Source organism: Carcharhinus amblyrhynchos, chromosome 1, assembly GCF_965287045.1.
Source record: "Carcharhinus amblyrhynchos chromosome 1, sCarAmb.v2.hapA, whole genome shotgun sequence".
NCBI classification, from domain to species: domain Eukaryota; kingdom Metazoa; phylum Chordata; class Chondrichthyes; order Carcharhiniformes; family Carcharhinidae; genus Carcharhinus; species Carcharhinus amblyrhynchos.
In genome coordinates this window covers 104532208-104820565 of record NC_137324.1, presented here as the reverse complement: position 1 = coordinate 104820565, position 288358 = coordinate 104532208, and the positions used below count along the sequence as shown (strand labels likewise).

The window sequence follows — 288358 nt, the reverse complement described above, 5'->3', positions numbered from 1 at the left end:
GTCCAGAGGGGAATTTTTTCATGCAGAGGGTGGCGAATGTCTGAAACAAGCTGCCAGAGGTAGTAATAGAGGTGGATACAATTTTGTCTTTTAAAAAGCTTTTAGAGAGTTACATGGGTAAGATAGGTATAGAGGGATATGGGCCAAATGCGGGCAATTGGGACTAGCTTAGGAGTTAAAAGAAAAGGGCGCAAGGGACAAGTTGGGCTGAAGGGCCTATTTCCATGCTGTAAACCTCTATGACTTTATGACTCAGAGGTTATATACTGCTAACTGAGGGACATGTATGCACGAAACTGAAACTATTCATACAAACAGATAAAATATTAAACCTATCACCTGCAATGTATTTGTAGATATCCTATAGTGATTCTGAAATGTAAAATGAAAATGTACTTCCTTCATGTTGCCTTCTTGTACTTCAATAGTCACATATTCTTCTTTGGTCAAGAGAATTAAGGCATTCTGTAGCAGGGTAGGTCTCATATAAAATTATGCAGTAACCACAAATAATCTTTGTAGTTGTTCATCCTTCACATCAGCAGAAATCCTAATTATATTTATCTATATTGTTACTATGCTACTTCTTTTCCCTGGCCTTGAACTATGTCTAACCTATTATTAAATGCAACCCACCGCCCTCTCCAATTGCTTAGTATTCTGCACTCTCTTGTTTCCTTCTCTATGAATGTATGCTTTGTCTGTATAGCGCGCAAGAAACAATACCTTTCACTGTATACTGATACATGTGACAATAATTAATCAAATCAAATAAGTGAAGACCATAGCCTCAGCTGAGTTATCGAGCTTCAGTTGTTGAGCTCCTCCATTTATTGGGACCCAATGGGCCCACTGATGTTCCAACCTCTTCACATTTTGCAGAAGCACTCTCAGGATTGTGGCCGGGGAAGGACAAGGCAGAGGTAGGGACAGAGGTCCTGCCTTGATCTCTCATGTTCGAATAGTGGGGAGGGTGAGAAGCAGGAGAACTCAGGCCATGCGTTCTAGGGTGCACGCGAGCTTGAATGATTCCATTTTTGCCCATTACACTCAAGGTTGATAATTACTTTACTTTGCATCTTGTGCTATTTTCAGTTTTGGTTTTAACTTTAGCGATGGACCAACTCCAAATCAGTTATCGGGACCATTCTGTCGGGTAAGTGAAATGGGTCGAAAATTTCAAATTTGATTATTTCAATTACTGAGTGAATTGATAGTTTGTACATTGGGCTTTAAGTAAAGATCCATCTCAGTTACACACGACAGTGGGCTTTGCCCCCCAGCTAAGGGAAAATGATATAGCTTCTTTCATCCAAAATAATCTGCAACTGGCTGTGCTGTCAACAGTCAGTAAAGCCCCAAGAGCCTGAAAGGATTTCATTTTATATTGGTGGGGATCTTGAAGTTATGAGCTAACCTTAACTGTTAAAGAGGTCACTTTCCTGTGTGGGAACCAATGACTTGTACTCATCAACTGTTGCTCAAGTAGATGGACATTGGATCTAGTTTCTTCAGCCACAGTTGCATATGGCCGTGATCTGCCTGTAAGGCTGGATTCTCCCTACACATTGACAATACACAACATATTACAATGCTGCCTGCAAAAGGCGGAAGTTAGTGCCAGAAGTGCTCAGCTGTTAAACTGAGATCACTTCAGCCCTGTCTGAAGCAATGGCACAAAGCACATTGAGACAATCACTTTTTGTCAGGCTGTCAGATTAGTATACACAGAGTAGAATAGCATAAGCAAAATGGACGCTTCTCAGTTACACCGAGGAATCTTAATTCCCATCTCATCAACCTTCTGTCATTTATTTACAAGCATGATGGACAGGAGCAAAAATAATTTGTATATCAGAAAGGAATTATGAAAAAACAATCTGACAGGTCTTGTTGAATCCTGTCTTAACAAACGGATAAAAATCCATTTCTTGCCTTTTAGTGGTGGTTTAACAATCTCTGCAATTGGGGTGAAAGTCAGATATGTGATTTCTGTGGGAAAAAATAAGCTATGCTTAATAACGCAGGAACATTAGACCAGTTAGACATCAAAACTGGAGAATTATGTGTCAGAAATTAGTTACAGCACTGGAATTCAAGTCAAAAGTATCCTGACTGGTATGAAAACTTCTTGTCCTCAATGATTTGAGTTGTCTAAGATTGTGGCTCGTTAATTGAATAGGACACTTTAATCATCCAACTCAAATATTAGATTTCAGGAGCAGGGAAAAGAAAATGATAGGTTTACCTCTCTGGTGGTTCAATTTCTACTAATCTACTCGTGTCATTCAGTGGTGGCAATAAGGGAGTGGACTGCTGGTTATTTTTGTTCGAAACCCCACGAATAAAATAAGCCAAAAGTGAAGCAAATTCTCTGAGCTTTGAAAAGTAAATCAGCATTCACTTTCCCGTATATGCTCCTGTTCTCCTCCTTTCCTGGAACCAGGTAGATGCGGTTTGTTGCAGCTCCATTTCTTTTCTGAGAAACTGCCTCTGGGTTTTTGGGCCAACAATAAGGGAACAAATTCTGGTTCACCTCCTTACTTATCATTAAAGGTGAATTACTTTTGAAGTAAAATTGTTTTGAGTTTCTTTTTCATTTAGGAACCATTGTGTCTGTGCATTATTACCTTTCTCTGCCATGGTCCAAGTGTAAGGTTGGAAACCAATTTCAGTGTGTGTACAATATAGAGTTAAAAGACTTTTTTTTTAAAGAAAAGCTGTTTCTCCTCATTTTGCTATGGATCTGCCAATTTACTACTTGAACACTTTCCCCTTTTCCTTAATATCCTGCAAAAGCATGCAATAAATTGTACAGTTTCAAAAACCAACTTGCTTCAATAAGCTTTGTGTCGTACTGCCCCTGAATGTTCTCTTCTGCTACAATGACTGAGGCCCTGGATTGAATCTGTTATCTCCTTACCTCACAACTCACTGCCCTTCCTCTTTCTCTTGCACCTTTGAACTCTGAGATTTATTGCATGTTTCAGGAATCAGCTTGTGCAATGTTAAACAGGGGTTTCAAACAATTTGTCACCTCACCTCAATATCCCAAGACCTCAGGCTGGAATTTCATCTTTAGCTAAAAAAAAATGATGGCAGTCAGGCTTTGCCCCTACCTCCAACACCAGAGGTGTTCCAAAGTCAGCTGACATAAATGTTGTTGGGTGCAGGCACCTGACAGGATATCCTGGAGGGCCAGGCAACCTATAGGCTTCAGGTATAGGCAGAACAGCTACTTCCTTATAGCAGGGCTTCTAAAATTGTGGATCTTGACTCCCCTTTCCCCCCTCCTCCCCTCCTTCACCCCCACCATATGGGGTTCATGATTTCCTCTGAGACAGCAATGGCTGCAGCGGGGCTTAGGCAGAATGCTAAACGCCCTGAGTCCCTTTCAAATCCTGACGGGTTTCCGAGTTCCGATCTTCCTGGTCCCTTGCTAGTGGAGTGGCGTGAAACATGCTGCGGGACCACAGAAAGTTCATTTTAAGAGTCATGTCATTAGCTAGTACTCTCTCTCTGGGACTGCTCCCCCTCACCAGACTATTTAGCAGGTTACATTGGCGCCATTTACAGCAGGTCTACTTACGTGAGATCCTGGTGCCTTCACCTCCAAGGGGGATTTCAGAGGTGAGCGCTCAGGCAGCCAGTACTCTTCAGGGTGTCCACTGTTCAGGGGACACCAGAGAATGCAGCAACATTAAAAACAGTATCATATCAGAATGGACATGGAACCAAGCTGAAAACCAAGACTAGGAATTCCATGTTTATACATAGAACCATAGAAATGTTAAATCAGAGAAAGAGAGCAGTCAACCCATCATGTCCATGCAAATATAGAATAGCCACCCATTCTAAACCCACCTTCCAGCATCTAGTCTGTGACTTTGCAAGTTATAGCACTTTGGGTGCAAATCCAGGCTTCTTTTAAATGAATTGGAGGTTTTTTTGCCTCAACCACCAATTTGGACAGTGAATTCCAGATGCCTACCACCCCGAAAAAGTTCTTCCTAATATCCCTTCTAAACCTTCCACGAATCACATTAATTCTGTGGCCCAGTAATTGACCTGTCAACTAAGGGAAACAAGTGCTCCCGATTTATTCTATCTGGGGCCCTCATAATTTTGTACACTTCAATAAGTCACCCTCAGTCTTCTCTGTTCTAAGGCAAACAATCCTTGCCTACCTAATGTTTCCTCATTGCTACAATTTTCCAGCCCTGGCAACATTCTTGTAAACCTCCTCTGCACTCTCTCCAGAGCAATTATGTTCTTCCTATAATGTGGTGGCCACAACTGAACACAAAACTCCAGCTGTGGCCTTACCAGTATTTTACACAGTTTCAGCATCACATCACTTCTTCAGTATTTTATGCCTCATACAATAAAGGAAGGCATTCCATATACATCATTATCTACCTGCCCTTCTGTTTTCAGGGACCTATGGATTTGCACGCCAATGGCTATATGAATGTTCAAAAGTTTTAAAGTTCAAACAACTTTGCCATTGCGTACAATTCTCTCTTTTTCTAACACTTAATAGCAATTATTTAAGAGAAGAATTGTAATCAACATACTATAATGACTTCAATCAGGCCACTGAGGTTGACCTACTGGAATATGAACTCCCTGATTAAGGAGTCAATTGATAGGCTGATCAGGGAGTCTTTTCCTTATATTTAACCAGTAGTGTCAGTTCCTCTGGGACTCCTGAATGTAGACTGCTAACTAATAGCTCTTCACTTACTGCTGTAAAAATTGTAAATAAAGGGATTTTGGCGATTTCTGCCTCTGAAGACTTATTACACATAGATGTTCTTCAATTTTTACTGTCCCACTGTGTTGGCAGCAGATATGATTCCAGTTGTGGGTGTCAGCTTTTTCCTCCAATTGCTCCATTAGATGCAGTTCTCAATGATGAAGAACATCCAGTCCTTCAAAGTAGAAAGAAGCAATCTTGCCAGTCAAAGGGGCAAATATACCATAATTTTCCCAATAATATAGTGAAGCTTGGATCTCTGGTTTCATGGAACTATTCACCAGCATTGATTTACACAGTGGTTTCAGCATGCAGTGATTAAAAATCACATTAAAACAATTGAATTCAAAACTGCACACAACATTTGAAGCACCAATTTTCTTTTAAAGAAAATCAAAATCTTATTGAACATTTCAGTGTATCCATAACAATAATTGATTTTTAATCACAATTCCTACATTACAACAGTGAGTATAATTCAAAACATTTAATTGGCTATAAAATCTTTGCATTTGGTGAGAATGTGACAGGTTCTATGTGAATACAAGTCTTATAGTGTGTATGTAGTTTATATAAGACTCCTGTCAGTCTGCACCATTTCTCAATTCTATAAAAAGGACATTGAAGGATCAAACAGAATACAAAAACTCAAAGCTGGTACCAGAACTGAGATATTGCAGTTATTGAGAAAGAATATAATGAACGATGATGGTTTATTTACAAGCAGATAAGGGGTACTTTCATGATATTCACACTTGCAGCTCTAGGATCTACTCCAGTTTGAAACTCTACACGCTACACCAAGATCCCCACACTTATTCCCCATTGAGTTATCGGATCACATGACCCTGCCACTGTATGCCCTTAAAGACGCCGGCTACTACTTGAGTTTTTAGCATTACATAGGCCTGTGGCTAATTCATACTTGTACAGCATTTTCATGCCATAAATACCTACTTGCATGAAATAGTTTTCAATAAAGCCCTACCTTCAAGGTGAAGGATCAGTGGCACATGAGAATCTCACGGCAACAAATTTACATTCATTTAAGGTGGTGTGTACTAGTTGGCTTTGTGCTACTGTGTCTGAGGTATTCTTCTTGTTGAACTCTGCAGCATACAGCGGATGAGGGGCGTAGAAATCATAGCTTGGGTCCACCAAGGGTGAGTCAGTGCAGAGAGAGATTGTGAAATGGGGTCAGGGTACATGGAGGAAGGGAGAGGGATCCACGAGAGGACAGAGGGTGGGTATTGGGGCACGGAAGGGTGAAGTAGGAAGGTCCTAGGTTTGGCAGCCGGGAGGACAGTCAAGATAAGAAAATAAGGGGCCTAAAGAGTGGTCTCAGTACTGCTCGAATGTGGATCTATCTCAGGGTGTTGGCTAGCAAACTCCTTACAGGGCTTTCAGTTCATCTACAACAATTATCCCCACTGAAATAGCTCTCAGACAATGTGCTTTACAACGAGGAGGGCAAGCTGAGTCTACAACCATGTCTCACAAAGTAGTGAGTACAACACTGGACACTAACATGAACATTCAAAAAAGAGTGAACAAAAACATAACACTGTTTCTTCTGCAATATTTATTTCAGGTACCCCAATAACCATCAATATTTGCCAAGCAAGGCGTGTGCCAGAACCCCAGTCTCAACAAATAACAATGATGTACACTTGAATAAAGTGAACCAATGTAATGGGAACCATTTACAAGTCTAATATAATTTTGAAAAATACCTTTGCCACATTTTTGCTCTTGTCTTCTATTAATGTCTAAATTATGGGCAGGAGTTGGACCCTCAAGCCTGCTTATGCAATTGGGCTGGAAAGTTGTGACTGTGATGCAGGGCACCTCTGTTTGATCGGAAGATTCTTTAATAGACCGACCCCAGATGCAGCTGATGACCAATTTCACCAATGAAAAACTACTCCAACTGCTGAATAGAGTGGGTTTTGCATGCATTTTTGGGGCACTCGGAATGTCATTACAGTCATATGAGAACAAGTTCCAACCACGATGTTGAAATTGTCACACTGTTGACACTATCCCAGCCACTGAAAACAAGCTTCAATAACTTTCAGTCGGATCTTCGTGTTGGAGGCTGGAATTGTGAATCAGGCGTTTCTCAACATCACAATCCAGCATTCTGACCGGCTTTGCTAGCCCGTCTTATTTCCTTGGTGGAGCCAGGCTGAAGTTGGTACCACCATCTCCCACATTAGATCCAAGATGTAAACAGAGGCAGGTAGATGCCAGGGTGACAAATTAAAAGAGCATCCAGCGTTAGTGTTGACATTGGTTCTACTTCTGAAAATCAGTGCAAACCCCCCAAATGCTCACACTCAACAAGTCCAATGTCCTATTGAAAAGTAAGTTTGTGAGATAAGTGGAAATGATATGGAGATTGGGATAGCCACGATGTGGAGATGCCAGCGTTGGACTGGGGTAAACACAGTAAGAAGTCTGACAACACCAGGTTTAAGTCCAACCGATTTATTTGATAGTAAACTCACAAGCTTGTGAGTTTACTATCAAATAAATCGGTTGGACTTGAACCTCGTGTTGTCAGACTTCTTACTGAGATTGGGATAGTCAGAAATCGGGGGAAGCTTGTGAAGGGGAGTGGGGGTTGGGTCAGGGGATGGTCGGATCAGGAGTGGGAGGTCAGGTTGAGGGTGTCATTTGAGTATGGGGGATTTAGTTGGGAGGGCTGTGGTTTGGTTTGGGTCAGGAGGTATTCAGATCACTGCAGGGCCAGGCCTGTTCGGGTGAGGGCAATGAGGCAGATAAGGAATCCCGTACAGGGGGGTAGGGTGCTTGAATAGGAGATCTCCTGGGGGTGGTGGGGAAGTGTATCCCACACAGGATTCAGTCTGGGTGTTTAAAATAGTTACTCTGAAGTTAAAAGTTTAGAAGATTTTTCCTTCTAACTTTTTCAGAGTAGCAATGATGGAAACTTTCAGACCACTCATGGCAATGGGATCTTCCAGTCCTGTCAATGGTGCACACCCACAGTGGGTTTCCCAGTAGCAACAGCATACATTCAACAGGAAACCCCATTGAAAATGACAGGACCAAAAGATCCCACTGCCAGCCAATGGCGGGCCATCTCCACCACCATAAAATACACACCAGTTTGTGTGGGAAGTCCTGCCCTCTGAGCGTAAAACTGGCAAAACCATCTGAGGTTAGTGATTTAAATCACTTTGTCCAATGGTCCCCAGCATCATTGTCCAGGGAAGCTATTCAGGATAATTGCCGGGTTAACCGTTATCTGGGAACATCCAGAAGGGATTCCCCAGTGCATCATTGCTGTACTCCCACATCCATCACTGGCCCTTGTTCTATTACCACAGCCTCATGTAAAGTAGTTTTCCCAGTTTACCTATTCTATACTAATTACCGTCTTGTATACCTTTATAAGATCACCCCTTAGGTGTCTCATCATGAGGCCAAATGGTTTCTCCTCATAACTTTCCTCATAATTGAGATTTCTAAGATCAGGGATCAACTTTTGGATGCTGTGCAAAAAAGAGCTACAATATTCAAATATCATTTTGATATTGAGACTGCAGTTGGACACAGTGTTCAAGATGCCTGGTCAGACATAGGAACATAGAGAATAGGTGCAGGAGTAGGCCATTCAGCCTTTTGAACCTGTACCACCATTCAAAATGATCATGGTTGATCATGCACTTTCAGCGTCCCACTCCTGCTTTCTCTCCATACCCTTTGATCCTTTTAGCCACAAGGGCCACATTCAGCTCCCTCTTGAACATATCTAATGAACTGGCCCCAACATCTTTCAGTGGTAGAGAATTCCAGACATTCACAACTCTGAGTGAAGAAGTTCATCCTCATCTCAGTCCTAAATGGCTTATGACCCTGAGTTTTGCACTTCCCAACATTGAGAACACTCTTCCCACATCTAGCTTGTCCAGTCCCATCAGGATTTAAATGTTTCTATGAAATCCCCTCTCATTCTTCTAAATTCCAGTGAGTATAAGCTAGTCGATCCAGTCTCTCGCTATACGTCAGTCCTGCCGCTCAAGGAATCAGTCTGGTGAACCTTCGCTAGACTCCCTCAATAACAAAAATGGCCTCCCCCAGACTGAGACAAAAACTGCACACAATACTCAAGGTGTGGCCTCACCAAGGCCTTGTACAACTGCAGCGAGACATCCTTACTCCTGTACTCAAATCCTTTTGTCATGAAGGCCAGTATGCCATTAGCTTTCCTCATCGCCTGTTGCAGCTGCATGCCAACCTTCAGTGACTATTCCTCCATGACACCCAGGTCATGTTGCATTTCCTCTTTTCCTAAACTGCCACCACTTTAGGTAATAACCCTCCTTCCTGTTTTTGCCACCAAAGTGGATAACCTCACATTAACATAAGAACATAAGAACATAAGAAATAGGAGCAGAAGTAGGCCATCTGGCCCTTCGAGCCTGCCCCGCCATTCAATAAGATCATGGCTGATCTGTCGTGGCTCAGTTCCACTTTCCCGCCCTCTCCCCATAACCCTTAATCCCTTCTCTTATCAAAAACCCATCAACCCGCTTCTTAAAAATATTTAGCGAGGCAGCCTCCACCACTTCAACGGGCAGAGAATTCCAGAGATTCACCACCCTTTGAGTGAAGAAGTTCCTCCTCAACTCCGTTCTGAACCGCCCCCCCTTTATCTTGAGGCTGTGCCCCCTAGTCCTACTGTCTTTTTTGAGCGGGAAGAGTCTTTCCACCTCTATCCTATCCATCCCATTCATCATCTTATACGTCTCAATGAGATCTCCCCTCATTCTTCTAAACTCTAACGAGTACAAGCCTAGTTTATTCAGCCTCTCCTCATAGCTCAACCCCCTCAACTCCGGTATCAGCCTAGTAAACCTCCTCTGCACTCCCTCCAAGGCCAAAATATCCTTGCGCAGGTGCGGCGCCCAAAACTGCACACAGTACTCCAGCTGCGGCCTCACCAATGCCCTATACAGCTGCAGCAAGACCTCCCTACTTTTATATTCAATCCCCCTCGCTATGAAGGCCAGCATCCCATTCGCCTTCCTGACCACCTGCTGCACCTGCAGGCTGGGTTTTTGCGACTCATGCACAAGGACCCCGAGGTCCCTCTGCACCGTCGCCTGCTGCAGTTTTTCGCCACGTAAGTAATAGTCCTTCCTACCATTCTTCCTACCAAAGTGGACCACCTCACACTTGCCAACATTAAATTCCATTTGCCATTTCCTGGCCCATTCGCCCAGCCTATCTAGATCCTTCTGCAGACTCTCCACACCCTCCGCACAATTTGCCTTTCCCCCAATCTTGGTGTCATCAGCAAATTTCGACACCCTACACTCGGTTCCCTCCTCCAGATCATCTATATAAATGGTAAATAGCTGAGGCCCCAGCACCGACCCCTGGGGCACCCCACTAGTCACCAACCGCCAATCCGAATAGCACCCATTGACCCCCACTCTCTGCCTCCTATTTGACAACCAATCCTCTATCCACGCTAACACCCTACCCCCAACTCCATGTCCTCTGACCTTCTGCAGTAACCTCTTGTGAGGTACCTTATCAAACGCCTTCTGAAAATCCAGAAAGACCACATCCACCGGCTCTCCTCTATCCACCGCCCTAGACACATCCTCATAGAACTCCAGTAAATTTGTCAGACACGACTTCCCTTTAATGAAACCGTGTTGCGTCTGCTCGACATTATATTGCATTTGCCAAGTATTTGCCCCCTCAGCCAGCCTGCCCAAGTCACCCTGCAGTCTCTAAGCATCCTCCTCACAGCACACACTGCCATCCAGTTTAGTGTCATCTACAAATTTGGAAGTATTGCATTAAATTCCTTCATCCAAATCATGAATGCATATTTGAATAGCTGGGGCCCCAGCACTATCCCACTAGTCACTGCCTACCACTCTGAAAAGGACCTGTTTATTCCCACTCTCTGCTTCCTATCTGCCAACCAGTTCTCTATCCACATCAATACATTATCCTCAATGCCATAAGCTTTAACCTTACTCACTAATACCTTGTGTGGGATCTTGTCAAAAGCCTTTTGAAAGTCCAGATACACAACATCCACTAGTTCACCCTACTCTACTGATCACATCCTCAAAAAACTCCAGAAGATTTGTCAAGCACGATTTCCCTTAAGTGAATTCCTGCTGACTTAGACTGACCCTGTCACTGCTTTCCAAATGCTCAGTTATTACATTCCTAATAATTGATTCCAGCATTTTCCCCACCACCACTGTCAGGCTAACAGGCCTATAATTTCCCATTTTCACTCTGTCTTTTTTAAAAAGTGGGGTTACATTAGCTACACACTGGAACTCTTCATGAATCTATAGAATGCTGGAAAATGATCATCAATGCTTCCACTATTTCTAGGGCTATTGCATGGTTTAATTTTACTTTTATTTTTATTTCTTTGGTTATGTCGTCCTACATTCAATTGGTTTTGTTGATTGTTGCTCTGCATTGGTTGGACTCGTTGAGATCGAATCCTCTCAAGACTCTGGTCATTTTCAATTTCACCATTAGCTACTAAAATGCTGTTCAAGGATCATGTGCTGCTGCATATTTTCCTCCTTCTATGCCAGGGCTTCACACTTGTCTATATGTATTTGATTTGACATTTTGTTCAGTGCTGTTTGTGCAATTTCAGAGCTGGCTCCTCGGATTCCATGGCCTGTCCTAATTTAGCATCTGTAAATTTGGCCAATTCACATTTATCTTTCAATTTCATATTAGTTTGATTCAGCATGATAATGGCAATTTGCTGCCTTGAAACATGACACAGTTACTCAAATTGTACCAGCAACATATTTTGCAACAAGTCTCATGAAAAAGAAACTTCACTGCCTTTTTTCATAACGTGAGCTCCCAGCAGTAAATGTAACTATACTACCACTGTACTCTACTCAATGGCTGCTGTATCTACTTTGGTTAATCTAATGAAAGTGAATTGTTATCAATTATAATACTTTCATTGACATTAAAGATTCACAGAATCCCCTACAGTGCAGAAAGAGGCCATTCAGCCATCAAATCTGTTTTTTAAAGTTTAAAGCTAATAAATAGTGTCACAAGTAGGTCTACCTTAACACTGCAATGAAATTACTGTGAAAATGCCCTAGTCGCCACAGTCCGGCACCTGTTCAGATATAGGAAGGGAGAATTTAGCATGGCCAGTGCACCTAACCAGCACATCTTTTGGGAAGACTGCAGCATTGACTAGGATATTGAAAGCCATGCCTGCGCACAAAAACTATTAGGCCATCACCTTAAGGACATGCTCGAGGGATTCTTGCCTTCCCATTATAGACATATCACCCACCCCATTATCAGCCATGATTATCTACCCAGGACCCTTGAGTCTCTAAACTTAAACATTGTCCTGCTTCCACTCCAGCCCACCAGGCCTGGGGGAGCTAACTCCTACTTCCGTCCATCCAACCTTCTCTCCATTCCTCTCTCTCCACCTTGGTCAACTTAAGTTGTCCTTTAGCGCAGACTTTCCTACAGCTCCAAAGCTTGTTGGGTTCCTTGATGTTATGAGACACATGAGCCAGGAACCAAACCTGCTTTCAACTGGAGCACCCAGAGGAAACCCACGCAGACACAGGGCGAATGTGCAAACTCCACACAGATGGTGATCCAAGCCAGAATTGAACCCAGATCCTTGGCGCTGTGAGACAGCAGCATAAACCACTATGCCACCATGCTGCTCCCTCCCTCCTTCCTTTTTTAAAGAATGGGGTTACATTAGCTACCCTCCCAACCACTGGCACTCTTCCAGAGTCTATAGAATGCTGGAAAATGATCACCAATGCATCCACTATTTCTAAGGCCATTGCACGGTTTGATTTTACTTCTACTCCACTTCACCAACTCTCTAACAGAGCATTTTACCCAGGTTCCCCATCCTATCCCCATAACCCTGCATATTTACCTCACTAATCTCCCTAACCCACACATCTTTGGACTGTGGGAGGAAACTGGAACACCTGGAGAAAACCTGCGCAGATACAGGGAGAACATGCAAACTCCACACAGTCACCTGAGGCTGAAATCAAACCCTGATCTCTGGTGCTGTGACCACTTTGCCACCCCAAAAGAAATGGCATTGCATTGGTTGGGAATCAAACCTGGGTCTCCCATGTGGCAGGCAAGAATTTAACTACTGAACCACCAATGCATACAATAAGCTGATCAATAAGATATTTTCATTGAAGTTCTGATTTGGTGAATTTTCTGCTTTATTCCTTTAACTTCTCAGCTGGAAAATGTTTTAATGAAAGCTGAAAAATAGTTCAAATATATAGAAATTTAGCAGCAGAATTAAAAGCAATACAGCTTCTGAAAGGGCATTGTAATAGATTGTATTATACTGAGGGAAAACCTGATTGCTCAGAAATCTTTTTGTTGTTTCCTTCTGGAACAGCTGAAAACCTGTTTAAACTATTGTCTTTAATACCACACAGTTCTAATGTGCTTACTTACAAAATTAAAGTTTACAGGTAAAAATAAAATGTGCAGATGTTACACGTGGTATGTTAACAGTTACAGTTACAACAAAAACAGTATTTTTTTTGTTCATGGCAGTTTAGCCAGTTTCCAATGTGCAAGCAGTCAACAGAAAGCTGAGATTGGGTAAAGCCTTTTTTTTTCCACTTCAGAATTCAGGCATGGAATTTGAGGATTATGTTCCTGGAGATCTTTATTTTTGCTTCAGAAGATCACACATCACCACAAGCTATTTAGCTACTTCTCTGTTGTAAGTAGTGTGTAATCCAATTCCCCCTGTTCTGGAGCATGTGTTACCTGGCAAAAAAAGACAGAGGCTTCAGTGGGGAACTGTTGGCAACACACTGAGGGTTTCCTTAAGGTCAGCACCCACTGTGTCAGCAAAATCCTGACTGCTAATTCAGATGAACTTTTGTTCACCCCCAAAAGTTTTAATTCTGTAGTGTTACATTTTAAATATCAAAGTGTATTTTTCCAAATTGGTTTTTGGACTTAAAGGCACTTTATATTAAATATAAAATGTTGACAAATGTATACACACCAAGTAAAGCATACTGAAAATAAGTCATTTACTTGGAGGGGAAAATGAAATATAATAATACTTCAAGTGTGAGTAACACTGTTGTCCTGGGATTGAGTCCCAAGGATTCAATAAAACCCATGTAGCGAGGGCAGTGTGTTAATCCCTTGGACTAACTGATCAGTTTACTGCATTCTTATGACTAGTCAAACAGACGTACAGTTTATGTAACCCTATTACCTTCAGTCAGCCAACAGAGTCAGCACTCTCCCAAAACCCTTGCAGATCTGCAGCCTGATGACATAGAGCCAAAGTGATACTTAGAGTATAAAGAGTCTTTAGTAATAGCCAGGACTTTACTGAATTATTCACATTGCCTGCAGCAGTCTTTTTTTTTGTAGGGTTATTATGGCTAACATACTTTGCCTTTATAACAAGTGAAAAAATGCCTAATTTGGATATAGATAACAACTAAACAATGCAAAGAAAATTAACTTTAAGAGACTATTTTAAAAGGTAAATACTTTGCAAAATTATAGCATAAAATCATAATATTTCAAATATGCCTTTGAAATGCTGACACTTTTGCCTCTGCTATGAAAATGTAAATTATTTTCCTGCAATAATATTGTTGAAAAGCACCCTGGAATGATCGATAAGATAGGATTCTAGGTACATAGGCTTCAAAAATAATTGTAAATCCATAAGTATTTGTTAAAAACCTCACATTGCACACTTTGTTCAAATGGAATAGGTATTGGTAAGATTAAGGATCAAAAATGGACAGTGTTTTTATGAACTGAATGAGGCTATCAGATTTTCTGTTACCAATTAACAATTTGAAGTATACAATTGTTTAACCTCATATTATTATTAAAACTTTGCAACAGCTCAAACTACATCAGAGGAAACAAGCAAGAAGAAAATAATATCACATATAATGAGAGACCTCACTTCTGTTTAGTCTGTACTCTAACCTTGAGATAAATGTAGCTCTAAACAATACTAAGCTCTTTGATCATGACTACTTCATTTAATGTTTCCCTGGGGAGGTTTCATAATCTCTGGGAACAGTCTGAGGGACTGACCACACCTGTTGTGCTTAGGTTTCACGAATATCCTATTAATACCTTGTTGCTCTTCTGCTGTCGTTACCCTTGGGCAGCAGTACACTTTTCTCAATGACTTGCTTAAAGGGATAGTGTCTCTTTTGTCTGAATTAAGTAAGATGGATTTTAAAATGATCAAAGCAACAGCTTCATAATTTACTATATTACTTACATTGTTAGTTCAAGATGTTTCAGCAAAATTCCTCAGAGGAACCAAAATTCACATATTTTTCAAAACACAACTTTTCCCGCTGGATGTTACGGTATATATGGTACAATATCCAAATTCAATGGATGGAATTTTCCATTGTGGAGACTCAGTCTGTTGATGGACGGGAAAGTCTACATGATTGCCACTGGGTGGCAGGGTGGATGAACATGCACAATCTTCTGATTTTTAATTTGTTAATTATGCATCAGAGGGGAGTTGGGTAAATCTTATAGCAGGAAATCAGCTGCCCCTCCATCACCATATGGGATTAAAGGTCCTGAAGCCATGTTTAAATAGAAACCAGTCAGGCACTCACTCAGTACAGGCCAGGAATTCTGCATTACTCCTGCAGAGTCCTTCCAGCCACAGCTCATACACAAGAAGCTGGCCAAAGTGTGCAACAGCATCCCAGGATATACAAGGGTGTCTCTGGAATCGCCTTTCACTCATCTCTAAGTAAGAGTACATCCTGCGACATGCCCATAGTCAGGCTAATGCTCACTGTTACAGTGTCCATATTCATCAGTATCTTGAACATATGGAGGCCTTTTCGCTGCCTGGTCCCCTGCCAACCGGAAAGTGGCCCTCTATCTCAGTGGTTGGATGCGAGCCATTTTGAAAGCAGGATTACCTGCAGTCTGCATTATCGACGCCTCAGTGGCTCTATGAGTGAATTGAAGTGATACATTTAGTGAGCATGACCATTCATCTGGTAGGACAGAAGTGTGAAGTCTAGAGTTGGCTGTCCTCTATGAATCATCCTGCTGGAGGCATCCAGCTTTGTCCCTCCCTTCACCCTGCCTCTATCTGAAGCCAATGGCAAATGGCACAGAATGAATGGCAGCTCCACATTTTGCTGAGATCTCAATGTTATGAGACCCAGGCACTAGGGACAAACCTGCTCAATGCAAGCTTCACTATTAGAACATAGAACACTACAGCACAAACAGGCCCTTCGGCCCACAAGTTGCGCCGATCGCATCCATACCTACCAAGCCATAGAACTATCTGTAACTCCCAATCCCATTAAATCCCATATACTCATCCAGAAGTCTTTTAAAAGACCCCAGTGAGTTTGCCTGTATCACCACCGATGGAGAGGAGAACACAGCTCAGTATAATTGACATCCAGTTGCCTCATGGTTATTAGGCTATTTCTTTAGTCAACCACTTATGCTAACCTTGAACTCCATCCATCTGAAAAGACGCTTCTTCCACTTTGAGGGACCTTGCTGACTGATTAGCTGCGTGGTCAAGTTCAAATTTTAACAATGGAGTGCTTCATCTTTCAAATTTGCTTCACTGCCTTCTACCCTCCCTGTCACCCATCAGCTTTCCCCCATCACCCTTGACCTACCCAATATCACCATTCCTTTCCCCTTTGTTACCTTTGAACTTCCACTCTATCATGATCCACCTCCACGCCATGTTCTCACAGCGAACGCTCATTACCATGTGCACCCTGACCCTGTGACCTCCTGCTTTCCAAGCCACTGGTCATCTCCTGCTCTGTGATCCACCCAATGAGACCTTCACCTACCAGACTCCTACCTAGGACCTGCCACTCTACCAAATCTTGCTCCCTCCTCTGACTATGACTGTTCCTTGGTTCTCACCCCCAGAATCCCATTGTCATCACCACTGATGTGCCCTCACAGACTCTTACCATTATTTCCACACACACCACCATCCCCCCTGCCCTCCAACTCCACCCTGATGCCCCAACCTACCCCAGCTTTCTCCCACCTGCCGTGTCCAGCCTTGCTAATGGCATTCAAGTGGCATTATGCAAGGTGCCCAAGAAGGAAGAAGCAAAATCTGCTGGCCTTACAGTCAAGGAAGAGATGAACATCACTTTCACATAATGGCAAAACTGAACACTCTTGCTGACTGGGAATTTAATTCCAGCAAGGTGAGGTGCATGCACGAGATGCTAATAAATGCAAATAGGGCTCCTGACATTGTTCCCTGGAAACCTTGACTCACCTTTAACCTGCATTGCAAGTCGGGGAGAACAAAATTCACGTAGTTTATCCCACCACCTGGAAACAGATTTTTTAGCCTCCCACTTAATTTGGTGCTCTGTTCTCCATGATTCCACCCTATAGTATTTGCACAACTCTAGAAAGGTAAAGTCACTATAGTCTCAGATGACCATTGGCACTGCCTGATGGTGATTTAACCTGAGGATAATCACACCAAAAAGTCAAGGTTGAGAAGGCAGGCCTTCATGAATAACTTCAATGTGTATGGGAGTTGAACCCACACTGTTGATATCGCTCTGCATCTCTAACCAGCTGTCCAGCCATCTGAGCTAAACTGACTCTACAGGGACAATGGCCCCAATATTTACAAGAAGGTGAGAAGGCAGTAGGTGGGGCTGGAACAGCTGGGAAACCAGGAGTTGTGAGTCTAACAGCAGGATTTCATTTGTTTTTTTTTCTTCATTCCTGGGGGAAATGCCCAGTGAGAAGGACAAAGCTGGGGACTGGAGAGGATGGGAGTTGGTAAATCGAGATGGTAGCTTAGATAGAGATCACTACGGAGTAGAAGATCATTGACACTGGGGGAAAGAGTTTGTGGGAGTGGGGAAGGAATGTTGGATCACAGGGAAGCCTGGGCATTGTGGAAGGTGGCAGGGTCACTGGATCACAGGGGTGTCTAGTCAATAGAAGGTAGGGAGGCCAATGGTAGGTTACTTTGGAAGGTCTGCGTGAAAGACTTCTGCTTCTCCTGACCTACAGGTAGTGTTGGCAAAGCACTCACTTGCTGATGCCAGCTCTTCTTACTTTCCTTCAGCTGCCGGGTTATCAGACATGGGGATTCTTGGCATAAGCCTGCTACAGTCAGAGACCTGAAGCTCTAATAACATATTTAAATTACTGACCCGCTTCTGAAAAGTATATTATTTGCCTGCATTTCAATCTTTCAGTAGTAACCTTTCCTCTCCTGCGTACCTTTGGGAGGGTTAAAGATCCCTAGGCAATGAAAAATTCAAACATGACTGCAGCAATATCCATAAATCAGTGGGGTAGATTCTCATCTTCAGCATTCCTGATGCAGAACCTTGAGAATTGGGAATTTATGATGTATGCTCATTTCCATCAATTTCCATTAATTTATCCCAATATTTAAAATCACCTGGACTTTTCAGTGCATGCTTGTTCCTTTGCAGCCACTGTTCATGTGTCATTCAGTTTTCAAGACAAAAAGAAAACTCTGAATGTGATAAATGTTCCATCATCCACTAAAATGGGCTAAATTTGAAATTGGTTGATACTCGAGACTGTTAAAACATAGAAAAGTGACAATTATAACACTGAAAATGTAAATACATTGTAAATATTTAAAGCATTGGTATATATTGGCCCTTTCTAAAGAGTTATAGAATCATCGCAGAACAGAAAGCATACAATCAGCCCATCAAGAACTCAGCAGCAAGAGCTAGGACGGTCTGATCTGACTGTGGCCTCAGCTCCACTTTCTTGCCTGCCGCTGCAACCCTTGACTCCCCTGATGAAAAATCTACCTAACTCAGCCTTGAATATACTCAATGGCCCAGCTTCACTGCTATCTGAGGAACAGAGTTCCATAAACTAACAAGCCGCTGAAAGAAAAAAATCTCCTCTTTACAGTCTTAGATGGGAGACTCCCAAATTTTAAACCGTGCCCCCTTGTTCTTGTGGGATGTCAAGTTCATTCAGAATCTTAATGGTTAGCACTGCTGTCTCACAGCACCAGGGACCCGGGTTCGATTACAACCTTAGGTCACTGTGTGGAGATTGCACTTTCTCCCCGTGTCTGCATGGGCTTCCTCCAGGTGCTCCAGTTTTCACCCACACCAAAGATATGCAGGTTAGGTGGATTGGCCATGCTAAGTTGTCCCTTAGTGTCCCAAGATATCTAGGTTAGGTGGATTAGCCATGGTAAATGCAGGACGTTATGGTGATAGGGAGGGTAATGGGTCTGGTAAAATGCTCTTTCGGAGAGTTGGTGTAGACTCGATGGGCCAAATAGTCTTCTTCAGCACTATAGGAATTTTATACATTCCAAAGTTACCTTTTATTCTTCTAAATGCTGATGGATACAGACACAACCTGCTCAACTTTTCCTCATAAATAATCCCTCATCCCAGGAATCAGTTAAGAATACTTCCTCTGAACTGTTTCTGCTGCAATTATATCCTTTTGTAAATAAGGACTGTACAGAGTACTGTAGATGCAGTCTAAGGTCCTGTACACTTTAACTTCCACAGCTGATTCCTCTTGTAATAAACTCCACTATTCAATTTCCCCTCCCAATCACTTGCTGCACCTACATGCCACCATTTTGTGATTCATATACCAGGACATCCAGATTCCTTTGCATCAAAGGAAATTTCAAATAATGTACTTAACATTCCTCTCCAAACTATACACCAATATCACCATTCCTTCACTATCGCTGGGTGGAAATCCCTTCCTAACAGCATCATGGATGTGCTTCAAAAAAGCTCATCACTACCTTCTAAAGATTTTAGGGAAGGACAATAAATTCTGTCCTAGCCAATGACATCCACATCACATAGAAGAATAAAACAAACCGCATTTCTATCTTCCCTGCTAAAGTGAATAAATTCACATTATCCCTTATTATACTCCTTCTGCCAAATTTTTGCCAGTCACTTAACCTAATTAAATCTCTCTCTTTATCCCCTCTTGACAACTTACTTAGCTGCCTTTATCCACATCATTTCTTGGTGCCATCAGCAAATTTAGCATTTTTCTATCTCTACACAACCCAATTCTGTATCTTGATCTTCTGAACTAAAATCATCTTCCAGTACTATATAAATGTCATCCTGAATTAACAGAGCTACTCCCATCTGTCCTAGTTTCCTTTCCTTCTGAAATATCAAAGAGCCTTTACTATTTACTTCCCATCCTTGGTCACATTGTAACCACATCTCCAAAATGGCTGTCAAGTCTTATATATATATTTATTTATTTATTTTTGTGCTATCAATTCATCTACTTTTGTTACAGGTGCTGCATGCATTCAGATACCTAGCTTTTAATTTTGACTTTTTTAACCATTCTTGCAAACTCAAGGCAATGACTTAGTGATATTGTCACTGGACTAGTGGGTTCAAATCCCACTCTAGCAGTTGTTGAAAATTAAATTCAATAAAAATCTGGAATTAAAAGTCTAATGATGATTGCCAATTGTATAAACCCTGTTCTCCCACACCAATCTTTGAGCCACACATCTCTTTAATCTTAATTTGCCAATTCACCTGTAGTTCAGATAGTAGTCCAGAGGTTATTAACTTTGTGGTTCAGCATTTTAATTTACCCCCTAACTGTTCATAATTCCTAAACAGAACCTCTTTCCTAGGCCTATTAATGTTGTTACACACATAGACAACGATAACTTAATCCTCCCCGTCACTCTGCAAGTTTCTCTCCAGCCCGAAAAAGATGTCCTGAATTCTGGCATCAGGCAGGTAACATAGACTTCTGGACTTGTTCTTACCTGCATCTGTCCCCTGCCATTCTGTTTACTTCCTCTACCGGAATGGCTCCCAACACCACAACGCTATAGTCAATTCATTCATCCACCAATTCATTCATGCATACAAGCTGCAAGAACCTCAAACTGTTGAACAATTGCAAAGGCTGAGGTTCATCCACTTCTACCTTCTCAATCCCTATACCCTGTTTCACTCAGTTATTACCATGAATCAAATCAAAAGATCCTAGAAGAAGAGGTGTAACTGCCTTCTGGAGAAAGTGACCAGATGACTTTTCTCTCCCTTATGTATATATCACAGTTTGACCTCCAAGTCATAAACTGAGCCCAAGTTTCTCAAGCCACAGTCACTTACTGCAGATATGGTTTCCATAAGTCAGACTGGCATCCATCAACAACCACATGCTGTAACTGCTGCACAGCACCAGCCCTGCTATTCTTATTGAATTTTAGTGGAGGCATTGGTACAGTGGTATTTACACCGGACTAGTAACCTAGATTTCCAGAGCAAAGATCTGGGGAGCTGGGTTCAAATCCCACCATGGCAAATAATGAAATTTGAATTCAATAAAAATCTAGAATTAAAAATCTAATGACGACCATGGAACATTGTCGCTTGTCATTAAAAACCCATCTGATTCATTAACGTTCTTTAGGAAAGGAAATATGTCATTGTTACCTGGTCTGGCCTACAAGTGATTCCAGACCCCCAGCAATGTGGCTGACCTTTAAATGCTCCCGAAATAGCAAAGCAAACCATTCAGTTTAGGGGAATTAGGGAAGGGCAATAAATGTTGGCCCAGCTAGCAATACCTGCATCCCTCAAACAAATATAAAATTATCCTGCTCTATCCCTATAGTCCTATAAGTTTATTTTGCTCAAGGGTCTATACAATTTTTGGAATACTTCATCATCCCTGCTACCATCATCTTGGTAGGTAAAGAGTTACTACCCATCATGTATAAAGTTCTTGCCCACATCCCCAAAGCACAGAATTTTTTTTTATTCATTCATGGAATGCTGCAGTCCATATGCTGTGGGTTGACCCACAATGCAATTAGGGAGAAAATTCCAGGATTTTGATCCAGTGACTGTGAAGGAATGTCGACATATTTCTAAGCATTTTGATGCACTTTGGTAGATTGAATCACGGCAGGACTTACTCAGTTAGTAGTAGGGCACTGGGGAGAGTTACAGAACAAAGAGAACTAGGGGTACAAGTTCATAGCTCCTTGAAAGTGGAGCCACGGGTGGACAGAGTAGTGAAGAAGGCATTTAGCATGCTTGATTTCATTGATCAGAACACTGAATACAGGAGTTGAGATAAGTTGTTGAAGTTGTACAAGACATTGGTAAAGCCACACTTGGAATACTGTGTACAGTTCTGGTCACCTTGTTACAGAAAGGATATTATTAAACTAGAAAGAGTGCAGAAAAAATTTACTAGGATGTTACCAGGACTTGATTGTTTGTGTTGTAAGGAGAGCCTGGATAGACTGGAACTTTATTCTCTGGAGCGTAGAAGGCTGAGGGGTGATCTGAAAGAGGTCTATATAACAATGAGGGGCATAGATCAGCTAGGTAATCAATATCTTTTCCCAAAGGTAGGGGAGTCTAAAACTAGAGGGCATAGGTTTAAGGTGAGAGGGGAGAGATACAAAAGTGTACAGAGGGGCACTTTTGTCACACAGAGGGTGGTGAGTGTTTGGAACAAGCTCCAGAGGTAGTAATAGAGCTGGGTACAATTTTGTCTTCTAAAAAGCATTTAGACAGTTACATGGGTAAGATGGGTAAAAAAGTAAATAGACTAAATGCGGGCAATTGGGACCAGCTTCGGGGTTTAAAAAAAGGGCAGCATGGACAAGTCAGGCCGAAGGGCCTGTTTCCATGCTGTAAATCTCTATGACTCTAAGTCAGGATGGTGAGTGGCTTGGGAAGGGAAATTGCAGATGATGATGTTCCCTTGCATCTGCTGCCCTTGTCCTTCTAGATGGAAGTTTTTGTGGGTTTGGAAGGTGCTAGCTAAGGATCTTTGCTGAATTGTTGCATTGAATCTTATAAATAGTACACACTGCTGCTACTGAGCATTGGTGGTGGAGGAGGTGGATGTTTGTGGATGTGGTACCAGTCAAGTGGGCTGCTTTGTACTGGATGGTGTCAAGCTTCTTGAGTGTTGTTGGAGCTGCACCCATCCAGGCAAGTGGGGAGTGTTCCATTACACTCCTGACTTGTGCCTTGTTGATGGTGGACAGGCTTTGATGAGTCAGGTGAGTTACTCACCGCAGTATTCCTGGCCTCTGACCTACTCTTGTAGCCAATGTGTTTATGTGGTGAGTCCAGTTGAGCTTCTGGTCAATAGTAATCCTAAGGCTGTTGACAGTAGGGGATTCAGTGATGGTAACACCATTGAATTTTAGTTGTATTGATAGAATAGATGTGGGTTTCTGTGGCCACAAATGATATTCCAGGATGGTATGTTGCCTCCCTATTGCTAGGGTCAAGGATGTCTCAGAGCAGCTGCAGGACATTCTAGAAGGGGAAGGTGAACAGCCATTGGTCATGATACACATCGGTACCAATTGCATTGATTAAAAAAGAGATGCAGTCCTAAAAGTTGAATATAGTATGTAAGTTGAAGAGGAGGACTTCAAAGGTAATGATCTCAGGATTACTACCACTGCCATGGCTGGTCAGAATAGAAATTTCAGGATACATCAGATGAATACATGGCTGAAGAGATGGTGCAAGGGGGGAGGGTTTCAAATTCCTGTGGCATTGGGACTGATTCTGGGGGAGGTGCGACCAGTACAAACTGAAGAGTAACGCCTGAGCATGACTAGGAGTGATATCCTAGGGAGAGTATTTGCTAGTGTGGTTGGACAGGGTTTAAACTGGAATGGCTGGGGGACGGGATCCCATGGGAACCTAAGCAGGGTGAGGAGAGAAAGAGAAACAAGGACAGTTATAAAATAAGAACAATACAGTGCAAAAATGGTAGGCATGGTCATCAAGGGAGAGGCAAATAGCGCCCACAACACAAAGTTAGGATGAGCAGGCTTAAACTTACTAGTTATAATACAATTAACGAGTTTGACGGCTCAGTCAAGAGCCCCCTGCCATGCACCCATCCACTTGCATTGTTGGCCACTTTAAGACTTGAATAGCAGGTTAGGTGTAAAGATTTGCATTCTAATGAGTAATCTGTAAACTGTCTGTGCTGTTATATGCTCTGTCTGAGGCCAGAACTCTCCATTTGCCTGATGAAGGGGCAAACCCCAAAAGCTTGCAAGTTTACTATCAAATAACTCGGTTGGACTTAAACCTGGTGTTGTCAGACTTCTTACTGTGTTTACCCCAGTCCAACGCTAGCATCTCCACATCATGCACCCATCCCCCCAGTGGGAACAGCATTGAGGGGAATTTGGTGTTGCTAACTACGAGTGGGAACATGGGGTTGTGGACCACCAGGGTCCAGGGAAGTACTAACAACTATAGCATCCCTATAGTGCAGAACAAGGCCATTTGGCCCATCAAGTCTGCACCAACTACAATCTCACCCAGGCCCTATCCTGATAACTCCATGCATTTATCCAAGCTGGACTCCCCGACGTTAAGGGAAATTTAGCATAGCTGATTCATCCCTAACCCGCACATTTTGGACTGTGGGAGGAAACTGGAGCGCCCAGAGGGGAAACACAGGGAGAATTTCCAAACTGCATACAGTCCTTTGAGCAGTTTTGGTCCCCTTTTTAAGGAAAGATATACTTTCACTGGAGGCAGTTCAGAGACAGCACACTAGGATGATCCCTGGTATGGAGGATTGTCTTGATGAGGAAAGGTTAAACAAGTTGGGACTCTATTCATTGGCATTTAGATGAATGAAAGATGATCACGTTAAAACCCAGATCTCTAGCACTGTGAGGCAGCAGTGCTCACTACTGTGCCACCGTACTGTCTCACAATTTTTATTGAATTTGAGTTCCACCATCTGCTGTGGCGGGATTCAAACCCTGATACCCAGAATATTAACTGAGTTTCTGGATTAATAGTCTAGCAATAATACCACGTGGCCATCGCCTCTCCTTCAAATCTGGGTTTGATTCATGGCTTGGGTCACTGGCTGTGTGGAGTCTGCATGTTCTCCCTGTGTCTTGTGGGTTTCCCCCCAGGTGTTCCGGATTGCTCTCATACTTTGAAAGACGTGCTGGTTAGGTGCATTGGCAATGCTAAATTCTTCCGAACAGGTGCCAGAGTGTGGCGACTAAGGGATTTTCACAGTAACTTCATTGCAGCATTAATGGAAGCCTACTTGTGACACCAATAAATAAACTTAAACTGACAGTGCAAATCAAAATAAATGGATGTGATTGCATAGCCACTATGGAAACATGATTAAAAGTAGATCGAAACTGGAATGTGATATTTCAGGTACACTTGCCTTTTTGCAAAGATGGGAAGGAAGGAAAAAATGATGGGGTAGCACTGTTAATGAGAGATGAAATGAGGTCAGTTGTGAGAGGCGATCAAGACTCTTGTGATGTAGAATTCATTTAGGTTGAGATAATGAAACAGCAAGGGAAAGAAGACATTGATAGGAATAACATACTGACCCCCAAACAGTAGGCACAAGACAAAGGGTATAAATCAGCAAATAATACAAGCATGCAAAAATAATACAGCAATAATTATGGGTGACTTCATCTTCATGTTGATTGTGTAAATCCAGCTGGAAAGGTAGCTACGGCAATAAATTTATAGAGTGCATTAGTTTCCTAGAGCAATGTCCCATACAGCCACCCAGGCAAGAAGGCTATCTTGGATCTGGTAATGGTTAATGTGGCAAGTTTAATAAGATCCCCTAAGGAAGTAGTGATCATAACATGATAGAATTTAATATTCAGTTTGAGACTGAGAAATTTGGATGGGAAACAACAATGCTTAACTTAAATAAGGGGAATTACAATGAACTGGGGATAGAGTTAGCTAAAGTGAACAGCGCAGATAGATTAACAGGAAAGACAGAATGCAACTAGTAGCGTACGTGTAAGAAGGTAGTTCGTGACTCTCAGCAAAAATATATCCCAATAAGGAGGAAAGATTCTAAGAGAGGGATAATCTAACCATGGCTAAGCAAGAAAGTTAAGGAGAGTATTAAGTAGAAAGAGGCAAAAAGTCAATTATAGCCCTAAAAATTGGAATAAAACTCAGAATCCAGCAAAGAACTAAAAAGATAATAGAGAGAAAATAAACTATGACAGCAAACTAATGGTGAATTTAAAAACAGACAATAGGAGCTTCTTTAAATATATAAAAAGGAAGAGAGAGGTCAAAGTAAATATAGACCTCTTAGAAAATGAATCTGGGGAGATAGTTATAACGAACAAAGAAATGGCAAAGGAATTCAACAAATATTTTGCAAGTGTCTTTAGGTGGAAGATACTTCAAAAAGTCCATTTAAAATGAAGAATGTGGGGGAGGAATTAAGTACCATCACCATCACTAGAGTAGTATTAGGCAAATTAATGGGGCTAAAGGCAGCTAAGTCCCCTGTCACTGATGGCTTGCATCTTAGGATCCTAAAAGAAGTAATGGATGCACAGGTAATTCTTCAAAACTCTTTGGATTCTAGAGAAATACCAGAGGATTGGGAAATTTTCAATGTGACCCCCCCCCCCCCCCCCGCCCCCCCCAACCCCGCCATTCAAAAAGAGAGCGAGGCAAAAAGCAGGTAACTATAAGCCGATTAGCCTAACATCTATTGTTGGAAAAATGTTGGAATCAATTATTGGGGAAGTATTAGCGGCACATAATCTAATCAAGCAGAGTCAGCATGATTTTATAAAAAGAAAATCACGTTTGATAGATTTATTACAGTTTTTTGAGGAAGTTTCAACCAGAGCAGATAGAGTGGAACCAGTAGGTGAGTTATATTTGGATTTCCAGAAGACTTTTGACAAGATACCTCACAAAAGGTTAAGTCATAAGCTAAGAGCCCATGGTTTTGGAGGTAGTATATTGGCATGGATAGAGAATTGGCTAATGGGCAGGAAATAGCATGTGGAAATAAGGGATTCTTTTTCAATTTGATGACTTGCAACCAGTGGGGTTCCACAGGGATTAGTGCTGGGACCGCAGCTGTTTACAATCTATATTAATGGCCTGGAGGAAGGAAGCAAATATACTGTAGCCAAATTTGCAGACAACACAAAAATAGGTAGAAAGGCAAATTGCAAGAGAAATGCAAACAATTTACAGAGAGATATTGAAAGGTTAAATAAGTGGGGAAAAATTGGCAAATGGAGTATAATGTGGGAAAATGTGAAATTGTTCATTTTGAAAGGGAGAACAAAGAACAGTATTGCAGAAAACTGCAACACAAAAGAACTTGGAGGTATTTATGCATGGAACATAGAAAGCTAGCACACAGTGCAACAGGTAATCAGGAAGGTTAATGAAATGTTGACCCTTATTTCAAGAGTGTTGGAGTTTCAGAGTAGGGAACTCTTGCTGCAAATGTACCAGGTACTGATGAGACCACATCTGGAATACTGTGAGCAGTTTGGGTCTCCTTATTTAAGGAAAGATATTATTTCATTGGAGGGAGTTCAGAGACGGTTTACTCGGGCAATCTCGGGTATGGAGGGATTGCCTTATGAGGAAAGGTTAAACAGGTTTGGGACTCTATTCATTGGCATTTAGATGAATGAGAGGTGATCGAGCACATTAAAACATACAGGATTCTTAAGGGGCTTGACAGGATCAATGCTGAGAGGGTGTTTCCTCTCGTGGGAATCTAGAACCAGAGGGCACAGTCTCAGAATAAAGGGGCACCAGTTTAAGACTGAAATGAGGAGGGATTTCTCAGAGGGTTGTCAGTCTTTGGAGCTCCTAGTCACAGAGAGCTGTGGAGGCAGAGTCCTTACATATATTTAAGGCTGAGATAGATTTTTGATCAGCAAGGGAATCAAAGGTTACAGGGAAAGGGCAGAAAGTGGACGTAAGGAAAGTCAGATCAGCCATTATCTTATTGAATGGTAGAGCGGGTTCGATGAGTCTAATGGTCTACTCCTGTTCCTATTTCTTTATGATCCGATGGTTTTATGATTCCTTTGCTCAAAGCCTTAAACCTGTGTCTTCTCCTCCTTGTGCAATAAGTTAATGGGAATGACTTTTATCTCCTTTGCAAAAATCTGTCACAAACTTGTCTACCTCTATCAAGTTTCCCTTCAATCTGCTCTGCTCCAAAGAGAACAACCCCAGTGTTTCCAACTTAATCTTGTAACTAAAATCCCTCATCCCCGGACTCAAAATGGTGAACCTTCTCGACACCTCATCTCTTTCCTGAAGTGCATTGACAAAGAATTGGATTTAATATTCTAACTGTGGTCTAACCAAAGCTTTATATAGCTTCCCTGTTTCTGTACTCAAAGCCTCTGTGTTGAACATAATACATAAGTAACAACAATACAAGAAACAACATTGATTTCATGGTCATATTTGTACATAATTGCATAGTTACCTGATTTAAGATTCTTAACTACAGTCATAGGTAGTTTTGTCAGCTTGATCAATTGGAACATGCCTGTTTCAAAGAGGGATCACACGCATCATGCTGTGTATCTCTTCCCAATTCATCAGACTAGCAATAGTGAAGCACCAAGTATGGACGGCACAACTTATTTGAAGAAGGACACCCAAAAAAATTTAAACACGGTGAAGTTGAACAAGTTAACATTTTAAATCTACAGAGCTACCAGAGGATAATTTTCTGTTACATTTCTGTTACATCTGGTCTCAACAATTAATAGACAGTAATAAAGTATCCAGCAACTTATGAAGTCCTTTGAAAGTGGGTTGCCCAATTTAATAGAATAATTCATCATACCTTTAACCTGACCAAATTTAATGTTGTTTCACTGGCCTGGAATTTGCCCCATAGGGCAGGAAGTCAAAGGTGAACATGCCTTTGCCTGTCTTGAAGACACAACTCAATTTTATGTGGTCCAAGCAAGTAGTTGGTTGAAGTTATGGCTTCTTTCCCTCTAGACAGGAGGTCCCCACCTTGAGGAGTTGCTGGTCACAAAGAAGGGTAGGCAACAGCATTGCCAGGAGCAATTGCCATTGCTGGGACTGCAGCAGCACAAGAGCGGTGATGATGGAGTTTGCCCAGAATGCAGGTGGGGAGGGGGTGGGGGGATGGTTAGGGATGAGTAATGCAGTCAGTCAGTTTTCAGAAAGTGGAGGTAGGTCATTAGGATATATCTTGCCAGTGGGGTTTGGTCTGTAGGCCACAGGGTGCTGGGCTTTAATGGGTAGCCAATCCAGGTGACAATGGGTGCATGTGTTGCTGGTAAAATACCAGTGGCAGCAAGAAGGGGCCCTTAAGTTGTCGGATTGACTAAATCTACTTGTTTGGGAAATGTGGTTTAAGTAAAACAGGACTCAGTTAAGGATATTATGGCCAGTAAGCCTGATATACACAAGATTTGGCTAGAAGGATGAAGGTAGCTAATATATCACAAGCTATCATATGGAGATTCTTCCACCAAGTTAAAGACATACGTAGATCGGTAGAGCTGCTAAAATAAAAAGCTAATTAAGGACAACAGTTACTGAAAAGCATTACCTGGAAACCAGATGCAAGAGCACACAGAACTATGAAGTAGAAAGCAGTTACTACCGAAATCTTTGAACAGTGACAACACCATGACATGGACATGTGTGTCCAAGCTATGAGCAGGATTGTGGAAAACAGATACACTTTGTGGTGAGTTTTGTTGCTGCCAATTAGAATGTCCTGGTATCCATTGGCCACTTAGCAAAGACTTAAGCCTAAATCTAAGCTTAAATCAGTTGCCTAATAACTAGCTGGTGGCTGAGTCTTGGGTAGGAAGTAAGCTGTGCTTATTTGAGGTCAAGGTATCTCAAAGATAATAGGCCTAGTAATGGAATTTATTTAGTTTCAATCTTCCATGTGATGGATTCAGTAATCTGAAACCAAGTCAGGCTGGTCTGACTGCAATATTCAAGGGCACAATTGATGACTGACAGTCAGTTGGCTTGATTAATGAACCAAATTTTTGCTTGTTAAAATCCAATATAGAACCATTGAATCCCTACAATGCAGAAGGAGGCCATTTGGCCCATTGAGTCTGCACCGACAACAGTCCCATCCAGGCCCTGTTCCCGTGACTCCACGCATTTACCCCGCTAATCCCTCTAACCAACGCATCCTGGGACACTAAGGGGCAATTTAGCATGGCCAATCAACCAAATCTTTTTTGGATTGTGGGAGGAAACCCGCGCAGACATGGGGAGAACATGCAAACTCCACACAGACAGTGACCCAAGCTAGGAATTGAACCAAGGTCCCTGGAGCTGTGAGGCAGCAGTGCTAACCACTGCCACCGTGCCACCCATTGAAGAATGAATGGCTGCAACAGCTACAGTGTTGTGCTTCCCTCGCCTGACCTAATATCAAGCTGACACATGCTCACCTTGCTACTAGCCTGGCAGTGGAAGCTGTACTCCAGGAGCAGCCCATATCTCACTGCATATTTGGGTAAAGGACAAACACATCACCTTAATAAACTTGGGGAATTTAAGTACACTTCAGTGCCAATGATTTATTTTTGAAGTGAAGCTATTGCTACTTTGCAGGCAGATGAAGCAGGTAATGCATGCAGAACAAGACTCTACAAAATAGCAATGAAATGAACAGCCAGGGAATCTGTTTTGGGGAGTGTTAGTTCAGGGATGAATGTTGGACATTTTTGCTTTAAAAAAATGCTATGGGATATTTTATATCCATATTAACAGGTGGAAGGGCTCAATTCTTTATTCAACACTCATCGTCAACTCAGCTTAATGTCTCATCAGAAATTCAGTGTCTGTCGTCTCATTATTGCACTGGAGTGTCAGCTTTGCTGATATACTTAAATCATGGGGTAGCGCTGGAAACTAGATTCTTCTGCCTCGGTAGTGAAACTACTACCAGTGAGCCACACTAACGTTTATAAGACCAAGTGGCAGAGGCTAACCAGCTGAATCTGCCGGTCAGACGCCTGCTCTGTTTGGTTGACTGGAGGAGGGAGAGTAATTTTAAAGGTGAACAGTTCAGCTGACCAAAGGAAATCTGGAGGGTATTATAGCCTTCCTTTTATCCTATTCTTACCCAAATTTAAACTTTCAGTGGGGCTCCATTAGACAGTGACTTAACAGGAATACAAACAGAGGCTAATCCTTCCTCCCCCTTGGCTCATGGTCTCAGAGATAAATTGTACTACCCATCACCATCCTGCCAGGATTGTCCTGGAGACTCCAAGAATTAAAGATTCATCTCCAGGAAGAAAAATCATACGGCTATTTAAAATTTATTTTCAATGTACAAGTTTTTGTAATACTTTATGTTGAAAATGGGAAAAAGGCAGTTTAACTGAACTGGTAACAAAAAGTCACATCTTGAAAATCCAAGGAAGACAACCAGTAAGAGTTGTCAAGTCTACCTATTACTGGTCTGTTTGATGTGTGCTCCCGCAAGAATTATTCTGGGCAGCCTCCTGTCTGGTCAGTGGGCTCCAAACTGAATGGGTTCTTTGCACATTGAACCATCAGATGCTAGATAAATGATAAGTAAAAAGATTGGCAGGATATGCAACTTTAGTTCAATTTGCATATCAACTAAAGAAAGGCTCTGGAGCAAATTAGTTGCATCTTAAGCATTAGGTACTGCATTTGAAATATAGATTAGAAATTTCTGGAGGTTATCAATTGGTGTAACTCAATCACCATACAAGTATGATATTTTAATGTGCTTGAATTGTGACTGCAGGCACTTGACAATAAAATATGCACTCACCGACATGAATCTTAATTTGTAATTCCCAAGGCTACTTATTAAATAATTTTAGATTCAAGATTAGAACATCATGTTATTTCTTCTTTGAAACATACAGTGTTTTAATACATTTGCCATTTCGAATACAGACTAAGGAGCCATCTGAATGCAAATCTAGTGCAATGATAGACTGAATTACATTAATGCCTAGAGTGGAGACCACTGTTCAAACAGTTTATTGGTGTTTGGTGTGCTTATCTTCCCGGAAGAAAAGGTGATGACTGAGAGACCTCTAATTCTGTCAGTGCTCAGCTTTATGCAGTGCCATTCCAGACACACCAGAGAAATCTTATGTCACGGCAATGATGCTCCTGGGGTATATTGCATGAGTGACTGAAGTATATACCTCTCAGTTAACACCAGCAGTGCAACTTTAAGTGGATTTGGTTTCTCCATTTATACAATGAGTAGCAGGTCATAGCTACCTGATCCCTTACTTGCCTCCAGTGACAAGTCCGATGCATTGTAAATAACAATGAATTCATCCCAGTGCGAGGATGAGAGAACATATCTAAAAAAGTTTCTGAAAGTGTCAAGGTGATTGAAGCTACATTCCAAGCTCAGAAATATAGTATACTGTGTATAAGAATGCTATACATAGACCAAGTTTATCCTGTAAATCAGTTTACAAGTGACATCTACTGGAGTTGCACCACAACTTCACAAAACACCCTCTCTTAAAATTTAAAAAGGACCTTCGATTTTTTGAATTAATTAATGAAATCTGTCAGAATCATGACTTGTACTGGATGCTTATAGGCAGTGAGCATTTAAGAATCATATCAACAAATGTACAGACCCAGTTCTGGACTTTGAGTTTGTCTAGCATAGCACAAAGTAGGATAAATATGTAAAATATCCACATGATGAATAGGGTTAGTGTAACATTTTCAATGCTGTAGGTGAATTATTTATTCAACTAATTTATTATAAAGTCCAAGAGTAAATATTTTGTAAAGTCTCTCGATAGAAATTGATGTGATGTTTTAATCACTTAATTTTCCCACATGGAATCATTTAAATATTTATGTACAAATTTCTCTACCCCTAGGTTGGCACGAATTGAGGTGATAAATTCAGTATACCTCCCTAACATAAGAGTGTAAGTTGCTGATGCTGAACTCACAAACAGTAAAGTTTGTTATTCATTTTCTGAGTGAATATTTGCCCCATTTCTCATGCAGGGTTTGACAGGATCCTGCTTTCTGCACTATCCTATAATGCTGGTAATGAGTAAAATAGAATAATGTGCCCCACAAATTATAAACCATTGGTTGAAAATGTGGTCAGTGCAGACTTGATGGGCCAAATGGCTTCCTTCTACACTACAGGGATTCTAAATCTCCATAGAATATAGTCAGTTGTAAGGACCTTCCTGGTCCAAATTGATTTTTGACTTAATTTGATTTATTATTGTCACATGTATTAGTATACAGTGAAAAGTATTGTTTCTTGTGCACTATACAGACAAAACATACCATTCATAGAGAAGGAAACGAGAGTGCAAAATCTCATATAACAGTTATATCTAGGGTGTAGAGAAAGATCAACTTAATGCAAGGTATGTCCATTCAAAAGTCTGACAGCAGCAGGAAAGAAACTGTTCTCGAGTCAGTTGGTACGCGACCTCAGACTTTTGTATCTTTTTACCGAAGGAAGAACGTGGAAGAGAGAATGTCCTGGGTGCGTGGGACTCTTAATTATGCTGGCTGCTTTGCTGAGGCAGCGGGAAGTGTAGACAGAGTCAATAGATGGGAGACTGGTTTGTGTGATGGATTGGGCTACACTCATGACCTGAGAAGAAAGCCACCTGAATTTCCTACATTTATCTTTCCTGTTATACCAATTGATTCACCATGTTTATTATACAAAAAAGGATATACATTCTAGAAGTTTCTCATCAATGTAGAAAGAGACCTGGTGACATATTCCATGGTGTAATTTACTAAGTTGTTTGATTCCAACTGCAAAATACCAAGCTACATTCCACTGATTCAGTGATATGATATAGAACCACAGATCAGACAACATAGAACACTACAGCACATACAGGCCCTTCAGCCCACAAGTTGTGCCAATCACATCTATACCTACTAAGCCATAGACCTATCTATAACCCCCAATCCCATTAGATCCCATATACTCATCCAGAAGTCTTTTAAAAGACCCCAGCGAGTTCGCCTCCACCACCACCGACGACAGCCAATTCCATTCACTCACCACCCTCTGAGTGAAAAACTTACCCTTAACATCTCCTCTCTACTTGCTTCCCTGCACCTTAAATCTGTGTCCTCTCATAGCAACCATTTTAGCCCGGGGAAATAGCCTCCAGGAATCCACCCTATCTATTCCTCTCAACATCTTATAAACCTCTATCTGGTTGCCTCTCAACCTTCGTCTCTCCAGGGAGAAGAGTCCCAGCTCCCTCAACCTATCTTCATAAGGCATGCCTCCCAATCCAGGCAACATCCTTGTAAATCTCCTCTGCACCCTTTCAATAGTTTCCACGTCCTTCCTATAGTGAGGCGACCAGAACTGCGCACAGTACTCCAAGTGAGGTCTGACAAGGGTCTTATAAAGTTGCAGCATTACCTCCTGACTCCTAAACTCAATCCCTCAATTAATGAAGGCCAGTACACCATACGCCTTCTTGACCACATCCTCCACCTGCGAGGCCGATTTAAGAGTCCTATGGACCCGGACCCCAAGATCCCTCTGCTCTTCAACACTGCTAAGACTCCTACCCTTGATATTGTACTCCAGCATCCCGTTGGTCCTGCCAAAATGGACCACTACACATTTATCTGCGTTGAAGTCCATCTACCACTTCTCCGCCCAGTCTTGCATCCTATCTATGTCCCGCTGCAACTTCTGACATCCCTCCAGACCATCCACAACACGACCAACCTTCGTATCGTCGGCGAGCTTACTAACCCATCTCTCCGCTTCCTCATCCAGGTCATTTATGAAAATGACAAACAGCAAGGGTCCTAGAACAGATCCCTGGGGCACTCCACTGGTGACCGACCTCCATGCAGAAAAAGACCCATCCACAACCACTCTCTGCCTGCTGCAGGCAAGCCAGTTCTGGATCCACAAGGCCAAAGCCCCCTGAATCCCATGCCCTCTCACCTTCTCAAGAAGTTTTGCATGGGGGACCTTATCAAACGCCTTGCTGAAGTCCATGTAAACCACGTCCACCACTCTTCTTTCGTCAATGTGTTCAGTCACGTTCTCAAAGAACTCAACTAGGCTCGTAAGGCACGATCTGCCCTTGACAAAACCATGTTGACTATTTCTGATCATTCTAAATTTCTCCAAATGCTCATAAATCTTGTCCCTCAGAAGCCTCTCCATCAGCTTACCAACCACTGAGGTCAGACTCACCGGTCAGTAATTTCCCGGGCTATCCCTGTTCCCTTTCTTGAAAATAGGAACCACATCCACAATCCTCCGGAACCTCTCCCGTCTCCATCGACGATGCAAAGATCACCACCAGGGGCTCTGCAATCACTTCCCTCACCTCCCACAGTAACCTGGGGTACATCCCATCTGGTCCCGGCAACTTGTCTATCTTGATAGAGTTTAAAAGTTCTAACACATCCTCTTCCTTAACATCCACATACTCAATCTTTTCAGACTGCCGCAAACCTGTAGTACAACCTCCCAGATCACTTTCCACCATGAATACCGAGGCAAAGTACTCATTAAGCACCATTGCCATTTCTTCCGGTTCCACGCAGACTTTTCCCCCTTCACCTTTTATAGGTCCTATCCCTTCTCTTCTCGTCCTTTTACTTTTCACATATTTGTAGAAGGCCTTGGGATTCTCCTTAATCTTACCTGCCAAGGCCTTCTCATGACCCCTTCTGGCTCTCCTAATTTCCTTTTTAAGCTCCTTTCTACAAGCCTTATACTCCTCTAGATCTTTAACATCTCCTAGCTCTCTGAACCTTTTAAACACCTTTCTTTTCTTCCTGACTAGGTTCACCACAACCTTCGTGCACCATGGTTCCCGTGCCCTACCAAACCTCCTTGTCTCATCGGAACGTTATCGTGCAGAGTTCCAGTCAAACCTTCCTTGAATATCCGCCACCTCCTTTCTGTATTTTTCCCCAAGAACTCCTCCTTCCAGTTTATTCGTCCAATTGTCTGCCCAATGTCTTCATGTTTCCCCTTACTCCAGAAGTCCCAGGTTTGAGTATTGGTCAATGTTGTGTTACTGATCATAACCAGAATTACAATGGATCACTACAACTTGGTTCAGTTTCCATGAAGTAGCAGAAAATCACGCAAGGTTCCCATTCCTGGCCATTATCCAATAACCCTGCTGATAAGCACCTGCATGAGAATTAATTCATTCATCTGTTTTCTAGAATTGGCAAGATGGCATTCACAGCTTCAGAATTCAAAACTCACTATGATGATGGACTTTTGTGGCCCTATCTTATTGTTATTTTCACCAAGGAACAGAGATTTCCATGAACTCAAAGGTTATAGAAAATGAAGGTGGCTTAATAAAATGAGTCTCCAACCCTTATATATTGCCCTGGGATATCGAAGGCTTTCCTGGGTTTTGGGGCATCATGTGTGTGAGGGACAGAGCTAGATTTACACCTATCAGAGATGCAGGACAACAGTCAGCATGCAAATATAAGGACTGGTTCTTATTTTACTGGGATTTTACTCACTGGGCCCAGAAATGGAGTGGCAGTAATATGTTAATCTGTGATCTGGATCCCCGAAGAACTAAAGAGAAAAACTTATAATTTTCTACACACTTCCATTCACTAGGAAGTTTAAATGTAAATTGGGTCTTCTGATTAGTGATTTCCATTAGCCTTCTGAAGGTCCCAATTTCAGAGGACTGATACCAGTCTTCCGTTGGATGAGGCCTGCAACCGCATTCTGTTGCCTGTCCCATCTACCAGCATTAGGCCATGCCAGGACTGAGCTTGTAGACATCCCCAGTCATGTTAACCACAAGAGACTTATGGATAAGAACCGCTTTTCAGCCCATTTTAAATCATCCACCCAGATTAGTCCTACATTCCTCTATTGCCGCATCTTATTAACATGGTTTCAGGTTATCGCTGCCGTCACATGCCCCAGAAGTCCTTCCAGAGTGTTGATCATTCTTATCATGGAGAAACATCCTGATTTTATTCTTAAAGTTACCCTTTAAAAAAAACTGAAAAAGATAGTAGTTATTACTTTATTGATTTGAATCTATGTCCCCTTGTTCTACTCCTTTCCTGCAGCTGGGCAGAAAAATTTAGCCCATCATTTTTTCTTTGAAACATTAAGCACCGAAAGCATCCACGAGGAATTTCTTACCTGACTAAGTGGAATGGATTACTAATGGTGGAGCCCCATCATTGTGAACCCTCATTAGCAAGGAGGGGGGGGGCAAAGGCATTCTTGTAATCCAGAGAAGTTTGAAACTTGTCAAGTCTAAGAAGGAATGTCATTAGAATTCTCTCCTCAGTCATGCCGATGGGATGAAGGGAGAGGGAAACAGCAAGAGAAACCAAAAGCCAGGAAAAGGTTATATTCACGATGGTAAAGAAATATGGCATTTTTAACCCACTGGACTGCTGACATGCAATGATCCGACGTTAACCTCCACAAATCCAACAGTAGCAAAAGCCACAGGTGTGGGTCTTTTGTTCTGCTACCAGAGGCACTAACATTTTGTCAATGCGCTGAGCCACTCCAATGCAAAAGTGGAAATCTGAAGCAAATTAGCATTATGGTGCATTGACAAATCTTTAACTAGCATAAATAAAAGATTATTTAGGATTCTGCGTATATGTCCAGCGACAAACATTGCATCGTGAGCACCTTGTAGCATCAGGACATACCCTGCATGTGCAGAATTTTGGAATAGGCCTTTTAATAGGTTTACATGAAGATTTGAACCAGAAGGTATTTCAATTTGGTATCATTCTTCTCAGACCCACAGTAAAAGAGATAATACTTTTGTCACAGCAGACTGCCATAAGAGGTGTGTAGTATATAACTGATTTTTAAGCTGCTCAGGTATCTACTGTCATTAACATCTCAATAGTTGGAATAAAATCACTTCTTGGCAATGATATCAATTTTTATGAAAGTGAGAAATTTGTTATGCAATTATCTTCAAATATTTCTTCAAATTTCAATTTCAGATCCAATTTTATCATGGATGATAAATAACTCTAATAAGTTGCCAATTGTCATTTCTACCAGTGAAGAATAATCTGGAGAATTGTGTTAATCCATAGTGAAATTGGGATCAGTAATAGAAGACTTCAAGCTTGTCTCATTACCATGATGCATGTAACTCCTTTTGCAATACTGAACTAATGTGACCACATTTGGAAACTCTTCATATGACAGAACTAACACCTGCACATTGGTGGTGAGAGTTAAAAAAAAATAAACTCTGCAAAAAGCCACATTAGTTAACTAAAGTATTTGCACAAGCAAACTGGGGAAAAAAAATCAAGCCTGCGCACCAAATTATTCTGAAGTCTTTCTTTTGGTCCAAGCCAAAATATTAGATACTCATTACATCCCATTGAGTAACATTTGCAAATCTAAGTTGAACCAGGAGAAAAAAAAAATAGATCTGCTGTTAAGGTTTTGATTATTTTCTATCCATCTACATAATGGTTATACCTTGATTATAAAATGAGTCGAAATGATCAGCCTGATTAACAATATCAGTATTAACAAGCTGTGGCCAGTATTGTGGCAATGCAAGCAAACTAACATCAAATGAATGGACTCCTTTCTCACTTAGTTCAGAGCTATTCAGTCACATAGAAACTGATATTCTCAGTACAGAGGCCATTTGGTTATCCTCAATTTAGATCTATTGCAGAGGTTGATCTTACACAATTACACTGTCCGATTTTAAAAAAAAATCCCACTTTCTTGACTCCTTCCCATAAATTTGTACACGTTTCTTCTTGAAGAAATTATCCAATAGCTATAGCTGCTTGATTCTACAAAATCACAGAATTATTACAGTGCGGAAAGAGGCCATTTGGCCCGTTATGCCTGCACTGGCTCTAAAATGAGCATCGTACTTTAGTACCATTCCCCTGCCTATTCCCCATACCCTTGCACATTTCTATTTAAGTACTCAGCAAATGCTTTCTTGAATGCTTGATTGAACCTGCCATCACTACTCTTCCAGGCATGTATTCCAAAACTTGAGTATTCCTGAAAAAAAAAGACAGAATGTTGAAGCTTTTTGTTTTGTACTCATCTGGACAGATGGAAGAATGTCAAATTTAATTAATACTGCATGAGCAAAGCTGGTTGGTACGCCAGCTCCAATTGGTCAAGGCATTGCCATAGCAAATGCACCAGGGAGACACAGTTCATTACGTTTTGCTTTATTCAAAAAAGGTGCATTCTCTGGACATGTGGTAGATCCAATTCAGGTAGGAGCTATAAAATAAATGGCAGAACCAAGGGCATAGAGATCTAGGAGTACAGGTCTACAGATCCTTAAAAGTGGCAACAGAGGTGGAAAGGAAATGAAGAAAGCATACGGCATGCTTGTCTTCTTCTGACAGGGCATCGAGTATAAAAGTTGACAAATTATGTTATAGTTGTATAAAATGTTGGTTAGGCCACATTTGGAATACTGTGTCCAATTCACATCACCACATTACCAGAACGACATGGAGGTTTTGGAGAGAGTACAGAAAACGTTTACCAGGATGTTGTCAGGTATGGAGGATATTAATTATAAGGGGAGATTGAATAAACTGGATTGTTCTCCCTAGAACGATGGAGGCTGAGGAGTGACCTGATAGAAGTTTATAAAATTATGAGAGGTGTAGATAGGGTGAACAGTTGGAAGCTTTTTCCCAGGGCAGAAATGACAATTACAAGGGGCACAAGTTCAAGATAAGGGAAGAAAGGTTCAGTGGAGATATGCGGGTGATTTTGTTTATACAGTGGTGGTAGGGGGCTGGAATGCCCTATCAAGTAAGGTGGATGATGCAAATATGTTAGTGACATTTAAGACTTATCTGGATAGATACATGAACAAATGAGGAATAGAGGGATATCAGCGGTTGGTCTAGATTGGTAAACGTGATCAGCACAGGTGTGGAGGGCCAAAATGGCTGTTCCTGTGCTGTATTGTACTGTTCTTCGGATATTCCTCTTGCCTGCAGAGGACAGGATCCTGCAAGTGAACATGTGTAGGTTCTAGTAGGCATAAGTGAGCTACTTTGAAACACTTGACTGAGTGTCTTGTTCGAGTCTTTACATCACTCTTCGACGTGGTTATCTACCTCTGGCGAAACTACAACGTAGGGCAAGGTATTGCTGACCTAAGCTGATGTGTGGGTTCTAAAGGTCTAATCAGTGGGATATTACACTGATTCTGTGCTCACTTCCTGGCCTCTACTGGAGACCTAACCAGTCAGATGTTCATCTGTTTCAGTGCACCAGTCCATGCTTCCTGAGGAAAGGGTAGGTTGGGGTGGGAGGATTTATAGGACTAACTAAGCCTTTATTAAATTTTAATAAAACAATAAAAATAAACATTTCTAAACATCAATTAAGCCCGTTAACAAAGTAATATGAGTGAGATATTATTTAAGAACACTAACAGGGTAAAATAATTGAAAATTGGTGTCCACTGTAACAGTCCATATATGATTGCCATGAATAGGCATTTATGACGAGCAGTCAATCAAGTCGATGGTTTCAGTTACACGTTTATCAGTCGAATCTCTCACCTGTCACTGAATATTCCTAACAACTCCAATGTTAGTGACAACATGAGTCTTGAGATTTGTTGTGAGTGTAATCTCACGATGTTTAGGAACTTCATCAGGCTATTCTTCTTTTCAAGTGATTTGCCCCTTACGCCCATCACAAATCCAAAATATTGAGGCTCAAGACCTCCTGTCAGTTTCCTTGTTCCTGGTCCCAGGTGATTGTATTTCATGTATTTTCCTTCCCACTTCCACAATTGTCTTCAAAATGGATGGTCACGTCCACCACCACGACATGTTGATCTTTTTCCCGCTTGAAAATGATGTCGGGTTTCCAGAGGGAGCCATCCTTGGCAATAAGTCATGGCTCCATATATGATGTCCAACCACATTTTCCGACATAATTGTGTAGTTGGTCTTAGATTTTGTTATGGTGTTTTATCCACATGTTCTTAATGAATGGGCAGAAGCCAGAAATGTGTCCAGTTGTTCCTGTGATTGCCTCGCATTTTCGGCAGGTTTTTATAGCCAAAGGCCTTCCTCTTGTTAGAGTCACTCTTATGGGGTATAAGTTACACCATAGGAGCAAATTATTTATGAGCCAGTTAGATTTGAACTGAAGTGCTGCTTTGATTCAGTTGTTTGATATTTTATCATTGCTTTAATAATGGTTCCCAGCACCCTGACATTGTAGCAACCGCCACTTATCAAATTCCCATCCACTCCATCCTGCATATTTTGTGGCTTTTTGGAACCTGCTTCTTCCTAGAGTCATAAGACCATAGAGGTTTACAACATGGAAACAGGCCCTTTGGCCCAACTTGTCCATGCCGCCCTTTTTTCTTAAACCCCTAAGCTAATCCCAATTGCCCGCATTTGGCCCATATCCCTTTACATCCATCGTACCCATGTAACCATCTAAATGCTTTTTGAAAGACAAAACTGTATCCACCTCTACTACTACCTCTGGCAGCTTGTTTCAGATATTCACCATCCTCTGTGTGAAAAATTGCCCCTCTGGACACTTCTGTATCTCTCCCCTCTCACCTTAAACTTATGCTCTCTAGTTTTAGATTCCTTACATTTGGGAAAAGATATTGACTACCTAGTTGATCTGTGCCCCTCATTATTTTATAGACCTCTATAAGATTACCTCTCAGCCTCCAAAGCTCCAGAGAAAAAAGTCTCAGTCTATCCAGCCTCTCCTTATAACTCAGCCATCAAGTCCCGGTAGCATCCTATTAAATCTTTTCTGCATTCTTTCTAGTCTAATAATATCTGTTGTATAATAGGGTGACCAGAATTGCACACAGTATTCCAAGTTTGGCCTTACCAATGTCTTGTACAACTTCAACAATAAGTCCCAACTCCTGTGTTCAATGTTCTAACTGATGAAACCAAGCATGCCAAATGCCTTCTTCACCACTCTGTCCACCTGTGACTCCACTTTCAAGGAGCTATGAACATGTACCTCTAGATCTCTTTATTCTGTAAGTCTCCCCAGTGCCCTACCATTAACTGAGTAAGTCCTGTCCTGGTTCAATCTACCAAAATGCATTATCTCGCATTTATCTAAATTAAACTTTATCTGCCATTTGTCAGCCTACTGGCCCAATTGATTAAGATCCCATTGCAGTTGGAGATAACTTTCTTCACTGCCCACTATGCCATCAATCTTGGTGTCATCTGCAAATTTATTAACCATGCCTCCTATATTCTCATCCAAATCATTAAATATAAATGACAGCAAATGACAGTCTCGAAGTTATGGTGCAGCCGCCCTGATCATATCTATTGAATCCATTTCATCATCATTACCTTCATCAGTACCCAGCACAACATCCTCGATCTCTCTTAAGATATTGAGAGCTTGTAACTCCTGGTTGTTATCCCCAGTGTTCTGCTTACAATACTGAAATGAGGCACGAATGATCCGATCCTTGGAAGCAGATAGTAATTCCCATTTTTGAATGATTGCAGATGGTATTTGCACTTCTAATTTGGGAATCCCCAGACCTCCAATCCTGATGCGAGAATAAAGGATGCCATCTGTTATGTTGGGGGGAAGGTGCAGAAATTGTTTCACGGCATTTCAGATGATTTAATCCAACCTGTTGAGTGTGTTTTGTGAAGTTTCAGAAAGGATCAAGTGAAAATACAGTCTTGGGATGACATGAACTGTTAAGATCTCCACACGTTGTCTTGGCCGGAGAGCCACAGCCTGTAAGCAATATCCAGGCTTTCAGTTTTTCTTCCCAAGTACCTTCTTCCATGCCTGCCCATGGATCTATCCAGGGATCCAAGTATTGTCAATCTCACCTGGGGGAATATAACAGAATACCTCCTTCCGAAGTTGCTACTTCTTGCAATGATTATACAGGAAGGCCTTCCATTTACACATTAGATGGAAGCCTTTTGTCTTGTTGATGTTAATAGCCAGACCTGTACGCTCACAGAAGGACTGCAAAAAATTCAGGTTTCGTCCCATCCCAACATGTGAATCAGTCAGGAGAGTGATGTCATTCACAAAGGTCAAAGTTGAGCAGTTGACTCATGCTCCACCCAGGGTCATGGAGACCCCTGAGTTGGCCTCTTCCAGACTGCAAATCAGTGTATCCGATGTTTAAATAGGATTGGTGAGAGTGGCTCTTCTTGCTTCACACCCCTCTCAATCTTTACTGGGGCATTCTTGGACTTATGACCCTCGATTACTGTCGTGTTGCCAGTGTAGAGGTCTTCAATCAGATCCACAAAGGCTTTTGAAAGCCGTACAAGCTGTAACGCTTTCAGTAATAGTTTGTGCCCTAAAGAGTCAAACACGTTCACCAAATTGACAAAGGCAACTGCTAGGTCCTTGTGGTTTTTCTTTGCTTCCTTCCTGATGTTCTGTAGCAAGGCAATATTCTTGTTGCAACTGGGAGTCGCTGCTAAAAACCCTTTTTGGGTTGGTGTCAACTGTTTCACTCAGCCTCTTCACCATGATCTTCATAAAGAGGCGTAGCAGCATGGGACCAATCATGATTGGGCGCCAGTTGTCAATGTTTTTAAGACATTCTTGATCCTCGCATTTGGTAATCAAGACTGTTCAACTCTGTTTCATGGATTTTGGAATCGTCTTAGATTTCAACCAGAGGGTGACAAGGTGGGGTATCCGGTTATCATCTGCCTCGTGTATGTCGTGGACGTCTTTGATCTTTTTACTATCCAGTACAGGTGCACTGGCTTTAGTAACCTCGATTGGCTTCATTAACTCTCCATTATCTGTCTTGCCCTTGTAGATGGCATATTTATTGATGTCTGCCTTGTTGTTTTGATTGGAGTTTTTCTCTCAAAAACGTTCTTCCAGCTCTGTCTTGGATAGCGGGCAAAAAGTTGATGTGAGTGCCCTCATGTTCTGATGAGCAAGTTGACACCTGTTCTTATTATAAAGCAGCTGAGTTGCCCTGAAGAGTTCTTTTCACTTTGCCCATTGTTTCTTCGCTCCAGGGTTGACACTAATCTTGAGTCTTCCCTTGTCCTTCCTATGCATACTTACCTGTGGACTTTGCTTTTCCTACCTGTCCTTCTCACCATTCATCAGAAGGTCAGTGATACTTTCCATTAGCCCTATTCTCAGAGCAAGACTACTGGGATCACTCCTGGCATTCAGGAGCTCCTGTGTAAGCTGGTCATCCACATCCTGATGTTTAGGGAGTGAGGCTGGCTGTCATCTAACAAATCCTGTACACTGGTCCGAGTCCACAATATCTGCCTCTTCCGGCTCTTGGTTGGAATCTGGGGGATCCTCCACATGGTCTGCCAATGTGACAGCTTGTGCCTTCTTACATTTTCCTGCAAGTATTCTGCGTTTATCTGAGATTTGCTTACTATCTTTGGATGTTAAGATTGTTCCAACATCCTTATTGATGTTCCTGGATCCGGCAAACCTCTCTTGCAGCTCTTCAAGTAATGTTTCCTTTTCGTTTGACCATTTGTAGTTTTGCCTTCCATGTTTGGTTTTCACTGGCAGTGTGTTCTTCAGGCATTTGGTATTTCACAGAACCGGATGTCAGTGTCTTTCATGCCGCGAGAGCCCACTCTGCAATGTGAAATTTAATTCACATGCACTGCACTGGTGTTCCCCGACTGTTAAGGACCACCTCTCACCTTTACACTTCGGGTAGTGGCAAGCGATGGAATGGAACTTCCCAGATTTACCGTATCATGAACACGTAGTCCAAATTGTCTTGATCTTGTGCACTGTGTTTAGATGCTTGTTAAATGAGCCGACCGTTGGAAGGCATCGCAGGCCTTGCCGAACAGAGCACCAGTAGGGTAATGGATGATTACTTCCTTTAGCTCTGTTCGGTCTTGAGAAGGTTCAATAATCACTCCTTTGATGAAACATACCATATCTTCAGTAGTGACATCCTCTTCAATTTTGATGATGGTAGCCATAATTCCCATTTGTTTTCAGGGCCTGATATTCTTTATTGTAGAAGGTGTGTGTTGGTATCACTACATCCTCCATGGGATGGGCCATCCAGTCAGGCTCTTCTCCAATAAATCTTCGTCTTCTGCTATTATGGAGGTTGACTCTTGTGATCTGGTGCCTGAGTGCACCTCCCAATAGGTCTGGGTCCCAAGATCGCCTCTTCAGTTTGAGTGAAGGTCAATCTTGCAGCTAGTTCTTTAGAACTAGATCCATTGCAACCTTGAGTTTCGAATTTTTCAGTGAGCGGTTACAGACTCATCTGGAGGGTGTTTTTTTTCCTCCGGCACGCAACCCATCCTGACTTTTCCATTATAGGTGGATTATTCATTATTTCTTTTGAGGGTGATACCATCTCACAGCAGTATCTGATCTCTGCAGATTACCAGCCTTCATGTGTTTTTTCTAAGTCTTTTGGCCCTTGGTAGCAAGCTACTTAGGTTATCAGTAGAGCCAATGGGGAGGCACAACTGTCACTGTGGTCACTAAAAACATGCCAAAACGACCGCAGTGGTAACTACCCAGTGTTGACTCTCCAGTGAGATCCTTCCAAGAGAGTCAGTTACTCCTGCCAAGCCCAACTGATAATCTTGAATTGGTTGTCAGTGTAATTCTTAGCACACTTGGGATTGTTTGACAAGTGCTGCCCAATTGTAAAATCATATTTAACGTTAGAGATTATGTGCTGAGTTTTGTATGCATGAGTCAGTTGAGTATGGTCAGTACTCTGGCTCGTGTAAAGGAATGTACTATTTAATACAATCTACTATTTGATGAACAAAGAACAAAACAGCCCAGGAAACAGGCCCTTCGGCCCAATGATCCCACGCCGCCATTTTAACATTACCAGTCCCCCCTCCACCCATGACCCTTATCTATGTTTATGGCATTCAACACTGAGGGAAATTAATTTAGGGACAATTTATTACCTCCAACCAGCCTAATAGCACATCTTTGGGGTGTGGGAGGAAACCGGAGCACCCGGAGAAAACCCCTGCAAGCACGGGGAGAATGCGCAAACTCCCACAGACACTGGTCCAAATCCATGTGTCTGCACAGCAAACAGTGATAGTCACTGAGCTGTCGTGTTGCCCAGCATCTGGTCCAGTTTAAGCGCACACTAACAACATGGAGCACTAGGCTATTCTCGAACATCCAAGAGCAGCCCTAGTATGACCCATCGTGTGTATGCCCCTCATTGGACAACAAGGCGGACTGACTTAAAACCCGTGAATTGTACCTGGCATTGCATCAGCATAAATCCCATTACCCATAGGGCAGGCAGTATGTCTAGTTTGATGGCAGCATCCCATTAGTGGAAAATACTACTCATGTCACCACTATGGAGTAGCAATGTAAAATGGCCAGCTTCACCCGTTTCTCAGGATTTTGAGATATCTTACCCTTCTAGCATAATTTGAGATAGACTGGGCACATTTGGGACCAGATGTGAGAGTCTTAGACCATTAGTGAGTATGAAGGATGCACAGGGAGCAATAATGTGATTGGTGCAGCTGTTATCCCACAGCATAGCTTGGACACATCATATTTGGTGTATCAAGCTTGGACAGTGAGCAAATGGCTCAGGCCCTATTTATGAGAGGGGTGGGGGTGGGAGTGGGGTGGGGTGAGGGGTGAAAACAATCCTGTAGTACACAGAGCCTTGTAATTCTAATATGTATATTGACCAGGTTGGTTTACGATAGACATCAGTAGAAAACCCATGAGTGGATTTCACAATTAGCACATTGAGACAAAATTGACATGCAAATTGAGGCAAATGGGTATGATTTAGTGGTGATTACTGACATGTGATTGCAGATAAAATAGGTTTGGGAAACAACTGTTCAAGGATACTCAATATTTCAGAAGAATTGCCAGGAAGGAGAAGGAGGTGACGTAGCTTTGTTAGTTAAGTTCAGTGCTATGGTAAGAAAAGATATTGACACTGAAGTTCAAGATATAGGATCAGTCTGGGTAAAAATAAGAAATTGCAAGGGAACAAATCCTTTGTGGGGATAATCTCGAGGTCTCCAAACAGTAATGTAGTTTCATAGTGGGACACAATGTAAACCAAGAAATATGGTCCAGCAATAATCATGGGTGATTTAAACATGCATATTGACAGGAAAAGTCAAATTGGCAAGGATAGCCTTGAGGGACAATTCATTGAATGTATTACAGATTATTAGGACAAATATGTCGGGGAGCCAACTAGGGAACAGGCTATTCTAGACTTTGTATTTTGTAATGAGGTAGAGAAAATAAGTGATCTCATAGTAAAGGATCCTCTAGGGAAGAGTGATTATTGCATGCTAGAATTTCAAATTCAGTTTGAGGGTGAGAAACCAGAGTCCTGCACTAGCTTTCTGGAATTAAGCAAAGAAAATTACATAGGCATGAGGACAGATTTGGCTGTAGTAACTGGGCAGGAGGACTAAAAGGTAGAACAGTTGATGAGCAGTGTCAGATATTTAAGGAGGTATCGAAGTTCTCCCAAATAAAATTTATCCCAGAGAGGAGGAAAGGTGGTAAGAGTGAGGAGAAAGACTTCCGTTGCAAAGCAAAAAAGTTCAGGATACCAAAGATAAAAACTAAGGCATCCATATTGTGAAGGCTACTGGCACACTGAAAGATCGGGAAGCTTTTAAAGGTCAACAAATGGTCACCAAGAAAAGTAATAAAAAGAGCAAAGGGAAATTATGAAAGAAAATTACCGCAAACTATAAAAACAGGCAGAAAAGGCTTCTGTAAGCATACAAAGAGGAAGCGAGTAGCTAAAGTGAATGTTGGCCCAATGGAAGATGAGGCTGGGGAGTTAATAGCGGGGAACACGAAATGGACCGGATTTTACCGTCAAGTTGCGCCCAATTTTGGGCACAAAAACTTGGTAAAGTCGGGTGTGAGGCATGTAGCATAAGCCATGACTGCTTCTGTCACAGTTTCCCTTTTACCAAAAATGGTTGCGATCAGGCCCACACTCTAAACAGGCATGACAGCCATTTAAATGTATTTGCATGTATTTAAATTGACTTAATGGGCTGCACACCCAACTTTACCAGCACTTCCCCCTTTACCACAGCATTGGCCCATCCAGAATTGGTGCAAAACAGACATGCTCTACAAAAGCCCGATTTGGGCACTCCACTTAGTGAGGAGGTAAGTGCCAAGCATCTGATGGCTGTCTGCTTAAGATCGGTGGGGGTGGGGTGGGGGAGTGAGGTGGGTCCAGCGACTCTGTTCGAAATCGGTGGGGGGAGCAGTGGGAGGTGGGTCCGACAGTTCTCTGCTTGAGATTGTGGGAGGGGGGAAAATGCGGTCTGCTGCCACTCTGCCTGAGATCAGTGAGGGGGAAGGGGGGTCTGCTGTCACTCTGCCCAAGATCAGTGAGGGGGATGGGCCCAAGATTGGTCTGGGTGACGGATGGGGTGGGGGAGATAAGGAGGTCACTAATGTTGAGGGTGGGTGATGTCTGTGGGGGCCAGGGCAGGCATTATCCTGACCGGGAGGGATGTGACAGGGGAGCCACATTACATCATATTTCTGCGCATGGGCAGTTGGAAGCTCCGATTGGAGCTGCAGGATTTCGGGTGCGTTAAGCCCCACTCACAGGCTTCTGCAGCGCGATTCAGAGTTGCTGATATTTTTTCAGGCAGAGTGTGTTTGGGGGCGCCTGAGAACGGGTCTAAAAGTCAGATCTGAAACACCCCCAGTTTCACATATGCCCAATGGTAAAATAGGACCCAATAACTCAATATTTTACCTCAAGTTTTCATGGTGGAGGACCTGAGTACCATCCCAATAGTAACAGAAAATGCCGAGATTATTGAAAGGGAGGAATTTAGGACTATCATCATCACAAGGGAAAAAGTACTGAGCAAACTATTGGCATTGAAAGCAAGCAAGTCCCAAGGCCTGATGGTCTACATCCTAGGGCCTTAAAGGAAATGTTATTGGAGATAATGGGCAGAACTTTACTGGCTCACCCCATCCATTGATGGGCAGAGCAGGCTGGTAAAATCACACGAAAGCCAATTTGCTCTTGCAATTTTAGAAGAGCCCAAAAATGGGCAGAGGGTGAATAATTTATTTAAATATAATCTAATGTTAATTTACATGCATTTAGCGAGCCCGGCGCTCGACTGTCTGGGCTCTCTTGCCTGTATGGTCTCACCGGGAGAGATTCTCTCCAGCGAGGAAAACTTTTGTCTCCACATGAATGGGGAACAATTGTGTTGACCTTGCCAATGGAACTGCACTGAGGCCCATGTGGAGGCCGAGGGCAGTGGTGGGGGCTGGGGTGGTGGGGTGTCCCTCAGCACAGCCAGTCTGGCAGTGCTGGGGGGCCCACTGCTGCGGGATTGGATCAGGGGAAGGGGGGGGCCCCTATCAGTTTGGGCAGCAAGGGCTAGATGTTTGTGTGGGGCTTACAATTGGTTACGGGCACCCACAATTGTGGGGTAGGGCTGGGGAGATAGGCCCTTGCTGCTGGAGACAGCCTGAACCAGTTTTCTGAATGTCAGCCCCCTGCTGCTGAAATTGCGCATGTGCAGCATCAGAGATCTGCACATGCACAGTAGCTCCCTTTACAGGCTGGCTGGTGAATTAAGCCAAGCCCACTGCCAGCAGCAGCTAGGAACAGTCTATAATATTTTTATCAATGATTAAGTACTTAAGATTAGGCCTGGAAACTCACCCAGAAAATGGATCAAGGACTCTCCCATTTTCATGCTAGCTAGACGCTTAGAATCATTTTCATAAAATTCTGCCCAGCGAATCCCTTGGTTACAATATTCCCAAATTCCATTTTTGCAGGAATGGTTTCAGTGGATTGGAAAAACACTAAGATAATGTCAAAAAGGAAGGGAAATGAAAAGTGAATTAATTTAACATTTGTCATTGGGAAATTGTTAGAATCCATTATAAAGGAAGTAATAATAGAACATTTAGAAAGTCAAAATGCAATCCATCAGAGTCAACATGGTTTTATGAAGAGTAAATGACGTTTGATTAATTTGCTTGAGTTCTTCAAAGATGTAACAAGCTCAATGGATAATGTTGATTCTGTAGACATAGTTATTAGGACTTCCAAAAGGCATTTGATAAGGTGTCACACAAAATATAAATACATTCGTTCACATGGAATTATGGGTAATTCATTAGCTTAGATAGAGGTTTGGCTAACTAAGAGAAAGCAGAATCAGAATAAATGGCTCTTTTTTGGGTTGGCAAGACATAACTCGCGGGGGGCATGCCACAGGTTCAGTCCTCATGCCCCAACTACTTACAGTCTACATAAATGATTTAGATGCTGGTATAGCAGATACCATAACCAAATTTTCAGATGACACTAAAATAGGTGGATAGTAAGTTGTGAAAATGAAATAAGAAATTTACAAATGGATACAGATGGGTTAAGCAAATGGGGCAAAAATTGGCAAATGGAGTTTAACGTGGATAAGTTTGGCTTATCCACTTTGGCAGAAAAAATACAAAGGCAAATTTTTATCTAAATGGAGAGAAACTTAAAGGTACTTCAGTGCAGAGGGACCTGGGTGTTTTTATGCACGAATTGCAGAAAACTAGTAAGTAGATAAAGCAGGAAATAAAGAAGGCAATTGGAATTTTGGCATTTATTGCTAAAGGAATTGTTGTTCGTCCATCATCATCGATGAGGCCCTTGACACCATTAAGTCATTTTGAGGCTGATTGTGGTGTGTCTGAAGATGGCTGATCAGGCCAATTCAGGCATGGAATGTCCTGGCACATACTGGACAGACTCGTGTAGACACTGTAGTTGTTGCACTGGTGGCTCTGGACTTGCGTAGCTCGCGCTTAAGTTGTGCTTCAGCAATACACCTTGCTTTGTGAGCTTGACAGCCTTTGTGGGTGAGGCAGCGCCAGGTTGGGCTGTTTTGTGCCAGTGTTTCCCAGGTGGTTGTGTCAATGTCAAGTGACTTCAGGGAGGCCTTGAGTGTGTCTTTGAAACATTTCTTCTGCCCTCCACGTGAGCGTCTTCCAACAGAGAGTTCCCCAAAAAGGAGCTGCTTGGGTATGCGCTCGTCTGACATACGGATGACATGCCCTGCCCACCGGGTCTGTGCTCTCATCAGCGGTGACTGATGGTAGACTTGCTCTAGCGAGAACTTAAGTGTCTGTTACTTTGTCTGCCAACGGATGCGTAATATTCTGTGAAGGCAAGTCATGTGGAAATGATTGAGCTGTCTTGCATGCCTTCAATACACGGTCCACGTTTCACAGGCATACAGGAGGGTAGTGAATACCTCGGCGCTGAAGACCTTCGGTTTTGTTGCTGGGCTGATTCCTCAATGTTCCCATACAGTGGAGCGTAGTCTACCGAAAGCAGAATTTGCCTTTACTATTCTGCAGTTAACTCCTGTATCAATAGTCACTGCTTGGGAGATGGTGCTGCCAAGATAAGTGAACTGGTCCACTGCCTGTAGTTTCTGCCCTTTGATTGTGATTATGGGTTCTATGTACGGTGCATGAGGAGCAGGCTGGTGCAAGACTTCGGTCTTTTTAATGTTGATAGTGAGTCCAAAGTTGTCACAAGCCCTGGAAAATTTGTCCATACTGACTTGCATCTCTGGCTCTGAGCCAGCATACAGGGCGCAGTCATCAACAAAGAGGAAGTTTCTCAGAACAGTTTCTTTCACTTTGGTAATAGCTTGAAGTCTCCTCAGGTTGAAGAGCTTCCCATCGACTCTATACTTGAGGCTGATTCCAGCAACACTGTCCTGGAAGGCATCATTCAGCATGGCAGTAAACATCATGCTGAACAGTATGGCTGTGAGCACACAGCCCTGTTTGACACCATTGGTGACTGGGATTGTCTCAGAGGATTCTCCACCATCCAGTACTCTGGCCGTCATGCCATCTTGGAACTGGTGTACCATCTGAATGAATTTGGGAGGGCAGAACTTTGACATGATCCTCCACAGGCCTTGTCGGTTTACAGTGTTGAAGGCTTTTGCGAAGTCAACAAAGGTTGTGCAGAGTTCCGATTCTGCTTCTGACTTCTCTTGAAGTTGGCGCGCCGCAAAAATCATGTCAGTCGTCCCACGACCTTTGCGGAAGCCACACTGTGACTCTGGAAGCAGGCCCAGCTCCAGATGAGTGACCAGACGATTTAGCAGGATTCTTGCGAGGGTTTTTCCTGTGATGGAGAGCAGCGAGATTCCTCAGTTGTTGTCACATACTTGCCAGTTGCCCTTCCTTTTGTAGAGGTGTACGATGGAAGCATCTTTAAGTTCCTGAGGAATAGATTCTTGCTTCCAAAAGGACTGGAACAACTCGGTGAGCTTCCCGATAAGTTCAGGACCAGCAGCTTTATAGATTTCTGTGTGTATGGCATCTGCCCCTGGGGCTTTGCCACTGGACAGCAAGCTGACAGCTTTCGTGACTTTGGCTACTACCGGTCGATCATCCATGGCGCTGTTGATATTAACCTGGGGAATCCTGTTTATTGCCTCATTGTTAATAGATGACGGTCGGTTGAGGAAGGCTTTGAAGCTGTCCTCAACCAACCGTCATCTATTAACGATGAGGCTAAAGGAATAGAATATAAAAGCAATGAAATGTTGCTGCTACTGTACGAAGCATTCATGAGACCGCATTTAGAGTATTGTACAGTTTTGGTCCACTTACTTGAGGGGGGATATAGTTTCATTGGAGGCCTTTCAGAGGAGGTTCGTTAGATTGATTCCAGAGATGAGTGGTTTCTCTCATGAAGCAAGATTGGCAGTTTAGTCTATACTTCCTGGAGTTTAGAAGAATGAATGAGCTAATTGAGGTGTACAAGATGATAAGTGGGATTGGCAAAATAGACATGGAGAGGATGTTTCCTCTTTTAGGACAGGCTAGAACAAAAAGTTTAGGATAAGGTGTTGCAGATTCAAAACAGATGAGAAATTACTTCACTCAAAGGGTCACGAGTCTGTGGAATTCACTACCCCAAAGCATGGTAAATGCTGGAAGTTTGAGTAAATTTAAGAGGGGACAGATTTTTAATTAGAAAAGGGCTTGAAGGGCTATGCTGAATGGTCAGGAAAGTGGAGTTGAGACCGAGATGAGATCAGCCATGATCATATTAGGGTCAATGGGCTGAATTGCCTACTCCTGCTATGAAAAGCAAGCTCATTCAGCTGCTCAGTTTCAAAGCCGAATCTTGCATAGGATGGAGCTCATTAAGGTAATGAAATTCTTACTGCAGTTGCAGATTCAAATATAGTAAACATGTCATCGATGCATTTAAAATATACAAGGGGTAAGAGGTCATTCCATCAAAAACACATTTGTCATGGAAACTAATGAAAATGTTTGAGAGCTAGCCCTTACGTGCCTGGGCAACCCATACATACATGGACGGAGTAAATCAATCATATACACCACAAGGCAGCGCGCTACTCTTACGTAAGTCTAAGAAATATTTTGTAAGTTGTTAATGGCTGTGCAATCATTCTTAGTAACAGCTCCAATAGATACAGATTTTAATCCATCATTAAGATTTAATATAGTTGTGCTCGTTAAGGATGACTATTTTAGGCACTTTATCCAGCTTGGAAATACGTGTACCTAGTTAGGTCTTGAGGCCTTGCAATGCCACCAGACATTTGCACTGCATATGAACATTGGCCAAGTCATTGAATATCTGCAAATGAGCATGTGCTGGATCAGCTAGATGCACTATCGAGGTCTCACTGTTTTCATTGGACTCGGGCTTGTGGCAGGATGGCTGAAAATAGAGCAGCTCAAAATCCGCAAATATCTCTTCCTGTTTGATGTGGGACATTGGAACACCAAAATTGAAGCCACAAGAGGAAAAGTCCCTAACTTTCAGAGAGCACATAAGCAAACTCATTATGATATGGAGGATGATTAATTGTGCTGCCACAACACATCTGTTTAAGTGATTTACAATGTAGACATGTTCCAAGTGGGTACTGTTTATGATGTAGTCATTACTGAGACAATAAAGTGGCACAAACTGATTAAAAATCCTAAAACCAATTTGTCACATTTCATTCTGCATGTTTGCTTGGTTGGTCTCCATTTGGCATCATCATTATGCTTAGAAATTGTCACAACAGGAAATTATAAGCGGAAACTACATATAACTTCATCAATTAACCAAAAATATATCAGACCTTTTAAAGAAGACCTGTTTAAGACAATAATTGCAAGGAAAGGCACTGACCAAAGATGGCAACCATAATCATCTAATGTCTGGTACTGTACATTAACCACCGAAAATGTCCTATATGGATTGCACTGCAGACCTGTCCTGACATATTACAAGAAATTTCACACTTCTGGCAGAGATTTGTGAAAGGAAGACACTAAAGATACAAAGTGCTGGATTTTAATTGACAGTAATTCTGTTATGACAATGGGATCTGGTAACCAGCGAAATATACCCAGCAAATATTCAAAACCCCCTGTAGAGGACAAAAAAACTCATCTCCTGTTGGTTTCTACTCTCTCAAAATGTGTCAAAAGTTTCTGAGATGAAAGATCAAAGTGTGATTACTTGTTCTACAACAATGATTGAAAAACATGGTAATCAAATTCCTTTCTTGGAATATAAAGAAAAGAAGTTTGGCATCTAATTTTGCCAAGTCAGAAATGATCAAAACCATTTGGAAAAACTGCTGAAGTAAACATTAAAAAATCCTTCTCTGAAATTGATATTGCCTCCAGCAAAATGGAGTAACCTGAACTTCAATTCAACTCCAAGATTTTAAAGAAAACCAGCCAACCTCAAACAGATGCAACCTTTAACGATCTATGTCTCATAGACAAGCAAAGGACTTAATCTTTTTGTTTTTATTTGGACTTCAACTTACCTCACTTCTGAGATGTGCGCCTGTGTCAATGCCTCATATTTCTCAGGTTTAGTAACTAATAAACTTGCTCTTTCTCTGACTCAAGGAAACCAGGTTTGATTGACTCCTTATTAAAAAGTAAATACACTTGGATTGGAAAAAAGTATTTACAGGAAAAATAAGTCGAGAAACTGTCGTGTGACCAAGTGAAGGGGCTGAATAAAGGGGGAGACCAGTTCACTCCTCCTTACCCAGTCATAACAAAATAAATACTGGTACAACATTGGGTCTAATACACCCTTAAGAAATGCAATAGATAGTTGAGCTGTTAACATACCTGAGAGTCAAGCTGTACTGATATATTGAATTTGGTCTTGGTTATACCTCTGTCTTGGATATGCAAACAGCCAATTGGTAATGAACTGGGGTACTGTTGAAAGAAAGAGACAAGCTGCCGAACCTTTTTGTCTTACACTTGTCAAGACAAATGCAAAAATACCAATTTTCCCCCTTGCTTCTGTTTAATCAATTTATTTGTTAGTGTAATTCTTCGTACATTTGGGTTCTTCAGCAAGTGCTGCCCATTCACAGAATATAATTTTTTGAATAAACAAAAGTATGTGGGACAATAGCGCTCTGGTGCATTTGCCTTGACAATGACTCAAACATTGAGAGCTGACTTGCCAATCAGCACTCCTTTTATCATGCAGTATAATTTCTTCCTCCCTTTGAAATTGACAATTTTTGCATCTGTCCCAATGAATGTTTCATAGCATGTCTCTTTTTCAGTTATTAAGCACTTTTTTCAATGCTGCTATTAATCAGTCCTTTTTCATAAAAAATAAATGATGCAATATTTAAAAATGTTTATGGGATGTTTGTGTCGCTGGCTAGGCCTGCATGTATTGCCATCCCTAATTGCTCCGGAGAAAGTGACGATGAGCTGACTTCTTGAACCGCTGCCGCCCATGTGGTGTGGGAACACCCACAGTGCTGTTAGGAAGGGGATTCATCAGATGTAAATGAGATCAGTCTGTTCGTGGGAATCAAAAGTCCAAAGCAACGTAAAAGGAAGATCAGGTCAGTAATATCATTCAAGCACTATTTAATGAGAGTAAGCTGAACATCAGATATTAATCATGACCATAAAATCTACAAGTTAAGGTCAAATCTTTTGAAAATAAAAATGACTGTTGGGATACTTCCCAAGCTTTTTCCATCAGGTTTTCATTATATTTGTACTTTTCTTTCTTGTTAAGAGAACAATCAATGTGTTAGAAACTTCACTCACAAATACTCCTGGCTAGATTATATAAGCAGGGTGACTGTGGGGAGACAGTTTAGAAACCAAAATTGCAACTTGTGATCTATAAATTCTAGTTTGGTTGAAAAGGGCAGATTTTCTGTTTGGTCTGTACATTATTAGCATTCATTCAACATGAATTGCTAATCTGCTGATCTTCCAGGTCAATTTTATTTGCACAATGTAGGAGATTCCCAGCTCAAATTTGGCCTGTCAACAAAAGCATGTTGGCGGGGTGGGGTTGTTGCACAGGCCCACAATCGTGTTACTTTCCCATTAAGAAATGATGAATAAATTTAACATATAGGCCCATTTTGAAGCTAAGTCATCATCTTTGGGGGCTAAATGAGGCTGACAATATTTTTTCATATATATATTAAACCCTTGCAAATGATCTGTGGGTAACAAAAACAAAATGGCTGACTAGATCAAAAAGCTAGAATAGAAAGAGTGAAGGTAGAAGGTCAAACCTGTGGTCAGAAGAACATTTTAAGATTGTGTTTACAAGCTCGCAACGGTTGTTAAGGAAGGTGATCGTTTGCTACTCCAGGGCACACCCTTCAAAGAGTTGAAAGGATGCTACTATAATGTAATAATACAAAAATATGCAACAAAAGCAGAAAATGCCAGAAAAATTCAGCAGGTCCGACTGCATCCGTGAAGATAAAGCAAAGCCAATGTTTCAAGTCTTATTATGTGACAATACAGGTTGTGTTATTCAGCTAGAGTATGGAAACTTCATTAAGTTCAAATGTGCTCATCCCATTCCTTTTTGGACTCATCTCCATGTTCAGACCCTTTTTTTCCCAACTGGGTAAGGCAAAGACAGAGTCCTGTGTCCAATTTAGGAACCTTGTGTCAAAAAAGTACTATCAATTCTCAAAGACAATCAGACAAGCTGAGACAGATTCCAAACGTGTTTGAAAACTCCATCTTCTTTTTCTTCTTGGAAACCAGCTAATGTTATGCTGCTGTTTAAAAAAGGTAGCAGACAAAAGGCAGGGAATTATAGGCCGGTTAGTTTAACGTCTGTAGTTGGAAAAATGCTTGAATCCGTCATCAAAGAAGAAATAGCGAGGCACCTGGAAAGGTATGGTTTGATAGAGCAGACGCAGCATGTTTCGTTAAGGGGAAGTCATGTTTGATGAATTTATTGGATTTCTAAGGATGTGACTAGTGTGGTAGACAGAGAGGAACTGGTGGATGTGGTGTTCCTCGATTTTCAAAAGGCGTTTGATAAGGTGCCGCACAAAAGGTTGCTTCAGAAGGTTAGGGGGCATGGAGTTGGGGGTAAGGTGTTAGCATGGATAGAGGATTGGTTGTCTAATAGGAGGCAAAGAGTTGGTATCAATGGATGCTATTCTGATTGGCGGTTGGTGACTAGTGGAGTGCCGCAGGGATCGGTGCTGGGGCCTCAGCTATTTACCATTTATATAGATGATCTGGAGGAGGGGGCTGTGTGTAGGGTAACAAAATTTGCTGATGACACAAAGATGAGTGGAAAAGCAAATTGGGCGGAGGGTGTGGAAAGTCTGCAGAGGGATCTGGATAGGCTGAGTGAGTGGGCGAGGACCTGGCAGATGGAGTACGATGTTAGCAAATGTGAGGTTATCCACTTTGGCAGAAATAATAGTAGGAGGGATTACTATTTAAAGGGCGAAAAGCTGCAGCGTGCTACGGTGCAGAGGGACCTGGGGGTCCTTGTGCATGAGCCGCTAAAACCCAGTCTGCAGGTGCAGCAGGTGATCAAGAAGGCAAATGGAATGCAGGCCTTTATAGCGAGGGGGATAGAATATAAAAGCAGGGAGGTCTTGCTGCAACTGTACAGGGCACTGGTGAGGCCACAGCTGGAGTACTGTGTGCAGTTTTGGTCGCCGCACTTGCGCAAGGATATTTTGGCCTTGGAGGGAGTGCAGAGGAGGTTCACTAGGCTGATACTGGAGATGAGGGGGTTGGACTATGAAGAGAGACTAAATTGACTGGGTCTGTAATCGTTGGAGTTTAGAAGGATGAGGGGGGGATCTTAAAGAGACGTATAAGATAATGATGGGGATGGATAGGGTAGAGGTAGAGAGATTCTTCCAGCTCAGAAAGGATAGCAGGACTAGAGGGCACAGCCTCAAGATAAGGGGGGGTGGGGGGGGGGGGGCAGTTTAGAACGGAGTTGAGGAGGAACTTCTTCGCTCAAAGGGTGTGAATCTCTGGAATTCTCTGCCCGTTGAAGTGGTGGAGGCTACCTTACTAAATATATTTAAGTCACGGGTAGATAGGTTTTTGACAGACAAAGGAATTAAGTGTTACGGGGAGAAAGCGGGAAAGTGGAACTGATCCACTTCAGATCAGCCATGATCTTATTGAATGGCGGGGCAGGCTCAAAGGGCTAGATGGCCTACTCCTGCTCCTATTTCTTATGTTCTTATGTTCTGCAGTAGTCATATTGCTTTACAAAATATCGTCAATGCCCCCTTGAATGAGTACAGAGCCATTCCTCACTGCTATCTGTGGAATCTGTGAACACTTCAAACTTCACTCCCTGCTTTCCTGGTTTAAATGAGTGGCCCCTAGTTCCTTTTGACCACATTACTTGTACATTTTGATGCCCTTAACCATAACTATCCAAAAATACCCATCTAAACATATATCTAAACATCCAGCTTTCCAAACTCTAAACTTAAAGCATGTCTTTCACTGCTGAAAGCACGCAGACCAAGACAGAGGGGCGTGGTGGCACAGGAATTAGCACTGCTGCCTCACAACATCAGGTTCAATTCTGGCCTCAGTTCACTGTCTGTGTGGAGTTTGCACATTCTCCCTATGTGTGTGTGGGTTTCCTCTGGGTGCTCCGATTTCCTCTCACAATCCAAGTTGTGCAGGTTAGGTGGATTAGCCATGCTAAATTGACCCGAATGTCAGGGGATTACCAGGGTAAATACGTGGGGTTATAGGAATAGGGTCTGGGTGGGATTGTGGTCAGTACAGACTCAAAGGGCTGAATGGCCTCCTTCTGTACTGTAGGATTCTATGAATCCAGTGAAATGTTGCAAGTTTGAGGGTGGGAGTTCAAATTCTGCCATAACAAACATTAAAATCAAATTCAATTTATTGAGTAAATGACAGTTCAGCATCAGGAAAATAAATGACAACGAAAGCTTCTGGATTCCTGCAAAAACTAACTGATTTACTAATATTCTTCAAGGAAGGGAACATCCACCCCTATGCTGGCATATGTGGCCTACAGCTAATCCTTGCTCACATTCCTCTTTTTCTACAGTTAAGTGGAATAGGATATCCCCCTCTGGGAAGCACAACAAAATCTTCTGATCAGCTAAGGAGAAACAGGAAAGAAACAAACATAAAATTAAACAAGGAAATAGGTTCAAAATTTGCCATAACAGACTGTCACAAATTTTAATGGAAAGACTCCTAAAACCCTCTTCTGGAACCGGACAGCATGGCAAACCTAGATGCTCATTTTATTTTGTTATTGAAGTCTAAACTAGCAAACAGCTGAAGAACTGCCTTGATACCCAAATTATGTAATTGGGCTTTAAAGTTAACATAATTTATGACCAACTGACAGTCATCTCTGGAATGGACATTTCAGTGTAAAATTCAACTTAAAAACTGGACAATGTGCTGAACGGACTGAAATTTTGTCTTGAATTTCCACCTTGTTTCTTTGATCTCAAAGCTGGAAATTCATGACAATCTTTTCTAAAGCAGCCAGCTTTTCCTAGTATCTCTACCATGTATAAATCTTTCATAATTTACTAACAAGCTGCAGGGATATACGCTTAAAATGTTGCTCCTCAAAAAGAGGAAAGACCTGCAATATTTATGGCTCCTAATTATTATTTCGTAACCTTGATGGAGAATATGCACCAATGGGGTGAATTTGTGCGGGGCCTCTCTTACTCATTACACTGCAACTTTGCTTAAAAAAAATCTTTTCACACAAACCCAGGAATGACAGTATAAACACAGTGTGGGTGGAATCTGATAGTCCAGTGACAGGACTTTCCACTGGCTGGAGAGCCAGTGGCAACCACATTGAGGCCATTCTGGCCTCCTCACCTCAATTATATGTCAATCAGAAAATAATCTAGTTGATGACAAGGTCTTTAGCATCTTTAGGGCTGATATCCAGCTGGCCACAGCCTGTATTGTAGTAGACTCAGGCTGAAGATCATCACTTGAGCTTTGAAAGAAAGGTAGGTGACGCAGGAGGTAATGGTGCAGAGTGGGAGTGCAGGTTAGTTTAAAGGGCTTCACACATGGACAGTCCTTGTCACTGGCTGGTCTCTCCATTGGGGAACCTCTCCATCAGGCCACAAGGTTTAATGCTAGCAGTAGAGGGATGAGATCCCTTACACGGCCACTTGATGGCCTCAAATAAATCCAGGATGGGAAAGGTCAAGGATGGCTTTTCTGCCCAGAAGTTAAGTGATGAAAACGTAAGAAGTAGGAGCAGGAGTTGGCCACCTAGTCCTTCGAGCCTGCCCCACCATTCAATAAGATCATGGCTGATCTGAAGTGCATCAGTTCCACTTTCCCAATTTCTCCCCATAACCCTTAATTCCCTTGTCTATCAGAAACCTATCTACCCGTGACTTAAATATATTCAGCGAGGTAGCCTCTGCCACTTAAATGGGCAGAGAATTCCAGAGACTCACCACCCTTTGAGTGAAGAAGTTCCTCCTCAACTCCCCCCGCCCCCCCAACCTTATTTTGAGGCTGTGCCCTCTAGTTCTGCTATCCTTTCTAAGTGGGAAGAATCTCTCTACCTCTACCCTATCTAGCCCCTTCATTATCTTATATGTCTCTCTAAGATCCCCCCCTCAGCCTTCTAAACTCCAACGAGTGCAGACCCAGTCTATTCAATCTCTCCTCACAGGCTAACCCCCTCATCTCCGGTATTAGCCTAGTGAACCTTCTCTGCACTCCCTCCAAGGCCAATATATCCTTTCGCAAATGCGGCAACCAAAACTGCACAATACTCCAGTTGCGGTCTCACCAGTGCCCTGTACAGTTGCAGCAAGACCTCCTTGCTTTTATGTTCTATCCCCCTCGCTATAAAGGCCAATTATATCGCAGTTACAACATCAGCCCAACAATACTTGGGAGTCAGGAAAGTGCTAGGCCCCCCGAGTCCGCCTTCTGGGAGTATGAAAATTTGCCCCATGACTTTTCTTCTGAAGGATGAAAAACCATCCTTGTTAGAGATGGAAAGGTGGTAGGACTGGAGGGTCTCGATGACATTACTGTTACTAGCGAGGCGGTGCTCGACAGACTGGAGGGGCTGATTGTGGACAAGTCCCCAGGACCAGATGGAATGCATCCGAGGGTTCTGAAAGAAATGGCGGAGGTTATAGTGGATGCCTTGGTGGTTATTTTCCAGACGTCGCTGGATTCCGGGGAAGTGCCGGAAGATTGGAAAGCGGCTAATGTTACGCCGTTGTTTAAGAAGGGTGCCAGGCAAAAGGCGGGGAATTATAAGCCGGTTAGTTTAACGTCTGTTGTAGGTAAAATGTTAGAATCCGTCATCAAGGAGGAAATAGCGAGGCATCTTGAGGGGAATTGCTTGGTAGAGCAGACGCAGCACGGTTTCGTTAAGGGGAAGTCGTGTCTGACGAATTTACTGGAGTTCTATGAGGATATGTCTAGGGCGGTGGATAGAGGAGAGCCGGTGGATGTGGTCTTTCTTGCTTTTCAGAAGGCGTTTGACAAGGTACCTCACAAGAGGTTATTGCAGAAGGTCAGGGGGCATGGAGTTGGGGGTAGGGTGTTAGCGTGGATAGAGGATTGGTTGTCAAATAGGAGGCAGAGAGTGGGGGTCAATGGGTGCTATTCGGATTGGCGGTTGGTGACTAGTGGAGTGCCCCAGGGGTCGGTGCTGGGGCCTCAGCTATTTACCATTTATATAGATGATCTGGAGGAGGGAACTGAGTGTATGGTGTCGAAATTTGCTGATGACACCAAGATTGGAGGAATGGCAAATTGTGCGGAGGTGTGGAGAGTCTGCAGAAAGGATCTAGGTAGGCTGGGCGAATGGGCCAGGAACTGGTAAATGGAATTTAATGTTGGCAAGTGCGAGGTGGTCCACTTTGGTAGGAATAATGGTAGGAAGGATTATTACTTACGTGGAGAAAAACTGCAGCAGGCGACGGTGCAGAGGGACCTCAGGGTCCTTGTGCATGAGTCGCAAAAACCCAGCTTGCAGGTGCAGCAGGTGGTCAGGAAGGCGAATGGGATGCTGGCCTTCATAGCGAGGGGGATTGAATATAAAAGTAGGGAGGTCTTGCTGCAGCTATATAGGGCATTGGTAAGGCCGCAGCTGGAGTACTGTGTGCAGTTTTGGGCGCCGTACTTACGCAAGGATATTTTGGCCTTGGAGGGAGTGCAGAGGAGGTTTACTAGGCTGATGCCGGAGTTGATGGGGTTGAGCTATGAGGAGAGGCTGAATAAACTAGGCTTGTACTCGTTAGAGTTTAGAAGAATGAGGGGAGATCTCATTGAGACGTATAAGATGATGAATGGGATGGATAGGATAGAGGTGGAAAGACTCTTCCCACTCAAAGGACAGTAGGACTACGGGGCACAGCCTCAAGATAAAGGGGGGGGGGCGGTTTAGAACGGAGTTGAGGAAGAACTTCTTCACTCAAAGGGTGGTGAATCTCTGGAATTCTCTGCCCGTTGAAGTGGTGGAGGCTACCTCGCTAAATATTTTTAAGACGCGGGTTGATGGGTTTCTGATAAGAGAGGGGATTAAGGGTTATGGGGAGAGGGCGGGAATGTGGAACTGAGGCACGACAGATTAGCCATGATCTTATTGACTGGCGGGGCAGGCTCGAAGGGCCAGATGGCCTACTCCTGCTCCTATTTCTTATGTTCTTATGTTATAAAAATTCCTCTCCCAAATGAGGCTCAGCAGTAATGTCCACCATGGTCAAACGGCCTTATGAACATTCAGTCAGAGCTTCACAAAAGCAACAAGGTCAAATGACGTGTGATGCAATTCATTCATGAATTTACAAGTATAACTTATCACCACTTAGTCCATAAATTGTCCATACAAACCTGGAGTAAAAAATACTTTTTTGGGGAGAAACATAGAAGTATAATTTTCCTTTATACATTTGTTTACGAAATTGTTAAATTGGCTGGTGTCAAAAACACAAAATTAAAACATGCATTACTTGCGCATGAATATTTAGAAGTACCAATGTGAAAAGTGAAACCGAAATACTTTCAGTTAACATCAGGCTATTTGTCATAATTTGTGTTCATGAATATTCAATGAATCAAACAAGACCAACTTCTGTAAATCTCTGATTGTATTTTCATAAGCAGATATACATTCTAAAAGAGCAGTAAAACATTTGTATTCCCATATATCCACATACAAATGAAACTTGGATAAAATTTACAACACTCACAAACAATTATATCACAGTTACAACATCAGCCCAACAATACTTTAAGCAGCTCATATTCTACTTTATACTGTGCATTAAGCAGAACGATCTGCTTAGAAAGTCTGGAAAAAAACTGCAACATAACTCTAATTACCTTTATGCAATACATGACAAAAAAAATCATTTTAAAATATCAGAAATGCTTTTAAACAATTGAGCCTTCATTCATATTGCAAGTATTGTGCATCTAGTTAACTACCATTGATACATCAATGAGTTATTTACAAGAACTGTGAAGTTTGCAGAGGATTGCAGACAATTTATTTTATAATTTAATTAATGTGCCTTTGTGAGCTGAACTCATCTAGTACCCTGGTTGGGGTGTTAGTGAGGACGATCATATTAAAACTGAACAAGAAATGTGCATTTCTCATTGTTGTATTAAACCATGACATACACAGACACTATTTATAAAACATGGAGTTAATGCTGCAAGACTTTCATCTGTGCATAGTGCTTTGCTGAACTACAACTAGAAATGTGATTGCTTTCACAGAATGCAAAGATGCAAATTCATACAGATTGTGAATGTAAAAAGATTGAAGCAAAGAGTGCTGAAAAAACTCAACACTGTTCCTCTCTGTGCAAATGCTGCCAGAGTTAACAGAATCCACCATGACTTCTCTTCAGATTAAATTCAAATAAGGTCAATATAAACTCAGTTACAGATCAGTTCCATTATCAGTAGAAGGGAGAGTGGGAAATGAAACAAAAAATGTAGACAGTACTGACTTAGGAAACTACAGGCGTCTGCTTTAACATCCATAATAACGTAAAATAGGGGAAATTATTCTAATAGGTTCTATTCTAAGACTTCCCTGGGAAATTCAGAAGGACTCAAAGTCAATCGAGAGCCAGTCTACTGAACATCACAAACCTTTAGCAGACTACTGTAATTCATACAGGAAACTGAAAACATATTTTCTTTGGCCCTGCTGAACTGCTCCATCACACAAAGGCTGAGTGGATAGACTAATGGCTGCGCAAATCCCACTGTCCGCCCCAAGAAAGCAAATAGTCCACCCCAAGGATTCATGGTGGGATCTTTGCCTGGGGTAGGGTGAGTGAAAGTTCTGATCTGCCACATTTATCTTCACAGATGAGATCCCCAGGAATTTCAAGGCCATAGTGTTAAGCTAGGGAAGAAAAGTGTGTTGGGCAGAGACACAATTCTATTCTTGGATCCTGCTGCTAATATATTTTAATGAACATGAATGTCTAAACCAAAGAAAAGATAATATCAATGAGGCTGTAAATGAAGATTCGCAGCAAAATGCAAAAATGAAATATAATATTGACAAATTAAAGTAGTGCACTTTAGGTTAAACAAAGGTGATTTTTAAGTACATCATGTACAAATTTGCATGAGGTTCCTTTCTCAGCTGCTGAAACTTGACAACTTCCATGCATTATAAACTTTTAACATGAAGATGATTCAGAAATGTCCAGGGACCAAAATTTTACTCCGTTTGGTTTCAAATCTAAGCAGGTGATACTGCTTCCTTCAGGAACTGTTATACTTAGACCAAATGTCAGATTTACAGTGAAACTTCAGCATTGCAGTTAGGTAAACGCTGCCATATAAATGCACCCTTAGAAAAAGATCTTGCAATAAAAGTGGTCTTGACTTTCAAAGACTAGACAGCACACAATTTAAAAAATGCTAATATAACACTAAGACACACTGACAGATCAGTTGAGTACAGGTCTTTAGGAATCCTAGGGCTTTGTAATGCATGATCTTAGATCACACTTATAATGTTGTAGTTAATTCTGATCATGCCACAAAATGTGTACATACAAAAGGGACACACGCACAAACACACAGTTGAGGATGTAATGGTCAGCAACATGCCTGATCCCCAAGTCTAAAAAGAAAAAGGCTAGAAAGAAAAACTTAATAAATGAAAAATTCTGGAAAGAAAATGGTTAAGGAGAACCCCACCAAAGTGCCTAAAATATCAAATGGTATAGCTAAAGCACACCCAGAATTTGACAAGAGGCTCTGAGAATATTAAATTCAAATTGCTGAAAGCTAATTTAATCAGATAAAAGTCTTACCGAAAGAATGATTAATGCATGAAATATTCAACCAGGCAAGTAGTAAAGGCAATAATACTCAGGGCATTCAGCAAGCGTTTGGATGATGCAGGAGAGTAAATGCACAAGAGGGCTGCGCTTCAATGAACCAAATTAATTTTAATGGGCTTGACTCTATTTTCGTAAATACTTTTTAGCAGGATTCAGGTCCTCACAGCAATCTTCTGCACAGCCCACATTTCTGGTTAAAAAAAGTTACAATAAAAAGTTACTTGTTTTTCTAGATCTATAAAACGTTACCTTTTGTTATTTTAAGTGAATTTGCAGTTAAAATACATTTCTGTAAATGTTGAATTACATTTAAATGCACTGCTGTATAAATTAGACTTTTGATAGTTATGAGTACATATCCAATGCAGTTACACCATCATTTTAAACAGAATGGTGAATATTCTTTCATAACTCAGTTCTGAAAATCATACTCAAATGTGTGGTCCAACCTCTTGGATCTCTGCAGTCGACAGTGGCTGCCTTGTTTCTCAGCATACGGTAATGCAGTCAATCCGTGAAGTCTTTTACTGTGTTGCCGAGATGGTTGCTGTCAAAACGAAGTTCCTGAGAAAGAATGGGCCTGTGTGAACGAAGCAGGGTTGCCAAATGTACTAATATGGGGATGTGACGGGATCACTGAACTGCACACATTGAACTTCTAGGAGGGTTCACAGTTCTCACCACAGGCTCCTGGCTGTAATTCACAATATCTGCCTTCACTACACGCTGTCACAAAAAAAGTAGAGATGTTATGGATCATTCTGCAAATTCAGCATAAAATACAAGTCAAAATAGATTTATTAGAGAGAGGATAAGTATGCTAATACAAGACCAGTAAAACTTTCAATTACAAATGAAGTAGATAATGTATTATTGTATTGTTGAACCGTGAGGCAATAAAGTAGAATTAACTTAATCCCCCATAAAAATAAGTGTACAAGGTTTAATAAACTGTCGCTTACTATGCACGAGTTAAGTTTCAATACGCAAAGACCTGGAGGGGATCCACTATAATATAACAATCGCATTAGGGTTTTTAATTTCTTTAAAGGCACAATATGAATGCAAGAGTTGCAATACAGAATTGGGATGAATATACATCAAATCTATAGGTAATATTTAAAATAACTGTATAAATGTGCTACATTTTGTCTTTTATTTTACACAACACAGGTAAAAAATTGACCGGTTCAAGTTTTTGCTGCAGTACCTGAATTATTGTATGCCACACACTTTACTCCGGCATTGAGCAGAGCTCTGTGATAGATTCGCATCATGTGGGTAATTTACCAACTCGGCCCTGACAATACGCTGCCAACAAAAAGATGCCAGGACAGTAAAAGAGCGAGGGAGTAGAGAAAAAAAAATGAAAGGAAGAATGAAGATAGAATTGAAATGTTTCACATTTTTAATTGCGCAATGACTAAAGTGAACAAAAAATAAAGCAAAATAAAAATACTACAACACAGATTTCTCAGTTGACTTTATTTTAACACTAGCAGTAACCCATTTATTTCAAATAAATTACCAATGCTAAAACAACGTTGATCAGTAAATTCAGGCAATGAAACAGATGTATAGGCAGGACAAAGGTGAATTGACCCAATGAATACAACTTTCTTTTGTCGAATTAAGATCCAAAAATTAAAAATCAAATAGCTAAGTATCTGTTTAAATATTCAAAAAACATTTGAATACTGTCAGATCTTGATGCAGAGAAATGATTAATAGTGTACATAAAATGGTTTGAACAATCAAGAAGTATGGAGAATAAACAGAATGAATATAATTGTATTCTACTAGACCATGGAAAAACATTTACATCTATGGAGTTATATCTTCTAAAAAGTGACATTGGATTGGGATTCCCCCCATCATCCCACCCTCTTTGGGATTTCACAGAAGTGAAATTGAAGGTAAGCTGAGAAGCCTTGAACAGTTTGCAGCTAAATAATTACTAGTAATTAAGTGGCACATTGAGTACTATTTTAACCCTTGACTCTGGATTTCCCAGCATAGCCTAGGGAGAGGCTGTTGTTGAAAGCATGTCTCTTATGAAGTGCTATCCCTACTCATTGAGTGATAGTAAACTTCTTGGAAAACACTTAATCTATTGTTGAAATGTTAAAAATCTCTGATTCTTTCAACCAGTTTACTTATTCCAATGTTTGACCCCGGTGCCCTTATTTGCAAGATGGACAAAGGACAAACACAAATAAAGGTTCAACAAGTTTATTAACACTATTAACCCTCAAATTACCCACATAAAACAAGAGGATACCCTAAAATCAGATATACTACCCGCAAAGATGGTTTGGTTAAAACTGCAGGCTCAATTCCCTGAGTCCCTCTGGCCTATCGTCACAGTGAGTCTCGATGGCAGCTTCTTCCGTCCTTCCTGCCTTCTCTGCTCAGTCTTCCGAATGGTCAAGGGTTGCCTCCTTCATCAAGTCTTCGCCAGTCTTCCCTGCCGGTGTCTGCAAGTGTGTTCCTTCATTCCCTGCCTGCTTGCCTTTCCAGAAACTTCTCTGGCTTCCAGCCAATGAGGTCCCAGGAGGGGGTTCAAATACCCAGTGGGTTTCTTGATGTCTGCCTGACAGGACACTAGGGTCCACCTCCCTGCTGCTGCTTACATGTAACCTATTATCAGATTAAGCCAACTGCAGGAACTCTTGGTGACAGAAAGTCTGGCCTGACCTGGGCTTCTAACAATAGGCTGGTGCATTTCAATGGGGTGCAATGATCTCCTGCTAAGTATCAGTAGGGTGCAACGACCTTTGATAGGAGGTTGATGAGTCAGGCCCAGACAGGTTTGTGTATTGTACAGCTGGCCTGCCTGAGGTTTGACTGTGTTTGATTTTTAATATGCTCAATTCTTTAAAATTGGATATCCTAAATTATCAGTCATAAAACTAGGCCCTGTTTATGTTACACTATGGAGCACTATACTCGCCTTCAGCTGCACTTTCCTGGTGCAAGCTTTCAACTACAGTTTGGGATCTGCTTATGTAGTTCCACATTGAGTTTCTGAGTGCCAAGATTAGAAGCAATACCACCACCAAAGACACCAACAGGAGCAATACCACTAACAACAGCCTTCTTTGCAGCCACATGCCCCTTCACAGGACAAAGAGATGGACACTGAGATCAAGCCTCAAATATAGGGTCTTCAGACAGACATATCTGAACACCAATGCCTCAGGAAGTTCAAATTCTCATGGTAGGTCACTTCTGACATCTGAAAACTCCTGAAATAAGATTTCCTTCTCAGTGGAGCAAGAGAGCACGCATTGTTAATTGTCAGTAAGGTGTCCATTAGTGGGAGGCTACACTACACCATCTCCTTGCCAAGTCATGTTTTCCCTTCTCACGCACAAACAAAAAATGCTGGGAAATCTCAACAGATCTGACAGCATCTATGGAGAAAGAATAGAGCCAACGTTTCAAGCCTGGATAACCCTTCATCAGAGTTCTTTCTTCTCTTGCAAGGAGAGAATGCAAAGAGATGTGAGCACTTGTAATGACTTCGTGGAAAGGACAGAAGGGGTGAATTTTGCCATTCTGCCCACCATGGGAATCGGAGGGGGTGGACCATGGAAAGGTCTGTTAACCCTCAGGCAGGATTTTCTGGTTTGGGACGAGTGCATCTGGAAAATCCTGCCCAATATTTGGGGAGGGTGCTTAGATGCTAGATGACAATGGGATGAGTGTGAACTTTGGCCCTTCAGGTGGGGATTTGAGGGAAAAAGGTCAGGCTTGGCACCTGGAGTGTTATGCCACTCAGAGGTACTAGATTCTCCATGCCCACAGAATTTTGCTTTTGAAGTAGATATCTTATTTGAAGCTTTAGGATTGTGAGAAGCCACTAGAGGTTGGTACGATCTTGGTCCTGCTCTAGAACAAGCTGGATGAACTCCATTAATGATGCCATGTTCTCAAACTGTTCACACCTCAGAACTAGAACATGATATCAGCCATCCCTCAACACCCAACGACCCACATCTGTGCACCTTGCCACTACTGCTATCTTTGTAGCATTCTTAAAGTACTCCAAAGAGTATTATTGGCAGTGTATAAAACAGGCAATCTGATCCTATTTGTTACCCAGCAGGATAATTAGATTAAATTTATCCCCAGATGAGTGCCCAGGACAGAGAGCAAGAGAATGAGAGTGTGCCCTTTGAGCTGGAATTATTTTCTATTTCTTTCCTAATGCCAACAAATCCTTCTGCCCAGACCATGTTTTGGTTGGAGCGAAAAGAAAGCATCAATTTAGGCAAAAACTTTCCACTGACTGCAGCTCTGAACCAAAGAAATATTTGGACAATACTGCAGTGGGGTGTGGAGTCAAACTTGAACTTTTCAAAAAATAAATTCCAATCAGCACATCAGTAACCTTTGGCTCCGTCAAGAGAGCGAGTCCATGACCAAATCTGAATAATAGTTAAAACACCCACCAAGTAATTGAACTAACCAGACCTTGGATTGAAATTGCAACTCTGAAGCTTTGGTTACACTGGAGGATGGTGGGTGGGCTAGAATCTGTTATTGTTGTGGTGGCAATGCACTTTGAGAATTGTAATAGAATTATACAGAGTCAACACAGATTAATGAAACAAAAAAATCGTTGGACAAATCTGTTTGGGTTTTTTGAGGTTGTCACTGATTGGCTAAATAAGAGGTAACCACAAATGTAGTGCAGAAGTATCTTCAAAAAAGCATTTGATAAGGTGCCACACAAAAAGGATATTACTCAATATTTGGGTTGTAGATTTGGAGGTAATATATCAGCACTGGTTAATGAACAAAACAGAGGGAGTAGGATTAAACAGGCCATTTTCAGTTTGGGAAGGTATAACTAGCAAGACACCACAAGCAGCAGTGCTTGGTCCTCAGCTATTTAAAATCTGTAACAATGGGATTGATGACTGAGTATAATGAATCCAAACTGCAGACAGTAGAAAGTTTGATGGAAAAGTAAGCTGTATTAAGATTGCAAATAGAAGAGACTGGTTAAATGAGTGAGCAAGAATATGGTCAATGGAATATAATCTCAGTGGGAGTGAAGGAGGTGGTGGCATAGTGACAATGTCACTAGAGAGGTAACTCTGAAGTCCAGGATAATATCCTGGGGACATGGGTTTAAGTCCAACTACAGTAGTCGGTGGAATTTAAATTTGATTAATAAATCTGGAACACAAAGCTAATCTTAGTAATGGTGACCACAATAATGATCATTGATTGTTGCTGTCTGCTTCACTAACGTCCTTTACGGAAGGAAATCTACCATCCTTACCTGTTTTGGCCTAATTGTAACTCTTTGACTCTTAACTGCCCCTTCAGGTGGCATAGAAAGCCATTTAGTTCAAGGGCAATTAGGGATGGACAGTAAATGCTGGCCTTATTGTCCCTTTAATTTGAAATACTTCCTTTGACAAAATGGGTGCATCATCCTTCTCACACACCCTGAACAGCCAGGGAGCCTGGAGGTGGGATGCTAATGCCGTGGCTCAGTCCAAGAGCCTCAGCAAGCATTCTTCTTCATCGTTTGGAATGCCAACCTGCAAATGGTCCCACTCTCTGGTGGGGAACAAGTCCAATAAATTCCACCTGCTGAGTATTTCCAGAGTGATTTATTTTTATTTCCGACTTCCAACACCTCATTTTCAGCAACATGGAATTCAGCCCATGAAAGAAAGAAAATCTATACATAATATATTACACATAATGTGTATGTGTATATTATGTATGCTAATGTGAATTTATCAACTCAAAAATGAAAAGATGTAAATAGTTTTTTTTTAATGATGGGAGGGTGAGAAATATTGGTAGAGAGACCTGGGATTCTTTTATATGAATCGCAGGAAGTTAATATGCAGTACAGCAAGCAACTAAGAAAGCAAATGGTGTGTTATACTCCAATCCTTTTGTAATAAATGCTAAGAATGAATAAGTCTCACTACAATAGTACAAGGCCTTGTTGAGGTCATACCTGGAATACACATGTACAGTTTTGATTCACATACCTACAAAAGGATAGATTAGCCTTGGGTAAAATGCAATGAAAGTTCACCAGACCGACTCCTAGGATGCATGAGCGACCTTGAGAACAAAGTAAGTGGACTAGGCCTATAATCCTTACAATTTAGATAGATGAAAAGTGATCTCATTGGAACATATAAAATTCTTAAGTTTGACAGGGAACATGCTCATTGGAGTCTAGAACTGAGTCACAATCTCAGAGTAAGGGATTAGAATGAGAAAAAATTCCTTTACTGAAGGTGTCAAGGATCTCTGGAATTCTCACCCCAGTGATCTGTCAATCAATAGATTCCAGACAGACAATGATAAGATTTTTGGAATGCTAGGAGTTAAGGAATACGAGGATAATGTGGAAAAGTAGAGTTGAGGCAGATCATCCAAGATCTTACTGAATGGTAGTGCAGCCTCAAAAGGTTTACTCCAGTTCTTAATTCTTATGTACTTATGCACGTGGTGCATACTATGAATGACAAAGTGCAAACTCTCCTTCCTATTCCACTCACTATCACTGCCGAGTTGCTCATAGAAGGAGCAAAGAAATTAATAAGAACATAAGAAATAGGAGCAGGAGTAGGCCATCTAGCCCTTCAAGCCTGCCCCACCATTCAATAAGATCATGGCTGATCTGAGGTGGATCAGTTCCACTCTCCCGCTTTCTCCCCATAATCTTTAATTCCCCTGTCTATCAGAAACCTATCTACCCGTGACTTAAATATATTTAGTAAGGTAGCCTCCACCACTTCAACGGGCAGAGAATTCCAGAGATTCACCACCCTTTGAGTGAAGAAGTTCCTCAGCTCCGATCTTAACTGCCCGCGCCTCCCCCCCAAATCTTGAGGCTGTGTCCTCTTGTCCTGCTATCCTTTCTAAGCGGGAAGAATCTCTCTACCTCTACCCTATCCATCCCCATCATTATCTTATACGTCTCTTTAAGATCCCCCCCTCATCCTTCTAAACTCCAACGTGTACAGGCCCAGTCTAGTTAGTCTCTCTTCATAGGCCAACACCCTCATCTCCGGTATCAGCCTAGTGAACCTCCTCTGCACTCCCTCCAAGGCCAATATATCCTTCCGCAAGTGCGGCGACCAAAACTACACACAGTACTCTAGCTGCGGCCTCACCAGTACCCTGTACAGTTGCAGCAAGACCTCCCTGCTTTTATATTCTATCCCCCTCGCTACAAAGGCCAACATTCCATTCGCCTTCTTGATCACCTGCTGCACCTGCAGACTGAGTTTTTGCGACTCGTGCACAAGGACCCCCAGGTCCCTCTGCACCGTAGCATTTTGCAGCTTTTTGCCTTTTAAATAATAGTCCCTCCTACTATTATTTCTGCCAAAGTGGATAACCTCACACTTGCTAACATTATACTCCATCTGCCAGGTCCTCACCCACTCGCTCAGCCTATCCAGATCCCTCTGCAGACTTTCCACACCCTCCACGCAATTTGCTTTTCCACTCATCTTCGTATCATCAGCAAATTTCGTCACCTTCCACTCAGCCCCCTCCTCCAGATCATCTATATAAATGGTAAACAGTTGAGGCCCCAGCACTGATCCCTGCGGCACTCCACTAGTCGCTAACCAGAATAATACCCATTGATACCAACTCTTTGCTTCCTATTAGGCAGCCAGTCCTCTATCCACGCTAACACTTTACCCCCAACTCCATGCACTCTAACCTTCTGTAGCATCCTTTTGTGAGGCACCTTATCAAACGCCTTTTGGAAATCTAAAAACACCACATCCACCGGTTCTCCTCTGTCTACCGCACTAGTCACATCCTCATAGAAATCCAATAAATTCGTCAAACTCGACTTCCCCTTAACGAATCCGTGCTGCGTCTGCTCGATCAAACCATTCTTTTCTAGGTGCCTCGCTATTTCTTCTTTGATGATGGATTCTAGCATTTTTCCAATTACAGATGTTAAACTAACCAGCCTATAATTCCCTGCCTTTTGTCTGCTACCTTTTTTAAACAGCAGTGTAACATTAGCCGTTTTCCAATCTTCTGGCACTTCCCCGGAGTCCAGCAAATTTTCGTAAATAATTACTAAGGCGTCCACTATCACCTCTGCCATTTCTTTCAGAACCCTGGGATGCATTCCATCTGGTCCTGGGGACTTGTCCACCTTCAGTCCCATTAGTCTATCAAGCACTAACTCTCTAGTGATAGTAATCGCACTTAGACCCTCATCTCCTACCATCCTTCTATCTTTAATATCCGGCAAACTATTCATGTCCTCCTCCGTGAAGATCGAGGCAAAAAAACTTATTTAAAGCCTCAGCCATTTCCTCATCGCCCACCGCTAAATCCCCCTCTCATCCTCCAAGGGTCCAACATTCACTCTAGCCAGCCTCTTCTTCTTTATATATTTGTAAAAACTTTTACTGTCATTTTTTATATGTAGTGCTAGTTTAGCTTCATACTCTATCTTTCCTTTCTTTATCACCTTCTTAGTCATTCTTTGTTGATTTTTAAATCTATCTCAATCTTCTATTCGCCCACTATTTTTAGCCACTCTGAACGCATCAGCTTTTAATTTAATACTCCTTTATTTCCTTCGATAACCACGGCTGGTTGTCCCTTCTCCTACAGTCCTTCTTTACCATCGGAATATATTTCTGCTGAGTACCGAAAAAGACCTCCTTAAAAATCCTCCACTCTTCCTCAGCCGTCCTACCAACCAATCTGCGCCCCCAATCTACATTCGCCAATTCCGCTTTCATCCTATCATACTCCCCTCTGTTCAAACAGAGGACACAGGTTTGGGACCCTACTTTCTCATCCTCCATCTGCATCAGAAATTCAATCATAATCCTTCATTTCAGAAAATTTGAGGAGAATTTGGGAGGGTTCGCAACCTTAAGCATGTGAAAATAGTTCCATTATTCAGGTACTGTTACAATATGATAATGGGTGTAGGAACATCAGATACTCTTTTTAAAAACTGCATAAACAGAGCTGAAGATTGCCTCATAAGCCATCTGTAAAGAGTCATTTCATTGACAGATTCAAATTCAACCATCCAACCAATGAAGCCATAATATCTCCACCTAGATTGATTACATTTTGACAAAGTGCCAAGTGAACAAAGTCATGTTCAACTTTCAAAAAGGTCAATAAAAATAATCAAAAAACTGACAGTTCCCACAGAGTTGAAACTCCACCTGCAAACATTGCTGGTCTCAGGCCACAATAAGAAGCTCACTGTAGACTTGACAGTGGCCAGTTTATTTCACGGATCTTGGCTCTTTTTTAGACGAGCATTTCTCAAGAAAAATATTGAACTGCTGTTAAATCTCAAAGGGGTCAATTTCCTCGGAGGTTCTCTACCTGCCTTGTGCTAACAATGAAAACCTTTTGGGAAAAGGGTTTCTGCCCAACTTCCACTTAAATTACCATGTTCAGGGGGAAAAGCTCCAAGGAAACCACCCCTTCTGTCACTCACAGAAATATAGGGTTGAATCTTAAAAAAAAAAAGCAGGTTGGGGCTGAATGGTTTCCTGACACAAAATTGCCCATTTTGGTTTGAAGGTGGACGGTTGACTAACCGAATCCAAGAAATTAGATTGCAACATTAAATATGATAAATCTGACGTAGGGAGGAAATTCCAGAGCTTGGGGCCTAGGCAACTGATGGCATGGCCACCAATGGTAATAATTATTACTGGGAATACACAAAAGGCCAAAATAAGAGCAGCTTTCTTGGAGGATTGTGAGGCTTAAGGAGACTACAGAAATAGGGAAGGGCATCAGGATTTTAAAATCAAGATGCTACTTGACCAGTGTTGGTCAGTTTGGGTTAGTTAATTTGCCATGCTCAATTGACCTTTAGTGTCAGAGAGATTAACAGGGTAAAAGTGGGGTTATGGGGATAGGGCCTGCCTAGGATTGTTGTCGGTGCAGGTTCGATGGATCGAATGGCCTTTTTCTGCACTGTAAGGATTTTATGACATGTAAAGATGCATTTATAGAAATATTTACAATAAGAACATTAGCAGAATGTATAGAAAAATATAGTCACAGCTAAGGAGGCTATAAAACAAACTACAAAATTTCAAATCACTTAAATTTGAATATTTAAACATTCATTGTTTTGAATCAACTTTTTGTTTCTGTCTTACTACCAATTTTGTTATATCTAAAGCACTTATGGTACAAGTGTAGCAAATTAGTTGTATAACATTAAAAATTACTATCCCAATATTCCTGCTGGCTAAACCCAGCAATGCCAAACATTATCCCCATTGTGTTACTTCAAATCTCAGAGTTGCGTCTGAAATAATGCTATGGAAACAGAGAAGCTGCTTTCAGCACAGGCCTGAAATGACAGATACAAGCTTGAACAACCCTAAATCGGCAAAATTAACCATTAAGTAGGTTTCAGTTTGCCTAAACTGTATAAGATCTGCTTTTATCAAAGATTTAGACCACTATTGTATATATTCAGACTGTAGGGCTGTGTAGTGTTTAGAATCTTAAAAGAAACAACTGCAGGGAGCCAAAACTCAACCAAAGCAAGCAAGATGGTGTGTTTGTTTATAGCATTTCATTCAAATCAACATTTGAACAAGTCTGATATAAAATTGCTTTAACAATTGCTTCTTACAAACATTTGTAGTCTGTTTGTAAGAGCTACAATGCAAAAGAGAACAAGTTAGTGTCCAAAAGTTCAATTTTTCAGCACAACTGCTGCATAATTTGATTGCATGCATTACATATGTTAGTGCTCAATTCAAATTATGTTTTTGTTAAAATACTCATCAGTTCAAGTGTGCAAGTAATGTGAAACCAGAAAATAGCTTTAGACTGGTCAGAGATGAATTTTGTACCATAAAAGGCAGATCTTGTACAAGGCAATTAGTTAATGAGTGCTCGGCTAAATTTTCAATTGATCATCTTCACTCTATCTTATCTGAAAGTTTAAATTAATTACAGCTTTCCTGCTGATATGATCACAAAAAAAAGGTCACTAACTTTCAACTAAGGTCATATAGGCTGAAGACTTTTCAGGAGCCTTATCTAATCTCAAAGCTTCTGGCTCTTCAACCAGCAATCTGTGCAATTCACCCCAATTAATTTCCAACGTGTTTGTTTAAATTGCAAGATCTAATTACACAGAACATGCCAGTTAACAATACAAGTCAAGAATAATCCTTGTTTAGTTAATACATTAAATTAATTAGAATCAAATGAATCCAAAATGCAGGCCATCGGATATAAATCACAAATATGATCATTCATCAGTCAGGACATTCTGCTGATCTCTCACAATAAGCCATTTCCTAGAGTTTCTACCAATCCCATCTCAAAAAAATGATGGAACATCATACTTTAGAGAATTTCTAACCTATTGTGTCCATTTGATGACAATCTTTAAACTTTATATCCTAGCTGAAATTAGAATGGACACTATGCATATGTGAAAAACATACGTCTATTCAATGTTTATATAATTAGAATCAGGAGTTTTAAACTGCAGCAAATTTGGAGCCTCAAGTGAATGAAACATTCCATTTCCATGATCATATTTGAATATTACTGCTCATTATGCTCATTAATGCATTATATTGAAACATTAATAAAGAACCAAGATCCCAAAATATTAAGCCGTCTTTTCCCTTTTTGTTGGACTATCCTGGGACTAGTATTCCAGAGATCTAGGATAATGCTCTGGGGACATGGGTTCAAATCCCATCATAGCAGCTGGTGGAACCTGAATAAAATTAATAAATCTGGAACATAAAGCTAATCTCAGTAGTGGCGACTATGAAATTATCATCAATTGTCATAAAGATCCATCTGGTTCACTAATGTCCTTGGGGGAAGGAAATCTGCTGTTCTTACACAGTCTGGCCTACATGCAACACCAGACCAAGAACAATATGGTTGAAATGTTCAGTTCAGGAGTCAGGGCTAAGGGCAATTAGGGCTGGCAACAAATGCTGGCTTTGCAGCGATGGTTGCATTCCATGAACGAATAAAGAACCAAGTCAGTTAAAGAAACTGGAGGTCAACTGGAAATTTCCAAACTGGAAAGTGGCATCAGATGGCACAAAAGCTTTTAAGGCTTTGTTCGCTGCTATTCCTGCCCTTGGTGGGCCTGAAAGTTCAGCTCTATAAATAGTAAATTTTTCTGATCCCAAATGAATATCCATTTCATTGGCTGCAAAGATTTGGTTCACTGTCTATTTCACGTTTCCCTGAGATTTTCAATGTCTCAGATGGCAGAGTTGTACCCAGGGACATTACAGGTATGGCAATGTGACAGTGTGGGGTGCTCCTAGCATTCACCATTTCTTTGCTGGGGCCTACTGGTTCAAGATTCAAAGCATGGGCACCCAGTGAAATGTGAAATATGCCATTAAGTCACAATGTGGAGATGCCGGCGTTGGACTGGGGTAAACACAGTAAGAAGTCTCACAACACCAAGTTAGAGTTAAACCTTAACTTTAACCTGGTGTTGTGAGACTTCTTACTATATTTCACAATATCAGGGAGTCCCACAGAGCCCAGGGGCAAGTTGAAAGTAGGGCAATAGCAATTTATTTACTTCATCCACCTACTTTCTAAAATTTATGTTTTCCAGCAGTAGGGCTGGAATTGAAGATGCAACACTGTTGAAAAACTTGTAGCTGTGTTCAAATTTCCTACTGTTCTGCCAGTCCTACTCCGTACCAAAAGGCGGTTTCAGGTGCTCCTGAACCTGGGACGGCATATGTCTGTCAAATTTCATATAATGGTAGCTCTCTCTTTTTACTTGCCTTTCAGATGGAACTCCAATCTCATCTCTTTATCTCACTATAACTAATTGATAAAATGTAACCATCTGCCCAGAACACAAATGTGAAACAATAACAAATGTCACTTTCACACCCAACTCCCAAACATTGATCACTACTAGGTAAATCATTTTACCTATATCCATATACTGTAGGTTATATGCAATAAAACATTTTTAATCTAGAAAAGCTTATCTAGCATCATGTGGCACAGAACAGCAATATTGTTTCATTTAAATACTGCTTCTTTTACAGGAAATCATGGACTGAGTAGAATTGGCATTTTCTAATAAATGTGAAAACACCAATTCCAATTTTAAAATCAGAGTTCTCGAACAGAATAAAACATTAAATAAGACAAACCCAAAATTCTTCATCTTAGCAAGTAGCTTTTAGTCAGTTTCTATTTGCAGATATTAAAGATATAAGTTAAAGATATAAAAAACAGCAAATATTCAGTTACTTTACAACCGTTGTGATATCATTTGCAATTATGGTTTAGCCAAATAATATTGCTGCAAGGATAAAATAAATAATGATTAAAATTATGACATGCAAACTAATTTGAACAAATTTGGAATCAGCTTAAAAACCTCATTGAGAAGTAATGAATAAGGAGCAGTTAAGAGTTTATAATTTGACAAATGAAACACAAATGCAACTTGGTGCTCTAAAACACTAGGGAAGGAACTGAGCAACGTAGCATTTAAACAGTACAAATTTTTCTTTAAAGGTTGGGCAACAAACAAAATATATAAGCTGACGTAATCTAGGTATTTCACATGCATCTCTTTTGCAGCTGGCTCACGGCCATCACTGTCGGAGACCTGGGAGCAGATTGTCTGCCCACCCACTTAGCTGGGAAATACTGTATGACAGGCAGAAATGTTGAGGGAGTGGGTGGAGGTAGAGACAAATTAGATATGACAGGGTATGGAAAAGAAATCACTCAATAGAAGTTATGAGCAGAAAAATGCATTCCCGTTGATAACTAATATCAAACTTTCAGTGTCAAGGTAACTGTTCAACTGAAACAAAACAACTAGATACTTCATCATCCAAAAATAAGGTGCTGAATCTGCCATATCATACTAGTACTTCTCTTCGTGGGTGTGAAGAGGTCAGGCTGGATGATAACCATCCCCACATTTTCCAGAGACAACATAACTCCACCAAAACAATTCCAGAAAAAGACTAATGGATTCTTGGTTAGCTAGGGAAACATATCATTAAGATCCCAGACTTTTGGATAACATATCTATTTGGGAGTACAGGCTTGTCACTACAACACATATCTAAATCAACATCTCAAAATATTAGTTTTCTTGCTGTCTACTGAAACTACATTTTTTACGAAAATTGCATTAATAAGAACCAGTCCACATTATATTTTTCTCACTATGTACTCTCTGTCTATTGCAACAAACGAATATGCACTGCTAATTTATAGAACCACCTTCGTTTGAATAACTAAATCTTAATTTTTCTTACACCACACCTGAAAACTTTTTTTTAAACACTTTGGTATAATTATCAAATTGTCTTTCCAAGCATACTCAGTAAAACCCTATCATGGCAAATTTATTTTCAAAAAAAAATCCTTTCTCCAGAGGTTGATAGCTAATTCCGGGTATGGTTATTGATACAACTTTCTATAGTTTGTCTGAACAACTTCTGTATTCTTCATGGATGAGCCTATAAATTGTATGTCAACAGGTTTTTTTTTAAACAGGGGACAGGACATCACAACCAAGCAGTATCCTATTTAACAAAACAGAATTGAACAGCAGACATCAGTCAGCAATAAATAGGAGCAAAACAAAAGAAAAACGGGATTTTATTTCCTTATCTAACACTGTAACGAATCATCTCTTTCCTAGCTAAAGTAAGTTAATTCAGCTCAGTCCATGGATCAAATCTGGACCTGTCTATCCTAAACCATTCAAAATTAAAGTGAAATTACAAATTTTAAGTTACCACTTGATAATTTTTCAGATTTGATGACTCCTGTTGCTCCTGTAAGCAGATCCTTATGATCAAGAATTTTTCTCAACTTCGTCAATATCCGGCCATACAGTTGCATTAAGTGAGGGTCATGTCACACAATTACAGAGAATACACACCACAGAAGCAAGTCATTTGTTCCAATTAATCTGTGCTGGTGTTTATACTACACTTGAGGCTCTTCCCATTCCATCTACCTTATCTCAGCCATTCAGCATATCTTTCCATTCTCTTTGCTCTCACAAATGTGTCAGGTTTCCTTTTTGAAAGTATCTGATCGATTAGCCTCAACCACTTCTTCTAAGATTAACTGGCATCTCATGGCAGTCATCACTGCTGGTTGTCCTGAGGGAAAGATTTGCAATTTGTTCCAAAGCATTCCACTTCACCAAAGGGAATAGTTATGTCACAGCTGAGCAGGTGACATTGGTTGCATTGCTTCTGTGCCCCTGTCAGTAGTCATCTCCTCAAGATATTTCCTTGTCCCCAAGGGTCCACCCTCACACTTCAGGGATGAAAGTGAAGATCTGAGGCAGTCTAGACATGCTGAGGATGAAGAAATCATGAAGGAAGCTCTTGTTACAGTTGGATGTTGAGGGAGTGCGTGTCCTTTCTGTAGGTGGATCTCACTGACTGGTTATTGGGTGTTTTGATGGCCACATAAGTGCAATTAATAAATTCCTGCACCTGGGGGAATCCAATAGTTGAGGCGTGCTCTGCACCTAATCCTTGAAAAGACCCGGAAGTGAAAAAATTTAAGGCCACAATGATTAATGATGACTGACAGGGCATGGCGAAACAGAGTTGCACGATGCAAGGTCGGCATTGGGAACACAAAAATTTATGATCATCTGCCTGGAAAATCATAGACTCTGCTGTACTAGTTCTTGATCAGGTAGCTGCCTTTGGTGGTGAATCCTGTGCGTTTCTGAACTCCTTTTCTCCTGTGTTCTCTTGATGCTTATTTTTCTGCTCTTCCTGCAGGGGGCATTGTCCCTCATCATCACTGGGCCCAAAATATGAGAGTTGAGCTTCCATTGCTGGCCTTCCTTATGGGCAGGTGGCCAAATAATTGTCCTTGGTACCCTTGTTCCCCACAATGTGGTGGTGGTGGTGGTGGTGGTGGTGGTGGGGGGGGGGGGTGTGGAGGAGAAGCACAGGTCACATTCAAAGCTTTGATGCAGAGTGCCCATTTCTCCTTCCACACATGCAATGCCAAGGGTGCCTACCTCCTTACTAGTCTCCTTTTGCTTCCAGTGACTCTATTAGGGAGCCAGAGTGATACTCTGGGCAGTCATGATTGGCTCTCCAATATGTACCCACCTTTCTTAAGCTGGTCAGTTTCTGAAGATATGGATAACACAGCTGGCCCTTTCTAAATCAAGATTAAAATGCTTTAAAAGTCTTATCGAGCTTTTTAAACTATTTTCATTGGCAGGAATTGGAGGAGAGCGGGATTCCTGTCCCATCACCCCAGCCCCCATCCACCCTCCCCAGAGTTGCATACTGACATTGCCACCAAGCACCAGTATTTTCAAGGCTGACCCTGCTCCCTGGGTCTCTGAAAATTCAACCACTAGTTTCGGATTCTTCACACGTAAAAACATTTTGTTCACATTTACCCTGAATAACCCATACGTAACTTTAAAAGACTTCTATCCTGTCATCTCTCCTCTAAGTCTTCTACTTTCTGAAGAAAAAATTGCCAACCTGTTTTTTCTAATAGCTATAATCTTCAGTTCAAACGCACTTGTAAATAATTGGTCAGAGCTGCACAGCACTCCAAGTGCAGCCTCACCAACATCAATTTAACTTCATTACTTTTGAATTGATCCTGATACATTGTAAGCATTTTAAATTGCTTGCTGACCAGCTGGTTTAAATGATCTGTTTACCATATTGACTTACTTTTTGTCTTTTTTAAAATTATTTGATGGGATATGGGCATCACTGGCAAAGCCAGCATTTATTGCTCATCCCTTATTGATCTGAGTGCCTTACAAGGTCATTTCTGTGTAGGTGACACTTCTATTTCTCACCAAAATGCATAACCTCATATTTAAACATGTTAAGTTTCATTTGGATGTCGTAATTTAAAATATGTTGCCACATGCTATTTTTGGATGGTGGACTGATGAACATTTTAGTGAGGCAAGACCAACTGGAAATCGACAGTTAAAAGCTAATCAAATTGCTGTGCATCTGGACTCACTACGTTTGAACCCATGTTCCCAGCGCTCAGTCTCTGGATTATAGTCTAGTAACATTACCACTAGACCACCATCCCTCCTTCTGTGTAGGTGACACTTCTATTTCTCACCAAAATGCATAACCTCATATTAAAACATGTTAAGTTTCATTTGGATGTTGTAATTTAAAATATGTTGCTACATGCTTCCTTTTTTGCATGGTGGACCGATGAACATTTTAGTGAGGCAAGACCAATTGGAAATCGACAGGCAGATTTACTTTACAAATGGTTCGTGAATTTGAAGTGAATTTTAATCTATTTTGTAACATAAACAAAACAAAATATACCAACCCTGTTCTTAAGCTAAATTCATTATTTAACCACAAAATTTCCTGAAACTGCCCAACTTAGTTTAAAGTTTGATTGTCAGCAGACAATGACAATTTCCAATTTATTTTTTCTTAACTGAGTTAGAAACCAAAAGCTTGACCTCTGATCAGATGCCTTCATGACTGGAAATTGCCAACTCAACTGGTCAATAAAACCAGTATCTGATTGTAGCTTGACCTCAAATAGTCCCCATTTATCTGGTATATATCTCCAAAATATTACTGTGTCCAGATAAACATCTGAGTTTATTTCACAATGCTTGAAGGCAGCTTTTTCAAGTGTTTAATATTGATTTTTTTATATTTTTTTTTGTAAAATTGAAGTTGGAGGGATGGGCAGGACAATCCAGTTACATTTAGTTCCGGATTTTGTCCAAGATATAGCCAGGTTTCCATAATTACTACCACATTGGAAACCTCTCAGCTTTTAGATCTTCCATTTTATTTGAAGCTTGCCTTTCAGGGGCAGAAATATTTCATTGCCTTGAACTCCAGTCTGTGTTAGTCATTATATTATATTCAAGGTTAACATTACCTACTTATCATTTTCTATTTTCACTGTGTGAGGCAATTCTCATGATTGAAATCATGTGTCTCAGAGTAAAATCATGGCCTGTGTTTGAAAGTCAGTTTATTAGGATTTATTCAAATCAAACCTGCATCAAGTCCTGTTTCACCCGTCCTCATTGACTCGCACTGGTTTTTGATCCAGCAATAACTCCCACTCCGGCAATGCTTTGATTTTAAAATTTTCATATATGTTCATGGCCAAACCTGTCCTTTCTGCAAGTTCTGCCAGCCTTACAATTCTCTGCGGTCCTCTAATTGCGCCACTCTACTGCCTTGACCAAATAAATTCTGGAATAGCACCATAAATGACATATCAATTTATTTCTTTATTAAATCCTGACTAGAACTATAAACCCTTAGGGAAAGGAATATGTTGAGTAAAATTAAATCATTTAATGCATTAGCATTAGGTTTATGTTATAATTCATTCATTGATTGAAGTTTTACAATACCTGTGATTGTTCGATCTCTGCTTTATTTAGCTTGATACCAATTATATCAGCTGCAAACCTTTGAAAACAGAGGAAGACCTGCAAAAGAGAACAGATTAAATTATCAGAAATAAGCAAACATATACAGCTGTCAAAATAACCACATTTGTTTCTTTTATCCCCCAGTCAGTAGAAATTTAAATAAGATCTACCAATATTACACGTTTATGATGTACTGTATTTTACACATCAAATACTTTCTCCAGGTCTAATAGAAATGATGAAAATTAAAAGAAAATAAAACTGGCAAATATAAAAAAACAAATTAAATGGAAAGTTAAAATTGTACTTTTCTAAGAGTGGTTGAAGAAACTAAATTTTTCCTTCACCTTAACAATTGGCATAGCTTACAAAGGATATCCAGCTGTAAAACCATGCAATCTGGCAGCAGAATTAGGCCATTTAAGAACATAAGAACTAGGAGCAGGAGTAGGCCATCTAGCCTGCTCCGCTATTCAATAAGATCATGGCTGATTTTTCTATGGACTCAGCTCCACTTACCTCTTACCGCTTGGATAGCAAACGTGGTCCCATTATTTAAGGATAGCAAATGTGGTCCCGTTATTTAAGAAGGGTAGCAAGGATAACCCAGGTAATTATAGGCCAGTGAGTTTGATGTCCATGGTAGGGAAATCGTTGGAGGGGATTCTTAGAGATAGGGTGTATGCACATTTAGAATGGAATAATCTCATTAGTGATAGACAGCATGGTTTTGTAAGAGGGAGGTCATGCCTCACAAATTTGGTTGAGTTTTTTTGAGGAGGTGACAAAAACAATTGACGAGGGAAGGGCCGTGGATGTCGTCTATATGGATTTTAGTGAAGTGTTTGACGAAGTCCCTCGTGGCAGGTTGGTGCAAAAGGTTAAATCTCAAGCGATAAAAGGAGAGCTAGCTAGATGGGTGGAGAACTGGCTTGGCCATAGAAGAGAGGATAGCAGTGGAAGGGTCTTTTTCCAGCAGGAGGTCTGCAACTAGTGGTGATCTGCAGGGCTCTGTAGCGGGACCTCTGCTGTTTGTGATATATATAAATGATTTTGAAGAAGGTGTAGCTGATGTGATCAATAAGTATGCAGACGACACAAAGACGGCTGGACTTGCAGATAGCAGTGAACATTGTCAGAGAATACAGCAGGATATAGATAGGCTGGAAAATTGGGCACAGAAATGGCAGATGGAATTTAATCCAGGTAAATGCAAAGTGATGCATTGTGGTAGAACTAATGTAGGGGGGAGTTATACAATAAATGGCAGAACCATCAGGAGCATAGACACGCAGAGGGACCTGGGTGTGCAGGTCCACAGATCCTTAAAGGTGGCAACACAGGTGGAGAAGGTGGTGAAGAAGGCATATGGCATGCTTGCCTTTATAGGACGGGGCAGAGAGTATAAAAGTTGGCTTATGATGTTGCACCTACATAGAACGTTGGTTAGGCCACATTTGCAATACTGCATCCAGTTCTGGTTGCCACACTACCAGAAGGACGTAGAGGCTTTGGAGAGAGTACAGAAAAGGTTTACCAGGATGTTGCCTGATATGGAGGGTCTTAGCTATGAAGAGAGATTGGATAAACTGGGGTTGTCCTCCCTGGAAAGACAGAGGATGAGGGTTGACCTAATAGAGGTGTATAAAATTATGAAGGGCATAGATAGCGTGAACAGTGGGAAACTCCTTCCTAGGTCAGAGGTGACAAACACAAGGGGTCACAGGTTCAAGGTAGGGGGCGGGGGGGGCAAGGTTTAACACAGATGTCACAGGGATGTATTTTACACAGAGGGTGGTGGGGGCCTGGAATGCACTGCCAAGCAAGGTGGTAGAGGCAGACATGCTGGGATCGTTTAAGACTTATCTGGATAGCCACATGAACAGACTGGGAATGGAGGGATACAAACGAATAGTCTAGTTGGAAGCATGAGCAGCGCAGGCTTGGAGGGCCGAAGGACCTGTTTCCTGTGCTGTATTGTTCTTTGTACCCGCCTGCTCATCATAACCTTTAATTCCTTTACTGTTCAAAAATTTGTCTATCCTTGCCTTAAAAACAATGAGGTAACTTCAACTGCTTCACCGAGCAGAGAATTCCACAGATTCGTAACCCTTTGAGTGAAGAAATTCCTCCTCAACTTAGTTCTAAATCTGCTCCCCCTTATTTTGAGGCCATGTCCCCTAGTTCTAGTTTCACCTGCCAGTGGAAAAAACTTCCCTGCTCCTATCTTATCCGTTCCCTTCATAATCTTATGTTTCTATAAGATCACCTTTCATTCTTCTAAATTCCAATGAGTATAGACCCAGTCTACTTAGTCTCTCCTCATAAGCCAACTCTCTCAACTCTGGAATCAACCAAGTGAATCTGCTCTGCACCCTCTCCAGTGCCAGTGTATCCTTTCTCAAGTAAGGAGACCAAAACTGTGCGCAGTACTCCAGGTGTGACCTCACCAGCACCTTATACAGCTGCCACATAAGCTCGCTGTTTTTAAACTCCATCCTTTTAGCAATGAAAGGCAAAATTCCATTTATCTTTTTTAATTACCTGCTGCACCTACAAATCAACTCCTTGAGATTCTTGCACAAAACACCCAGGTCCCTTTGCACAGCATGCTGCAATTTTTTACCATTTAAATAATAGTCCATTTTGCTGTTATTCCTACCAAAATGGATGATCTCACATGTACCAACATTGTGCTCCAACTGCCAGACCCTCAGTAGACTTAGACTATCTATTTCCCTTTGCAAACTTTCAGCGTTCTCTGCATACTTTGCTTTGCCACTCACCTTACTGTTATCTGCGAATTTTGACACACTACACTTGGTCCCCAATTCCAAATCATCTATGTAAATCGTAAACAATTACAGTCCCAACGCTGATCCCTGAGACACACCTCTAGTCACTTACCAACAACCATAAAAACACCCCTTTACCCCCACTTTTTCCTTTGTGTTAGTTAACCAATCCTCTATCTGTGCTAATACATTACCCGTAATACCATGCACCTTTATCTTACGCAACAAGCTTTGGTGCAGCACCTTGTCAAATGCCTTCTGAAAATCCAGATACACCACATCCACAGGTTCACCATTGTCCACTGCGCATGTAATATTTTCAAAGAATTCCACCAAATTAGTCAAACATGACCTCCCCTTCATGAACCCACGCTGCGTTGTACCAATGGGACAATTTAAGAAATAAGAACATAAGAACATAAGAAATAGGAGCAGGAGTAGGCCATCTAGCCCTTCGAGCCTGCCCCGCCATTCAATAAGATCATGGCTGATCTGTTGTGGCTCAGTTCCACTTTCCCGCCCTCTCCCCATAACCCTTAATCCCCTCTCTTATCAAGAACCCATCAACCCGCTTCTTAAAAATATTTAGCGAGGCAGCCTCCACCACTTCAACGGGCAGAGAATTCCAGAGATTCACCACCCTTTGAGTGAAGAAGTTCCTCCTCAACTCCGTTCTAAACCGCCTCCCCTTTATCTTGAGGCTGTGCCCCCTAGTCCTACTGTCTTTTTTGAGCGGGAAGAGTCTCTCCACCTCTATCCTATCCATCCCATTCATCATCTTATACGTCTCAATGAGATCTCCCCTCATTCTTCTAAACTCTAACGAGTACAAGCCTAGTTTATTCAGCCTCTCCTCATAGCTCAATCCCCTCAACTCCGGTATCAACCTAGTAAACCTCCTCTGCACTCCCTCCAGGGCCAAAATATCCTTGCGCAGGTGCGGCACCCAAAACTGCACACAGTACTCCAGCTGCGGCCTCACCAATGCCCTATACAGCTGCAGCAAGACCTCCCTACTTTTATATTCAATCCCCCTCGCTATGAAGGCCAGCATCCCATTCGCCTTCCTGACCACCTGCTGCACCTGCAAGCTGGGTTTTTGCGACTCATGCACAAGGACCCCGAGGTCCCTCTGCACCGTCGCCTGCTGCAGTTTTTCGCCACGTAAGTAATAGTCCTTCCTACCATTCTTCCTACCAAAGTGGACCACCTCACACTTGCCAACATTAAATTCCATTTGCCATTTCCTGGCCCATTCGCCCAGCCTATCTAGATCCTTCTGCAGACTCTCCACACCCTCCGCACAATTTGCCTTTCCCCCAATCTTGGTGTCATCAGCAAATTTCGACACCCTGCACTCGGTTCCCTCCTCCAGATCATCTATGTAAATGGTATATACAGATGTCTCGCGATTTCTTCCTTGATGATAGACTCAAGCATTTTCCCTACCACAAAAGTTAAGTTAACCGACCTATAGTTACCCGCCTTTTGTCTCCCTTTTTAAAACAGTGGCATCACATTTGATGTTTTCCAATCTACAGCAACTACCCAAAGTCCAGCGAATTTTGGTAAATGACCACTAGTGCGTTTGCTATTTCCCCCGCCATCTCTTTGAATACCCTGGGGTACATTCCATTGAGACCAGGAGACTCGTCTACCTTTGGCCCCATTAGTGGCTAAAGCCCCTATTGGCAGGTGGCTCTGACATCCATCAATTTAAAGTGCTTCGAAAGGTTAGTCATGGCACAAATCAATTCCAGCCTCCCTGATTACCCAGATCCACTACAGTTTGCCTACAGCCACAACAGGTCCACAGCAGCCAGCATAACTAAGGACCCCACACATTCTCACTTCCACCTTCTTCTTTTGGGAACAAGATACAAAAGTCTGAGGTCACATACCAACCTGCTGCAATCAGGCTTTTGAATGAACTTACCTTGCATTAAGTTGATCTTTCTCTACACCCTATCTTTGACTGTAACACTACTCTTTCCCATTTCCTTCTCTGTGAACGGTATGTTTTGTCTGTATAGCGCGCAAGAAACAATACTTTTCACTGTATGTTAATACATGTGACACTGATTAATCAAATCAAATATCCCTAGCTTGCCCAACACTAGCTCTTCCGTGATAATGATAGTTTTTAGATCTTCACCTGCCAAAGCTTTCCTGTCATCAATTTTTGGCATGTTATTTGTGTCTTCCACTGTGAAGACCGACACAAAATACCTGCTCAATGCCTCAGCCGTTTTCTCAATTCCAGTTATTACATCCCCTTCTCATTGTCTAAAGGACCAATGTTTACTTTAGCCACTCTTTTTCATTTTATATTTGTACAAACCTTAGCTATCTGTTTTTATATTCTGACCTAGTTTACTCTCAATGCATGTTACTTTTCTTTATAGCTTTCTTTGTGGCTTTCCCAATCTCTAGTTTCCTACTAATTTTTGCCACTTTGTAAACATTTTCTTTCAGTTTGATATCCTCTTTTATTTCCTTAGATATCCATGGCTGATTATCTCTTTTTCTACAGTCCTTCCTTATCACAGGTATATACTTCTGCTGAGCACTGTGAAAGAGTGCTTTGAAAGTCCTCCACTGTTCCTCAATTGTCCCACCATAAAGTTTTTGCTTCTAGTCTACCTTAGCCAATGCCTCCTTCATCCTTTTGTAATCACCTTTGTTTAAGCACAATTGGATTTTTACCTTCTCACACTCCACCTGTGTTTTAAATTCAACAGTACTGTGATCGCTTCTTCCGAGAGGATCCCTAACTACAAGATCATTAATTATTCCTGTCTCATTACACAGGACCAGATCTAGGATAGATTGCTCCCTCGTAGGTTCCATTATATACTGTTCAAGGAAGTTATCGCAGATACATTCTATGAACTCCTCCTCAAGGGTGCCTTGACCAACCTGGCTTGATCAATTGATATGGTAAATTAAAATCCCCCATGATAATTGCTGTACCATTTTTACATGCATCAGTTATTTCTTTATTTATTTCTCGTCCCACAGTGATGGTATTATTTGGTGGCCTATGCGCTATGCCTATCAGTGATTTTTCTCCTTACTATTTCTAATTTCCACCCAAATGGATTCAACCATTTTTTCTCATAGAACCTATATCATCTCTCACTACTGCCCTAATGTCATTCTTAAATATCAGAGCTACACCACCTCCCTTACGTTCTTGTCTGTCCTTCCGAACAGTTTGATACTCCCAGATATTTAACTCCTAGTCGTGACCATTCTGTAACCATGTCTCTGTAATGAGCATCAAATCATACTTGTTCGCAATGATTTTTGCTGTCAACTCATTTACCTTGTTTCGAATGCGTTCAGATAAAGTGCTCTTCTGCTAGTTTTTAGACCTTTTTGAATTCTAACACTTCCATTAATAACATCTCCTGAGTTCTCCTTCCTTTTAAATTTTTTCCTGATTTTTGATGTAATTGGAACCTTCTCCCCACATTTTCTCCTTACTCCTTCCTTCTTGGACGCCTTACATAGGTTCCCATCCCGTGGCATGTTAGTTTAAACCCTTCCCAACCGCTCTAGCAAACATTCCCCCAGGACATCAGTCCCAGTCCTACCCAGGTGTAACCCAGAACCAGTTCTAGTGGCCCAGGAATCTGAAACCCTCCCTCTGACACCATCTCTTCAGCTACATATTTATCCAATATATCCTGTCCTTTCTACTGTGACTAGCACATGGCATCAGTAGTAATCCTGAGATCACTCCTTTCCTAATTCTCTGTATTCTGCTTTTAGGACCTCATCCTTTCTTTTTAACCTATATCATTTGTACCAACGTGTACAACGTGCTGGCTGTTTGTCCACCCCCTTCAGAATGTCCTGCAGCCGCCTTGATCCTCGCACCAGGGAGGCAACATACCATCCTGAAATCTTGTTTGCAGCCACGGAAACACCTGTCTATTCCCCTTACAATTGAATCCCCTATAACTATTGCACTGGCACGCTTTTTACCCCTCCCCTCTGCAGCAGAACCAACCGTGGTGCAACAAGTTTGGCTACTGCTGCTTCAACAGTATCCAAAGCCATTCTATTTTGCAGGGGAATGGCCACAGTATCCAAAGCCGTATATCTGTTTTGCAAGGGAATGGCCACAGGAGATTCCTGCACTACCTGTCTATCTCTCTGACTGTGTCTGATGGTCACCCATTCTTTTCCTGCCTGTGGTGTTATCATCTCTCTATACATGCCATCCATGATACTCTGACTTGTGGATGCTCCACAGTGTCTTCAGCTGCCACTTCAGCTCAAATTTGCGCTTCCAAGAGCTGTAGCTGGAGACACTTCCTGCTCACATGCTGACATGTGTGGGTTTCCTCCAGGTGCTCCAGTTTCCTCCCAGGGTCCAAAGATGTACAGAATAGGTGGATTGGCCATTCTAAATTGCCCCTTAGCATCAGGGGGATCATCAGGGTAAATATGTGGGATAACTGTGACAGAGCTCTGATGGGCCCACTGGCCTCCTGGACTGTAGGGATTCTATGGTCCTTAACCCCTTTTCTGATTAAAATTCTGTCTATCTCAGCCTTGAACATACTTAACGATCCAGTAAAGAAATCCATAGATTCATCATCCTCAGAAGAAATTCTTCATATCTTGTGTAAATGGGTGACCCCCCGCCCCACCTCCTTAGTCTGACATTATGCCCTCTAGTCCTAGTAGCTGAGGTTTCCAGACTCGAGCTACCTGCTTCAATAGCAAAATCCAGCTCATAGTAACTGCTGTAATGTAGGCATTTTGCTAATTCACACATGATAAATTTCCACAATAAATTAAGGCTTGGAGTGGAACTTGACCCCAAAATCTTGTGCAGCAGAGGTTAGCATGCTACAAATTGAGCCATGGATGACATACTGATGGTTACAGGAATATAACTCTAATGAATGGAAGATGCACAGAATTTAACTGTAAATAAACATCGTTTTTGTCAACCTTGAACAGTTCTGCAATTTTTTAAAAATTCACAGGCATCACTGGCTGGCCAGCATTTACTGCCCATCCCTAGTTATCCAAGGGCAGTTCAGAGTCAACCACATTGCTGTGGCTCTGAAGTCACATGTAGGTCAGACCAATTAAGGACGGTAGATTTCCTTCCCTAAAGGACATTAGTGAACCAGATGGGTTTTGCTGACAATCGGCAATGGTTTCATGATCATCTTTAGATTCTTCAATTCCAGATACATTTTATAGAAAAATGAAAAATATAAAGCTTCACTATATCATTAAGAACTTGAATGATCATAGGAGTTAATTAAAATGCCTCTTCAGTTAATAGAAACTGACTCAAAGCACAATATTCTACCTAAAAAATAAATTCTGATTTTGCACTCTAACGCAAAGGAAGCATAAACCCTTGTGGTGGAATGTGTCCTTCAACTCCCTGATTGTATTGGGAAGATTGGAAGGAAGGAGGCAGGGAATAAAGAAATACGATGGTAGAAATTGAAAGCCCCAACATCCTGCACCTCAAGTATAGCTAAAACTAAAATTCAAGCCCAAATTGGTGAAGGCAATTTTTACAAAATAGGCATCAGACCTCTTAAGTAAATTAGGGGGTTATTACTTACTTTGGGCCCCCCGATAGAAATTGCTTTGGGATGAACAGGAGCGGTGCCTGTTCTGCTCAGAACATTTTAGTAGCTGCTGTGGCCTAAGGAGTGGCTATTGCCAAAAAAGTAAGTTATTTTTTCATTTTATAGAAATCATTCCCATGGAACCAGGAGGGAACACTCCTCCCAACTCCACAATGGCCTAATCAATGCTAGCTCCTTGTTGTCCTCAGGACTTACCTCTGAGTTACTGTTAGCAGCTTACTTGTATAATGGCCATGAGACCAGAGGTCCAACTTTAAGCTGGTCTTGGACCTCACAGTTGGTAAGCACAATACATTGCAAAAGGAATCAAATGATTTTCTACCCCATATTGCCCTGCAGCAATGAAGTAAACATTTCATTCTCAAGCTCAGTATCTGAGCTTGTGTAAAACCACTCTATATATGGAAGTTGATTCCATACTTTGAATGAACTCACCAAGGTGCAATAAATAGGTAACGAAGAGGGGCCCTAGCAAAAGCCATGTGGGACTTGATACAAGGTCAAGAAGGACAGTCATTGCTGTAGATACTCAGGTTACAATCAGATAGGTAAGGGTATTGAATCAAGTAAACACAATCCCACTAAGTTGGATTCTGGCCATTCGCTTGGAGAATATTCTGCCCTCTATCATCTCACCTGACCAGACTGGATTCATTAAAAATAGACATACGTACTCGAATATTTGACAGCTGTTTAACATTATGTACGTGCCTGCCACCTCCAAGCTAACAGAGACGTTAATCTTGCTGGACGCTGAAAAAGTGCTTGATCGGGCTGAATGGGATTAGTTATTTTGTGCTCTCGGGAGGTTCAGGTTTGGCCCAAAACATACCTCCTGGATCAAAATACTGTACTCCGCCCTCTAGCTTCAGTCTAGACAAACAATATGGATTCAGGTTTTTCCTTTTGTCCTGGGGCACCAGGCAAGGATGCCCCCTCTCTCCCCTGTTATTTGCCAATGCTATTGAACCTTTTGCTCTGGCTTTTTGCAACAGCAAACGAGTGGTGGGGATTGGCCGGGAGGGAATCGAGCAGAGAATATTGCTGTATGCGGACAACCTACTATTGTATGTCAGCGACCCATCCAACTCGATTCCCAAAGTCTTATTTCAGAGCACAAGCTTAACTTGAGTAACAGCGAGCTCCTTCCTTTGAATGTAGAGCCGGTAGCCTCCCGCTCCACACCCTGCCTTTCAAGGTCGTCACAAGGCAATTTTGGGGTAAGTTTACTTACTTGAGAGTGCAAGTGACTAGCAAATTTAGTGGATTCTTTGGAGCTAACTTTGCTCCACTCATGGGGCGGACTGAACAGGAGCTCAAACGTTGGTCCATCCTCCCATTATCATTGGCGGACTGTATCAATGCTGTGAAGATGAATATACTACCTAGGATTTAATATCTCTTTCAGTGAATCCCAGTGTTCATTCCCAAATCCTTTTTTCACAGACTTGATTGGTTCATTTCAAGCTTTGTCTGGAACAGGAAAAACCCAAAAATGCGGAGGACAGTCCCCCTAATCAGGAGGGGGTATGGGATTGCCCAAATTTTTATTTTATTATTGGGCAATCAAAATGAAAGCGATAGTGTGATAGATGCAGAGAGAGAGGCAACTGGAGGTTCCTTGTTGGCTGCAGTTAGAATTATTCTCTTGTGCTCCATCTTCCTTGGCTGCCTTGGTAAGTTCCCTGGTAAATTTTCCCTCCTCCCAGTTTATTAGGAGTGCACTTGTCAAGTCAACTCTTAGAATTTGGATGCAATTTAGACACTACTTTGGGTTTCAGGCTGCTTGCAGGCCTCCCCAGTATCCATCTGTTTTGGATAGTGCCTTCAACATATGGGCTAAGCACGGGATCAGAATAATCTGGGACTTGTACATGGACGGTGTATTTGCATCATTCTAGCAGGTGGTGGGTAAGTTTGCTTTACCTACAACACACTTTTTCAGATATTTGCAAATTCAAAACTTTGTGCACAGGGCCGAACCTCAATTTCTGACGCTCCCAACTCGTGCCTCCATTGACATCTTCTTAATGCCTTCTATTGCTATGCGTGATATCATTTCTGCTCTTTATTCCCAAATTCTGTCTGAACAAAACTCTATCAGTGGTTAAATTTTTATGGGAATGAGATTTGGGGGGAGGAGTTCTCAGAGGAGGATTGGGACATGGTGCTGCATCGAGTACACTCCTCCTCAATATGTGCCAAGCTGGATGCGATACGATGTAAACTCCTTTACAGAGCATATTTAATTAGGGTTAGACTCTCTAGAACGTACTCGGGAATAGCTCCATTTGTGAATGGTGCCAGCAAGCTCCGGTCACCCTCTAACAAGTATTCTGGGCTTGAACATCATTCTATAACTACTGGGCATCGATTGCAGCAACACTAGATCGAGACACAAGTGCATCCACTCCAGGCTGTCCTGTTTGGGGCCGTGCCTTCAAATCCACTGCTGCCGATATTTCAAATGGATTTTGTAGCTTTCATTATACTCCTGGCAAGATGACTAATCCTATTTAGGTGGAAATCAGGTGCACCCCCGGTGCATTCACAGCGGATGAAGGAGGTGGTAGATACCATTAAGCTGAAGAAGATGAGGTGCACGCTACATGGGTCCACTGCAAGACCTAGCAACCATTTATAGCGCATGTTGGAAGGCTGCAGTTGACGCCGGGTGAGTAGATACCCGATGGCCCCAGGACCCCGGGTGCTCTCAAAGATCCACCACTGCCACCACCACCACCAATTGGTGGATGCATCCTTGACCTTTACCTGACTATGCCCTCCCATCCTGCCGCGGTGTGAGGACCAACAAGAGAACTTTTTTCCCTCTCACTCTCTTTCTTCTCTCTCCTTCACTGTCTGTCTTTCTTTTCTCTGCTCACTAGTTTATTGCCTGGGCTGCTTGGGTGCTCAGTTGGTTCTCCAGCAGTGTTCCTCTGCCTTTTTGTTCTGATATTATTGCACTACAGGTGCAATCAGATGGGACCTGGGCAGGGTGGGAGCCAGGGTTTCCAAGGACTTGCGCCCTGGCTACGGGGAACCCTGTGCCCAGTCACATTGGAATGTACACATGAACACTGTGTGGATTTGTAACTGTGTTTGTTTGCTATGTAAAGTAAGAAAATTTTCAATAAACATCTCAAGAAAAGAAATCGCTAAACAGCATATGACACAAAGTAGGCAGCGCAGTACATTCTTGCTCTGAATTGCAGTGCTCCATATCATGAGTTTCATTTCTCATCTATGATGACAGAAGATAGACTGACTGGAACTAAGAGGCAGGCACTCACTGATTGAAAAACATCTGGAGAGAGCAGTATGTTTGATGTACATTTCTTAAACTAGCAAAACTTTATAACATTAATTTTTGCTTTGTGAGGTAATGAAATGAATTTGTACAGATCAGAAAGTGCTCTGCATCAGGTTGCTTAACAGTAAAATAACCCACATTGCAGAAGTCACACATTATTAAACTGATGCATTAACCTCGATCAGTGAATACACTTAGTGGAAAGACAATATTAAGATATTAAGAAAGCAGAAATAAAGTGACCTACTACAGACTTTCTTTCCACAGCTAGGCTTGTATGTGCAATGTGGATTCTATTTTGTGCTCAGTTGCCTATAATGTCAAGTACCATGTGAGATGTTCCATTAACCGTTAAGGAACAGCAAGATATTTCTAAGTCAGAGTAGTGAGTGGTTTGAAGGGAAACTTCTGGGTGGTGGAGCTCTCTTGTATCTGCTGCCCTTGTTCTTCTGAATGGTAGCAGTTGGGGGTTTTGGAGGTGCTATCTGAGGAACTTTAAGTTTTTGGGATGCATTTTGTAGATAGTAAACACTGCTGCCACTGTATGTTAGTGGTGGAGGGAATAAATGTTTATGAATGCGATAGCAATCAAGCGGGCTGCTTTGTCCAAGATGGCGTTCAGCTGCTCGGTCGGTGTTGGAGCTGCACTCATCCGGACAAATGGCTAGAATTCCATTACACTCTTGACTTGTGCCATATATGTGTTGGCAGGCTTTGGGAAGTCAGGAGAAGAGTTATTCGCCGCAAGATACCTAGCCTCTGACCTGTCACATGGAACCACCTGTATTTATATGGCTGGTCCAGTTCAGTTTCTAGTCAATGGTAACCTTAGGATGTTGATAGTGGTAATGCCATTGAATGTCAAGGATGATGGTTACATTCTCTCATGTTGGAAATGGTAATTTCCTGGCACTTATGTGGCATGCAAGTTACTTACCACTTCCCAGCTCAAGCCTGGATATTGTCTGGGTCTTGCTACATTTGGGCATGGACTGCTGCAGTATCAGAGGAATCACTAATGGTGCTGAATTGTGCAATTACTGGCAAACATCCCCACTTCTAACCTTATGATGGATATATCTTTTCAATAATTCCTCAGGATAGTGCCCAAGGCCCAATCATCTTCAATTGCTTTATCAATACTTTGTCTCTATCATAAATCCACAAGTGAGGATGTTCGCTGGTGATTACAAAATATTCAGTACCATTCACAACTACTCAGATACTGAAGCATTCTGCCTGCATAGATGTCATTAAAGCTTAAGCTGATAAGTGGCAAGTAACATTCACTCCACTCAAATGGTTATAGCCTGGCACCATTGCCAGGCTATAACCATTTCCAACAAGAGCATTCTCTCCTTGATACTTAATGGTATTACTATCACTGCATCTCCCATAAATATGCTGGGGTTACAATTAACCAGAAACTTAATTGGACTAGCCATATCCATACTGTGCCTACAAGAACAGATCAGAGCCTGGGAATCCTTCAGCAAATAACTCACCTCCCAACTCTCTAAAGCCTCTCCGCAATGTACAAAACACAGGACAGGAATGTGATAGAACAGTCTTCACGGATTGGCGGTTGGTGACTAGTGGAGTGCCCCAGGGGTCGGTGCTGGGCCCTCAGCTATTTACCATTTATATAGATGATCTGGAGGAGGGAACCGAGTGTATGGTGTCGAAATTTGCTGATGACACCAAGATTGGTGGAAAGGCAAATTGCGCAGAGGGTGTGGAGAGTCTGCAGAAGGATCTAGATAGGCTGGGCGAATGGGCCAGGATCTGGCAAATGGAATTTAATGTTGGCAAGTGCGAGGTGGTCCACTTTGGTAGGAATAATGGTAGGAAGGACTGTTACTTATGTGGCGAAAAACTGCAGCAGGCGATGGTGCAGAGGGACCTCGGGGTCCTTGTGCATGAGTCGCAAAAACCCAGCCTGCAGGTGCAGCAGGTGGTCAGGAAGGCTAATGGGATGCTGGCCTTCATAGCGAGGGGGATTGAATATAAAAGTAGGGAGGTCTTGCTGCAGCTGTATAGGGCACTGGTGAGGTCGCAGCTGGAGTACTGCGTGCAGTTTTGGTCGCCGCATTTACGCAAGGATATTTTGGCCTTGGAGGGAGTGCAGAGGAGGTTTACTAGGCTGATGCCGGAGTTGAGGGGGTTGAGCTATGAGGAGAGGCTGAATAAACTAGGCTTGGACTCGTTAGAGTTTAGAAGAATGAGGGGAGATCTCATTGAGACATATAAGATGATGAATGGGATGGATAGGATAGAGGTGGAGAGACTCTTCCTGCTCAGAAAGGACAGTAGGACTAGGAGGCACAGCCTCAAGATAAAGGGGGGGCGGTTTAGCTTCACTCAAAGGGTGGTGAATCTCTGGAATTCTCTGCCCGTTGAAGTGGTGGAGGCTGCCTCGCTAAATATTTTTAAGAAGCGGGTTGATGGGTTCTTGATAAGAGAGGGGATTAAGGGTTATGGGGAGAGGGCGGGAAAGTGGAACTGAGCCACGACAGATCAGCCATGATCTTATTGAATGGCGGGGCAGGCTCGAAGGGCTAGATGGCCTACTCCTGCTCCTATTTCTTATGTTCTTATGTTCAATAGTATCTATCATCTTTAACATGCAATGCACCAACTTGTAAAGGCTCCTTGGGCTGCACCTTTCAAACCTGCAACCTCTATCAGCTAGAAGGACGAAGGCAGCAAACACCTTAAAATATCATCATCTTCAAGTTCCCCTCCAAGCCTAATAACATCCTGACCTGGAACTGTAAGCACCATTTCTTCACAGCTACAGGGTGAAAATCCTGAAACTCACTCCCTAACAACAATGTGAGTATATATGCACACAGAGTGCTATGTTTCAAGGAGGCAATTGACCACCACTTGAAGGGAAATTTTACGAATGGGCAATGAATGCTGTCTTTGTCAGTAATGCTTTTCTTTTGACAGTCATCAGAGCACACCCTAGATTTGACCTCTCTGCCTCTGTACATCTTGGGATGTTTTATTAATTGTGCTGTATAAAAACAAATTATTGTCGTATCTAATAATTTCATTGTCTAGGAAGCTTGATGACAATTGGCTATTATAATTCAGACACTAGAACTATACATTGCAAGAGTCCAATATGCATTCTGCCTACTCCTTCAGTGCTTGGGGTACTCTGGGAGATGAAGAGGAGGTGGAAAGATCATAAATCCCACAAATTGAGTGCCTTCTCAACGAGAGTCTCACAGCAGGACTTTGCAATGTGTGGTCAACAAAACTGGCGTTGCTCACTCTATAACTTACAATTTGACAGCAATTTTACAGTAAATATTTGCATTTGCCTTCTCTAGAGCTACTTTAGCTGCTTGACTGTCTTTTAGTTATTGTTCACAGCTGATGCAAGTTCTGGTTTCTTTTTACTGGCTTTCCCCTTATAAGGGGAATATAGCCCATGTTTTCACTCTGACTGAAAATAGTATATTCATGAGTAAACAAGCACCCTCGGTTACTTCCAAAAACTTTTACTATACCAACAGTAAATTATAAGTTTTTATGCGTCTGGTGACATCTGTCTAATGTATTTCCTGGAGGACCACAGTCAAATCTGACTAGTTTATTCAAACACAATTGCGTCCACGTAGTATACAATGTTATAATATCCTCCTCCCTACAACTACCTCCCTTACCCCTTGCCTCATGACAACAAATTTCTCTGACTAGCCCTGTGCATTTCCCTCCTTCTCCCTTTGCCCCAACAATAGCAGCTATGCCAGGGCTTCATGCTTTGGAGTTTCCTTCTGAAATCTCTCCAACAACCTTTCCTCCTTTAAGGCACTCCTTAAAACCCACCTTTTAAACAATCTTAATGTTAATCGACAATTTATCAGGAACATCCGTCTATCTTCAATTATCCTGATTTGTATGCTTTATGACATTGATCTAAGGCACGCTTACACTCTAGTCTTACTTGTGCAGACATGATATTATTGATGACATAAATACACCATTTTAAAGCACTGTAAACAAGATAATCAATTAAAAGTGACAGTGCCTTCCATGTTACTGATTCTGTGCATATCTTACTTCAATCTCTATATGATTGTTTTATCATTTGTCTACTTCTATTATTCTAATTTAAGTAAACTTTTGCAAAATGGTTTCTATGTTTCTAACAGGCAGTTCAAACTCACAGAATCTCCAGTTTTGGCAGAGACAAAATGCCCGCTGATGTTATTTTCCTGGCAAAATCGTTGATGCTTGTCCATCTTCACAGTTCTCATGTGTTCCAAGTCAACTGGGGGAGAAACATGGACAATTTTGTTATGCATTTAGTGGATACATTTTAGTATGTAATCATAAGAACATAATAAGAACATAAGAAATAGGAGCAGGAGTAGGCCATCTAGCCCTTCAAGCCTGCCCCGCCATTCAATAAGATCATGGCTGATCTGTCGTGGCTCAGTTCCACTTTCCCGCCCTCTCCCCATAACCCTTAATCCCCTCTCTTATCAAAAACCCATCAACCCGCGTCTTAAAAATATTTAGCGAGGCAGCCTCCACCACTTCAACAGGCAGAGAATTCCAGAGATTCACCACCCTTTGAGTGAAGAAGTTCCTCCTCAACTCCGTTCTAAACCGCTCCCCCTTTATCTTGAGGCTGTGCCCCCTAGTCCTACTGTCTTTGTTGAGCGGGAAGAGTCTCTCCACCTCTATCCTATCCATCCCATTCATCATCTTATACGTCTCAATGAGATCTCCCCTCATTCTTCTAAACTCCAACGAGTACAAGCCTAGTTTATTCAGCCTCTCCTCATAGCTCAACCCCCTCAACTCCGGTATCAGCCTAGTAAACCTCCTCTGCACTCCCTCCAAGGCCAAAATATCTTTGCGCAGGTGCAGCGCCCAAAACTGCACACAGTACTCCAGCTGCGGCCTCACCAATGCCCTATACAGCTGCGGCAAGACCTCCCTACTTTTATATTCAATCCCCCTCGCTATGAAGGCCAGCATCCCATTCGCCTTCCTGACCACCTGCTGCACCTGCAAGCTGGGTTTTTGCGACTCATGCACAAGGACCCCGAGGTCCCTCTGCACCGTCGCCTGCTGCAGTTTTTCGCCACATAAGTAATAGTCCTTCCTACCATTAATCCTACCAAAGTGGACCACCTCACACTTGCCAACATTAAATTCCATTTGCCAGTTCCTGGCCCATTCGCCCAGCCTATCTTGATCCTTCTGCAGACTCATCATACATCTATTTCATTCAAGAATCTAAGCCAATTGTATAACAAGAGAAATACTATTTTGCGTACAATTTTGTATATTGTTTGTCATGCAATATATGAATATACAATTCACACCGATGCAATTAGCAGCATCAAAATGTTACTACATCACTTATTGTATGTGACCTGATAATTGAAATAATGCATAGATGTTCTATCACTTCTCCTTTCATAGTGTGAAAAGCCCCAAATTTTAAATATTCTGACTTAGCACTTCCACAAAGCTTCATTGCTTTTTCAGGGTGATTTGTCCAGATTCGGCCAAACAAGCATAAAAGATTCCATAAACTTAAGTGTAAGTTATGCCCAGCACACATCAGAATCCCATGATCTTTTGCACCAGTTAAAAAGTATATCATGTCAACTGTCCTTGCTTACAAAACTAGCCATGTCCCAATTACAAGTTTCTGCTAATTAATGAGCCTCTGAGATAGGCTCTTAAGATTAAACTGATTCTTTTAGAAGCAAGAGCAAGAATAGGCAATATTAAAAATGTTTAATGTTTTAATTATCAAAAAGTTAACTAAGTACACCAATATAACTAGTGTATGATTGTGTAGTTTTTAGTTCTAAAATAAATACATAAATACATTTTAAAATGGCACCTGATTGCACAATGTTCACTGAAATGCAATCTTATAAGAACTAAGAGCAGGAATAGGCCTTCTGGCCCCTCAAGCCTGCTCCACCATTCAATAAGATCATAGCTGATCTTTCCATGGACTCAACTCCACTTACTTACCTGCTCACCGTAATCCTTAATTCCTTTATTGTTCAAAAATTTATCCATCCTTGCCTTAAAAACATTCAATGAGGTAGCTTCAACTGCTTCACTGGGCAGTGAATTCCACAAATTCACAACCCTTTGTGTGAAGAGGTTCCTCCTCAACTTAGTCCTAAATCTGCTCCCCTTCATTTTGAGGCCATACCTCCTGGTTCTAGTTTCACCTGCCAGTGGAAACAACGTCCTTGCTTCTATCTGATCTATTCCCTTCATAATCTTATATGTTTTTATAATATCTCCCCTCATTCTTCTGCATTCCAATGAGAATAGTCCCAATCTACTCAGTCTTTCCTCATAAGCTAACCCTCTCAACTCTGGAATCAACCTAGTGAATCTCATCTGCACCCTCTTCAGTGCTAATACATTCTTTCTCAAGTAAGAAGACCAAAACTGTACACAGTACTCCAGGTGTGGCCTCACCAGCACCTTGTACAGCTGCAACATAACTCTGTTTTTAAACTCCATCCCGCTAGCAATGAAGGACAAAATTCCATTTGCCTTCTTAATTACCTGCTCCACCTGCAAATCAACTTTTTGTATTCATGCACAAGGACATCCAGGTCCCTCTGCATAGCAGCATGCTGCAATTTTTTTACTATTTAAAAAATAGTCCATATGTAAATACGAAAGAACACTCGAGTTTAAAAAAAACTCAAAACTAGCACAATTTTTTGCTATAATCTGCACCTGCATCATTAATTACACCTGAAGTAAAAACTCGACCCCTATCATCACACCTGCATCTAAACAACCCAATGCCTTAGTCCTAGCATCCAATAAGATCAATCATTCTTCTATCTCATTTGTAAAATTTAACTGAAAGGAACGAATAAGGGAAATGATTTTTATTCAAAGCTTTTCTTCATTATTTTGGGAAACAAAGATATAATCACCAATGTTTTGCTGTAAAAATGTCTATATTCTTCTCTTCCCTCCTTTTCTAAAGCATTAACATAGTCCTACCAAATGCCATTGCTCATTTTGGTTCAAAAAGGATGGCCTATTTTGATGCACATCATTCTTAAAACATTGAGCCAAATGTTGCTGGAAAAAAAGTGTTTGAATGACCAGAGACTTGTGACAAGGAAAATATATCCCCGGCATTCAAAGTTGTTGGCTGTTTCGTGCTGATCTGCTGTTAGTTTGTCTAACCTCCCATGATTTTCATGAAGTGGATCTGCAGACTAATTGCCATTAATACTTGCCACAGAAAATCTTGTAATAACAAGTATAACTTTAAATGACAATTGACTCCAAATCCAAAATGATTCCAATCAATCTCTTGCCCAGAAATTAAAATGTGCAGTCTTATTCCTACAGATTGTAAATTGGAGATTTTTAAATTGTTACATTTCAAAATATATATTCTTTACTTTTCCTGTCTCTGGATGCAATCTTTCTTTATTTTTAAATTGCTCTTCTGAACCAGATTTAACATTGAATTCATTTTCTTTATTTTACCCTCAATCCTTCTGCAGTCATTCTCTTCTCAATCCTTTATTATCATTGAATAAAGATTTATTTTGTTGCTCACCTACGTGAAAACATGAATTTCACATTTAACACCTTGGAAATAAGGAACCAATATAAGTCAATGCAACTGGGGTGAATGGACAGCTGAACTCTACAAAGTTGAACTTTACGAATGGGAAACCAGGAAGGGGGGCATTAAAATAATCAAGTGTGCAAACGGTAAAAGGATGGGCAAGTTCAGGGGGCAGAAATAAAGAGCTGAGGTGGAAAAAGTTAAAAGAGAAAATAAGCAGACTTGACTGAAAATAAGGGGCTGAATCTTTTTGGGAGAACACAGTCCCCATGTCCCCAGCTGAAAGGTCAAGGGGAGCCCATCCAAAATTCCAAGACTGACCTACAGTAGCACTTATTAGTTTAAGTTGAGACTACCATTCTTTCTCAAGAGAAAACACAACTTGGAGAGCATCTAGCCAATTCATAAAACTCCTACAATTCAGAAGCAGGCCGTTGGGTAATGAGAGATTGGGTAAACTAGGGTTGTTCTCTCTGGAAAGATGGAGAATGAGGGGAGACCTAATAGAGGTGTACAAAATTATGAAGGGTATAGATAGGATGAACAGTGGGAAGCTTTTTCCCAGGTTGGAGGTGATGATCACGAAGGGTCACAGGCTCAAGGTGAGAGGGGCAATGTTTAATTCAGATATCAGAGGGACGTTATTTTTACACAGAGGGTGGTGGGTGCCTGGAATGCACAAGTAGAGTGGTGGAGGCAGACACGCTGGGATCGTTTAAGACTTACCTGGATAGTCACATGAGCAGACTGGGAATGGAGGGATACAAATGAATGGTCTAGTTGGACCAATGAGTGGCACAGGCTTGGAGGGCCGACGGGCCTGTTTCCAGTACTATACTGTTCTTTGTTCTGCCCATTGAGCTTGCACTCACAACAATCCTCACCCAGGAATTGGATGGTTGGCAGTTCTGTAGTCCCAGCAGTGGAGGCAGAAAGCAGGGACCACTGCTGGGAATATAGGCAATCCCACCACCATGAGTAGCCCAAGTATGTCCAAAGTGGAGAGTCTCAGCACAAATATTGAAGGGGTGGGGGTAACTTGAGGAGAGTGCCTCCAATGGGCCCACAGATCCCCTGCGTCAGGAATGGGCAAGTGGTGGGAAGGCCAGCCTCTGGATTTCATGTGCATCCCCACCAGCAAAGGAGCATAAAATCCAGCCCAGAATATGAGCTTTGAAGCACACAGAATTCTGATTTTATCTGGTTCAGATGAAAGAAGCAGAGTTAACCAGGGACTAAAAAAAATGGCTTTGGTCTTTCCCAAAGACAAGTGAAGGAAGCCAAAACTCAAACATAACCTAATACCTGATAGGCACACCAAAAACCTCCAATCTCCACCCTCGTATTTGGCTGAGATCCTCTGGTGTTGCTGCAACAAATGGAGTTTGGGGTTGAGCACAAAATTTTCCATTCTCACTAGCAGCAGGGCAGCCACAGAGGAGATCAGGGAATCCTACTTGCAGTCTCACAGCACAAGAAGTGATTGTATGTTGGAGAGACAGAGATGGGCTCCATCAGCACATAGGGGAAAAAGGCTGATTGAACTCTTAATTGATGATACTAGTTTGCAATTCACATACAGGGTATTGTGCTTTTCATTAATTATACATTGCTACCAACATTTAAAACACTGGGAAAACTAGTACGTTCCAAAATACATATCAATCCTATAGATGCTTCAATGAATAGTTTGCTTAATTTATTTGGAGGCCCAAAGGGTCAAAATGGGTCAACTTTTAGCACAGCCTTCTGTATGATGTCTCATGCAAAAAAAACAGTGGTGTTATGATTGCTACCCATGATAAAGTACTAACAGAACACAATCACATATGTATCATCTAGTTTGAGTTACAAATGTTACTGCTGAAATAAGAAACTACATCAACAGTGTGGAAAATATACATCTACAAGTTTCAAACAAAAATGGTCAGTTTCAATGTGAATTACTAAACAATGTATAAGTATTAAAGTTGAAAAGCAGGCTGGATACCAAACATTATTACTCTATGAACAAGTCAATGAAGGAGACAAAATCCAGCACAAAGCACCATCAGATGCAAATACAGTAGCTTTCACTAGATGGGAGTACTGTTCTGACAGACATTTCAAAACTGCTAATGGTTAAGCAAGATATAGGCATAATTCATAGCTTTGTAATGCAACAGTAGTCAAAAGGGTTGCTTATTTTTTTTTGAATGTACACTAAATGATTGGCATAACTTTTAGAATTGGATTCAATTACATGAAATGTGCATTTCTACTGGCAACATTTTATTCTCCGGAGAATCATACCAGACGAAAGCAGGTTAAGTACTGTATGAATCTGTATACTTCCAGATCTACAAGCAATAAATTTATTTAATAATATATTTTGCTCAATCACTGCTTTCAGTATTGCTTCATTTTGAAGCTGGCCAGAGACATGCAGTGAGTGTCAGAATTTTCATGTTTACAGAAAACTCAAAATGGTCTCTGATTCATTAGCAGTTTGTTTATGGAGCCTGTTTAGTTGTATGACAAACGGATTGCTCTTAGTCAGGCACATTGAGAATTCATCCTTGTAAGTAATCTCCCGCAGAAAGCTAAGGCATCATTGCATAATAAAAACTGCGCTATTCTGATAAAGCCTAAATGCCCAACCTCAAAAGTTACTATTAAACCAAAAACACGGAGAAACAGCACCACGATGATTAACCTCCACGGTCCCATTAGCACTGAAGCCAACAAGCCTCATAGACTAGTTAATAATTTCAATACATATCCATTACCTCCAAACTAATTACAGAATCATAAACAGCTTGAATCAAACATTAAATTTTGAATTTTTTTCCATGAACAGCTTAGTCAAATTCCCATGGTAAAATACAGCAGATGCAGGAAATCTGAAATAAAAACAGAAAATACTGGAAATACTCAGAAGGTTGGGCAGAATTTATGGAAAGAAAAACAGTTAATTTTAGAGTTCTGATGAAAAGGTCACAGACTTGAAACATTAATTCTGGTTTCTGTCCACAGATGTGGTTTGACAGGTTGCATATTTCCAGGCCTTCCTGTCATCTAATGCCACCTTTTGCTCACTTTCCGTATGTAATAGTGATCGCTCATGGGCAGACCCTGTGCTCATTTCCCCACATCTTGTGGTCTTGCATTTCACTCTTCAGTTGCTCGTAATAGCCTCTTATTTTCAACTGTCAAGTTGTCTAACATCATAATTTTCCCAAAAGAGAAAATGCTGGAAGATCTCAGCAAGTCTGGCAGCATCTGTAAGGGGAGAAAAGAGCTGACGTTTCGAGTCCAGATGACAAAGGGTCTGCATTAGGGTTAGGGTTCTCTCCTTACAGATGCTGCCAGACCTACTGAGATTTTCCAGCATTTTCTCTTTTCGTTTCAGATTCCAGCATCCACAGTAATTTGCTTTTTATCATGATCTTCCCCTTCTCTTGATCGACATCCCTTTAATCTTCCTTTAACCACCTCCTTCAACAAGTTCTCATGCCTTAGAATATGGTCAATTCAACAAAGTTGCATTTTCTTAATTGTATCCATTATCTTTTCATCTTCACCAGCCTCAGATGTTCATTGCTCATGTTCCCTCCAACTGACCTGCTCCATCTTTTTCCAGAACAACATTTCAAAACTTTCTAGTCTTTGCTTTCCTGAAGGTTTGCATTTCAGCCCATACAACAAAAGTCAATTCAATCTTGATAATTCTTCCCTTGAGAACTCTACTCATTCCATTTGATCAATTCTTTACATTCAGAGAATGCATTACTTGCCATTGCTATTCTGATTTCTTTCTGGCAGCTTTTGACAAGTTGTTTCCCTGTATCCAAAATTTACAAGTTCTAGCTTTTGATCTTTTATCTTGACCTCCGCTTTCCAACCAACTCCAATCTTCATAACTTTTGTTTTTACATTACTTTTCACTCCATAAGCTTTCGTCATTTAATTCATTTCAGTCATTAGTATCTATAGATCTTCTGCTATGCTAGCCATAATGACTCGGTCATCTGCAAATCTCACTACTTTCACTTCCTGAACTCATGATAAATTTTTATATTTCATCTAGTATTTCTTTTATCGTAGCATGCAAGTTAAAGAGCAATGGTGGTAGCACACAGCATTACCTCACCCTGCTCCTGATTAAACACAGGATCAGTTTCACCAAGTGTGAATTTCAGCTGCCTGTCCCATGTACGGGGTTACAATCATTCTTTTATCTCTCCAATCAGATCTAATTGCCTCCAGTATTTACAACAGCTAGTGCTAGTGTACCTGGTCAAAAGATTTTTCATAGTCCATAAACATGTATACTTGTTGGTATTCTATGCTTCTGTCACTGAACACTCATCACTGCCATAATCTCTTCAGTTTCGTAACCTTTCCTAAAGGCAAATTGATCACAGTCAATGCAAAAGCTTCCTTTGGCCTCCAACCTATTTGCTACAATCTTTTAACATTATCCTGATCGTGTATGCAATCAAAATTATGGTATAATGTTCTTCACATTTTGTCATATTTCATGGTACTTTCCATATGTCCTTTAATATTCCGTAAAATTTATGGACTCTGTTTCAACGACAATTTTGCAGACAGTTTGAGAGAACCTGGGAACAAAACTAGGCCTCTATGTAATTGTGGCAAAATAGAGGGAAGTGTGGAAACAATTACAATTCCAGGTTTCACACGGACTTGTTACAGTTGGGGAGAGGCAGTGGGATAACCGTCCCCCCTATTTTCTCACCTCTTGGCTGATCACAGCAAGATATATGTATAAATATATAGTAAGAAGGAGTATTTTAAAACTTCCGAGTGTTGTGACTTTAAAGAAAGACATAAACAAGCTATCTGGTAACTTTAATTTAATTATTTGTTCAAGAGATGTGGGCATCATTGGTGAGGCCAGCATTCATTACCATTCCCTAACTGCCCTCGAGGAGGTGTTGGTGAGCTGCCTTCTTGAATCACTAAATCCATGTTGTGTAGGTATATCCACAGTGATGTTAAAAAAGGAGTTCCAGGATTTTGACTCAATGACAGTGAAGGAGCGGTAAGAAAGTTCCAAGTCATGTTGGTGTGTGGCTTGGAGGGGAACTTGCAGGTGGGAGTGTTCCTATGTGCCTGTTGTCCTTTTCCTTCTAGATGGTAGCAGTTGCAGGTTTGGAAGATTCAGTCGAGGGAGCCTTAATGAGTTACTATAGTGCATCTTGTAGATGGTACATACTGCTGTCATTGTGCATGAATTTTTAAATCAAAAGGGTAAATGTTTATTTTTCCAATACCCAAAAAGTAAATACAACAGACTGCCCATCCCTTAAAAACAGGCACGCAAGAAAAGGCAAGCTCTAGAGATGAAATATGCACTTAAATTACTAACAAGAAACAATCCATATGTTCTCTACCAGCGCTTTAAGATGAAAAGTGTTGAAGAGCTAAGGATTTGCTCTCATGGTTCTTTGAAGACAATGGGGTTGGAAGTTGTCATACAAGATTGTGATTGTGCTTTTGTAGAGAGGAAATATAATTTTTCAACTGTAAACAAATTAGCCCCTTTCATGGCCTGAGATTACTCTTTTAGAGGTAGATTTCTTTTTTACTTTTCTCAGAGTGATCCCTCTGTGCTGTTGTCTCAGGCTGTCTTGCTGGATTCTCTTGTGTACAAGGTTTTGGCTGCCTTTGGTAATGTAATGGCAGTGTTCATGTGGTCTCAATTTCCACATAATGGGTTGGAGCTGAGGTGATCACGACACAATGTTATGGTTATGGGGTGATTGGGGGGGGGGGGTGCAAAAGAGGGGATGATTGATATTGTATCAAAATACCAGTTATGCTTAGCTCACTGAAAGGCCTTATTTGACATGCCATCTTCATGATGCCAACAGGTCTGGTAGCCATTGTCTTTTAAATCCCTTGCATTGAAATAGTGAGAGGCCATCAATATGTACCTGTAAAACATTGCATTTTTAAGCAACTTTGCAGACATTTTGTTTCTGGCTGTCCAGAAACCACAAATGGAAGCCATCTGACTTTCCAGAAGCCATTTTGAGAGTACAGTGTCCATTATTCCATGTTACTTCCTTTTTGAAAAAAAAGTGCCCACCGCCCAATTACTTTTACAGGCATGGCATGACCATCACAAACTGCACTACAAAGTGACCGACAAACTCAGATGAAATTTGGCTAAGGCTAGATACTTCCAGGATTCTATACATTCTTGACAGTAGTCCGAAATTTCATAAGTCATATGATTGCTATCTTTGTCCCTACTATTCAAATTTTACAGCAATCAATGATCCTCAGTGTGCAGACTGGTACAATTTTCTTACCAGTTGTAAGTGGGTACATCCCTTTGCTTCAGGAAATTGTGTCCCAATACACAAATATGTAGCTAAAGCAACTACATGAGAATCGGCACTAGTAATTTTTGGTCATCTCTCAGGAATGGAGAAATAGCAAGTGGTCTTGATACATATGATGTGAGATCCTCCATAACTACTACAGTGCATCAGTTTAATGGCAGTGGTATAAGTAGATAATAAAAGGGGAAAGATGGAAGAACAATATTCCACCAATGGCACTAAACAAATTTGAGATCCAACAAACCTCAAAGTCAGTTCGAAAAGATTCCAAATGACTTTTGTCCAACTGTCCCTTGAATCCCAACAGGAGTCTGGACCTCTATAACCCTGCAAGCATTGAGTCATTTCATATATAATGTAAGAAAGCCCACTCAACAATGAGTCAAGTAATATAACATTTTAAAAACTAAGAGACCAGGATCTTTGTACCTAATTACATAAGACATATTTAAAAATCACATGTCTATAGCACTTTTCACAACCTCATGTACCAGAAACTTGTAGCTAATTAAATACTTGTAAAGTGCAAACACTGTCACAAGACAAGAAACGTGGCAGCTAATCTGTACATAGCATGGACACACAAATAACAACTTGATGATCTATTTTAGAGATCTTGGTTTAGGGACACTATGGCATACTGCTTCAAAATAATGCATGGGATCTTTGACATCCTACAGAAGGGGCCACAGTTTAACATTTCACCTGAAGGACAGTGTAGAATTTCCTTAATTCTATAGTGGAGTCGCAACCTCAATTTCGTGCACAAATGCCAGGAGTGGGATTTGAATCCAGAATTTTCTGACTCACAAGGGAGAATGTTACTAATTGAGTCACAGTCGATACCTCAAACACTGACACATCCTGTTCACTGTACCAAGGAAATTTCCCACCTCAAATGATTGAGTAAACCTTTTATGCTGGATTTGCATGTCACTTTTTTGGTATGGGGAAGAAGAGGTGATAGTGGTAGTGGTGGGGGGAGGAGAGAATAAGAGGTGGTGGTGGTGGAAAGAAGAGTGAGAGGAAGAGGGATAAAAAGTCCAAATAAGAAAACTACAACTAACTGTTTACTTATCAACTGTGAAAACTATTTCCACATTTTGCAGAGAAAAAATTACAAATCACACATAATTTTAGTTTGCTTTTAGCCTAGGTGTGTCTGGATAAACCAACTGCATTCCAGCTAGATGACCTTTGATTCGGGTGAGGGTCAAAGAAAGAATAGGAAGAACAAAATTTATTTAGACTAAATAAACACATTTTTGTAAAACTGAAGGGAGGAGGGGAAAAGGGAGTCATTAAAATCTAATCCAGAAGACACTTAGTAGTAATTATTAGGAGTTCTGCCATTGCTTACAAACAACATTTCATCAAGATTGATAGATATTAATATGATGGAAGCCATGCCAGGATGGAGGTTACAATAGATTTCAAATTACAAGGCTTTCTCTTCGAAGTGTTCACAGCTGCGCTTGTTGTTAACTAGTCTACAATAATCACATAACACAGCCATCTCAGAAGGATACAAGATCTATACATTCTTTACAATGATTTTTTAAAGAATTGCATTACAAAAGAATCTTCCTACATGAGGTGCCTGTGTTTAGTTCCTTTAAGATGAGAAGTACAATTCGTTTATGCCTAGTTTTCACCCTTTGTAATTATGCCGGATCAGGCAAGAATCTTGTTCACTGATCTGGTTTTGCTCATTTCTGACAAACTGCGTGTCACATTAACTACCCCCAGGAAGTAATTCCAAACACAAAATAAGTTGTTTATGCCTTTGCTCAGATGCCTATGACAGATGGCTATTAGTTGCAAACAGATGAAGTACATTCACTTAATTCTTCGTATTTGTTTATCTTAAGTACCTTTATGTACAATATTGTGAAGTGCATAGCAACCTTAACACTAAGTAGTACAAACTATTGAAACAGGAGGCACAGTAATATTCAGTCATATAAATTTGAAAAATGTGCAGCTGGTAGAGACCTGTTCATTGAAACAATAAAGACAAAACTATTTAAAATACCAACATACTAAAGATAACCAATTTTCTGACTAGTTCACATCATAGGTCTGCTATACAGTTAACAGACTTGAAGTGAGTTTATGGTCAGCACATTAACAGGTTGCACAAAACACTGTCACAAAACTCTAATCTATTCACTACATTCAATGGCTGTGAAATCTGATCATATTATTATTGTACTGAAGAGTTCAACATGTTCATCCCGCATCACCATAGATCACAGAATGATATAGTACAGCCGTTCAGCCAATGCTGCCTTTTCTGATTCTTTGAAAAAGCTCTCTAATTAGTTCCACTCTCCTGATTTTCCCCATAGCCCTACAAGATTTTATCATTCAAGTAGACTCCAATTTCCTTTTGAAAGCTATGATTGAATCTGATTTCACCATGTTTTCAGGCAGTCCAATCCAGATCATGGCAGCACAATTATTTCCTCTTATCACCTCTAGTTATTTTACTCCTTCTCTGCATTAAATTTCATCTGCCATTTCATGTATCTGCTTCCTCTCAGAGACTATTATTTCACCCTCTTCATTGTTCACTAAATTTCTGGATTTCATATAATCTGCAGACTTTAAAACTATGCCCTCTATACCCAAATTCAGGTCATCAATCTGAAAGAGCAATGGTCCCAGTACCAACTCCTCAAGGACATAGCTGTCCACTATCCTGCAATTTAAAAACAGCTATTCACCTCTACCTTCTGCTTTGTTCCTTACCCACTTATGTATCAATGTAGCCAAAATGCCTTTAATCCAATGAACTTCAATTTTTCAAACAAGTTTATCATGTGAAAGCATACATGGACAACATCAACCGCACTATCCTCATCAATCCTCTCTGTTACTTCATCAAATAATCAAGTTAGCCAAACATGATTGGCCTGGAACAAAATAATGCTAGATTTCATATATTAACTCATATTTTTCAAATTGTCTATTAATTTTACTCTGGATTATTGTCTCTCAAATGGTTTCCCCACTGCCAAGGTAATCTAACTAGCCTATAGTTGCCAGGTTTATCCCTATTTGTTACTTTGTATTTCTTGAGGGGCGTGAGCATCACTAGTTAGGCCTGCATTTATTGCCTATCCCCAATTGCCCTCGAGAAGATGGTATAAGCTACTTTCTTGAACTACTGCAACCCCTGTGGTGTTGATAAATCCACAGTGCTGTTAGGTAGAAGTGTAATATTTGCAATCCTCTAATGTGGTATCACCGCCATATTCCATCTTCCAACCACACTTGGTTCAGTAACCTCATCATTATCATCTATTTCCACCTCTATCAAACCCCGCTCCATCTGTGCTTCAGCTTATCTGCTGCTGCAACCCCCACCCATGATTTTATATACTCTGGACTTGAATACTCCAACACCTTTTTCCACTCTCCATCAATGTGTCATCCAAAATTCTGCTGCTACATCCTAACTCAGATCAAGTGCCATTCAACTAGTAGCCCTCTGTTCACTGATTTACACTGGTTACTGATTAAGTAGCACTTCAATTTTAAATTTCTCATCCTGGTTTTCTGTGGGCTCACCCCTCTTATCTCTAATATCCTCTTAGTCCTACAATCCTCCAAGTATAGTATCAAGAGTATCGCTGATGGCTGTTCATGCCATCAGCTGCCAAGCTATGAAACTCCCTTCCCAAACTTTACCTTGTGATCTTTTTCAACAAGGGGATTGGCAAAAAGAGACTTTTTTCATTCACAAGATGATGAATCATTGTAATTCTCTCCTTCAAGATTGAATAATTTCAATGAAACTTAGTATATGGATATATATGGTGCAAGGCAAAAACTGAATAATTTTTGGTAAAGATGTGGATCCAGATCTTGGAATTATTTTAAAGAATCCATTAACATTGAGAGATAGGGCATTTAAAGAACATTTTGGATTGATTTGGAATGTTCTGGACTGTTTCAGCTGCTATGGTGGAATTTGTCACAGCTGTCAAAATGAGTTTTCAGAAGAGGTTGTTGGATGTGGATTGGCCTGAAACCACCTCAGTGAGATGGCAGTTCTTAAGCAAAAGACTTCTTTTTCCAACTCTGGAGTTATGCAGCATTAACCAGGCAAAGAAAAGCCTCAAGCGAGAGCTGCATAAATGAAATAGCAATTTAATACAGTTGGGTAGAGATATGCACTCTACTGTACTCAAGGCTGTGATCACTAGATGTTGAGTCTGAAGGAAGCAAGGACATGGGGAATCAGGCAGAAAAACAATATTAAAGTTGAGGCTCAGCTACAATCTTATTAAATGCTTAACCATTTAAGGACCAGATAGTCTTCTGCTGCTCTTATTTTCTATATTATTATGTTCTTATTGAAGACAAATGCAAAGTACACATTTAGCACCAGCCATACCCTTTGCTTCCATAAGATTATCAGGTTGGCCTTGAATTGACTCAACAATTCCTTAGATATAATCAGTAAACTAAACCACTAAAGACAAAAATAAACTTCTGGGCTCTCTGGGACCCGCTAACCTATCTATGATCATGTTTGGAAATGTGATGTTTCAAGTGAGGAAAATCAAAAGTGTTGATTGAGATAGTGCTAATAAAGAACAACTTCACTAGTAAGGGCATGTTATGCACACAGACAATAGAATTGATGTGGCAGGGATTCCAAAAGTGGATAGAGAAAGCAGGATGGCATTCAATTCTATTATACATTACTCAGCTTTGAAAGTGGAAACAGAATAAAATGTAATGCCAGGAACAACTAAGTGACTAAAATAGACTGTTTATGTAAATACTACATGGAAGTTTTGGTTTTCACGGATTGGTTTGAAAAGTTGTGAATGAAATCAAATATTTCTTTAAAATATTTACCTTCAGAATCAACCATAATGAAATGCTTCCTTTGTATTTATTTCTTGTTATTTTATAATTTGTGTATTTGCGATCTATCAAACAAGTTGGAGGAAGAAAGGAACATGAAGGAACAGAATAATAGTTGGGAGACAGAGTACATGCCTGCCCACCAGGAACGGGTAGGAGGATTATAGAGAGCACGGATTCTTACAACCAAATGTATTATGTAACAATTGAATTTAGCCACATAAATTGAAGAAACAAACTCTGCTAAATGTTTTCTTAAAATCAATAAGACGATGTTTCATCGAAAAAGTGAGGAGAAGTTAATATGTTATTCCAAGAGGTCTGATGTATGCCTGCCTTAATGGCTCAAATTAGTTTATCACTAATGACCAAACAGACAGATGATTTGGTGCTTCAAATGTTGCTTAACAATAAATAATAACTCATATGCTTTTAACAACAAATTAGTTACTAGAAGATTTTACATTTTTTTATATTATGTTTCCTCAAGATCCCATTGACTACCAAAGGACATCAAACAAACTCCAAATGTGCCAATCCCTTTTCTTACTTGTTAAACTGTATGAAGAGATAATGTGATGCCCAGAACAGGGAACATAAGATATTAAAATCTTTAAAGCGACATTCTAAAAACTGGACACTAAAAATTGTTTAAGGTGGCTGTATCATGTCATGACTTGATAGTTCCACACAGTCCTGTAACTCAAGCAAATGCCTAATTAAAATATGAACAATCATAGACAATTGTGAAATTCATATATATCCTTTGTTAAGGACAGCCACGCACAGTAGTGACACTGAAGCTCAATGGGCACAATCTTATCTGCTGTTCACACCATGCTCCTGCTGCAGAGTGGTCAGAGAATTTGGCGGCCAGACAAATCTCCATTCGCTGCAACGGGATGGGGAAATCCTGCCGGCATGAATGGCCATATCATTGCAGCCAACAGATGCTAGGCAAATATGAAATGAATCTCATCAACCTTTTACTGTGTTTTGATGGTTCCTCATCCCAAATACACAGTCTTTAGCTGCCTAAAACTCTCAGTGTGGAAAGCCAGACAACAGGATGTTTACCAGTATAATTCATCACCTTATTTGAAAAGGACTTTGAATGTAACCCATTTTTAAAATACAAGGGCCGGAGCTATTCTAACACAGATATCATCAGAAATGCTGTCTAACCTCAAACCAACTGCAAGACTGCTACACAGCTAAAGTAATATACAATTATATCTTGAAAGTGGGAGAAGGTACCCCCCTCCCACCTCTACAAACTGTTCCAACTTCAAAGTTCACCTGAGAAGTTCAACCATCTGATAATTCAGCTATTAGAGGCCTCACTTACTAAGAATCCTTTGCTTTTACAAGATTAAATCATCTAAGGAACTACAGGCCTGCTGTAAGAGACAGATATAATTCCAAATCGGAATCAAATTTTCTTTTTCTGCATTCAATCTTTGTGAACATGATAGCATGTGCAAGATGTCCCATTTAAACTTCCAGATTCTGTTAGTGACAGCAAATTTAGAACCATTACAGGGAGATGGCGGTGGATTGATGATGTCACTGGACTAGTACTCAATGTGCCCAAGTTAATGCTCTAAGGAAAGGGTTCAAATCCCACCACAGCAGCTGATAGAATTTAAATTCAATGCATTAACCTGGAACATAAAACCAGTTTCAGTGATGGTGACCATAACAACAATCACTGACTGATGTAAAAAAAACCATTTGGTTTACTGATGTCCTTTAGGAGAAGGAATCTGCCTTCCTTACGTGTGACTCCTGGCCCACAGCATTGTGGTTGACTGAAATAGTCTAGCAATCCACTCAGTTCAAAGGCATTTAGCATTCAGCAACAAACACTGGCCAGGCCAGCAACATTCCAATCCCATGAAGAATAAAGAATTATTAGGCAAGTAAGGAAGGAAGGTTTTTTAAAAAATATATAATCATTGTCACGTAAGAACTCCATTCTAATCTCATCAATGTAGTGAGTACAAAATTAAATATTATTTTGAACCATAATGCAGGTTTCTTTGCTAAATCTCCATGTATCACTTTGTGATGCAAAATAACAGTTTTGCAAAGTAATACACATTACAAGCATTACTTAGTTATATGAATGGAAACAAATGCAATCAATAAAGTCTGGTGGAAAAACAATCCACACAGAATTGGCTCTTGAACCTTCTTCTGGATAACGGCATCAGTTTAAAAAAATAATGAAATTATAGCTGGCCAGACTAAACACAAGAACGGTTCTCAATTGAATTAATTTTCTTTCATATTTTCACACGGCAGACAAAGACAGACTAAGATTTTTTCAAAATGCATATACTACAGTGACAGATAGCTATAAAGTAGGTGAAAAACCATGTATGCATGCATGTACAGGAAGCTATTTAATTGCTTTCAAATCTGAAGGCATACTGAGTTGATCAGTTTGAGTGGAATACTGGATGTGGTTTCAGATGCATTTCGAAATGAATTTCAGAAGGGACAAAAGCTGCACTGTTGGAAACCCATGTAACAGTTCGGATATTGTAAAGCTAAAGGATATATTGAACAGGTCTGCTGCGCATGCATGCATCAACAAATTTTATACTGAAAACGAAAATGTCTAATTTAGATGGTGAATTACATAAATTTAAAAATCTGTATCAGTAGCAGTGATGTACAGGCATCATAATCTCAGATAATTGGCAGACATAGCCTTGTCTTTATACTGTAACGCTAAATTTCAGCACCACTGAAGGTTGAATGCATGCTAAATGGGCACAACTGCATCCAAACCATGTTATTTGTCCATTAACATTGCAATTTCAGGCTCAAAGATAACCAATCAATAGAAGTTTATGACAAAGGACGTGCCCATTCTCTCTGTGCTCTCTCCATCGTGCTGCATCTTCCATTATTTCAAATATTTACCCAATTTTCCATCAAAAGGTGCAATGGTCTCAGCCTTAACTGCTTCATACAGCATTCAAAGATCAGGCAGGCAACCCTTTTCTATTTCTAATCTTTCCGCCACTTTCCCCCATCTAGATAACAAAGACACATATGTCAGACTCCTACTTATTGACTACAGCTCAGCCTTCAACACCATTATTCCCACAAAACTCATCTCCAAACTCCACGGCCTGGGCCTTGGCACCTCCTCTGCGACTGGATCCTGAAATTCCTAACTCACAGACCACAATCAGTAAGAACAGGCAACAACACTTCCTCCACCATCATACTCAACACCGGTGCCCCACAAGGCTGTGTTCTTAGCCCCCTACTATACTCCTTATATACCTATGACTGTGTGGCCAAATTTCCCTCCTATTCGATTTTCAAGTTTGCCGACATCACTACCGTAGTGGGTCAAATCTCAAACACTGACATGATAGAGTACAGGAATGAGATGGGGAATCTGGTGAACTGGTGCAGCAATGATAATCTCTCCCTCAGCGTCAACAAAACAAAGGAGATTGTCATCGACTTCAGGAAGTGTAAAGGAGAACATGCCCCTGTCTACATCAATGGGGACGAAGTAGAAAGGGTAGAGAGCTTCAAGTTTTTAGGTGTACAGGTCACCAACAACCTGTCCTGGGCCACTATGTCAACACTATAGTTAAGAAAGCCCACCAATGCCTCTACTTTCTCAGAAGACTAAGGAAGTTTGGCATGTCAGCTACAACTCTCACTAACATTTACAAATGCACCATAGAAAGCATTCTTTCTGGTTGTACCACAGCTTGGTATGGCTTCTGCTCTGCCCAAGACCGCAAGGAACTACAAAAGGTTGTGAATGTAGCCCAATCCTTTATGCAAACCAGCCTCCCAATTGACTCTGTCTACACTTCCCACTGCCTCGGCAAAGCAGCCAGCATAATTAAAGATTCCATGCACTCTGGACATTCTTTCTTCTCTTTCTTCCGTCAGGGAAAAAGATACAAAAGTCTGAGGTCATGTACCAACCAACTCAAGAACAGTTTCTTCCCTGCTGCTGTCAGACTTTTGAATGGACTTACCTTGCATTAAGTTGATTTTTCTCTACACCCTAGCTCTGACTGTAAGACTACATTCTGCATTCCCTCGTTTCCTTCTCTGTGAACAGTATGCTTTGTCTGTATAGCACACAAGAAACAATACTTTTCACTGTATGCTAATACATGTGACAATAACAAATCAAATCACTCACTGGCATTTTTATACTATTGATCCCTTGTTGCCAACACCTCCCGAACGCCAATAAGAATTAGTCTAATGGTCTTTCTCTAGTCACTATCAAAAAACCTTCATAAATTTTAGTTCCTCTGACAGATCACAAATCTAGGAAGTTAATATATTTGAATCCTTAAATTTCTCTGTTCATCTACAATCTTCAGCATCCTTCTTTTGTGTACATAATGAATGCAAGAACATGAGAATCAGAAGGGGTGGGCCTAGAACCTGCGCCATCATTTGATATAATAGTGGCTTCACTTTCCCACCCAGCGTCAAAAAATTAACAATCTCAACCTTAAATATAATCAACAAGCAAACATCCACAATGTTCTGACATTGAAATTCCAAGGCACAACTCTCTGAGTGAAGACATTTCTCATCTTGGTCCAAAATCCTTGTCGTGAGGTCATTCCCCTTCGTTCAAAACTCTCCCAGTAAGAAGTATCACAACACCAGGTTGAAGTCCAACAGGTTTATTTGGTAGCAAAAGCCACTAGCTTTCGGAGCGCTGCTCCTTCGTCAGGTAAGTGAAAGTTCTGTTCACAAACAGGACATATAAAGACACAAACTCAATTTACAAATTAATGTTTGGAATGTGAGTCTTTACAGGTAATCAAGAGTTAAAGGTGCAGACAATGTGAGTGAGACAGGGTTAAACACAGGTTAAAGAGATGTGTCTTTAATCTGTGAAAACTCTTTAACCTGTGTATAACTCTCTCTCCATTCACATTGTCTGTACCTTTAAGACCTGATTACCTGTAAAGACTCACATTCCAACCATTATTTTGTAAATTGAGTTTGTGTCTTTATATGTCCTGTCTGTGAACAGAACTCCCACTTACCTGACGAAGGAACAACGCTGCGAAAGCTAGTGGCTTTTGCTATCAAATAAACCTGTTGGACTTTAACTTGGTGTTACGAGACTTCTTACTGTGTTTACCCAGTCCAATGCTGGCATCTCCACATCATCAAGACTCACCACCCTGAGCAACCTGCCTCTGAGCATCTACACATCAAGCTATCTCAGGATCTTATGTTTCAATTACTTTCCTGGTAATTTTTCCAAAGGCACATTCTACTCAATCCTTCTTCAGAAGACAAACATCTCATCCCAGAAATAATCAATCTAGTGAGCCTGTTCTGCAATCCCTCTAAGGCAGTAGGTATATCCTTCCTTAGGAACAAAGACCAAAGATGTACATAGTTCTCCAGGTATGGCGTCATCAAAGCTTTGTACATTTTCAGCCAGGCTTCCTTTCCATATTGTCCAAATTGTTTGATGTACATACATTTTAATATACTTACATTTTTACTTTGCATTTCTTGTACAAGGACCTCAAAAATTCCTTGAATACCAGCATTTGATACTTTCTCACCATTTAAAGAATATTCTTTTTTCTATTCTTACTATAGAGTGAATAATCTCTCATTTCTCCACATTATGCTCCATCTTCTTCCCACTCACTTCGACTTTTCAAATCCCATTGCAGGTTTTTTGCATCCTCCTCACTTTCTGACCTGGTATTGTATCTTCAGCAACATTGGACATATTACACTTCGTCCTTTTGCTCAAGCCATGAATGTAGATTTTAAATAGCTGAGGCCTAAACACTAATCTTTGCAGCACACAACTAATAGCAGCCTATCAACATGAAAATGACCACTTTATTCCTATTTGGATTTCTGTCTTTTTAAACGATCTTCTATCCATGCTAATATACACTCCTAACTCCATGAGTATGTAAATTATGAAATAATCTTTTGTGTGGCACCTTATCAAAAACTTTTTGAAATCCAAATACACATTCACTGACCCATGTGCTATGCCAGGAAATACAAGGCCATCAATGTGCAGTCCAGTAATGTGGGAATTAGATGGATTGTCCATGCTAAGTTGCCCCTTAGTGTCCAACGATATGTAGGTTAGGTGCATTAGCTATAGTATATGCATGGGGTTACTTGGATAGGGTGGGGGGTGTAAGATGCTTTTCAGAGAGTCAGTGCAGACTCAACGGGCCGGATGGCGTCCTTCTGCACTGTGGGGATTCTTTGGACAAATTTTGTAGTGAATTCACGCTACTAAACATTCAGCAGCAAGTTTGTACTTTAATAATGCTAAGTGATAATGCCAGTTCCAGACAAAAGTCATATTGGACTCAAAACGTAACTCTGTTTCTCTCTTCACAGATGCTGCCAGACCTGCTGAGTTTTTCAAGCACTTTTTTATTTTAAATCTCTATCATCTACAGTACTTTGATATTATTTTGCTACATCATAATACAATATTGGGTGTTCAACACAAGGTACAAACACGAGAATAAATCAAAACAATTCCTCAGCCCCTCAAAATGAGGATGACATCTGCCAGCCTTCATACAGGTTCCGCCTATTGAAATATATCCAAACTACATTTTCAAAAGACAATAAATGTACGTTTCTGCCAGCGACAGCGCAGAAAGATTTCATATGTACTAATACTGCCAATTGTGGGTTTCATTATCAATTTGATTTGATTTATTGTCATATCTAACCGTATGTAAATATACCAATTACCAGGACTTCACTGCCAGCCCTGGAGAGAGAAATGATAATGCTTCAGAAATTGAATATTTACTCCTCTTCTAGAATTCAGAGTAGAAAGATTGGTCAGGACGTGTGTTAATTCTTCTTGTATCTATAATTATAACTTCTTTGTTTGCACTGATATACAATAGAAAAAAGTGTATCTGCCACTGATTGTGGAGACTTCTCAACTCAAGGGTCGAACTTAATAAAAAAAATTTGTTAAACAAATTGGACAGGTACCCGAATGCCAAATTTGTAATTAAATATTAAAATCAACTTTAGTAAAGGAGGGTGACTAATTTCTCCAATGAAAGGTCTTAAAAGTACTTTTACTGAAAAAAAATAAAGACTAGGAAGTAGGGCATTTTGGTGCAGCACTGCGCCAGTTTGCCAAGACTGCTGATAGATGGTCATAAAACTATCTGCATATATTAAAATAACGTCCGGCACTAAGCAGAGTGGAAATGTGGGGAAAAGTGGAGAAATTTTCACCCCATGAAACAGTTCAACTATAAAAATTACGAATATTTAAACATTTTAAATAAATACGTGCATGAGCATTTAAAACGAGTAATTTTTATGAGTAACAACTTGAGACAACACAAAAACTAATCCAATATCATACTCCAATTCAACAGACTTTAATAACCTTTCACTGGAAAAAACTTACAAAATTAATTCACTCATAAGGAAACAACCAGAGACTGAGAACTTTGTATCCCACATTTTCTGGAACGTGATAGTTTTTTCAAAAAATTATTAGCCTGGAATTTTCTATCACATATTGGCATTTGGGACAAGTTGGGACAAGTACTGAGTTTGTGCACATCTTGTCGAGCACGCTACAGGGGTTGTTTTCAGAATGTTCATCTTTGAGTCAAAGCACGCTTTCTCATGAATACATTATTGATGAGGTGGTAGACGGGTGGGGGTGGGGACTGCATCTTGCACAGCATGTGCAGTGTACTAATTTCACTCATCTCAAATGAGCAGTAGAGGCCTACCACATTTCCACATGTCAGAACAGAGGCTTTACAATAAGTGTTAATTTGCTTTCAGTGTTTCCTATCACTTCAATTAATGAAGGAATAATAAGTACAATGAAGGCCTACTAGTACTGTCAGATGAAAATCCATTCAGTGAGTTCAGAGTATGATTTTTGTAGGCCCAGATTAAGGAGGAAAGCTCTCGCTTCAAATAAACTTGTTTATCAAGGCATCATTTGACTAAGTGCAGCATTTGGTTATATTTTCTGACAAAAGTGCTTTTTTAATTTTGTTTCTACACCTTCAGTAGATTCTTCACTCACTCCAATCTGACCTAGCTTTCAGTATCTTAGATGCTGTGTTTTACATTTAGAAGAATCTGCCTCATTAAAAATGGTTCAATTCTTAGATCCACTGATTGCTGTATTGAACAGAATACCTCTGCATTGTTCAGTGTCCCATATTTCTCTTTTCCTAGTGTGAACAGAAACAGTAGCATAAATGGTCTACCCTATTCCATGACACTGCTGAATTTTCCAATGAATAGAAAGCAAGTGTGGCAAAAATGCTGCTTCTAGCCCCCAGGAAAGTACAGTGCTCGATAAGAACAGAGGTCTTCCGCTCTCACTCACTGTGTAATGGATTACTGACAACCAATTCTATTGCATCAATGCTGACTTACCAGACAACATCCACAATATTTTGATTTGCAAACAATTATCTTTACTAGATTTAGTTGAAGAATATTTAAAGAAAAAGGAAGACTAACAGGATGTGGTCCTCAAAAACCAAGCACATATATTTCAACTCTAATTAAACCATATGACCACAAAAGAGTGCAGATACAACAAAATGCTGGCCTTCATAGCGAGGGGGATTGAATATAAAAGTAGGGAGGTCTTGCTGCAGCTGTATAGGGCATTGGTGAGGCCGCAGCTGGAGTACTGTGTGCAGTTTTGGGCGCCGCACCTGCGCAAGGATATTTTGGCCTTGGAGGGAGTGCAGAGGAGGTTTACTAGGCTGATACCGGAGTTGAGGGGGTTGAGCTATGAGGAGAGGCTGAATAAACTAGGCTTGTACTCGTTAGAGTTTAGAAGAATGAGGGGAGATCTCATTGAGACGTATAAGATGATGAATGGGATGGATAGGATAGAGGTGGAAAGACTCTTCCCGCTCAAAAAAGACAGTAGGACTAGGGGGCACAGCCTCAAGATAAAGGGGGGGCGGTTCAGAACGGAGTTGAGGAGGAACTTCTTCACTCAAAGGGTGGTGAATCTCTGGAATTCTCTGCCCGTTGAAGTGGTGGAGGCTGCCTCGCTAAATATTTTTAAGAAGCGGGTTGATGGGTTTTTGATAAGAGAAGGGATTAAGGGTTATGGGGAGAGGGCGGGAAAGTGGAACTGAGCCACGACAGATCAGCCATGATCTTATTGAATGGCGGGGCAGGCTCGAAGGGCCAGATGGCCTACTTCTGCTCCTATTTCTTATGTTCTTATGTTCTTATGTAAAATCCATAATCTAACCATTGAGGAGGAGGCAACTCTTATGTAAAAACGGAGCAGGATGCAACACTGATCACAAGTTCAGCTGCAAAAAGACTGCTGTAGTTCGGGAAAAATGTTAACTCCAGCACTCAGATTCATTTGAATTGAGTTTTGCTTGCAAGGAACCCTGATATCCACACAGCTCAAAGAACTACCGTATTTCTTCAACTATCAATGGCAATAGCCGTGTTGTATTGTCATCTCATGCTTGATCATAAAAAGATTATCTGAACCAAGTTCAAATAGAGTGCAATTAATGTTAACTTGCTTTGTGTCAAGACATTATCAGTCATCCATTTCTCATGTACCTTCTCTATAGATTTGGTGCAATTTGTTTGATTTGTAACTCTAACTAATTCTTCCTAAATGGAATGAGTAACTGTGCTGACTTTTAGTGGAAGCCAGTTGAGATTCAAGTGACAATCAAACAGACCTATGGACAACAACATGATCTGCGAAACTCTACATCAAAGTTAGTTCTATTCAATCCTTTAACATGTTAAAATTGGGAAGAAAGCACAACATCCCCAAAAGGAGTAGTTAAGGTATTTGTGATGTACCACATTTAAACTTTACATCTGTGGCACCAGAAGCTTTGTTGCAGATATCTCCAGACTTAATACAATTTCCATGGCAGATTACTGACAAACAATCTACAATGATTCAGAACCGGCTAAGATCTTCTCCATAATTCTAATTAGATCTTGCACTGCATTTTGGACAGACTCAATTGACTCTTGTCGACCAGCCTGTTCTGGCAGAAACCTGTTTTCACTCTGAAACCGAAATCTAGGAACTGCCACTGAGGAAGAAACTGAGCTGTCCGTCTAGACAGCATGTCCCAGTTCCTTTTCTACTACCACCATTGCTGCTCCTCACCTGTGCACTGTGATACAACTGGTACTATCTCCTCAAGCTCACTATGTAAATCCTCTGGGTTTTGTGTAGCTCTGAAAGTTGGTGACAATGACGCAGCATGCTAAGAGTGGCATGTTCAGAGCAACAGGCTGTTCTTCCAGGCCTACAAAAACAGAAGAGGAACACATGTCATAATAGTCGTTCCAAGAGATCTTTGGATTGCAATATGCTGTGATATTTTAATGGTTGAATATCTGCCTGTGCGTCAAGTGCATGAGTAAGACAAAAAGATATAAAAATAGATGGAAATTGTAACAGGCCATTTAACTCAATGAGTTCTTGTTGGCAATTGTCTTTAAGGTGAGCAAATAGTTTTAATCAAATTTACCTGCTTTTTGTTCTCAGATCCAAAATAACCTTGAATGTCAACATGGTTTCTAACTCAGCCAAAAATTACAAAGTTAAAGTCTCTGTAGAAAGACGTTTCTATTGCTTTTTGTTCTAAATCCTTGAATTTAACCTTCTAAAACCACTCATTCTCAAGTATCCAAAACATATATATATTCTGTCTTGTCCAATCCTTTCATAATTGTAAACATTTCTATCATGTATGTAGGTATAGAAGCCAATGCTTCACACAGTACTCTGAGAACTTAAAGTTTCACGTAGGCTTAGCATCACCTCTTGGCTTTTATATTGTATATTTCTTGTTACAAACCAATCCTGTCTTAACCACCAAAGTGCTGCCTTTAATATCCTGTGAGCTTGCATCCTGAAGTCTTTCTGCTCTTCCAACACCAAACTCACATCTATTTACAGTTTTATTAATGTTATTTTTTTCAGCCAAAACGTGCCATCTCACAATACTGAAATCTAAAACCTTCCAGCCTATTTCCCCATTTTATCAATAATCTCCATGGTCTTCTAAAATATTAAATATAGGGGCCACAGTCTCCACCCAATTCCCATTGTGCCTGTTTGTTTCAAGCAGGAGTCTATTTCTAAGTGCAAATTTGAATGCTATAACAGAGCAGATCCAATTTTGAGGTACCACTGATCAAAGTACATACCGAACTGCCCTTGGTGCTAGACCCAGAACATTTTAAAAACAGCAAAGCTTAACAAGGCTGTTCAGACCATTTCAAAACTAGGTAGATTTTTCTTTTCTATGTACAGATTTTTGAAGGGCCAGAGTGTGAACAAAACCCTTCACCCATTCTCAATTGTCCGTACTCCAATACCCTAACTGAACCCTCCTCAAAGCCCTCAACTTTTAGCTTGCGCATAGAAGAACTGTCAGATTTCTTAAAGCAGCTACGATTTAGAAGTTAACGGTGATCGTTGATTTGAAACATAAATAAGACCTCGCAATTAAAATGGCTTTGGCTCTTTACTGAGGACATAGTCTGCAGTAAGAACACTGCTGCCCAATGTCCAAGCAATGGAAATTTGGTCCCTTTGCCTCTTGTTTTGGCAACATCTACAAAATTTCCTTCAAGCCATGTCCAAATCCTCGCTATAACAATGAACATAAATGGCCCCAGAACGCAAGTATCTGGGACGTCATAAACATATGAACAAGGAGCAGTAGGCCATTCGACCCCTCGAGTCTGTTCTGCCATTAAAAGATGATCATAACCTTAAATCTACGATCCACCTACATTGCCTACCAGGAATCTATCATGCTCTGCCTTAAGAATACTCAAAGACTCTGTTTCCACTGCTTTTTCAGGAAGAGAGCTCAAAAGACTCACAACCTGAAGAGTAAAAGATTCTCCTCATCTGTGTCTTAAATTGAAGACCCTTATTTTTAAACACTGAACTCCTCATTCTACGTTTCCCACAAGAGGAAATATCCTCTCCATATCCATCCTGTCAAGATCCCTCACCTCAGGATCATATGTTTCAATCAAATCAGTTCTTACTCTTTTAAACTGCAGTGATACAAGCCCAGCCTCTATAATCTTTCCTCATAAGACAACTGACCCATTCCAGGTTTTAATCTGGTAAATCTTCTCTGAACTACTTCCAATGCATTTACATCCTTCCGTAAATAAGGTGACCAATAATGTACACAGTATTCTGTATAACTGAAACATAACCTACTTTTGTATTCAATTCTCCTCACAATAAATGATAATATTCTATTAACTTTCCTAATTACTTGTTGTACCTGCATACTAGCCTTTTGCAAGTACGAAAACGCTGGAATCTTTTTCTATCTCCAAGCTCTTCTCTCACCATTTAAATAATATGCATTTCTTTCTATCTTCCTGTCATCATGGACAATTACACATTTTCTACACTACACTCCATTTGCCAGATCTTTGCCCACTCACTTCACTGATCTACATATTTTTGTAGCCTCCTTGCATCCTCTTCACAATTTACTTTCCTATTTATCTTTGTATCATCAGAAAATTTGGCAAGAATTCCATCCATTCCTTCATCCAAGTCATTTATATAAATTGCAAACAGTTGAGGCCCCAGCACTGATTCCTATGATGCGTCACTCATTACATCTTCCAAACTGAAAAAGGCCCATTAATGCCTACTCTCTGCTTCCTGCTAGCCAACCAATCTTCTATCCATGCCAATATACAAGCCCCATATACAATGAGCTTTAGTTTCCACAATAACCTTTGGTGTAGTACATTATCAAATGCCTCTGGAAGTCAAAGTACAGTATATTCTTATATATAGTTTCTCTTTATCCATAACACATATTACTTCCTCAAAGTACCCCAATAATTTGGTTAAACATTATTTCCCTTTCATAAAACCATGTTGATTTTCTCTGATTACCTTGGACTTATCCAAGTGCCCTGCTACAACAACTTTAATAATAACTCTGAACATTTTTCCTACAACAGATATTAGGCTACCTGGCTTATAGTTTCTTGCTTTCTCTTTGTCCTTTTTATATAATGGAGTTGCATTTGATATCTTTCAATCTAATTGAACCTTCCCAGAATCTAGGGAGCTTGGGAAAATTAAAGCCAATGCATCAACTATTTCACTCACCACTTCTTTTAGGAACTAAGATGAAGTTCATCAGGACCCAGGAACTTGTCAGCCCACAATTTACTCAGTACTTCTTCTGATGTGATTATAATTTAACAGAGTTTCTCCCTCCCTGCGAGTTGCAGATTTATTGCTACTTCTGGGATGTTATTTGTATCCTTCATAGTGAAGACTGATGAAAAATACCTATTTAATTCATCTACTATTTCTTTGATTTGCATCATCAACTCTCCAGACTCAGTTTCCATAGGACCAACCTTGTTAACTTATTTCTTTCCAAAATATGTATAGAAACTCTTACTATTTGTTTTTATATTTCTGGCTAGCTTTCTCCCTCTTATTAACCTTTGAGTCATTCTTATATTCTGTACTGTGTATCATTCTGGGCACCAAAATTCAGGAAGGATATTTGGCTTTAGAGAGAATGCAGTCCAAATGTACCTGAAGCACCAACCATTTTCTTTTGCCTCCTACAACTAAGCCAATTTTAGATCCAAGCAGCAATCTGTCCCAGATCCCATGGGTTCTTATTTTTCTGGCCAGTCTACCAAGTGGGATTTTGTCCAAAGCCTTGCTAAAATCCATGTAGCATACATCAAATACACCACCCTCACACTAGTCTTGCTAGTTACCTCCTCATAAAATTCAATTACATTAGTTTGATACAATCTTCCCTTAACAAATCCTTGCTGATGGTAGTTGATATAATCCATATCTAACCATCCCTCAGAATAGAAACATAGAAATTAGAAACAGGAGTCAACCATGCAGCTCTTCGAGTCTGCTCCGCCATTCATTTTGATCATGGCTGATCATCAAATTCAATATCGTAATTTCTCCCTCCCAGCCCCTCCACCCACATTCCCCTTGATCCCTTTAGCCCCAAGAGTTATATGTAATTTCTTGTTGAAATCAGACACCGTTTTTGCCTTAACTACATTCTGTGGTAGTGAATTCCACACATTCGCCACATCCCGGGTGAAGAAATTTCTCCCCACCTCAGTCCTAAAAGCTTTACCCCTTATCCTCAAACTGTGACCCCTAATTCTGGACACGCTACACTGGGAACATTCTTTCTAAATATACCCTAAGTCTGTTAGGATTTTATAAGTTTCGGTGAGATTCCGTCTCACTGTTCTAAACTCCAGTGAATAAAATCCTAACCGAATTAGTCTCTCCTCATTTGACTGAACTTCGATCCCAGGAATCAGCCTCATAAACAAGGACATCCTTCCTCAGATAAGACACCAAAACTGCACACAATACTCCAGGTGTGGCCTCACCAATGTGCTATACAATTGCAGCATAACATCCAACAACTTCTCTTCTCGGCCTTTTGGCTAAGATCAAGTGTAGTATCGACATGCTGTACTTGGTTGAACTCATTAGTTTACATTTTAGCTTCATTTGAAGCAATTTTTAATACAGCATCTCGGCCTTTTGGCTAAGATGCAAATGAGATCAAGCCTTGGAGGAGGAGCTATACCTACTCCAATCAGCTTGGATCATGTAGAGCAAGCCCAAGACAGGAGGTGAGCGCCCTGTCTTGTCAGCTTGGATCGGGAATGTCCCAACTTGTTGGGACTCTGAATTGAATTTGATTGGATTGAATTGGAATAAAGTTTAAAAAAAATCCAACAACTTCTCCAACAATTTGCCTACTAAGTTTAGGTTCACTACCCAGAAACTATTTGGTCTCTTTCTCTAGCCCTTTCTCCGTTTCAAAACAATGGTACAACACGAGTAGTCTTCCAACAACAGCACGTCTACAGCAAAAATAGATCGAAAAATATGGGCAGAGCCACTGCTATTTCCTTCCTTATGTCTAATAGAAGCCAGGATAGACCGGTGATTTATTCACTTACTAAACTATGTTATATTTTCACTCATTATAATAATACCATTCACTATTTCACACATGGGAGACTTATAAAGGTAAATTCACATGGGATGTAGAGTAATTTGATAAACTGGATTCAAAATTGGCTCAGTTATAGAAGACAGTGATGTCAGAAAGCTGCTTCACTAGAAGCCAGTGTCCAGGCATAACACAGAGATCTATGTTGGGGTCCCCTATTATTCATTATTTATATTAATGACATTAATGAATATGTGGGGGGGTAGGATTAGTAAGTTTGTGGATGACACAAAGATTGGAGGGATGGCTAACATTGAGGCGGAATATCTTGGGCTACAAGAAGATATAGATGGAATGGTCAAATGGACAGATAAGTTGCAGATGGAATTTAACCCTGAAAAGCATGAGGTGCTACACTTTGGAAGGACTAATTTGACAAGAAATTACTGAATGAATGGTAGGACGCTAGGAAGTTCTGTGGAACTAAGGAACCTTGGCATGTTTGTCCACAGATCACTGAAAGTGGAAGGGCATGTTAGTAGGTTGCTGAAAAAGGCATGTGGGACACTTGCCTTTATCAATCAAGGCACAGATTACAAAAACACAGAAGTAATGTTGGAGTCATACAGAACTTTGATGAGGCCACAGCTAGAGTAATGAATGCAGTTCTTGTCACCACATTATCGAAAGTACATGACTGCACTGGAGAGGGCGCTGAGGAGATTTACCAGAATGCTGCCTGGGATGGAATGTTAAAGTTACGAAGAGAGGTTGCATAGGCTTAGGTTGTTTTTGTTGGAGCAAAGATGACAGGGGTGATCAAGATGCGCAAGATTATGAGACATGGACAGAGAGGATAAGGAGCAGCTGTTCCCCTCATTGAAGGGTCAGTCACAAGGGGACATACGCTCAATGTGAGGGGCAGGAGGTTTGGCTGGAGGGATGTGAAGAAAAACCTTTTTACCCAGAGGATGGTGATGGTCTCTAAAGCATTGCTTGGGAGGGTGGAAGAGGTTAAGTTGCTTCACATCCTTTAAAAATGTATCTGGATGAGCACTTGGCAAAACATAAAATTTAGGGCCAAGTGCTGGCAGATGGAATTAGGTGGGAGTTCAGGTGTTTCTAATGTGTCGTTGTGGACTCGATGGATCAAATGGCCTCTTCCACGCTAAATGATTCTAATGTATTACTCCTAATTTCATGTGCTTTAATTTTGCAAACTAACTATATATGAGGAATTTATCAAAAGCTTTCTGAAAATCAAAATATGCCACATCCACTGGTTGACCTTTACCTATCCTTGAGTACTTACACAAGGATATTTTGGCCTTGGAGGGAGTGCAGAGGAGGTTTACTAGGCTGATGCCGGAGTTGAGGGGGTTGAGCTATGAGGAGAGGCTGGATAAACTAGGCTTGTACTCATTAGAGTTTAGAAGAATGAGGGGAGATCTCATTGAGACATATAAGATGATGAATGGGATGGATAGGATAGAGGTAGAGAGACTCTTCCCGCTCAGAAAGGATAGTAGGACTAGGGGGCACAGCCTCAAGATAAAGGGGGGGCGGTTTAGAACGGAGTTGAGGAGGAACTTCTTCACTCAAAGGGTGGTGAATCTCTGGAATTCTCTGCCCGTTGAAGTGGTGGAGGCTACCTCGCTAAATATTTTTAAGACACGGGTTGATGGGTTTTTGATAAGAGAGGGGATTAAGGGTTATGGGGAGAGGGCAGGAATGTGGAACTGAGCCACGACAGATCAGCCATGATCTTATTGAATGGCGGGGCAGGCTCGAAGGGTTAGATGGCCTAGTCCTGCTTCTATTTCTTATGTTCTATTCTACTAGTTACATTGACAAACCTACAGGAGTTTTTTGGTAAACATAATTTCCCTTTCATAAATCCATCTTGACTTTGTTGAATCCACTTTTGCATCCTGTATAATAGACTCTAGCATTTTTCCTACTACTAATGTTAAGCTAACTGGTATGTAGTTGCCTGTTTTCTCCCTCCCTCCCTGTTTTGCAGGGTTACCTTTGCCACCCTGCAATCTGCCAGAACTGCTCCAGAATCTCCAGAATTTTGGAGGATGACAACCAACAAATCCACTATTTCCTTGGCCACCTTCTTTAGTAACTGTGGTGTAGATTATCAAGCCGTGGGGATTTGTCAATTTTCAGTCCCATTAATTTCTCCAGTTTTTTTTTTAGCAACAGTAATTTTCTTCCCTTCCTCGTTTTCATTGGACCTCGACCCTTTAGCCTTCCTAGGAAGTGGCCAGAATTAAAGTAGTTGTTCAATTTCTTTGCTATTTCCTTGTTCTCTTTTATACATTCTCCTGTTTTGGACTGTAGAGGTCCAACATTTATCTTCATTAATCTTTTTCTTATAGAGGCTTCTACAGTCTGCTTTTACATTACTTGCAAATTTACTCTCATATTCTAATTTTTCCCTCTTAATCAATCTTTGTCCTCCTTTGCTGAATACTGGACTTCTCCCAATCCTCAGGCTTGCTATTTTCTATCTATGGCTCCTTTTTGGATCTAATACTATGCCTAATTTATTTGGTATGCCATGGTTAAATGGCTTTTCTTGTAGTATTTTTGTGCCAGAAGGAAATGTATAACTGCTGCAATACATACATTTATTCCTTAAATATTAGCCACTGCCTATCCACCTTCATGCTTTTTAATAAATTCCCCAATCTCTTTGCCAACTCACACCTCATACCTTCGTAGTATATGCAACGTCTGCATGATTGTCCTCTTTTGTAAAAACAGACAATCGCCAGAATTCTACCGCCCCGCCTGATGAGTCAAATCAGGCAAAGGACGGAAAACGGAAATGTCCACTGACCTCGGGCGGTAATTTCTGGTCTCGCTAAAGCAAAGCCGTAAAATCCCGCCCATTGTATTTAGTAAGGACAATGACCCTATCTTCCGTCGCCACAATATTTCTGATCATTAATAGACGTTCCATAGAGAGCTGGATACTTAGCGAGACCTTGGTATCCTCATGCACCTGTCGCTGAAAGGAAGCATGCAGGTACAGCAAGCAGTAAAAAAGGCAAATGGTATGTTGGCCCTCATAGTAAGAGAATGTGAGTGTAGGGATGTTTTACTGCAACTGTACAGAGCATTGGTGAGGCCATACCTAGAATATTCTGCGCAGTTTTGGTGGCCTTATCTGAGGAACATAAGAACATAAGAAATAGGAGTAGGAGTTGGCCATCTAGCCCTTCGAGCCTGCCCCGCCATTCAATAAGATCATGGCTGATCTGAAGTGGATCAGTTCCACTTTCCCGCTTTCTCCCCATAATCCTTAATTCCCTTGTCTATCAGAAATCTATCTACCCATGACTTAAATATATTCAACGAGGTAGCCTCCACCACTTCAATGGGTAGAGAATTCCAGAGATTCACCACCCTTTGAGTGAAGAAGTTCCTCCTCAACTCCGTTCTAAACTGCCCCCCCCTCCTTATTTTGAGGCTATGCCCTTGAGTTCTGCTTTCCTTTCTAAGCAGAAAGAATCTCTCTATCTCTACCCTATCTAGCCCCTTCATTATCTTGTAAGTCTCTATAAAATCACCCCTCAGCCTTCTAAACTCCAACGAGTACAGGCCCTGTCTATTCAATCTCTCTTCATAAGCTAACCCCCTCATCTCCAGTATCAGCCTGGTGAACCTTCTCTGTGCTCCTTCCAAGGCCAATACATCCTTTCGCAAATAAGGGGACCAAAACTGCACACAGTACTCCAGTTGTGGCCTCACCAGTGCCCTGTACAGTTGCAAGACCTCCCTGCTTTTATATTCTATCCCGCTCACGATAAAGGCCAACATTCCATTTGCCTTCTTGGTCACCTGCTGCACCTGCAGACTGAGTTTCTGCAATTCATGCACAAGGGCCCCAGGTCCCTCTGCACTGTAGCATGCTGCAGCTTTTCACCCTTTAAATAATAATCCGTCCTACTATTATTTCTACCAAAGTGGATAACCTCACATTTGCTAACGTTATACTCCATCTGCCAGGTCCTCGCCCACTCACTCAGCCTATCCAAATCTCTCTGCAGACTTTCCGTGCCATCCACGCAATTCGCTTTTTCACTCAACTTCGTGTGAACAGCAAATTTTTGTTACCCTACACTCAGCCCCCTCCTCCAGGTCGTCTATGTAAATGGTACATAGTTGAGGCCCCAGCACCAATCCCTGCGGCACTCCACTAGTCACCAACTGCCAACCAGAAAAGCATCCATTGATTCCAACTCTCTGCTTCCTGTTAGATAACCAATCCTCAATCCACGCTAACACTTTACCCCCAACTCCGTGTACCCTAACCTTCTGCAGCAACCTTTTGTGAGGCACCTTATTGAAAGCCTTCTGGAAATCGAAAAACACCACATCCACCAGTTCCCCTGTCTACCGCATTAGTCACATCTTCATAGAAATCCAGTAAATTCGTTAAACATGACTTCCCCTTCACGAATCCGTGCTGTGTCTGCTTGTTCAAACCATTCTTTTCTAGATGTGTTGCTATTTCTTCTTTGATGATGGATTCTAGCATTTTTCCAACTACGGACGTTAAGCTAACTGGCCTATAATTCCCTGCCTTTTGTCTGCTACCTTTTTTAAATAGCAGTGTAACATTAGCTGTTTTCCAATCCTGCAGCATTTCCCCAGAGTCCAGCAAATTTTGATAAATAATTACCAAGGCATCTGCTATTACTTCCGCCATTTCTTTCAGAACCCTGGGATGCATTCCATCTGGTCCCAGGGACTTGTCTACCTTCAATCCCGTTAGTCTACCAAGCACTATCTCTCTAGTGACAGTAATTGTATGAAGGACTTCATCTCCTACCAACCCTCTATCTTTAATATTCAGTAAGCTATTTGTGTCCTCCTCCGTGAAGACCAACACAAAAACTTATTTAAAGTCTCAGCCATTTCCTCGTTACCCACTGCTAAATCCCCCCTCTCATCCTCCAAGGGTCCAACATTCACTCTAGCCAGTCTCTTCTTTATATATTTGTAAAAAGGAAGAATGTCCTCGTTATAGAGGAAGCACAGCAAAGGTTTACAGGATTCCTGGGAATGGCAGGTCTGTCATATGAAGGGAGACTAAGTCAGTTAAGATTATATTCACTGGCGTTTAGAAGAGCAAGAGGGGATCACATAGAAACTTCTAAAATTCTAACAGGGTTAGGCAGGGTAGATTCGGAAAGAACGTTCCCAATGGTGGGGCAGTCTAGAACTAGGGATCGTAGTTTGAGGGTAAGGGGTAAACCTTTTAGAACTGAGGTGAGAACTTTCTTCACCCAGGAGGTCAGTGAATGTGTGGAATTCACTACCACAGAAAGTAGTTGAGGGCAAAACGTTATCTGATTTCAAGGAGAAATTAGATATAGCTCTTGGAGCTAAAGGGATGGGGGCAAGGGTGGTGATTAAGATATTGCATTCGAAGATCAGCCATGGTCAAGAATGGCAGAGCACGCTCTAAGGACTGAATGGCCAACTCCTGCTTCTAGTTTCTATGCTTCTATATATGTTCCCACTTTTATTAGTTAAGTATTGAATATCAATAATTATTATTTTAAATATTGGAAAGAATGAAGCCATTCTTTTCAGGCCTCAGTCTATTTCTCAACTACCAACTTTATCGCTCTTCCTGGGTTCACAACATTAGTGTCACATTTGATCCCGAAATAAGCTTCCAATCTCTTAATCATGTTATGACTAAAACTGCTGATGTCCACCACCACAAAATCACGCCACTTCACCTGTCTCAGTCCATCCATTGCTGTAGTTCTTACTCTTGTCTTTGTTACCTTCTAAATGCAACTATTCCAACTCGTTCATGACTGGTCTCCCACATTCTACTGTCTAAACTTGTGGTCATCCAAACCTCTGCTGCCATATAAAGCATCTTTTGGAATTTTCTTGATTTTAAACTTACCAATATATTTTCACACCATTTATTTACTTTCCTCTTATTAAAATATGATCCTGTGCTATCTATATATTGAGCTCTATAAGACCTAAGCTTCCTTTCTTTTTTGCATTATCTTACTCTACGCTATTTGACAAAGTTTCAAGGGGAGGGGTGGAGGGTTTGGCGATGCCAGATTTGGAGGCCCACACTTGTTCTTTGTGGGTATGTATTTTTTCTGAACCCTCTTTAGTCTTTTGAATGCCTCTCAACGTTCTGATACTGGTTTCCCTTTAAGTCACTGTCCCATAGAACATAAGACAACTTTTGTCAAATTGCATCTCAGCCTACTGAAATTGGCCTCCTTCTTGGCCTATGCCCTTTTCTATAACTACACAAAATCTAACCAAATTATGATCACCATTAAAAATGCTTGGCCACAAATATCCTTTCTGACTGCCCAGCTCTCATTTCCTAAAACTAAGTCCCCAAACTGTCCTTGCTCTTGTTCGGCTTGCTACATAGTGGTAATTAGGCTTTCCTGAATGTATTAGAAATGCGCCTCTACTACTTTTTTTTAAACACTGATTTCATGGCTGTTAATAGCTGAATGCTTGAAATCCTGTACTTTACTGTTGTTTCGCCACATGAGCATTTACTACAAAATTGCTGTTCCATCTTTTTCTGCCTGTTTTGTGGTTCTATTGTATACTCCTAGGGGTGTGATTTCCCTTTCTTTTGTCCCTCAGATGAATCTATATGGCTTCACTTGATGTCTTATTAGCACATTATCATTCTTCACAACTGTAATTGTTCTTTTAACAATATTCCAACACCCTTTCTGTTTAAATCTCTTCTACTCCATCTGAAAACCATGTAATTGTGATTAAGCTGCCATTCTTGACCTTCAAGTTATTAATCATTAATAACTGCAACATACTTACGTGGCTCAACTCATCTGCCTTATTTGCTAGATTCCTTGTACTGAAGTTCATACAATTAACTCCCAAACAACTTTGTCCATTTTTAAGTCTTTGGTTTCTGTCTGCCTGCCATACTCGTTTACCAATTTCCTGCCCTCCCCATCAATACTTGCAAACTTCTTTACCACAATATTGAAGCCAGCCCTGCTAGGACATAACATATTCAGCTTGTACAGGTCACAGCTGCTCCAGAATCAGTCCCAATGTCCTAGAAAGCTAAAGCCCTTCTTCCTGGACCATCTACACATTCAGCCACACTATTACCTATTTCTGTACTGCACACCAGAAGTAACCCAGAGATTGTGAACTTTGAGCCCTGACTTTTTACATACATTTCCTCGCTCCATAAAATCTGCCTATCTGCATTCCCACGTTATTGATAGATATGCACCACAACCATGAGCTGTTACCCACTAACTCAGAACTGTCTACAGCCAGCAACATCCTTGACCCTGACATCAGGAAGGCAACATAGCATCCTGGAATCACATCTGCAGCTATGTCCATCTGCTCCCCCATCTATAGAACTCCCCATCGCACTCTGCTGTGTTTGGGTATAGGCCCGAATAAAGCATATATGGTCATCTTGATCATGTTTAGAGGAGAACCAATGAGCCAAATCCAGGTAATTCTCCAAAGAAGACAAAGCTTAAGTACAAGTCAGCATTACAGCTGCCACAGAGCAGTATATTGACAAAGATCTACAAGCAAGTTGCTTGCCTATTTCTATGGGTGTAAATGAAAAGTATTGTTCAGTAAAAGTTTAAAAAGTTTAATACATTTACTGAAGAAAAATATGTGCAGCACTTGTGGTACAATTTGTATAATTACCTGGGTAATGTGACCAACAATGGGTGCAAGAAAAGTCATCAGTTACAGGGGCTCGAGTTTAGGTTTAGGAGCTTGAGCAACAGCTGATGTCATTGCAATGCATCCGCAAGCTGAAAATTATGTTTCTGGAGGAGGTTATCTTGCAGACTAATAGAGTGCAAGCAGAGGGGGAATGGATGGATGTCAGACAAATAGGGCCAAATAGATAGTACAGATATCTTCTGAGCAGATCTTGCTCCGCAGCCAATGCCTGCCATACCAAACTAAGAAGTTATATTTGCAAAACAGAAAAATATGGTAGAACACAAATGATAATGTATTTTTCACTTTAACTTTGGATGGTGTTTTACAGCAGCAATGCATCAGATTGTATACTGTATACTGCATACTGTAGAGAAATGGTTATTCCTGATTGTGTTCCAAATGGCAAGATTTAGTGATTGGCAAACTAAGATTATTCTGACATCAGGAGAAAGTGGTCCATTTCTTTAAAGAAAACAGATTTTCATTGACTAACTAGAGGATTAAAAAAAAATTAAATCCTAGATACAAAATGGCAAAAATATTTTACTAAAAGCTTTTAAGTTTATTTTCTTTTCACAACAAAAGAAGAAATGTTAAGATCTTGAAGTAAAAAAAGGATATTCATGTTAACACTTGTTTCAATTGGTGCACTTTTTCACAAAATCACTTTTAACTACATACTTTTGCAATTAGGTTTACTGGCTTAGATAAAAGGAGTTAAGTTATTACTGCAGCTTACAAAATATAGTGGCATTTATACCGGAGGCAAAATTTACTTTGCACCGTCACTAAGTATGTATTGGTAGCAATGAAAACAATAGTAATGTATTTTAATCTAAACAACAGTGCAGGATTACTACAATGATCCATTATACAAAAGGTTAAGAAAATAGGTATTCAAATTGACTTCAATGTGATATGACAAATGGTCCTAACATCATATTCATTATGGATTTTGGCCAAGTCATTGCTATTGCAAATTAAACCAACCTTGATTACAAGTAGGAATTCATTCTATACTGGCATTCCAGCATAATGACAATATAAAAGTGTACCAGAATATTTGCAAGTAGAAACTGCAGTCTATTTTCCTCCAAATAGAAATTTAAATTTAGCTTTAGTGCTTCAAAATACACAATGAGCAAAATATCTTGCACTTAATGTTTTGCCTCAAATATATGCATCTCCTGATTAATTCACAAAGTGCCATGTTGCAACTCTACATCAACTGGCAAATTAACATTTGCAAATGCCATGACTTATCCAATAACCTATTTCAAATTCCCAATGAAAACAATATACCCCCATGTTTGAAAAGAGCAACTCTTGCCTGCCTTCTTAATCTTGTATAAATGATTGCAGCATTTTATATCTTATCCTGCTTGATCGTTAATCTTATATTGCATACTGAAGAGATTCCACAGTAGTTAACAGAGCCATTACCACAAATCAGAATACTGGGCTGTTGAAGAAAAGCCTATTTGACTGTAATGATACAGCCAGACTGCCACAGATCAGGTGGTTACTCACAGTTAATGATCTGTGACATACCACACAAGTAGTTATAAAAAGACTTCTTATACACAGCACGTGTAACAATATTTGCTTTCTGGATGGTTAAATGAATGAAGACATTGAATGCAACTGTAAATGTTAAATCAAAAGAAAACTTACAAGAAACATGTTTTTTTTGAGTAATGCAAATGTGAACATTTTCCATTAATACTTAACCTTTTTGCACAGGACAGTGACCACAAAGAGCACTCTAACCAATGAGGCAAATGTTTCTTTGAAAGTATGAAATTTACCAATTGCAAAAATAAAATGCCTGGCGATGCGAAAGAGGAATAATGTGCTGGATTGTAATTAACTTTTTGTTAGTTATTGTATGCATAAATATTGTTTTTGAGTATTACAATACTGCAAAGTTATTTTAATTTAAAAGATTCATTTCATATACTAGAAAAATGACAAAGTAGTTAGCATGATGATATCTTGCAAGGCTACCTGAAATTTACAAGTACAGTTGGGTATGTCAATTAACATCCATTTCAACCCACATTGAGGAGTATGAAATGAAATGAAAGAAGTTACTGAAGTGCCCCCACTGATTAGGGCCACAACAATACAACTTAATTAAAATGAATACCTTCATTATTAATTTGTTACACATATTCACCAAGTAAAATAATATTTAATTTCAAGGGAGCTCCTCTTGTTATCTAAAATTGATCCTTTGGAAAATCTGACACTGTTGGCTTGAACTTCGTTGTGCTAGTGATGGTGAAACTGTCAGTGCCCGCAATTATTGCATTGGAAAGGCCTAGCAAGCTCAGAAGTATGCATATTCCATGTTGCATGTAAATCCGGAAGTTGCCGCATGCAATTCTGTGCTGATTGAGAGACTTAGCTTTTGCACTCATCAACTCCAAGATTAAATGAGCAGAAATACATTGACTGATAGCAAAATATTTTCACTACAATATTTTAGGATTGGTTTTTCCGGACAGAAAGAGCCTTTGAAGTCACTTTGTGGATAATTAAAAAGTCCAGGCCAATGAGGATACTGATAGTGGAAGGAATTCCAACTTCCAAAACACCTATGAGATGATTTTAACTCTTTAAATGATTTAAAGTCTTTTTAAATATTTTTCTTATACCTTTGGGTCTCCCTTAATAAAGAAACAAATAAATTTATGATTTTTTGAAAATTCAGCTGACTTTGTTGCGGGGCGGGGGGAAAAAATTCTAACTGTCATAAAAGTCTGAAAACAGGAGTGGAATGTATGTGCAACATCAGTTACATCAGTATGTGGGAGTGTTCCACATGTTTTTTTGGACGAGTTTGGCACTGTAATCTTCCTGCACAGTCAGTTTTTCTGATAGCAGGGAGATTTGCCCTGGTAAAGGCGAGTGGGGGGGGTGGCATAGGCTGAGCTCACAAAGGAAATCAGTTTCACAGCATTTGTGGGCCACTGCACAGGACATCCTGTTCTCTTGGTGAACAGGGACATCTCCTGCCATCACGCTCCCTTCTCACATAGACATCCCCCCCCATCCCCCTACCACCACCACCTCCATCATCGGAGGCATGTTCTCCCCCCACACCCAACAACGATTGCCAACATCAGGACCCTTACAGTAAGACTGCCCCAAAAACTTTTGTTGCAACAGCTCACCACCACCTTCTCAAAGGTAATTAGAAATGGGCAATAAATCCTGGCCTTGCTAGTGACACTCACATCACATAAGATACTGCAGTCACTATAGTTTTGATAGATTCTTTTTGTGTGGCTTCTTTCTATTCATGTATCACATGATCTATCTTCTCCACCAACTTTGGAGAACGCTGCTGAACCTCCTGGGCCAAAAGCAAGATGAAGTCTTCTCTCCTTGCAAGTTAAATTATCTTCCTTCCTTCCTTCCCCCCCCCCAACCCCAACACCCCCACCTCCGTCCCACCCACCACCCCAGCAGAGACAAGTTCTCTCTTTACTTCAAGATCCCAGGGTTCTGAAGGAAATGGCAAAGGTGATAGTAGATGCCTTAGTGATTATTTACCAAACTTCACTGGATTCCGGGGAAGTGCCGGAAGATTGGAAAACAGCTAATGTTACGCCGCTGTTTAAAAAAGGTAGCAGGCAAAAGGCAGGGAATTATAGGCCGGTTAGTTTAACGTCTGTTGTTGCAAAAATGCTTGAATCCGTCATCAAAGAAGAAATAGCGAGGCACCTTGAGAAGAATTGTCTGATAGAGCAGACGCAGCACGGATTTGTTAAGGGGAAGTCGTGTCTGACAAATTTACTGGAATTCTATGAGGATGTGACTCGTGCAGTAGACAGAGGGGAACCAGCGGATGTGGTGTTTCTTGATTTTCAAAAGGCCGCACAAAAGGTTGCTTCAGAAGGTTAGGGGGCATGGAGTTGGGGGTAAGGTGTTAGCGTGGATAGAGGGTTGGTTGTCTAATAGGAGGCAGAGAGTTGGTATCAATGGGTGCTATTCTGATTGGCGGTTGGTGACTAGTGGAGTGCCGCAGGGATCGGTGCTGGGGCCTCAACTATTTACCATTTATATAGATGATCTGGAGGAGGGGGCTGAGAGTAGGGTGTCGAAATTTGCTGTTGACACAAAGATAAGTAGAAAAGCAAATTGTGCGGAGGGTGTGGAAAGTCTGCAGAGGGATCTGGATAGGCTGAGCGAGTGGGCGAGGACGTGGCAGATGGAGTACAATGTTAGCAAGTGTGAGGTTATCCACTTTGGCAGGAATAATAGTAGGAGGGATTACTATTTAAAGGGCGAAAAGCTGCAGCATGCTACGGTGCAGAGGGACCTGGGGGTCCTTGTGCATGAGTCACGAAAACCCAGTCTGCAGGTGCAGCAGGTGATCAAGAAGGCGAATGGGATGCTGGCCTTTATAGCGAGGGAGATAGAATATAAAAGCAGGGAGGTCTTGCTGCAACTGTACAAGGCACTGGTGAGGCTGCAGCTGGAGTACTGTGTGCAGTTTTGGTCGCTGCACTTGCGCAAGGATATTTTGGCCTTGGAGGGTGTGCAGAGGCGGTTCACTAGGCTGATACTGGAGATGAGGGGGTTGGACTATGAAGAGAGGCTGAATAGACTGGGTCTATACTCGTTGGAGTTTAGAAGGATGAGGGAGGATCTTATAGAGACGTATAAGATAATGAAGGGGATAGATAGGGTAGAGGTAGAGAGATTCTTCCCGCTCAGAAAGGACAGCAGGACTAGAGGCACAGCCTCAAGATAAGGGGGGAGCAGTTTAGAACGGAGTTGAGGAGGAGCTTCTTCACTCAAAGGGTGGTGAATCTCTGGAATTCTCTGCCCGTTGAAGTGGTGGAGGCTACCTCGCTAAATATATTTAAGACACGGGTAGATGGGTTTTTGGTAGGCAAGGGAATTAAGGGTTATGGGGAGAAAGTGGGAAAGTGGAACTGAGCCACTTCAGATCAGCCATGATCTTACTGAATGGCGGGGCAGGCTCGAAGGGCTAGATGGCCTGCTCCTGCTCCTATTTCTTATGTTATTAGTGCCAAGCACCGTCACTTCGTTGCTGATCACAAAATCTTTACTAAACCATTTATATAAATCATCTTTTTCCTTAAATTTCCACAGAATGAAAGAAACACCAGACACTTAAAACATTTTAGATGTCCAAAATTTCAAAGTACAAATTACAATACAAATTATTTTTCAAAAAGGAACTTCTTACAAGTGATTTTAAAGGATGTAGTGTGAAAGAAATCAAACAAATTTTAAATACTGTGAAAAGAACGTTAAAGGCATGTCAATGGTAATGGAGTAATATCACTGAAATAAAGAAAAATTTACGCTAAATCATAATAAAGAGTCTTCAGAATATTTAAAGTTCTTTGTGTACATCCCTTGACTGATTCTGCTTAAAGCTTGATCAATACTTTCCAAAGGTTTTTCTGAAAATAGATGGCAACATAGCAGACTTAACATATGTTTAGTTTTAGATGGTGTTATCAATTTAGTAATTCAGAAATTAGACATACTCCTGATGCTACATTTCATGAAAGCATCAAAGTGTTGTATATAGATATGAAAACAGGTCAGTCACAAGGACCCTCAGTCAGAAGACAGACATCTGGGACTTTAGAATGGAAAGCAACTGAAACCAAATAGAAAAGAAAAACATAGAAGATAGCATAAGATTTATAGTATGCAGAACTTAAACCAAAATACAAACCCATGTACGTCTGTTTACGATGGCAATTTAAAAAATGTTTTAAACATGTGTACTTACAATAAATACTAGTTAACAGCGTGCATGAACAATTTTTTTTTGCAAAGAATGCTGCATATCTTAAGATATGGCAAAAAAAGTCAACTTTTGCCACTTATTGTCAGACTCTCATTTATTGATTACAGTCAGCCTTCAAAACCATTTTTCCTATGAAACTCATCTCCAAACTCCGTGGATGGGCCTTGGCTCCTCCCTCTGTGCCTGGATCCTGAACTTCTTAACCCACAGACCACAATCAGTAAGGACAGGCAACAACACCTCCCCCACAATCATCCTCAACATCGGTGCTCCACAAGGCTGTGTTTTCAGCCTTCTACTATAGCCCTTAACACCAATGACTGTGTGGCCAAATTTCCCTCCAACTTGACTTTCAAGTTTGCTGGCAACACCACCATAGTGGGTCAGATTCAAACAATGATGAGACAGAGTACAAGAATGAGATAGAGAATCTGGTGAACTGCTGCAATGACGATAACCTCTCCCTCAACGAAAGAGATTGTCATCAACTTCAGGAAGCGTAGAGGAGAACATGCCCCGTCTACATCAATGGGGACAAAGTAGGAAGGGTCGAGAGCTTCAAGTTTTTAGGTGTCCAGATCACCAACAACCTGTCCTTGAACCCCCCCATGCTGACAGTATAGTTAAGAAAGCCCACCAATGCCTCTACTTTCTCAAAAGACCGAAGAAATTTGGCAGGTCAGCTACGGCTCTCAAGCACATTTACAGATGCGCCTTAGAAAACATTATTTCCGGTTATATCATGGCTTAGTATGGCTCCTACTCTGCCCAAGATTGCAAGAAACTACAAAAGGTCATGAATGTAACCCAATTCATCATGCAAACCAGACTCCAATCCATTGACTCTGTCTACACTTCCTGCTGCCTCAGCAAAGCAGCCAGCATAATTAAGGACCCCATGCACCACGGACATTGTCTCTTTCGCCTTCTTCCTTTGGGAAAAAGATAGAAAAGTCTGAGGTCACTTACCAACCAACTCAGGAATAGCTTCTTCCCTGCTGCCATCAGACTTTTGGATGGACCTATCTTGCATTAAGTTGCTCTTTCTCTACACCCTAGCTATGGCTGTAATACAGCACTCTCTTGTTTCCTTCTCTATGAATGGTATGCTTTGTCTGTATAGTGCACAAGAAACAATACTTTTCACTATATGTTAATACATGTGACAATAATAAATCAAATCAAAAGATGTCAAGCATTCCAATACTAATGGCTGCTTCAAATAATGATGAGAAATATGAAGTGGCCTACACAGACCAATAGCTTAAACTTTCTTCAAATCCATAGACTACTTTGCATATCAATTCTAATCATTATTTTTAGATAAAATTACAAGAAAAACTTCACACCATTGATTCTGAAAGTTTAACAACACGTATAAAAACTGTGTTGATTGCAATAAAACAAGTCAGGCACATTTTCTATCAGTTAGTCAAATTGCGAAGATCACACAAATACACCCTGATCTACAAATTGGAAACATGTGTGAAGATGGAATTTACACACTGGATTAGCATACCGCAGACAATGTAATTCAAATTATTTACAACTGAAATAATGCTTAGATCAGACTCTTTAAATATTTATCATACTCTTTCATCGAGGTTAGAACTTGAACAGTCTTTTTAATATTCCTACACCATTCTGCCCTTGTTAGCACTGATGAGGAGTTTTAGCAGACTGTTTTACAGTGGAGACATATTGCGAGTGGTAATACTGGCCAATTTGTTTTCCCTCTGTAAACCAGATGCTCAACCTAGTTTATGCTGACCCAGCATGGGCCTGAAATCTAATCTTGAATCTTCCTGGTCAGTATGTATCAGCAATTTTCAAGATAAACCTAAACCCATAGGATAATTTCCTACCTCAGTCTTACAATGAAAATATCCTTCCTGAACTTGCTGATTTTGCAGGAAAAGAAATTTTCAGACGCACATTGAATTTAAAGCTACCAACATTAACTGTAGGGAATCTTTTTTTTCTACATGGTAAACTATTTTTTTGATCATAGCTAAGTTAGGATTTAGACAATCCTTATAAGTCTTCCTTATGCTGCCAGACACTGTAGGCTTTTGAACAATTTCTATTCAAACTTAACCCAATTCAGTGTACCAATCTTGTTCACCATATGTCCATGATAGCATAACTATTCCCACTGGCACAATAAAAGGCTTCTTAATATAATATCCAACAGTTGTTAAATGCAATCAAGAGCCAGAAACAACACCTTTAGTGAACTACCATCAGAAGCCAATTTAGCTTACGTATCAGATTGTGTAACCATCCCTTTATTACAACATACAGAACCACAGAATTGTTACAGCTTAGCAGGAGGCTATTTTGCCCAGTGACTCCCTACAACAGCTGCTCAGCTAGTCCCACTCGCTACCTTTTCTCCATACCCTTGCAATTTCTCTCTCGTCAGATTACTATTCAAAAAGCTATGACTGTATTTGCTTTCACTACAAGCTCAGCCAGTGCATTCCAAATCCTAACCAACTGATGCATTAAATAAGGTAAAAGTTGTTACTTTTGCCAGTCAACTTAAATCTGTATCCTCTGGTTCTCAACGCTAATGTGCTGACAATAGAACAATTTCATCCTATGTGTTCTGTCTCAGCCCCTCATGACTTTGAGCAAATAATTAGGCATGTATTCCATATATAATGATTTTGTAGTTTCTCTATTAAGCTTTAGTTTTAGATTTTTTAAACCATTTGTTACACTGATCAGTGGTGTCAATCCAAACGCTGGAGTTTTCATAGTTTCTGAACACAAATGTACAATAAAAACTAAAATGCACTGAAATGTATTAAACAAGAGACTGAATAATTTTCTCAGCAAATCATATATTCAGGACATTATGTAGCAGTGTTGAAGATACCAGCCTATTTAAGTTGACATCTTGTTGGGGTAGACAGAGGGGTTGGGGTCAGGAGAGAGATCTTACCTAATCCCTCAGAGGTTTAAATGGTTACCCACTGTGTTTGGATGAGTGACCAGTGTACAGGAATTGCCAGCTCTTTCAAAATAACCACTGGGAAGGAAGGCCACATTGAAAAGTCAACACACCATGTAGGGAAATGAAATTGCATTCCCGCCATCCTCTGCAACCAAGTGAAAATTCAGTCTGATGGGTCAGTTTGACATACTTTGTAGCACCTGCCTCTGAATTTAAAACCACACTCATATTTGTGCCCAAACGCACTTCCAAAAAGTGTTCCTTTAGGTTGAATATTGCACCACAAGATTCTCTTCTATCTGAAGAACATAGCAATATGGATGACTAAAAGGGATGAAACGGACAATACTGGTGATTCCATTAATAACACTGGCCCTTGAGCCTGCTCCACCATTCAATAAGGTCATGGCTGATTTCATTGTAATCTCAACCCCAGATTCCTTTTCATCCCATTGTTAAGCAATAACATATCTAGCTCATATGAGTTGCAGTCACAACCCTCAGAAAAAAAATGAGTGACTCTTTTATAAACAGTGGCCCTTTATTCCAGATTCTCCGACAAGAGAAAACATCTGTTTCACAGCCACCCTCTCAATATCCCTCAGGATTTGGTCAAGTCGCTTCTCACTCTCCTAAATTTCAGTGGATATGAATTAAACCTCTTTAACCTTTCCTCGTAAGACAACTCATTCTGGGCATTTGCCTTGTAAACCTTCTCTAAAATGTTTCTAAAAGTATTTAGGTCTTTCTTTAGATGACGGAGGCCTGCACTGCACACAATATGCCAGATGTGGTCTCACCAAAGCCCTGCATAGCTGAAGCAAAACTTCCCTACTTTTGTAATCAATTCCCCTAACATTCACCTTCCTAATTACTTGTGGTACCTGTATGTTAGCCTCTTGTTATTCATGCAGTAGGACAACGAGATCCCCTTGCACTTCTGAGCTCTGCAATCCCATCCCATTTATTTATTAAGCTTCTTTTTGATTCTTCTGGCAAAAATGGACAATTTCACATTTGCCCACATTATACTTTGTTTCCCAGATTTTTGTTTGCTCACGTAACCTATGTCCATTTGTAGCCATTTTAAGTCCTCTTCACAATTTACTTTCCTACCTATCGTCATCAGCAAATTTAGCAACCATACCTTTGGTCTCTTCAGCCATGTCATTTATATAAATTGTAAGAAGCTGAGGCCCAAGCACTGATCTCTGTAGACACCACTCAATTATATTGTTCCAACCAAAAAATGACCCATTTATGCCAACTGTTTCCGATTAGCCAGCCAATCTTCAATTCATGCCACTATGTTACCCCATACACTGAGCTTTTATTTTTTGCTATAATCTTTGATGTGGCAACTTATCAAATGCCTTCTGGAAATCTAAGAACAGTACATCCACCGACTCCCCATTATTCACAGCACATTAGCCTTCAAAGAGGTCCAATAAATTGGTTGTTTTGTTTTTCACAAAACTATGTTGACTGCCTGATTGCTTGAATTTTTCCAAGTATCCAGCTATCACATCTTTAGTAATGGCTTCTAACATTTTTCCTATGACAGAGTTTGGGCTAACTGGCCTGCAGTCTCTAGCTTTTGGTCTCCCTCACTTTTTGAATGAAGGAGTTGCTGTTGATATCTTCAAATCTAATGGAATCTTCCCTGAATTTAGGGAATTTGGAAAATTAAAACCAACATTTCATTAGCCACTTCTTTAAAAACCTCGGATGAAGTCCATCAGGAGCTGGCAATTTGTTACGCAGCTCCATCAATCTTAATACAAGTTACTCCCTTCTTCATTTCCTGATATAGTTATTTCTGCGATGTTACTGGTATCCTCTACCATGAAGACTGAAGCAAAGTATCTGTTCAATTTATCTGCCATAGCTCTGATTTGAATGTGCATTTGGGGAATTGATATTCTTTAGGACCAACATTCTATTTTGTTAACTCTTTTATTTAAGTACCTATAGAAAATCTTACTATTCATCTTTATATTGCTAGCCATCTTTCTTTCATAATCTCCATCAATCTTTTTGTAATTTTTTGATGTTCTACATATTCTTTCCAATCTTCTGACCTGCTACTTGTCTTTGTGCAAATATATATATTTTTTGAGTTTAATATATCTTTAATTTTTTTTAGTTAATCATGGTTGAGAGGTCCTTCAATTGGAATTTTTCCACTCTCGTTGGAATATGCCTATTCTGTGTATTCTGAAATACCCCTTTAAATGTCTGCCCCTAAAGGCCCTAAGCATATTTGCCAGTTCACTTTAACTAGCTCCTCTTTCATACCCTCATAATTGCCCTTATTTAAGTTTAGAATACTAGCCTTGGACACAAACTTCTCTACCTCAAACCTAATATAAAATTCAATCACATTATGATCACTAGTACCTAGGGATACCTAGACTATGATGTTATCAATTAAGCCTATCTCACTGGGAAATACTACATCTAGCCTGGCCTCTGGTTGGCTCCAGAATGTGTAGTTCTAAGAAACTATCCCAAAAACATTTGATGAACTCCTTATCTACTCTACTTTTGCCCATCTGGTCTTTTCACAATTTGAATGTAGACTAAAATCCCACATGATTATTACTGTACCTTTCTGAAGTGTTCCCATGATCTCTTCTTTCATAATTGTGACCTGGTAGGACAGAGTAAGGAGGCAGTACACCGCATCCACAAGTAGCTTCTTGCCTTTATCATTCCTCATTGAACCCGACATATCCTGACATCTTGGTTTCTTGAACTTAGATCATCCTTCTTTAATGTGCTAATACCATCATTAATTAACAGAGCCACCCTCCAACTATTCTTAACTTGCTGCCAATTCTAAATGTAACATACCTCTTAATATTCAGGTCCCAATTTATGTCACCCAATAGCCATGTCTCTGCAATGGCTATCAGATATTTATTTCTATTTGTGTTATCAATTAATCTGCTTTTTTTTCCTGAATACTATGTGTCTTTAGATGCACAGCCTTTAGTTTTGTCCTTTTGTTATTTTTGCAGCATTCAACCTTTCCTGCTGACTTATTCTTAGATTTGTACTCTGTCCCTGCCTGCCATAGTCTGCTCATCAGTTCCCTTATTAGTATGTTCCTCTCTTGCCCTGAATGTTATGAAATGTCAAGTGCTCATCCAGATAATTTTTAAAGTATATGAAGCAACCTACCTCTATCGCCCTCCCAGGCAGTGCATTCCAGACCATCATCACCCTCTGGGTAAAAACATTTTTCCTCACATCCCCTCCAAACCTCCTGCCCTTCATTCTAGAACTTATGTCCCTCATGACTGACCCTTCAATTAAGGGGAACAGCTGCTCCTTATCCATTCTATCCAAGTCTCTCAATCTTGTACACTTCAAACAGGTCGCCCCTCAGTCTTTTCTGGTCCAATGAAAACAGGCCAAGCCTATGCAACCTCTCTTCCTAACTTAAATGTTCCATTTCAGGCAGCATCCTGACGAATCTCCTCAGCAGCCCCTCCAGTGTAATCACATCCTTCTAATAATGTGGCAACCAGAACTGCACACAGTATTCTAGCTGTGGCCTCACCAAAGTTCCATACAACTCCAAAATGACTTCCCCGCTTTTGTGATCTATGCCTCAATTGATAAAGGCAAGTGTTCCATATGTTGTTTTCAGCACCCTACTTACATGTCCTTCAGTTTTCAAAGATCTGTGGACAAACGTGCCAAGGTTCCTTTGTTTCACATAAATTACTAGTGTCCTACCATTCATTGAGTACTTCCTTGTCAAATTACTCCTTCTAAAGTATTTCACCTCATACTTTTCAGGGTTAAATTCCATCTGCCACTTATCTGTCCATTTGACCACTTCATCTATATCTTCTTGTAGCCCAAGACACTCCACTTCACTGTTAACCACCCATCTAGTCTTTGTCTCATCGTAAACTTACTAATCTTACCCCCACATATCATCAATGTCATTTATATAAATGACAAATAAGAGGCCCCACACAGTTTCCTATGGTTTGCCACTGGACACTGGCTTCCAGTCACTAAAGCAGCTTTCTGTCATCACCCTCCACCTCTGACAATTCAGCCAATTTTGAATCCACTTTATTAAGTTACCCTGTGTCCCATGGGAATTCACTTTCTTTACAAGTCTCCCTTGTGGAACCTTGTCAAAGGCTTCGCTGAAACATCAGCCTCAGATCTTCAATGATACAGATCCTACTTTCCCTAGTACTGGTGCTAGTGTCCCATGAACCACAACCTACTTCTCGCCACACCAGTATTTGAGCCTGCATTCATTTCTATAATCTTATTTGTCCTACGCCAATTTGCATGCGGCCCAGGTAATGATCCAGAAATAATTACCTTTGAGGTTTTGCTTCTTAATTTGGTGCCTAGGTCCTAATACTGACCATGCAAAACCTCCTTCTTCATACTGCCCATGTCACTGGCAGCACATGAGCCATGTCCACTGATCCTTTGTCTCCCACAGCAAGTTCCTCTCCAGCCCTGAGCAGATGCCCAAACTCTATTACTGAGCAGGAAACATGGCCACCTGAACTCTCATTCCTTGCTACATACAAGTGTCAGTTCCCCTCACTATATTGTCTCACTTCGCATTCTCATGTGCAATCGAGCCCCTATAGTGAGGATCTGTTTTTGTACTTCAAATTGGTAGGTTAAAGGTTTGCTCCACTTTGCTCATTAGTGGCCTACAGGCAGAGTCCTTCCTTTCCTGGACAAGGTCTCTTCCCTGAGTCTATTTGTCACCCAGACTAACTGGCATACGTCTATTCTCAACAAATGTGGTTATAAATGTGCTTTTCACAAGCTGGTTTCTGTCAGGTGACATAGTATCGGTTTTCCCACTGTCCACTCAAAGAGTTTCTGTTCCGGCCATTTGCATTTCATAATAAAATGGGTTCACCTACACAACCATTCATTTGAATCACATCCTGCAGTTGAGAAGTCTGTAGGAATGATTATGCACTGGTTTCTGTAGGTACTGGATGATAAAAAGCTGATGGTGTTGGGAGTGGACGAGGGTGTTGTGGAGGAAAAATTCCCTTTGGAATGCTGAAAAGGAATATTATTCATTCTTCAAGGAATTACCTTAATCAAATGCACACAAATGCCCCAAATGCTGAATAGGGAGTAGGAGTAGTACTGTGTTTGTACTCCAGTTACTCTGGATTATTGCTGAATTCTGTAAGAATGCTTTATTGGAATCATCCTGAAAATTGATCATTGACTATGTGAATGAAAACCCAGTTCCAATATTAAAAAGTAAATTGTATATAATTTACTGTAAACTCAATTTGTCCATGGTAACACGGTCGGCATTAATCAGCACCGACAACTATCTAAACAAATCTTCTTGCTGCTGCACCCTAGACCAGAGCAAGGACTCCAAGCTCAGTAGAGCCTTCCTAACCCTAGCTGCAGCTATCAAGCAATTGCAAGGACAAGGTGTAGAACCAGTCATTCATAAACAGGCCACTATTCAGTAAAATCCAAAGAGAGGGAAGAACACACAAATTTTAACTCCTTCACTGAATAACATTTAAACAACCCAAATGCTTAATCGCGGCACTAAATTTAGGTTACAGAGATTATTAAGAAAAGTCGCTGTTATTTTTAAATAAAACATGCCGTGCTTCCTTGTGCACTTCATGCATAGTATCACAGGGATGATGTATTATACAGTTGAAAGAAATAGAACACCTGAGCTGCTATCACTAGCAACTTTAAAATTAAAGTTAATGCAATTGGGTAGTGATTAGCAGTTTTTGGCCAACATACATGATTAACTTTTAAATGTGGTCCTTTTAAGTAATGGGGACTATACTGGAACATTCTATATAATATTTTGTATACACAGTAAAATGTGCAGATTAAAAAAATACAATTAGACTTTTCTTGATCCAGCAGTTACAGTATTGTTTGCCATCCTACTAATGCTGGTCTTGAAGTAGTGCTACTAATTTTCCATAAAATTTAGATACAGTATTCAGCAGTTGTGATTTGAATATTCACCACTTCTGCTCTTTAGCAATAAACTCCCCATATTTTCTCTGATCTATGTTTTTCCTCCCTGTAGGACTTCATTTCTAAGAGAGCTTCTAATCAAATATCTTCTTATCCTAACTAAATTATATCAATCTCTTTTTGCTTGATCTGGGATATTTGAGATACCATTGTTTTCTCCTTTCCTCCAACCTTGTTTCCATTTAAAGCACCTTGTTTGCAGAGTGAATATTATTTATTTCTACCATTTCAGTTTGATACAGAAATCCAGTTTTTTGATTTACTGTTTCCTGTTTTACAGGACTGATGTGATAGTAGTCATTCCCTTCAGAATCATACTGCTGGATTCAATCAGAATGTATAACATACATTTTCATCAAAAATTGTCATTTGCGCATTTACACACTTCTCAAAACTAAAATCATGAACACATTAGCTCTGTAAGTTCTTCAGAGACTTTAAGAATTGAGGTACAGAAATCGGAAAAATTGAGAAACAATTATAACCACAAAATGTTTCCAATTCCTAAATTTGGTTAAAATCTAAATTGAAAAATGATCTACATATAAAATTGCATTATGCTCCTGTGTCAAAAATTTTTAGTGTTTTAAAATAGCATCAATTTACACCGGTGAGCCTTAGAATTAAGCTTTTTTCCACAAAGAAGATGAAATAAATACTGAGCAGTTTTTTTCCCCTCCAATTTCTTTCCTTCTCTGCTTTCCTGACAGATACTGACTCGACAATTGCACAAGTAATGGCTAATCTCCAGTATTTTACCCAAATGTAAATGCATGCCAGGACTGGCATGTTAGTCAACCATCACAGCAGAGGCTGATCCTGCCGTCATGCAGGAGTCATGGGCCAGGCAATCAGAAATAGAAACCCCAGTTGCCTTTTTCCTAGTCTAGCCATTAGGCTGGAATCAATTGCAGCTTCCCTCCTTTTCAAAAGATGACAGAAAGCGAGTTCCAATCATTGCAAGCAAAAATTGGAATGTATCTTTTAACCTTTGAGTAACCTATGATGTACGAGAATGATTTCTGAAAAAGCGTGAATATTAATTTGAATACTTTTCATTTAAACTGCCCATTTGATAATCAAAGTGTTTCAAAAATGTAATTCACGAACCACAAGACTTGCCAAGAAAGTGAAACACCAACACCTGGAAGTGGAAAACAGAATGCAATTTTCCCTCCCACACACAAGTACAGATTTTTTATTGAATGTTGACACAAGAATATTTAGCTGAGTAGAATTTCACAATTTAAGGTAAAGGTGTTCAGACAAAGTGAAACATCCTGCAAAAATCCAAAGGCTACTGTTCACAAAAGGCTTCTGGAATAATTTATTTTAGTGCATCCATAAATGAATAAAAGTTTAAAGATTTACGAAATGCCAGAGGTCTTATTACTCATTGTGAATCAAGCTTTGCTACTTTTTTTATACATGAATGCAAGAGTAAAAATATACAAGTGTTACCTCCTATTGCTGTCCTTGGGGAAATTAACTGTATCCCACTATATTGAGTTTATAAATAGATTACAGAAATAGCTTTACCAAATGGTGTCACAGTAAATTCTGAAGCTAATGCATCACTACCAACAGCAGTGCACACAAATTAAAACATACTTTAAGATTTAACCTTTCACCTAGCAATGTATCACTGCATCATTTCCTGTGTAGAGATAGCACTCCTGTACTAATCAATCACAGCTAAAGAGAACATACAGTCAACATTCTTAATTAGAGTCTATCCACTCTCCTCCTCGCTCCCATCTGTCACAAGGACTGTTTAAAAATAAGTGTTATTAGTCTTTATTTGGGAGGAGATCTGGTTAACATCTCCATGTCTCAACAGCAGAAATCATTCATCCATCTGAAGTACACTGGTGCCTGATAATTCATACCCCTGCATAGAAGCTGCAGATAACCAGAGCCCCAAACCCACTTGAGTGTCATAAATCACAATGTATGCAGCTCCCATGCAACCTGGGTTAATTTCTGTTTACAATAAATCTGCTGAGAAGGTTCGTTTGACACTTAAGGAGTCTGGTTTCAAATCAGATGGTGGGAAAAGCAAAGAAACCTGACACAAGCTCCAACCAGGCTAAGCGTTTTGCCTTGGGGATGCATGAAGACATGGATGGAATTAACAGAGGTTGACACACTGTAAAAGATGACTGACTGCAAAGCAAAACACAATTGTTTCAAGTAATTCACTGCACAGGTAAACATGGACTAGCGGTAATGAATGTTATGCCTCTCTCAAAGGATGCACAAGCTCTTAAATAATCTCAGCAGTGTCACCTTACTATTTGATCATTACTAAACCTGAAGTATTAGTTTCAATAGTTAAAAACTAATATACACCGTACATTATTTCCCCAGCCATTTCCAGCAAATATGCACATTGCAACAGATTGTGAAGCTTAAACTGCAGTGAAATACCGCTAATATTTTCCTAAATAGTACAGAACAATTGAACTTCTTGTCAAAAAGCCAAAATGTATAAACCAAGCCAAAACAAATGCTCAGTCACACTTCACTAAGTAACAACTTTGTATATTGTTTAATACATGAACTTTTAATTGTTAAAAATTGCAAGAATAATCTTAAAATAAATCTAATTTTAAATTTTTCAATTACATAGCAAATAATAAATTCCAATGTTCAAATTTAAACCTGCGAATTTGCTTTGCGAGAAAGGTTTCTGGGTCCCTATTATTATTTTTCTGAACTTGAAAAGATTTTGAACACATTTATTGGATTTTTGGAACTTTGTAGACTATCAAATTCTCCTCAACATGGCAGCTATTACTATATGGATCTTATAATTAATAATAACTGCTATTACAAGAATAATTGAAGCACAACATATGATAAACATTAAAAGTAAAATATATGTCCAAAGCACATTGTTAATGTCTAAAATGGGTACATAATTTGGTTGAAATGTGTCTGTCTGAAGAACAATTTCATGAATATTGTAATTCATGTATCACCGTTCCAGTACAAACTTATTTTGGAAACAACATGTCCCGACATCAGAAGATGCCTTCTCTGTGACAAAACTCTCATTTTTAAATTCCAAGAAACATCAGAAATGGTCTCCACTAAATTAAATAAATTCCTGCAACTTCTACATTTGCACAGAAAATTGCTTCACGCAAAAAAATTGTTAATAAATACAATTAAATAAAATAGATATATCACAACATAAAATATTACTAATTAGCTATTTCAAACACAGTAAACCATGGCACGGCAGAGTTTTATTTTTACTTGTTTAAAATCATTGAATCCATCTGCAATTTAAATCAGGGATGTAATATCAAAAATGTATCCTCAACATCTAAAACAAAGGAAACAAACAATTTGGAATTGATCATACTTATAATCTGAAAAGGAAGTCTGTATCAAATTCATCCAAAAACTTTCTGTACTCTAACTTTGAATACAGTTAAATAAAACGTTTGTGTACAGCACCTTCTCAGAAAAAGTTTTGTCTGTGGATATAAGGAACGTTGCAGTGAATTGTTTGTATTGTTGCCTATTCAACATTGTGACAAAGTTCAGTAAGTTGGCAAAAGGTTTGCTTCCCAAGCTACCTTAAAATAATACAACTTTATTATAATTTTCTTTCTGCCCTTCCCTCTTTCGTCCTTCCTCGCCACCATGCATATCCATGAGCTTTAGACAGTAACATCAGTTTATACTAGCAGTTTCTATTATAAATGTGAACACATTATTTTATAATTAAAAGAGTATTGTACAATGTAATTCACAACGTATTATTCCCCTGCTTTTCAAGGTCACAAGTTGTAGCTGTTTAAAATAAACAGAATCTCAGATTGGTGAGGAAACTGTGTAAGGCGAGGTCAAAGTTTAACTGCACGTCAAGCAGCAAGTCACAACCCAAAATGAATGGTCCATCTTCCTTTCCTTAAAACAAGTTTAAAAGAACTTGACAAAAGATTTTAGGATTCATTTTAACTTTGGACAGTGGCAGAAAACAGGCAGAGTGGAATGGCTGCTGCCTATTTTACAGCTGCCAATTTAATGCAACAGCCAAAAGTTAAAAACATTTGATTTTATCAATATCAGGTTTGGCATGGTACAATAAACAGATAGATCATACTGCATTGAAAGCTATAGGCCATCGCCTAAACAGTGTTTAAAAGTATGGAAATAAATTGTATAAAAAACATATACTGACTGAAGTTTAACTCAGTTCAAAACTTTAAACTCAAATTCATCACTTGCGAGGGTCCTGTGTCAAACGAGTTTGGCATGTTCCGAGGGACAGAGTTGCTGTTTTGGCACATTTGCTAATTCCGGTGTAATTGTGTCCATTTTGAAAACTGTTTTCTTCATCCTCCCATCATACCCCCCTCCTCCTCCACATCCAGAACATCCCCCGCCCACAACTAAGCGTCTGCCATATATGGCCAAATTTAAAATCCACCAGGAACTTACACAATTGGACAATTGTTTTGTGATGGTTACCATATTGGAGAAATGTACCAGAAGTGCAATGAAACAGAAACTCCAGGCCACCGTATGTACAAATCCAGAGCACAAGACTGTCAGTAATTCAACAGTTTTACTTGGGCGGTCAGAAAATTGCCCGTTGTTGGAAATCAGTCCTGCAAATTAAGCATCTCAAGGTGTAACGTATTTAGAAAACAAAAAGGAAAAAAGGAGATGGAGGGCACCAGCCCCCATGTAATCTTGAATTTTCAATGAGATTACCTCTTATTCTGAACTCCAGAGAATATCTAGAAACCCTAGAGCCATTCAGTCATCGAGTCTGCACCAACTCTCCAAAGAGCATCTTACCCAGGCCATGTCCCTGTAACCTCACATATTTACCCAGTTAATCTCCTAAACCTACACATCTAGGACATTCAGGGGCAATTTACTATGGTCAATTAACCTAGCCTGCACATCTTTGGACTGTGAGAGGAAACCCACACAGACACTGGAAGAATGTGCATACTCCACACACTTACCCGAGAATGGATTCAAACCCAGATTCCTTGTGCTGTGAGACAGCAGTGCTAACCACTATGCCACCCTCAGTATCAACCCAATTTACTCATCCTCTTATCATAGTACAATTCTCTTAATCCAGGGACCAATCCAGTGAAGCTTTGCTGTACTTTCTTAAATACAGAGACCAAAATCACACATAATTGGCCCACATCATTGTGAGAGACGAATAACCAATGATAAGATCACTCCTTAAGCTGGTAAGATCACTCCATTGACCTCTAGGCCTGAAGGGAACCAAGATATACAGGGGTATGGCAGGAACTCAAGTTGATATTGAATTACAGCTTATTGAACGGTAGAGAAGGCTTGATGGACTATACAACATTCTCCTGCTTTCAATTAATGTTATTTTCAAGGAGGAAAATTTATGATCAATTTTAAGTATTATGTCAAGCCCTCCAACTTTCTCCTGAATAATTCCAGACTTCTTTTTATCCAAAATGCTACCCTGGTCATTTTAGGTATTGAATTTATTTTTGTACTTACGTTGCCTTTCCTCAATAACCATAGTTCAACAGAAACAGTGTTGCTCTAATGTATTTGCATTGTTTACCTTTTCTATCAAATTAAGTGTAAATTAACACTGTGGAATTCCTGTTCAGTTTGAAGAATCCCAACTTAGAGTTATTCCTTATGCTTCTTCCCTTTGCCACTGGTCAACCTCATTGCTTTTACCTACCCAGATTCTTGAATGATTCTCTAATATCATTGTGATTTGAAATCTAGGCCATGAATTTGGGGACTTGAATTCATCAGATTTGAAAGTATAATCCAGCATCCATTTGCTTTTCAATTAATGCTATTGATCAGCCTAGGTGCAAAGTTTGCTTTAAGATTGGGCCCTCATTTCAGCTTTCACAGCTTAAGTTATATACCAATTCAAGCTATTCAGCAATAATCACACAATTCCAATTTTGGTTTTTAAGTATACATACTAGGAACCAAATTTATCCAAGCACATTGCCCTGAGGCATCCCACATAATATGTGCCATTACTGCTGCCTTGATTAACCAATGAGTCATTACTTAACAAGGGAGTCAAGGATTACAGGGGACAAGAAGGAAAGTGGAGTTAATGTCACATCAAATCAGCCATAATCTTATTGGCTGGTGGAGCAGGCTCAGCAGCTGAATAATCTACTCCTGCTCTACTACTTAAGTTTCATGTATCTTACTCCTTAATGATTACAGCATCCTTCCTTTTTAATAGGCCATAGAAGATTGGCTGACTGATAGAAGGCAGAGAGTAGGGATAAAAGGTTCCTTTTCAGGATGGTAGCTGGTAACTAGTGGAGTTCTGAAGGGGTCAGTATTGGGGCCACCTCTTTTTGCTTTATACATCAAATGGTCTAGATGAAGGAACAGAAGGCATTGTGGCTAAGTTTGCAGATGATACAAAGATAAGTGGACAGGTAGTATTGTGGAGGTGGGAGGCTGCAGAAGGACTTAGACAGGTTATGAGAATGGGCAAAGAAGTGGCAGATGGAATACAATGTGAGAAAGAATGAGGTTTGCACTTTGGTAGGAAGAATAGAGGCATATACTATTTTCCAAATGGGGAGAGAATTCAGAAATCAGAAGTGCAAAGGGACTTGGGAGTAATTGTTCAAGATTTTCTTAAGGTTAATGTGCAGGTTCAGTCGGCAGTTAAGAACGCAAATGCAATGTTAGCATTCATGTTGAGAGGGCCAGAATACAAGAGCAGGGATGTATTTCTGAGGCTGTATAAGAACTGGGAGCAGGAGGAGGCCATCTGGCCCCTTGAGCCTGTTCCGCTATTCAATAAGATCATGGCTGATCTTTTCGTCGACTCAGCTCCACTTACCAGCTTGCTCACCATAACCCTTAATTCCTTTACTGTTCAAAAATTTATCTATCCTTGCCTTAAAAACATTCAATGAGATGGTCTCAACTGCTTCACTGGGCAGGGAATTCCAGATTCACAATCCTTTGTGTGACGAAGTTCCTGCACAACCCAGTCCTAAATCTGCTTCCCCTTATTTTGAGGCCATGCCCCTTTGTTCTAGTTTCACCTGCCAGTGGAAACAAATTCTCTGCTTCTGTCTTATCTATTCCCTTCATAATCTTATATGTTTCTATAAGATGTCCCTTCATTCTTCTGAATTCCAATGAGTATAGCCCCAGTCTACTCAGTCTCTCCTCATAAGCCAACCATCTCAACTCCAGAGTCAACCTAGTGAATCTCCTGTGCATCCTCTTCAGTGCCATAAGGCTCTGGTCAGACCTCATTTGGAGTACAGTAAGCTTTTTTTGGGCCCCATACCTAAGCAAATAGCCCGAGGAGGTTCACAAGAATTTTTCCTGGAATGAAGAGCTTATCATAGGAGGAATGGTTAAGGACTCTGGGTCTGTATTATTGAAGTGTAGAAGGATGAGGGGGGAACTTATTGAAACTTACAGGATACTGCAAGGCCTGGATACAGTGGATGTGGAGATGTTTCCACTAGTAGGAAATACTAGAACCAGAGTGCACAATCTCAGGTGAAAGGGGTGATCCTTTAAAACAGATGAGGAGGAATTTCAATGGTGAATCTGTAGAACTCTGATTCTCTCAAGATTAACTTGCAGATTGAGTTGGTAGTTAGGAAGAGAAACACAATGTTAGCGTTCATTTTGAGAGGGTTAGAAAACAAAAGCAGGGATGTACTGCTGAGGCTGTATAAAGCTCTGGTCAGACTACATTTGGAGTATTGAGCACAATTTTGGATACCGTAATTAAGAAAGGATGTGCTGGCCCTGGAGGCCCTGGAGGGTCCACAGGAGGTTCACAAGAATAATCCCAGGAATGCAAAGTTTGATGTATGAGGAGCATTTGAAGACTCTGGATCTGTGATCAATGGAGTTTAGAAGGATGAGGGGGAATCTCATTGAAACTTACAGAATACTGAAAGGCTTGGAATAGAGTGGATGTGGGGAAGATGTCTCCATTAGGACAGACTAGAATCTGAGGGCACAGCATCAGAATAAAGGGACGACCCTTTAGAGCCTAAACAAGAAGGAACTTCTTCAGCCAGGGGCTGGTAGAAACATAGAAAAACTACAGCACAAACAGGCCCTTCAGCCCACAAGTTGTGCTGAACATGTCCCTACCTACTGGGCATACCTGTAACCCTCTATCTTACTAAATTCCATGTACTTATCCAAAAGTCACTTAAAAGACCCTACCAAATCCACCTCCACCACCACCCGAATTCACACACCCACCATCCTGAGTGAAAAACTTACCCCTGACATCCCCTCTGTACCTACTCTCCAGCACCCTAGACCTGTGTCCTCTTGTGGCAACCATTTCAGCCCTGGGAAAAAGCTTCTGAGAATCCACTCGATCAATACCTCTCACCATCTTATACACCTCTATCAGGTCACCCCTCATCCTTTGTCTCTCCAAGGAGATCAGACTGAGCTCTCTCAACCTATCCTCATGAGGCATGCCACCCAATCCAGGCAACATGGTGAATCAATGGAATTCATTGCCAAAGATGGCTGTGAAGGCCATGTCGCTTAGTATAATTAACAAAGGTAAGTAGGTTCTTGATTGGTAAAGGGAACAAAGGTTACTGGGAAAAAGCGGGAGAATGGGGTCGAGAAACTTATCAACCATGATTGAACGGTGGAGTACTCTTATGGGCCAAATGACCTAATTCTGCTCCTACATTTTATGGTAATAGCCTAGCTCTTATCATCGAGACCCAAAGACCTTACTTTGTAAAGGTGTCTTTCATGTTAAGACAGACATTTTCAGTCTCAGTCTTTGTAATTCAGACCAAGGAGCTGAGGCAAGTAGGCTCTATTTACATTTATATATTTTGTGTGCTGGTTTGTTGCGGTTGGAACAGGGTGGTTCTTTTGTATTGTTACTGCAATGGCAAAATAAATCCAAAATTAGAACATAGAGATCCCCAGCTTGAGATCAATTGGAATGTTGACTTAAACTTTGTGTATGATGCAGAAGCCTCAAGATATGTACTTCATGCAAGAGGCCCACAAAAACAAAATTTTAATACATGGTTTAAAGGCTCAATAAATGCGCTAGTAACATATCAATTTAAATTCTTGAAGTTATGAAGATGTGGTTGGGTGGAGGGTGGTGCAATGAAGCTCAGCTAGGATATCTACTCTTCATAGTTATCCAAGGCCGATGACAGAAGACTATGCTGATAAAGATTTGGCTTGGTGAGAAGCTCCTTCTCCGAAGCACACCAGAAATTGGTTTTCTGAGTGTTTAGTGAAAGGCCCAAAGTCCTCTTCCATCCATCATCTGCAGCACAATGCATCAGCCCTTAAGATCAATGGAGAGATCCAAGAAAACATGGACACATACCATGGCACAGGGGTTAGCATTCTGCCTCACACCGCCAGGGACCCAGATTTGATTCTCAGCTTGGATCACTGTCAGTGAGGAGACTGCATGTTCTTCCTGTGTTTGCGTGGGTTTCCTCCAGGTGCTCTAGTTTCCTCCCACAGTCCAAAAGATGCGCTGGTTAGGTGCATTGGCCATGCTAAATTCTCCCTCAGTGCACCCGAACAGGTGCCAGAATGTAGTGACTAGGGGGTTTTCACAGTAACTTCATTGCACTGTTTATGTAAGCCTTACTTGTGACCTTAATAAATTAACTTTAAGCTTTAAAGTATTTCTGTACTCTTAAATGTCTGCCTCTGATGTGCCAGTTCAGTCTTTGGCCAACTGAAAAAAAGAACGTTTAAGAGCCAAGACCTCAAACCCATGAGGGACAATGGTGATGATTTATTGGATGGCAGTGAACTTACATTCTATGAACTCTTGAACAAGCTACAGCAGACACCTCAAAGCACTGAAAAAAGTGGTACCTTCATAACATCCTCCAAATTCAGTGGGAAGAAAGATAATCCAACAGCAGCTTACAAGCCAACATGCCCAGCACTGAACTACTAATCACTCAAAACCAGTTCCACTGGACAGAGCATGTTGTTTGTATGCCTGACACCAAACTCCAGAAGCAACTGTTCTACTCGGAACTCAGTGATGGCAGGAGACTCCCAGAAAGACAGTAGAAGTGCTTTGGGGATATCCTCAAATCATCCTTGATGAGATTAAACATCTCAACTGAATCTGGAAATTTCTGGCCTCTGACGAATCAAATGGAGATACTGAAGAAGGCTTGGTCAGGAACAGATAAACAAAGTCAATGCATCAAAGAGTGTGTAAAAAAAGCCTCCCAATAACACATCTACCAGAATCCACAAGTGTCATCTGCTCTGCAAATGGAGACAAATTAGACTTGATGGGCCAAATGGCTGAAATCTGTTCACATGTGGCAAAGTCTCCAAGTTGCACACTGGACTTAGCAGCCATTTCAGAACCCATCAGAGCAAAGTGGAAGCAAGTCATCCTGGGGACTGCTGAAGAACAAAAGCCCCCTCGTGATCGCAGCATTGACAAACTGGTCTGTTTAGGTTTAAAATTGAAATATGGCAACTTGTAAAGGTACAAAACAGTAATCAATTAGGTCACTGAGTCAGATAGATTTTTGAAAGAGGAGAGAATCAAGGGTTATGGGGGTAGGCAGGCAGACAGGAAAGTGGAGTTGAAACAGGTCGGAAAAACACAGGAGGAGCAAAATACAGCATTCTGTTGGCGTCAAAATTTGTTGTAATTTTGGTTTTAGGAATCATTGTGGTAGTTATGGTGTTGAGAACACCATCGTTCTTTACTTGAACATCACCTACGAACAGTACTATTTCTCTGGATTACCATGTCTATGCAAGCTATATAGATTCATTATTCCAGCAGTTCATTTCGAATGATGGTACAGTTTCATCAAACAGTCTTACTTCACGTCAATGTCCTTTTCTTTTGTCAGCAGAGTTAAATACTTCTACTCCTCAATCTCCATTTAGATCACATACAACTGCTGACAGATCTACATTTTTCTTCTCATAGATGACGAGCTGTTGTTGACAGTCCTGCAGTTTACGGTCAGGTAATTTCAACAACTTAGGAACAGGTTACAAATCAGTCAACTTTTCTTACATCTATTTCCGCACCTACTCACTTTCCTCATATAGATCATTGTCCGGTAACTTGTTCTCCTCCTCTGCCTTCACCAGTTTCACATTGCATTCGTCTACCTCTGTTTGTGTCTTCATTATCTGAGATTTGTAACCTTTCATTGTGTTTGATCGAAACTATAGGCTGCTGCATCTCAGACTGAGCAAACGTCAGCTCCTCCTTCTAAACCTGTGCCAACTTGAATGGATTAAGTCTATACGGATATTGTTTGATTGGAACAGCATTCTCTACATTGTGCACAATTACTTTACTACTTCCCAGTTTGTTCCAACATACAACTCTATGTGACAGTAATAACACTTTTAGGTCAATTTGATTTTCCGCTGGAAGGCAACTCAGTAATTTAGTCCAATTTTTGACTACTTCCTCACTATCCAATGTAATTTGAGGAATGTCAAATTCAGAATGATCTAGATTTGTTTCTTCACTCCAAGTTGTAACAACTAACATCCTCCCTTCTGCTTTCTTTCTCTATCAGAATACCATTTATGCACATTAACATGACACAGGGTTTTCCTTCTATCTGGTGTTCTTATCAAATAATTCCCCTTATTCAATGTCTTTTCAATTTGATAAGGCCTGCTAAACCTTGCTTTTAATGGTTCACCTGTTATTGGTAATAATAATACTTCATCCCCACTAGCAAAACTACAAATTTTTGACTTTTTATCCACTTCTCTTTTCACCACATGCTGTGCCACTTTCAAATGCTGTCTAGCCAACTCACCAGCTCTAGTTATAATGCCTCCCTAAAGTTTGACACATTGTTGTACCATGTATCTCAGAACTCTGACTCACCAATTTCTCCCTGATCAATGTAAGTGGTTTCTTACCTCATAACCAAAAATAAGTTCAAAGGGACTGAATTTTGTTGATTCATTTAGTATATCCCTAATTGCAAAATGTACAAATGGAATTCCTTTATCTCAATCCTCTTGGTAATCCTGACTATAGGCCCTCAACATGGAATTTAAAATTTGATGTCTCCATTTTAACGCTCCTTGTGATTCTGGATGGTATTCCGTTGATTTAAGTTGTTTTACTCCTAAGCTATCCATGACTTCTCTAAATAACTTCAGCATAAAATGTGATCTTTCATCTGAATGGACTTCTGTGGGTAGTCGGTATTGGTAAAAGAAATTAAGTAATTCCTCTACAATCCTTTTAATGTTACATAGTGGAATGGCCTGTGGAAGTCTAGTAGACTCCCATTATGGTCAACAAATACTAATTCCCACTCTCAATTAGGACCCTTGTAAAAGGTTCCTCAAATGCCAGAATGGGTATTAAGGGTGCTGGTTTGACTACCGCTTGAGGTTTTGCTATTACTTGACATTTACGACAAAATTCTACTACACCTTAATAAAGTCCCGGCCATTAAAAGTGTATTTGTATCTTCGTTTGATTTTCCTTACTCCAAAATCACCTCATAATGGTACCTCATGCGCTATCTGCAACATCTCCTTTCTGTAACCCACCAGTAATATGATTTGATGAAGTTCTACATGTAAAGGTCTCCACTTCCCCATTAAGACATCATTTTTTTATGTAATAACACTGCGGTATACACTCAGATTCTTATCTCTACATCTTTGTTGTAATTCTGCCAACTTTCCTGAATTAAAGATATCCAATTCTCTTCCCACCTGTTTTTCTTCTTTCACCACCATCTGGTCAAAAATGGTTTCTGATAACCAAACCTCTGTCTCCTTATCTTTACTCTTTAATTTTTCCTCCTGTGGCTTCATGTCTGCGTGGGTTTCCTCCGGACGCTCCAGTTTCCTTCCACAGTCTGAAAGATGTGCTGGTTAGGTGCATTTACCTGAACAGGTGCCGGGGACTGCGGTGACTAGGGAACTAGGAGACAGTAACTTCACTGCAATATAATGTAAGCCGTACATGTGACTAATAAATAAACTTCTACTTTACTACAGTCGGGAAAAATCCCAGGGTATGCTTCCTGCAACACACCAGTTGTTTGATTTTCCAATGGCTTTTCAACTACAGTAGGCATCATTCACACCTGTGATCCAGCTATATCATTACCCAGGATCAACTATATTCCTGAAAAAGGTAATTTCTCTATTCCCCCCACCACTTCTTCTCACCAGACTCTCCAACCTAACCTTACATAATGGAATACTACTCTTTTAATCATGAATTCCACATACTACCCTTTTCTGGCAATATTCCTCTCGAACACATATCTCCTCATCCCTTATCATTAAAGAGCGACATGCTCCTGTATCTCTTAAAATCTTAATTTCTTTACATACTCCTCCTGGTACATGAGTAAACTTTACCCAAACAAGTAAATTCTTCGAAGAGATTTGTCACTTGCTTATCAACCAATCCCTGAACAGGTTGTACATCCTTTTGCACCTCTTTAGCTTCAACCATGATTTCCTTTACTACTTTAACAAATCCCACTAGCTGATCATGTTTATCCACATCTGTCTTCCCAGTGCTTTTTTTAAACCACCAATACTGCAAATCCATGTATTCAGCTTTATTAAATGAATACATTCCAAGGTTTCTTATTTTACTTCCATCCTTATGCATTTCCTTTTTAACTAGAGGTAAACTACCTTACTATCTCAGATGAGATCTCCTTTGCCCTTACCACCTCCGGATCTCTTTTCCCCAGTTTTTATTCCTCACAAATTGAAATTGACGTCGAAACCCAAACTTTGATTTATCAACCAACATATAAATCAGATGGGCAGAATGGCCTCCTTCTGTACTGTAGGATTCTATGATTCTATGAGATGCCATTTCTGTTGCTAATCTCGCAGTTTTAACCCTCCTCCACATGAGTTCTCACTACTTCGGGAAGTGAATTTTTAAACTCCTCCAAAGTAACTGTTTCCCTAAGAGCATCATATATCTGGTCTATTTTCAAAGCTCTTATCCACCTGTCAAAGTTACTTTTGTTTGATTCTTTCAAATTTTATATAGGTTTTACCTGGTTCCTTCCTCGGACTTCTAAACTTCTGTCTGCAGGCTTCCGGCATTAGTTCTTATGCACTGAAGATGGCATTTTTCACCTCATTGTAATTCCTAGGTATCTCCTCTGATAGTGATGCAAACATCTCACGTGCTCTACCTACCAACTTCGATTGAATCAGCAATACCCACGTGGTCTGTGGCCATTTTACTTGTTTAGCTACTTTCTCAAACGAAATGAAAAGGGCTTCTACGTCCTTCTTATCAAACCTTGGGAGCACTTAAACCTATTTAAGCACATCCCCAACAGACGTTTGACTACAATGGGTTGGTTCAACAACAGATCTTCAACGCTCATTGTCTTACAGACTTGTAGATTTTGATCCCGGAAAAGAGCCCCCAATTTTGTTAGGGTACTAGATCAAATACTGCAAGGTATATTGTGTGGATTAATGTCACTACTCTGAACTTTTACCTTTGCCTCTGCCAGTTTAGTTGCTGTTTGTTTTCAGTTCCAGTTTCTGAAGTTCAAAAACTTTCTCCTCTTGCTTTGTCTTTTTGTTCTGCAACTGTTATTCTTTCTTTTTCTTTTTGTTCTGCCAGGGTTATTCTTTCTTTTTATGCTGCAATTGCCTCTCTCTTTCTTTTCTTTCTAATTCAAGCTGTTTTCATTTGTAACTGAATTCTCACCTTTTCCAACACTTGCGACTGTATTTTTGGTAAATATGAATGCTGAGTTATCACTGCAATTAACTGCACCTTCCTCACCCTTCCAGGCATAGTCAACTGCAGACAGCCCCCGAATTCCAAAAGGTTTGCTTTAACCACCTTTTATAAACCACTCCAAGTGACTTCCTCCACACCCAGGAACAATTCCGCCACAGAAAGAGCCATTGTTCCACGACTTACTCCCTATTTAAACTAACTGAATGCAACACCTAAAAAAAAACAACAGATCATCAACAGTCATTGTGTTATAGTTCTTAATCCCGGAAAAGAGCTCCCAATCTTGTTAGTGTATGAGATCAGAAACCCCAAGGTATATTATGAAGTTAGAGTGACCCCAACTATTTGCTATTTCACATTACTGTGAGGATATGATGTTTCAAGCCAGACCCGTCTATTTGTCTATTGACAAACTAGAAAGTTTTCATCAAAACAAATGTTATTTAACAACACAGTTTAACTATAACAAATCAATTAGCTGAACATTTACCAATTAAACAACAATTGAACGTGACAAGGTACAATCCATAATGCCAACCTATCTTTATTAGTTCCAGTTTAAGCAATATTCCATAAAAGACTGGAACTAGGCTGAGAAGGTGAGAGAGACACAGAGAGGGACGGGGAGAGCGAGAGCGAGAGCGGGAGGGGAAGGGAGGGGAAGGGAGGGGAGGGGAGGGGAGGGGAGGGGGTGACGATGAGCGCGACAGTGTGACCGAGAGCCGGTGCGACTGACAGACCTATCTTCTGGCAGCCCCAAACAGCAACCACCACACACACATGCAGAGAGAGACACACGCACACGCAGAGAAAAAGAGAGAGACACACGCACACGCAGAGAAAGAGAGACACACACACACACGCAGAGAGAGAGAGAGACACACGCACACGCAGAGAGAGAGAGAGAGACACACGCACACGCAGAGAAAGAGAGAGAGAGACACACACACACACACACACGCAGAGAGAGACGCACAGAAGCAGATGTTGACACACACAGAGGTGCGCACACACTCACAGAGAAAGAGAGAGACACACACACACACACACACATGCATGCAGAGAGAGACGCACAGAAGCATGTGTGCACGCAGAGGCGCACGCACATGCAGAGAGAGACACACAGAAGCAGACGCTGACACACGCATGTAGTGACACACACAGACTTCTTGCTTCTTACAGAACCAGGCAGAAATTGACTGTTTAAAGCACTGTGCCTCTTGCAGGCTTAGCTCCACCCATTAACACATGACTCTCTGTCAATCAATCAACCTAATCAAAACCCTATGTTGGAACCCCAAGTAAACTTAAATGCATTAACTCTGTTTAGACAAACCACCATTATCTAAAATCAGTCATTATCCTGCATTCTCAACATGTGAGCAGCCTGTTGCCCATATTAGTGGGCACCATGTAAAACAGAATTATCTTCTAAACATACCCCTTACAAGAAACATGATAAAAATAGGTTTCTTAAAGGCACAGTATCATCACAAGGTGCACAGCACAGTTAATCACAGCAGATGGATTTTATTATGAAGATATAGATTAACATATTTATAGTAGGCAATAATAAGCGTTTGCGTAACATGAACGGCAAGGTGGCACAATGGTTAACACTGCTTATCTCTGATGTAACAGACATGTTGAGTCATAAAACGTTACTGACTCTGGACTTCACATACTTAAAGGCATCAGATAATATTCATAGTGCAATGGTCTTAAAATAAATTTGTATGTTAACATTATCCACTATACAAAAAAAAAATTCTGCTAACTAAATAAATGAATTACTTACTTTTATTTCCAACTAATGCAACTGCAGGTTGTTGTTCGGACTCTTCATTTACTTTCTTCACTACAGCATACCAATCTTCAAGGTTTTCAAAGCTCTGGTAGTTTGTGATGTCATATACCAATAAGACACCCTGTGGGAGAGTGAAAACAATAAAACAGCACTTCAGTTACCTCAAAAGTCCCATCAGCATTAGCTTTGAGCGCAAGAAACATAAAACATAATGACCTATAAGTTGCACAAGTTGGCACAAGCAGTAAACCCAGTATGTTTTTATCAGGTTAATTATTTGATAAACTGCTCAATTCTGCAGGGCGGCACAGTGGCACAATGGTTAGCACTGTTGTGTCATAGCACTAGAGACCTGGGTTTGATTCCCTGCTTGTGTCTCTGTCTGTACGGAGTCTGCATGTTCTCCCTATGTCTGTGTAGATTTCCTCCGGGTTTCCTTTCACAGTTTGAAAGTCGCACTGGTTAGGTGCATTGGCCATTTTCCCTCCGTGTAGCCGAATAGGCACCGGCGTGTGGTGACTTGGGATTTTCACAGTAACTTTATATCAGTATTAATGTAAGCCTACTTGTGACTAATAAATAAACTTTTAACTTTTAGAATTATCATGGCCATCACTTGTTTCAAAGCACAGATCCTTCACTGTAAAATTGACTGTCAGTATACTAACAAAGACTTGTAAATAAAATCTTTTCATTAGATTACAACACTGGACACTGTCTTAGCAGTTTATTGTAGTGCAAAATATGGACATTGCTGATGAACAGACAGAAAAGTTATGTGACAGCTATGTCTCTAGTAAATCTGTCCCAATTTTCACCAGTAATTTCTAGATTCTTTTGATGGGTCATGAATTAATAAACACTGACTTATTTTCTAATTTGAGGGAAAAAACTAAAATTCCCAATAGTTTACTTAAAACAAATCATCCAGAGATGCATACAGATCATTTCTATAATGTAAACATGCATGCTAAAAATCCTTAATGTCTACTGTATCTCAGTAACAAAATACATATAATGATTGTAATAAACCATTCATAGCACATGAATGAAAATTTGGATTTTAGCATTAACTTCATATTTCAGTCAGACTTTAAACAACTTTGTAATACGTAATATAATGGAAGTGACATGCTACTTCAAACATGCATTTTAGCATTCAATATTTTTCAATGGAATTGATTAGTCATGAACAAAAAGGCAGCCAAATCATTTCAAGACTCAATCTCATCATACTTGATATGATAAACACAGGAATAGGAATAGACCATTTGGCCCTTCAAGTCTGCTCTGCCATTCAATAAGATCACGGCTGCTCCGTCTATCGTCTCAACTCCACCGTCCTGAATGCTCCCCCATTATGCCTGCCAATGCATAAGGAGAACCCCTCCCTCTTCCCACAAGCATCAAGGCTCTCTCCTCCTCCACTACCCTCCACCCCAGAACCACCACGGGAGTATTTCGGGCACTTTCCCCCTTCATTGGAAAGTCATCCCCTCCTCAACGGTATCAGCCCTTTCATCCCCCTCCTCAATGGTATCAGTCCTTCCACCCCCCCCCCCCCCACCTCCCTTTCAAACCCTCCACCCATTCAAAGGCATCAGCCATTTCACTCCCTCTCCCCTTCAACGGTATTGGGCCCTTCAAACCACCCCCTCCCCCCTTTAAATGGCAATCATTTTTCCATTCCACCCCCCCCACTCTTTTCAAAATGGTGCTCCCAAGAGGGCTTGACCCCGGCACTGTCCCAGCACAGACCGGCTCTGCCAACCTGTCCCAGGAAGCAGTGCCAACCTGTGCTATGTCATTCTCCTCCCAGGGGTATACTTCCCTTGGTGCCTCCAGCAGGATCCCCTCAACTGATTGCCATTTCTCAGCGGCTATTGTAAACCTTGTCAACATGACATCACATTGGTGAGGATTGAATATTTAGTGAGGGGGATATGTACTACTGAGGTCTGTTTATAATATTCCAACACATTAAAATTTTTGTACATGAGTTTTCACCATCATCCAAAGCAGAAGAATTAACAGTTTTTTTTAATTCATTGGAGGGATGTTACTGCCCGTCCTTAATTGTCCTCGATAGGTGGTGTGCTACCTTCTTGAACTATTTAAGTCCATGTGGTGTACGGAGAGTGTTCCAGGATTTTGACCCAGCATCCGTGAAGGAATGACGATATAGCTCCAAGTCAGGATGGTGTGAAACTTGGAAGCCAAATGGCCTAATTCTGCTCCTATATCTTTTGGGCTTATATTATGTATAATCCATTAATTTCACTCCTAGTATCACTGGTATCACCCAAATATAGTATTTTCTTCTTAGCCAAGATGCACATGCAAGGACTATATAAAAGATGCATCCTGCTGATGGATTTTGTGTGAGCCATCCAAAACTTCATAAATAAGTTAATTTTTTGTCCCCAGAAAGAAATATAATCCCAGAACAATTCAATGAATATGGAGAGTTTCAGAAACAATAAGCCAGTTTTTATATAAAGTATGAGAGCTCTTTAATAACTCAATGTAGTTCCCACTGTTAATAGCAATATTTGATATGTTGCATGTTCACAGTTCTTATCGGTAGGGTGCTCTTTGTTTGCCTAAAGTGACTTTTTCAAAATTATTCCAGTTGATTTAAAGATTTATCTTCATATTAAAATAAGCCAATTTGCACCAACATAATGGCTTAGGTTATCCAGTAGTGTATGCAGGTTTTAAAAATCAGCCAAAGAATTGAAGAACTTTTTAAGCTCAAGATGAACATTAATCAAGTTATTGCCATCTGTCTTGTTGATTTAAAAAATATTGCTTCCTTCCCAGCAGCACTGTGCATGTAGCTACTAAAACTGCTTGATGGCTCACCATCATCAACACAAGGGGAATGAGGGATTTGTAATAAATTCGGGTCTTGCTTGTAATGCTTGCAAAAGAAAATATTTTTAAAAATTGTACTGAAAGCCAGCCTGTCCACAAAACTATCACGCCCCTTTTTATGAAAATAATGGGCATGGTAATTTTCCATCGAACCCATTAGAAAACTCTCTTTAAAGCGCATGTTTTTTTATGTGACAAAGGTAAGAGCAGATGCATTTTTAAAGGTTATATTAAAAAATATTTCATTTACTAAGAAATGGACCAGTACACTACAATGAAACTGACAACAGGCTCAATACAGTTTCTTCCTTAAATAATTTTCTGCAATTTAGAAATCAGGTTATTCACAGGTAGCAGACTAAACATTTTGTGGAAAACCTATTTTCTGATGTTAAATAGAAATTCAGCATGGACACCACATCCCACCCAACTCACATGCACCCACCACCTAATTTCTACTCGTCACCCCAACACATAAAACCTTCCCCTTCCTCACATAATCCACCCCCTGCCACAAGTAACAGCCAGACACACACACACACCCCATTTTAATAACCTCAATTCTACTTTTGTCATAATCATGTTGGAATGTTTAGTCTCCCACTACAAAAATGTTACTACACTCTATCTTTCCAATTCCCATTCGATGAAGGGTCTTTTGTGATACTGTTTGCCAGTGCAATTCAAAAACATCCAGTTGGTCCAAAACAAGATAAAAAAAGAACCAATACAGTACTATTTTTTTCTAGTGGTCCAGTAAAAGACTGACAGTTAAACATTATAATTCATAAAAGGGCTGCAATGTTCAACTCCCCAAAGGATATTTTGTCCATTTATGCTTAATTAAGGATACACAGTAGTACAGAAAATTTTTTTTGCCCTAAGGAATGGTAGTATTAACTGCCTCTTAAATAGACATTCACAGTATTTAACTGCTTCTAAGTTTCTCCTACTCAGTGAATTCTCTATTTTATGTTTTTAAAAAGTGACTGAAAGCTTTGACTCACAATAAACCAATTTAATTAATGATGTACGTTGATCAAGTTTGCATTTTCTCCAACTTAGTGTATTTCAATTATTCACTTTTTACACATAGAGAAAACATTTTTTTCTGCATGGAAAATGCACTATGAAATAGGATCATGAATATCATAGCCTATTCTTACATAATTTGTTTTTTCAGATAAAAGTCAGATACAGGATGTAAAGGATCACTTAAATCAGGGAAATTAAGAACATTCAAAGATTGCACTGGAGTGCTGTTTTGGCCGCCATTAGAATGCTTAAATTGGGGGTCACGTGATGGGAGTGCAGAAATAGCTGCGCTTCCATGAACTTCAGCTCTGGCACCAGTCAGTCAGCAAATAGTGAGATAAAAGAAAGGATTTACACAGCTCGTAACTACCTAATCCGGGAGTGAGAACTCCATATTATGTCTTTGGAAGATTTCTGGTTAAATGTTGGTGACAAAATGCTGAGAAATATTAATAAGATCATTGACAAAAGAGAGCAGTCAGAAGTAACTGGGGTGAAGCCAACTCCTCAGTACAGCAATTTAATGAAAGAACAGACTCTTCATCCACCACCCTCAGGAGCATTACAGCTCATGACTACTAATACTGTTAAGGTCATTGCTCATGTAGAACTGCAGAATACCTGCAAACAGTTTGATGAAGCAGGGGAAAGAATTGTTACTGTCGCAAATGCAACTTCCTCCGTGAGGCCTGCTTACAATCCTTGGAAAAGCAGCTACACGGTATGTCAAAATTCTTTGATGATGTGGAGAACTGAGGCAAGAGGAAAAATGTCTGGATCATCAGTTTGCCAGAAGGAGCTGAGGGTAAGCTCCCAGTTAAATTTTCTGAGAGTTGACAGACATGTTTCCTTAATTTAGAAACGAAAGCAGGGTGAATTTAGTTAGAAAGGGCTCATGTCTCAGACCTTGGGACAATCAATGACCACAACCTATAATTATGTGCTTTCATAACGTCAAGGATTGGAGGCAGTTAGACATGATGAGGCCTTGTTCTATGATGGAGCGAAAGTCTCTTTTCTGCAAGACTTCTCAGCGACGATACAACAAAGGAGCAAGGGTTTTGATGAAGTTAGAAGACAACTGAAGGCCAGTAGAATGCAATATGCCCAACTACATCCTGCTGCACTGAGGGTGACATTCAACTTCGACAAATCTATAAAGATGCTTGACAATCTGGCTAAAGCCATTGTTTTTGTGAATACGATGTAGACTGCGTTTCATTGTAAAATCTGGGCTCTATCCCTTGTCATGTACAGGTTTATTTGGAATCACAAGCGTTCATAGCACTACTCTTTCATCAGATGACTCTACTAGGTATGGGGGAGAGCACCAGGGTATGGTGTTGAGACAGAATCAGCCATGATCATATTAGATAGAACTGGCTCAAAGGATCAAATGATCTAATCCTGCTCCCATTAAACAAGTGAAAGAAATGACTGAATCTTAAAAAAAAAGCAAAATCAATAGCGAGGAGGAATTAAACCAGAGGAAAAAAAATCAGATTAAAGTTACAAGCAAGGGAAAGACAATTAAGGGAAGAAAAATCAGAAGATGGCATAATTATACAGAAAGTGGAAAGAAACCAGTGTAATACTTACTTCCAGACCAATCCAGGTAATTATTGCATAGTTACAGCAGAGGAGAAAATTCAGCCAGTCATGTCTGTGCTGGCTTTCTGGAAGAACTTCCAAATCCCACACCAATACCTTTTCCCCATAGCTATGCCAATTGTTTTGCTTCTGATAATTATCCAATTAAATCTTCCTCCGCTATGTTTTTAGGTACTGAATGAACGAAAACATTTTTCCTCCTGTCACTACTGCTTCTTTTGTCAATAACCTTAAATTAGTGTTCTCTTGTTTAACATTTCTGCCAATGTGAACAGTTTCTCCTTCTGCCCAGATCTCCAATGATATTGAAAATCTCTCTCAGATCTTCACTTAACTTTAATACAAGAACAGAAAATACCGGGGGGAAAATAACCCAGCTGATTACACAGCATCAGTGTGGCGACAGAAACAAAGTTAACATGGTAGGTCAGTGATATTTCATTAGAACTGGAGAAGTTAGGGACGCATTGGATTTTAAGCAACATGCAGATGGAACAAGGGCAAAAGGAAAGCCTGTGATAGACTGGGCAATAGGAGAGGGAGAGAATGACTGAAAAGTTAGTCCTCCAGAGCCAAAGGGAATGGAGAAGTGGTAAAAACAAACAAACAATATGCCTATAATCAGGCATGCTGCTGACTGAAACAAGTAGAGAATAGAAAACGAAATGTTGTACAAAGTTTACAGTCTGAAATGAGGGCGGCGGGGGGGTGGGGGGTGGAATAGTTACAGCAGGAGAGAAGATTCAGCTGCTCATGTCCTTGGGCACACATGGGTGGCATAGTGATTAGCATTGCTGTCTCACAGCACCAGGGACCCCGGTTGAATTCCGGCTTCAGTTGACAGCTTCATTCTCTGCGTCGGTTTCCTCCCATACTCCAAAGATGTGTGGATTAGGCAGATCGGCTAAGATAAATTGTCCCTTAGTATCAAGGGGATTACCAGGGTAAACACATGACGATAGGTCTTGGGTGGAATTGTCGTCGGTTCAGGCTCAATGGGTCGAATGGCCTCCTTCTACACTGCCATGCCCTCTAACAGTTTCCACAATTGGATAACGTACGCAAGATGATGTATTGGGTGCTTATGATAAAGAGATAGCAATAATCATGGGTGATTTTAATCTACAATTAATTTAATCTACAATTTAATCCTGAGGATTCTATAGAATGAATCCTCAGGAAAACTACAATATCTCAGAAGCACTGTTGTGGAAGGTTGCAAGATAGAACAGATGTGGCACTTGCACAGACTGTTGGGTATGAGAAAATGTACTCGAGGTAGTTGTGAGTGTCAGTGGGCTATTAATAAATATTAGTTGATAGTCTATCACCAGAAGTGGAAACAGAGAAATTAAAGGAGGGGGAAGAGAAGAAACTGAATGAAGGATAGAAATTGGAAGCAAAATTCAGGAAGTTTTCCAATTCAGGCAAGAACAGAATATGATATACCAGAAAGAGTTGAGGGGGTCGCTGCAAAGTTCATCACCATCCACCTCACATTACTTCCTAGTGAGATGCAATCCACCAATTTTGAAATAGCACCCATTACACCAAAGTTTAAGTCATTATCATTCAAGAAAAGCAGTGGTCCTAACATTGACCCCTGTGAAACCTTACTATATACATGAATGTAGTACACAAAAATAACCCTCCCACTTAGTTTCCTGTCGCCTCATCAACTTTGTATCATGCAGCCACTGTCCCTTTTAAACTTTTCTGACAAGTCTGTTATCAAGCACTTTTATCAAAAGTCTTTTGGAAGTTCATGTGGACAATATCAACTGCATTACCCTCATCAACCCTGTAACCTCATCAAAAAAACTTAAGAAAGTTAATTAAACTTGATTTGCCTTTAATATATAAAGTAGGAGCAGATGTAGTCCATTCAGCTCCTCGAACTTGATCTGCATTCAATCAGATATTTTTGTATTTCATGTTCAACATTTCAATCAGCTCCGATAACCTTCAATTCTCTTGCATTATACCTTCACCTTAAAAATATTCAATGACACAACCTGCATTGCCTTCTGAGGCAAAGTGTTCCAAAATCTCTCAGCCCACAGAAAAAAATTCTCCTCACCTCTGTCCTAAAAGAGCACATCCTAATTTAATTTCCCCTAGTTCTGGACTCTTCCACTAGAGAAAACATCCTTTCCATGTCCACCCTGTGAAGACCATTCGGGTTCTTATATACTTCAATTAAGTCACCCCTCACTCTTCTAAACTCGAAAGGAAGCAAGCCCAGTCTGTCCACCTTTCCTCAGAAGACAATTTGGTCATTCCAGGTATCAATCGAGTAAATCTTCTCTGAATACCTGCAATGCATTTACATCCTTCCTTATTTAAGGAAGACCAAAACTGCTCGTATTATTCAAGATGTAGCATCACCAATGTCCTGTATAACATCCTTGGTTTATGTTCAATTCTTCACGCAAAAAGGATAGCATTTCATTAGCCTTCTTAATTACATATAAACTTCTTTGTGGCTTATGCACTTTTTAGTATAGACAGAGCTAAATGTTTGTTCGTTGTATCCCATATTTCTTTCTCCTGATTAACCTTTTAGTCATTCTCTGCCATCCTTAGATTCTAACCAATCATCTGACCTGACACTCATCTTTGTACAGTTGGGCTAGGGTAGCTTTATTATTAAGTTTGATGCTTTCCTCAACTTCTTTAGTTAACCATAGTTGGCAGGTCCTCCTCTTAGAATTTTTCTCTATAGTAGAAATACACTTTATCTGAATATTCGGACATATCCCCTTAAACGTCTGTCACTGCTTCACTATTGATGAATCCTCTGGGCTCGTGTCCCAGTTTTCATGCCCACATAGTTGCCTTTATTTAATTTTAAAAAACATTCCTCTTCCTTTCAAATTGGATGTAAATTTAATCATAATGTGATCACTGCAACCTAGAGTTGCTTTCACTCTGAGGTCACTAATTAATCCTGTTATATTCTATAGTATCAAGTCTAATATAGCCTGCTGTCTGGTTGGTCCCAGAAAGTGCTGCTCTAAGAAACTATTTCAAAAGCATTCTATGAACTTCTGATTCAGACTAATGCCAAATAATTCTCACAGTTTATATGTAGATTAAAATCACCCATGATTATTGCTATCTCTTTATCATAAGCACCCAATACGTCTTCTTGCATACGTTATCCAATTGTGGAAACTGTTACAGGGCATGTAGACCAGTTCCGCTAGCGATTTCTTTCCCCTACTATTCCTCATCTTCACCAAACTGATTCTACATCCTGATCTCCTAAAACAAAGTCATTTCCAACTATTACACAAATGCCATCCTTGATTAATATTGATATTTGTCAATTATATTAATGATTTGGATGAGAATTTAGGAGGCATGGTTAGTAAATTTGCAGATGACACCAAGGTCAGTGGCGTAGTGGACAGTGAAGAAGGTTACCTGGATTGCAACAGGATCTTGACCAATTGGGCCAATGAGCTGATGAATGGCAGGTGGAGTTTAATTTAAATAAATGCAAGGTGATGCATTTTGGTAGACTGGATTAGGCAGGGAGGAAATGGCCGAGTGAGGGAATGGCCGAGTGAGGGAACCATAGTTCACAAAGGGCATTGAATGTCTTGTCAATAGGAAAAAGGAAGCGTATGTAAGGATGAGAAAACAAGGTTCAGTTGGGTCGTTTGAGGGTTACAAGGTAGCTAGGAATGAGGTAAAAAAAAAAGGGCTTAGGAGAACTAAGAGGGGGCATGAGAAATCCTTGGCGGGTCGGATCAAGGAAAACCCCAAGGCTTTTTACTCTGATGTGAGAAATAAAAGAATGACCAGGGTGAGGTGAGAGCCAGTCAAGGACAGTAATGGGAACTTGTGCATGGAGTCAGAAGGCTTAGGTGAGGCGTTGAATGAATACTTTTCTTCAGTGTTCACTAAGGAAAGGGGCCATGTTTTTCAGGATGAGTGATACAGGTTGATAGGAAAGAGGAGATAGATGTTCTGAGGGAAGATATATTTTGAAAAACCTGAGGGTTATTAAGTCCCCTGGGCCAGATGGGATACATCCTCGGATACTTTGGGAGGCAAGGGATGAGAGTGCAGAGCCTTTAGCTTTGATCTTTGAGCACTCACTGACCACGGAGATTGTGCCAGAAGACTGGAGAGTGGCAAATGTTGTTCCTCTCTTCAAGGAAGGAAATAGGAATGACCCTGGTAATTATAGGCCAGTTAGTCTTATTCCAGTGGTCCGTAAGTTAATGGAAAGGGTCCTGAGAGATAGGATTTATGACCATTTGGAAAGATGCAGCTTAATCCAGGATAGTCAGCATGGTTTCATGAGGGGTAGGTGTTGCCTCACAAATTTGATTGAATTCTTTGAGGAAGTAACTAAGTGTGTAGACGAAGGTAGAGCAGTTGATGTCGTATATATGGATTTTAGTAAGGCGTTTGATAAGGTTCCCCATGGTAGGCTCATGAAGTAAGTAAGGAGGTGTGGGATAGAAGGAAATTTGACCAATTGGATAAGTAACTGGCTGTCTCATAGAAGACAGAGGATGGTGGTGGAGGGAAAATTTTCAGACTGGAGGCCAGTTACCAGCAGTGTGCCACAGGGATCAGTTTGGGTCCTCTGCTATTTGTGATTTTTATCAATGACTTGGAAGAGGGGGCTGAAGGGTGGGTTAATAAATTTGCTGATGACACCAAGATTGGTGGAGTAGTGGATGAGGTGGAAAACTCTTGTAGGCTGCAAAAAGACATTGACAGGATGCAGAGCTGGGCCAAAAAATGACAGATAGAGTTTAACCCTGATAAGTGTGAGGTAATTCATTTTGGTAGGACAAACTTGAATGCGGATTACAGGATCAACAGCAGGGTTCTGAGGAATGTGGAGGAACAGAGAGATCTTGGGGTTCATATCCACAGATCTCTGAAGGTTGCCACTCAAGTGGATAGAGCCATGAAGAAGGCTTATAGTGTGTTAGCGTTTATTAACGGGGGTTTGAGTTTAAGTCATGGGGTTATGCTGCAACTACACAAGACTTAGGTGAGAGCACATTTGGAATATTGTGTTCAGTTCTGGTCACCTCACTATAAAAATAGGATGTGGGAGCATTGGAGAGAGTGCAGGGGAGATTTACCAGGATGCTGCATGGTTTGGTGGGTAGGTCTTATGAGGAAAGGTTGAGGAAGCTGGGGCTTTTCTCTTTGGAGCGCAGGACGATGAGAGGTGACTTAATAGAAGTTTATATGATGATGAGGGGGATAGTCTCTGAACGTCCACTCTATCTATTTCCTTGGGTGGATGTAGCTGTTACTAGGGGGCATAACTATAAGGTTGATGGTAGGAGATATAGGAGGGATGTCCGAGATAGGTTGGGGTGTGGAATGCACTGCCTGCTATGATAGTGGAGTCAGGCACTTTAGGAACTTTCAAGCGGTCATTGGATAGACACATGGAACACACCAGAATGATAAGGAGTCGGATAGCTTGATTTCAGGTTTGGATGTAGCTCGGCGCAACATCGAGGGCCGAAGGGTCTGAACTGTTCTATGTTCTATGAACCAGGGCAGGACTTATTCAGTTAATGGTAGGGTGTTGGGGAGATTTATAAAACAAAGAGTTCCTGAGGTCCAGGTTCATTGTTTCTTGAAAGTGGAGTCACAGGTGGACAGGGTGGTGAGGAAGGCATTTGGCATGCTTGGTTTCATTGGCCAGAACATAGAATACAGGGTTTGGGATGTCTTGTTGAAGTTGTACAAGACATTGGTAAGACCACACTTGAAATACTGTGTACAGTTCTGGTCACCCTGTTGTAGAAAGGATATTAAACCAGAAATGAGTGCAGAAAAGATTTACTAGGATGATACCAGGATTTGATGATTTGAGTTATAAGGAAAGGCTGGATAGACTGGGACATTTTTCCCCTCAAGCAGAGGTGGCTTAGGGGTGATCTTAGAGGTTCGTAAAATAGTGAGGGGCATAGATAAAGTAGATACTCAATATCTTTTCCCAAAGGTAGGGGGTATTTCTAAAACTAGAGAGCAGTTCCGCACTGAGTGCAGTTAATCAAATTGTGAACGTGGTAATTTGGTGAGTGTGGGAATTCAGTGCAAAAAGAGAGGAGGGAAACTGGAAAGTGACAGGTAAAAATCCATCTAACATAGCATTAAAAATATTCAATGACCCTGCCTCCACTGCTATCTGGCGAAAGAGAATTCCACAGCTAATGACCCACAGAAAAGAAATTTCACCTCATCTCTGTCTTAAATGAGACACCTTTTTTTTTAAGCTGCATACCTCGTTCTAGTCTCTCTCATAAGGGGAAACATCCTCTCAGCATCTACCTTATCAAGTTCTTCGGATCTTATACATTTCAATACGATTCTTTTAAACTCCAAGGGATACAGGGCCAACCTGTTCCACATGGGACAATCCTTTCACCCCAAGAGTCAAGTTGTGTAAGCTTTTTCTGAACTGCTTGAAGGGGCACTGCATGTCATTTTAGGTTCCACATTGTAGGAAGAAAGCTCAAGAGTACAACATAGATTTGCTAAAATTTTGCAAGATATAAGGAAGTACAAATACCAAAAAAGACTTGAAAAATAGGGGCTTTGTTGTTACAACAGAGAAGATCGAGGTGATATAGAGGTATTTAAAGGATTGGGGCAAAGAGATTTAGGAGAGAGTATAAGAAACATTTATTTAAAAACAGAGGGTTTTGAGGGGGCATGGGATCCAAGGGGCTGTTGCCTTGTGGATCCAGAACTGGCTTGCTCGCAGAAGGCAGAAAGTGGTTGTAGATGGGTCTTTTTCTGCATGGAGGTCAGTCACCAGTGGAGCGCCCCAGGGATCTGTTCTGGGACTCTTGCTGTTTGTAATTTTCATAAATGACCTAGATTGGTAAGTTTGCCGATGACACAAAGGTTGGTGGTGTTGCGGATAGTTTGGAGGGAAGTCAGAAGTTGCAGTGTGATACAGGTAGGATGCAAGAGTGGGCGGAGAAGTGGCAGATGGACTTCAACCCAGATAAATGTGTAGTGGTCCATTTTGGAAGGTCAAATGGGATGAAGAAGTATAATATCAAGGGTAAGACTCTTAGCAGTTTAGAGGATCAGAAGGACCTTGGGGTCCGGATCCATAGGACTCTTAAATCAGCCTCACAGGTAGAGGATGTGGTTAAGAAGGCGTATGGTGTACTGGCCTTCATCAATCGAAGGATTGAGTTTAGGAGTCAGGAGATAATGCTGCAGATTTATAAGACCCTAGTCAAACCCCACATGGAGTACTGTGCTCAGTTCTAGTCGCCTCATTGCGAGAGGAAGCTATTGAAAGGGTGCAGGGGAGATTTACAAGGATGTTGCCTGGATTGAGTGGCATGCCTTAAGAGGATAGGTTGAGGGAGCACGGTCTTTTCTCCTTGGAGAGACAAAGGATAAGAGGGGGCCTAATAGAGGTATATAAGATGTTGAGAGGTATTGATCGGGAGGATTTTCAGAGGCTTTTTCCCAAGGCTGAAATGGTTGCTACGAGAGGACACAGGTTTAAGGTGATGGGGAGTTGGTACAGAGGAGATGTCAGGGGTAAGTTTTTCACTCAGAGGGTGGTGGGTGGGTGGAATCGGCTGCTGTCGGTGGTGGAGGCAAATTCGATAGGGTCTTTTAAGAGACTTCTGGATGAGTACATGGACTTAATAGGATTCAGGGTTATAGGTAAGCCTAGTAGGTAGTGATACGAGCAGCGCAACTTGTGGGCTGAAGGGCCTGTTTGTGCTGTAGTTTTTCTATGTTTCTAGAATGGACTGTTAAAGATAGTAATTGAAGCAAAGGTCATAATCAACTTTTAAAAATAGATCAGAAATGGAGTGGGAAAAAAAAGGACATAAGAACTAAGTAATTAAGATTATAGTTAATGGAGGACAAAGGTTAATGTGAACTATTGGCCAAATAACTGGTTTCACATTGAATTTCTCTTCATGCTCTCCCTTTATGCCAGAATTCTATTTATTTTAATACTACTCGATATTCTGTCAGTCTTGGTGAACAGAGGAAATGTGAGCCTGAAAATAGGCGTGTGTATTTCAATGCGAGATGACATGGTAATATCATATGTTCAATTTTCCATCATTACAATTCAATTCATGCTCAGCAGTAATCATACAAAGAACAGTACAGGAACAAGCCCTTCGGCCCTCCGAACCCCTGTCGATCATGATACCTTAGCTAAACTGAAGAAAAAAACCTTTTGCCCTTTCTCGTTGTCCTTCTATTCCCTCCCTATTCACATACCTATCCAGATGCCTCTTAAATGTTACTAATATGTCTGCTTCCACCATCTCCTTTGGCAGCACATTCCTGGTACCCACCACTCTGTGAAAAACTCCCCCCGCACATCTCCCTTAAACTTTCCTCCACTTACCATGAACCTGTGCCCCCTTGTAATTGACACTTCCACCTTTGAAAAAAGCCTCTGACTGTCCAACCAGTCTATTCTTCTCATAACTGTGGAGACCTATATCAGGTTTCCCCTTAGCCTCTGTCTTTCCAATGAAAACAATCCTAGTTTATTCAACCTCTCCTCATGGTCAACACCCTCGAGGCTAGGCAAATCCTGATGAACTTCTTTGCACTCTCTCCAAAGCTTCCACATTCTTCTGGTAGTGTGGTGACCAGAACATAAGAAATAGGAGCAGGAGTAGGCCATCTAGCCCTTCAAGCCTGCCCCGCCATTCAACAAGATCATGACTGATCTGAAGTGGATCAGTTCCACTTTCTCGCTTTCTCCCCATAACCCGTAATTCCCTTGTCTATCAGAAATCTATCTACCTGTGACTTAAATATATTCAGCGAGGTAGCCTCCACCACTTCAACGGGCAAAGAATTCCAAATAATCCCAGAGTCTCACCACCCTTTGAGTGAAGAAGTGCCTCCTCAACTCTGATCTAAACTGCACCCCCCCCCCCCAATTATTTTGAGGCTGCGCCCTCTAGTTCTGCAATCCTTTCTAAGTGGGAAGAATCTCTCTACCTCTACCCTATCTAGCCCCTTCATTATCTTGAAAGTCTCTATAAGATCCCCCCTCAGCCTTCTAAACTCTAACAAGTACAGACCCATTCTATTCAATCTCTCTTCAGAGGCTAACCCCCTCATCTCTGGTATCAGCCTGGTGAACCTTCTCTGTACTCCCAAGGCCAATATATCCTTTCGCAAATGCGGTGACCAAAACTGCACACAGAACTCCAGTTGCGGCCTCACCACTGCCCTGTACAGTTGCGGCAAGACCTCCCTGCTTTCATATTCTATCCCTCTCGCTATAAAGGCCAACATTCCATTCCCCTTCTTGATCACCTGCAGACTGGGTTTTTGCGACTCGTGCACAAGGGCCCCCAGGTCCCTCTGCACTGTAGCATGCTGCAGCTTTTTGCCTTTTAAATAATAATCCCTCCTATTATCATTCCTACCAAAGTGGATAACCTCACATTTGCTAACATTATACTTCATCTGCCAGGTCCTCACCCACTCACTCTGCCTATCCAGATCTCTGCAGACTTTCCGCGCCTTCCACGCAATTTGCTTTTCCACTCATCTTCATGTCATCAGCAAATTTTGTTACCCTACACTCAGCCCCCTCCTCCAGATTGTTTATGTAAATGGTAAACAGTTGAGGCCCCAGCACTGATCCCTGCGGCACTCCACTAGTCACCAACTGCCAACCAGAATAGCACCCATTGATTCCAACTCTCTGCTGCACACAATACTCCAAATACAGCCTAACCAAGATTTTACAGAGCTGCAACATGATTTCTCAATTCTTGTACTCAATAACTTGGCTGATGAAGGCAAGCATGACATATGACTTCTTAGTCACCTCGATCATCCATGTCGCCACTTTTAGGGAACTGTGGACCTGTACATCCAGATTCCTTTGTGTGTTAGTGTTTCTGAGGATTTGCCTTTTACAGTATAATTCACACCTAGTTTTGATCTTCCAAAATGCAGCATCTCGCATTTGTCTGGATTAAACTCCATTTGCTATTTCTGTGCCAAAGTTTCCAATCTATCCACATCCTGTTGTATCCTCTGGTAATCCCCAGCACCGTCAGCAACTCCGTCAACCTAGTGCTTTCGGCAAACTTACTAATCAAGCACACCACATTTTCCTCAGATCATTCATATATATTACAAACAACAGGGATCCAAGCACTGATCCCTGCAGATCTCCACTCTGAAAAACACACTTCCACGTTACTCTGTGACTCCTATAACCAAGCCAGTTTTGTATCCATCTAGCCAGCCCATCCCAAATTCCATGTGATTTTAGTTTCATGGGACCTTGTTAAACACCTTACTAAAGTCCACATAAACTACATCTACAGCCCTTCCTCATCAATCACCTCTGTCACCTCTTCAAAAAATTCGATCAAGTTGGTGAGACGTGATCTTCCCCATACAAAACCATGCTGCCTGTTACTAACTAGTCCATTTTCTTCCAAATGTGCCTACATCCTATTCCTCAGTATCTTCTCCAAAACTTCCCCATCACTGATATCAAGCTCACTGACCTATTATCCCTGCTTCCTTTCTTAAACAAGGGAACAACATTGGCTAATCTCCAGTCCTCTGGACCCTCGCCTGTGGTCAAAGAGGATGTGAAGATCTTTGTTAGCTATTTCTTCCCTTGCCTCCCGCAATATCCTGGGATAGATCCCATCCGGCCCTGGGGACCTGGCTGCTTTAATGTAATTTAGGATACGCAACATTTCCTCCTTCAATATATTGACGTGCCCTAGAGTGTTCACAAACCTATCCCTGACCTCAACATCCGTCATGTCCTTCCTCCTTAGTTAAGGATCTCACTTCCTGTAGCTCTACACATAAGTTTCCTCCATAGTCCTTGAGTGGGTCTACTCTTTCTCTTGCTTCTAATATATGCATTAAAAACCTTAGGATTTTCCTTGACCCTGTTTGCTAAGGACATTTCATGGCCCCTGTTAGCCCTTGTAATTCCATGTTTAAGTTTGTTGCTAGTTTCACTATACTCCTCAAGGGCTTTGTCAATTTTTAGATGCCTAGACCTACTGTATGCTTCCCTTATAAAAACAAATATCTAGCAATGCTCTTCCCTATGGAAAGCTCCAGCATGTATCTCACAAGAAAAATGTATTTCTTTCTCCACCCCCCGGGGATCATATTATTTGAAATTTACACTGCGACATAATAAACAGGATTTTTGTGCACCTCCTTATGCTAAATAATTTGGGCTCACATTTTTGAATCACTTTCACAAGCAACTCCTAATTCCTCAAACCTTTAAGTGTGTCAACACTTGCTTACAGATCTAGACAAGCCTTGAGTAAGAATCTTGGGTAAATGAACAGAAAGCCCTGTTTGATAATTTCAACTACCGGAAGAATATCTCATTTGACACTCTTCAATACTGATACAGTATCACATCAGGCCTTCTTTAGCAGATTAAAAGTTGAAGTAAACGTATTAAACAAACAACTAATCAGCAAATAATTCAATATAATAGCATAAATTTACACTGGGAAATAATTGAATAAAGTTGATTTAAAAAATATAAATAGAGCTTTTAAAAACAAAATTCTTGAATCTTTCTTTGTTCTTCAAGAATATTAAACTCATCTAAGTCTCCGTTACAAAAAAAACAAATGGCCTGTAAATGAATATGCAAAGCATTATTTCACTCTAAATTTTAATAATAATACAGCCATTATCGAAATGTGGTTTTAGTTCCCAACAGCTTCCAAAGCTAACTTTTTCTGGAGGGAGAAGGTCATTTTTTAAAATTCATTTGTGTTATTTATTCATGGGTGTTACTGGCAGGCCAGCATTTATTGCCCATTTTGAGTCAGCCTTGAACTGAGTGGCTTGCTCGGCCATTTCAGAGGACAGTTAAAAGTCAACCACATTGTTGTGGCTCTGGAGTTACATGTAGGCCAGATCAGGTAAGGACAGTAGATGTCCTTCCCTAAAGGGTATTAGTGAACCATATGGGTTTTCCAACAATCAACAATGGTTTCACGGTCATCAGTATATTCCTAATTCCAGATTTTTTTGATTGAATTCAAATTCCACCTCTGCCATGGCAGGATTCAAACCCAGGTCCCCAGAACTTTAGCTGAATTTCTGGGTTAATAGTCTAGCAATAATATTACTAGGCCATCCCCTCCCTGATGAGAGTATATTCTGTATATTGATGTTCAAAGGTCTTTTGATAAAGTACCAAGTAATAGATTTGTTAGCAAAATTGAAACCCATTAAGATTAAATGGAAAGCGGTAGTGTGGACATAAAATTGATTAAGAAACTCTGAGGAGTGATGAACAGTTGTTTTACAGACTGGACAATAGAATACAATAGTGCTTCTACCAATCAGCATTAGGAGTCCCTCTATTTTTTCTTTGGATTGCAGAGACAATTTGTTCAAGTGTGTAACCCCTTTAAACTTTTTCCAGTGGTAATGCATATGCAGGAATTAGAAGAGACTGACATGTGCATGGCTTGTGCAGGGACATTTTGGTTTCTGGTTGACCAAGCAGCTTAAAATAAATATTGAATAGAATCACTTCTTTTGATACTTGTTAATTACCGTAGCCTAGATGTACAGGACATAATTTCAAAGTACTGTAGGCAATAGCACAAAAAACTTAAAGGAGGAGGCTGCAGACGTACCAGTGAACGGACAGATACGTGCCAGATTAATGCAGAGAAGTGTGCTATGATACGTTTTGCTTGGAAGAATGGGGGAGAGGTAATATAAATTTTAATTTAGAAGTGGTGCAGAAAAACGCCTCCAGAACGCTAAAACACAAATCTTTGAAGATGGCAGGACAACTTGAGAATACTGCAGACAAACAGGAGTTCATTAGCTTTATTAACAATAAACAGCGTGAATGAAAAGAAATTATATCTAATCTTTATGAGGCACTAATTAGACCTCAGCTGGATGTGGGCGGCATGGTGGCACAGTGGTTAGCATCGCTGACTCACAGCGCCAGGGACCTAGGTTCGATTCCCGGCTTGGGTCACTGTCTGTGTAGAGTTTGCACATTCTCCCCTTGTTTCCTCCGGGTGCTTCAGTTTCCTCCCACGTCTGAAAGACATGCTGGTTAGGTGGATTGATCTGAACAGGCATCGGAGTGCAGCAACTAAGGGAATTTCATAGCAACTTCATTGCAGTATTAATGTAAGCCTTACGTGTGACTAATAAATAATAAACTTCATGTTCCACCCTGGGTGCCAAATTTTAGGCATGATGTCACGACCTTAAAGAGAGAGTGCAGAACAGATTTACTAGAAAGTTACTAAAGACGTGCGATTTCAATTATGGAGCGAGACTGGAGAAGCTGGAACTGTTGGCTCAAAACAGAAAAAAAGTAGAGGTTGGACAGAGGTTTTGACCACAGCATCAGAATGCATGGATGTTCTGGGAGGTCACACAAGGACAGAATTTACATGAGCAAAGACTTAAAATTGAAAAACAAGTTGTATGATTAACCAGGGTACTTTATTCCATTGCTTCATGGCCTGTGGACTGAAAATTAATACAATATGCGATAAAAGAACAAGCAGAAAAATAAAACATAAGAACAGAAATAAAAAATTTGCAAGTGTAATGACAAAACACCCAAGTACACAGACATTTTTTTTTGAACAATGGAGCTTATATCAAGTATGTTCACCAGTGTAGCCTGACTTCTATGGTGATTTCTTTAGTCATTTACATGGATCATTCTATATTACATATTGACCAGCTAACAGTGAGTGAAAAAGATTACATCAGATGTGTGAAATTCAGAAATATTTTAAAATCACACATTATTTCTCAATATAGGGAGTTCGTATTCTGTAAGAATACTTTCTCGCATAAATATGGGGTGACTTAAAAATTATTTATTGCAAGAAATAAGTTTTTTTTAAAAGAGTGTATACAGCTTTTGCATTCTAAAGTTTATGCTATAAAATATGTAAATTTATTCAATAAATACATTTATTAGTATCATAAGTATACGTATATTAACATTGCAATGAAGTTACTATGAAAATCCCCTGATCGCCACACTCTGGCGCCTGTTCAGGTACACCAAGGGACAATTTAAATGGCCAATGCACCTAACCTGCATGTCTTTCGGACTGTAGGAGGAAATTAGAGCACCCGGAGGTAAACCATGCAGACACAGGGAGACAGTGCAGACACCGCACAGGAAGTGATCCATGCTAGGAATCGAACCCGGGTCCCTGGCGCTGTCAGACAGCAGTGCTAACCACTGTGCCACCATGCCACCCAAATCCATCTCCTAAATGAGAGGAATGAAAACCATGCTGGGAAAACTCAGCAGATCTGGCAGCATCTGTGGAGAGAGAAACAGAATCCAATATCACTCTTCTCCAGAACTTCTAAATGAGAGGGTGCAGTCACCTTTTTAGTTTGCACTATTCTGATGAAAACAGAGCAAATCGGCAGTGACATATTTTTGTGACTTTCAAACCTACTACTGTCAGCTGTAAGTAATGAAGTCAAAAATCACATTTACCAAAATCTTTGACATATGAACACCGCCTATTGGAATCCTGGGATAACATGGTGGCAAATACTGCTGCCTCACTGTGCCAGGAACCCGGGTTCAATTCCAATCTCAGGTGACAGTCTCTGAGGAGTTTGCACATTCCCCCCGTGTCTGAATGGGTTTTTTCCAGGTGCTCCAGTTTCCTCCCACAGTCCATAACTGTGTGCGTTGATTGGCCATGATAAATTGCCCCTTAGCGTCAGAGGATTAGAACCGTGGTGTTATGGGGATGGGATCTGGGTGGGGTTGTTTTTAGTGCAGGCTCAATGGGCCAAATGGCCTCCTTTTGCTCTGAAAATTCTATGATTATTATGCAGAAGTGCAAGAAATTCAGCACTGAATATTACTTAACAAGCTTATCTTGTGTTTTCAATTCAAGAAGATAAAGTCAGTCTTGAGATAATTAGAACAAAACTAAATGTTAAAATCTGTTATTAAATGTTAATTCAATGCACTCATTCTTAAAGCAGCATTTACATTACTTTTAGTTTTATATTTTAAATGTACCACTTTGAATTTTAGATTTTGCACCAAGTGCAACAGCATTTTTCGGTTATATGATTAAATGATGCGCAAAAGTTCAATACAAAAATTACTCTGTTCCATCACAGCAAAATACTGTTGTACTCAATGCAAAATCTAAAATTCAAAACGGTACATTTAAAATATAAAACTAAAAGTAATGTAAATGCTGCTTTAAGAATGAGTGCATTGAATTAACACTTAGCAGCAGATTTTAAATTTTAATTTTGTACTAATTGTCTCATCATAAGAGTGACTTTATCTTTTTGAATTGAAAACACAAGATCAACTTGTTAAGTAATAGTCAGTGCTGAATTTCTTGCACTTTATTTAAGTACATATCATCTGTTTAAGTACAAAGAGTATGAGAAATATGTAGGAGGCAGCTGCATTATACATGGATCTCCATATACAACCTAATATTCTTTACAGACTATACTCATGAACATTGTCCAATTTAAAAGCACGTCTACAAAATTCACCTATCTTGCTGTTACTATACTTTTGCTTTATTTATGCAATACTCTGGCCTAACACAATCCCTATCAAATTCAAACTATTTCAAGAATATTTCTTCCAATGAAGGGCATAATGCATATCCCAGACCATTTATATCAAACACTATTATTTTAATGCTTTACATCCAGATATCATAACCTTATTTTAGTATTAAAAAAGATATTTTTAAAAAAATTACGTTCTCACCTGAGCTCCATAGATGTATTTGTCCAACATCTTTCCTCCTATTGTTTGTCCACCAATATCCCAGACTTGCAATGTAACATTTAAATTTCCTGCACAAGAGATGAATACACTTCTAAGTTGTACATGAGCTGGCACAACTGATGTTACAAATACAAAAGCAAATGATTTCCGTTAATGTTCCTGTGGTTTAGGAGTGAAACCATGATCAAGTAGGTGGTTCGTCCAGGACGAGGCTAGCCCATTGTACTTCGGGTTTGCTGACGCCTGCAACATCCCCAAATACGGGATACTCGACTGCAAAATTTGTAGCAGTGTTGAAGTAGCATCAACATTTTGGGCAGAGTTGCTTTGTTGTGAATGCTTGATTGGTATATTCAATACAAAAGCTACACAGAAAACATGAAGTCTAACTACTAAATGTATATGAATGAATACCACACAAGGAAGATGCCATTTATTTTGCCTCATCCCCTGAAAGAATTTCATCTTAAAACCATGCAAATAGTTTAGACAATATCCAACTAAGGAGTTAGAAAAGAACCTGGACCTCAAGTGTACACTTAAATTAATTAGAAAATGAATGTAATAATATTCATAACTACGTTAATTTCTGAAATACGGACTGACCAAGATCATTATTTAAAAGTTGGTATCACATTTTTCAGTAGTTTTCTTGCGGCTGCTACAGTCAACAAATTAGAGAGCAGGCATTCATCTAATACATTCTAGAGATCTTTCTGGGACAGCTTCAAGGACAGTCTCTCTTCTCCATCACTATGCATTACAGGAAGAAAGTGACAAATAGTTGCAATGGAGGAAATAAACAAAAATCAACAAATTTTACATTGCATTTAAAAAAAATCTAGGCCAACACACTGACCAGTTCATACTGGGCAGAATTTAAAACCACCACTGGGATTTAGCAATAACCTTGTAAAATATTTTTGGCAGAACTCTTAACACTATTTTAAGTGTCAAAAGCCAAGGAGGGAACTCAAACATTATTTTGGCTATTTTTCATTAACAAGACTGAAATAATCCATTCAGCAACATAGACCTATTTACTGGATGCTTCCCAACAAACTATTAAAACATGTTTTACAGGAGATCCTTTAAGAAAGAGTTTATTCTATAATAATCAGAACTCTGAACACATGCAATGGTGGGACAATCAGACATTTCTTTCATGCTAGTATTCAGGATACCCAATTTTGAATACTTCATTGCCAAAAGGCCTTTATATGGGATTTAAAATGTTCACACACAACTTTTGTCAACTATTAATCGAACCAAATTTATTAATCTTAGTATTTTCACCAAAGTTGATTTGGGCCTTCCACGATGTCAATCACTGAAGAGAAAGTAGGGCAGTTCTTTTACAACTCAAATTTGAGCCAAACAAGTTTATAACACATTATGAACATTTCAAGGCCATTTTTTGGGGGAAATATATCATTCTCCCAAGCTATTTGATTTGCTTCAGAAAAAAGTGAATTGTCCAAAACCTATATTTTCAAAGGTTTGTATTTGAATATTTTTATTAAAAATAAATAAATTTAGTACCATAGTAATATAGCGTGCAGCAGCACCTAGAAGCCAAGTATTCATAGCTCTGGCAAAATCACTTTTATTGCTAGTTTTCAACCACATCTCTTTCTTGGGGGGCAAATCAAAGGAGTGATTTGGTGACAAAGGCCATACTGTCACAATAGTGGTTTAGATGGCATGGGCAAAGAAGGGGATAACCAAGTAACATGAGGTTAGGACTTCAATAGAGGGTTAGGAATCTCCAGCCATGAACCAAGTTTCCTTTTAAAGCCATAACCATAGAATCATATGGCACAGGAGACATTTCACCTCACCATGTCTGTGCTAGCTCTTTTAAAGTGCTGTCTAATTTGGTCCCACACCACAGCTTTTTCATTACACTTCAAATTTGTCTTCTTAGATTACTTGCCCAATTGCCTTTTGAAAGTTCTTCTGGAATTTCATTCCACCCCTCCCCCCTTTCTGTCCAAAGAAATTCCTGCTTGTTTCCCCAAGAGCTCTCTTTTGCCAATTACTTTAAATCTATGATCTCTGATAATGAACTGACTTGACTGTGGAAATAGTGTCTCCCAGCTTGCTCTATCAAAGCCACTCATCATTTTGAATGTCTCTTGGGTCTACTTTTAACCTTCTCTCCTTTAAGGAAAACAAACCCAGCTGCTCCAATCTTTCTGTATAACTGAAATTCCTTAGTCACGTGTCATCCTATGAAACCACCTCTGCAACATCTCCAAAGCCCGGAGGTCCTTCTAAAGTAGGAGAATTGTGGACAATACTTCAGCTGAGACTTTACCAGATATTTGTAAAGGCTTACTGCAAGTTGGAGAATAATACTGTTTTATATTCTCTGCAATGGGAGGTTCGCAAGTAATGGAGGAAATAATATTGTGCAAGTACTAAGGAGGAAGGTAAAAGATGGTGCTAAGAAAAGCACTACTCTGTAAGCCAGGAACTTAACAGTGGAATGCTTTATGGCAGATCAGCAATAGGATCAGGGAAAGGAAATATGCAAAGGATAGTGGCAGCAGAAGCACAGAGAAGTTACGTTTGGACCAGACAGTCAAAAGTTTCTAGCAATGGTAGAAGGGAGTGGCAGTAGAAGAATGCTCAGATCAGGCAAAATAAAGATCAGAGGATGGAGGTTTGCCTTCATCAACTCTTCCCCCTCCAAGAAGTTTCACTTTTTTATAATGAATTAAAATAGCCCGTTATTTAAAATGCATACTTTGATTATATTGTAATTGTCAAATATAAATTAGTATTTACAGTACATGGGCTCGCTGTTTACAGAAACCCTTTAGGCAATTCTTCCATCCACAGCAAAGAAATCCCAAACGTTGGGTTCACGAGAACCAAAGTTCATTTGTTTAAGCATTTACTATGATTTCACTATCACATAGGGTGGTGGCATCAAAAAGCGGGATAAGAAAGTAGTATCCTGGAATATATGTGCATTAGTCATGGATGGTGGTAGCAGGGGTTGAGGAAGCAGTAAGTAAAGCATAAAGTAATCTTAGGCTTTAACAATAGTGCAAGAACAAGGAGGTTACGTTAAACTTTCATTGCACACTAGTTAGAACTCGGACTACCGCGAGCAGTTCTGGGCATCGCATTTTAGTAAGGATGGAAGGCATTGGAGAAAATGCAGAAGATTCATGAGAATGCTTCTCGGAATGAGGAACTTCAGTTATGAATATTGCAGTAATATTGGTGAAGAGAGGGCTGAAAGAAGATTTAATAGGATATTCAAAACCATGAGTAATCTGGACAGAATAGATAGGGAGAGACCATTCCTGTTCATGAAAGGATCAAGAGCAAGAGAGCACATTTAAAGAAGCAAGAGTAACATGAGGAAAAACTTTCTAGTGCAGCGGGCGAATAGAGTCTGGAATGCACTACCTGAGAGAATGTGCTGGAGACAGATTCAATTGAGGCATTCAGAAGGGAATGAAACTAATTTCTGAAAAGGAAGAATGTGCACGGTTATGTGGAGAAAATGGGTGAATTGCTCAGAGAGATGGTGTAGACACAACTGGCCTCATAGTCTCCTTCTGCCCTGTGTCAAATTCTCTATTGTGAAATAAGCCCCATATTAGAAGCCTCACTGAAGGCAACAAACACCATCTGCCTCAGAGACCGTGCAACAAGAAATACGTTACAGAACCACTATCTATTGTGGATAAATATGACGCATCCATTTAGTTTAGATTTGATACACATGGCAGAAAGTAATAACTTTCTGGCAAGTTTGCACTATCTACAAAACCTAATATTTTACTAGCTCATCTATGACACTGCTCATAGTGATTTGCACCCAGGAGTGCTTGTCATACAACATGTCAGTGTCATTGATTAATGACAGCTAAGTGAGATAAGTTTCATTTTTAGTGCGGGGTTCTAGGATTTTGGAAAACAAATTTGGGGCATAACATGATTTGCGCTACTGCCTCAGCACTAGGAACCCAGGTTCAACTCTAGCCTTGGGTGATTCTTCCTCCATCTAGTGGGTTTCCTCCCACATTCCAAAGATGTGCAGAGTAGGTGGACTGGCCATGCTAAACTGTCCCAAAAATGTTCAAGCTAGGGGGATCAGCATGTTAAATGTGTGGAGTTACAGGGCTAGACAAGATGTGTGCTGTTGGAGAATCAGTGCAGATCGGATGGGCTGAATGGCTGCCTTCTGCACTACAGAGATTCTACGATTCTATTAATTTTTCAACACTGTCTATTTTCACATACATGAGTAGCTTTGATTATGTGTTTCTTTATCTAGATTTCTTAATATACAGGAAGGCGATAGGCAGCATGCTGGAAATCAACTACGACATCTGAGGCACTGATTGTGAGATTTTGGACCACTCAACTTTAGTTGTGTTTAGCAGTGGTTCTGGAACGTCATTATTGTGGAGCGTGAAGTTGTGATTTGGTAGCACATTCCAGCTATAATGCTGATGGCCTGCGTTCCAGTTCAAGTCAAGCTATTTCAATTGCAGCTACAACACTGACAAAGGTGAGAAATTGCCCAGAGATGTCCTGTCCACAAAAAAGCAGGAAAAATCCTATCCGGGAAAATCCCAATTATCAAAGTAATGGAAGGAGTCACAATAGTACCTTCCAGCAGCAGTTATCAACCAATAACCTGCTCACTGATGCTCAACTTGCACTCCACCAGAACCGTTTAGCTCCAGATATATTTACAGCCTTAGTCCAAACATAGAAGAACTCAACTCCTCGACATCATGGCAGCATTTGACACAGGGCATCAAGGAGTACCAGAAAAATTGAAGTCAATGGGTAATGAGCAGAAAAGTCTCTATTGGAGTCATACCTAGCACAGGCACGTATGGGGTGTCAGGGAGGGGTAATACCTTTGGTGGGGGAACATGTCGCATCCTTTCAGGGCAGTTTGTCCATCCTTTGTCCCCACCTGGCACTCAGCTCTCATCTGTGGCTCCCCGTAGCCGTTTGCATGCGACAGCGGCCACACCCCGGGCAACGGCCTCGACAAGCCGGCTAAACCAGGCGAGGGTAGCCGACGGGTCTCAACCCTCGGTGAGGTTGGGAGATGTCTATCACAGCACGTGAAGACAGAGTCCGGCAGATTGAGCGGAAGAGGCCAGTGGAAGGTCCAACGGTCAAGAAGGCAGACTCTGCAAGCGTCGTGGAATGCAAAGAGCAGGACAAGACACAGAAGACATCCCTGGTCATCCACTGCGCCTAGTCCCACCTCCAGCCGTCTTGACTCGTCTTGCCACTGGATCTAGATGGCAATTGGAGAGAGAGAGAGAGAGAGAGAGAGAGAGAGAGAGAGAGAGAGAGAGAGAGAGAGAGAGAGAGAGAGAGAGAGAGGCTGACGCTGCATAACTCTCCTTCACTCTAATTCAAGTCAAGCGCTAGTTTTGACACCATCATCACCATCATCGTCAGTGTCCTGTTCAACCCTTGAAGTCCTGTGGCAATTGGCGAGCAACAAAGCAGCAGGCATGGATACACTGGGAGCTGTAGTCACGGACCTGCACGCAGGCAGCTCAGGTCTAATGGTCGTTTTCCGCTGACCGAAGCAGCAGTGGAACATAAGAACATATAAGAACATAAGAAATAGGAGCAGGAGTAGGCCATCTAGCCCCTCGAGCCTGCCCCGCCATTCAATAAGATCATGGCTGATCTGTCGTGACTCAGTTCCACATTCCCGCCCTCTCCCCATAACCCTTAATCCCCTTGCCTATCAAAAACCTATCAACCCACATCTTAAAAATACTGAGCGAGGCAGCCTCCACCACTTCAACAGGCAGAGAATTCCAGAGATTCACCACCCTTTGAGTGAAGAAGTTCCTCCTCAACTCCATTCTAAACCGCCCCCCCCTTTACCTTGAGGCTGTGCCCTCTAGTCCTACTGTCCTTTCTGAGCAGGAAGAGCCTCTCCACCTGTATCCTATCCATCCCATTCAACATCATATACGTCTCAACGAGATCTCCCCTCATTCTTCTAAACTCTAACGAGTACAAGCCTAGTTTATTCAGCCTCTCCTCATAGTTCAACCCCCTCAACTCCAGAATCAGCCTAGTAAACTTCCTCTGCACGCCCTCAAAGGCCAAAATATCCTTGCGTAAGTGCGACGACCAAAACTGCACACAGTACTCCAGCTGCAGCCTCACCAGTGCCCTATACAGCTGCAGCAAGACCTCCCTATTTTTATATTCAATCCCCCTCGCTATGAAGGCCAGCATCCCATTCGCCTTCCTGACCACCTGCTGCACCTGCAAGCTGGGTTTTTGCAACTCATGCACAAGGACCCCGAGGTCCCTCTGTACCGTCGCATGCTGCAGTTTTTCGCCACGTAAGTAATAGTCCTTCCTACCATTATTCCTACCAAAGTGGACAACCTCACATTTGCCAACATTAAATTCCATTCGCCAGTTCCTGGCCCATTCGCCCAGCCTATCTAGAACCTTCTGCAGACTCTCCACACCCTCTGCACAATCTACACCTCGCAGGCAGCGCTGAGGACGACACTTTAGGGACACTATCCACACATTTGCGCTGAAGACGCTCAGGCCCTCCACTCGCAAGCAGCATGATTGGTTTGATGAGAATGAAGAGGAGATACAGGCTTTACTTGTTGAAAAGCACCGTCTTCATCGGGCCTGTCAGAACAACCCATCTTCAGCTGCCAAGAAAAATGCTTTTACCAGTGCTCGCAGGACAGTCCAGAATAAACTGCGTAAAATGCAGGATGCCTGGCTGAGCGCCAAGGCAGATGAAATACAGGGATAGGCTGACAGAAATGACTTGAAACAGTTCTATGAGACCCTCAACACTCTCTATGGACTTCAATCTCTCGGTAGTTTCCCCCCTCCTGAGTACAGATGGTACAACTCTCACTACAGAGAAGGCTCAGATCCTGCAGAGATGGGCTGAATACTGTGAGGCTGTCCTCAACCGACTGTCATCTATTCACAATGAGGCAATAGACAGGATTCTCCAGGTTGATATCAACAGCACCATGGATGATCCACCAGTAATAACCAAAGTCACAAAAGCTGTCAGCCAGCTATCCAGTGGCAAAGCCCCAGGGGCAGATGCCATACCCGCAGAGATCTATAAAGCTGCTGGTCCTGCACTTATCGGGAAGCTCACCGAGTTGTTCCAGTCCTTTTGGGAAGCAAGGATCCATTCCTCAGGAACTTAAAGATGCTTCCATCGTACACCTCTACAAGAGGAAGGGCAATCTCGAGGAGTCTTACTGCTCTCCATCGCAGGAAAAACCCTCGCAAGAGTCCTGCTAAATCGCCTGGTCACTCATCTGGAGCTGGGCCTGCTTCCAGAGTCACAGTGTGGCTTCCGCAAAGGTCGTGGGACTACTGACATGATTTTTGCAGCGCGCCAACTTCAGGAGAAGTGTCAGGAGCAGAATTGCAAGCTCTACACAACCATTGTTGATCTAGCGAAAGCCTTCGATACTGTAAGCCAATAAGGCCTGTGTAGGATCATGTGAAAGTTTGGCTGTTCCCCCAAATTCATTCAGATGTTACGCCAGTTCCATGATGGCATGATGGCCAGAGTACTGGATGGCGGAGAATTCTGAGGCAATCCCAGTTACCAATGGCATCAAACAGGGCTTGTGCTCGCACCCACACTGTTCAGCATGATGTTTGCTGCCATGGTGAATGATGCCTTCCAGGACAGTGTTGCTGGAATCAGCCCCAAGTACAGAATGGATGGGAAGCTTTTCAACCTGAGGAGACTTCAAGCTATTAGCAAAGTGAAAGAGACTGTTCTGAGAGATTTCCTCTTTGCCAATGACTGCACCCTGAATGCTGGCTCAGAGCCAGAGATGCAAGTCAGTATGGACAAATTTTCCACAGCTTGTGACAACTTTGGACTCACTATCAACATTAAAAAGACCAAAGTTATGCACCAGCCTGTTCTTCATGTACCGTACATAGAACCCATAATCACAATCAAAGCACAGAAACTACAGGCAGTTCACTTATCTTGGCAGCACACTGTCCCAAGCAGTGACTATTGATGCAGAAGTTAACTGCAGAAGAGCAAAGGCACGTTCTGTTTTTGGTAGACTGCGCTCCACTGATTGGGAACATTAAGGAATCAGCCCAGCAACAAAACTGAAGGTCTACAGCACCATGGTACTCACTACTCTCCTGTATGCCTGTGAAACATGGACTGTGTATCGAAGGCATGCAAGACAGCTCAATCATTTCCACATGACTTGTCTTCGCAGAATATTATGCATCCGATGGCAAGACAAAGTACCAGACACTGAAGTTCTCTCTAGAGCAGGTCTACCATCAGTCCACATACTTGATCAGAGCACAGACCTGGTGGGCAGGTCATGCCATCCATATGTCAGACGAGCGCATACCCAAGCAGCTCCTTTTTGGGGAACTCTCTGCTGGAAGACGCTCGCGTGGAGGGCAGAAGAAACATTTCAAAGACACACTCAAAGCCTCCTGAAGTCGCTTGACATTGACACAACCACCTGGGAAACGCTGGCACAAAACCGCCCTACCTGGCACTGCCTCATCCATAAAGGCTGTCAAACTCACGAAGCAAGGAGTATTGCTGAAGCACAACTTAAGCATGAGCTGCACAAGTCCTGAGCCACCAGCGCAACAACTACAGTGTCTACACAAGTCTGTCCAATATGTGCCAGGACATTCTGTGCCCGAATTGGCCTGATCAGTCATCTTCAACACACACCGCAACCAGCCTCAAAATGACTAATGGTATCGAGGTCCTCATCGATTACGATGGACAAACAACAACAACCTAGCACAAAATGAGGATGGTTATGGTTGTTAAAGACCAATCAACTAAATTCCAGGACATTGCTGCAGGAGCTCCTTAGGGTAGTGTCCTTGGCATGACCATCTTCAGTTCATAGATCATCGAACCCTACAGTGCAGAAAGAGGCCCTTCGGCCCATCAAGGCTGCATCGACCACAATCCCACCCAGGCTCTACCCCCATATCTCTACACATTTACCCGCTAATCCCTCAAACCTAAGCATCCCAGGACACTAAGGGGCAATTTTAGCATGGCCAATCAACCTAACCCGCACATCTTTGGACTGTGGGAGGAAACAAAGAACCCGGAGGAAACCCACGCAAACATGAAGAGAATGTGCGAACTCCACACAGACAGTGACCTGAGCCGGGAATCGAACCAAGGTCCCTGGAGCAGTGAAGCAGCAGTGTTAACAACTGTGCTACCGTGCCGCCTGTTGCTTCATCAACGACCTTCCTTCTATCATAAGGTCAGAAACGGGAATGGTCCCTGATGATTATGCAGTGTTCAGTACTGCTCATAACTCCTCGAGCAAAACAGTCTATATGTTTGCATACAGCAAACCGCAATGACATTCAGACTTTGGCAGATGAGCGGCAAGTAACAGACATGCTACACAAATGCCAAGCAATGACCATCTCCGAGAGAGTGAATATAACCACCAACATTCGCTGACTTTAACATCTTCAAATCACCCTGCATCAAAATGCAGGGTCACCGCCGATTAGACACTGAACTGCAGCAGCCACATAAATGCCAATGATACAAAAGTAGGCCAGGGTAATCTGCAATGAATCACAACTCCTGACTTCCCAAAGCCTTTCCACCACCTACAATGGCCCAAGTTAAAAGTATGGTGGAATAAACTTCACTTGCCTGGATGACTGCAGCTCAAACGCTCCAGAAGGTTTACATTATTCAGGGCAAAAAGCAGCCTGCTTGACTTGCTGCCTATCCAGCTCTTACAATGTTAAGGTTGTTGTATAAATGCAAGCTGTTCCTGCTTTAAAAAAAACAAATCTGCAGTCTCACCTTAAAAGAACTATAGAGTTGTACCACTGGATTACTTTATTTCTAAACTATGTTGAGAATGTTTGCAATTAAGAAAAAAAAGTATATCCTAAATGTAGTGTTATATTTTTCTATACTGATTTGTACTTCACACTTACCTACCCGCTATGCAAATTACTCGCTCTTAACTCCTTTTACAGTTTGGTATCATTGGCAAATTTTAGCATCCCACGGCATTTTTCTTGTGCTTATTTCCAAATCACACAAATAAAAAGGGAAAATACCACACCCCAATATGAATATCAATTTGCAACCATCCTTTGCATGGGATGAGCGATAGCTGGAGGGTAGAACACAGTCCAATTTCCTTCCATAACAGTGGTTTTAAGTTTCATAATGTGTTAATTTCTTTGAAAATCCAGCAATAATATCCATCACAGTACCTTTATTTATCTTTGCATCCTGATCTCCTCAGAATATTTGATGAAATTAGTCAGGCATAAACTGTCCTTTCTGAGTGCAACCAATGTGATGATTTGAATTATAATTTTATATCTCACCTTCTCTTTCCTGCACCCCATTCCCTCCACCCCACTCCAAAACCAAAATCCATCCAGTTTCTTGAACAAGGGCATACCATTTGTCACTCTCCAGTACAAGACACAATTTTCTTTTCCAAATATTTTCAAGTCTTTACTATCCTTCATTACTTTGGGATTTGTGCTATGATTTTTTTGTATTTTAAGGGCCATTGACTTTGTTAATAGATAGCTTCAATAGTATCGCTTTCACAATCATCTTCTGCTGGATCAACAGCAAATTAACATTAGACTATACTATAGGGACAGGGAAGAATATTTAATGGATAGTTTGTCCCACTGACAAAACACTCGGGTAAAATTAATTGATGATTAGATGAAGAAAGATGAAGAAATGTCAGAAAAAAGCTGGACACAATACACCGATGGTCAGGTTCATATCTGCTTAAAACCAGCACGCACAAAATCTAACCCAACAAGATTCTAGACAGGTTTTTTTATACCACATAAGTTAACAGGTAATTTATAAGCTTTGTTTTCAAAGAGGAATTGAGAATCTTGAAGCACTAAAGTATTATAATTCAAGTTATGTAGATGATAACTGCAATATTTATCTACATAGAACGATAATATAGAGACTTGCAGCCTCATGGCTGCCAGTCAGCTCTCAGGATCAAGCTGATACCGAAGCTTACATTTGTTAGGGTAATCCACCCACCCTGGTCCCTGATTGATTACCCGAGTCACATCACAGCATTCGGCCGAACGCTCCCTAAAAGGAGACAAACACCACATCCCTCCCCCTCTAAGTTCTTTTTACATTAATAATAAAGTTATTCAGTCCCCAATAACTAGAACATTAAGCACATGCATTCAGTCCCTCATAAATAGAGTTTTTCAGGTGGTTTCCAATTTCTAGTGGAGTAGCATAATTATTCTGTTGGGGGTGCTTTCTGCAAAAACTGTTATACCAGGCATCTCCTCAGATACGAGCAACTTAGCTACATCCATTTCCATAGGGATTACAGGCTAACCTACAACAGGCTGACTTGGTACTTCATTGCTTGGATAGCCAACAATGTTTCCCACTGGCAAAATGGTGTCAATACTGGGTGCTGCTCACGCCCTTGTAAAAGGTCTACATGCTTCTGGACGATCCCTTGTATGTCCACTTCATAAGACAAAAGGTCCTATTTTTTATACAGCAACTCCTGGGACTCAAAATTTCTGATATATATGGCATCCTCATTGAAAACCTTATTGATTTGCCTGAATCTTTATTTTTCTACTGACTGGCCTCTACACTTTCCAGGAAATTCGGAAATATCAGGTTTAGTCTGGTCCTAAGATGCCAACCCATCAACAACTCTGCTAGCAGCACTCTCGTTGTAAAGTGCAGAATGGTTTGATAGCCCAGGAGGAATCATGAGGTTCTGGTCCTGAAAGTCACCTCTAAACTGCTTCTTAAGGCCTGCCTTGATGGTTTGGACTGCTTGTTCAGCCAGTCTGTTGGACGATGGTTGGTAAGGTGCAGTCCTGACGTGCTCAATATGATTTAAGAAAATGAAATTTAGAAATTCAGCACTCAGGGACTGTTCCATTATCCCTATGACTTCAGGTATCCCATGGATTGAAAAACACTGATACAATTTCTTAATTATAGCGTGCAATGTCATAGAATTTATTTCAAACACTTCTATCTATTTTGAATAGGCAACAAGAAGCAAAAACATTATGCCCAAGAATGGACCCACATAATCAACATGAACTCATACCCATGGCTAACCCAGCAATTCCCAAGGTGCAGTGGGGCTATAGCAGGCTACCTTTGTTGCAACCGGCACACAATGTTTCACAAGGTTCTCAATGTCAGCATCGATGCCAAGCCACCACACATGATTCCTAGTGAGCATCTTCATCTTAGATATACCCAGATGGGCAAAGCGTAATTCGACTAGGAGCAACTCCCTTCCTGGTACAGGGATGAGTACTCTGGCTGCCCGAGATATGATGTCACCTTTGCAACTTATCACTTCAGAAACTGGCTCACTGGCCCAATCTATTAGTATCCTGTGCCTCACTTTGGACAAAAGCAGATCCCTGCTGGTCCAGCACTTGATTTGCTGAACTGAAGCTAGCAACGTGTCCAAGAAATTAAAATCCATAATAATTTCCTGCAGTATAAGGTGAAATGCTATACATCCTGGTAAAGACAAGCAAAGCACATCTGCAATAGGTGTTCTAATAAGAAGTCCAATCCTAAGGATTTAAATGTTCACTCATTGGTCAATGTGAAAATGGGTAAAGTTTTATGATGCTTTTGATAAACGGTAGGCCTTTAAAGACGGGAGTTGATACAGGAGTCTCTTCTATGGTGATAGGAGAATTTGATGTGGAGATGCTAGTGTTGTACCAGGGTAAATACAGTAAGGAGTCTCACAATACCAGGTTAAAGTCCAACAGGTTTATCTGGTAGTACAAGCCACTAGCTTTCAGAGCGCTGCTCCTTCATCAGGTGAATGGGAGTTCTATTCACAAATAGGGCAAATAAAGACACAAACTCAGCTTACAAAATAATGGTTGGAATGCAAGCCTTTACAGGTAATCAAGTCTTAAAGATACAGACAATGTGTGTGGAGAGAAGGTTAAGCCCAGGTTAAAGAGATGTTAAAGTCCAACAGGTTTATTTAGTAGCACAAGCCACAAGCTTTCGCAGTGCTGCCCTTTCACCGGGTGAGTGGGAGTTTGGTTCACTTCTGTACTCTTGAAGGCTTCTCCTGTGTAAGTTGTTAGTTTTGCTGCGATACGCCTCAAACCCAATGGTTAGAGTCCTTCCTGTAAATATTGAAATGTGTGTTCTCCTGAAGGAAAGGATGCCCCGAGGCGTGGTACACTGAGGACACCATGCAAACGCTACAACAACAGATGAATGAACACCGTTCGACAATCACCAGGCAATCGTGTTCTCTTCCTGTTGGGGAACACTTCAGTGGTCACGGGCATTTGGCCTCTGATTTTTGGATAAGCGTTCTCCAAGCTGGCCTTCATGACATACGACAACGCAGAGTACCTGAGCAGAGACTCATAACCAAGTTCTGCACATATGAGGATTGCCTCAACCAGGATCTTGGGTTCACGTCACACTATCTGTAACCCCCATGACTCGCCTGGGCTTGCAAAATCTCACTAACTTTCCTGGTTATAGACAATACACATCTCTTTAACCTGTGCTTAATCCTCTCTCCACTCACATTGTCTGTACCTTTAAGGCTTGATTACCTGTAAAGACTTGCATTCCACCATTATTTTGTAAATTGAGTTTGTGTCTTTATATGCCCTATTTGTGAATAGAACTCCCACTCACCGGATGAAGGAACAGCGCTCTGAAAGCTAGTGGCTTGTGCTACCAAATAAACCTGTTGGACTTTAACCTGGTATTGTGAGACTTCTTACTGTATTTATCCCAGTACAACACTGGCATCTCCACATCATGTTCTCCTATCGCCATAGAAGAGGCTCCTGTATCAACTTCCATCTTTAAGGACCGTTTATTAAAAGCATCACAAAACTTTACCCACTTTCACATTGAACAATGAGTGAACACTTAAATCCTTAGGATTGGGATCTTCCAACTTACGCACTTGCGATGTATTACTAATTCTGTTATCAAGTAGATCTGACTTACTTCAATGTTGGTGCCTTAAGTGTCGTTTCCTGTTGCAGAAAAAACATTCAGCCTCTTTATACCTGTAGACTTCAGGGGTGTGATTACCCCACACTGGTAATACTGCTTCAAACTTAGATGATTGATTGGCTCTTTTAAATCTTCCCACTCTAGTCATAGCTGCATTTTCTTTCTGTTTTAAAATTACACATTTATTTTTGGTACCACTGCTGACTGCAGCTTCCCACCCTATCTGGTAAACCATGCCAATTTTTAGGCTCTGAAGCTCCCGTGCACCCGTCTCAGTGCCCTCCACCAGCAGCATTATCTCCAGCACCTTCTTAAAATTTATATCTGCTTCTACTAATAGCCTCCTTTGGATGGCCTCATTATTTACCCTGCAGACTAAACGTTGAGTGGCTGCAAAGTTGCAGTGCTCTGAGCTCTGTCTTAACTTGGTAATATAAATTGCAATAATTTCCCAAGGGCTCTCCTGGTTAAGTTAAACTTAAGTTACTGCAATATTACAAATGGCTGTGCGTGATTGTGTGTTTTCACTAATTCAGCTATCCTAGTTGATGACTTGCAGTAGAGCATGTTTGAGGATATGAGGCTCATATTAAACTGTAGGCCTAGGTCCCATACATGCACAGGAGGATTGTCTTTCTCTTCCTCTCCTCCGCTATTCCATTGACCTGAAAATAATAGCCCCAGAGTTCAATGTATTGTGTGCAACCCTCCACAGAGTCATCAAAAGGATCTAACTGAATAGGGACATTTTTGCAAACACTTCTGTTTCGCAAGCTGAATTGAACTTCACCATGACATTATACTCATGATCTTGGGACTGCTTTTTTTCTCTTTTATCCTTTTGCCAATGCAATAACTCATGTCCACCAATTAGGTAAATAACAACTGCCAACTGCAATGTTTATTTACACATAACTGTAATATAGTGGTTTGCAGTCTCATAGCAGCCAGTCAGCCCCCCTGGATCAATCTACTACAAAATCTTGCGCTTGTTAGGGTGATTCCCCCACCTTGGACTCTGAGACCTGAGTTAGCTGGGTCACGTAATCCTCTCGACATAGCACCCCATAAACAGGACAATTACCACAGATACCATTAAAAGGTATAACGAAGCAAATGTTTCATTCCCACCAGGACATTCCAATTTCTTGACACAAATCTTAGATTCATAACAGTTATAGATCCCTTCAGCACAGGAGGCCATATGGCCCATCAAGCCTGTGCCAACAACAATCCCACCCAGGCCCTATTCCTGTGACCCACATATCTACCCTGCTCTTTCCCCTGACACTAAGGAGCAATTTAGCATGACCAATCAACCAAACCTGCACATCTTTGAACTGTGGGAGGAAAACAGAGCAGCCAGAGGAAACCCATGTTGATGCAGGGAGAATATACGAATTCCACACAAACAGTCCTGGAAGAATTTTCCCAACCTCTCAAGAAAATAATGAGACATACTAGATACAAGGTATTTAAAAGGAAAAAAGGTAAAATTAATCCCTTAAAAATGAGGTTAAAAACAAGTCTCTAGTTCTTACTTTGAAGACAGAGCAATGATGGAAATCATAAATATATTTTCTTGAATCCAGATTACTTTTCTAGGTCCAGGTTCTTTTTTGTTATCTTTAGGTTTCTCAGTTCTGTACTTTATTTGAAAGCTTGCTCAGTTTGATCATGAAAACAAAAAAAAACAACAATCTGAAGGAGAATAAGTTCCTCATTACCATATCAGAGTCTGGGACCATGCGCAGTACAGAATTCAAAAAAATATTTGTCATTTGTTTGGGTCAACAAGTTTTACAATGATCAGCAATAAAAAAAAAAGGAAGTAGCTCTACTAAAATTACACAGCAAAATCTAGCCAACTCTTGTGTTTCCAGCAGGTAGAAACAGAGATAAAAGGAGAAGCCTCACAAATAGACAGAGAGATCATACAATGTGCACAAAGTTCCAATATGTGCTTTCATTGGACAAGGTTCCAGAATGCAGTCCAATTATTTTCCAATACAACTCCCTTCAATTTCCACGCAGAATGTTAACCTTAAAGCAGATTCTGATCACTGCCAATTAAGTAGAGTGTACGCGATGTCCCCCATAAATTAAAACTTAGTTCTGAGTAGAAAAAACAATATTTCATGGGCAAAGGAGCACCAAATATTTTCTGGGGAGAGAACAGTGTTATAGTTCAGTCTGGATGACCCTTTGTGCTCTGACATTTCCAGACTCAAAACATTAGCCCTGTTCTCTCTCCACAGATGCTGTCCGACCTCTGAAATTTTCCAGCATTTTCGGTTTTTGTTTCAGGTCCAGCATCCACAGTTATTTACTTTTACCAAACATTTTCCACTCATCACATCAATAGTATTCCAGTGTTGGAAACTGAAAAGATAAAGTAAAAGGACAATGAAAAACAAAGGAAAAAAGAGGGGAAGGACAGCAAGAGCAAAAAAAAAAGGCTTGCAATTCTACAGCACTTTTTGTGACCACTGTCTCCAAGCAATGAAATACTTTCAAAGTGTGGTCATTGTTGTATTCTAGAAAACACAGCAGTCAATTGGTTCACAGCAAGCTCACAAACACAGCAATGAATGAAGGACCAGCTATTGTTAAACAGAGGACATGTATACCCTCCTGGATGGATGTAAAAGTTCCCATAACTCAATTTTGAAGAAGAGTAATGATGTTCTCCCTCGATTCTTGACCAATTTTCTTCCTGAAACTTTTTTTTAGAAAGATTATGCAGTCACTATCTCCTTGCTATTGGTAGAAGCTTGCTGTGGCACAGCTCTCATCAGATCACTATCTGAAACATTAACTCTGGATTTAACATTTTCTCACCATTTGAATATTAAATCCCACATCAGACCTTGGGTAGCCCACCCAACAATGGATCAATTAAGGTCTGAAAACAGGCAATGTCCACATAAGCAACTCATCCCACCATCACTGGGATTAAATCGATGGTGACAAGCAGTCAGCCCAGCAGATTTTCCTCCCCCCAGCATCTCTCAAATCCCAAACCCAGGAAATGCACATCACTATGAGTAAGACACAATGACAATGTGACAATTTACATGAGCATTTTTCCACTATTAATAGGGACATAGAAATTCATAATGGGATAGGAAGATCGCACAGATGCAAAATTGATATCAATAATGTACTATTCCAATTTACACTTCTTACACTTTGTAGGTGGTGCACCTTTGCTGAATGTTATTACCTGGTAGCGATATCCTTTTCAGAAAAAAGTCCAACCCGATCGTTTGCTTGTATTGTTTTCCGAAAGCTTCCTGGGCGAAACGCATTGCCAAACAAGTCTGTAAAAGAAACCACGAGTTAACACACAGCATCAATATTCGCTGTTAGCAGGAGTGAGCGATCCCACCAAGACAAGCCTGGGACGAGTGAGCGATCCCACCAGGGCAAGCCTGGGTGCCCAGCTTTTGATCGCCGCGCTCTCACCTTTCCCGAGGCGCCATCCCCTAAAATTACGATCTTCAGCTGCCGGTCGTGAATTTCATCCTCGGAGTCGGACATGCTGCAGCCCGGCTCTGGGAGCCCTGGCACCGCCCACCGCCGGCTCGGTGTCCCCAGGCCCGCTCTCCCTCTCCGCCTACCTCCTGCCTCTGTACACCCCACTCTCAATCTATTCCGTCTCTCTCTATATATATACACACACCCCGCTCTAACTTTATCCTCTCTCTATTTATCCAACACTCTTACCATCTCCCTTTATATATCTATACCAATCCCTCTCCCCCTGCGTCTCTATCCCTCTCTATGTCTCTATCTATCCCTCAAGTTCTATCTCTCTCAATCCCTCTATCTCAATCTCTGTCTGCCTTTCTCTCCCTATCTCAATCTTTCCCTCTCTCTATCTCAGCTTCTCTCCCTCCCTCTCTATCTATCCCACTCTGTCTCAGCCTCTCTCTCTGTCTCTATTTCTCTCTCCGCTCTGCCGGGCCGTTGCCAGGAGCCATTTTCACACCGGGATTAGCGCAATATTCCTGGGGACGGGAATTTGTCACAATCACATTTTCTTCTTCCTCTACAGAGAGAGGGAGGGGTCGGATGATAAAAATAGCAGTGAAGAAATGGTTAGATCCTTTGGTGAAGCCATCGCCTGCAGTGTTTTGTTGTTTCTTATCGGTAGATTCCTTTATCCCCTCTCCCACTCCCCCCGCGTTAGTGATGGGCTCTTCCAATCCTGACGCAGTTTGGTAGCTAAGGGAAAGGTTAAAGTTCACTCAGAGCCTGAGAGCCAAGTGTGAACATCCAGTGAAACGGGGCAAAGCGTGAATACCCAGTGAAACGGGGCAAAGTGTAAATACCTTCCAGTGAAACAGGGCAAAGTGTAAATACCTTCCAGTGAAACAGGGCAAAGTGTAAATACCTCACAGTGAAACAGGGCAAAGTGTAAATACCTCACAGTGAAACAGGGCAAAGTGTAAATACCTCCCAGTGAAACAGGGCAAAGTGTGAATACCTCACAGTGAAACAGGGAAAAGTGTAAATACCCTGAAACAGGGCAAAATGTGAACACCCAGTGAAACAGGGAAAAGTGTAAATACCCAGTGAAACAGGGCAAAATGTGAACACCCAGTGAAACAGGACAAAGTGTAAATACCTGTAGTGAGACAGGGGAAAGTAAAAATGCCTCCAGTGAAACAGGGCAAAGTGTGAACACCTCCAGTGAAACTATGTCATTGAAATGGTGATATTGTTCCAAGTCAAGATGATGTGTGACTTGGAGGAGAATTTTCAGGAGGTAATGTTCCCATAAATCTGCTGCTCTTGTCCTTCTATGTGGCAGAGATTGTGCATTTGGAAGATACTACTGAAGGAGCCTTAGTAAGTCATAGTCGATTGTGTTTTTTTAAACAAACTGGTTTTATAGTAATTGGAAAATACTATGGAATTAATATATCTAAGTTTAATATTGATTGTTTTATTTATAGCAATGAGATGAGCAAAAACAAATTGCAGTCAGTCACTATAATTAAATGAAACTTAACTATGTTATATTTATGATGGTAACATCATAGTATTTCAGAAGTGTATGCCAAACCAGTGACCATGGATACCCCATATACATAAATAAAGTCTGTAGTTTCTATGGCTGTAATACAAGAAGGAAAATGTAATGACATAACTAACCCAGCCTCATACAATGAATCTAGTGCTTTGTTGAACAGTTCCTTGAATTTATTTTACAATTGTAACTGACTCTACTGATAAGAAAAGACGCAGTTGAGTAAGGTATTCCATCTATTAAGCCTAATATTAACACACAGCTAAGGGCAAGCTAAAAAAACTTTTGATGTTGATGAAGTTAACAGTGAAATAGTTTAGAACTGATGTGTCTCATTTTATCTCATGAACAATTTGGTTGTGCATTCATACAGGCACAATTTTATTGTTATTTGTTCAAGGAATGTCAGCATTACTAGAAAGCCCAGTATTTATTGGCCATCTTTAATTGTCCTTGAGAAGATGATGATACCTTCATGAACTGCTGCAGTCCATGTCATGTAGGTACTCCCACAGAGCTGTTAGGGAGGGTATTCCAAGAATTTGACCCAGTGACAGTGAAGGAACGGTGATATATTTCCAAGTAAGGGTGATGTATGACATGGGGCATCTTGCAAGGTATGAGCCTTCTGTCCTTCAAAGCAGTTGAGGTCATAATTTGGATGGTGCTGTCAAAGAGGCCTTAGTGAATTGCTGAAGTGCATCTTGTAAACCAGTAATTGGCAACCTGCTGAGTGAATGGGTGGCACGCATGACCCTCCTTCATCTCAGTGGGCCACAAGATTGTAATCCAACATGTTCATTATGATCCTTGAATAAAATTGAATACATTTAATACATGCTGAATATTTCACAACTATATATAGAAAATAGAAAAAGCTTAATCATTCATATATTAATAGAATTGTCATCAACTTCAAGAGGTAAAAACAAAATAAGTATTTATGCTTGATTGGAAATAGACAGCTCTCATAGTCAATGTTGTGTACTATCAGCATGCACTTCATTTCACGTGCCCTTGATTTATATGTGTATCACTTCTGTCATACAGTTAGGAAAAAAGCTACGTGGATGGAAACCAGCGGAATGTGGCATTTCTGCGTGTGGGCATTTGGTCAACAAAATGTCTCGTGGGCCAGACTCAGAACCCTGATGGCCACACGTAGCCCCTGGACCACAAGTTGTCCACCACTGTTGTGATACATCCATGTAATCTTTCCCAGGTACCATATTGGTTAACTTCTCAGAAAGTTTATGTAATTCAGAGAGATTTACTGGTCTTGGCTTTTGTCTGGAAAATATCTGGTGGCCATTCAAATTGTATACTTAATATCGAAGACTATTCTTTGCAGGGACTTCTGCCTCTTTACGTATAAAAGAATAATTGACTTAATGATTTTATAATAAAAGTTTGAACAATACAAGAAATAATATCACTACTGATCTTTTAAATCATCTCACAAATTGTCATTGCATCCATTTTAAGCTGCTAGACTTACCGGAGAATACATTATTTTTTACAAAGAATACAAGCAGGAACGTTAGCATCATGTATGAAATAAAGCTTTAGTTTTGAGTTTGAGATTTATGGAAAAATTAGCACTGTCAACAATGTAAATTTCAATAGTGTTGCAAGAGTAAAAATATCACTGTATATAAATTATGAAGATCAGAAACGTAAAATTGAAAATAAAGGTTTAAAGTTGACAGAGAGGTGCAGAGAAGGTGAATATTGGGTCTGTTTTCCTGACCTCAGAATCCAATTTGATGGCATAACAGCCAACTCCTTACCAGTTGAACATGTTTTGCATTAAAGTCATTTGTAAAATCCAATTCCTTTTCTCCATAGCACAAAACCTATGAATGGAGGCAGTAAGAGAATAGGTGACCAATAGGCAGTCAAAGAGTACTTAGGAAGGTAGTGCAGGACCTCCCTGGGGTCCCGATCAGAAATTGGTTTTCCATTTTGGAAGCAGATTCCGCAGGTTTCCGCAGTCAGAGCCAAGTTTGTGGCACCATGAACAGTTCAGTTGTACAGGAGTTGAGGAAGAAGAAAGGAAGAGCAATAATGATAGGAATGGACAAGCATTTCTGTAGATGTGACTCCAGGATGGTGTATTGCCTCCCTGCTACCAGAGTCAACGATGTTACAGAGCAGCTGCAGGACATTCTTCTCGGGTAGAGTGAAAAGCCAGAGGTCGTAGTTTACATTGATACCAATGACATAGATAAGAACAGGGATGGTCTTACGATCAGAAAGTAGGGAGCTAGATAGAAAATTAGCAAGCAGGACCACAAATGTGATAATCTCCAGATTAATTCCAGTGCCATGTGCAAATGAATTCAGAAATAGGAGGATAAGACAGATGAATGTGTGGCTGGAAAGATGGTGCAGGAGTGTGGGCTTTCGATCCCTAGGACACTGCGACTGGCTTTGGAGGAGATGGCAGTTGTAAAGCTGGACACATTGCACCTGATTGAATTTCTTGTGGGATATTTTGCCAATAGTCTTGGGAGAGCTTTAAACTAATTTGGCAGGGGCGTAGAAACCAAGAAGAAATATTAGGGAGGGATGCTAGGATGCAGAAAATACTGGGAAGGACAGAATGCGTTGACATAATGAATAAGTTAATAAGTGAAGTTAAAATAAGAGAGAAAGTAATGACATCTAAATCAGGTTACTGTGCATGTATGTGAATGCCCGAAGTACAGTAAATAAGATTGGGGAGCTAAAGGTACAGATTGTAGAAATATGATGTGGCATTAACAGAGGGAGGGCATAGGTGGATGGATTGCAGCTGCAGGGTCACACTGTATGTTTCCATTGATACACTTGCTAGCACAGATTGAGCTGGCAGGAAATCAAGTTCTCATGGGAGGAGGCCACCATGGGATGGGAAGAATCCTGGATATGATTTGTAAGGGGTCATGCATTCCTGTTGGTTAACTGCTCTATGGCAGTATTCTGCTGAGTCTCCTCTGCACCCCCTCCAGCACAATCACATCCTTCTTATAATGTGGTGACAAGAATTGCACACAGTACTCTAGGGATGGCCTCACCAAAGTTCTATCCAACTCCAACATGACTTCCCTGCTTTTGTAATCTATGCCTCAATTGATAAAGGCAAGTGTCCCTTATGCTTTTTTCAGCATCCTACTAACATGCCCTTCCGCCTTCAGAGATCTGTAGATAAACACACTAAGGTCTCTTTGTTCCACAGAACCTCCTCATGTCCTACCATTCATTGAGTACTTTCTTGTCAAATTACTCCTTCCAAAGTGTATCACCTCACACTTTACATGATTAAATTCCATCTGCAGATTATCTGCCCATTTGACCATTCTGTCTATATCTTCTTGGAGCCCACTCTGCCTCATTGTTAACCATCTGGCCAATCTTTGTGTCATCTGCAAATTTACTAATCCTACCCACATAGTCATCTATGTCATTGATATAAATGACAAATAATAGGGGGCCCAACACAGATCAATGTGCTACGCCACTAGACACTGCCTTCCAGTCACTAAAGCAGCCTTTTGTCACCCCCTCTGTCTTCTACAACTGAACCAATTTTGAATCCACTTTAGCCCATGTGCATTTACCTTCTGTACTAGTCTCCCAAGTAGGACCTTGTCAAAGGCTTTGCTGAAATCCATATAAGCTACATCAACTGCATGACCCTCATCTACAACCTGGTCATCTCAAAAAGATCAATCAAATTTATTCATCATGACCTCCCTCTGATGAAGCTATGCTGACTATCCTTGATCAAGCCTTGCCTTTCCAAGTGGAGATAGATGGTCTCTTTCAGAAGCTTCTCTAATAGTTAAAGACTCACTGGTCTGTAGTTCCCTGGTTTACGTCTACAACCCTAAATAGTGGAACCACATTAACTGTTCCCCAGTCCTTCTGACACCACCCCTATGGCCAGAGAGAAATTGAAAATTTGGGTCAGAGCCCCTGCAGTCTCCTCCCTTGCCTCCCACAGAAGTCTAGGGCACAATTCATCCAGACCTGAAGATTTATCCACTTTTAAGGCGGCCAACACCTCCAATACCTTGTCTTTCCCATTCAATTTGTTCAAGAGCCTCAGTCTCTCTCCCTGAATTCCACACCATCGTCCTCATTCTTTTGGGTGAAGTATTCATTCAACGCTCTATCAATGCCCTCTGGCGCCACCCACAGATTACCCCCTTGGTCCCTAATTCTTTCCCTGGTTACCCTCTTCCCATTGACACAAATATAGAATATATTCTCAACTTTTACCAGACTGAGTTTTCTCATATTGCCCTTTGCTTTCCTAATTGTTTTCTTAAGCTCAACCCTGCACTTTCTACACCTCCCTAATGGCTCCCCTGATCTGCCCTCCTTGTATTTTTTAAAAGCATGTATTTTCCTTCTCATTGTATCCTGAATATCGCCGGTCATCCAGGTTCTCTGGGCTTGTTACTCCTACCTATTATCCTAAGGGAACATGCACGGCTTGCATCCTCCCCATTTCTTTTTCAAATGCCATCCCATCCCATTGCTCTTCTGTAGGTTTTCTCGTTAGTAGCTGTTCCCAATCTACCTTGGCCAGACCCTGTCATATTATACTGAAATCCACTCTCCCCCAATCCAAACTGTTTCCTTGTCCATAACAAGCTTAAATTGTATCATGTGGTAATCATTATTACTAAAATGCTCCCCCATATTGATCTAAAATGTTTCCCTGTACACATTTCAAGAAATCTACCCCATTCAAGTTCTTAACACTATGAATATCACAGTTAATGTTGGGATAGTTGAAATCACCTAATGAAGTAATCCTATTGTTACTGTTTTTACACAACTCCACAAATTGAGCACATATTTGCTCCTCAATATCCCTCTGACCATCTGTGGGTCTATAACAAACTCTTAACAATGTGGCTTTTCCTTTCTTAAACCTAAGCTCTACCCACAGAGCTTTATTTGATGCCCCTTCCAAGATATCATCTCTCCTTACTGCAGGAACCAACTCCTTAACTAATAATGCAATGCCTCCTCTTTTACCTTTATTTTGAACCTTCTCATCTTTGCCTGCCTTCTTTACTTTGTAGGTTCACAATGGGTGTTACACGCTGAATCTTTATGCAACCATGAGCAGTAGTAGAGAGGATTCACCAAATAAGTGCTGTGGCTGAACAAGAGCATAGGCAACATAATCATCATTCAGACCCAACAGAGGGCAGGGAGGTTGGGAGAAAGGCAACCAGGACCATCATCATCAGATAGCAAGACTTTCCTAGGAGGTGATCACTGATTCCTACTCACTCCTGCAACAAGACTTGCAGTCCCATGAATTTAGAGGGAAACTGATGTCAGTTATCCTAAGGTAACTACAAAGCTGAATTTCCATGCCAGGGGATTATTTTAGGGCTCTACTGGGGACATATGTGGCCAGTCTGCATCATCAGTGAGATGACCCTGTTCAGAAGGGCCAATTAACTCATTCAGTTCACACTGATATTGATAGCCGGGCCATAAGAGCACTGGACTTCAGGGCCATTGCTTGGTTCCAATACATGCAGAAGGTAATTGACTGCATTCATGTGATTATTAGAACTCCCTGAAAACAACCAGCTCGAAATGTGAATTGGAAGGGATTTAATTCTTTTAACATTCAGGTATTTGCGACCATAGAAAACAAATTATGCACGTGTGTGTGTTTCTCAGGGAGCCCTCATGATTCCTATATTTGACACAACTCTCAGCTACCAGTTATTTGAGGCCCCTGCCCAAGTTCAATGTTGAATCCTGGGTGACAAGAGCTAAGCCCTCAGGACGTGGCACGTGCTACCAGTGCACCATTTCAACAGCCCCTCAGAGGAAGCTGAAAATGCATTTCCGCTGCCTTCACCAATCCAGTATGGATTCCAGATGTTATCCAGGATTTTCATAGTCTGTCTGCATTGCATAAAATGGCACTGCAATATGCAGACATAGAGGAACTGCTCGCCTCCTTCGACAAAAATAACAGAGAAGGATATGAGGAGGTGGCCAGAAATATTGTGCACCTTTCCAAGATGCCGGACCCTATAGTCGCGCCAGAGTTGTCAGAGACAACTTCATCTTTAATCAGTTTGCACAGGAATGGTGAACTATCTGACCAAATCATCTGAAAACCATCGCCTGCTCTGCATGTACACCCACCTCTGCCAGTTTACCACAGCTACCTCATTACCTATGTAATCTAATCCACGGAGAATGGACCTTTAATACATAAAATCAAAAGATGCTACTGCTCCCCAGGATACAGGTTTCACATTTGAAGGTGAAGCAATGAGTGAATTTTCTGCACCTTGGCCACAGTGACAAGAACATGAGCACAAACAGCGCATCACTTCTGTAATTTGTAAACTTGGGCAATTGTTACAAACACGTAAAATCGTCTTTCATATGTTTTAGGAATATAATTTTAGTTTAGAGATTGAAATGTTAAAATGTCAGATAGATGATAACACTAGTTTGAGAAAGCTCTAAAGTAATTGCAAATTAAAAGGTTTAATTTATTTGATCATTGTGGGAAGTATTGGAAAACTAATATTGGGCTACTTCTCTGAGCTTCTTGGTGGAGACGGGACGTCTACAGCTGTCCCAATAAGGATTTAATCATTCATATGGCTTCACAGAACAAAGGGAAGGTTTGAGAATGGGGGAAAATTAGTTTAAACCCCAGGATTGTCAGATTGCCAGGGGATAATTGGCAGGGAAGTTTCTTTTGATTTTGGGTTGTATCTTTGGGATTTCTGAGTGTAACAGGCAGTCAGCCTGGGGACAGCTTTGAGATAGGCAAAGAAAAATACTGCCAGAGCTGTAAAACAGCTCTGGAATCATTAACAGAGGATACCTGAAACCAGGCGTATTTCTGATGTGGAGTTACTAAGCAAGGATGCAATAAGGCCCGTGTTTGAACTGGGGAGTCCACAATTGTGATGTTTTGAAGGCGAGCTGGAAGATTTACTTAGCTAGATGCTAGTGGAAAGACCCCAAGAAATCTCATACTTTGGAGAAAATGAATGAACACCAAGGAGAGTCAAAATGAATTCCTTTGTGCTGTGACACACATTGATTTGGTCCGAGGTGAAGCGAAGAAACTCTCAAAACCCTGTAAAATACACAAGGACTCTTGAGTAGAAATAGAAGTATGGGAAAGGTTCTGTTGAGATTTTCAGGTTTAAAGTATTAGTATTTATGAAAGATAGTGTTAAATTAAAAGTATTTGCTATGTTTAAATCTTCACCAGCATATGCCCTGATTCCATATGTAAACTCTTCAAGACCTGTATGAATGTAACTGCACTGGTTGGGGTTGAAAGAGCAGCAGATTACATTGTACCATCTGGATGTTCTTGTTCTTCGTTATTAGAGGTGGAGTTGTCACTTTCTTCTGTGAGCTTGGGCCTTCACACCATATGGGGACAACCTGCAGTGAAGAACAAAAAGAAAGACATGGGGGAGGCAGTTTGACCAAAAACATTCTAAGTCCAGAACTAGCATGAAAACAGGAGAGTTTCCTATCTACCAATGCTCCAAGGCCACCAATCGAATCTCATGTTCTGTGCAATAAAAAATACCTCAATCCGTTTTCTGACAGTGGGGGGAGAGAGGCTGAATCACTTGAAAGATGGCTGATAGAAGCACAGGGCACCATTGCACATATGCATGTGCAGGTTTTTGTGCCCTGAGAGCACAGAGACCAGTTGTCACTGTCTCTGCTGCTAATAGCCGGCCCCCATGGCGGAGCACCCCTCCACCATCTGCAACCACGAGGCCCCATGGTCGCTCGAAACCCCCCTGCCCAGAATGATCCCAGGGGAGTATCGATGAGAGGAGTTCTACTGGCAAGGACATCATGTCTGGTCCCCATTGATGAGGGACCATACGTGATTCTTGCCGGAGAGAACATGCCCCGGTGAGACCACAGATGCAAGCGAGCCTGGACAATTCTATTTAAATTCTACTTAAATCTGGATTTAACTATATTTAAATAATATAATCAGCCTCGTGCCGGATATCTAGTGCCAGTAAGATTTTAAGAGGCGAGAAATCGAGCATGAACCTGATTTTTCGGCTCTCTCATAACCTTACCAGCTCACCCTGCCCATCATCCAGCCCCTATTGAGTTTATCAGGAAGCAACAGCTTCATGCATGTCTCTGGTGTTCCCACGTCTCAGCACTGGGTTGGAAACATTCTCACTCTACTGTCTGGCTCATCCAGCCTCGCTGTCTGCAATGCAATGCCTCCCCTTGCCCTCCCACAGTTTCCACCACTTGCTTCTCACAGGGCATTTCAACCTTCAGTTTAGAAACAAATGATGCTGCTATCTAAGTGCTCATAAATGACACAATTAGAAACAATCTGTTTCGACATGTTATTAAATTTGGTTATAATATACCACCCTTGCCAAGCACATAACAAAGTTTAAAGTATCCATTGAGCAATCAGGCACAGCAGCACACTTGGGCAGCTAGGCCAAGAATTAAAAACATACAAACCTGGTGGGACATAGCTACAAACATTAAGATTCATCCTTGGCTGAGAATCATATTTCAAGTCCTGGTGATTTTGCAATTGTTCATTGTTAGCGACCCCCCAACAGAATCAGTTAATATAGAAAAAGAATGACACAAATATTTGCTTAGTATGGTGGAGAAGGCTAAATGAAACAAATGTTAATTGTTCTGTGTGTTGAGCTGAGGGTTGTGTGTTAGGAATATAAGTCCATTTTCTTTACACAATTTTCAAGCTGGACATTCAACAGTATGAATGGAGAAAAAGCTCATTTTAATATCGAAAACTGACAGTTTGAAAATCAGCAAAACCAGATGGTGTTTTCGAGGTGCAACAAAGGACCTCGGCCTAAATCTTTAAGTCTCTGGATTATTGGAGATAGGATATAAATTGGGAGATGCACATCAGGATTCCATGAAAGTCCTGATGCACAGATATGCGCTGTAATTGCTTGTGAAGTTTTAACTCCTGATGGGCTGATTTCCACTGCCGGTGGCCCTTTGTGAATTTCTCCGACACTGAGTTCAGGATAGAAACTTGGGCCAGATATGAGAGACTTTTTTTACACTGTTTAATCCTGGTCTAACTCAGTGATCAGCCACATTACCCAACTGAGCACACAACCAACCTGTCCAAACACCCCTTCAATCCAACCTAAAACAGCTACAATCAACAGCCTCATCATTTCATGGCCCATTCCAACTCCTTCCCTGATTACCTGACTACCCCCACCCAACTACACCCAACCCCTCATCAACTACTTTGAGGGCAGCTTAGTGGAACAGTGGTTAGCAGTTCTGCCTCACAGCGCCAGGGACCCAGATTTGATTGCTGGGCTTGGGTAACTGTCTGTGTGGAGTGTACATATTCTCCCCATGTCTGCGTGGATTTCCTCCTGGTTTTCCGGTTTCCTCCCACAGTCCAAAAGACGTGCAGGTTACGTGCATTGACCATACAAAATCCTCCCTCAGTGTACTTGAACAGGTGCCAGAATGTGGTGATTACGGGATTTTCACAATAACTTCATTGCAGTGTTAATGTAAGCCTACTTGTTACACTAATGAGTAAACTTTAATTAAGATATTACAGTGTGCTTTCATTATTTCTCATAAAACTTAAATCCAAACCATATGATAATCTATTAAAGGTAGAAGGTTACATCCTAAGCAACACTGTCACAGCAGGTTAAATTGACAATGGATAGGATCATTGAAAAACTGCACAACAATATATAGCAAAATTTGTAGGTTTTTTTCACATTTGAAGGGAAATTGCTGCCTGTTGTTGACATTCATTCCTACTCTCTGTTACCTAATCTTTTTAAATTATTGATAGGTTATGAGAGTGACACTTTTTCCTCTTTGTGGTTACAGAACAATGTGCACTTAGAGTTGAACTGTACTATGTAGTGTGAGAAAGATTAGTATGAAATCAGTATCTGCTTTCAAGAAAAAAGTACATTGGACAAGCAAACGCTATCCAGAACATTGATCATCTCTGTAAAATGTAACAACTGACAATTATCTTGGTAAGTATGTATATATATATACATATATATATATATACCATGAACGTCCTAAGTGAGTTCAACCTACCTCTAAATAAGAGAGAGGATAATTCCTTATTGTTCCCACTCCTGATGCTGATCAATTCTCAGCAAACCTAACATGAAGTGCACCATTTATGGATTAAGTGAGGACTCAGCTGTGGTGCCTCTGAAGTCAATAACCTGTTGACTTTCAGCATCAGGACTCGTACAATATACTGATGGATAGTTGGGCAATGGATCTGGTGCTGATAGAATTGTATCCCAGAAAAGACTTGGTGACTTCAGGAGAGAAAAACAGGTGAGAAAGTTGGCAGTTATTTATTTTAAATAAATAAAACTTGTTCATGAAGTTCTGGAGAGGAAACCAGGCTAATGAGTGTCAGCCAAAAACACCGAAGGATACAGTAATGCTGCGAAAGTAGCTCGTGAGAATGTAATCGCTATGGGGGAAGTTTCGTCTGCATGCTTTCTTGTAGCTGACAAGAGAAGTGTTGAGGTACAGTTTCTAAGGATTCCTCTGGATCAAGCTACTAAAGATGAAATCAAGCAAAACTTTTCTTCTTAACTATTATTGGACATTAATTGATTCCTCATGGCAATGCTCATAGACTTTTTTTTTAATTGAAGCACCTTTCTCTTCTTATATTTAACTGTTCTCTTCCTTTCTATAATTCTTTCAGTTTGAACCTCCCTTTGTCAACATTCTGTTTGTTTTTTCCTCTTTCTCTATCCGTCTCTCTCTGTCTCTGTGTGTCTTCCTTTCATCCTATCTCATTCTGTCTCATACTGCATCTCACTATATTTTGCCCAGATTTTGTGAAAGAGGTAACTGTGACGTTACAACAATCATGTTATGGTTGAGTAAATCTGACTGCAACTTCTATTGTATACACATACACACTTAAACATGAAAATCTGGATCAGTATTTTCAACAGATATTGCTGTGAGAACTATGCAAGTGTGCTGCGGCCAACTCAGGCGTCAGTGGAGGGGAATGGCCTATCAATCATGCCTGTCTTTTCTCTGAGGGAGTAACTGCTTGATCAATGGAATGGCTTGGAAGCTGAGTGGGGGGACAGAGATGGCACAGGAGTATGCAGGAAGCACATGATTAACAACACATCTGCCTGGTGTTCAAAAAAAGCTAAACCAAAACCTTTTGTCAGCCATTAATGAATTTTTCAGTGCTTTCCATTTTACTTATAATGGATTGTAAAACTCAGTATTTCTTCAAATAAAATAAAAACTTGATTGATATTGTCTTGATGTGGTAGTGCAGACCACAGATTTCATGGTGCATGTTGGCTTTCCGTAATTATCTTGTATGGCACTGAGATAGTTTGGTTGAAAGTGCATAAATGCACTTCAAAAACATGCATATTATGTCAGGTTATCATCAGGAAATTGATTTATAAGTATGGATGAAATTTTTTTTTATATCACTTGAATGAAATGGCGCTGGTGGGGGCCCTACACCAGGTGGAGTTTTCAAAAAGGACCCTGACTTGCTACTGGTGTTTTTATCTGGGAGACAATGGCCTAGTGTTATTATCGCTAGGTTATTAATCGAGAAACTCAGTTAATGTTCTGGTGACCTGGGTTCGAATCTCACCACGGCAGATGCAATTAAGAATCTACTGATAACCATGAAATCATTATCAATTCACTAATATCCTTTAGGGAAGAAAATCTGTCATCCTTACCTAGCCTGGTCTACATGTGACTCCAGAGCCACAGTAATGTGATTGACTGTCAATTGCCCTCTAAAATAGCCTAGTAAGCTACTCACAACCATCACTGCCAGGGCAACTAGGGATGGGCAATAAATACAGGCCAACCAACGATGTGCATGTCCCACAAATGAATAATAAAAAAAAATGGTCTGTAGGTTTTGTCTGTGTTGAATTACTTTTAGCCATAACCTGTTAAAGAAGGGTCAAAAATTGGGGGCAGCAGGGAGCTTGTCTTCTTCTATTAGTGTTGGGTGCAGGAGAGGAAGAGAGTGAGAGATGATTCCAGAATCATCATGTCCGTTTGGGGTGACATTTCATTATTTCATTGAGTGATCTAACTTTCGACCAACATCCAACTCAGGTTGCCAGCAACCTCCCTCTGCCACCTGCCACCAACTCCCCCATGCAATCCCGCCATCCCCAACAACTTCAGTTAGTCTTCCATTTAGATGGTTGTTTTTTTTGTCGCCTTTCTGAAAATCCACTGAAGTTCTGCGGTAGCACAGACATAATCTTTTTACTACTCTACGAATTGTTGGACCTCACAGCATAATAGACATTGTCACATGCTGACACTAAAAAGATGATGATGTGTGACATGGACTGAGTTATTACTTTCCCGCAATCTATTCAGATTCTTTTTAAATTCGGTATGTGTCAATGTTTGTACCCAAATTTCACGCATTTGTACTTTGCAGAAGAAGCAATCTGTGGGTATCAGAACCAGAAATTATAGTTTTCTTTCTCAGTCCAGCAGTGGCAAAAGGAAAAGGAGTTCACACAATGGTAAATGGCAGGAACGTGACACATGAATTCCAAATGTGTCCTTCCAAATTTATTAGTGGAACATGGTGGAGGCAAATGGCCCAGACCACCGATTGCAAATGTTTGTCAGATAATCTGAAGCTGCCCAAACATGGACTTCCTGAGCTCTATATACCTTATTCTACTTTGAAATACAATAAGAAACAACCACGGGTGTTTTGATTATTCACAGTATTTCCTGCCCATTGGTGTTGCACTAAATAATGCCTAGATGCGCTTTATGAGGTATTAGTGATAAAAGGCTTTTGCTTGAGGACTACTCAGTTGGAGAATATCAGAGGTATACCTCAAGATTTTAATAGAATAAAGGTGTGCCATGACAGATAAAATATTGGGAACTGCTAATCTAGATGTTGCTTTCAGGAATACATGGTGTGTGCCATAAGAGTTCCCCTTATTAGACATGAACTGAAATCACTGTAATGGCATGAATTTAGGATCCTTAGCCAGTATGCCACACAAAACTTAGGGTTCATGCATTCAGGAGTAAGTAAATTTTTAACAGCATGATAAGTGACAATTATTCCCATATAGCCTCTCTGGCACTGAAAGTTTACTGTTACAACTGTGCAGTCTGATTTCCTACAATGTTGGATATATAAAAAGAAACAAAGATGCTTTTTAAATTGAAAAGCAGAATGCTGGGATTCTGGGAATCTGAAAATGTTGTCATTATCTTACCCACCCCTTGCTTAAAACATTTTACATTTGTAACTTTTCAAGTTTTCATGTAGGTAATGAATCAGAAATATTGGGCAAGATTCTGTCACACTGATTTATGCTGCCTAGACCTGACCTCCTGAATCTCTTTCATTTGCTTAACATTGAGACTGAAGCTGACATGAAATCTACAATCCTCAACCCCAACCTTTTGCAGTAATGAGTTCCGCTATAACCCTGAAGGTGTTTCAACAACTTTGAAGAAACGTGCAGTGATTTCCAGCCAGAAAAAAGAAAGTGGAGTGATTGAATGTGCCTTCCAAAAAATTCCAACAATCCCTCAAAGTATCATTGGAATTGACAGTTTAAGGCCCAAATTATTCATGACTAATGGGCAGGCCCAGCACTCAGCAAGCTTCATGCTGGACTGTAGCAAATGTAAGAGTGTTGAAGAACTCCAATGTAAATGTTTCATTGAGGCTCCCACCTGTTTCTGGAGGAAGCACCTGTTACCTAAATCAAACTTTGCTTGTAGCAGAATGTCCATAAGCAAGAAATCTAAGGTTGGATGAGCAGAAGCATCTTGCAGTTAAATTGTAAAGCAATCTATTGTGTTCAACTTCTGGCATAAACTTGGTACCCTCAACAAATCCACTACCTTCCCAAGCCACTATTTCAAGCACTTGCAACTTTGACTTTTTGTTTGAATCTAAGCTGCTTGTTCTGTTTCAGTTCAAATTGCAAAATCTCTAGTCAGGTGAAAGATCATATTTTCAACAATAAAGGGATATAGCTTTCTGACACTCCTGATATCTAATTCCATTTTTTTTGTAACTCAGTGAAGTGTTTTGGGATGTTTTGTTAGAAGTGCTTTATAAATTCAAGTTGTTTTTTCAGAAAAAAAGCATTGTTGAAATTCCGATTCTCTTCACGCAGCTGGTAGTGCACTAAGGCAGACTTTTATCTGCTCAAACCTGGAGCTTCCAGCTCAGAGGCAAGGACACTACCCACTGCGCCATAAGACCTCTGCATAGTGGCAGATTAACCATTAGGCTGAGTAGGCTTAAGCCTAGGGGCCCGGAAGGGAGGAGGGCCCCAAGAGCAAAACAAATTGGTTTAACCCTTTTAAGGGTGAATAAATTTTCATAACTACGCCCCGTGGGTGAATTAATATAACAAATACCTATAAATAGAGGATCTTCACCCCCAGACTTGTACTACATGCAAACAAATACAAAATAAATGCAACAAAGAGTTTATTGTCATGCTATACATTGTATACTTACTTACTTTAGTGCATACTTAGTTACATATTGTGTATCCAAATACATACATTTGCTTTAGAATTTATCTGTCCTTAATGATCACTAACTGTTCAGGTGAGCGTTCATTTTCAGCACTGAAGAGGATCAAAATCTATTTGCGCTCAACAATGAGTCATCTGGCACTCATGCACATTGAATCAGACATGCTTTGATCTGTTGATTTACATGCTGTTATCAACACTTTTGTAAACCAAAAAACACGGAAGCTTTTTAAAGTATAAATGTAAAGATAATGAAAAATAAATGAATAAAAGGGCTGTAATTGATTCATATAACTTTATGATATTATACATGTGGTACATTATACATAGTACAGTGATATAAGTTATCTAATGTCACTTAACGTCACTTTATTCTATTCAACAAAGGGTAGGACAGGAGGCAGGGGGCAAGGTCAGGGAGCTTTACTAAAGCTCAGCCTAGGGGTCCAAGTGGTAGTTAATCCGCCACTGCCTCTGCATTGCTGAAAAGAGCCCTGGAAGTGTATTGTTCATCACACGTCAATACTGTACAGCCGTTAAATTATATAGTTTTGCTTTCAAACTTTAATATTGTCATGGTGAATCACCTACTAATATGAACAAAGAGAGCACAATAAGAAGAAAATAAAAAGGAACACAATAGTTTTCACCATATAGAAGACAGACAATATCAAAGGGGCATTATGGCTTCTGTCTATGCAAAATATCTTCAATTTATTAAATTTGGTAAATTACTACCACTGTTCCAGTGTTTGTCACAAGAATATCACAGGCAAATTTATAAGATCATTTCTAGAATCCTTCAAGGTTAGTTGGGTGAAGTAGCAAAACTGACATCTTTAATTACAGATGATCGGATGTCTTGTGCTTACATGTATAAGTTGAAGGAGTTAAGATGCTGAAGGAGTTAAGAAAATTTTAGCAGATACTAATGGGCAGACACAGTTTGTATCATGACTATAGTTATCTCTTTGTGCCAGCCAACTTCCATTTGTGGAAAAATCAGCCAGCCATTTAAAACCAGTTTTCTCCATCATTTCCATAATATGATATAAATTGTACATAACAAGAAAATCTTGTGGTATTTTCTTTGTATTTACTAATGAGGACTCTTGGGACTAGATTTTCTACCCATTGACTAAATGATCTTGGTAATTAAATTGAAAATTATAAGGAATAAAAGAGGTAAAAATTGCTATTTGTCACTGATTATCCTGAATGCAGCCAACTATGTTGAGGATGGCTCAATTGCAGAAAGAAGGCTTCGAATTGCCATTAAGCCCTATTTGCAAAGGACTAATTTCTAGTTCCAACATGGGCCTTGCTTTCTATACTAGAGCCTTTAACAATGTAGCAGGCAGAGGACTTCTGCCACAGGATGGGTGCACTGCCTTCCATATTGGTCAATTAGCATCCATTCTACACCTGATAATTAGGCAAGTTGCTCACTAATTTCTAGGCTATGGTGCCTCAAACCCCTCTTGCACAGGCCCGCAAAGGTTTGTATGCAATTGCCATTTATAAACTGATGTGAAATCATAGATAAAACACATTATTAACATTGTTCTTTTGGCTTTCTAAAGTTCAGGGTATATTGAAGGATATCATGTTTGCTCCTTCAAAAAATAGTGTTAGCCATTTTTCAGTTTGTTTATCTGTGAACATGGGTTATTCACTTCATGTAACTATGTTTGATTTACAGAATCCTGGCAGAAGACTTCCTTTGGTCAAGGTTTGGTCTATTTTTTAAATTGGCCTTAATAGAACTCTAAACATCCAGCATCATTTAATTGATACACATCTCTCAAAAATGCTTTATCAGTTCTTCAATGTTTTTAAATAATTTACCTATTACCACAGAATATTTCTCTGTTTTATATTTACAGACACACACACACATACACATAAACATGCAGTTTTGTTGTCACTAAAGTTTATATATTTTTTTAGTGCCACAAACAGTAATGTGGAAAACCCTGTGGTAGATAAAGCTTACAACATAAATAAAGATTTTCTATTTACAAATTCAAATAACGTTTAAATATTTGCATTCTATTTTTCCGTTAAATTAGGCCTGAATTCTGAATAATTTCCAAAACCACCTCTATCCACACTCTCCTGGCTAGGGAATTTTTAAAGTGTTGCTCACTTTTCCAGTAAAAATTCCATGGACAGCCATCCAAACCTTATGTTGTGTTCCTGGGTTTAGGCCTTATTACTGTTCCGAATTCTTCATGAAAAATGTTTTTTGTGGGTGTCAGTTGATCTTGATTTAGAATTAGGAGCCAAGTTTGTTTAAAGCAGGATTCAGGATCTTTTAAGGTAAAGCAAGAAGAAGGGCATTTAATGAAAAGTACCTAACTACTGTATTAAATTCCACCATCACCCACTTCATTAAGTTTGACAAGCTTACTTACAAAGAGTTCAATTTTCCATAGCTATATGGCTAAACTTTTTCCTGCCCGTCCCCAAACGCAAAAATTCTCTTGAATTCAAGTATAGACGTCTAGTCTGTTTAATGAGAAAACGTTTCAGTTCCAGTTAAACTGGCTCTGACTTTGTAAACATCTTTACATCAAGCATATTACTCATTCTAGCATCTTTTTCTGTGTCTCCAGAATCTGGGCCTTTTCATGATTTTATTTTGTGTAGAAGCAATGTAGATATCCAAGGCATTATACATGTTCTTGCTTTCCTCAGTTTTTCTTCATATACTCATTCAAATGTGGTCTTTGTAAGTATCTATAATGATATTTATAATAAATAACTTTAGTATGTAATCTTACTATACTATCAGCAAGGGCATTGTTTTCTCTTTGCTTTCAGGAGAAGAGTACATCAGAACTTCAGGTTCCCAATTGCCAGGCAAGAATGATTGACGCATGTTGCTGGCCAATGTTTACTATCGATGTAAAACAGTTGGCAGTCATGTCCAATTGTAACAATTTTATCTTATTGAAAGTGATCAGAACCACCGCCTGGACCATTGTTTTCCTTGTCTTTGACTCCGTTATTTGTCATTGGTTGATTTTGAACAGCAAACAGCATGTCTCAATTCTCTCATGACATTCACAATGATATGCAGAGTATCATCTATGAAACGGACCTTTTAACACCTTACCACTTCCATCAGAATTCCAATGAGTGCATTTCATATACGGATTAATGCAGCATTCATATTTTACATATTTATTAAGGAGTTTATAGATTAATAAGCAGCATTATAGCATGTTTCTTCCAGTTGACTGCCGTGTGCCTGTTCCAGTACATCTGAGTTTCAAGAAAGCACATTGTATAAACCTGTATATTTATGCAAGCTACAAAAAGGCAAGAAAAATAAACTTTCACGTAACATACTAAGTGAAAATTAGCTGACTTGAAATCCTAATTTAAAGCTGGAAAGACAAGTCAAAAACAGGCTTCAGTATATTCCTCTGAACAGCTACATGGGTCAAATCTTCCCCTCAGCATCAGGAAACAGAATTTGTGTCTTCTCCTGATTTTGCAATCCTGATCCCATCAAATCCCTTCATTTCCATGTATTTCATCTCTGTGAGAGGTGGTGGGCGAGGTTTAGGTCTGCCACTTACCTAGATAGGTCTGGGACAACAACAGAGTCACCCTATGTGTCTACTATGTACAGAACCAGTGAGCCATTGGCAAATCTTTGATATGTTCCTGAAACTGACACAATCAGCAGGACGTTTTTAAAATATCTTTTGAAATTAACAGCTAATACTTTAACCTGATAAAAGCTTATCTACCACAGTCATCATTGTGTCAATGACAAAAGCATTAACCCACTCAATTTTAACTGGGAAAAGGTGAAAAGGCACCATGAAATTTTTGGCTTGCTGGTCCCATGCTTGGGGCAACCAGGCACCATTATCCACATTAAGGCACTGAGGTTTAGCATTTGCAAGCCCATGGTCAGAGATGAGCGGTGGTTGCTGCTGCACATTTGTTGCTTAATTATAGAGTGAGCAGCATATCTGGGCAATGAGTAGTAATGACACTTTATGTGCTTGGAGGAGGAGCATGTTCAAAATGCTAGGGAGTGTCAATGAACAGGAGGTGGAGTGCCATTCATCACTGTAATGATGCCATACCAATGGAAGAAGAAACAATGAAGATTGAATGAGTCATGGGAGGATCTGAGGATGATGTGATGTAGAATCTATGATGAATGAGTAGAGCAATAGTTGTATCCATTATTTCTTTGACTATTTGTGACCTCTGGCAACTGTGTTGGGCTTTAAATTTATTGGAAACTTTAGATCAAGAGGTAGCACCAGGCATTGGTTGAAGGAGCCACTGTCTCACTTAATCATGACTCTCAAAGAGGTCCAGTAGTGGATGAGACAGAGACGAGGGCTGTTGGTATACTGGATAATTCAGGGGAGCCGCCACCACTGAGGAAATAGAATCACTTCAGTCCAAACGTGCCTTTCACCAGCACAGAACCTCTTCTGTTGATGGGCATAGTCATGTTTATAGAATGTGTGGCATCAGCTGGTGAGCTCTATATAGATGCAAGGAAGGGGGTAGGGAAGTCAGTGATAATGGCAGCCACTTTGCCTCAGGGGAGTGAGGAGAATTCCAGTGATTTTTCAGCCTCAAGCTGATGGCAAACCTCAAGTACCATCACTAAAGCAGTGGATGCTGAAGCACAAATGTGAAATACGTGAACATCTGTCAGGATTTCCAGAGGCTGAATACTCCCATATGTATCCAATGGAGGGGTCCATGAGTGTCGCTCTGTCTCTGACATGAGAGTGCATGGCATTCTCCACTGAGAGTGGTGACGCTCATAGAGAGGCATATGGAACATGGCATCAAGTGAATGTTGGGATTGCACACAGACCTGCAAGGAATGACCTTTTCCATGAAAGATGTGGAAAGATGGGTGAGCGAGAATTTCCAACTATGCATGTCCTTTTGCCAGCAGCTGAACCCCGCCAGGTTGTTCGGTGCCAAACAACATGATGAAGGTCATCCTCAATGTGAAGACGGGACTTCAGGTAGGAGCGGTTACTCTTACCTATACTGTCATGGACAGATGCATCTGCAGAGAATAGATTGGAGGAGGAGGTCAAATATGCTGGTTCCCTCATCACCTGCCACAGACCCAGTCAAGCAGCTATAAGGCTAGCTGAGTCTGTCCTCATGCTACCAAGCCACTCTTTGTGATTGACATTGAAATCCCCATCCAGAATACATTCTGCACCCTTGCTACTGTCAATGCTTCCTCCAAATGGTGTTCAACACAGAGGAGTACTGATTCACCAGCTGAGGGGCAAAGGTAATGATGTAAGGAGGAGATGGTGAACTAGTAATCCAGAGACCTAGGGTAATACTCTGGGGATCCAGGTTCAAATCCCACCACGGCAGATGATGGAATTTGAATTCAATAAAAATCTGGAATTGTTGATTATCCTTAGTTGGCCTGGACTACATATGACTCCAAATCCACAGTAATGTGATTGACTCTTAACTGCCCTCTGAAGGTCAGTTCAATTAAGGATGGGCAACAAATGCCCGCATCCCATGAAAGAATAAAGAAAAAATACACCCTCAATAACATTTCTAAAGGAAGGATGAAAATCTGAAATAAATACTCCAGAGATCAAGCTGCATCTGTGAACAGAAACAAAGTTAATGGGTGGAATTTATTTGTGGCAATGGAGAACCACTGGGAACCCAATGTCATTGGAGACCCAATGATACTTCAGTGCAATTAGGCACTTAATTGGACAAGTGTCAGACACTGAATTAAGGTCTCAGTAGATCAGAAATTCTGACACCACGAATTCTTGGCAAATCAGAGACCAGCAGTTCTGTAGTACAAAAAGTGCCACCAGAAGCAGAGACCACTGCCAGTATTGGACCAGGGTCCAGGCAGAGGATTGGTAACAGCTTCTTCATAATCAAGTGAGCCAGGCAGGTTGGAGGTCCCAAGGAATGGTCAATGGCTAGGAGGTAAGGTCAGGGGGTTAGTTTCCTGAAGGGTTCCCCCTTCCTGATACCAGGTCCATCCATCAGGCAGAGAATACTGTAGACAAGGGATCCCACCCCTTAAAAGGCTGCAGAGAAACTCAAGAAGACTTAGCCAGAGGAGGCAGGAAGATGGCAGGAAATCCACCTGCACATCCTCCCTCCTACACGCCGATCTCATATGTGGCCTCCAATTCTGAACTTGCCTCCAAAGCGAGGCATTAATTTCCACTCAAAGTTTCAGGTTGATGACTTTTCATCAGTGGTCTGTTTTATATAGTCATGATTATTGCTGTGAAGAGGGATACTTTGCCTATCATGACTCAGGAAGCCTGACTGGAATGGAACATAGTTTATCACAAATGCAAAATAAAACAACTACCATGGTGTACACACGCTAGTCCCACCCAGGAACAACTGTTCAGCAGGCCCAGTCCTGGGCCTGCCTTATAAAAGGCTCAGGTAATGAATTCTAGCTGGCCAGGCCACTGCCTGTTACCAGGGGAACTCATACTTCAAGGAGCTCCACAATCAATCAGTGATTCCCCATGGACCTCATGAGAGTTATCACATTGCTGAAGTTTTTCATCTTGCACTCATCAGGACAAACACAAGAATGCCAAATTTCAAACAAGCACAATAATGAATGCTAGAAAAGCAAAGAATGCTGACTGGTTGAAAAAAGTTGACTGATTGACCAAGGAGAAAGCAACCAAGAAGTAAAGGTACATGTTCAAGCTTTGTATCTATTTTGAATTCCCTGGATGCTTGGGGAGCTGATATTGCTCATTTATCATATTTCTTATTTGTTGTATCTTATAGTGAGCAAAACTGACTCCAGTTTGCCTAAGCACACTTTAAAAATAATTAATTGGCAGTGAAGCACTTCTGGGGATCCTGACCACTTGAAAGGCACTACACGAATGCAAATCTTTCTTTAAATCCAGCATCCTTATTCCTACAGCAGATTTATCTGATTTTTTTTTGTAAATCTGAGATTCTGCAGCTGGAAAAAGAGTCAGATTTAGCAGTGTAAACATGGTGAGCTGACTCACTTGAGGAGCTGACTCATGGACATAAGTTTCCCGGAATTTGAGCCAAATAAACAGCAGTATAAAAGTGCTTTTGAAGACATTCACCAGATTCAGTGCTGCTAGTCATCTCCTTTGGGCAGTAAGAATCTCAGTGCATTAGCTTCTTCTCCAGTGCCACCTCCCCAAACCAAGGATTTTAAGCATAATTTCTTGACAGTGTTGAATCATTTTTATATAACTGACAGTAATATTCAACAGTTCAGGAATGTTTTTCAGGCAATTCTGTATTGAACACAGATTTCAAGGATTCATGGTAATTCCAAAGAGAGATCTACCTCCTGTGCTCTTCTTTAATGTCAAGTGTTATCTTCTGCTTAGTAACTCTTGGCCCTGAACTCAGTCGATAATGGAATTTTGCACATTTTTATAACTGGTATTATTTATGGGGTCAAGGGCCTACTTTGATAAATTAAGCTGCATAAAACAATTACTTAAAATATGTTTTCATCTCGTGGCTTGATTTACAAAAGATGGTAGACCTGAAATAATAAATCCATTAAATTAAATGTTCATCAGTTGAGTACTCGATGTGTACAACTGCCACTTACTTTGCACTTGAAATTGCCAAAGAGAAAATATCCTTCTTTATAAAAGTTGTTCACAAATGTTATTCATATGACTTGTCCAATTCAGGTTTCAAGCTTATGCCTCTAGCTTTTCCTGTTTAGCCAAGAGAGCTTTGCTTTATGTAGAGTGCATGCACACATAGAAAAGTATGTCTACTCTCCCAGAGAAGTGATGGGTCAACCACAGAGATGCCATTCATTTCCTAAAAGATTGAAAAAACTTTGAAGAATTCATTAATGCTATGATGGCCCAAGAATGAACCATTCATAATACATCCTCTTTCAGAAGAGAGGAATATATTCCAATATCCAAATTTGTTTTTTTTCTGATATGTGGTAAAACATTGGCCTGGGTGCGATTCATAGTGAAGGCCAAAAGCTGATTAATCTAAGGGCAGACACCTTTGCCCAGTAATACACATATTTGACCACAACTTGAATCTCACAACAAACATGCTTAATTGCCTAGGTCTGCATGTTAGCTGCCCAAGCTGCAATTTAAAACTAGGATGTCAATTTTAATTCTTTTAAACTGGCATGAATGGGGCAGTAAGTTCCACAAAATGGAGTTAGTGGACTTACCATTCTGTTAATGCTGACACTTCAGCTACTGTCATTTTGAAAGGGACCTGCTCATAGACATCTGCATGTGTCTGTCTTACTTGTCAAAATTGGGGTTCTAATAACATTCCTAGGTTTTTATAGGATATTATTGGACAGAAACAGGCAAGTCCACCCAAAACAGTCCGTGCCCTTGTTTATGCTCCACTTGCCTCTTTCCCTCTAATTCCTTCTCCCTCAACCGTTTCTGACCTTACATCCATACATAGTATTCACTTTAAGCAGTACCTTTGGTAAGCAAGTTTCACATTCTCTCAGCACTCTTTGGATTTTTTGACAACAATTTATATTGATGGGCTCTAGTAATGTTCTTTCCTAAAAGAGGAAACACTGCCTCTTCATCCACCTCATCAAAACTTCAAAATTTATATACCTCTAATAGGTCACCCTTCAGCCTTCCTTTTTGGGGAACATTCTTTTCCTGATAATGTATACCCCATGCATTCCTGGTATCATCCTTCTCAATCTTCTTTGCACCCTCTCCACTGGACTCCAACTCCTTTTTTTATAATATGACAGCTAGAACTGCCTGCTATATTCTAAGTCTGGTCTAACCAATATGGACCCCAGCTGCAATATTAGAAGATGCATGAGCAAAATGTGTGATGCGCACACTTAAGCCATGTGTAATCGTATTTTGCAGCCTAAGCAGCAGACCATAGTAGGCACAGAACAAAGCCACAAAAATGTCTTGTGTTTATATTCTTTGCCTGACTCCACATAAATAATGCTGACCGCTGCTGGTCTGAGCTCACCATCCTTGACCCTATCATTCCTCCCCCACCCACCTGGGTCTTCCTACAGTTGGACATCCTAGGCAATCTGTGGCCCAAAATTAACAAGCTGCCTAAAGATGTCTGTTTGATGTCCAAGGTTCACTGGTTGAATTCAAACAAGATTGGGTCGTTAAATTCGGTGCTGCTGAATTTGATGACCAATTGAGTTGGCCCAGAGCTTTAAATAAAAAAATGACTTCCTCCCTGAAAGGAGCTCCATCATTGAAAACTCACTGACTATCTGAGTGTGACGCTTATTCATAAATGGAAAAGGACATTTTTATAAATTAAAATAGGTACACTTCTTCTCTAAAAAGATTTTAAACAGATTTTAAATCTGAAACACTCTTAGTTAAAGCCGCTCCCCCAAAGAAAATAATTTTGGCACTTCTCCTGATGTTTTTTTTAAAACCATCTTTTAACATTAACATGTTATTCATACTCCTTTATATAAATAAGCCATTTTAAGCTGCTGGGCATCAATTCAATGTAGTTTGTGATGGGAAGCATTCTTGTATTTGACCTCTATTACTGCTTACGCACTGCATGATAACCTCTTCAGAATATTGACCATAAATCACAATGTAATAAATCTCTTCTTCTCTCAGCTCAGTTTTGACCAGTTCTATAAAGGGGCCCTCTTCCTGACCATGCAAGGTTGACAAAGATCCACACCAGATATATTAATCTCGCTTGGAGATGCTGACTGTCCAGAATATTATTTTTGTTGTTGTTTTTACTGCAATAAAGCTGTTTAATCCTAGTATATATGTCAAGTCAAGCAGAGTTAATAAATCATAATAATATAAACACATAAATGTGGCAGCTACATCTCTTATTCACTGCATATATTTCTTCTCTTAACTTGGACACTCTCCAGAGGATAAACAAGCAACAGGACTTCTGGGCTTTACACCCTTTGGATTCAACCAGTTTAAATGAATCTTTCCTTCTCATCACTTTAATGCTCCAGCAAACCAACTCTAATAAAATCTCTCCAAATGGTGTATAAACTGTGTCCATACTTAACATTGGAAGCCATAACTCATTTATCCATAGCTTCTAATTATTCCATCTGTTTGAAATGTTCTTTAATCTTTTATTTCTTCCCTTTTTATTATTCCCACATTTTTCCATTCCATTCCTCCCACTCTTTTGTTCTCATTATTGTTGATTTTTTCCTCTCATAATAACATCTTCTTCTTTCCTCTATCAAATTTAATCCCGATTTAGTCTTAAAAGCAATAATGGATAACATTTGTCAACATCAGTACCAATCTCCATACAGTAGTCTTCATTGATCCTTCATCATAAACATGTTCTCATTATTATTTACCACCAACACTCAGTCAGTGGCAACAAAATTAACATTTTGCTCCTTGCTCCTTCGTGTAAGTAGTACCTTTTTGACATTTCCATGCATTGGCCATTAGGGCTTCCATAATTGCCAGTATTTAGAAATATTTAGAAATGTAAACTAGAGAATGTTAACAAGAAAATTTCATCTACGTTTATATATTGTGCTTTTTTCTTTTTTTTCGTTGCTATATGATTTTTCATTAACTAAAACCTGACCCCAGCAGAAAGCTGTTTCCACTCTTGAACTGAAAAATAGATCTGCACTTAACAATAACCAGCACAATAATCCAAGTTTGAAAACGTAACCAAAATTACATCATAGAAAAAGTATTGACAACCAATGGTAAGTCGCTCATGAGAAGCTTTTGGCAACAAAAACACAGCAAAATTGATAGAACGTGTAGTAATAAAACAAATTGCATAGTACTTTAGAATTCACTAATTATGGAAACATTTGGAAAGAAAACATATTCTATACATTCCACTCTTGTTACACGTTTTCCATATTTGTTTTGCTCATTCTTTCATGAGACGTGGGTGTCGCTGACCAAGCCAGCATTTTTTCTCTATCTCTAATTCATAGAATCATAAAATTCTACAGTGCAGAAGGAGTCCATTCGGCCCATCGAAGACACACTGACCATAGTCCCATCCAGACCCTATCCCCATCACCCCATGCATTTACCCGAGCTAGTCCCACTGAGACTAAGGGGCAATTTAGCATGACCAATCCACCTAACCGACACATCTTTGGAGTGTGGGAGGAAACCAGAGCACCCTGCGGAAACCTATGCAGACATGCGGAGAATGTGCAAACTCCACACAGACAGTGACCCAAGCCTGGAATCAAACCCGGGTCCCTGCACTGTGAGGCAGCAGTGCTAACCGCTGTGCCACCATGCCACCTCAACTGGCCTTGAGAAAGTGGTGGTGAGTTATTAACAACTGTTGTCCAAGTGGTGTAGGCATACCTAGAGTGCTCTTACTAAGGGAGTTCCAAGATTTTGACCAAATGATACTTGCCAATTATCAACCCAAGCCTGAATATTGTCCAGGTCTTGCTGTGAATTAACAATGGACTGTTTCAGTACCTGAGGAGTCATGAATGATACCAAATATTGTGCAATCATCAGTGAACATCCCCATTCCTGACCTTATAATGGAGGGACAATCATTGACGAAACAGCTAAAGATGGTTAAGCATAAGTCTGCCCTGAGGAACTTCTGCAGTGATGTCTTACGACTGAGACGATTGACCTTCGACAATCACAAACATTGTCCTTTGTGCTGAGAATGACTCCAGCCAGATTCCCATTAACCCCAATTTTGGCAGGGCTCTGGGATGCTGTACCCAGTCAAATGCTGCCTTGATTTCAAGGACAATCACTTCCAACTCACCTTACTTCTTGAGCTCAGCTCTTTTGTCCATGTTTGAACCAACTCTGAGGTCAGGATCTGAATAGCCTGGGCAAAACCCAAACTGAGCATTAGCCAGCAGGTTGTTACAGAGAAAGTGCTGCATAACAGCACTGTCAATGACGTCTTCAACTCTTTGCTAATGACTGGAAATAGAATGGGGCAGTAATTGGCCACTTAGATTTGTCCTGCTTTCTGTGGACAGGACTTACCTGAGCAATTTTGCACATTGCTGAGTAGATGCCTGTGTTGTAACTGTCCTGGAACAGCTTGGCAAGGGCATGCAGCATCATGTGAATTGAATCAAATTGGCAGAATCAAGTAAGCTCTGTTGTGCCAGGGAACTCAGGAGAAGGCTGAGATGGATCACTGACTTGGCACTTTGTTTTGATTTCATTTATTATTCTCACATGTTTTAACATGCAGTGAAAAGAATTCTTTCTTGCATGCTGTACAGACAAAGTATACCATTCATAGAGAAGGAAATGAGAGAGTGTAGAATGTAGTGTTACAATTATAGCCAGGGCGTAGAGAAAGATCAACTTAGTGCAAGGTAGTTCCATTCAAAAGTCTGATGGCAGCAGGAAAGAAGTGGTTGGTATGTGACCTCAGACATTTGTATCCTTTTCCGGAAGGAGAAAGATGGAAGAGAATGTTTACGGTGCATGGGATCCTTAATTATGCTGGCTGCTTTGCTGAAGCAGCAGGAAGTGTAATCAATGGATGGGAGGCTAGTTTGCATGATGCATGGGGCTACATTCACAACCATTTGTAGTTTCTTGCAGTCTTGGGCAGAGCAGAAGCCATACTGTGCTGTGATAAAACCAGAAAGAATGTTTTCTATGGTGCATCTGTAAAAGTTGGGGAGAGTCATAGCTGACGTATCAAATTTCCTTAGTCTTCTGAGAAAGTAGAGGCATTGGTGGGCTTTCTTAACTATAGTGAAGGCATGGGGGCGACCAGGACAGGTTGTTGGTGATCTGAACACCTAAAAACTTGAAGCCCTCGACCCTTTCTACTTTGTCCCCGTTAGTGTAGACAGGGGCATGTTCTCCTCTACACTTCCTGAAGTCGATGACAATCCACTTTGTTTTGACATTGAGGGAGAGATTATTGTCATCACACCAGTTCACCAAATTCTCTATCTCATTCCTGTACTCTGTCTCATCATTGTTTGAGATCCAACCCACTATGGTTGGAGGGGAATTTGGCTACACAGTCAAAGTTGTACAAGGAGTACAGTAGAGAGCTGAGAACACAGCCTTGTGGGGCACCGGTGTTGAGGATGATCGTGTAGGAGGTATTGTTGCCTATCCTTACTTATTGTGATCTGTGGGTTAGGAAGTTCAGGATCCAGTCGCAGAGAGGGGAGCCGAGGCCCAGGCCATAGGGTTTGGATCTGAGTTTTGTAGGAATAATGGTGTTGAAGGCTGAGCTTTGGTCAATAAATAAGAGTCTGACATAGGCATCTTTGTTATTAAGGTGTTCCAGGGTTGAGTGCAGGGCCAGCGAGATGGTGTCTGCTGGCTGTAGGTGAACTGTAGTGGATCCCAGCAGTCTGGGAGGCTGGAATTGATTTGTGCCATGACTAGCCTTTCAAAGCACTTCATAATGATGGATGTCAGAGCCACTGGACCATAATCATTAAGGCACACTGCTTGGTTCTTCTTTGGTACTGGGATGATGGTCATCATCTTGAAGCAGATAGGGACCTCAGATTGTTGTAAAGAGAGGTTGAAGATGTCTGCCCACCAGCTGATCTATACAGAATCTGAGTACGCATCCGGGTACTCCATCTGGGGCTGTTGCTTTCCATGGGTTGACATTTGAGAAAGCTGCTCTGACATTTGCAATGGTGACCTCAGACCTTCATCGAGAGCTTGCAGGGTAGAGAGCATGTTCTCACTGATCTCACTGACATAGAATGCATTGAGCTCATCAGGGAGGTGTGTGTTGGAGCTGGCGATTTTACATGACTTCATCTTGTAGCCTGTTATGTTTTGCAGACTTTGTCATAGTTGCTGGGGTTCTGTGTGGTTAGCCTGGGACTCTAGCTTGGCCCCATACTGCCTTTTGGCATCTTTGATGTATTTCCTTAGATTGTGTCTGGCTCTCTTGTATAGGTAAGGGTCACCTGATTTGAACGCCTCAGACCTAGACTTCAGCAAGCAGTGACTATCCCTGTTCATCATGGTTTCTGGTTTGGAAACATGCAGACTTGCTTCTTTGGCATACAGTCTTCTACACACTTGCTAATGAAGTCAGTTACTATAGTGGCATACTCGTTCAGGCTGGTTGCAGAGTTGTTAAATACCGATCAGTCCACTGCCTGCAAGCAGTCCTGTAGGAGATCACCCAATTCCTCAGACCAACATTGCATGACTTTTTTCGATGGGTTCTCCCGTTTCAGTTTTTGCTTGTGTCGGGAGCAGGAGCGCAGCCTTGTGGTCTGATTTGCCAAAGTGTGTGTGTGTTTGGGGGGGAGGGATGATAGAGCGGTAGGCATGTTTGATATTTGTGTAGTAGTGGTCTAGGATGTTTGGGCCTCTGATGGAATAGGAGACATGTTGATGATAACTTGATAGTACACTCTTGAGCTCGGCCTGATTGACGTCCCCGGCCACAAGGCTCTGGGATGTTTCATCTCAAGGCTATTTGTGGTGGTGTATGTTTCATCCAGTGCGATCTTCATGTCCACATGTGGTGGGATGTAAACTGCCATCAGGATAACAGAGGTGAACTCCCGCAGAAGGTAATAGGGGCGACATTTTAGCATCGGGTATTCTAAGTCCAAGGAGCAGAAATTCATCAATGGTTGCTACATCTAGGCACCACGAGGTATTAATTAGGAAGCAGATTCACCTTCCCTAGCCTTGCCTGAGGCCGCTACGTGGTCAATTTGATGGATTGAAAAACCTTCAGGTTGTAGGGCACAGTCCGGTGAAGCAACAGGGAGCCACATCTCCATGAAACAGAGCACAGAGCAGTCCCTCAGTGTTCTTCGAAAAGTGAGTCAGGCTTTAAGTTCATCTAGCTTGTTTTCCAGAGACAGGACATTTGCAAGCAGTAAGCTGGGGAGGGAGGCCTTGGGGCTGCATTGTTTCACTCTCACCTGCAAGCTTGAACATTTTCCACACCATGCTTCTTTTCAAGCCTGGGAGATAGTGAGTGTGGTTTGCGGTGTTAAGGGTATAGTTATGTCCAATGAGGTTCTTTGCTGTGGTCGATGTCTGAAGGTAATTACAAATGCTTCAGCCTACCAATCTGCACTGATGTGCTAGACTGCTAGACACCCAAATCATTGAGCATGGGGATATTTGTGCAGCCACCTCCTTCATTTAGTTGTTTAATCATTCATGCCTGGATATGTCAGGGCTGCAGATCTTAGATCTGACTCATTAGTGGTGGAATCACCCAGCTCTGACTACTGCATACTGCTTGTGCTGTTTGGCACACAAATAGTCTTATATTACAGCTTCATCAGGTTGACTTCTCTTTTTTAGGTATGCCTGGTGAACAAGGCATGCTTTTCTTCACTATTAATATTTTATAAACTCCTGTGCTGTATACTGAATTTACTTAATAATAGCCTTAAAAATCTGGTTTCTATATCATCACATGTATTATGTAATAATTTAGTAAAAAGGGCCCAAAATCTCCAAGAAGTGCAATCGCCATTGGATTGCTGCTCAGCTCCTTCTTTTCACTGTCATGTCGGAGCTCTTGAATTCCTGATGGGATTTCTGACTTGACATCTCCAGAAATGCAGAGGATCGAACTATTTCTTTCTAGCACTGGATTGTCAGGGGAAGGCATGCCTCCTTTTTAAAGAACTAGCTACTGTATTCTGGTAAGTGAATGTCCCAAAGCTTCTTTGAAACTCTATTGAGAACACTTAAGTGGGTGAGGGGTTATAGTGGGTGAGGCAAATGGGTGAAGGGGCAGGGTAGCTCAGCAGGTATGGCAGGTGAGAAAGTTGGCTGAGTAAGGTAAGGCAGTAGGATAGATAAGGGTGTAGGGTGGCAATTGGGTTGGTTGGTGAGATAAGTGCATAAGGAGGAGGACAATTAAAGGGGTAAAGGGATACGCGGGGTAAGGAAAATGGAAAGGGGGTGAGATGAATGAGAGGTTGGGTTGCAACTGGATAGGGTGGTGAGGTCAGGTTAGATTAAGGGAGTCGGGTGGGTCAGTTGGAAGTAAGGGTGAGCGGGTAATTGGGTAGCGGGGTCATGGAAAGTTGGGAAGTGGGGTCAGGTCCAGTTAGGTTTGAGGGTGTCAGGGATTGAGGGGAGAGCTGTGGGGAGGGGGTTGTGATATTTCAACATTCGTTGGATCCTGGTAAAGTTCCAGTGGATTGGAAACATTCTAATGTGATGCCCCCACTCAAAAAGGGAGAGAGGCAAAAAGGCGAACTATAGGCCAATTAACTTGACCTTTGTGGTTGGGAAGTTACTGGAAGTTACTGGAATCAATTCTAAAGATGAGATGACTGAGTATATGGAACGTCAAGGCTCAATCCACTATTGTCAGCATGTTTTATGAAGGGAAAGCCATGCTTGACAAACTTGTTTGGGTTCATTGAGGACATAACCTGCAAGGCAGATAGTGGGGAATCTATGGATGTGGTATTTCTAGAGTTCCAGAAGGCATTTGGCATGATCCAGAAGGTGATATTGCAGGGATCAGGATAGAGTACTAGATTGGATTGAGGATTGACAGAAAGCAGAGAGTCGAGATAAATGGGTTCTTCTCTGGCTGGTAAATTGTAACTAGTGGCGTGCTGCAAGGTCAGTCCTCCAACCTCAATTGTTTACAATCTATATAAATTATCTGCAAGCCGGGACAGAGTGTAACAGAGCAAAATTTGCAGATGACACTAAAATAGGTGGGAAAGCAGGCAGTGAAGAGGATATAAAGATTTGTTCTATGTTCTATATTTCCCAGGGCTGAAATGGTCACTACGAGAGGAAAGCAGATTCAAAATGTGTCTGGGCAGAGGGATCTAGGTGGCTATGTTCATGAATTGCAGAAAGTTGATACACATAATAAAAAAAGCAAATGGGATATTGGCATTTATTGCAAAAGGACTGGGGTATAAAATTAGAGAAGTGTTGTTGCAATTGTATAAGATGCTGGTGAGACCATATCTGGAGTATTGTGTCCAGTTTTGGTCTCCTTATTTGAGGAAGAATGTAGTGGCACTGAAGGCAGTTCAGAGGAGGTTCATCAGATTGATTTCAGGGATGAAGAGGTTGGCATATGAGGAGAGATTAAACAATTTAGGCTTATACTTGCTGGAGTTTAGAAGGATGAGAGGGGAACTGATCAAGGTAAATAAAATTTTTAAAGGGATTGATGAAGTAAATGTGGATGAAATGTTTCCTCTTATGGGGCAATCTAGAACTGAAGGTCACAGGTATCGGTTGAGAGGCAGTAGATTTAAAACTGAGATGAGGAGGAACTACTTCCCACAGAGCATGGTGAATTTGTGGAACTCACTGTCCCATTGCACGGTGGAGTCTGAATTATTGAATAGCTCCAGGAGGGAGATAGACACATTCCTAATAAAAAAAAAGAGACGGATATGGGGAAACAGGTGGGGATGTGGATTTGACACAGGGAGAGATCAGCCATGATCTGATTGAATGGCAAAGCAGGCTCGAAGTGCTGAATAAACCTACTTCTGCTCCTAATTCCTATGTTCTTATGTTCCTATGTTTGGTGTAAAGTTACCTATGAGTTGGACTAATACTTTTCTGTCTAACATTTCTTGGGGAGTTATCCAGGTATGTTAGTCAGAACTGTCCAAAATCTCCAATTCTATTCAGAGTTGAAGACTTTTTCAGAGGGTTCCTGGGAGCAGGGAAATTATTCAATAGATGTTCAAACTTCCTCAGCAATTCCCACAGTCATTGCATGGGATCCCATAGTGCATTTTCCAGGGTATGTCTGATTTACAACTATCCACAAGATCAAGGCCAATGTATCTAGCAATTAAACCACTCTCAAAGTTCATTAGTAGTTCTTTCTTCTGCTCTTCAAGAAAACTGCACAATCATGGAAAGACAATAGATGATCCTGATGGTCTGTGGAAGTGACATTATAATAGCAGGCAAGGCTTTAGGGAATAGTTGGCTTGTTTTGATCTGTTTTTCGATGTGTATAAAATATCAGTGAACAGAAACTAAAAAAATCCAAAATTATTGGTAGTGTTTATTTTTTAATTCTTTCACAGGATGTGGCTTTGTTGGCAACACCACCGTTTGTTGCCCATCCCTAATTGCTCTCGAAAATGTAGTGGCAAGCCATCTTCTTGAACTGCATATGGTTATAGTACATCCACAATACTGTTGTGGAAGTGGGGGGAGGGTGGGGCTCCAGGATGTTGATCCAGTGCCAGTGACAACAAAGCTAGAATCTAACATTAATGGCACAATGAAAACTATTGAAAATGTATTTTTAACAAAGTACCAGTAACATGTACTTGTCCTGAATGAAATTGTGTGTCCAAATAGTAAGGTAGATTACATTTCAAGCATCATATTTGTAAGTAACAAAACTTATTTGTATTAGCCTGTTTTGCTTTGCCGATGTATATTTTTTATTGTGACAGGTTATACATTGCAGGTAATAATGTTTTCAGTGAATACAATTTTACGTGTTCACATTCACATACTATCAAGCATGGTTCACACATGACAGCTCATAAAGTGAAAAGGGCTTAACCCTCAGCATAGTTTTGGTGCAGACTGACTTTCATGGATCATTATTTGTTGTAACATCATCCAAGAACTAAGAGCATTTAGCTTCAAAAGTTAATTAATTGAATGTTTTGTAACATAGGTAACAAATGCAAATTAACTACCATCATTAGTATGTCTATGATACCACAATGTATATCCCAAGAGGGAATGGCAAATGTCAGTTAAACACAACTAAATTATTCCAAATTTTAAGATTAAAGACACTACAAAAAAATGAGCATTTTGATTACCTTATTGGATGTGAGCCCATAGCTCAAAACTACTATTCTGGTGTTGATTGAACAGTTTAACCCAGAATGATTAAAAGATGGTTGGTGTCAGAAGTAAAAATAGCAGTTCATTCCCTGGCATACAATAGCTGTTTTCTAAGGGTATATATGTATACTTTATATGTATTATTTTAAAAACATACTGTAAATCATTGTGATTTATTCATACACAACTTCCTGTCTGCTTTTCAAAACCACAGCTGAAAATACCCAACCTGCAACAATGTTATTTTGACATCTTAACAATTTCATTTTGTCTTGTGCTTGTCAGCTGACTTCACTGCAGACAGTTTTTAAAGGAAGAATGGTTCCAGGTGGAGCATGTTATTCCAAGTGCTTCATCATTGTATTTTGCAACCCAATATTCTGGATAGTGTATCCCACGTAGAATCATTTTTACTGAAAGCCATAAAAGAATAATAATAATGTCTTCTTGCCTATTAATTAGTATCTTTGGAAGATTGTCCTCTAAAATGTTTTTGTTTGACACTTCAGAAAAGCAAACTCTACTATTTGTGAGAAAATATGTATCCAGGAAGCCAAATCTGTTGTATTCGGTAACTGTTTTGAAAACGACAAAATATATGGTAGGTATCATAATAAATGGGAATTAGTTGTTGTCACACGGACCGTGCATTCTTCGGCACAAATTTTCTCTTAATGCCCATTTATAAAAGTTATTATGTGAATTTTATATGCTTAAATTTAGCTTATCAAGCACTGTCAGGTCCTTTTAATTCAAGCCTTTTGGATTTTATTTTTCGAATAGTTATAGTAATTTATTTTAAAACTTGCAATATTTACTGATTAATCACATCGCTTGAGCAGTTAAATTGGAATCTAAGATGCATCCCCAAAATAACAAGATGATTGTTGTGTCCCAGTTACTGTACATTAACCGCTTGGAAGTTTTGCCGCCTCACTTGTTACCTGTGCGTTTGATATATATTACAGCTTTTGTTAGGAAATTTAGATTTGACTTTCTAATACTGATTAATACCGCTTCCCAGCCATCCGCTATGGGTAGAGCAGAAGGAACACATACACAGTACACGCCTGAATATATGTCAATGTAACCCAGAGTGCCAGGTGGTATGAGGCATAAAAGATTAAATATGATCTTTTGATTTAAAAATGTTTAAAATCATTGTATCCACCGTCCGATGGACAAAGAACCTATCAAAACTAAATGAATGATGTCCAACATCAGTAAGTATAACTACTTTACAATGAAATAAAAAGTGAAAAAGCTGGAAATACTCAGCGGGTCGGCAGCGTCGACGAGAAACAAAGTGAAAGGTCGATGAACTTTCATCGGAACATATATCCCTAATTGTGAATAGGGTAACCCATCCTTATGAGAATATCTCTGGGCATAGTGAACGGATTCTGACAAGACTTGCATCATTACAGAAACCGACATTTGGGAAACATTTTGAGTTAATGCATTTTCCTTTGGTCCTGGGTGTTTCCATACTTCTATTACGTTCAATAATAATCTATTGTGCCGCGGTGGCACAGTTTGTGGTTGCATACGTTTTAGGAGTTCGAAAGTTGCAAGGAAATGTGCTATTTAAATATTCAGTGAGTAGAGCCGAAGGAATACATACATAGTACACGCCTGAATATATGTCCAAGTAACCCAGAGTGTCATGTGTTGTTGCCACTGAGCAAGTTTTAGTCAGAATGAGTGACTTTGAATGGTCTATGCTCCAGCTGAAGAACTTCTTCCAGCTGCTTTCTCGCTGTGTTGTGAATAAACATTTTCATGGCGCTGCCTGTTTTCAGATCATTTCAATCTGTCGCGTAACTGCATTTCATTTTTATCACAAGTGAATTCACAAGTCACCCTATAGACCAAACAAAAGCCAGCGTCCAATGGGTGTGTTGAAATAAGCTGGCAGAAATAGCTTTCGAAAGCAAAAGAAGTAAAATAATGTTATAAAAAGGCACTGACACGAGGGGCCGAATGGCCTCCTCCTGTGTTGTATATCTTTCCATGTTTAACAACTGCGATTTGCCTACTTAGCGGTCATGTTTAATTCGAAATTATATTTGTTTCTTTGACTTTTGATTCATCTTTCAAAGTAAGTTTATATTAAATGTGTATTTAGGGTGCTTTGTTTCCTATTTTACACAGTAAGATCTTTTTCTAAAATAAAAGGCTGACTAGTTCGGCCAGTTTTACGAAAAGCCGATACATTGCCATCTGTTGGCGTTACCCTGGAGCGGGAACTGTACTAAATTCGCCTTGTTTTGGCCGTAAATGACCCTGTACAGGTTAGACAGTTGGCCTTCTGTTGGGAAATGTTAGGTTGGACTTCAATGTTAAAACACAATCTTCTTTTGTTAGTTTACGGTGCAATCCAAAGAAACAGCCAAAATTAAATGTCATGTCAATTCCTGAGATGCTGTCAAAAGTTCAGTGTTAATTACAAAATGACTCCATCAAACTTATGATTGAATAAGCGCTGGGAGAATTATTGAAAGGTGACTTGTGTTTCATTAATAGAGGCCGTTTTGAACCACTCAACATTTCAAATGCCTAGGTTATGTGATACGCATTAAAGTGCATAGTATCATTGGGTTTTAAGGACACGGCAGGGTTAACACTGAAGCCGTCCCTTGGGTTCTTTATTCAACGTGTTACATTACCTAGCCTATTTCGTAACTTGATTTCCTTTTCTTTAAATTTTTGTAGCGCAAGTCATGGTACTTCAATTCCTGGAAACGCCATTACTATTCTGAAGTAGGTAAAAGAAAACTACAATAGAGTTGCAGCCTTCCTATGTGTTAAGCCTTTTTACACAATGCAATAGCTGTCATTCTAGCTAGCTTTCTAGACAGATAGATAGATAGATGCAAATATAAAAATATCATCTCGAAAAACGACTGTTTTAACTAAAATTCATTTAGTGTGTTAAAATTGTCACATTTTTAATCAAAGGAGTCGGTCAAATCTATACTTTGAGTAGTTATGGGAGAAAATAGCGTTAATGGTCAAATGTATTTCCATTATTATTTGGTTCATTCTGATAAAGAAAGTCACTACATGATGTTCTCTTGATACTGTTTCTTATAGTATCACCGAAAATAGACTTCGTGTTATAAAGTATGGAAGTGGGCTAAATAGTCATAAACAAATCTCTATCGTTATGTATGTTAACAGATACATTAATTTATGTCATTAGGCCACTCTTTTCCATGAACTCTAGAACGCATTTGATTAGCAACATGTATTTCTATTGAAATCAATTTATGTTGCGCTAAATCAAATGGACTTCTTGCTTCTCCTTGAGTAATCCCGTTGTGTTACTGAACAATTAGTGAGTTTCAGGTCTGGAGTTGGACAGAACATTGACAGCAACCGATATGTTAGAAATAAGCACAGACTATAAGTACTCGCTTATTTAAAAAACAGACAAATTATATTCGTTTGATTTTTTACCGCTTGTTTTTAAAAAGCTGAACATTTTCTTCTGTTACATTTATCTTCTCAAATGTCAAAAAACTTGGGGGGGGGATCAATTGGGCTGTGATATGAGGGAATGGAAGGGAAATTATCCCCGCCAACTACGTCGCCAATAAGTTATTTTAAAATTGGATGTTTTGGCGTAAAATATTTCCAGAAGAACTGGATAGATCAGTTTAATATGTTGTCAGAGGCATTTACAAAGCAATAAATGGGGAAGTCAAAATATAATGATTAATGGAATAAGAAACAGATAGGCATGGACTAGATGTCAAAATGCTAGCGTTGGCAAGCTGGTAATTTGGGCTCATTAAGTGTGAAACTGGATATGGAACAACAAATGGAACATGTCTGTGCAATTGAGAATAATTTTAATGATTAAGTGCTATTATGGCTGTCAAGTACATTGGGGTTAGTTGTATAACATGCTAGCTTTGAACACTTTAAAACTTTCCCAGATCCTATAGGAATTTACAATACACAATAAAGCTATTAAAATTGTGGCTATATTTTTATACATAAAAAGAACATTCTCACACAAACTGGTAAGGAAATGCCCGCATTATGACACGAATGCTTTAGATTGAAATGGCACTTTACCCCTTTCCAACAATTTTCTTGTCAATTTCACATGTTTAAAACAACCTATGGATAGCGAGACTCGGGAAGAAAACGTCTTTCTGTCATCTGATTTAATTAACTTTAAAAGGAGAAAGGTTACCGAGTCGAAATAATTATGAAACATAAGATGAACAATGTACTTTTGTGGTTTTTTTTTAACAAATGTCGCTCTAAGCCTCTAGAAATAAAGGAATACTGTAACATTGGGTTTATGAATAGGCTCCATTTAAACCAAACAGTACGCCGGCTCATTGGATAAGTTCCACGCAAATGCAAATTTATAGAGGAGTTGGAAATCAATGTGCAACTGGTACAAGATAATCCATTTTAGGGGATGGGGAGGAGGGTGAATGGATGTCCTGGCAATCCATTTGATGCGTGAGGTGCTTGTTTGAACACGCAATTAAATGCAACGAAACACGAAAGTTTTCACTGTAGCTGGCTGGGAGACAATACAATTTTCGCCCTGAAGCAGTGCGGAGTGAAAGCATCTCTATGTCCGGTTCTGGTCCATCGCATTAAATAAGGATTTGATACCACCTGTTGGCCTCGGCGCTGTCAGCTGGACTGTCTGTTGCTTTCAGACTTGCTGCCTCCTTGATCCGTCCCTACTACCGCCACCGCACAGCCACCGCCCCCCCCCCCCGCCCCATGATTGATGACGCCAACAGGGGCACTGACTGCGATTAATATTCTTTCATTTCAACAGGCACCAACCAAGAATAGCTCCATGCAGCCATTTGCTGAAAAAACAAGGCCAAGTATTAGCAATCCCATCTCGCCTTGAGTGGATTCATCTAAATGCAGCGAAAGAAAGGTGTAGATGAATTCGCTTTGGCGGCGTGCCATGTTAATGGAAACATACTTTTGACTGAGCTGCAAACTGCCACTTTTACAATCTATCTACAACCAGTTTCTTCCTGATAACCAAGCACCATTCAATGTCGGCTGATCTCAGGAGGACATGTGGACAGAGAGATGGCAATGAAACCTGTACTCGTGAAATCATATATTTTGCTTCTGAACCTAAATTATATTGAAATAACATTTACAAAAACTTTTCAAAATATTGCCTAATGAAGAAAATTGATCAGATACACAGAGGGGAAAAAACTCCAAATTGCGACAATCTAAAGAAAAAAATTGGAAATATGGAACTACTCCATCAGCATATAAATATATTGGAATAATTAACGTATCGACTTAGAAAATAAATTGCAAATGTTACATTTAAACCGTTTAGGTGGTTTCGAATTTTCTAAGATCCCTTTGCGCTGCATATCAGAAACGTTATCCAACACACTTGTTTTCACGTTATAAGGTGTGACAAATGAATTGCTTTGACGACACCTTCGGGGTGAAACTGTTTGAACAGCGACAACATCTACCATTGTAATCGGTTTTGATAAATGATTGACTTAATATTCTCGCTGATATATTGTGTACCTCAATACTGGAAACGTGCCTGTTTGCATTTTGAAGTTGCATGCGTTTCATTGAATACATATTAATAATCATGTTATAATAGTCAAGCAAGTTTTTTTCTGAAGAGTGTAAAAATAAGTCGATTGTGAAAATAATTTATAAGAACCTGCGTTGCAATTGGTAAAAGTTGAATTGGATGTTACCTCAATAATCTGCTGCTTCCCAAATTAAATTAAAGTGCAAAAGCGCATTGTATCTCGTTAAACTTGAGTTTATTGCTGTGTTTGTGAATGTTTTGCGTTGCTATGCTGTATGCAAAGGGCTGCATGTTGCTACATGCCGTTGCAAAATTACCACGGCGCTCATTTTTAAAGCCTTGTCTAATTCGCGTCCAGACCGACAGTAAGAAAATGAAATGACTGATCAGTACAATGTATGCTTACCTAAAAAGATTGTGCAAACATTAACGGATGGGTTATAGGAACTGACTACAATTATGAGCCTGTAGTTATTTTACTATTTATTGTGCAGATATATTTGGAGCGCCGCTGCAATGTAATTGTTTGGAACTGTACTGTCCACTGGAGTGCAAGATATCAAATTTTGTATGCCCTCAAGTTCTAAATAATACATAAAACAAATCGCGTTAAAACACGTTTGTGGAACATGTTTATATCGACATTTAACTTTTGAATTTCTATTGAATTTTTGACATAGAAGTAAAACCGTGCTGATTCTCTCTCGCATTAAATTATTTTCAAATCCCACAGTTAAATTGACAAGCGATTATTTTTCTCTCTCAAATTATATAAGAATCATCGTGGAAAGGGGTATGCCTCGTGTATAGATTACTTTTTATATCATTCAAATCATATCTTCGTCATTAAGTGCCATTTGTGAAACGATGCCACAATGTATCAAGACAATATAATTTTGAGTTGATTGTGAACATGCCACAGTTTGAGCATATTTTCCAAATGTTGTTAGCCGTCTAATATAGCTACTCATCTGCAGAAAGTTGAAGAGCAGCTCGCGTTTTTTTATAGCCTGACATGTGAAATCAAAGGTATTTATTTTGTAAGCTAAAAAAAATCTCTCCAAGTCCCCAAAGCCTAGCCTCCCATACCATACACAGGAGAATCGTTTCTAGTTTAGACAGGGCTGCTCTTTCACTGGTGATCTGTGGACTCCTTTCTGGTCCCCCTTATGCATTACTGCATTGGATTCTTTTTTTAAAAAAATACCGGCAACGGCGTATATTGAGATTGTGATTAAATTGCAGTGATGATTTTTCATTATTAAGAGTGCATTTCTGTAAATCACATGACTTGTCCTCGTCTTTTGAGGTGCATATAATCGTTCTTAAAAAGAAACGCCTGATTTCAGTTAACCCAAATAACCTACTCAACCACAAAATCTAGGCATTGAAGCATGGCCCCAAGTGGAACAGCAGTTAATGTTGCACGCTACTGCCATTAGAAAATATTTTGATAGATATGCATTTATTGTCGGTACATGTAATCGTACATTTTTCCGATTCATTTTCTGCAAAAGGATTTTTTTTCAGTTGGATCACATCCAGGGACAAATAAAGTTACAGAACCGAAGTGTCTCATCTGGGGCGGCACCCGGAAAGTACAAATTAACACAAATATCCATTGCCAGGCACGCTCGCAGAATCATTTAGTAATTTAGAGTGGATGCTATTATTTTCTTTCCAACCTGTGCATCTTTAAAAGAAATGGGGATGTAGCCGATGTTAAATTACCTGAATGTTGTCCTGATTCTTCAGAGTATTGTGAAACTACACACTGCAAAGCTTTCGAATAAAAGATCGGTTTCATTTTTGCAAACATCAAATGGCTTTTACCGTAAATTTAATGGAATATGGCATAGCGATGCATGCAACTAATTTTAACCGAGATATCCACCGGCTTAGTATAACTCGGAATTGTATTCGATTCTATTCTAATTAATTTTAAAGGCATTATGCTGTGTTTGAACACATGATTATTGGGGCTTAATTGTTTGCACTGGTTTGGTTCAACAAATCACTGAATATCGAAAATTAAAAATTAAAAATGCAGATCCAAATTGTAACTATACTTCAAGCAAGAACTGACTAACTTAAAAAGAAATGTTATGTACATAAGAACATAAGAAATAGGAGCAGGAGTAGGCCATCTAGCCCTTCGAGCCTGCTCCGCCATTCAATAAGATCATGGCTGATCTGAAGTGGATCAGTTCCACTTTCCCGCTTTCTCCCCATAACCCTTAATTCCCTTGTCTGTCAAAAACCTATCTACCCGTGACTTCAATATATTTAGCGAGGTAGCCTCCACCACTTCAACGGGCAGAGAATTTCAGAGATTCACCACCCTCTGAGTAAAGAAGTTCCTCCTCAACTCCGATCTAAACTGCATCCCCCCCCCCCCCTTATCTTGAGGCTGTGCCCTCTAGCCCTGCTATCCTTTCTAACCGGGAAGAACCTCTCTACCTCTACCCTATCCATCCCGTTCATTATCTTATACGTCTCTATAAGATCCCCCCCTCATCCTTCTAAACTCCAGCGAGTACAGACCCAGTCTATTTAATCTCTCTTCATAGCCCAACCCCCTCATCTCCGGTATCAGCCTAGTGAATGTAATCCCTGTGTGTCTCTATTATGATCCTTTGCTAACGATAGCATTTAAACATACTTTTCACTGTATACCAATACACGTGACAATAATAAATCAAAATAAAGCAAACTCGGTATATCAGAGTTGAAGTCAAGGATTTTTGGAATTTTGTTTCTATTCAATGCGAAGATTTCTTCATCTGTAAGAAATAGCGATTTATAGGAATATAATTACATCTGTATAGCTTCTTTTCTCTAACAAATAAATATCCGAGATTCTACATGTATTTTCAAGTGCCATAGAATCTTTGGGGCTATAAAATGTTTCCAGAAACGCACAGCTGGACTTTTCCACATCTGCACTGTTCTGTCCATTTGTGATCTTTTCAGTGATTTCTCACTCATTTGCCGTTACAATTCATAACCTCGTCAGGAGTCGACCCTGTTGGCACAAAGCTCTCATCCCACTTCAGTAACATATGGGTAAAGGGCGAGACTTTTTGTATATGTAAACACATGTATGCATCAGTGCTTTTGGTTTTGACTTTGCAACATTGCAAGCGGCCCATGCATCAAAACGTTGCAAAATCCACCTTCTGAGGGACATTTTCATAAAAGTGTTTGCGATAGTTATTGTTTAATTATAGCACGCAATCGTGACATTGCAAGTTTTCTGTAGATGTTAATAGATAATTAAATCTACGGACCAGATTAATCTAAAGGGCAGCTTAAAAAAAAACTGGACAATTTGACTGTAAAAAGGAGAAGCCAGTTCCCTGCAGGCGGCGCTACATCTTCCCTAACAGCCCCGTTATTTTCCGATGAAGTCCCAGAAAAACAGAGAAGGAGTTTAGAGGCAGCCTCAAAAATTTCGCTTCCCATGCGGCCTGCTGCCACTAAACTCATTCCCCATTTTCGCGAAAGTATACTGGAAAAAACGTCATTTGTTTCGATCTTGTAACTACATTATATGAACCATTTTACATTATCATTATATAAAGTAAATTAACATTGTTGTTTTAGCATTGAAATTGAAGTAGATATATGTGCGTTATTGTATTTTGTTTGGAAGCATAAGGATGCCACATTTCTTGCAGAAAAGAATCTGACCGGGGTGAAGGAGTAAAAGGATCTGCGGACATAGAAACATCACTAAAAGTAGCAAGGTAGTTTCATGGGGCCGTTAAGTAAAAAGACTAATCAAGCACTATGTTCAGTTGGAATTTAGAAAAGTTATGTTAGACCTGTGTCCAGCCTGGGTTACACTATACTTGGAGTACGATGCATCATTCTGACCTTATAAAAAGGGTGCAGAGGCGTTGGAGAAGATGCAATAAAAATCACAAGGCTGATATCAGGATTGAGAGGCTATATTTAGAGGAAAGGTTGAACAGGCTGGGCTTTAAAAAGAAGGGTGACCTGATAAAAACTCCTTAAAGAAATGAAAGATTTGAAACGGTAGGCGTGGAGAAAATTCGTTGGCAATCCAAAAATAGAGGTTCTAAATATCATTAATAATAATCATTAATAAACCCAAATGAAAACTCAAGAGAAACTATTTTGCCCAAGCTCTGATTTCACACCGCCATAAGGAGCTGTCTTTTAAAAGGAAGTTGGATAAATAAATTAAGAAATGAGAAGAGGGGAATGCTGATAGGATTAGTTGAAATACGGCGAAAGAAGGAAGATGGAGAGCCTAAACGCTCCAATGGAGTACTTCTGAATTGAAGTCCCTCTTGTTAATTTAGGAGTTGCGAGGGGCAAAAGTAAACATTGACTTTCTAGATCTATGCCTGGTTTTGTACAATGAGATTGTTTAAAATCAGTCGGCTAGTTGTTACGTGTATTTGAGACGAATCATGCCGTGTGGCCAATCTCTGGGCTGTAAACTCGACATGATTTTGTTTTAAACCGGTGGCATCAGTGGATAGTTTCTGAAGTAAGAGCGCGTGTCTCATTTTAGGTTCAACGCCATCAAAAGCAGTTGCATTTTAACGCAATGGCAATTTAATTTTATATTGAATAAAGGCTCGTCTATTTTACCAAGAAAATGGACGTCCGGATATAGTGAGATCAGGATTTGGGTGCACTGGAAGAAGTAGTAAATCTCCGCGAGACCAGCCCACTTAACCGTTGATTCAGCGATATAAACTGATCAGAATCAATCACAAACCCATATATTACAACCAAAAAGTCACTAAAGTTGGGAAATTTGAACTTTGGCCGTGGGTTATGTTGCGTATGACCGAGGCTATACACCAAATGATTGAGGGTATTTCTTGGCCGGGTTAGGATTTTGCAAATTATTCTGAATGTTATGTCTAGAAAATGAAATCTTTATTACATTAGAAACCAATACTTGGATCACGATCGGCCAAGGAATATGGAAGGTGTTAATCTGTATTTTAAATCCGTAATATAATTCACTATTAAATGGCTGCATCCAAAGATTAGCAATCTGATCAAAGTTTTGCAAAACGTTGATTGTCTTTAAATAGTAGTTTCAGCAAGCTGATTCTGGCGCGACACCTTTATTAGTTGTGTGATAAACTCATTATAAATAACTTGCATTTATATAGCACCTCCTTTACGACTTTATGATGTCCAAAAACACTTTACATCCAATGAAGTACATTTGAATTGAAATTGCTGTTATAGTATTGGAGTTGCGGGGGATAAAACAAGCATTTGCTTTCGAGATATATGGCATGTTCTGCACAATAGATTGTTTAAAATGTTTCGGCTAATCGCTACGTGTATTTGAGGCTAATTGTCCAACTATTAATGATCAGATGGAAAGCGCACTCTTCTCCCCGGTATAGATTTATCAGTTGAATAATACACTGGAGGCATTTAGGTTTCCGGCCAGCAGGGCAGTAGCCGCGCCATTGACTCGGGGCATTCCCAGATTCAGTCAGTGAAGCTCTTACTCTTTTACAATCTGCTCCTTGTCCACACACGTTCTCAAAACAAACGGAGAAGCCCATCAGGTTCGTTCTAGTTGACCGCAAATTTTAAAAGGGATACCGAAAGAGAGGCAAGCTTCCGGAAAGAGAAGAAACAAGAACTTTTGCCTGTTTGGCTATCAGCAATGTTTCCTGTTTGTGTGTACCACAAACTGTTACAGATGTCATGCCTTCAAGATGAAGTTCCAAGGGCAATCGTGCAATCTGACAATATAGAGCGTGGTCGACCAGGCACAGCTATTAAGACCCAACGCAGGGCGGGACGATGGCATAAAGGGCAAATGTACGATAAATCAGTGCAACTTGAACTGGATGAGTAATTCAGACAAAATAAACAAACAAGACAGATGATATTGGAAAGAGCCGTACTGTTGAAGTATAACACTCATATGTCATATGTCTGCATTTACAAGAACAACAAATTCACATGGAACTAAGCAAATAATTTTCAGTTTGCAATAAATTATGATATTGCTGCTGTGGGTAACTCTCAAAAGCCCCATTGTTAACTGATCCGTTATATCAAGTGCCAGCCATATGATTAATAATCAGGTTCATGGTTAGCCTATTACCATCCAAACGCCTTCCTAGTCATTTAACAATGGCGCAAAGTAGTATCAGTTTAAGTGTTCCTAATAAGAGCAGGTTTTACTAAGATCAAGTTTGTAATAGCCCTCTACACAATTCACTCTGAGAAAAGTCCATAGCTCCAGGACAAATTGGTCGCGTAAACGAATGTAATGGTTACTTTGCTTTTTATCAGTTCTTATGAAAGCATGATAACTGTCGGGATCAATCATCCAAGTTACGCTACCCTCCATTTCCGAAGAAATGTAACCGCGCTTGCAGGTTGGATAATTGATATGACTTAACCTGCAATTTGATCGACTGAGCGTATTATTACCCCTATTACCGCGTTGTGCTAAACATAATTTACTTAACAGCTGAATTTGTAACTTTGACAAAAGTGCATTGCAAGAATTTTCTAACTTGAGATGGTCAGTATAACAACTTTTACCAATTCCACACTGCTTAAGGTTTTCTTAAGTTCTCTTAAGTCTTTCTCCACCTTTCCCCACAAATGGGGCATAAATGGACACGCTGTTACCATCGTATCAATGTATCCACATTACCAGCATGACTAAACAATAGGTAAAGGAGGAATGCAGGTGCAAACCCAATGGAAAGCATTTGGACACATTGGCGTTCGCAACTCTTCGAACCGTGTTAAGTGCTATAGCGGGAGAGCCAAAGGGTGCTACCACGCCCTCATATTACGGCAGCTGAAACCCTGTTGCTGTTTCCAGTTCGCAAGATCACAGAGGTTGCACATTTGAAATTAACTTGAGCCAAAATAATGCGGTCATATTCGCTAAAATGCGCGCCTGCAGTTGAAGTCCTACATTTCTCACCTGCGGCGTTATGGATGAATGAAATATGTTGCTACTATTGATCATTCGAGTTTGATTATTTTTCTTCACCTATTTCTGTTCACTTTAAAAAACATAATGCTCGATTATAGCACGGAGATATTGAAATTGTTAACCGCTGCAAAATACTGGATATTTTCCTAATGTCCTGCATTGGAATATGATTAAAAGAGATCACGCATAATTGAGTAGCTACTTGAATTTCAATGCACCGGTTAATATCAGTTATTGCTATCTTGTTATATAATATGTAATACAGTGTTTACTAATACTGCCTACATTTATACATTTCACTGTGAAATTTAATTCAGAAATCCGGCCTTTCTAATATTTCATAGACTCGGGTCACAGTGGTATCAATAATTACTGCTCAACAAATAGACGTTGTAAAATGTAACGTAGTATTCCTGTGGGGGTAATTATGAACACGGAAGATTGTTTAAAAGGGAATATATATACATAACAGTAAATTAAGGACGAAACCAACTAGTTTATAGTATTGTATTATGCTGAAAGATCGTACCTAAACATATATCAAAAAGCAACAGAAGTCGCTGGAATTATTCAGCAGGTAAAACAGCATGTTAGAAAACGGTACTGGATATAGGTACTGTTATACAGTATAACAAATTGAGCTTTCCCTTCAAAGATGTTGCCTGGCCTACCGATTGACTCACTGGTTTGGTACCCGTAAACCAACTTCTGCAGCATTTGTTTGGATGCAGAAACAAAAAGCTGTGACGCTGTCAACACATGCAACTCTTCATCAATTAACATTATGCATTGAATAAAAGTAGCACAACTGTGCGTGTTTTAGCGACAATAAATGAACTTGCATCCACTGTGATGAATTGCTAATGAGGAAAGGTGTATACAATATTTCAGGTCTCTGATGATATCACAACCCGCTTCTTATATGGAACAACCCAAGTCATGATTACCCACAAAGCATCCCCTCCTCCCCCCATTGATTGCCCAAGAGAATCTATCTCTATTTTACTGTAAATAGATCTATCTAATGATGGCATTAGAGATTTGTCGCTAACGCCGATAACGGATTAATGCATAATCATTTATCTTTTCTCAGTGTACCGATCGCAGCTTTTCCTTCACAGAGGATATTTGTTTCCCATCGCCCCCGTAACATTAATCAAGCAGGAACAACATCAGTGTTATCTCTTAAAACAATTCCTTGGAGACAAGTTAACTTCATTCATTAATTTAGGGAGCATGTCAGCAAAAGGGTACAAACTGTGTAAGTGCAGCCTGGTCTGTGTGCGGTTGCCTTAACCCTCATGGTGATAATGCTATTCTTATTATTGTACACTTTACAGTTCGTAAGCAATGTTTGTTGTCATTATTGTTTGCCCTTTTCCCCAGGGTAACACGCTGAGGTGGGTTCCTTCTAACTAATGAAGTTAACAGATGTAATTTTGTCCAAACATGCCGACAGAGTAAGATTCATATTTTTGCAAGGGATAGTTACATCTTTGCCTGTTGCTCCATGAAAGCATTACTTTGGAGATCCAAAAAATGAGAATGTGAGTTGGTTTAATGTGTACAATAATAAGGCGCCTTTATTCACTGTTAATGAGCTTTGCTGCTCTCAGATTGCGCATTGCCTGCGAAATATTCAGCAGTAAAAGGACCAGATTTATTACCATTGTTGTCGCGTAAGCATCCTGCAGTGTACCCTCCAATAATCTGCCCCATCACTATATACTGGTGCTACACGACATTGGACAAGAAGAGTCATTTCGATACATGAAACTTGTTTTTCAAATGCAGAAATATCAGAATGTCAAGTTACATCTGCCACAGTTATCCAAAGAAGATTCCCGAGAAAATGTGCTGCGAATGAAAATATAATATTACTTAAATGATGCAGCGCAAGTGGACTTTACTATCAGTAAGTAAGACGCCAAGCTTTTATGTTCGCTATTGCAGAGGATACTTTGAGTAGATTCCAGTTTTTAAAAAATCAAATAGAAACGACAATCAAAAATCTGTCCTGTGACTTTGATAGTATTAAACGTCCAAACTCCCCACCAGCTTTTTGATACCCAAAATAGAAAGGATAGGAATCACCGAATTTGAACGTTTCCGAATGCTTTTGTCCTTTCGTCTACGCCGACGCCTTTTCGGCTGGTTTGACGCCGTTCACCAGTTAATCTTCACAATTATAATTAGTTTTAAACAGGAAACAGCGTCCTCCCAATAATAGCTTCTAAAGTGCGAGTTCTTCCGATCCAAGCGGAATCTAATCGGCCAATTCTGTGTGGAATTGACTGACCACGCTAAACTATCCCATCGAGCAATTAACATGGCATCATTGCAGTTTTCGGCATTGTTAAAGCAGGATAATAATTGGTTATCGTGGCACATCAGGTATGTTTCTATCTCATAAATGTATTAGCCGAGAAGTGAAATGAGTATATTGTAATTTTAAAACAGTTCCTTGACAGCAATGTATTTGATTGCTGTACATGTTTGGCTGGCAAACCTATAGTCATGGTTCTGCCAGTCTGTCCGTTGGTTTGCAGTTACCAGGAAAGTGCATTACGGAGAAATACCTTTATGACTGTTCAATGCACTGCACGATTTATATTTTTGGCACCTAATCCGTAATGTTACCAAGTCGGATGCATCGCAATTAAGCTGGTTCAATGAACGTTGCAGAATATGAATGTTATGACACAAATAAATTGTATTTGGAAAAGTAAATAAATACCCGGTCGATCCTTGTGAATTAAATTTCATATAACCGCATCACCAAATGAGCTTAATTATTCTTGCCGTATAGTTCCGTAAGCTTTAAGTATAATTCTTTTGTCAAAGGGGAAATGTCCGAGATATATTAGACACTTTGCCTTACAGGCCTTTCTGACGCTGGCAAGCGTTGCAGACTCAAGAAGCTTTAATTATCTTTATCACTCTAACGCTCTGCACAAGGATCGGTTTGAACGTTTCGAATTGCAGTGCAAATCAAAGAAAAAAATGCCAAGTTTGTTCAAAAAAGTCCCTAGATAACAGTGGCTATCTTAGAATCTCCATATTCACCAAACACAAATCTTAAGATTGTTTACATGATAGGTTGATGATGTGTGCAGCGTGGAATTTAAAATCTAGCGTTTAGCAAAATAACATGACCGTTGTTAATTAAGTTGGATATTTACAGAGAACAAAAGGCACGTTTTCTTTCAGTCATAGTAAATTTTATTATTTTAAGACGGGAAATAATGCAGAGCGCACGCTTTCGTAAGAGGGATACAACTCCAGATGCACTATCCTGAACCGAGCCATCCTTTGTCGCGGTAGTGTTGGTGCTGCGAGTGTTTAAACATTCATTCCTAATTTTAAAAAAAATCCTGGATCCATTCAGGAGAAACTATTAACCAGTTATAATTTTAAACGCTGCTATTACAAAAAAAAGCCTGCAATAAAATCGCCCACACTAATCACTACTAAATATCAAAAAGAACGGAAAGTGCTAAATTCTTACCCCTCTATGCTCGGATATAATCACATATCGAAATGTTTTGAGATTGGGGCAAATTTCTTCACAACATCACCCAAAGCAGTCTGCCAGAGAATGTTAAACGTTCTGCTCTTTCCTGGGCTGTTCTGAACCAGGAAGTACAATAAAACAATATATATCTCTATAGAGACAACCCACAGTTTCTCTATGGTTCATACATTCAACGCATATTGCTTCGCAAACAAGAAAGAAAATAATGTCCAACCGAGGCAAAACTTGGAGGTTCTCTTCGGTTGAAGTTGAGACATGAGTGTGTCCGCACCGTTTCCTCTGCTTGTCCCTCTCCGGCAGTCTCTCATTATTTGAAACTGGATTCGAATTAAATATCAAAGACATGGATACCATGAAAACTCCATCTGCTGAACCCAGTCTGCAGCTTATACTTAAAACCAAAGGCAAATAAATACTGTAGTTCTAAGGGCGGGTGTTTGAAACTTTTGTTCTTTCTAAAAAAAATCTATTGAGTTCCTGTGCAAGCGGCGACTGCCCATGCAGGCAGACAGTAAGTGAATGGGTAGTACTGGTAAGACGGCTGGAGTGAAAGCAGTGACGGTCTGAGCAATTCTCCTGGGTTGTACTGTCTTTGATCGTCCCGGATTAACACTTTCACCGCCACTTTCTTAGCTGCTGGGGCCGAAGCCATCAGGTCAGCGGCGAGCTGTCGGCGTTTGGTTTTGTAGCGGCGGTTCTGGAACCAGATTTTAACCTGAGTTTCGGTGAGTTTGAGAGAAGCGGCCAGGTCCGCCCGCTCGGGACCAGACAGATATCTCTGGTGATTGAAGCGGCGTTCGAGCTCAAATACCTGAGCGTGAGAGAAGGCTGCCCGGGAGCGTTTCTTTCTCTGTTTGGGCTGATCCGGGCTCTGGTCAGATTTACAGTCTTCCTCAACGAGGCTCGGAGCTGCGGAGTGAAGAATAATATCTTAACTGAAAAGCATTCATCTATCTATCTAATCCATCCAGAGGCCATTTAATCTCTACATTGCAGCGGGTGACTTCTTAATTAAAACGTTTTCAAACAATCTGGAGTTTTAAACCAAAGCGTTAAATGTGAAATTCTCACTAACTTATTTCTAGATTGCTTAGGAAATCAATGGTTAGCAAGCTTGTATGTGGATGCAAGAGTTATGGAGTTAAATCGCAGAGACTTTATTAGCGAATAAATGTATATAGTATGCTACCTGATAAGTGCTCTGAAATTCCCCCATTGCACAGATAGTCCTGAGCATCACTCCTCTCGGTCTCCTCGCTCAGACTTCCTGCTGCTTCCTTCATTGGTTTCGACTGTAGGGGACATGCTGCAGCAATCTCCAGCTCCTTTTCCGAGGTGCAGATCGAATGATTTTTGCAGTCATTTTCATCACTGACGCCTGAATCGGAGTCACAGCAGAGCTGCTCACTCGGCACTTCCCCCCCTGCCTCGGTTTTCCCAGAAGAGGCACTCATCTTCGGACAGGAATTCAAACCATTCAACATCTTCCAACAGGTAGCGGGCGAAAAGCAGGAGACGTCCAAACTTTTCGAGTGTCGATTCTCATCCTTTCTGGTTAAGATAGCTTGGATGGAGAACGGAGTCAAGGTGTTACCACGAACAGCCATTTTTAACATATGATATTCTCCTCTAACTTTGAGAAAAGTTGTTTTCTCTCCCCTTCCCTGTGGAGCTACCGGTAGTATCTGTCTTTTCCCGGTGGGATGAGCCAGAAAGTCATCGCTTCTTCTTGGCGTTGTATCTGGGTGTTGGGGAGATTAGCAGCAAAGCTCTCACTCGCCTCTTCCTCTCTTTCGTGTCATTGCTCCTTAAGATGATTGACAGCCGCACCACCAAAAGGCAGAATCCTATTGGGCCACCAGAAAGAGGCTTGTTGTTTCAGCGTGCCCTCATTGGGTGCTCGGTTTCATCCTTTGCAACAGGGATATACGGAAAGGGGACTTTAAGGAGCTGCTGCACCTTGGGCTTGTAGTTTTGAAATGCTCTGGAAACCTGTATGTAGCAAGATACCGCAATTATATTAAAAACAAACATTAATCTAGCCACATGCTGCTTTAGCTGCATTTTATCCGCTTCAAGGATCCTAAATATATGCTTCATAGACTGCATATCACAACATTTGAAACATTTATAAGAATTTCCTAACAATCATTGATGTATATTTAATAAGCTTATGAAAATCATAAATCATAATACCTGGTCATATGCATTTAGGTACTATTGTTCCCCATGTAGGCTATATATGCACATATTAGATCAACATATTGGATGGATACATTACTGTCATATCAATAGTAAGTGCACGGTGGATAGATGTATACACATATTAGACATATTATTCATATAGACCTATGTTGGCGAGATAAACATACATCATAGACATATATAGATCGACATAAGGTTTTAATTATTAGAGAGACACGCATAAACAAGTGGACAAACAACATTTATATAACCATAATAACATCGTTGGGAAATAGAAGGAAAACTCCACGTGGAAACAAAGGTTTCTGATGTTTCAAGGCCGAATTCCAAAAGTACTTCATAAACCGTGTTGGTCAGCAAAAAATGCAATTGAATTAATCACATCATTCAATGTCGATGTTTGCAAGCTAACATATAAACATGTCCATTTTCGTGACAACCATAAAGAACTGGGGGGGGGGGGGCGGTGGGGGGGAGGCAAAAACACACAGAAAAAAAAACACCTGTAAGTATCCTTCATGAGCCGGGCTAGTCAAGGCATTAGGATTTGTGCTATTACAGGATAGGGGGTAAAAACAGAACAGCGTACACATTAAAAGGTAAGATAAACCGTTTTAGGCACAGCTTTGCTTCCTGAGTTTTGGCAGTCGAACTGGGTGGTCCCGTGTTCATTTCAACAGCTTAGCAAGCTCCGAATGCCTTCCTCTGATGCAGCTCCCAGCTCCTAACCAATAGGGAGTGGTCGGCCTGAGAAACGATATAAATTATATCACGTTCGTTTGTTTGCACAGCAATGATGTTGCTAATTTATACCCAGCCCCATTCCGCAAAGCTGCCTCACTCAACCCTTTCCAGTATCTCTGAACCTTTTCACACCAATTTGTCTGAACAACAAGGAGTGTACTGGTTATATATATTTATATGTGTATAAAGTGCTACCTGGAAGCATTTGTTGCATCAGACATTTTTTCTCTGAATGTGGAATATTATTTATTGATAACATTGAAATTGTAAACATTGAGTTGGATTTAAAAAGAACAGCGTAAAGTGGTCCATTTAAATCATGTTTAAATTGTGGTCGAACTCACTGTTAATCCTTTATCAAATGGAACTTGAGTATAGACAAAAAAAAACAGGCCGGGGAGGCTTTGTTAGGTCGGCTCTCATCACCTGTTACATTTGCAAACATCCAAATTGATTTGGCGTAAAAAGAAAGTGCGAAGATGAAACGAAAGACGGAAGCACACAGCTTGCTTAAGTGCTGAGCGCTCCGCTTTCTGACATGCAGAAGTAAAAAGGCGTGACTGAAGGTCCTCCTTGAATGAGTAGATTGTGTGTCCGCTCCATGGTCAGAATCTCCCATTATTGCAAAGCAAAGAGGCACGGGCCCTAGGTGATACAATACAGGGGACATCACTCCTCAATAACACAGGAACCTATCACCACTAAAACACTGCAGAAAATGTCTCAACAATATTCGCATAAAGAGAAAACACGTGAAAATTGCACATACACTGTAACCAACACATACATCACAAATATCACAACATTGATATGTTATTGTAACACCGGGCCCGCGCCAAGAACATCTAGGAACTGGAAAACTAACTTTCCCGATACGAGCAGGGCCATATCCTTGAAGGGTGTTCTGATATTGCACTGCGGAATGAACGGGAAAATCACGAACGGAGAGATCACTGCAGCACATTTTGGCCAAACGTGTGTGTAAAGCGAAACACGTTGTGTTAAAGTCGCAACCTCGCCGTTTGCTTTAAGCAGCATCGCCAAACTGGGCGAGGTTGGCAAGTTTGTGGACACATCGCGGCAGACTGCTTCACAGACCGGCCTTCCCCTCACTCAACCCCTAGAAACTTACATGTGACATTGACAAAAGATCATGTGTCAGAGATAAGAAACATGGTCAATAGACTTGCTTTAGAAACACAACAGCCCAAGTCAACACTAACATTGTGATGCAACCAGAACTTGGTTGAACTTGGTCACCTCTTTTCTGTATTTCTGAACGCGATGCTGCATCATTCTCAACAGCTACATCAGCGATGCACTTTTTTACTTTCAGGTGGCGCGGTGTGGGTACACTAGCCACATGATCAGAGATAGATGGTGAGAATAGTTTGATCCTTGCCAATCTCCCAGCTCAGAAACTCCAATGACTTTGAGCTGCTTTCGCGCGCCATCTAGAGTCCTTAGTCTTCATTGTTATTTTCTAGTCGGAAACGAACACTATTATTCATTATTTTGAAAGTAATTTTAACTTTACATTTGTGAAAATTAATAAAGTTCTGATTTCAATTTGATAACCGTCTTCCAGCGCTTAAAAGTCATAACTTAAGGCAGTCCATAAGAGCGTTTTAAAATATAAAATGATCCTAGAAAAGAGAAAGAGTTCCCGTCTGAAAGACAAAAACAGTGCAGAACCTGATGCGAGGTTAGGCATTCCGCGGGAATTATCTCAATCTTAAATATAATAAAATTATTATTTCAATACATGCTCATTGCGGGTGCCTGTTAATTACTCTCAGTTACTCTCCGTTATGCTTGAGACGCGGTAATTATGGAGAATCTAGAAACAGGTACTCTATACAGAATTGCACCCTCATGTAAACGCAATGAAGTTGCGACTCGGTGACACCATAAACGGGAACAATGGGGCTTTCTGACTCTCCCATTCATGATAACACTGCCGCAGAATTTCACCATTGTCTATAAGGGAAGAATTCTGCACATAATCTCTCCTCCCAGGCTTCTTCTAGGCTGCAGCTTTAAAGTAGGATAACAAAGGATGACTTAGAACATTCCTGGTAATGTTACAACAGGATAAACGACACTAAATAAACGCTGACATTTTATGTAGCGAATACTAAGTACATGAGTGGTCTCATAGTTTCATTTAATTTTCATTGCAGAGGTGATATTTGATAAGAGGTTCTTAGAAGACATAGGCCACAAAATTTGGTCATGTGGTGGCTATATTTTCAACCCTACAAGGTGTCATTACGGGTCCAAATGTATCCATTATACCTGCGCACTTGTGGTGCTGACGAAGCTGGAGGGAATTTTAGTGAGGTTGTTAGTGTGGAAAGTGGCAGATGAGTTAAATAAACACTTTGCGTCAGTCTGATGGAAGACACTAATAACATTCCAAAATACGAAATAATCAAGGGGTAAAAGGAGGGAGGAAAGAAGTATGATTACCACCAGAGAAAAGTGCTAGGGAAATTAATGGGGTTAATGGGTTATATCCCAGGATACTAAATGAAATAGCTACAGAGATAATGGATGCAGATATAGATTTTTAATCAGTCAAGGAATCAAGGGTTATGGGGATAAAGTGAGAAAGTGGATTATCATATCAGATCACTGATGAATGGTACAGCAGACTCGATGGGCTGAGTGGCCTAATTCTGCTCATACATCTTATGTTCATATGGAGAGTAGTGAAAATAGATTCAATTGAGATCTGCAAATGTGAGCTAGATAGTTATCTGATGACTAACAAGTTGCAAAGCCTTGGGAAAAGATGGGGCAGTGGGACCAGCTGAGTTCCTTCACTAAGCTAGCACAGACACAATGGGCTGAATATGCTCCTTCTGTGCTACAACCATTCTATGATTGTATGATTAAACATGGGATGGTGAGTTGAAATAATGAATGTCAAATATAAGTAATAACTAATGGCGATTGTTGGAGGCAAATGGTGCATTGTTTTGGTGCATTGAACAGAGTATGAGTCTACTAGGCCAGTTGGTGGAATGTGGCACTTTAAGATGCATTTACTGACCTTGAGCAGTCATGCAATATCATTGGACTTGCGGCACTACATCCAAGCCCCTGGAATCAGATTGTTAGTATTGACCACAATGGCTATCTGCTCCCTCTGCCTTTTAAGCATTTGTTTGGAGGGTTTCCAGTGCCCACTGTATAGATGACATCTTTCCTCCTCTACTGGCATAGTTGTTCTTCTTGTATGTTAGTCACATTTCCCCAGCTACTCCCAGCATCTGCTCCAATCGAACTTTAAGAGGTGAGGCTGGTTGGTTTGAACTTGTGCTAATCTCTCCTCATTTGTGCCCCTGCTCTGGCATGCAGTCACTCAACATTGTACTTAGCATTGGCTGCATAATTTAAATGAGGAGACAGCACAAAATTTGCATATTGCCTGTGTCATTACTATTGACTACAAGAGTGATCAGTGTGTGTTGGAGCCAATGAGGGACTGTGTGTTGGAGCCCTTGAACAGTGTGTGTTGGAGCCGACGAGGGAGCGAGCTATCTTGGATCTGGTGTTATGTAATGAGGCAGGCAGAATTAGGGACCTTGTGGTGAAGGATCCTCTTGGGAAGAGTGATCATTGTATGGTGGAGTTACTGATGCAGGTGGAGGAGGAGAAAGTGGGTTCCTGGACATGTGTCCTTTGTTTGAATAGAGGGGAGTATGGTAGGATGAGAGAGGAATTGGCGAATGTTGATTGGGGGAGCACGTTGGAAGGTAGGTCTGCTGAGGAACAGTGGAGGATCTTTAAGGAGATCTTTCTTAGTGCTCAGCAGAAATTTATTCCAATGGTTAATAAGGATCGTAGGAGGAGAGATAATCAGCCATGGATAACGAAGGAGGTAAAGGAAAGTGTTAAGTTAAAAACGGATGCGTTTAGAGTAGCTAAGAGTAGTGGGCGAGAAGAGGATTGGGAGAAAGAATGACAAAGAAGTTGATAAAGAAGGGTAGGATAAACTATGAAGCTGGGCTAGCGCTTAATATAAAAAAGGATAGCAAGAGTTTTTATAAATACATAAAAAGGAAGAGGCTGGCTAGGGTGAACGTTGGACCCTTAGAGGATGAGAAGGGGGACTTAGTGGTAGGGGATGGGGAAATGGCTGAGGCCCTGAATAACTTTTTTGTTTCGGTCTTCACGGAGGAGGACGTGAATAATTTGCTGGGTGTTGGCAATGGAAAGATGGTAGGAGTGGAGGCCCTGAATGACGTTATTGTTACTAGAGAGACGGTGCTCGACAGACTGGAGGGACTGATTGTGGACAAGTCCCCAGGACCGGATGGAATGCATCCAAGGGTTCTGAAAGAAATGGCGGAGGTGATAGTGGATGCCTTGGTGATTATTTTCCAAACGTCTCTGGATTCCGGGGAAGTGCCGGAAGATTGGAAAACGGCTAATGTTACGCCGTTGTTTAAGAAGGGCGGCAGGCAAAAGGCGGGGAATTACAGGCCGGTTAGTTCAACGTCTGTTGTAGGAAAAATGTTAGAATCCGTGATCAAGGAGAAAATAGCGTGGCATCTTGAGGAGAATTGTTTGGTAGAGCAGACGCAGCACGGTTTCATTAAGGGGAAGTCGTGTCTGACAAATTTATTGGAGTTCTATGAGGATGTGTCTAGGGTGGTGGATAGAGGAGAGCGGTGGATGTGGTGTTTCTTGATTTTCAGAAGGCGTTTGACAAGTTGCCTCACAAGAGGTTATTACAGAAGGTCAGGGGGCATGGAGTTGGGGGTAGGGTGTTAGCGTGGATAGAGGATTGGCTGTCAAATAGGAGGCAGAGAGTGGGGGTCAATGGGTGCTATTCGGATTGGTGGTTGGTGACCAGTGGAGTGCCCCAGGGGTCGGTGCTGGGGCCTCAGCTATTTATCATTTATATAGATGATCTGGAGGAGGGAACCGAGTGTATGGTGTCGAAATTTGCTGATGACACCAAGATTGGTGGAACGGCAAATTGTGCAGAGGGTGTGGAGAGTCTGCAGAAGGATCTAGATAGGCTGGGCGAATGGGCCAGGAACTGGCAAATGGAATTTAGTGTTGGCAAGTGTGAGGTTGTCCACTTTGGTAGGAATAATGGTAGGAAGGACTATTACTTACGTGGTGAAAAGCTGCAGCATGCGACGGTGCAGAGGGACCTTGGGGTCCTTGTGCATGAGTCGCAAAAACCCAGCCTACAGGTGCAGCAGGTGGTGAGGAAGGCGAATGGGATGCTGGCCTTCATAGCGAGGGGGATTGAATATAAAAGTAGGGAGGTCTTGCTGCAGCTGTATAGGGCACTGGTGAGGCCGCAGCTGGAGTACTGTGTGCAGTTTTGGTCGCCGCACTTACGCAAGGATATTTTGGCCTTGGAGGGAGTGCAGAGGAGGTTTACTAGGCTGATTCCGGAGTTGAGGGGGTTGAGCTATGAGGAGAGGCTGAATAAACTAGGCTTGTACTCGTTAGAGTTTAGAAGAATGAGGGGAGATCTCATTGAGACGTATAAGATGATGAATGGGATGGATAGGATAGAGGTGGAGAGACTCTTCCCGCTCAAAAAAGACAGTAGGACTAGGGGGCACAGCCTCAAGATAAAGGGGAGGCGGTTTAGAACGGAGTTGAGGAGGAACTTCTTCACTCAAAGGGTGGTGAATCTCTGGAATTCTCTGCCCGTTGAAGTGGTGGAGGCTGCCTCGCTAAATATTTTTAAGAAGCGGGTTGATGGGTTCTTGATAAGTATGGGGAGAGGGCGGGAAAGTGGAACTGAGCCACAACAGATCAGCCATGATCTTATTGAATGGCGGGGCAGGCTCGAAGGGCTAGATGGCCTACTCCTGCTCCTATTTCTTATGTTCTTATGTTCTTATAGGATAGAGGTGGAGAGGCTCTTCCCACTCAGAAAGGACAGTAGGACTAGAGGGCATAGCCTCAAGAAAAAGGGGGGGGGTGCGGTTTAGAACAGAGTTGAGGAGGAACTTCTTCACCCAAAGGGTGGTGAATCTCTGGAATTCTCTGCCCATTGAAGTGGTGGAGGCTGCCTTGCTCAATACTTTTAAGATGCGGGTTGATGGGTTTTTGATAAGAGAGGGGATTAAGGGTTATGGGGAGAAAGTGGGAATGTGGAACTGAGTCACGACAGATCAGCCATGATCTTATTGAATGGCGGGGCAGGCTCGAGGGGCTGGATGGCCTACTCCTGCTCCTATTTCTTATGTTCTTATTATGTTCTTATGATCATATATCATGACTCCCATGCTTGTTTCTGGGCCTTATTGAATATTGCAATTATAAAATCATCATTCCGGTAACTTTAATCAGATTGTTTAATTTATGATCGGCGGATAGAACTTGAAAGTGAGCACACAAAGTAATAAACCTCTGAAGCAAGACGAGATACTGGAAGAACTTTTCCCCTTTCACACTTCCAGATGGGTAGGCATGCAGAATAAATTCTCAACAAAAGCAATTAATACTAGCAATTATACCTTTGAAATATAATCAGATAAAAGATTGTATATCAATATGTGTAGAGCTAAAAGACCAAATTCTTTGTGGAACAAGTGCATCTCTATGTACTGTGATCAATGAAATGTCAGCTGAGGAATGCAACAGTCAGAGTTGAATAATGCTGATTGTAATGTTAGATTGATAAACTGGAGTTTGGTTAGATTATGTTAGAAGGTAGACAGAGATATCACAGAGATTGATATTTTTACAAACCTGCCCTGGGGTTATTAGTCTCTTTCAATTGTTTGGATAGTTGTGGAGCACATAATTGCAAATTGTACACAATGTCTGTTGACACCACTATCCCAGTCAATGAGTTGAAGTGGTGCAAAATTTAAAGCAGTACTCACAGCAAACAGTGTATCCAGCAAACAAACTATTTACTCAGCAGCATTTGTTTAAGTAGCACACTATAGCAAACTGTCTACAGGGTCTATTTATGAAAGGAATGGGCATGATAAATCAAGTATGGCCTTCCACATTTTCTTATGTTTCTTTCTTGGTTCTCAGATAATGAAAATGAAATACATTTTAATTCAAACTTTTCAAGTTAGATTATTTTGTTGCTGCCATATCTTCAATTTATCACAAATAAAACATAAATATGATGAAAGGACTTACCAGAAGATAGTGAGGAGCAGCTGGGACAGACCTAGAAGAGAATGGTTAGAACTGTAGAAAGGATAAATTGGAGCCTAGGCTCAGGGCTTTGTATTTACTAGAGATTCAGGGATTACTGGAGCTCATTAGAATTTATGAAATAAATGGAGGAAATCAAACTGTGACATCACAAGAAAGTTGTGACTGGTGAGTGCGACTGCTTAGGGTCAGAGTATAAACAACTAGGAGATGGCAACATCAAAATGTTTAAGTTGTTATAAATATCTGAATTCTAGAGTGTACATCCTATGTGGGAACTCCAAGGCCTTCCTTTGCGCAAGAAGTGTCATCAGTTGCAGGAGGTCAGACTCCAGGTTTCAAAACTTGAGCTGCATTTGGTATCACTACATGCCTCCTTGAGGTTGAGAGTTTTATAGAGATTTGGTTACAGTTTAAGAACATACAGGGAAGGAATGGATGACCACCAGACAGTCAAGAAGAAATAGGCAGGTGTAGCCAAACAGGCCATCTAAAATGGTGTTTTGTAAAGCACTCTGGGACAACTGGGCAAGAAACTAAACCGACAGGCTGCAGTTTAAAGACAGACAAACAGGCTGCAACCCTGATGACTGAATACACAGGATATGGGACATCTCCAGGATGAAAGAGACTTTCTGGTCACTGAGTTGTGTGCCAGACATAGGGGCACCATGAATCCTTATTTAGGAGGAAGGTATGTGACCTATGTGCCTACAACACCTACAGGCATGGCCACTGGGGACACACCCAGAGATTGGTGTGGTAGCACCTGATTGGACTCTTATCGATCAGGGTGATCAAGTCCTGATCGATTGATTGGCAATGGCCAAAAAAGGGGCGTGAAACCAAACGGGGTATAAAGGATGCTGCACAACCAGGAATCTCTCTCTCTCTGACCCCACAAACGAACCACAACGATGGAGAGCCACCTGAGAAGGAAGGAAAGAAAGAAGATCAGAGCCAGAGTGCCACACCAGACCAAAGGACCAGACTACACAGACAACTACCAAGACCAGTGCAGAGACAAAGGCCAATATCTGTTTGGGTACTTGTCAGTCACGCAAAGTTAAGTCAAGGTCTTGTATTGTACTTGAATTCTAGTATTTTCTGTAAGATAACTTATTGTTGGTCGGGTGGGTGATTATTGATTGTGTGGGTTTAAATAAATATTATTTGTACTAATAAGATGTCTACTCAAAATTATTTGTCCACCGTATAAGGGTTAAAACAGATTGATTTTACAACACAGGTAATGCAGGAGTTCCCTGAGTATATCCCATTCACCAACTTGTTCTGAAAACTGATGAGATTGACGGTTCATCTGGCAAGTGCAGCTCGAGCCAAGTCCATGGCACCTTGGGTGTTTCAGCTGCACAGGAGTCCACAAAAAGGTCTGGAAGAGAATAGTGATAGGAGATTCAATAGTTATGGGACTGGACAGGTGTCTTGGAGACCACAGACATGAATGTAGGATGGTGCATTGTCTCCCTGGTGTCTGAATAAAGGATGTCACTGAATGTCTGGAGAGCATTTTGAGAGGGGGGGTGTGGTAGTAGGGGGGGATGGGGAGGTCGGGGGTAAAGGTGAAGAGTCAACACTCATTGTCCACATTGGTACCAGCAAGGTAGATAGAAAGAAGGATTAGGTCCTGCAATCAGAATTTAGGGAGCTAGGTAGGAAATTAGTAAACAAGACCTCAAAAGTTATAATCTCTGGATTACTCCAAGTATCACATCCAAGTGAATATAGAAAGAGGTGAATAAAGCAGATGAATGTATGGCTGGAAAGCTGGTGCAACAGGGAAACCTTTAGAATCCTGGGATAGTGGGACTGGCTCTGGGAGACAGAGTACCTGTAGAGGCCAGATGGACTACACTTAAATAGAGCCAGGACTGAGTTCCTTGTGGGGCAATTTGTTAATGTTATTGGAGAAAGTTTAAATTAGCTTGGCAGAGGTGTGGAAATTCAAAGATAATATCACCGTCAGAGGTAGAATGTACAGAATTATTGGGAGCAGGTGAGGGAATGGCATTTGTTGAATTGCTCATTTGGAGAGTCAGCTCAGACATAACATGCTAAGTCGTCCCTTTCTGTATTGTAAAATGCTGTAACTCTGTGATATAGCAGCAGCATTTATAACCAAAAGGTGTGATGCTAACCTGATGTCCTGTGAAAGCTCTGTTGTATTTTCAATAGGGCTGGACAAAATGCCCTATTCACACAATGACATCTTCTCTCAACAATTAATTTGATGATGCTTAATTTCTAACATAATTTCAAAATTACGAGTATTAGGCTATCAAAGCCTTGGATTCAGAGAAGCTTTATCAGAATTATACTGAGGGTGAGAGACTTCAGTTATGCAGGGAGATTGTATAACTTCTTCTTCTTAGAGCAGAGAAAATTAATTAAGGTTTAATAGAAATGGTCAAAATGTTATGGGGTTTTGATAAAGTACTTAGGGAGAAACTGTTTCTATTGTCAAGAGAATCAGTAGCCAGAGGACACAGATTTCAGATAATTGGCAAAAGAACCAGTGGACTAATGTGCAGGGGATTTTTTTATACAGTAAGTTGTTACAATCTGGATTGCATTGTCAGAAAGGGTGGTGGAAGGAAATTCAACAGTCATTTTCAAAAAGTATGTAAATGTGCACTTGAAAAGGAACAGCAATGGGGAAAGAGCAGGGCTGGTTGGATAGCTCATACAAAGAGCTGTCACAGGCACAATAGGCCAGATGGCCTCCCTGTTTGCTGTTTGATTCTATGAATCTATATCAGTTGCAGTGTATTAATGGGATTGTTCATCTTAGAGCAGAGAAAGTTAAGTGAAGGTTTAATAGAAATGTTCAAAATGGTATGCGGTTTTGATAAAGTACTTAGGGAGAAACTATTCCTACTGGCAAGAGGATCAGTAACTAGAGGACGCAGATTTCAGATAATTGGCAAAAGAACCAGTGGACTAATGTGCAGGGTTTTTTTTAATTGGTAAAATATCACTGCTGTACCTATTCATCTTGGATTATTTTATACATAATTCAGTTTTATATATCTGTGAATAAGCTGCAGTTCTATAATCAAAACAAAGTGCAACTCATGCTATAAATAATTAAAATTAAGGAACAGTTGTCTTCTGCATCTGCTGCCCTAACTCCCTGCTGGGTGTGTTATTTCATTTATTGATCTAAGGTGTGGCATCAACCCTGTCTCTAATCTTTGAAAATTACAAGTATGAAAAGTTAGGGGGAAAAGTCATGAAAAATAAATTACTGCAAATAAACCAAGGGAAATGGAGATGGCCCTCCCGCAGTCAACCACAGCAATCCCAGCATCTCCAGAGTCAATGGGTCAGCTTAGATAAATGCCCCTGAGGTCAAACTGGCTTCAAATTGGAGATGTTCACTGATGATTGCACAATGTTAAGCACCATTTGTCAATTCCCAGATTCTGAAGCAGTCCATATCCAAATGCAGTGAGAACCGGACAGTATCCAGGCTTGGGCTGACAAGTGGCAATACTCTCCATTTGTCTGAATGAATGCAGTTCCAACAACACTGAGGAGCTCGACACCACGTAAGGCAAAACAGCCCACTTGATTGTTACTCCTTCCACAAACAATCACTTCTTCCACCACAAATGATCAGTTGCAACAGTGTGTACCATTTATGAAATGCACTGCAGAAACTCAGAAAGACACCTTAGGCAGCAACTTCCAAACCTATTGTGTCTGTGACAGCTCTTTGTATGATCTATCTAACCAGTCCTGCTCTTTCCCCATAGCTGTTCCCTTTTAAGTGCAATTTACATTCTTTTTGCAAGTTACTGGTGAATTTCCTTCCACCACCCTTTCTGACAATGTATTACAGATTGTAACAACTTACTGTGCAAAGAAAACCCATTAGCCCACTGGTTCTTTTGCCCATTATTTGGCAGAAGGACAAAGGCAGCAGATACTGGGGACACCACTACCTGGAGGCTCCCCGCCATGTCACTCACCTTGACTTGGAAATATATTGCCATTTCTTCATTGTTGCTGCGTCAAAATCCTGGAACTCCGTCCCTTCTGTGTGTTTGTACCCAGACCTCAGGGACTTCAGCAGTTTAAAAAGGCAGCTCATCACTACCTTCTCGGGCAACTAGAGATAATAGGACTTTGACTGGGAGAAATGCTGACCTTCATAATGGAGGGGGAATTAAAACCTAGGCCTCAGAAATATATTAATACATAAAATCAAAAGCATGCAAAGAAGCTTGTAGAAAATTAATTTTAAAATCACTTACCTGTGGAGAAACAGTTAGCTTGTGAAAAATAAAAATTGTGTTGGAGCTGGAGAGAAAGTTTAATTTAGTAAATATATCCTTCAAAAATTTATTGAGGGAGAAGGTGCAAAGCATTAAAAATGTTTGAACAATTACTTTGAAGGAATGTTTTGAGACTAATAACAGATCATGTATCTTTATAGACAACACATGCTATCTGTATCTAATGTATGTGTGAATCTGTGACAGGCAAGATGTGACAATCTTAACATTAAAGATATCTATCTCAGCATGACTCATGGGCATAACTTCTACAGCAAATGCATTAATGGGTTGCCCTTACTGACAAGTTCCGTTAAAGTTCTCAATGGAATCTACCCAATATATTGAAATTATTATATTATATATGTTTCATATTTTCGTAGGTATCTTTTTAGAGTACCAGCTGACTCAAGAACAGCTTCTTTCCTGCTGCCATCAGACTTTTGAATGGACCTATCTTGCATTAAGTTGCTCTTTCTCTACAACCTAGCTATCACTTTAACACTCCGTTCTGCACCCTCTTCATTCCTTCTCTATGTACAGTATACTTTGTCCATACAGCCTCAAGGAACAATACTTTTCACTGTATACCAATACATATGACAATGATAAATCAGATCAAATCAAAACTTACACAATGAGTGGAACTCTTTTAGTAGTCTCTCAATTCTTGTAAGAAAATCTTACCCTTGAACATGCTGCCAGCTACAATGGGGCCAGTGCTTTGCATGCATAACTGCATTTATGAATGAGTCACTGAGTTAAAATTTTATTTTTAATCTCTATGTTATGATATGAACACAAAATATTGAATGCTGTCTGAATTTTAGTCCATTACTGTACAGAAATAAAACTTACCCATTGCAACCCACTGTGCAGAACTCAGCCCAGAAGCATACATTTTATTTCCACTCAGTGGGCAGCAGACAATTTGAAGGTTTTTATTATCTATATGGAGTCATACCATTGAAAATTCATACCAACTGCATGAGTCACTGTTGAAATTAGCCATGTCTGTTGATGAGGCAACACAAAGTCACTGGACTGAGGACAACTCAGCTCATGTGAGAAAACAGAGGATAGCAAATCCACACTCAGAAACTTGTTTATTTCTATTCAAAATTTTTTGAAGGTTAAATCAAATATTTTATATGCACAACATAAAAATACAATGTTTGAAAAAATGGTCTGTATTTCACCATATGAGATGATCAGAAATGTACTTTGTGATTTTTTGATCGCACATGCAAAACAAAGATCAGTTCCTATTCTGCAACCCTTGTATTGCCTCATGAACAGACATGGCTAATTTCAACAGTGACTCATGCAGTTGGTATGAATTTTCAATTTATGACTCCATATTGATAATCAAAATCTTCAAATTGTCTGTTGCCCACTGTGTCGAAATAAAATGTATGTTTCTCTGAGACAGGATTAATTCCCACTTGGAAATCAGTGGACATATCAGTGTGCTGCAACATGGTTTACTGAAGAGGAGGTCGTGTCTCACTAACTTGATCGAGTTTTTCAAGGAAGTGACAAAGATGATTGATGAGGGTAAGGCAGTGGGTGTAGTCTACATGGACTTCAGTAAGGCTTTTGATAAGGTCCCTCATGGCAGATTGGTGCAGAGGGTGAAGTCACATGGGATCAGAGGTGAGCTGGCTATGTGGATACAAAACTGGCTCAGTCAAAGAAGACAGAGGGTAGCAGTGGAAGGGTGCATTCCTGAATGGAGGGCTGTGACAAATGGCGTTCCTCAGGGACCTTTACTGTTTGTAGTAGATATAAATGATTTGAAGGAAATTGTAATCGGATTGATTAGTAAGTTTGTGGATGACACAAAGGTTGATGGATTTGTGGAGAGCGATGAGGATCATCAGAGGATGCAGCAGGACATAGATCCGTTGGCAATTGGGTGGAGAGGGGCAGATGGAGTTTAATCCGGACAAATGTGAGGTAATGCATTTTGGAAGGTCTAATACAAATAGGAAAAAACAGCAAATGGCAGAACCCTTAAGAGTATTGATAGGCAAGGGGATCTGGGTGTACAGATACACAGGTCACTGAAAGTAGCAATGCAGGTGGAGAAGGTAGTCAAGAAGGCATACGGCAAGTTTGCCTTAATCGGACAGGACATTGAATTTAAAAATTGGCAAGTCATATTGCAGCTTTATAGAACCCTAGTTAGGCCACACTTGGGAAATATAGTGTTCATTTCTGTTCACCATGCTACCAGAAGAGTGTGGAGGCATTGGAGAGGGTACAGAAAAGATTTACCAGGATGTTGTCTGGTATGGAGGGCATCAGCTATGAGGAGAAGTTGGAGAAACTTGATTTGTTCTCACTGGAACGACGGAGGTTGAAGGGTGACTTGAAAGAAGTTTACAAGATTATGAGAGGCATGGATAAAGTAGATTGTCAGAAGGTTTTCTCAGGGTGAAAGGGTTAATTACTAGGGAACACAAGTTTAAGGTGCGAGGGACAGGGTTTAAAGGAGATGTAGGAGGCAGATTTTTGTACACCGAGGGTGGTGATTGCCTGGATCTTTTTGCTGGGGCGATAGTGGAAGCAGATATGATAGTAATCTTTAAGGGGCATTATGACAAATATAAGCATAGGATGGGAATAGAGGGATATGGCCCCAGGAAGGGTAGCGGTTTTAGGTAAGTCGGGTAGCATGGTCAGTGCAGGCTTGGAGGGCTGAAGGGCCTGTTTTTGCATTGTAATTTTCTTTGTTCTTTGTTCTTAGCTCTGGACTGAGTAGGATAAATGCTCAACAGACAAGGAAAGATTTAAAATATAATATATAAAATATAATACAAGTTGCCTTATATTAACATTGCAATGAAGTTACTGTGAAAATTTCCAGTCGCCCCACTCTGCCCTCTTTTTGGGGTACACCGAGGGAGTATTTATCATGGTCAATGCGCCTAACCAGCACGTCTTTTGGACTGTGGGAGGAAACTGGAGCACCTGGAGGAAACACACGCAGACACAGGAAGAACTTGCAAACTTCACAGAGACAGTGACCTAAACCAAGAATTGAACCCAGGTTCCTGGCTCAGTGAGATAACAGTGCTAACCACTGTGCTATCATGCTATCCCAACTAATTTAATATTAATTCCTCATATATTCTGAGCCAGTTGCATACAATCAGGTTAGTATAAGTTACTACAATTTGTCTCTGTTTCCTCAGACTACAGAGAGGAAAATTGTCCACGGTTCCCATTTCTGAATGTTATCCTGATCATTATCATAACCCTATTGAAATTGCATATTTGTGAACAACAGCTGAGAACAGCATCTAATTCAAACATACTCATTGCCCAGGCAGACAGATGCAATGGTTAATTGAATGACTTGCCAGCTTGCAAAAAGGACTGGAGTGGGGATGGATGTGAGTGTAAATGAAGGAAGACGAGAGGGGAACACTGTATTTTATTATCCACCCTCTCTTTGGTCCTGATTCCACCACTGCTCCAACTCATTTGCTGTTGAAACCATCATTCATGCTTTTGTGACTTCTGAACTGGACAATTCCAATGCAGTTTCCAGCTTCCACATTTCACCATCTGTAAAGAATGTCATCCCAAATGCTGCTATTTATGTCCTTCAATGTACCAAGTCCCATTCACCTATCATCCCTGTACTCGTTGAACTACATTGGCTCCCAGCCAAGCAATGCCTTGATTGTAAAATTTGCATCATTGTTTTCTAGTATCTTTGTCACCCTGTCCTGCCCAACTCATAATATCCCCTACCCCACAACACTTTGAGTTTTTTCATTCATCTAATTCTGGCCACTTAAGCAATCCCAATTTTTATTGATTCACCATTGGTGGGCATGAAGCACAGGAACTCCTTCCCTCAATCTCTCTCCTCTCTACCTCCCTCACCTTTAAGATGATCCTTATCATTTTTCTTTATGGCCAAGTATTTGGCCATCTGCTCTCATACTACCTAACTTGGCTCAGTGTCAAATTTTGCTTCATAACACTCTGTGAAACGTCTTGGGGTATTTTATTATGTTATTCGTTATGTATAAATAAAAGTCAATTGAAAAGCTTAAATGTTAGTGTGAAAGCTTAAGGCGTACCTAACATATTAAGGAATATCGGAGAAAGTAGTTTAATGCCAATGACAATGTCAAATACTATCTCTTCCCCTTGTAAAGGCTTGCAAACATTGCAACAAATAATTTACATTGTTTATAAGGCAAATCATTATTTCCCTACAATGCAGAAGGAGACCATTTGGTTCATCAAGTCTGCACTGATTCTCTAACAGAAAATCTTACCAAGACCCTCTCCCTCACCCTATCCATATAACCCCACACATTTACCATGACTGATCCATCTAACCTATACAACTTCAGACAATAAGGGGCAAGTTAGCATGGCTAAACCATCTAATTTGCACATTTTTGGACTGTGGGGGGAAACACCTGGGAGGGAGCACCCAGACAAAATGCATGCAGACATGGGGAGAATGTGGAAAATCCACACAGATAGTCACCCAAGACTGGAATTGAATCTGGGTTCCTAGCATTGTGAAGCAGCAGTGCTAATCATTGTGCAAACGTGCCGTCTGGTGCTACACAATGCTACACAAGTCATGTTATTGAAATATAAAATAACACAGGGTTCCAGCTAAATTAGAAAGAACACACATTGTGTCAGGGCCATGTAATGCTGATGAATAATATATATCTGGAATTTATCACAAGTGCAAGAGAACAATTGGTGTTTGATTGATGTGCAATATCCAGAGATATATCACCTAACATTCTGACATGCACCAATGCAGTTCATAGGATATCACTGTCAGAAGATCAGGGACATAAGTACTTTAAAAATTTGTACTCACTTCATCAATCACTTTAGTTTAACCATGTAGGTGAAATGGAAGACTTGTTCAATGCAGATGCAGTTACACAGAGATCAACAGATGGGTCGCATTATTGTGGTGTGACTCCAGAAGTCTCACTAAATATAGCTTTGATATTACAAGCTCTTTAATGGAAACACACTGGGTGAGGCTTCAAATGGGGATCTCAAGAGGGCAGTGTGTCCTCCAATTCAATCCTTTCTGTGGTGGTCTGCAAGTTTGCTGTGCTATGCAGAGTGGCCCAACTGGTAGGTTCTGCTCTGGTGCAGGGGTGGCTGCTGTTTAGGTGGGTTACAGATGGTGAGGGTGCCTTAAGGTGGAGCCTGTACAACAGGACATAAATAAACAGGATCCAGGACTGGGCTCAAGCACAACTGCATCTTTCCTGGCTGCAACTTCATCACTGGTCACGAAGACTCTAACTCCGAAGATCCTTCCTCTCCCTTTCCCAGGAGTTGCAGGGAAGCTGCTTCCATTGAGCGGTGTTCCCGCTGAATGATCAGCGAGACAGCAAAATCCAGGCTTTAACTATCACTCTGCGGTGTTGGCAGTTCCGGGGTTGGCGGGGATGTGTCGGCGATCCATCCTCACACTTACTCCCGGATTCCCTTCTCTAAGACTGTTCCCTCAGGGCTGGGAAGTTACCACCGACAATTGCTAAGTTTCAGAATATTGGAGATGACAGCAGTTTGCATTGCAATACACAGGGTTCATTTCAACATTTCTAAACAGGATGGATCATTGTTTGCTTCTGTCAATATAGTATTAACATAATTCTCATGAGAGGAGGGGTATTGATTCCCTTAAGCATCTCATTTAACAGTAAACTTTTGAACATGGGACCAATAGTTTTGTGAGAAAGGCAATGTTGGAGAATTAATCCAACTCCACTGCCAGTTATTTATTGATTGGTCCCAGGGGATTTCACTGAGTGGTCGATAAATAAACCAAGTGGCTGATGTGTAAGATGTTGCTGTTAATTTATTGGACCGCATTTAATCACATTTACTCCATTAGAGTCACAAGTCAAAGAAGAAGCAGATGCTCTTTCTGTGGCCTGGTCTTACAAAAAGACCAAACAAGTTGCTACGTGTTGAATTATGTTGGCAAAAGAAAAGACAAGCAGTGTTACTAAATGATTATAAATGTATATAATTGCATTCAAACAAAAAAAAGGAAAGCAAGGGGAAATGTTGGTTAACTTCAATTCTAGTAGAAATGTTGCCATCTTGTGGCTGGCTTATTTTGTACGACTGCCCTTTCAAAATCATTGCAGTTTCTGGAATGTAACTTATAGAACACATTAACATCAAAAAACAATTCAATGCTCTCCTTGACAGTCACACTTCCTCCACCAACAACAAAGTTCCACTTATTCAGATCTCCATGGCTTGCTCCTATCTCACACATAATCCTACAGTCCCACCCTTTCCGCCCTTCATTCACTGTGTCAGTCATTCAATTAATATTGGACTTTGCGCGAAATCAGGCAAGAATGTTACATCATTCATAATATAAATATTCCATACAAAATTGTTCTGCAATTTTGTGCTGTGTTTAAATAGTGTTAGCTGAAGTTTAAATTGTTTTTAAAGTCATTTGTAAAGACTCATCAGTGTGTTTGTAAGAATAGCCTGAATATACATTTGTTTAATATTCCCATTAAAAAAATTGGTGTAATTTTATAATCCCATCACATGGGAAAATGTTGTTAATCGGGTGTGATGTGACTACAGGAATGGTGCCCATTTTCCCGCCCATTTCCAATTTACAAAAAAAAGGCACAATCGGGAGTCCACCCAAAACGGGTGAAATGTCAATTTGCATTTTTTGCATTCATCACAATGTAATTAATGAGCTTCACTCCCAATCATCCCAGCTCACCTGCCTTAACAAACTCGGTCGCTGCAGCCGGATCAGTCAGGAAACAACCTCCTCTATAAAAATCGGTTTCAGACGCTTGATCAGTGAGGGTGAGTGAGGAGATGTCTCCAGTTCAAACTGCTCTGTGCTGCTCAGAGTGGGTTGCTTCACGATGGCCATATTGCATTTTGGATTGGGGGGGGAGCCTGCAAGTGGGTGGGTGGGAGGGCTGTTGTTCCTCATGGAGTTCAACCGTGGACTCTCAGCACAGACCCGGCTCAGAACACTGACCTCAAGTCTTAGCGCTGATTCTGGGTCCTAGTACTGGCAGCAGCAAACACTGTTGCTGGCGGGGAATGGGCTGGAAACTCTATGAAGTGACAGTGCTGCAACCTCAGGACTTGTCAAGCAGCATTCTCAGTGCCCTCTACTGCATGAGTTCTGGGTATGTGTTTGTGAGCGGGGGGGAAGGAAGGTGGGGGGGTGCTCTGATGCCATTGTGGGATCTGTGGGGGAGTATGGAGAGTGTGTGTTGCAGTGGGGTTGTGGGGGGGGGAGGTATGAGGAGTATGCGTTGCTGGCCAGAGGGCAAGCAGAATTCTTTAACCTCTCCATCTGTCTCTCCCCTTCCCCAATTTCCCTCCCCCCTTCAGATTGACGAGATGGGTTTTGCAATGCAATCCATTGATCTTGCTGTTCTTTTGGTTGCTGCTAGAGCTGAGGAGGAGGAGCTGGAGGATGAATTGTGGGTGGAGGAGGCCCAGGTTTACAACTCACAGGAGTAGAGAAGGCAGGACATGGCCACCATTCACCTGGGCGGGGGGGAGGTGCAGGAGAAGGAGGGACTGGAGACAGAGGAGAGAGAGGGTCATATCAGCCTGCCATTGGGGCTGGGGAGGTGATGAGGGGGCTATGTGCAAGAGGGTTTGGGGGAGGTCATGGGATAGGGGGTAAGGGCATCAGTAATGTTGGGGAGGGTCTCCAATGTTGGTGGGGAGGAGGGGGATGCTATATGTGGCCTGGGCCAGATTCTGTCAGCAGAAATTTTTTTCCTGCTTTTTCTGTGGGTATGCAGTTTGTGGCTCCAATCTGCAGGCTGCCTGGTGCATTAAGTCCCGCCCACTGCCTCTACTGGCTAGAAATGGTCTAGCCTACTTTTTCAAAGACTAAGTGCATAAAAGTGAGACTGAAAACTTATCTGAAAAACAGACCAGGAACTCTTCCATTTTCACACTGGCTTGGCACTAAAGGAAAAGTCTTGTAAAATTCTGTTCAATGTCTCACCTATTGTCCTATATTAGCTTCTTATCTGTCTCATAAATGCTATATTTAGTTATTTCTTTCCTGACCTTTATTGTCAATTTTCTTTTGTCCCCTCCTGAGGCTTTGACTGGTTTGTAAACTGTTGTCCCTGTGCCCAATACATGTCCTTTGGTATTTTATCCATACACACCTTCATGTGTGTTGGCTGGATGTGTAAATTTCCTAATCCTCGACCAACATTCATTTACAAGTGCAGGTGACTAGGTAGCAATCATGTCTGATCTGCTCACAGACCACAAAGGCCATTTGCCATAGATCACAGAGGCATCGGAACTGTCCATGGGGGGGAGGCCTGGCCGGAGGGGGGTGTGCAGAGATCGGGACTGGTCCGATAAGCCAGCAATCAGGGAAGTTGAGGATTCTGGAAGACTGGCGATCACGGGAGTTGTGGGGCAGGTCAACAATTGAGAGGCCAGCAATAAGGATCCAGTACGCATGCGCCGATCTCCGCGCTGATAGATCGGCACATGCGTAACTGCCCACTCAGCACTCTGCTGCCAGCATCTCGGGCAGGAATAGGCCCCGCCCACTGTTAAGGCACTCTGCAATGCTCAGAGTGTTGGAGATTGGTTCTGGTAAGTACACCAAAAAAACGGGCAGGAAATACTCTCGTTTTCCAACCCATTGGTCACTTAGTTTTGTTTTTGGAGAATCCCAGCCAATATGTCAGGGATGTGTGAGGTCCTTGATTGTTCTGGCTGCTTTGCTGAGGCAGCGGGAAGTGTAGACAGAGTCAATGGAAGGGAGGTTGGTTTGCATGGTGGACTGGGCTATGTTTCTTGTGGTATTGGTCAGAGCAGGAGCCATACCAAGCTGTGATACAACCGGAAAGTATTCTTTCTCTGGTGCAACTGAAAGCATCTATAAAAGAAGAGAACTGTCCAGGAATATTCTGTCCACAAAAAATAAAGCAAATCCAGTCCTCCTATTAGTCTTTGCTCAAAAATCAGCAAATAGAAATGTCAATGACAGTACTATCAGGCAGCATTTCCTCAGCAATAACCTACTCATTGACACAGTTTGGGCTCTGTCAGTGCCATTCAGCTCCTGACCTCATTGCAGCCCTGGTCCAAATGTGATATGATAGTGACAGCCCTTGACATCAAGGCAACATTTGACCGAATATGACATTAAGGAGTCCTAGTAAAACTAATGTCACTGGAAGTAGGGGAGAACTCTCCAGTGGTTGGAGTCGTATCCTAGTACAAAGGAAGAAGGTTGTTGGAGTTGAATAATTTTGGTTCCAGGACAATACTGAAGGAGTTCTGCAAGCTAGTGTCTCTGGCCCAACCATCTTCAGTTACTTCATGAATGACCTTCCCTCCGTCATAAGGTCAGAAATGGGGATGTTTGCTAATGATTGCACAATGTTCAGTACCATTTGTGATTCTTCAGATACAGAAGCAGTCCTTGTCCATATGCAGCAGGACCTGGCTGCAAAATCATCTTAGACTTATAAATGCCATGTAATATTCACACCACACAAATGCCAGGAAATAACCATCTCCAACAGGAGAGAATATAACCAGCTCCCTTGATAATCAATCCACTGAATCCCTAATAATCAACATCATGGAGGTTACTATTGACTAAAAACTGACCAGCCAGATAAATACTGTGGTTACAAAAGCAGATCAGAAGCCTGGAATTCTGGAATTCTGACTCCCAAAAGCCTATCTACAAGACACAAGTTATGGGTGTGGTGGAATACCCTCCACTTGCCTGGATGGGTGCAGCTCCAACAACACTCAAGAAGCCTGACACTATCCAGGACAAGATGTGGAAATGCCGGTGTTGGACTGGGGTAAACACAGTAAGAAGTCTCACGACGCCAGGTTAAAGTCCAACCAGTTTACTTGATAGTAAACCCTCACCTGACAAAGGGGCAAACCCTGAAAGTTTGTGGGTTTACTATCAAATAAACTGGTTGGACTTTAACCTGGTGTTGTGAGACTTCTTACTGTGGCTATCCAGGACAAAGCAGCCTGCTTGACTGGCACTCTATTTAGTAGCTTAAACCTTCTGTAGAACTGATGGACAGTGGTAACACTGTACAATATGCAAGATATGCTGCAGCAATATATTAAAGCCTTTTCAACGGCACCTTCCAAATCCACAAATTTTACCACCAGAAGGACAAGGATGGTAGATCCATGGGGTCTCTGCCACCTGCAAGTTCCCCTTAAAGTCACACAACACTATGATTTGAAACAATGTCAGTGTTACTTCACTGCGGCTGGGTGAAAATCTGGAACTTGCTATCTTACAGCTCTGGGTGCATCTACACCACATGGACTGCAGTAGTTCAATAAGGTGGCTCATCACCAACTTCTTAAGGTCAATTAGGGATGAACAACAAATGCTCACCTAGACAGTGACACCCACTGCCTGTGAAAGATTTTTTGAAAACTGTACCTAAGAACATAAGAACATAAGAAATAGGAGCAGGAGTAGGCCATCTAGCCCTTCGAGCCTGCCCCGCCATTCAATAAGATCATGGCTGATCTGTTGTGGCTCAGTTCCACTTTCCCGCCCTCTCCCCATAACCCTTAATCCCCTCTCTTATCAAGAACCCATCAACCCGCTTCTTAAAAATGTTTAGCGAGGCAGCCTCCACCACTTCAACAGGCAGAGAATTCCAGAGATTCACCACCCTTTGAGTGAAGAAGTTCCTCCTCAACTCCGTTCTAAACCACCTCCCCTTTATCTTGAGGCTGTGCCCCCTAGTCCTACTGTCTTTTTTGAGCGGGAAGAGTCTCTCCACCTCTATCCTATCCATCCCATTCATCATCTTATATGTCTCAATGAGATCTCCCCTCATTCTTCTAAACTCTAACGAGTACAAGCCTAGTTTATTCAGCCTCTCCTCATAGCTCAATCCCCTCAACTCTGGTATCAGCCTAGTAAACCTCCTCTGCACTCCCTCCAGGGCCAAAATATCCTTGCGCAGGTGCGGCGCCCAAAACTGCACACAGTACTCCAGCTGCGGCCTCACCAATGCCCTATACAGCTGCAGCAAGACCTCCCTACTTTTATATTCAATCCCCCTCGCTATGAAGGCCAGCATCCCATTCGCCTTCCTGACCACCTGCTGCACCTGCAAGCTGGGTTTTTGCGACTCATGCACAAGGACCCTGAGGTCCCTCTGCACCGTCGCCTGCTGCAGTTTTTCGCCACGTAAGTAATAGTCCTTCCTACCATTCTTCCTACCAAAGTGGACCAAATTCTTCCTACCAAAGAGAATGGCTAACATGGAGGTGTCCAGGTAGGGAGTGACCTCCCAGAAAGTTTTTCTGATGGGTGCAGTAATGTTATACATCGGCCTTGCCATTATAGTACCAAAATGGTTTGATGAAAGTCACGAATGCTATCCTAATTTATTAAGGTGATTTACTTCTCTTCATCCTCCCTGACCCATTTTTAGCCTTTGACATATTGACCATGGAATTTTGCTCTGTGGTCGCTGCACTATTATCCAGCTGTATGGAATGCATTGGACACTTTCATTCTTATTTATCACATCAGGGGTGGAAAAACACCTGTAAATGCCTCTCTTCCTGCTCCTGTACCAATAGCTAATGTGACCCCCAAGGATCTATTCTTGGTTCCCCTCCTATTTCACACCCACATGCTGTCCTTAAACGACATCATCTGAAATCATGGCATCAATTTCCTGTCAATCACCCAACTTTGTAATGGTGTTGCCAGTCTACCTTTCATTCTAAGAACTTCAACTTTGCCAGTAAGCCTATTATATGGTACTTTATCAAACGCCTTTTGGAAATCCATAATTGCTACATCAGTTGCATCATCATCATCAATCCTCTCTGTTGCTTCATCAAAACTTCAATTGAGTTAGCAAAACATGATTTGCCTTTAACAAATTTGTTCTGACTCTCCTTAGTAAATCTACACCACTACTTTCTCCGAGGGTATCAGACTTGATTTCTTTGGGGCAATGTGGCCTTGATGACATGCTGAAAAGTCAGGGGTGGCCAAACCTCGGCCATTTTGAGCAGCTGCCGTATAAATCCAGTCAAGGTTCTTGTGCTCTTAGGGATGAGATCCCATGTTCAAGAGTCGCAGGCCATTTGGAGGGCTGGGAGCATTAACCACCACACCAAGCTGGGAAAAGCAGATTGAACATTGCCCTCAGAACAAACGGCCAAGAAGGCCCTATCGAGGGGAGCTCATAGATGGTGATGACGGGAGGGGTTGCTTTCAGTGTTGGTGGGGGGGGGGGGGGGGGGGGGAGGTGGGGTGCAGTGGAATCTATCATGGACTGCAGGTTCCTGATTAGGGGTGCTAGGGAGCTGTGCCAAAGGCAATGCAAGCATGAAATGCCAAGATACTGCCCAGACATGACCCTCTCCCTCCTGGGGGCTGCAATCACCGTGCACCTCCAGCAGGTTCTGCTCAGCTGGTGCATGTCATGAGAAACCAGTTGTTTACGCCAAGGTGGAAGGACACAGGGAGCTATCAGGCCTAAAGGCCTGGAATTATATTTAAATGAATGCACATATCAATCTTAACATTTAAAGTTGGTTTGCTTATTATTGGCAGGGGGATGGTGACAATTGATTGGGAAAATCCCACTGGCATAAAAGCCATTTTCAGACTCCTGTGAGATTTTCTACTTCCACCACCATCCCCATCTCTTGATAACTGATCTCCCCATTGAGTCGGTGCTGGCTCCTAGAAAGAACAGTCATACTTAGTCTCACATTCCTACTTTTTTGTCAATAAGTCTATGATTCCTTATCCTCAAGTATCTGTCCAAATACTTTTAAAATTATTCATGAAACCAGATTCTTTAGTGTTCCAGATCACATCTGAGTGAAATAAAATCTCCTCAAGTCCCTTTTAGATCTTTTTCCAGTGATTTTTTATTCTAGTCAATGATCTTTATTTATTGACCAACTCACTGGAGAGAATAGGCTTTCTTTATTTCTTCTGTGAAAACCTCTCACCAGCTTGTAAATTTATGTCACATCAACTCAAAATCCTCTGTTCTAAGGAGAATGGTCCTAATTCTTCCAACTGCTCTTTATAATAGAATGATAGAAGCCCTAAAGGCAAATTGACCATCAAGCGTGCACAAGCTCTCTGACAGAGCATCTTTCCCAGGCCCACCCTGCTGCTCTTTCCCCATAACCCAACATAGTTATCCTGTTAAGGGGGAATTTAGCATGGCCAATCAAACTAACCTGCACATCTTTGGAGTGTGGGAGGAAACCCACACACACATGGGGAGAATATACAAACTCCACACCAACAATCACCTGAAGCCAGAACTGAACCCGGGTCCCTGGTGCTGGGAGGCAGCAGTGCTAACCACTGTGCCATCATGTCACCTTCATTCCTGCTAACATCTTGGTAAACCTTCTCTGTATCATTTCTAATGCATGCACTTTCCAAAGCGTGGTGCCCTAAACTATCCACAATACGCCAGCCGTGGTCTAACCAGAGATTAATAACATTCCAGCATGATCTCTTTGCTTTTGTATTTCCCTATATAAACATATGTAACCCATAAACCTTTTAACCACCCTTATCAATTTGCTCTGACACCTTTAATGATTTATGTACATGGACATCACGTTCTCTGTTCATTGTAACACTTTACAAAATCATCTCTTTCCATTTCAATATCAATAAAGCACATCATTTCACATCTCTTGATTTTGAACTCCATGTGCCGTGCTTCTGTCCATTTCACCATTCTGTCCATATCTTCCTGTATGCTATACTGCTTTTCTGATTATCATACAATCTGCCAACTTTATATTGCTGCTTCCTACACTCTGTATTGTTTATAAAAATTGGATGGACCCAAAACTGATCTGTGGAGAATACCACTGCAAACATGCTCAGTCTAATAAACACCCAACCTTTCTCACTGAGCCGATTTTGCATCCCTAAGATCACGTTGTACTGAATTCCATGTTCTTCCATTTCTTAATAAGCCTCCTGTGTGATATTTTGTTGAGTACATGCACAAGGTCCATGTAGAATGTACAGCTTCTATTTCACTGCAGCCTCCTATTAACTCTCCTTGATTAATCCATGTCTTTCCAATGAATGTTTGTGATTGATAATAGTTTCCAGTCACTTCCCCACCTCTAATATTAGGCTGAATGGTCCATAGTTTCCATGGCCAAAACTTTATGCTCCCCCACCAGTAGGTTTTTTGGCAGGGGGTGTGTGAAATTGAAGGGATTGGATTGCTTCCTGGTTCCCATGCACCCCGACCATGCAGTGATCTTACTTTGAGGTAGGAAAGGATCCATATGGGAAGACTGCCCATACCCCATTTGAGGCCCATAAATGGCCAATTGTTGGCCACTTAAGGGCTGTTTCCTGCCCAACATCAATTTTTTAGGTGAAGAAGACGATTGAATTTTAGGAGAAGGTCGAAAATCAACAGTTACCTCTCAGGTAAGAAGCAGGGAGACCTCTATCATGTCACCTTCTGAAGTAGGGCATTTAACCGTCTTAATGTCTGGTAGTTCCTGCACCTCTCAGACTCCATCTGGCCTCTCTCTCAAAACCCTAATTACCTCCTTCCTGCCCTCCTCAGGCCTACCCTATTCTCCCCACCCTGGGACCCATTGAAATTACCTGAGCTTCTGGTGCCCAGACGTAGTCTCAGGCATCCTCCTGCATTTCTTCTCCTGTCCTCTGCTGGACTGTCTCAAAGGGACTCTTCTCGAGTGAGGAGTGGAAGTCCCATCTACAGCAACTTAATGCTCATTTGAGCATCAATTGACTGCAGGCACTTGGAGTTGGCTAGAAATGAGACTTTGCCATCTGAAAAATTCAGGTCCACGTTTATCCCTCTCCCCTTTCGTGAATAATGGGATAACATTAGCAAACTTTCAGTCCTCTAGCACACTGCAGTGTCTAATGAGGATAAAAAGATTGTAATCAATACTTTTGCAATTTCCGCCTTTGCTTCTTTCAGCAATATAGAACGCATTTACTGCCAGTAATGTTAATTATTTTACTGAATTTTTATTATCTATTATTATCCCGTCCATAATGTCCCTTTTTACTTTTAGTGTAACCTTAATTCATCCACTTCCTTTATGCAGATGGATACAAAGTATTCATTCAATAATTTTGCTATGCTCTCTGCCTATATGCGAAGATTTTTCTTTGGGTCCTTAATAGACCTAATT

The 288358-nt window shown here is 40.8% G+C and overlaps 2 protein-coding genes, 1 non-coding gene and 1 pseudogene across 4 annotated transcripts; 2 read left to right on the top strand and 2 right to left on the bottom strand.

Moving 5' to 3' along the window:
• Window positions 1-62850: 62850 nt before the first annotated feature.
• On the bottom strand, window positions 62851-208259 carry rab28 (RAB28, member RAS oncogene family). 2 transcript variants are annotated; one of them, XM_080190042.1, is made up of 8 exons: window positions 207588-208259; window positions 207346-207442; window positions 190019-190107; window positions 168694-168823; window positions 99837-99940; window positions 83891-83968; window positions 66668-66768; window positions 66086-66183 (listed from the first exon to the last, which is right to left on the bottom strand). In XM_080190042.1, exons 1-7 carry the CDS (start codon window positions 207660-207662, stop codon window positions 66673-66675), a joined length of 669 nt encoding a protein of 222 aa, XP_080046168.1. In that variant the 5' UTR covers window positions 207663-208259; the 3' UTR covers window positions 66086-66183; window positions 66668-66672. The 2 variants fall into 2 exon arrangements, with proteins under 2 accessions (XP_080046178.1, XP_080046168.1); XM_080190052.1 differs by lacking the exon at window positions 66668-66768 and having other exon boundaries at window positions 62851-66183.
• LOC145351459 (U2 spliceosomal RNA) lies at window positions 129020-129160 on the top strand (annotated as a pseudogene).
• LOC145351258 (U1 spliceosomal RNA) lies at window positions 190193-190349 on the top strand. Its single transcript, XR_013888370.1, has one exon. It is a non-coding gene; the product is annotated as a U1 spliceosomal RNA (small nuclear RNA).
• Window positions 208260-259155: 50896 nt separating the features above from the next.
• On the bottom strand, window positions 259156-260421 carry nkx3-2 (NK3 homeobox 2). The gene is made up of 2 exons (XM_080198797.1): window positions 259879-260421; window positions 259156-259598 (listed from the first exon to the last, which is right to left on the bottom strand). The coding sequence occupies exons 1-2, from the start codon at window positions 260303-260305 to the stop codon at window positions 259156-259158; spliced, it is 870 nt and encodes a 289-aa protein (XP_080054923.1). The 5' UTR covers window positions 260306-260421.
• Between the last annotated feature and the right edge of the window lie 27937 nt (window positions 260422-288358).

Excerpts from the sequence above, each read along its gene's own strand:
- rab28 (XM_080190042.1), bottom strand. The coding sequence starts at position 207,662 with ATGTCCGACTCCGAGGATGAAATTCACGACCGGCAGCTGAAGATCGTA. Across the intron at positions 99,941-168,693 it reads TGCATTAGTTGGAAATAAAA|TTGACTTGGAACACATGAGA; the intron begins GTAAGTAATTCA and ends TTTCTCCCCCAG. Across the intron at positions 83,969-99,836 it reads CTGCCAAAACTGGAGATTCT|GTCTTCCTCTGTTTTCAAAG; the intron begins GTGAGTTTGAAC and ends TCTCTTTTGCAG.
- nkx3-2 (XM_080198797.1), bottom strand. The coding sequence starts at position 260,305 with ATGTTAAAAATGGCTGTTCGTGGTAACACCTTGACTCCGTTCTCCATC. Across the intron at positions 259,599-259,878 it reads AATTTCAGAGCACTTATCAG|CTCCGAGCCTCGTTGAGGAA; the intron begins GTAGCATACTAT and ends TTCACTCCGCAG.